Here is a 288358-nt window from a genome sequence, read left to right on the forward strand (position 1 = left end):
TCTGAGGATTAAAAGTTTGATTTCCATCAGTGTTTGTTGATTTGACTCTAGCTGTTTTAAAGAAGACTTCAAATCACCAAATACTCAGACATTTTCTTTAACGGTAGTTTCATCGGACATTGCAGGATTTTTTTTTTTCAGTTGTGAATTCCATGGAAATCCGGATGCATCGCTATGAAAATCACGAGTCCAATCATATTTGAATTTAGTTGTTGGTCATTGATTATCAATCATAATAAAAACTTGACTGAAGACTGACACCTTCCTGCCTGTTTTTTCTACAAGAAGTGATTAAATTTAAACTAGCAGCTGTTAAAGGTTAACAAATGCAAAGGTAACACTGGAAAACATCTATTACCCCCAAATTCCACATACTCCACCTGCACTACATTCTGGTTGCAGTGCTTTGCTTTGACCAATGGCACGTGCCATTGGACAGCAGAAGCACTGAGCAGTTGTAAAACAACGAGTTAACATAGAAAGAGTATAAATAAAACAGATTATTTTGTCTTTCTGGGTTTATTGGTCAGTCATGTCAGCATATATTCCATTTTTGGCCTCTCCCGTGGATGAATACATTAGGAAATTAAAAGGTGTTTGTTTTTGTGTAAAATTCAGGTGTTTTCCACCTCAAAAGTAAACATTTCTTCTTCACTTGAGTCTGTGCATTACGTTGGATGAGGTTTGGCTAATAAATGAGACTCAGCTTATGAAGATAAAACCACGTGGTTCGTAGTCACACTGAGTGATTATATTAAAGGTTGGGTTTTTATGCACAACTGCTGTAAGTTTCCAATAAGTGACGTCTTTCATTCACTGCTAGCTACTGATGAAGTGCACTAACTTGATATTTTAGGTGAACCTGAAGAAAACAGTAGCTGAAATCTTTTGGCGTATGGGGAACACTGCATGTCAAGGTCACGTGTTTGAATGGAACAAAAGATTTAATGATGGCAGAGATGAACACTGTAGGTGCCCATGCACATCAAAAACTTCCGAAAACATTAAAAAAACTGAGCAAAACATTTTAAATGATAAACAAGTTAGTATAAGAATGCCAGCAGAAATGTTCTCCACTGATCAAGGGACAGTTTGGCAAATTTTGCATGAAAATTTGAACATGACAAAAGTGCGTACCAAAGGTGTCCCAAAACGTTTGATGCTGGATCAAAAGTAAAATTGCAAGAAAATTTGTGCCAGCATTTTGGAATCAGTTGTAGGAAACCCAAAATTTTTTTAATTACATGTGATGAAACTTGGATCTTCCAATATGATCCTGAGACAAAACAGAAGTCTAAATGCACTGGATAACACCACCGTCAGGCGTTAAAATTCAAGGCCATGTTGATTGGTTTGTTTGACATAATTAGGGATATAGTTTTGGAGGAGTGGGTTCCAGAAGGGGCAATGGTGAATCAACATTATTACAAACAGGTTCTAGAAAAACTGAGAGAAAAAGTCCAAAGAAAGGAAATTCTACTGGAACTATGGTTTCATTCTTCATCAAGACAATGCTCCAGTGGACCATCAGTGGAACCCTGAATGCAGTGGTGTGTTAATGTAGAAGGAGAGGAGATTGAAGGAGAAAAACTATGAGTAAAGTTTATATTCATAAAGTTGTATGATAGCATTAGTCTTGTTTTGTAATAGCCACTTCGTATTTGATACTTTGCATGTTCTTCCCTCTGATTGGATCAATCTGCTCTAAATGGATCCACGCGATTTAGCCATGGCTCCTGCCACAAAAAGACCCTACATTTATCTTGAGCGGGGGTGATAAGTACTTCTGGGATGTGCCGGAAATAGACTGGAGTGTATGCAGAAGTACTGGAGAGATTGACCAGAAAGAGAGCTGTTTGCTGTGCCTGCACAAAGTATGTGGAATTTGAGGGTTAAGCACAATGCTCCTAATAGTGGACTGATTTGGCCCATCAGAGCAAGTCAGCTAGCTTGCACTGAGTCATGTGAGATTGCTAAATTAAGTGGAACTTCTTTAATGTTCAGTACAACCCAAAATGTTTCAACACAGTAGCCTCAGTCTGTAGGTCCTGCAGGCTGAAGTGAATAATTTTTACTGTGACAATGAAATCCACATGGTTATGCTCACTTTAAGTTGCTCTATTGTGTGTTTTACTGTTGTTGAAGAAAGCACATAGGGCAAATTTTAGCCACATAGTGGGTGGAAAAAATCTACACTTGGCCCTTAGCTTGGTTTTCTTGCCATAATTGGGTCCCTGGGGAAAAACAAGTGGGGTAACCCTGCTGCAGAGGGTATGCACTGACATCACTGTCCCACCAGGGCACGCCCCTTCAGTTGGACTGAGTGGGGAGACATCCTGCATTATGGCTGCCTTCAGTAGAAATACTGGTAAAAATGGGAGTGAAACAGATGATTAAATCACCATGCATGTTTTGTGTTTTTCCAGCATTCAGACTGAGCACTACCACCCAAACAGACTCTCCCACTCACCCTGCAGTGAGCTTACTGCATGTGACAGCCACTGTTCAGCAAGATGCATCCAAATAACTCATGGTAACAGTGACATCTGTTCGTTTCTGCATCTGGAGCAGCTCTAGCTCCAATGATATTTCCTAACAAAACAACATGAGCGTCTGCTTTTAGATGACTTGGCGTGGAAAGCATTCTGCCTACTCCTGGTGAAACATGCTAAAATATTCTGGGTTTGAAAACCAAAGAAACTTCAGTTAATGAGATGCAAATAACATCACACCCAGGAATATGACGTTCATGGCAAGTATCAACATAATATATGTCTCTAGATTGAAATTGTGCAAATCTTTGTGGAGTGCAATCATCAAAAACTCAGCGCATCCCCCAATATTTCTCAGGCTGTGATTATACCACGTCATCATGAGGATTCCTTTCAGTTCCCTCAGTCAGAGTCTTTTTTAAACTGAGCTGCATAAAGTGCAAAGTCCTCCTACTAGAGTCCTGGTTCAACCACCAGGAAGTCAATGTGGTCCTTCTCTTTGGTCTTGAAGGCCTCAGCGATGATCCGGGCAGCATCCTTATGCTCCCGGCCTCTCAGGGAAATGCCGTTGACCTCCAGGATGACCTGACCCACCTTCATCTGGCCGCAGTTATGAGCTGAGCCTCCTCTCTGTCAACAGAAGAGAAGAAGACGAAGACTTGATAAATTGACACGGATAAATCCATTCAGTGAGACACTGAGTGAGACAAGAAAACTCTATGTTTGCTGTGCTTTCAGTATATCTCTGTAAAAGTCTGATAAACATTTGAGCTGCCAATTTGCCAGTTTGCCACTATACATAGCTTGGTACTCATGTAATTCCTACATTTATTAAAATCAGTGTAAGAGACAGATGGGACCAGACTAGAAGTGCCAAACTTTCTTGCTCTCTGTTACCATGATGGATAGCAAACCATTTTACAGTCTGTCATTTTAATTTTCACTAAAATATCTGTAATGTAATAAAATATGACTTCAATAGCAGAGTTCAATTTATCATGCAAGTCATCCTTTAGAACAGGCCCATTCAATTAGTGGCCCGGGGGCCATATGTGGGGCCCAGAACCAACCCCCAAGTGGCCCAGACTGTGGTCATGCCAGACGCAGAGGCCAACCTGTTTTGCAAGTTTTCATAAATTCCCACAGTATTTCAGACCATGAATGCAACACTCCGCGTAGCCTAGCAACAGTCTACCTACAATGCACAGCGTTGTTTTGAAGAGTAGCTAGCGATGCTGACAGAAGTAGCCCCAAGATACAGAGTATAAAACATGTTCTATTCAACTGTAGCTACAGCTGTGCAAATTTGGTTTTTATGCACTTAAATGCCAGGGTAAGATGTGACCAAAGTTATTATTTACAGAATTTCATGTTACTTTTTCATTCTTTTTATTTTATTTATATTCAAGTGAAAAAAAACTACATCAGGTTATGTTCAAATAAAGCCCTGTTGTTGTTTTTAGTCACTTTTCATGTGCTTTTGTCATGTTTCCAAATTTAAAAGGGAGACTATGAATAAAAAGTGCATATTTTTCATCAAATTAATCTGTATTGGTTAGAAATTTGACATTACCAGCTGCTTAATGGGTACTGAACATGTCTGCCGTTTCTTAAATGTTATACTTTGAGCATTTTAACTCATAATTTTGACTTCTCATATAATACTTTGAACTTTAAGATTCATAATTCTAATTTTTAAGTGACATTTTGACATTTTTAACCAATTATTTTGTATTTTACCTCATATTTTCAACTCCAGACTTTGACTTCATAATCCCATAGTTTGACCTTTTAGACTCACAATTGAAAATTTTGAATCATATTTTGACTTTTAATTTTATGATTACAAATTTTATTTTATATTTTGACCTTTTAAACTCATGATTTTACTTTCTAATATATTTGCATTATAGACATTATTTTTCAATTTCCATGTCATGTTTTGACGTATTTAAACTAATAAATTCACTTTTCCCAGATTGTGAGCCTTTAAACTCACCTTTTCAACTTTTTAAATGTCAAAATCGTTTCTCATCAGTGCTTCTTCTTTTTTTCTTTCTTTTTTTTTTTTTTTAATATTTTGTTACTGGTGAAACAAAGTTGACAGTTTATGGTTAACAGAGTGACCCTGTTAGGCCCTCAGGTGAGACCTGAATCCAGAATCCAGCCCCTGCTGTGATTTACTTTGACACTCCTGAACTACGACGATCACATCCTCCACCAGGTGTAATGGCGCTGTCTGTGTGTAGAGCAGCTGACAACGTCAGACTGATTTAACTCCTATTATAGTAATAGTGATGAAAAGATAATATGACAGACTTTATTTAGGTCATTTATTTACTCCTTTATTAATAATAATAATCAAAATGAAATCTGGACTTTATTAAGGCTAAGCATCATTGATTAAGTCAGACCTCAGATCTCTGGAAAGTTTACTTTGTGATCTCATAAACTCTACAGAGTGCTCACCAGCTGTCCTCATTTTTCACTCTGCACAAGGCTGTCACTATTTTGTAAAATGGTAAATTGAATATAAAGAGGACATTGTTTCCCATACATAGCTGGGTAATTGCTTAATCTGTGTGCCAATGATTCTTTGCGTGTAATATTATTCATAAAGACAAATTATTCCCTTAATCTAAAATTATAACCGTTCATACGGCCATGTCTGCAGCTTGTGCAATGTGCTAACTGCTTCAAACTCAACACAAAGTGGAAGTATGCCGACCTGTGAAGCACTCGGACACATGCAGCCTCTCAGCACACTGTCTGCATGGAGACCCACGCTGTGACAGTTTTGACTTTTGCCTTTGGTTTTCTCGACACGCTTTCCCTAATCTATGGTGTTGAACTCAATGTTAGAGCCCACAGACAGTAGCTGGGTTTCCATTACACTTGGAAATGCGCAAAATCTAAATAGCGCAATAAAAAACTGGTAATGGAAAAACCTGAATTTCGAAAAAACCCTAAAATATCGCTAAAAAGTTTTTACGCTTTCATGAGGAGGTTTTTCAGGCGTTTCGATATAGAAATATATCGCAAAAGTTTAATAGAAACACTTTTTCTGCATTTACCTGAGGTACAGTGTCACATGACCAGTCACTCTGAGACGACATGGCGCAGTACGTGTAGACAGAAGAAGAGACAAGACTTTTCTTAACATCATACTTCTACCCTTATGCGTGGCTTTTGCCATACGTACGGACTTTACCTCTGAACTATCATCCGTTGCTTTCATCTTTTGTTCAAAATTATCAAGGCAACCACCGTAGATGTAACCAAAACCGTAGCAACACGCAACAGGTTTTGAGCATCAAGCTTCCATGCAGCGGATTCATGCGAGATGAGATTTTACGAGGATTGCAAGGCCTATGACTGAAACTCCCTTCAATGGAAACGCATTCAAAGCGCAATTGTACTTAATTGAAATTTAAAAATATCGCTTTTGTTTTGCGAAAAACTGTAATGGAAACCCGGCTTGTGATATTTTTTTTATGGTTCTAATAACCTCCTTGACGGGCCATGTGTGCAAAATAGAAAAGGTTAGGTTTTCTCACTGTGTGTGAATAAACAAAGCAGCAACCTATGGTCCTGAAAAATGAAGCCAATGCAGAAGTGCAAAAAGTTGCAACACTGCTCATGACCGCTTGAGGCTGCAGGAACACCAGAAGTCACATATACAACACCTGTTAAAAAGCCGTTTTTTACACGAGAAATAAACTGGTTTACAGCCTGGTTCAAAAAACAAAACGTGTCTCATGAGCTAATGTCTTTATGAGCACACACTGCACGGGGGCATGATTTTTTTTGTACCACAACCATTATGAATTTACTGAGGAAAAACCTCACTGTGCACTGATTGGCACGTTTCATTTGATTGACAGATAGCTTGACAGGCAGACACTACCACCACAGGGCTGGCTTTAGTGCTAGCTTAGCTGACAGGAAGTCAGGGTCAGTGGACGGGCTCTTATCTGCCCTTTAGTTGATCCAAAGTTTGGTTGAGACAGCGATTTCAATATGGAAGCTGCCACGGATTGGCTTCAAAAGCTGTTTGAGCCTGCCTATTGTTATCAAATGGCAAATGTCACACAGGCTTTGTCCAATTATTTTTTATAGTCTATGGCTAAAAGGCAGGATCATCCATGCATCCATTCAAACAAAAATTGTCAATGACAGAATTTTTGGTCAATATGAGCCCTGGAACAGACCTCACAGAAGTTTGACCAGGACAAAATCCTTTTAAAACTCGGAGTCTAAAGTCCTCCAGACATTAATTTTTTATAGTTCAACATTCAAACATTAAAAAAAGTGAGTGCACCTACTCATAAACCTGTGTAGGCGTGTGTGCTGGTGTTAACAAAACAAACATGAATATTTTAAGAATCAGATCTAAGGAAAAACTTTTAACTACAGGACCAGCCTTTTTCTCACAAACCACCATAATAAAAGACATCTCAGCAAAACTGTCGACAGATCTTGGTGTCAGAAACAAGAAGGCCAATTATTTGTCGATGTGTTCATCAGTTTTTCTGCCAAGTGGATTTTAGAGTTGTAAATCTTTCCTCCAGAGAAGAAAAGGGATCATAAAACCGAGGAAAAGAAGCCTTTGGGCTCAGCAAACACTTCTACCAACATGTTTAAACAAAAAAAGAGAGACATTGGAGATCATGCTCAGTGCCTTTTCCTAGTTATTTTTATGATGGGGAAAAAAAAAAGCTTTGCACATCTTATTTCTTAGTACTGGTACATGAGAACGCAATGTATTCAGCAAAAATGTCAAATGAAACTCCTGCAGGCTCTCATGTACAGGAGTATTTGTTGGTTTGGCTTTTCGTCATGTCAACTTTGGTGCTGCAATGCTCTGGCCTCTTGATGCCATTGCTCAGGCCTCCGCCATGATCATGCCCCATCTCTCCAGGTATGCTCCCAGCTGACCCCGACACGATGCACACAGTTGCCACATTTGGACCAGCTCACCAGGTCCTGGGCACCCAGTGTGCGGTAAGCTGGATCAGGCCTAGGTGCATGTAAAAGCGCAGCTGCCATTCCAGTATCAAGCAGCTGAACCTTCCCATCTTCGCTCTCCTGAGCACATCGGCATTAGACACACAGTCTAGCAAACAATACCCAAAGAAGTGCTGAAGTGAAGTCATCACAAAGAAGTCCAGTAGGTGTTCGTGGCCATCAGTCAATATCCAGGCCTCACAAGAGTAGTGCTAGACAGGAAGGACCAAGGACCAAAATACCAGGAATGCTACACTATCATGGCCATCAACCCATGCACAAGGTCAAGTCAGCGGTAGATCTCAGCCTCGCAGTCTGCAGATTAATGAATTGCGCTGCCAAGGTAGGGGGACCACTCTACAACTTCCACGCTCTCACCATTTACAGACACAGATTTGATGGCAGCATCCAATGAATCCCCAAATGCCTAGATCTTTGTTTTGGTCCAGGAGATGTGCATTCCCAATCCTTCATCCTCCTCACTCAGCAAGTTCAACGATCACAGCATCATAAAAAAAAAGTCCAGATCATTGATCTGGATATCTCAAAATGACACTTCACAGTTCACTGCCCCTGTTGCCCACTCCATTATCCAGTCCCCAGAATCAACTGAGAAGAAGTAAGAGGTGGAAGGACCTTACCTTACAGCACTCTCTGTATCAGAATATAGGGCAGAGGGCATCTCTACTCACCGAGTTGAACGCCTTCCAAAAGTGAAAACAGGCTGCAAGCAACCCACTATTGAATTCCCAAAAGTTCTCAGTGAGGACCTGAAGTGCCAGGATGCGGTCATCTGTGGTCAGCCGCTGGTGTTGAGGCAAATTACGGTTCCTGTTAAGCAGTATCAGTGCAAAGAACCTGCCCAGCAGAATGTCCCAGCTTGGAAAAAAATGTGAACTGTTTCCAAATTCAGAGCTAGACCTTAAGTTTTCCTGATGAAGGTTTAGAACCGAAACACAGCATGTGAAAAATTTTTTGGACTAGTAGTTTATAAAATCTCTGTAAAGCTGAGGCGCTCTTGTCATCTGGAAATCATAGGTAGAAGAAGTCATTTCTCAACCGGAAGGTTGGGGGTTCAATCCCCAGCCTTTACATCAGTGTGAGTGGAGTAGGGGCTTTGACACAAGCTTTGTTCAGGGATGGATTGACTCTGTCTTGAGCCCAGGGCAGTGACGAGTTACATCCCTATTGTAACAGCTTGGACAGCTGTTCAAAGGTGTGCTTTAACTGATGACTCACTTGTTTTAAATCAGTGAAGGGCCCCCACTGCTTTCCATCCAGCTGCTTTTTTGTGACTGAACACTTCAGGACACCATGTGTTTGCAGTGGTAGCTCTTGAGCCTGAATCTTGCAGCAGGATTGTGCTCAAATTAGTGAAATCCTGCAAGACTCTTACAATGTGGGTAAATCCCACATAAAATTATAGTATAAAATGATTTTTAAAGTGTATGTCACATAGCAAACATTTGTATGGTTGAGGATGATAAGTCCCAGCAGACAGAGTGAACCTTAGAGTTTCAAATTGAAACACGTTTGTGTTTAAAGGGCTCCTTATTGGCAGGCAGGTGATGACACTTGGTGAAAACACAGCAAAACAAAATGTTTTAGTGTGGACTGATAACAGAGACAAGCCATTTGTCATTAGTACGTGTTTGTCTGTGAGTTTGGGTTTGTGTGAGTCCATTTGTGCGCAGTGTAACATGACCTTTCCTCATCTTCTCCTGGGCGGTCTAACCGAGCCACCGAGGTTAATCCATCCATCCATCCATCCATTGATCCCTCCATCACTCGGGACAAACTGGACAAATTGCCCGATTCACTTTAATCCTCAGAGCTAAACATGTTTATTAGCTGTGACATTCAATTACAGCGTAGCAGCTGAAAACATAGCCGCAGGCCGTACGGGCCAAATTTAATGAATTCTTATTCTGCAGACCGGCCAACAGACTCGGAGCAGGGTAATGAATCAGACACACTCTCCATTGCCTCTACAGCCATCACTAATGTGCCCATGAGCAGGGCATTAACCTCTGCCTGCTTCACTGCAGACACTCCTTCAGCCAGAGGACGGGGCCGAGGTCGCTTGCTCTTCTTAAATGTCACAAACATTCAAGGGCTCAAGAGAATTCTTAAAAAGAATTTGACAAAAAGAGAAGCTTTTGTTTTTTCAGCATCACTGAATGTGATTCAGGTCAGGTCAGGTATGAGAGCACACTTTGCTGCATCAGCTTTGGCCCTTAACTGATCTGGCGTCCTGATGGCCATTAGCCAGGCCCATGACCCATCTCCCAGGTATCCTCCCAGCTGAACCTTCACTAGGCATGTGGCCGTCCATGACGTCTGGTCCAGCTCACATTAGCTGGATCAGACCCAGGAAAGCGCTCCAGGTGCCCATAGGTGCCATGCTGCTCTGGTCTGACCCTTTCAAACCCTGCTCTCCTGAGTACATCAGCATCAGCCATTGTTATTATTATATAACAGCAATTTTACTTTACTGCTATAATTATTGATAATAGTTCTCTCTATTCCATTATCATCCTATCTCTCATGCTAATATTAAATCATTCTGTTTCTATCAATCATAGCTGTTAATGCTTATTTTTCACATACTGCTACCATCATTATTCACATTATAGCCATATCCTACGATGCCTTGTTGTTGTTATTGTTGATGATGATTTGTTGTTCTTTATTATTTCTGTTGTGAAGCACTTGGTGACTTTGCTCTGTGAAAGGTGCTATATGGATCAGTAGGTAGAGTTAGTCATCCTGCAATCAGAAGGTTGTGGGTTCGATCCCCAGCTCCTGCGGTCACATATCCATGTTTACTTGTGAGTGAGAGATAAGCTAATACTGATGGCCAAATCTCCAAAGCAACTTCTGCCATCAGTGTGTGAATGTGGAGTGAATGCGTTGGTGTGACCTGGGGTGTAAAAGCTCTTTGGGTAGTCAGACGACTAGAAAAGCACTATACAAGCCCAAGTCCTTACCATGTGTCCTCGTCTCTCTCTTCCAGCTTTTCTGTCTCCTACCCCTAACCAACCCCAGCACAACTTCAGTAGAGGACTGTCAGCAAGAGTCTGGTTCTGCCCCTTTAGGAAAGGTTTTCGTTGGAAGTGTGACAAAGATTTATGCTGCTAGTGCTGAGCTCATGGTGGGTCTTTATTATAACAGGCCACACCAGAGAGTACAGTCTAGACCTGCCCTCTTTGTAAAGTGTCTCAGGATAACTTCAGTTATGGACTAGGACTATACAGACAAAGATCAAAGATGACTGATAATGATGATTAGTCACATGGTCAACTCAACTCAAACTTTATTTATAAAGCACGCTTAAAACAACCAGAGTTGACCAAAGTGCTGTACAGATCAAAAGCAGCACAAATGACAAAAAAAGATACTATACTAAGATACACAAACAGTGCAAATATATAAAATAAAAAAAGTTAAAAATGTAGTTAAGATTTTGCCAGATGTCCACTCAACCTTGATTAAAAGCCAGGGAGAAGAGGTGTGTCTTTAGAGATGATTTAAAAACCTCAATTGATCCCGCAGAGGGGATATGCCAGGGCAAGTTGTTCCAAAGCTGAGGGGCAGCCGCCACAAAGTCTTGGTCACCTTTGGTTTTATACCTTGTTTTGGGGGTGACCAACAACAACTGACATGGTTTTTGAAAAAACCCCAAAATTAAGGTTAGTCATCAAAAAGAAGTCCAGTTGGCAACTCTGGCCATCAGTCGGTGTCCAGGCTCCACAAGATTTTAGTAAGACTGGGCAGAAGACTCTGATTCTCTGACTCTGATTATGTGACTACCACACCATGCCCAGCAAACCCACTGCTCGATGAGCAAGGCCAAGTCTGCGGTTGATCTCATACAATTTATGGATCGAAGGAATACACTGTCAATGTCAGGCAAAAATGCAGAAACAAAAGGAGAAGGACCCAAATGCAGGATGACTCAGAAAGATTGAATTAAACAAACAAAAGAACTTACTTCAAATAAAATCCACTGGGAAGCAAAAGTCAAAGTCTCAAAAACAAAGGAGGTAAAATAACTGGGAGGCAAGAGGAAAATCACTAGGAGCAACACAGAGGAAGACATCTGATGAACTGACAAAGGACAGGGAGGAACACAGAACCTAAATACACAGGGGGTGATTGCACAAGGAGAGGCAGGTGTGGTTAACGAGACTCAGGTGAAACTAGTGATGGTAATCACAGTGGAGGGAAACTGAGGCAGGAAGAAAAACTGGCCTTTTAGCATTTAGCATTTAGCAACACAGTAGTTAAACACTTACCAAACAGATACATCCTGCGCTGCTGCTGGTTTTATTCCCCCTCTCTCTCCAAACTATCAGGGTCAGACTCTGGTTCTAACACATATCAAAATTTGCCATAATTAAAATAGAATAAAATAGTTAAAATAAGGGCTTCTCAGGACGCCAATGTGAGAAACGAGGAGTTTTTTGAGCTGTAAACCATGTCAAGCTACTACGTGTGTATCAGAGAGATGGTGTAAAGCCTTGAAAAATTGCATAATACCCCCACTTTAACTAAGGAAACACTGAAATCACAGGAGGATACAAAGAATACAACCAAAGGGAATACAAAGAACACAGCACAAGGAGGGAAACTCAAACACAGGGAGGGAAAATGATTTACAAAACACACTAGAATTTTACAAGAAATAATGAAACAAAAAAGGTCATAAACTAAACACTAGAAACATGAAATACACAGAATGAACATACAAAAACACTAGAGAAACTCATAAAAATAACAAATCAAAACCTGGACGTTAATAGCTGCTAATAAACCATGAAAGTCAAGATGGATGCACTGCTCCACAACTTCCACACTCTCACTATTAAGAATCAGATGGGTTTCAGAATGCCTGTGATACAGGACAGACTTTTATTGTGGCTTATGGCCTATTTGCACGGGATAAGTATTACCTAGGGCCCTTTGATAATTTGTAATGGTCACACAGGACATCCAAGTTTTTAATCCTTTAAGAATCAGCCATGTCTGTAATTTGTAGAGTAAAAATGCCAGGGCAAATTACCAACACTAGAAAAGCACTCGGAGAGCACAGACTTCCGCCATCGGCCCTATCTCCCAATAGTACAGAATCCGTTAAAAAATTCCTGGATCCAGACGGTGATTCGGATTACTCCCAAGATATAATCAGTTCTTCCTTATGCCATTTCTGACATTTCAAATTTCATCAAAATCTGTCCATAACTTTTTGAGTTATGTTGCTAACAAACAAACTAACAAACTAACAAACCCTGCTGATCACATAACCTCCTTAGCAGAGGTAAAAATTTCAGCACACAGAGGTCCACAGGTAATTCTTATCCCATGTGACTCAGCATGTCTGTAATTAAGGTCTGCAATTGTGTTTTCTGCCCCTTTTTCTGGTCTAAAAATAACAGAGTAAAAGTTTTGACACATATGGGGTATAAATAGGGCTTCTTTTTCAGTTAATTCTAGCTTCTGTGTAAAAATTGCTTACTTTTACTTGTTTATTTAAACTCAAATCTGTGTGCACCACTGCTCTCTTCATACGCACAGTGCTTCTGCTCTGCTTCCAACAGTTTCTTTGCAAGTCTTGATCTTCAATCAGTATCATCTAGCTGTACAATTCTACGTAACACAATTTACATTGCATTGCATTTTTTTGTATTAACTTTCAAAGTAAAATTTGCATTGCATTTCCATTGCTGCAGGCATGCAGTGCCCTTAAATTTTTCTTCAGGACAATACAGACTTTGCTTATTCCGTGCAAGTCGACCAAATGCACCAAACACTGACGCCAGGAGGTGATTCACAAATTTTTAGAAGTCCACAGGTAATACTAGTCCTGTGCGAGTAGTACTTTATTCAAGTGAAAACGTGCTAAATTCATGACTCTATTTTGTATGTCCAAGTGTAAAAATCAGAGACATTTTTGCTTGCATTTTTACACTTGTGGTCAATTGTACCAGCCACTTCAATTGTGGTTTAATTGGAGCTAGAAAGCAGGAAATACTTCAATAATTCTCTATAAACCCTGTCTACCTTTTAAGGTAAAACATTACTCCAGCATGCTGTGCTTCTCTGTTAGAGGAAGTCAGTGGTACTGAAACAATGCAAACCTCCTAAAGGCTGCAGCACAAAGACGCTGCTGCAGCTATTGTTAGTCTGACCTTGACAAGCTTTTATTTTCCTCAACTCAAAGCTTTTAAAAGGAAGATGACAGTGTGGAAATGAAAGGAATCTCAAGCTACAGCAAAGGCAAGAAAAAAAACAAATGTCTCCATGTCATCCCTGCTGGTTCTGGAAGGGTTTTTACTTAGGCCACATTTACTCTACAACAGTTTCATCCAAAAGCAATGACAGGATGGAGCACTGTTCCTGTCAGTCTAGATGACAATGGCATTTTGAGAGCCTACCACAGTGGAAACTTTTGAAACTAGCTCAGATTTTGTTTTCATTTAGACTACCCATATGTAGTTCTTCTGAAAACAGGGGCTTTCACGCTTGCTCATTATGGTTCCAGTCAATTGCCATGCGAGATTTACTCTTTTTATGGTCTACGCTCACTTTGATTAACAACCCCACCAATGGCTATCGCTACAACAAATAAAGGGGGTAAAAAAGTGAAATCAAAGATAAAATTCCCATGTAAGGTGGTTAAAAAGGAGATAACTTGACTGGAATGTAATGTTCTGTCCATCAATAAAAACATACAGTGCTGTGAAAAAAAGAATTTCCCTTCTTCCTGATTTCTTAATTTTTTGCATAGTGGTCACTCTTAAATGTTTCAGTTCATCAAACAAATATTAATATTACACAAAAATAACCTGAGTAATACAAGATGTGGTTTTTAAATGATAATTAATTTATTATGGGAACAAAAGTCATCCAATCCTACCTGGCCCTTTGTGAAAAAAATCATTGCCCCTAAATCTACTAACTGGTTGTTCCACCCAAAAAGCTGCAACCAGATGTTTGCTGTATCTGTCAATGAGTCTTTCACATTGCTGTGGAGGAATGTGGGACCACTCTTCTTGACAGAATTGTTTTAATTCAGCCATATTGGAGGGTTTTTCAGCATGAAGGGCTGATTTAAGGTCATGCTACAGCATCTCAATCAGATTTAAATGCAGACTTTGACTAGGCCCCTCCAAAACCTGCATTTTGCTTTTAAGACATTCAGAGATGGACTTGCTGGTGTGTTTAGGATAGTTGTGCTGCTACATATCCCAAGTGCATTTGAGGTCATAAACCGATGGCCGGACATTCTCCAGGATTTTCTAGTAGAGAGCAGGATTCATGGTTCTGTCAATAAGTGGTCGAGGTTCTGTAGCAGGAAAGCAGCCCCAGACTATCACACTACCACCTCTATGTTTGACTGTTGGTATGTTCTTTTGATGAACTGCTGTGTTAGTTTCACACCAGATGTTACAGGACACACACCTTCCAAAAAGTTCAACTTTTGACTTGTTATTCCACAGAATATTTTCCTAAAAGTCTCAAGTCGGATGTGAGATGAGCCTTTGTGTTTTTGGTCAGCAGTAATTTTGGCCTTGGATCTTTCTCATGGATGCCATTTTTGCCCAGTCTCTTTCTTATTGTTGAATCATGAACTCTGACCTTAACTGAGGCCAGTGAGGTCTGCAGGTCTATAGATGTTGTTCTGGGTTCTTTTGGGACCTCTTGAATGAGTCATCAAGTGGTCTTCGTAGTCATTTTGGCAGGCTGGTCCCTCCTGGGAAGGTTCATCACTCCATTTTCTCCATTTGTGGATAACAGCTTTCACTGTGGTTGTCTGGAGTCCCACAGCCTTAGAAATGACTTTTTAACCTTTTCCAGACGAATAGATGTCAATGACTTTGTTTCTCATCTGTTCTTGATTTTCTTTAGATGGCGCCATGATGTGTTGGAGATCTTTTAGCCAGCTTCTCTTTGTCAGAAAGGTTCTATTTAAGAGATGTCTTGAATCAACAGGTCTGTAGGTTATCAAGTCTGGGTGTCAGGTCAAATCTCATGTACACTGGTGGCCTTGGTTGAAGCCTGGCTTTGGCTCCTTTCCTGGGTGTCTATCTCCACTCTCTCATCAGTTTTTTCCAACTCTAGCCCCTGTCCTACTCTATAAACAAGGGCATAAAAAGCCCAACATATGTTGAAAAGAACTGCTGCTACAGCTGCACCCATGCTAATCTCTTCATAGGCTGCCAGTGTTTCCCCACTTGCAATCAATGTTTGACAGACAACAAGCAAAACAGCTTAATGCTCGTCAAGATGGATCCACTTGATGACAGATGTGAAATCTGGACAGTTCATTGGCTTTGCAGTGTTTATTCACCACAGAACAACTTGTGCAATGTATGATTAAAACCCTGTGAAATTATAAGTATGTTATGGGACAAATGCGCATGTTTTCTAGTCATAAGGTCCTCCAGACTGAAGGAGACGTCGTGTTTGTGAGCTGTTTAAAGACTGTGATAATGATCAACACACAGACTGACATTCACTGTCACCCACCATCCCCAGACTCTCAGAAACAGTAGAGATGCGAGTCATTGTTATGGAAATCAGTGCGCAGTCACAAAAAGCCTTCAAGGATGCCTGGAGTGTTAAAACTAAATTGTGTATCTTCCTGTGTGCTTCTCTGTGAGTTTGTGTCAGCGTGCTGAGGTGACTGAGGCTGTAGCTCGTTCAGTGATTAGCTGATGTTATCGCCTCCGGCCCTCAGCATGTATAAAGCACTTATGGAAATGCACTGCCCCGCTCTCCCTGTCTTTGTTGGACCTAACAGTGTAAAAACGTCAGAGAGAAATCTCAACAACAGGACTTATGTTTGTCTGACTGATTGCTTCAGAAAGCTGTCTGTACAAAACAAATGAAGGTTTATAATCAGATGCTGAAGATGACAGAGTGTTTGTTGAAAGATAGAAAAGACACATAAGTGAATTTTTCTGTGCATAATTTTCAATTTAAGCCGAGTGCAGCATCCTCTGAAACAAAAGCTGTAAACATTGGCACAAAAAGGCTTCTGTTTATGAACCAGCCAAGTCAGAAGGTACTGTCATCTCAGACATCACAGTGTGTTGCATGCAGTCAAATGCAGATACACTGCATGGACAAAAAAATTTGTGCACACCTGCTTATTATTGAATTCAGGTGTTTCAGTCAGACCCACAGGTGTATCAAATCAATCACCCAGCCATGCAAATGCAAACATTTGTGAAACAAAATGGGTCATTCTGTAGAGCTCAGCAAATTCAAGTGTGTTACTGTGATGTATGTCACCTTTTCAATAAGACAGAAGTGGAAGTGTTTAGGAACAACAGCAACTCAGCCATAAGTAGAAGACCATTCAAAATCACAGCGCAGGGTCAACTACTGCAAAGGTGCATGGTGCTTAAAAGTGGCCAACTACTGCTACTATTGATTCCAGCTGAAGAGTTCTGAACTTTCGTTGTTAGCATTAAAATTGTGAGGTCGGAACTTCCTGGAATGGGTTTCCATTGCCAAAGCTGAATGCAAGCCTCACATCGCCAAGTCCAATGCCAAGCGTCAGATGGTGTGGTGTAAAGCACACTGTCTCTGTTTGGCAGTCAAATAGGCAAGTCTGGATTTGGTGGATGCTAGGAGAACGTTACCTGCCTGACTGCATTGTGCCAACTGTGAAGTTTGTGTGAGGCCCATTATCTCCAGTGAAGGCCAATCTGAATGCTTCAGCGTACCAAGACACTTTTTTTTTTTTTTTTAACAATTTTTGCAATCCAGGCCATCTCGTCAGACATCAGTGGCTGACCTCATAAATGCTCATGCTCTACAGAATGAATGGGCACAAATTTCCACAGAAACACTCCAGAATCTTGTGGAAAGCCTTCCAAACTAAGGGAGGCTGTTACAGCTGCAAATTGGGAAATGTCATAATAAAGTAAATGTATTTAAATACACTGTAATTTCAGTCCCTGTTGGTGTAACGGCCATAGACAAAATACTTTTGTCCATATGGTAGATGCTGAGAATAAAGGTGATCCCATACGGCATTTTCCACACCATTTTTGAAAATGTATCTCCTCTCAAATGCAGTGTTGCACATGAAAGTGCTAAATGAGTGCCTTCAATTTTTCTGTGAATTGTGAATTGATGAGTTTATTTTTCCAAACATGAATAAAGGATCTTAAAAAAAAAAAATCTCTCCGCACAGCTGTGTGCCTGTCAGTTTATCCCAGGTGATATGTATGTGTTTCTGGTGTGTTTTTCAAAGTAAAAGTCCTTTTTTTGTTTCTGTAGTGAGGCTGGTCATGTTTGTTTCTGGAACAGCTCTAGTCACTGAAATAACGTGCATTGCTTCCTTTGTTTTTCTCTGCAAAACCTTCCTTTCAATTATACCCTATGTAAATAATTAGAAAACATCCGATTATGAGCAATGTTAACTTGTGCAATGTCCATCTAGTTCTCTGCCTCCTTATCTGTTTTTTTTTTTTTGTTCAACTTTGCTTTTGAACTGGTATTGTCAGTAAAGCCCCAGTTTTTAAATATAAAAAAGCACAAACTGTAACTGGCATTAGCGTCCTTTCAAAAAAAAAAAAAAAAAAAATCAGGAAACTCGATACCTTTGTGGCCCTTTTTTTTCTGTTGATCTGAACTCGGACCAAACTGTGACCCAAAACCCGAGGAGCGAACTGCATCGTGATCTCCATGAACCATTTCACTCGTACTGCTATCTCACCTGAATGGTGACAATGCGTGGAAGAGGTTGGCGTGTGTTGGCCCCGCCTTCTATAGCGATGCCAAGCGTGTTGGCGTTCTTCATCACTCGTACCAGGGTAGTCGTGGTTGCTGGCACCGGTGAGGCTGTCTGCTGAAAAACAGAGAAGAAGAGTCTAGAGGAAAAGCAACAGACAGATTCAACTTCACATGTTCAGCACTGCAACATCTGTAGGACTGCAGATGAGAGAGTAAGGGAGTTGTCACATTGAGAATGATCGTTCTGTACTATGCCCAGGCATGATTGCTGCTGTCCACTCTTCCATACTGGTCTTCTTTCACATTAATAGCATCATTCAGTGCCTGAGTACTCTACACACAGTCTGATACACTAGGTGGCGCTATGTAAACTTGCACAAAAAGTAAGGAAATTTGTGTTTGTTAGGTTATTTCTCTGTTGTAACAATGCCTCTTGGCAATAAATCTTATACCATTGGAAAGCTGGTTTATTTTCCTTTAAAATGGTGCCAGATTAGTAAGGAACATATATTTGTAGGATGAGCAGCAGAGATTTTGCCTGATTGGCACTGATTGTCAGCACCTAAGCATGGGCCCAGTGGTCTTTGTTCTGCACCAAGAATCAGCTTGCCACATCTGGCTGATCTGCATAGGGCCCTTGTGATAGAGCAACTTTAAGCAAGTGTTCCGCAAAACCAGGTTTATATGGAGTCTGCACTATTATAATCTCCAAACTGAAGGCCAAGTTCCAGTGTGATTTTGTGGGGCGGCATCTCCCTCACTGGAAAAATGAAGCTTATCATCAATGGAGGCAATTTTAATGCAGAGAGAACCATATTGACCTGATCCATATCTCCACACTCCACAGACTGGGACCAAACTCTATCCTCCAAGATGATAATGCTCGCCCCACAGAGCAGGGTTTATCAGAGACTACCTCCAGAATTTGGGAGTGGAGAAGATGGAATGGCCTGCCAGCATTTCTGACATCAACCACGTTGAACACTTGTGGGATCAACTTGGGCATGACCAACACAACCACATCAGCTGACTTGTGACAAATGCTGGTTGAAGAATGGGATGTCATCCCATAGCAGTGTGTGACCAGGCTGGTGACCAGCATGAGGAGGAGGTGCCAGGCTGTTGTGGCTGTGTGTGGTTCTTCCACACACTACTGAGGCTCTTGTTTGTTAAATGAATGAACTGTTGAATTGCCAATAAGTCTTGTTTCTTCCAACTTCAATCATCAAAACACCAAACAAGAGCCAATGGCAGAATAAGCTGTTTGGCATTAGCAGAGAAGATTTGGAAAAATTTTTCATGGGTGCAATCCACATACTCAACTCTGCTGCTCATCCCAAAAATACATGGTTCTTACAGACATGGTACCATTTTAAAAGGGAAATAAACAGGCTTTCCAACAGTTTAAGATTTATTGCCCTTTTGAGGGACGTTTTATTCTGGACTTTTGCTGATCACCAGACATACCAACACAATGAGATTTGTAGTTTGAAACCTCAATCAATTAAAATGTCCCATTTGTTAAACAGTGTTAAAAATAAAACAAACTGAGTTTGAATTAAACCTTCTTGTCATATTGTATCCTCTGTTGTTGACTTATGATCCCTGACACTGTTTTCTCCTCTGATGCTAATGAGCTGAGACGGATTGGATGTCATTGTTCTATTGTCAGTGTTTGTAGTTGGTGTGTTTGGTTAGACTGGTTGCACAGAGAAGTGCTTATTAGTTCCAGTATTATGAGACTGCACATAATCTGATTCAGTGAAATTAATCCCATTGTCACATGTGCAGTGCTTTTGTTGGTCTCTAATGAACTGTGGTGTGAGTTATCTTTCCTGAATTAATTCTATGGAGTTAAAGAAACAGAAATGATGATAAGCTGATCTCACACAGTCATTCTTTGGTTTTTTTTTTTCTGCATCGATCTTAAAACTCAGACCACGATGTCCACCGCTTTTGTTTCAACAGTTTAATGAACTCATATGAAGCTCTAAACAAAAGAGATAACAAGTAAGAAGTTTTATTCATCACATCTATCATATTAGTGCTGAGTTATGCCTTTCTTCAAGCAGCTTAGCTTCCAAATGTGTTATCAGATCACTAAATCAGTCTCTCATTGTGAGGAATGAGGTGTGACTTTAAAGAAATTCAACAGACACTGAAATAAAACAACTATGCCTGTAGAGATGTTAGTTTCAGAAACATTTACAGAGTTTTGCTCTAAAACAATGAATCTCTTTTTGCAAAAAAAAAAGTGTTTCTTGCTGAATTGTATTGGATCTCATGATATCTTAAAGAACTTATTATACTGTATTTTATCACCTTATCTGATTGTATTGTATTGTTTGGTATTGCATCTTTAGTCTCATTTTGTTTCTTCTTATATCACATTGAGGCATTTTGAATCATTTTGTTTTGTTGCTTTGTAAAAAAGTGTTTTCCCTGTATCATACCTCATGATATTGTATCTTAACTAATATGTTAACATGTTGAATTGAATCATGTTCCATTAATTATGTTGTCTTGTGGTATTGTATCTCATTGTTTTTATCCTATTTGACTGCACATATACAGCACGTATACGTATGTATATAGAGAGGTAAGAAATGTTTCACTTAAATGATGAGCACAACATTGCTTTTTTTGTATGAACAATAAAGTGCATTTTCATTGCTGCAACCATCCTGCACCTGCATGTTTTCCTTTAGAAATGGCTGTGAATTTGACTTCACTTATCTTGAATGCACCACACCAAATTATGATGTCAGGGGGAAATTCTCAAATTATCAGAGGTCCACAGATAATTCTAGTCCTGTGTAAACCAGGGTCCAAATTATAATGCAATTGGATTTTAGCATCATAAACATCTAATTTTTAGTTTTTCAATTAAACTCATGGACGATATTGTGTCTCAGGGCTCTTTGGATCACTGACATCAATCTCAGACACCTGTGATAATTAGTTTCCCAGGTGAGCCAATGAAAGGAAAACTACTTAAGCAGGCCACAGGTTTTCAGCAATATGGGAAAGAAAAAAGATGTCTGCTGCTGAAAGCTTATGAAAAGGTATGAAAACATTAGATATTTCACACAAACTTAAGTGTGATCATCGTTCTGTGAAGAAATTTTGGCTTATATGTGCAGATAAAGGCATAATGAGGAAGGTTTCTGCCAGACAAATTCATTGGATTTAGAGAGCAGTTGCTAAAATGCCATTACAAAGCAGCAAACAGGTATCTGAAGCTGCTGGTGCCTCTGGAGTCCCACCAACCTCAAGGTGTAGGATCCTCCAGAGGCTTGCAGTCCTGTATAAACCTACTATTCAGCCACCCCTAACCAATGCTCACAAGATGCAGTGGGCCCAGAAATACATGAAGACTCATTTTCAAACAGTCTTGTTGACTGATGAGTGCTGTGCAACCCTGGATGGTCCAGATGGAGAAGTAGTGGATGGTTGGTGGATGGCCACCATGTCCCAACCAGGCTGTGACATCAGCAAGGAGGTGTTGGAGTCATGTTTTGGGCCGGAACCATGGGGAGAGAGCTGATAGCCCCCTTTAGGGTCCCTGAAGGTATGAAAATGACCTCGGCAAAGTATAGAGTTTCTGACTGACCACTTTCTTCCATGGTACAAAAAGAAGAACCGTGCCCTCTGGAGCTAAATTATTGTCATGCATGACAATGCACTTATGCTCGCAAAGAATAGCTCTGTGTCATTGGCTGCTATGGGCACAAAAGGAGAGAAACTCATGGTGTGAACCTTTGGAGCATCCTCAAGCGAAAGATCTGCGAGGGTGGGAGGCAGTTCACATCAAAACAGCAGCTCTGGGAGGCTAGTCTGACATCTCACAAAGAAGTTCAAGCAGAAACTCTCCAGAAACTCACAAGTTCAATAGATGCAAGAATTGTGAAGGTGATATCAAAGAAGGGCTCCTATGTTAACATGTAACTTGGCCAGTTAAGATGTTTTTGATTGAAATAGCTTTGATTTCAGTAAATATGACCTCCTAACACTGCACATTCAACAAATGACTATTTTCATTTCTTTACAACCTATAAAATGTTTTGAAACTCTGCTGTGCATAATAATTTGGAACAGTGCATTTTCTAGTTTTTTTTTATTTTTGAAAGAAAAAGTTATCATTGGGAGGTTTGTTCAATAAAATTTGAATTATGCTCTAACAGTTGCAGTCATTTGCATCGACTATTTAGGAATATCAGAGATAAATATCATTTGCATAATAATTTGGAATGTGGTGTAGTCTGAAACAAACTGAATTTCCATTTCAAATTTATCTGCATGTAATGCCCAAAACCATCTGCTGGTGATTTGAAAGGCAGCATCATTAAGCGGTCATCTTTGGTTTGCTCATCTTTAGTCAGTGACATGATTGATTAAGATGTGTGAGGTATGACACTTTAAAGCCTTTTAAAGTGGTTCATTAAGAGCAGGTCACCTTTGTGTGAACTGTTTTTTAGCATGGAGGAGCAGAGTGACTTCAGTGGCTTGTTTAGTAATAATTCATGACAGGGTGAAGTTCTCACCTGTCTGGTGGCCCCTGCAGGAGGTGCGTGGGCTCCCGACTGCTCCTGGTGGCCCTGCTGGTTCTTGCTGGGTCGAGGACTGCCGTCCTTACTGAGGGCCCCCGCTTCGGCTATGTCTACCCCGCTGTCCTCGCTCAGCGTCTGTCCGCTGTCTGACAGCTGGGACAAGGTGGCTCCTGGATGGATGGACATAACGGATGAGAGACGTCATTACGTTAAGGAGCGCCGCTGTCTGAGCTCTGGTAGCGGCTGTGATTTAGCTCAGCTGCAGTGAGAATGCCCAACATGGAAACAGAAAATGTCAGACAAATGAGTTCGGGGCATAAAGAGCATGATAAAGGTGATCTGTCCTCGGGTGGGGTTCATGATTTTTATGCGTGATGACACTGATGCTGTGTGAGCACCAGGCACTGACCTTTTACACACGCTCTATACAAAGGTCAAGAATGTGGCGCTGACTGCCTGACCATTTTATCGCTGGGGGGGCTGGTCAAAGGGGGCTTGAGCTTCATCCTGACCTTTATTAAATCTATTCTCAAACCAAACTTTTTAAAATGCTTTATAGCCTAATCATAAAATACGTATGTTCAGATTATCCTAATTTATTAACTCATAATCTCACTCTCAGATTTTTCTCTCTCTCTCTCCTTTTCATTAATTCTATCATCACTGATGCCAAACAAACCATTTAATACAGTAATTCTCAGCCCGTGGCTCTTGAGCCACATGTGGCTCTTTTGTGATGATTTGTGGCTCATGCATGTCTTAATTTGAAATATTCAAGGATGGAAACTTTGACCTCTGAAATTAATTCACATTAATCAGTTTGTTTCCCTACACTTATACAGTTGGCTTAAATTGTAAGCCTTATTTTTTGTCTGTATATTTTCATCGCCCTAATTTGCAATTTGTTGCTCCTTTTTTTTTTTTTTTGCATTTTCTGCCACTTTTAATCAATTTCTGCTGCTTTCAGACCATTTTTACCAGATCTTCTAGCCACTTTTTGCCCAATTTGTCCTTTTTCATCAGTTTTAGCCACATTTTTGGCACTTTTTGCCCATTCAGCTGCCTTTTACCATTGAGAGACAGTCCCCGCCCCCATGTTCCCACCTTTTCACAACTTTTTTTGCCAATTTAAGTCACTTTTTACTTATTTTTTGCTGCACTTTTTACTGCTTTTTGACCACCTGTTATTCATTTTTTTGTGACTTTGCACCCATTTTTGCCACTTTTCATCCACTTTTGTCCGTTGTATGCCTATTCTGCTGCCTTTTCACCAAATTTTTCCACGTTTTTGCCACTTTTCACCATTTAGATTGTGGCTCTTGCAAACGCATTTTTCAACAATTTGGCTCTTTGGTTGAGCAGGGTTGAGTAACACTGGTATAACACAAACTCCAGTACCAAAAAAGTTGGAACAATGTGTGAAATGTGAATATAAAAGAAAACAGTGTCTAATAAATGCTTGTGACTTACATTCAATTGAATTCAGCAGAAAGAAGAAACATTTAATGTTCAGAATCAGACACTTTACTGTTTTATTAAATACACACTTTGAGTTTGATGCCTGCTACATCTAAAAAAGTTGAGACATGGGAAGAAAGACTGGGGAAGTTGTTGAATGCCCTAAAACACCTGGAACATTAACCAGTTTAGTAGGCTAATTGGAAATCGGGAACCATCACTGATTGCCTGAATCTCTTTTGATTCGCATTCACAAAGTCCCAATTGGATTTGATTCAACTTGATATTGATTCATGTAGGGATATTTTAGTTATAAAACCTATCTTCCTACAAAATAAAGAGATACTCAGAGAGAAAAAAATTGAAATACAAAAATTGTCCGGACCAGGAACATACTTAGAAAAGTCAAGGTTTACATTAAAATTGACCCGAAACTAGTGTTTGCATTAATAATTTACATATCTTCAAATTGCCTTTCCTTCATCCAGCTTGACTCTCTCTATAGTTTTTAAAGTCAAAACGCAGTCTGATATTTAAAGGGTTATTTCACTACTTTTGAAGTTGCACCAGCCAGGATGTACTGTGTAACAGATGGGTACAGTTTCTACCTGGAATTTAGTGAGTTTTTGGTAAAAATGGGCCACATAAAAATGTTGGCTCAAACATACGCACTATGAAAAAAAATCTGAAGTGTTTTATTTTATACCAGGTTTTTTTGTCACTGATTTGTAATTTAAGGGCACGTAACCAGTAACCAAAGCCTGCATGCTGAAATAGTGACAAAAACATAGAGGCTTTCTGGGTAAAAAAAAGAAAAAAGTCCTTCAAAAGTTTCCGATAGTACTTAAGTTTGAGCCAACATTGTTTGTAGACTTATTATTAAAAAAAACTTGCTAAATTTCACAGAGAAACTACCCATCTGCTGCTTTGTATAGCCTTGCCTCCTAGCTGGTAAAACCAGCAAGTCCTTCTTAAAGGAGCAATACTCACTGAAATATTCCTTAAAGACCCCGTAAAGTGAAAATAGATGTGTTTTTAGGTTTGTTGTATGATAGGTCACTGTATTATGAACCACCAGGTCAAATTTCAGTCAAAAAAACATCTCTAAGTTCATATAATAAAGCTTCAAAATCATAAAAAATGAGGCAGTAAAATCTGCTCCAGGATGGTGTAGGCGTGTCCGTTGAATGAGCTGAAGCCACGCCCACTCAGGAGAAATATGATCCTCTCAGATTTAAAAAATGTTACAATCTGAACTGAGGACAGCACTCACACCATAACCCTGCCTCTTGACCTTTTGTTGACCTTAGAAGAAGAGACAAAGTCCATTTTCTGGCTCAAATCTCTGTTATGATGGTTTGAAGGACCCGTAGGCCACTGTGGCTGATAGATTTGGCACGTTAACCTCAAAATGAACAGAAAAACAGCATTTAACTGACTGTTAACTTTCAATAAAGGCACTGAAATCAGCTGCTCAACTGCTCATTGATTCTATATTGTAGTATGAGAGGGGCGGGGTCATTCCTCACTGTGGGCTTGTGACATCACCAGCCCACATATTAGCCCCGCCCAAATTAAACCAAGCCACGAAAGAGGTGAAAAACTTTCTAATGGTCTAAATCCAAAATTCAGATGCACATCTTAGTGTTTTCACATGTTAACAGCAACCATATTCCAACATATCTAATGTGTTAAGACACAAAGTTTGGATTTCACTTGACAGGTCTTTAAAGTTTGGTTATGCCTTCAGTGGAGCAGAGCTGCCAGGTTCCACCATGTTTGTTTAAAGGCCTTTATTGCAAGTCTAAGTTAAATCTCTTGTAGTTAAATGAATAAAGATGAGTAGATCAAGCAGATAAATTCTTAGTTTATGTAAGTCCATAATATACAATGACACTAATGCAGCTGTCTGGGATGCGTGTGCTATAGGCAAATGTTTATGCTTGTTAATAAAAGGACATAACCCACAGCACTGATAACAAAGAAATATGCATTATGTTATGCATTACGTTATGTATGTTGTAATGAATGTTATATTAGATTAACCTTATAGAAAATTTACATGAGATGTGATTTTATTACTCATCTCTCTCTCTTAATTATTAGAGTTCCTCCTCTTTCAGAGCGCTCTATCATTAACCTGGCTGTAAACAGTGACAGTGTCTGTGTAATCAGCATGGAGAGGGAGGAAACAGGAAGTAATATAAAGTGTCATATACAGGGTATGCAGCATCATATACAGGGCTTTTCCAAATCTCTCTGGGTTTGAGGCATGCTCTTCTTGCACGTAGCAGCCCAGATCAGCTCTGTTGTGTGTGTGATTCAGCCCGGTCTGTAGCAGCTGCTGCTTTAGCGCTCTCACCTTTACAGTTCAGCTGCTCGTGCTGCACAGACAGAGATTCAGATGTGAGGAAGAGATATTCAGCTCGTTTTGATAACATGCCCAGATATCCAAAATAAAATGGTTGGATATATACGATTCAAACCTAAAATCAGAGTCTAAAGGTTTTCAGGAGCGAATACAGGTCAGTATTCAAGCTGCATGGTCAAACAAGGAGCTGCCAGGAAATGCAGCGGGCCTATTTATCAAAATCCATCTCTGGATTATGTGGATCGATATTATAAATAAAAAATGAGAATCAAAAATGGCAGAATCAGTTGTTTTAACCTTAATGGTAACAGATCATATCACAACCCTTTCAACGCAATTTGGCCTTAATGCATCAAGCATCTAATGATGAGGAAGGTAACAGCATGGCATAAGTACAGTAAAGATTAGCTTACTGTCTGTGAGGACTGATGGAAGTGTGCTGCAGTTTTAATGAAGAACAAACTTTCCAGAGATCAGAAAACGACTCCACCTCTGGATGGCTCAAAAGTTATGATTGATGATCAGTGATGTGTCAATAAGGTCCAGAAATATTACTTTGACTTTGCAATTACTAAGCCATAACCAGGAGTTAAATCAGTCCGAGGTTCTCAGCTGCTCTTTTACATCCATGTGTGGCACTGTTTCACACGACTAGGAGTTTAGTGTTGCCCTGGTTTCTTACCCGCAAGTTCCACATAGGGTTAGTGCACCATGCACCAAAGTGCACTGGGTTAACTCCGACCAAAGGTGAGCGAGAGATCATGGGAGAACTGCAAGTTCACACAGGAATAGTATGTCAACAGTGGACAATTTTACCCTTTTGGGCAAATTTATCATCTATTCCAGTGTAAGTCCATGATATTATTGCTTCCACCATTGGTTGAGTAAATTGAAAGGTTAATAAAAGGTTAATGTTTGCTTAAAGGATCTGTGGTTTTATGTAAAAATTTTTGGCTAAATGTCCTCAAAAGTTAACTTTTCCTCATTAATGGCGGTGTTGTAGCTCTGTGATCCACTGACCTCTCGGTGACCATTTGCTCTCGCTGCAGGATGAGATACAATGTTGATAACAAGATGATTTGCAACCAGGGTTCCGTTCATTGTGTTGTATTTTGAAAGAGACAGATATTCTATGTTTGTGACTTCCTGTTTTGGAGTTTTCTCATCGATGGAAATTGATGTGGTTTGGCAGCAGCCAGCCTGGAATAAAGACCTGCAGCGTATATCGAACGAAGCAGAGCGGAGATGTGCTCCGCTCTGCCGCTGCCAGACTGAGGCGCCGACTGTGGAAATGCTCTGATAGACTAGAGATTGCACCGGCAGCAGCGAGGTCACTGTATGTAGAAATTGGAGGTTTGAGTTTTCCTACATTCAGGGAGGAAAAATTGTCAAGGTGGTACTTAAGGAAGCACATTAATATTGCCATTCCTTTAAGGGAATGCATAGTCTATCATTTAAAGGTAAAGAATCCAGTGGGTTTGGGCGGGATTGGGATGAAGAGAGAATCCCACACAGGGGTCTTGTTTTAACAATTAGTGTCTTCAGTCCTCAGAGTGTTGTTAGTGGAAAAGGTGATGAAATACAGTGGTTAACATGCTCATGTCCCGACTTTTTTGGAAAATGATGCTTGCATAAAATTCAGAATATGTATATCTTTCCACAAAAACAATAAAGTTTATCAATTTGAATATTAAATACCTTATTTTTGATGGTTTTAAATGATTTTTAAATCACTGTGTTCTGTTTTCATTCACATTTTTCACAACCTCTCAACTTTTTTGGAATCGGGGTTTATCATTCATAGATAATAATTCCTCTTTGACTTATCATTTCAAATAGATTATCTTGTGGTAAGAAAAGCTTATACTGCAACTGTTATTGGCTCTTACTCAGGATTTTTACTGAGCATTAGGCCTGACATCAGTTTTTTTTTCTGAATTAACATCCACATTTTATTATGTCAGTGAAAATATTTCAACATAACTTTAAAACTCAGTAAACCTCCATCTCCACCACAAACACAGACAGACTGGCGTACCTCTCTGCTGTGGTCTGGAGTCTGCAGACAGCCGGTTCATGTCCGTCACGATGGTTTTCTGGGTCAGCGCGGGCGAACACGGTCGGTCTGGACTACAGGGCGGTGCGGCTGGTGTGATTAGGGAGGGGCATGGGGAAGGACAAGGTGAGGGACGGGGGGATGGATGAGGCGACACTATGGGAGAGGCTGCTTTGGAAGAGGACGCAGACTTTGATAAGACTCCAGACTTCTCATACGAGCTGGATCTGGGGGCCAGTCTGACTGACACCTCTGGTTTAGAGGAGTCCCGGTGGTGCAGGAAGCCCGGGCAGGTGTGGTGTCCCGAGCTGGGCCGGTTGAGAGGAGCGGCGTGGTGATGGAAGTGATGGGAGAAGTGGGCGTGGTTGAGCTGTTCAGAGTCGGAGAGCAGCAGGGGGCTCTGACAGGTGTGGTGGAGCTGATTGGGAAGAGACGTGTGGTGGCAGGCGGTAACACAGGTGTGGTGGGCGGGGCCTGGGCACGGCTGGTTGATGGTGGGGAGGGATTTGAGCGACTTGTGGAGACACTCCTGTAGGAGCCGGGTGGGGCCGCTAAAGAGCAGGTTGGAGCCGGGCTGCACGAGTCGGGCTGAAGGCTTCCCTCTGAGCTCTCTCTCTCTGGACGGTCTGCTCTGGGCCTGGAGGGGGGCCGCCCTGAAGGGGGGAGGGGACTCAGCCGAAGCCTGCCTGTCATCCTAGCAGAGAAAGACAGCACAGTGGATATTCTACCATGAATGGATAGCTCTTCTTTTTAACAAAGACTGAGATTTGAGATCAGTTATTACATGAAGAAAGTAAAACAGGTTCGCTAAACCTCCAGTGGATTTTTCAAACTTGCATACTTTTATAATACTGAATTATTTCATGCCATTTTTAGGTTTTCTGCATGCATACTCTTTAAGTATGGCTTCTGTTTACTGCTTTCTAAATGAGACCCGTGGGATGAGAGCAGCCGGTCAGTATTAAAACGATTTGATTTGAAAAGTTGTGCTGCCTGCTGTCTCAGAGCTGCCTGAAGTCAGAGCTTCAGATTTGAGCTCCAATGTGGTTTTAATACTCCTACACATTCATGAACATCTTAGCCTCAGCACAAGTCCTTGTGGGAGTTAAGCTTTAAATCTTGTTATGTTAAGCTAATTAGTCTTCTCAGAATATGGGAGTACTGTCATTTTCAAGATTTCAATTTCTAACCAGTCTATTCAAATATAAGCAAATATCACGGATAATGCTGCTCCTCATTAGTAGAAGTCCAAACAGAAGACGAGACGTACCAGTGCAATGTTCTGTAAGGCGTTCATGCTCTCATCCTCGCCTTTTTCCGTCCAGCCACCAGCAGAGCCGTCCGACTGAAAGAGACAGTGTGAGGCGCGTTAGTACCGCAGGGCTCGAATAAAAAGTTAGCACGGCTTACTTTAGCCTACTTCATGCAGATGACAGATGGACTGGATTTTCCCCACAGGACAACATAATGAGTGCAGAAAAGTTTGGACAGTTGGAACATAGTGTTGGAGAGACAGCTCTTTATGCAACAGCTGTACCCTGTGAGACTGCGGCTCTTTTGTTTGTCTCTGCTGAGGTTTCAAGTTTGCTTCAGGGAGCCCCAGGAGACCGTGGATGGGTCCAGATCTTCTTACAGTAGGAGGAGGAACACCTTTACTTCACTGGATCTGCTCATCAGTTGGGGGTCTCGAGAAATGATATCCTAGAAGAATCCCTGAAATCACTGTGTTTCCCCTGGAAGTGGAAACTTCCACATTGGTAGCATGTTTTGATTTTTTTGGCGCGTCTGCATCTGTAAAAATTGGCGTTGTCTGCACAGGACAACCGTAAAGAGGCGTGTCTGAAGATTTCACATGATCTATGTCAGTGCCACTTCTTTTTACCACTTTTGACCAGTTTTTGCTACTTTTTTGGGACATATTGCCACATTTAACCCGTTTTTGCAACCTTTCTACCACTTTCCAGACAATTTTGCTATTGTTTGGCAATTTTTACTCCTTCTTAATCACTTTTAACCCATTTTTACCTCTTTATTGCCACTTTTCTGCCACTTGGGATCTATTTTGCCACCTCTTTGACACTTTCAACCAATTTTCAACACATTTTGACCATTTTTACCCACTTTTGCCTTTGTTTGACCACTTTTTACCCAATTTTGCCCTTCTTCACCACTGTTTAACAACATTTAAGCCTTTTTGGCCACTTGTAACCCATTTAGCCACTGTTTTGGCACTTTCAACAAGTTCTTGCCGATTTTAACCCATTGTTTGGCCACTTTTTACCAATTTTAGCCCATTTCTGACTTTGTTTTGCCACTGTTTGCCTGATTTTACCATCTCCATGATTCCCCCAGTTGGCTGCGCCCTAGAAAGCTCTCCCCTTTATCTCCCCTTAAAGGCCACCTTCATTGTAACACTATTTAAAAAGTCTATTTTGTATCGATTTAGATATGATGTGCCTTAAGATTTTGGATTAACTTAGGTGTGCCTTGGGCAAAAAAAGTTTGAAAACCACTGATGTATGTAATGCTTTATTTTACTTGATGTGCATCAATTTAATGTTACACAGTCAAGCATCAGTCCTTAATGTGTGATGTGCCTGTTGTAGAGTAGTGTGAGGAAAATATCATCCCTACTAATCAGCCACATGAAACACAGACACACAACATAGATTCAATAAAAACAGTAATAGAAATAATGATACAAAACTGCTCTTAAACGGGTTCTTACTATTAATGTTATAGAGCTGGCTCTTAGAATTGGCTCGTTCATGAACTCCCCATCACTAGTTTGGGGGTTCTACCCCCCAAAATCTGAAGGTTTAACACTTCATTTCATTGGTTCAGGTGTTTTTTTTAATGCACGTTTTTTATGCAAGTCATGTTTTTACCTTTTAAACTTGTGATTTTGACTTTATAGCTCATGTATTTCCCTTTAAAAAACATGATTTTGCCTTCAAATTTCGTGTTTTGACCTTTTGAACTAATGCACTTCCCTTTATACCGCCGACTTTGAGCATTTAAACTTATCATTTTTACTTTTTTTTTCATCTCCGAACAATTTATTATCAGTCGTATTTATATTTTTTTCATATTTTAATGGTGAAAATTAAACGCCAGTAATCTCGAGCACAATCATTCACACCTGACATGCATCTTAATCAAATCACATGACTCACATCCTTCTAAACTAGCGAGCTATTTAAGCTGCAAGATTTTTTTTCTCTGCCTGCTGCAACGCTGCACCTGTATTAACGCTGTGCTCTCGCCTTCAACCCACCTCCACCCCAGCATCCGCCTGCTGGCTCCGACCGAGGGTTAAAGCTGTTATATTCACTCCTCAAATTCTGTATGTAAAATCTGTGAGGAGTGATTAAGTTGGAGCCTGACGCCAAAAATATTATGTTGCATAATAAATACTTAAACTTCTATGTGAGATTATTGGCTGAAATGAGGTTACGGTTTGTGTTTAAATGTTGACCCTGTTAGGCTCTTAGGTTAGGCTTTTAATTCAGAATCCGCGTTTGACTTTCACACTCCTGGCCTAAATAGTCCGGCCCTAAGGACGTCTCATTGGAGGAAATCTGGCCCCAGACTCAATATGAGTTTAACACCTCTGCCTTACAGTGTTAACTGTAACTTTCTTTGGTATGTTGCTGTTTTAAGCCACATGCTAACACGCTGTTATCAAGACGTTAGAGTGCTAAATATAATATGGTTATAAAGATAAAGTATTACCATGATCATCAACTGGCGGCTGGGGGGCCATACCAGGCCCCCCAAAGCTTCCTGTCCTGAAAGATCATTAAATTCAGAAAAGGAGGAAAACATGATGTTGTGGTTTTGAGAGTATCCTTTGGCTTTAAATGTTTGCAGCTGTTAAATCCATTCCACAAACAATTTATCTTGAAATAGTTTTAAAATGACTTAACATTTGATCTGTTTTTACATAAATGTACTTTTCAGTCAAACTTATTAAATATTTAAAAAAAGGGGGGGGGGTAAGGTTGGCAAAAGTGTTACAAAAATAATGGGTGAATGGTAAAATGGGTTGTGGAGTGGCCAAAAGGGTCAAAAACTGGTGAAAAAAGTGATGAAAATAGGAAAAAAGGGGTGAAAGCAACAAAAAGGGATTAAAAGTGTCAAAAATAGTGCAAAAAAAATAATGAAAATGGGTTAAAAAGTGGCAAAGATGGATAAAAGTAGGCAAAACATGCAGGAAAAGGGGTTAAGAGGGGTTAAAAACTTGCAAAATTGGTGAAAGAGAAAAAAAGTGGCAAAAAGTAGTAAACGTGGCAAAAATTGTGAAAAGGATTAATGACAAGGGGTTAAAAAGTGGAAAATAGAAGAAAAGTGGCAAAAATGGATAAAAGAGTGGCCCACGAAGATAAAATATGCAGAAAAAGTGGTTTAAAATGGGCAAAAGAATTGAAGAAAATGAGTTAAAGAGGCAAACAGTATCAAAAATGAGTTTAAAGTGGAGAAAACCACAGAAATAGCCTGGCAAAGTTGCAAGAAGAGGTTAAAGAGTGGCAAAATGGGGGAGAAGTGGCGAACATTAATTTAAAAGTTGCAAAAACTGTTGAAAAAAATGTAATGAAAAAAGGTGAAAAAGTGGCAAAAATGGATAAAAGAGTGGGTAAAACATGTAGGAAAAGTGGTTTAAGAGGGGTTCAAATCTTGCAAAAATTATTAAAAGAGAAAATAATGGGCAAAAAGTATAAAAAAAGGGTTTAAAGTTTCAAAAATGGGAGCTACATAGGGATAGATCTCACTGGTAATGACTAACAATTTCTTGCGTTTTGAAAGAAAATACAAATATTGCTACAATAATGTTTCAATCAGGCCAAAATACATCTTTAATTTTTGTGTATTTGAAAGTCCAGCTCCCAGGGTCTCTGTCAAGAATAAATCTGGCCCTTGTCCAGATGTTCTTGATGACCCCTGAAGTATTATGTAAATGCAGAGAAAGAGACAGAAGAGTGGATAAAAAATGATAGCAGGGAGCTCTTCTGTCCTGTCATTTTCAGATACCTGGCTCCGTCATGCAGCTCTAATCTTGTGTGCTCACTCATGCAGAGTTCAGCTCACTCCTTCAATCAGGTTGTGGGTTGCCAGGTCACAGGGACAGAGGATGTGGATTGTGTGTATTCTGTTATTTATACATGATTTGTCTTCTTTGGTGCCCTCAGACAAACATACAAAACATATGCTTCTGTGTAGAGCAATGAAAATTATGGGAGTACCCTGGGAGAAATGCTAAAACTGGAGGTGGCCCAAAAATACTGAAGAAACCCGGGAAAAACAGGAGTGTTGGCAGGCATGAACTCTGACTTCTTTTCTTTTGGTTTAGGTTTTCTCAATCTTCTGACAGTGGTTTAATATTAAGTGACATACTAGCAACGGGGGTCTCCACTATTTTTCTGCAAGACTTTTATAAATTAGTATGTAAGCCACTGACGACGCACATCTCCCAGCTCGCTCTCTTGGCGTGCTCATTCCATTTTAAACTCTGTTAATTACAGTTATTGGCTGATCTAAATAGCTATCTTGCAGCCAACCTGCATAGAAAAATCCATCCAATGAGACAACAACATGTCACAACACGCTTTTGCTACAATAAATCTCGCTGTTTCTCGCTGAGTAACTAACTGCCTGTAAATTAAACACAATTAGCTTTTTTATTGAGGGTTGTAATTTCACCACTGCAGTAATGAGGGTGTCAGCGCGGGCAATTACACAGACACATGGCGAGCTGCTGCAAACAGCGAGATTTTAATGGCAACAACAAACAGCAAACCAAGCCGAGGCAGAGGAGCCAAACACACCTGAAGACAGGCAGAGGGCCAGGAGCCTGCAGAGGGACTGAATCCATGTTTCTGCTTGAAGTAAAGTCACAAAGTTTCAAAGGATGGAGTTGCTCTGTTTTTGCTGCAGGAAGTGGATCATACCCAGACTGTGACCTGGCAGAATGAGGTCTCAGTGGATGGATGTCAGCCTCTGTGAAACATCGATGCTACACGGTCTCAAACCTGCCACAAAGACGAGCTGCTGTGAGTCAAAGACGGATGTCAATGTCTGAGAAAGAGAGACGGACGGACCCTCTCACGCGCAGGCTCACAGTGATCCATGATCCTGAATACTAAGAACTCTGAATGAAGGGTCCAAGCTGAAGAGAGTCTCTCCGTCCACGTGGAGCAGACTTTAATGCCAACTTTAGTAGATTATGTTGCAGAAACATAATTCCCATGTATTATTCCCCTGCATTCTGTTTACTCATGAGGTCACAAAGCCATCCAAAAGTGCACTTAACAGCAAAGATGGATTGAAGGAAGCAAAAATCAAATGGCAAAAATTCTACAGAAAACTACCAGAACATGTGAAAATCAATCCTCATAAGGAGTGCTGTTTGAAATGGAAATGTCTAATAACAGCAGTAAAGTGAAAGTAACCAAAGTAAAAATACTGCTCTATAATACAGGGAAATTAGACTTAAAACATACTGTTAAAAGAAAATATATTCATAAAACAAGCAACATTTTTTGCTTAGCTGGCCAGCTATGGAGGTCCTGTATAATTTTCTAGCCAGCATCATACGGCAGTTGATGATTTGTTAAAGCTCCACAAAAAGTGTGCACTTAAACATTGTAAATAAGCCAAAAGGCAAGGCTTTGATGCTCTCCTTATTGTGTTGTTGTCCTATCACTGCACAGATGCACCAGCGTGCAGAGACGTCCTCATCAAATGCAGTTATTTGGGAGAAAAAAACACCCTGTTTCATGCAAATTGGCCCTATTGTATCAAGCATATAATAAGGATAGCTCATCATAAAGATTAGCCTACTGTCTGCGAGAGCTGATGGAAGTGCGTTGCCATTTTTATGACGAACAAACTGTCCAGAGATCAGGAAATAATTCTCTGTAATTTAAAATAAATGATATGTAAATAATCAGTATATGTCTTTGGCATTACTGTTACTAAGCCATAACCAGGTGTTAAATCAGTCTGAGACTCTCAGCTGTGTTTTTTTTCTTAGGGTTCCCTTCATTCAGAGAGGAAACTTCATCCGGGTAGTGCTTGAGTGAACATATTAAAATTCCCTTTGATTAAAAGTACCGTCTGTTGTTATGGATGTTTAACATATGCAGCTGGGATTTGACACACCTGTTGCGGGTGTGAGCAGGGTGGATGGCATACCCTGCAGGAGCAGGCGATAATGGTCAGAAATCTAGCAAGATTAGGATTAAGAAAAGAGTTCAGTGCAGGGCTCTAGTTTAAAAGAATTATCTGAAATAAACAGCCGGTTTCAGGGTGGTTCACTAAGACAATCACGGCATCATTTTTGTGCATTCTACGGATATATCAACTGCACATACCTGCAGAAATTTTCATATCTTCCAGTGATAAATAACTTTATTTAGCTAATATTTGCTGATACCAGTATTAGTAGGACAATATTTTGCATTCCTACTTTATTTAGAAGAACAGCAGGTAATCTGCATCAGTCACATGTATGCAGCCATTAATGTTGACACCCTTTGTATTAGATTTAGCCTGTGGCTCAGGGTCCACTCATCTCACACTCTTATAAATTTCACATTCAGTACTCTGTCTATCCAGTCTGCAGAGCTTACAGCCAGTTATTTGAATCAATATTTGTTGTCAAATGGCTTGTTTAGCAGGCACATCTTTGGTAAAATGGAAATCATTACTGCAAACTAACCTTGAAAAAGTTTAAAATTCCAGCTTGAGTTTGTCCCCATCCGTGCTTATCTTACTCCATTATGACTTCATTATTTGATACACATCTTTGAACAAGGTCGCATTAAAGAGGAAAAGTGGAACCAGCTCAGAGAAAACACCCCACACGCCCCATTTACACTGAGTGTGACATTTTCCTTAGAGTAGATAAAGGATCTACCGTAGCAGGGACGGTGTGTCCTGCATCATGGCCCACAGGAGCCGTGTGTGGGCAGAGGGCCTGTGGGTGCATGACTCCGATTCCTCCATGCCAGGCCTGGTGGGCCTCCCTCTCTCGGTGTAGCACCAGCCGGTCGTATAGCTCCAGGTCCTGGGGGGGCACCAGGCTCCTCACCTCGGACAACATGGACAGCTGGAAGGAGAAAGAGCAAGAAACATGACAGGTATGTGTCTATCATATCAAATCTTTGCAGAAACCTGAAAATATCATGTAGGTGAGATAAGACCGAATTTAAAACCTCAATTCCAAAAAAAGTCCAGGTGCTGTGTAAATAAAAGTGGAATGCAATGATTTACAAATCTCATAAACCCATTTTTTATTCACAATAGCACATAAACAACATATCAGATATTGAAACTGAGACATTTCACCATTTCATAAAAATATTAGCTTGTTTTGGGTTTGATGGCAGCAACAAATCTCAAAAAAGTAGGGACAGGGCAAAAAGTGGTAATATTGGAAAAGATTTAGAGTAACATTTTGCCACTAATTAGGTTAACTGACAAAAAGTAACATGACTGGGTATAAAAGGAACATTTTAGAGAGGCAGAGTCTCTCAGAGAGATGACCAGAGGTGCATCATTCTACAAAAGACTGTGTCCAAAACTTGTAGAACAATTTCAGTCAAATGTTTCTCAATATAGAAGTGCAAAGACTTCAAATATTCCACCATCTACAGTCTGGAAACACCTCTGTGAGCAAGGGACGAGGTCAAAGATCAATACTGGATTTAAAACAGACAAGATACTGTACTGGAAATCACTGCATGGGCTCAAGAACACTTCCTCTGTTGGCCGTGCCATTCACAAAAGACAGCTAAAGCTTGATCAAGCAAAAAAGAAGCCACATTAGAACACAATCTAGAAACGCTGCCATCTTCTCTGGGCCAAGGTTCATATAAAAAGGACTGAGGTAAAAATGGAAAACTGTTCTGTGGTCAGACACTGTGTCCTCTGGACTAAAGAGGAGAGGGACCATCCAGCTTGTTATCCTGGCACAGTTCTAAAGCCAGCATCTCTGGGGTTGCATGAGCGCCAATGGCATGGACTGCTGACACATCTGGAAAAGAAATCTGAATGCTAAAAGTATAGGGAGGTTTAAGAGCAACATATGTTCTCATCCAGACAATGTCTCTTTCAGGGAAGGCTTTAACCATTTCAGCAAGACGATGCTACCACATAATGTTTTTATCACAACAGCAAGACTTCACAGTAAGGGAGTCCAGCCAGCATGTCCATGTGGGCCCCATATGGGCTATATGCTGGCTACAGTATAGGTCCCATGGTGGCCCCACCTGCGATTGCCCATGTTAACTGCAAGTGTGGATCAGCCCATAAAAGACCCATATAGACCCCCTCTAGAGATCCTTGCATTCACCCATGTTTACTACAAGTAGGATCCATCTTGGATCTGTAGAGATGGGGCATGTGTGGGACTCTTATTGGCTGATCCACACTTGCAGTTCACATGGGTATCACAGGTAGGGCCACCATGGAATCCATGGACAAACTCACATGGAACCCATACTGTAGCCCACAGTGACCCATGTGGGGCCCACATGGTGCTGAGCAGAAAAGACAAACATGAAAACATGTGGAGCATCATAAAATTCCAACAAAGAAAACAATCAAAACAATTGACAATCATTACATTCTTTTAATTTTTAAAACAATATCCCAACTTTTTTGGAATTAGTGTTGTATTTTTCATATAGAATATATCAAAGGTGGAATTTTATAGCTTTATGTAATTTTTGTGGCATCATTACAGGTGTGTGTTGACTTTTGATAGCTTTTTGCATCTGAGAGTGTTTTAGTGGCTTTCCTGATGACTTTAGCTCACGGGTGTCAAACTAAATCACAGCAGGGGCTGGATTCTGGATTTAGGTCTGACCTGAGGGCCAAACAGGAAAAAAAAAAAGAAAGAAAAAAAGAAAAGAAACAACAAAAGAAAAAAAAAAGACCTTTTAAGATTAAAAAGGTCAAAATGATAAGCTCAAACTCTGTGATAAAAAAAATGTATGTGTTCATAAGGTCAAAATACATCGTGAAAAGTCAGAAAAATGTTTTTGAAAAGCCAATATATGAGATAGAAAGTCAAAATCATGTGTTTAAAATGTCAAAATATCAGTTCAAATTATACATTATGAGCCTTAAAGGTAAAACATATGAGATTAAAAGTCAATTTAGGAGTTGGAAGGTCAAAATATGAGATGAAATTTGAAATATTTGTTAAAAAGGTCAAAATATGATTCAAAATTAAACATTTTGAATCCAAAAAGGTTGAAATATGTGATTTAGTCAAAATTATGAATTGAAAAGGTTAAGATATAAAATAAAAAGTCAAAATCATAGGTTTAAGTCGTAATTCTGAATTAAAATATGAAATGAGAACACAAATAGTTTTTTTCTCCCACATTCCCAATGTTTTATCTGATAGTTTTTACCCTACTTTTTCAATATTTCTATGACCTAACAAGGTTATTTTAAATCATCGGGGTTAAATTTACTTTTTATTGTGGAGGGAATTTGCAGACCTCATACCAGTGGGCCAGTTATAATAAAATTACAGTTTGATCATGCGGGCCAGGTATAACTGTACCACGGGCTGGATTTGGAACCCGGGCCTTGAGTTTACACCCCTGCTTTAGAAGCTGAAGCTAAATCTCTCCATCATTGACCCCTCCATGGACCCCGTGCCCTCCTGCAGCTACCTTTGCATGGGTGTTGAAGAGCTCAAACAGTGCCATGACCAGCGGCTCCACCCCGATGTGTCCGTCCTGGTACTCCTGCAGGTAGTACGCCATGGTCTGCCTCTCCGGCTCCGTCAGCAGCATGTAGGCCTGCTGCTCCAGGCTCACCAGAGCACCTGGGGGGCCCACACCTCTGTACCCCGCTGGCTGTGAAGATAGAGAGGGGAGAAGAAGCGTCAGAAGAGTTATCTTACTGTAGGAGCTGAGTGCATGCAGATTAAAAGTCTTCAGATGTGTGCAGACCTTCACCACCCCCCCAACATGTACACACACACGTGGCGGCAGCTGAGCTTATCTCTCTGAGGGAAAAGGCAGCACTTCAAAGCTGCAGGGCGGCTCTCAGTCAGAACTTATTTGCCTTTAAGGCTTCATCATTGTTATCTTCATGAGCAGCTCTCCTTCTGGAAACAACTCCTTGCTGTTTGGAGGCTGACGGAGTTTCAGCGAGGTCCTGTGGTTTTATTCCCACTGTTAAACCTTTGTATTAAATAAGGAGAGAAAATGGGACCCTACGAGCTGCTGGGAAATATTTCTGCCTCCCACAAAGATTTACCCATGTCAGAGCAAAACAAATAAATTGTTCATAACGTGGAGGGAATGGGAATTGAAGAGCCTCTGCATCAACAATGCGCTGCCGATGATAAAGCTCAATTCAGACAAGACAACAAATGAGAGTGAGAAAACCATTAAAGAATAGCTTTTCTCTGTTTTAGAATTAAAAAAGTGAAGGCTGAGAGAAAATGATGAAGACAACTGAGTGATAACTGGGAGCTCAGGCTGCAATTTGTTGGAGTGATAAATCAATAGTTGAATATTGAGTTTAACCTTGAATCTCCTCTGTCAGGTTAAATGATTGGCTTTATGTGCATCGATGTAATAAAAGAGGAACCTTTAAAGCTCAGGGTCAAAGGAAATAAACTCTTAAATCTCTCCAACAGAGCTCTGATTGTTTTTACAGGGGAGGGCAGTAGCTGCTGCCAAATTAAACACCTTCAGTCTTTCAAGTTTATAGCAGTTTTGTTAATGTTTGCAGCATTATGTGGCTATCAAAAATAAGCAGCTGTATAAACTGAGCACAACAAGTAGGGAAGTTTGTGAAGTTTGTGTTTGGTGGATTATTTCTCTTGTTACAATGCTTCTTGGTAATAAATCTTATACTGCTGGAAACCCTGTTTATTTCTCTTTTAAATGGTGCCACACTAGTAAGAAAGATGCATTTGTGGGATGAGCAGCAGAGCTGAGTATGTGGGTTGCACCCATGAAAAATGTGGCAAATCTTCTCTGCCACAGCCAAACAGCTTATTCTGCCATTGATTGCTCATGCTGGTCACTGGTCACGTGTTCACTTTCCAATTCACGGTTGCCGACACCGGCACAACGGGCCTGACAGTGAAGGGCAGTCACGGCAGACCTCTTGGAAGTGCTATGAGACTTGAGATTGGCTGCATGCAGTCTGTTCCAGATTGTCTTAGCAGAGAGCCACCAGTATTGTTCTGCAAACTTTGACTGCAAATCCGTAGAAGACACCCTACACTTCCTAAGTGCTTACATGGTGAGAAAATGGTCTTCTTGGGGTGTCGTCTTCATGGGACACCCACTTCGTGGCCTTTCTCTGACATCCCCTGTTGTATGGATCTTGGCCTTCAGTCTGGAGATGGTGCTAGGGGTCACTCCAGATAATGCAGCTATTTGGTTTTGTGGAACGCCAGCTTGCAGTAACATCAGCAGAATAAGCTGTTTGGCAGAGAAGATTTGGTAAATTTTCATGGGTGCAACCCTCATACTCAGCTCTGCAAATGCACGTTCCTTACAAATGTGGCACCATTTACAAGGGGAATAAAAGACTTTCCAGAAGTATAAGATTTGTTTTCAAGACGCATTGTAACAACAAAGAAATAGTCTGCCAAACACAAATGTCCTTACTTGTGCTAAGTTAATAAAGACACAAAGAGGAAGAGGACAATTCTCTCAGGAGACTTTGTACCTTTGGTAAACATGTTTCCAGCCATTGTTTTCTGTGTAATATAATTTATTCTTTCTGACCTTTATGTTTTAAATTCAATCTAATCATGTATTAAGTTAGCCCAGCCAGCGCTACATTCAGCGTCTTCACTCAATCAGTACAAACAGGGTAAAGATCAGACTTCCAGTTGCAACAAGCCCTCCAAAACATTGTTAACGGGGTGCACACTATTATCACTATGTTTAACTATCATGAGATTTTTATTTTAGAGGATAATCTCTGAACACATATAGGTTTTACCCTCTACAGAGCCGACTGGGTACATCCTGTCTCCCAAGTTGCATCCCTCTCTCCGAGGCTGTCCATAAGAGGGGACATAGGGGTGAGATTTCTGAGGCCCTGCCAAGCAGGGGGTCAGCAAAATCATGATCCATTGTAAAGTAAGGCTGTAACTACCATATTTTAACTTTAACCTGAGTAATAATCACTCTTATCAGAGTTACAATCATGAATTTATCATCGTTGTAGGACAATACAGCAGTTTACAAAATGTAAACCCATTTTCATAAAACAGAATGAAGTTTTTTCAGGTCATGAGAACAATGTGGAACGTAAGCTGAAGCCATTAGGGAAGTAATGTCAGACATCAAGATGCCAAAAAAACAAAACAAAACCCAGAAACTCTAATACTTTAAAGGAGACATATTATGTAAAAATAACTTTTTCAGGCTTTTCTAACAAAAATATGTGATATGTGATTTTCCCTCATCATGTCAAGTGGGGAGTAAGCCCCGCCCTCAGGTTAAGTTGGCCCACCCCACGAGGACAAGTTCTGCCCTCCTCTCCTGGTCTGGCTGCTGAGCGGAGGATCAGGAGAGCCACATCCATTAAGCCACATCCATTTCCTGAGAGGGGCGGAGTCAGGCAGCTCAGTAATATTTAAAGCCACAAACACAGAAACAGCTCGTTCTGAGCAGGGCTGACACAACAAAAATCCAATACTGGAGTGTTTTTTCAGCAACAAATTTCACAGGCATGTTTTAAGACCTCTGAGACCAAAATGAATGTGTCTTAAAAGGCTCAAATATGTCCCCTTTAATGGATAATTATTAGAAATGTTGCAAAATGGGTAAAAAGTAGGGAAAATGGGTTATAAGAGGTTTTTTAAAAGGGGCAAATCTTGGAGTTGCAAAAAAAGGGAGAATGGGCATAGAAGGCAAACAATGGGCAAAATGGGCTGAAATTGGAAATCTGTGGCAAAAAGTGGGTCTAAAGTGGCAAAAAAAAGTCATGAAAAAGAAAGTGGAAACATTGGCAAATAAGGAGAGAAATTCCAATACGTGGCATAAATGAGTTTAAAGTGGTGAAAATGGGTTGAAATGGGTTGAGTGGCAAAGTGACAAAAAGGTTTAAAGTTGCAAAAAAGCGGGTGATAATGGGTGACAAGTAGGAAAAATGGGTCAAAAGCGTTTCTTTAAAAGTGGCTTGAAAATAGGCAGAAAATGATAAAAATGAGCAAAAATTGGCTAAAATTTACAAAATATAACAACAATGGGTTCAAAGTGGCAAAAAGTAATGACAAAGTAGAAAAAAGTTGACTAAATCAGGACAAAATTGTCAGTAGGTGGCAAAAATTAGTTATAAGTGGAATAAAGGTGTCAAAAGTGGTGAAAATTGGTAAAAAGTTTGGGGGGGGGGGGGTCAAAAGTGGATAAAAAGTAGGAAAACTTTGTTTAAAGTCAAAAAATGAGAAAATGGACGAAAGTGGCAAAACATGGTGAAAACAGGATAACAGTCACAAAAAAGGCTAAAACAGGCTTAAAGTGGCAAAGATGGGCCAAGAATGTGGCAGAATGGGAAAAAATTCAAATTGGAAATTTGTGACAAAAAAATGGAATCGTGGAAAAAAAATCTGCGAAATCAGGATAAAAGTGTCAGGAAGTGGCAAAAAAAATAGTTAATATTTTCATAACTACTAACTGTGTTGACAGTTGCAAAGAAAAGGTGATTAAAATGGGAATTTAAAGTTATTAAAAAGTGACAAAATTTGATTTTAGGTGGCAAAAAAATGTGAAAATGGATTACAAGTAACAAAAAGGTGTGAAAGGTAAAAACTAGCTTAAAAGTGGCAGAATGGTTGAAATAAGTGGTGAAAAGGTGTTAAAAAGTCTTAAGATTAAAGAATTTCAACATCAGACCCAATAGTAGTTTGATACACTTTTCATCTCCTAAATGAGGTAACTGTTAGCCAGAGTTCGAATACCGATGCTACTGATCCACACACTATCAAAAATTTCAATTGTGGAGGGCCCTTTCACTGGGTTTTTCAGGGGCCCAGCTAGCTCTTTGGGCAGGCCTGCGTCCCACCAGAGAGACATGAGGAAACAAAGAGAGGGAGGGGAGCACAGAGGAAACATGTTTTAATGGACATGACCAGATCTTTACCTTCAAATCTAGTGTGAACAGGTCCGGACTGGTCATTTGGCTTATCTTCTTTGTGGACCAATACACTTTGGGGCTGGAATGGTTTATATACATTTTTTTTCTTTTTTAATACTCATCAATAAATTGCCAATCACCTTCAGCACTTGTGGCAGCTTTCTGGCTGTGTGCTTTATAATGACCGTTTCTAACTTTGACCCCTTATTTTTGATGCTCCCTTCAACCTTGAAACAGAGATACAAGAGGTGGTGGTGAAATCTTTACCCAAGAAATGAGATGACACTTCAACCTACTGACATGAAATCAGTAGTCATGTGACAGGATGAAAGCACTGAACATTTCTGTTTTGAACATTTTTTTTATTAGGGCTGTCAAGATTACTAGCATTGTGGAAAACCCCAGAACCATGATTAGCATATCATTCTTTTAGAGGCGATACGTTGCATGTTTTAGTATTTCTTTCAGCACACTTTAGTAAATCACATCAGCATCTCCCTGCAGCCACAGTGATGAAAACAAGTCCAGCACTGCTATGATACTGATATCAGTTGAGTCTGTTAAGAAGGGCCTCCTTACTTGGCCTTCAGGGCTCAGTCTCTTCTGTGGGCCGGCCTGACTTTAACATAAAGATTACCTTTGACATTTGTAAAGCAGACCTTACTCCCCCCTTTAAGAATCAAACAGCAAGCTGTGCAGTAAACGGTTACAGCAAATTCAGGACTTCTTATGGGCTCCTGCAGGGGTTTATGGGTATTTTCAGTTGACAGCAGACATACATACACAATGCACAGAGGGCAGGGAGGTCAATATGAGCCCATAAAAGGGCTAATTTTACCCTCAGGCATTCTCACTGTTATCCCGGCCGTAGTTGTTCACCTCAGATGAGTTAGGATGTTTAGACAGGAGGAGTTGTGTCAGAGAGACAGAAATGTCCTCTAAATGCTGTCCTGTCAGCAGTCATGTCCTAACCAATCACACAGCTGAGGCTGGGGCCTAATTAATATCCAGCACGCTGCCTGCGCTAACAAGCTGCTGTATGATAACCCTCCTGTTTGAGTCACGATGAAACGAGCCCCGAATACAACACATCCTATCCTCAGAAGCCATTCAGCTGTCTGAGCAGCCTTCCTCCTCTTACAGTCTCCCTCATTCATTAATGCTTACCCAGCGGCAGCTCAAACGCTTGTTGGACATGCATTAAATCAACATGGCCACCCATCCGATCTTAAATTACAGAACTCATTAAGAAGGAGCTGCCTGGGGCACAGAAGCATTTCAGAGGCTCATCACTGCAGAGCCTTTGATGCTGCTGTTGTCTTTGTGCACATATTAGCATGTAGCTCAGCTGTTTACAGTGTCGGTAGGGATCGTTTAACAAAAGGGACAACACCAGGGAGGAGGGAGGGGGAGTGAGGAAGATGATACAATAGAGATGTAGTATAGAGGCATAACATTTGTATTTTCCCACAAAGAAGACCAGCAAAGAATAAATTTTTGATCATAAGGATAATAGCTGTGTACAATTTCAATGGATACAGAATTCAAATCTCATAAACTCACACTTTATTCACAATAAAACATAAACAGCATACCGGATGTTGAAACTGAGACACTTTACCATTTCATTAAGAAAAATATAAGCTCAAATTGAATTTTATGGCAGCAACACATCTCAAAAAAGTTGGAACAGGGCCATGTTTACCATTGTTTAGACTCCCCTCTTTAATTAACTACAGTCTGTAAATGTCTGGGAAGTGAGGAAACCAGTTGCTTGGACTTTTGGGAGAGGAATGTTGTCTCATTCTTGTCTAGTGTAGGATTCTAGCTGCTCCACTGTCTTTGGTTTTTCATTTCATAATGCTCCAAAGGTCTGATATAGGAGAAAGGTGTGGATTGAGGCAGGCTGGTTCAGCACCTGGACTCATCTCCTGTGAAGCCATGCTGTTGTGATGGATGTGGTATGTGGTTTAGCATCCTCTTCCTGAAATATGCAAGGTCTTCCCTGAAAGAGACGTTGTCTGGATAGGAGCATATTTTGCTCTAGAGCTTCTTCATACTTTTCAGTATTGACGGTCCATGCCTAGGGTGACCAGATGTCCCGCTTTGTGTGGGATAGTCCTGCATTTTCATTACTTTTCACCCATCCTGCAAATTAAGATGCTGTCCTGCACTGTAATTGAAAGGCTCCAGTTTCAAGTGCACATTTTAAAATCTGGATTTCATCGAATAGTTGTGTGGAGAAAGCAGCGAGGGCTGCCTGTCATTGGGGGGTGGGATGCCATGTGATCATGTCAATCAAACTGGGACATGGCAGGTTAAAGGTTGAGTTATTTTTCTGTTTCACACGGTGAACTCAAACGAAGGCTTTCCAGTCGATGGACACATTCCTGCTAAACCCAAATAAGACTCAAATGCACAGTGGGTAAAAGTCTTGTGCTACTAAATCAATCTGATGGCAAAGCATAGAAATGATATGAGCTAAGGGGCAGAATAGAAATGTTCATTTTCTAAAGTAATTTCAGACTACCTCAATGCATTGGTATCCCATATGTGCCCACATAAACATAGTTTCTGTCCTACATCTGGTAAGCTGAGATCTGGTCACCCCTCCTACCCCACAGGCACTAATGCACCCCCATACATCAGAGATGCAGACTTTTGAGCTGTGCGCTAAAAAAAAGCTGGATGGTCCCTCTCCCTTGAAGTCCACAGGACATGGCATTTATGGTTTCAAAAAATCTCAAATTGTGATTCATCTGACCACAGAACAGTTTTCCATTTTACCTCAGGACACTTCAAATGAGCTTTGGTCTGGGAAGACGGTGCCATTTCTTGATTGTGCTCACATATGACTTTAGCTTTATTAAGGATTGCACAGCCCACTGTATTGACAGACGCTGATTTCTGGAAGTGTTTATGAGCCAATGCAGTGGTTCTCCAGCACAGTATCATGCCTGGTTTTTATGCAGTGCCACCTGAGGACCCCAAGATCACCTGCATCCAATACTGACTTTCAGCCTTGTCCCTTGCTCATAGAGATTTCTCCAGATTCTCTGAATTCTTTGATGGTATAATGGAACATTTTTCTGAAAATTTTCCACAATTTGAGTCAGTTTCAGTTTCTCACAGATAGTTGAACCTACACATCTTTACTCCTGAGAGACTACGCCTTCTCTAAAATGCTCCATTTATACTCAGTCACGTTTCTGACCAGTTGCCAACTATCCTAATTAGTAAAATTTTTCATGAAATTGTAAAATGCCTAAGTTTCCACATCTGAAATGTGATTTATGTTCTATTGTGAATAAAACATGGATTTATAAGATTTAAAAATCATTATATACTGTTAATATTTACATTTTACACAGCGCCCTGACTTTTTTGGGATTGGGGTTGTAGCTTAATATGTATTATGTTTCTTTCCTTATAAGGCATAAGTGATGCTGATCATTTTACTGTACATCAGCACTCTGTAGAGAATTTGGTCCAGTCAGTTTAAAATCATAGGAAACATGTTTGAAATAAATAAAATAGAATGAAATGATATAAAATAAAATAAAATAAAATAAAATATAAAAAATAATGTAAAATAAAAGTTTGTTCTTCTCTCCATCATAACTTTTTGTCCTTGCTGCAGAGTTTCTACACAAAGTCTACAAAACGCTGAACCAACCATGAGCTGAGCAGAGAAATGTGATGGCAGCATTTTGGTTTTATTAAACAGTTTTGTTTCCTTTAAACAGAATAAAAAACAAAAAAGATGTAAGTTTGAAATCCCTAAAGCCCTCATGCAAATATTTTCCTACTACAAAGTTTGTGATGCTCAGTCGGATTTATGTCTGGCTCCATAACAACCAATACAAATGCATTTTAGAGGATAAGCCCAGCAACAAACAACCAGAGCAGAACAGGCTCAGACGACAACGTGACATTAATTCACAACAAAAACATGTTAATATCTGCACATGACTGGACTGACAACAGTGTATTTATAAAAATGTGTCCCCACAGCCTCACAGGGCGATGATAGAACAGCAGGGATTCATTGTTGGAGCAGAGGGGCTGCTGGGATCTGTGTGCATAAAAACAACCTGTGTGAAAGTCTGGGAACAACCAACTGAACCATGTCAAAACTTCAGTCAGAGCCTTACCCTTGTGTCCATTTGAATAAAAATCACATCGTGTCCTGAATATTTTCTCTTTGCACAAAGATTAATTGGTTTAAAAAGACTGGATGTGGTTTAGACAGGGCCATGTCTGAGCCGGGTCCAACCAAATATGTGTGATGAGTCAGTGGAGGACTCTGATGGCAGAGATCAAAATAATAAAAGGGCACCTGTTTAATGTAGTTTGGCATGAAAAGCATACAAAAAGTCATCGTATGTACAAGAATGGTGAAAGAGCCCATTCTGACATACAGTCATGGATGAAAGTATTGGCACCCCTGGAATTTTTCCAGAAAATACACAATTTCTCCCAGATATTGTTGCAATTACAAATTTTTTTGGTATACACGTGTTTATCTCATTTATGTGCATTGGAACAACACAAAAAAATCCAAAGAAAAAAGACAAAATTGACATAATTTTACACAAAACTCGAAAAATGGGCAGGACAAAATTGTTGGCACCCTCAACCTAATATTTGGATGCACACCCTTGAGAAAAAGTAACTGAAACAATCGCTTCCTAAAACAATCGACAAGCTTCTTACACCTCTCAACTGGAATTTTGGACCACTCTTCTTTTGCAAACTGCTCCAGGTCTCTCAGATTTGAAGGGTGCCTTCTTGCAACAGCAGTTCTGAGATCTCTCCATGGGCATTCAATGGGATTTAGATCCGGACTCATTGCTGGCCACTTCAGAACTCTCCAGCGCTTTGTCTCCAACCATTTCTTGGTGCTTTTTGAGGTATGTTTCGGGTCATCTTCCTGCTGGAACACCCATGACCTCTGACGCAGACCCAGCTTTCTGACACTAGGCCCTACATTGCGGCCCAAAATCTTGTGATAGTCTCCAGATTTCATGATTCCATGCACACAGTCAAGGCACCCAGTGCCAGAGGCAGCAAAAAAAACCCAAATCATCTTTGAACCTCCAGCATGTTTGACTGTAGGTACTGCGTTCTTTTCTTTGCAGGCCTTATTCCATTTTCTGTAAACAGTAGAATGACCTGCTTTACCAAAAAGCTCTATCTTAGTCTCATCTGTCCACAAAATGTTCTCCCAGAAGGATTGAGGCTTACTCAGATACATTTTTGCAAACTCCAGTCTGGCTTTTTGATGTCTCTTTGTCAGCAGTGAGGTTCTCCTCGGTCTCCTTCCATAGCGCTTCATCTCATTCAGATTACTACATATGCTGACACTTTTGCACCCTGAGTCTGCAGGACAGCCTGAATTTGTGTGGAAGTTGACTGAGGATGTTTATTCACCATTCCAACTATCCTTCGTTGCATTCTTTTGTACATTTTTCTCTTCCATCCACGTCCAGGGAGATTAGCCACAGTTCCATGGGTTATAAACTTCCTGATTATATTACGCACAGTGGACAAAGGAATGTCAAGATCTCTGGAAATGGTCTTGAAACCTTGAGGTTTTTTCATATTTTTCCACAATTTTGCTTCCTACATCCTCAGATAATTCTAGGCTCTTCTTTCTCTTCTTGATGCTTGGCGCGACACACACAGGCACACAACACAAAGGTTGAGTCAACTTTTATACATTCTATCTGGCTTCAGGTGTGATTTCTAGATTGTCAGCACCTGTTACTGCCACAGGTGAGTTTAAATGAGCATCACACGCTTGAAATAAAATGATTTACCCACAGTTTTAAAAGGGTGCCAATAATTTTGTCTGGCCCATTTTTTGAGTTTTATGTAAAATTATGTCGATTTTGTCTTTTTTCTTCAGGTTTTTGTGTGTTGCTCCAATGCACATAAAGGAAATAAACATGTGTATGATTACCTGGGCCCACAGCAGGGAAGGGCCCTTGGGGGGTGTCTGCAATGAAAAGTGTGTATTTATCTAATTTTTCTTAGTAATTAGAGTCATTATTAAATCAAAGCCAACTGAATGAATCTATCAAGAGACTGAAAAAAAGAGTAAAATACAACACTTGGGGCCATGCTCCTTCCTTAAAAATGCCCAAATGGTAAAGTCAAGCACTGTGAAATAATGGAAGTAAATTTAATTCAACCATTGTAAAAATATTTCTCATATATGGGGAATTTATAGTTCAAAAATACATTTAAATGCATAGATATATGTAACAGCTAGCTGGTTAAGGGTGGCCTTGAGTTACATTCTTTCTGCTGGGCCCAGAATCTCTAGCTACGCCCCTATTTCTCTCGTACATTAAGGTGTATAGAGAAAACTGCATGTGCATGCGCACGTGTGTTTGAATTGCACAATAGGTTTAATGAAGACAGAGAGGCTGTCCAAGACCATAAACGTTCTGGGTGCCCATGCAAAAACTTCTGAAAACATTCAACAAATCGAACAAATCATTGGAAATGATCAACGACTCAGAATTAGAATGAGAGCAGAAATGGTCTTCAGTGATAAAGAGACAGTTGGGCAAATTCTGTTTGAAAATTTGAACATGACAAAAGCATGTACCAAAGTTGTCCCAAAACTACAAATGCCAAATACCCACTCAGGCTTCCTCCTTCTTGCATTCTCTCATGCTTAGCCTTCTCATAGCTGCCTTTTAGGCTTTTTCCTCCTCCTCTGGTTTAGTCTAGCAGAACTGACTTTTCCAGCTCCCTTGGAGGAGTCTATGCTTGTGCCAATGGCGTCTAAGTCTTTGATTTAAACTGGATTTTATTTCAATAAAAAAAAATAAAAACAAGAATGATTAGACGACATCAAACAATCTGACGTTCAGACAGGGACAGGGTAAAATTTAAATTCCATATCTAATTTATCTTCTTGATCTAATTCTATGAAGAAAAGAATGTGGATTTATTTTAGAATTACTGAAGCCAGAATGATCTAAAGCAGCTGTTTAAATTTACTGGGAAATGTAGAAGAAGTAAATTTCTATAAATAAGAGGGAACATAAAAACACCCATCTTTTACACCAAATATGACATTCCTGAAATGAGCCGGCGCTTTGGAGAGAACAGTCTCTGTGTCTTGAATGTTGATGTGTTTGCAGAAGGAAGCAGTGCATGACTGTTGCTCTTACCTTCCCTAAAACCGGAGTGGCTCTGGCCGACGAGGGTCTGCAGAAAAGAAGAAAAGCGTAGTAAAACAAAGTGAAATCAGAGCAACATTTTAACACACAAGCATCGGCACAAATACACCGACACTCCAGCAGCTCTTCTGCACGATGAAAATTAAAAACAACCACATTAAAGCTCGGCCCACCCTGAGGTAGGATGGAGGAACACCGGTTTAATGAGGTGGAGCTCAAAGACACCTTGTATGATTTCTAAAACAGCAGCAGAGAAATTTTAGACCTCTATGAATTCTCAAAGTCAGCTCCATTAAAGCTGGGACACAGATGGAGGGGGGGAGACAGTCCTTCATGTCTCTGCCCCGCTAAAGAGACCCTCCCTCAGTAATGGAGCAACAATAAGAAGAAACTCTGATCACAGCTCAACCATAAGGCAACATCTCTGCTGTTACTGATTAAGTTTTGAATTAATTAATCAGAACACAGGGCTTTTTCTTCTTTCTTTTGAACATCAAGGGTCTTTGTGTCCACAGCCACTGAACGACAGGATTCCTCACACTGCCTTCATGATTTTTTTGGGTGAAATTTGCTGCAGAGAACAAAAAATTGTGTCTGCAAATTCATGCAAATTTAAAACTTTTAATTTTTTTTGCACAGCAAAAATAAAAGGTGTTTGAGATTTCTTACATCGGTGCACCAGACAAAGACTGAATTTTCTGATTTAATGTGTTTGATTTCATTCTCTTTATGAAATATCAAATGGTAAAGAACAAAGACGTTTATCTTAAAGCATCTATTCAATAAACTTTAAACACATAAAATCATAGAGCATTTTGCAGGTGTGCTGAGCTGATTTCAATGATTAAAAGGGAGAAAAACACTTTTTATAAGGGAAGATCTGTCAAAATGAGGGTGGGCTACAACTTTGTAACCGTGAGGTCTAAAGACTGTGCTTCACAACAGTACAAGATTTATTTAATAACGGTGAATAATATACAGGTGCATCTCAATAAATAAGAATATCATCAAAAAAGTAAACTAATATATTATATAGATCCATTACACACAGGCTGATATATTTTAACAGTTTATTTCTTTTAATTTTGATGATTATGGCCTACAGCTAATAAAACCAAAATTCAGTATCTTAGAAAATTTTGATCCTTGAAAGGACACTTTAAAATGTTCTCCTCTTAAAGAGCACCCTGTAGAGCCCTTTTACGTATCTGTCTAATGGAAGGACACCCTAGAGCAGGGGTCATTAAGTACATTTGCACAAGGGCCAGATTTAGTCTGACAGAGTCTCTGGGGGCCGGATCTTCAAATAAAGAAAAATTAAATCAAGATTTGTTCTGATTAACAAATTATTTTATTAGTATTTGTATTTTCTTTCAAAATGCAGCACATTTTGAGGCATTACCAGTGAGATCTATCCTGATCTATAATGCCATAGACCACAAGGACACAGGCGTGCCCACAGAATTGACTGGGCTCCTGAAAATCTTGGAGAATGGGCTCTCAACAATTGTGATTTAGCACCATTATGAACTCATGTTTCACATTTTTCACTACTTCACTGCTTCATTCTGCCATTTCTGAAACATTTTGTGCCACTTTCAACCCATTTTTGCCACTTTTTCCTTATTTCATCACTCTTTAACCAACTTTCCTGCCTTTTCACTGCTTTGCCAGTGGCTTTTTTTGCACCATTTTGCCACTTTTGACCCATTTTTGATACTTTTTTCTTTAACTCTTACAAACCACTTTTCTTGCCTGTCTTATCCCTATTGTGTCACTCCTTTATCAGTTTTTGCCACTTTTCCTCTATTTTTTCCACTTTTCATTATTTTTTTCCACCATTATTGCCACTTGTAACCCATTTTTGATATACCTTTTGCCCCTTTTTTCCTTTTATACTAATGTTTTGAAACATTTTAACTTCTTTTCACCACTTTTCCTGTAAAATTTTGTCCCTTTGTGCCACTCCACAACCCAATTGGATGCTTATCGCCCATTTTTGACACTATCTAACCCCTTTTCACCACCTTATCTGGCCATTTTTTGCCATTTTTAACACATTTAAAAAAAAAAAATTACTAATAATGGCTGTGTATCGCCGCATTATGTAATAACGTTGCATTATGTAATAATGTAATACATTTTCCATCCATCATGTTACAATGCCGCATTTTCTAAGCCACTAAGCGGCTAGAGGTATGGCAAGGTAGCTGGGTAGGGCATACCTTGGAGACCACACTAAGTCCTATGGTTAGGGTTATTAAATAATGTGGCTTTACAGGCTGACAAGAGAATTTCTGTAAAAACAGATCAAATGTGAAGTCATTCTAAGACTATTTGAATATTCATTGTTTTTGGGTTTGGATTTAACAGCTGCAGACATTTGAAGCCAAAAGATACTCTTAAAACCACAACATCCTCTTTTCCTGCTTTTCTGAATTTAAGGATCTTGTGGGAGCCAGACAGGAAGTTTTGGCTGCCAGTTGATGATCAATCTCTGCCTCAAAAATGTATTAAACTTTTGAAACATATTTCAGGGTGAAGAAATGTTTCACCTTCTGCGATTTGAAAATTGCATCAGAACATGTTGCAGTTTAATCTAAATTTCAATTAATTGCCCAGACCTAGTTCTGCCTCTTCTTCAACAACTTTTTAACCACTTCTTACCAAAAGTGTCTGATCGTTTTTGCCACTTTTTCCTATTTTATCCCATTTTTTGACTCTGAAATAATTTTAGGCTCTTTGTAAATCCCTTTTACTTCTTGATCAGGCTCTCTTTGCTATTTTCAACCTATTTTTAATTTTTTTTATTTTTTGCCAATTTTTGCCTCTTTAACCCAATTAGGCCAATTTTTGGCCCATTTTTCATACTTTTAACTACTTTTTACAACTTAATCTGAAATTTTTTTCAACTATTTGCCACTACTAACTCACCCACCACTTTTTCATCTACTTTTAACCGCTTTTCACCACTTTCCACCCATTTTTTGCAATTATTAAATTTTTTTCCCTTAAAATTGTCTCTGTGTCTTTGACTTAATTTTCTAGCATCCTTACATGTGTGTACTGTATAAAAATATAGTTCTCACAGATATACTAGAGACCCTGTAAAGTTTAAATAAATCTGTATTTAGGTGTGTTGTATGACAAGTCACTGCGTTATGAACCTCCAGGTCAATTTTCAGTCAAATAAAAGACCTCTAAATTTATAAAATAAAGCTCCAAAACCATGCAAAATGAGGCAGTAAAATCTGCTCCAGGATGGTCTGGGTGTGTCTGTTGAATGAGCTGAAGCTGCACCCACTGTACTGAGATTAACTGCTCTGTGATTTTATATTGTAGTTTTAGAGGGGCGGTGTCATTCCCTCCTGTGGGCTCGTGACATCATAAGCCCACAAACTGGCCCCGCCCACATGAAACCAAGCCAGTAAAGAGGTGAAAAACGTTCCATCGGTCTAAAGTCAGAATTCAGTCACATGTAGATCTCAGTGTTTTCACATGTTTACAGCAACCATATTCCAACATTTCTAGAGTGTTAACAGGGTCTTTAATATTTGAACATGATTTTGTTGACCTTCATGGACCCCCATTAGGCTGGGTCTCAGAAAGCTCTCTTCTTTATCTTCCCTTATGTGCAGCCTTGGCAGCACGTCTCTACTTTCAAAATTTTTTATTATTATTTTAAGTTTTAAATAGGGGCCCCGTGGTGAAATTTACATACCAAGCATGTAGAAAGTAATTCTGTCTTTTTATAGTGTCTGGAAAGATTGGTAAGCAACTGCTTTGAAAATAAAAGCCCGGCTTACTTATCAAACACAGACGCATCTCTGCTCTCGTTAGCCCCACTCACCTTGAGCTGCAGGCGCTGACATTGGTCTGGACTCCAGTGTTCACACTGGAGTTGGTGACAGAGCCCTGGCTCACTGTAGCGTTGGTTTCTGCGATGGCCTGACTGCAGATCCACTTTGTCTCATCGACCACGGTGCGAGCGTGAGGCAGACGACCCACATCCCTCACCTTCATCAGCAGGTGGCGCCCTGTCTTCAGGATGTGGACCGCCTCATCGTGGGAGATGGTAACAAAGCTCTGGCCGTTCACTTCCAGGATCTGATCGCCCACCTGAAACACGAGTGGTTTTGTTAAAAATAATCTCAGTTACGGTGGTTTTATTTCTTTTTATTCATTGCTTCAGTCAATATTTGCAGATTCAATGCTGAAAGCCTCAGAGCAGACAGAGCCCACTCTCCCTTCGCAGATAGCGGAGGGAGAGTGGGCCAACCTGGGGCCCGTGCTCTGTAGGAGCACGGGCCCCAGGTTGGGGTCCATCCGCATGAGAATCTGAAGTCTGACATTAAGGGAAATGATAATACCATCTTCAATCAGCTTATCATACGTTAGTGTTAACAGCCTTGACTCATTGCTGAGTGGGATGCTGGGAGGTGTTCTCTCTTTGACCTGAAAGCTCTGAGCCTGAGGCCCTTTATACTTTATGGAAAAGATCAAAAATGTGCTCCGATTGTAAAAAAGCACACTGTATTTTACTTTCACTTTCCACAGAACTTAAAAATATTGAAGTGATAGTTTGCCTTTTTACTGGAAGACTATGGGTCCTTTTGTTTTTTCCCACCAGACCCCCAGGAAAGGCCGAGAGTAAACAGGTAAGTCTAGAATTTTCCAGGTTGCATGAGTGAAAAGGGCTTGATTCATATCACCCCAGTGCTTGTGTAGATTTGAAGTCTAGGGAGGTTTTCAGGAGGTTTTAGAGGGAGTTTTTGTGTTGAAGATTGATCTTTATTAAACAGCCAGTGCCTTAAAAACATGTTTTCTTGTATTTATGCAGTCACGTCTTAAAGTCTCTGGAAAATGGATCAGTGTGTAATAAACAGAGACTCTTGGAAAGCATGGTTTCTTTTGTTGTCATGGGTCTATAAAAAAAAAATCCAGGCTAAAGCTTTATCTAGATTCACCACTATCACAGCAGCATGACAGATAAGATCACATATAGTCTCTGACTATCTCTGTTGTCTCCCTGAGGTTTTGAAAGCACCACTGTGTGTGCCATGCTTCCCAATCTACAACACAGTGAAGTGTCTTTTCTTTCTCCCAGCCTCAGGACACCCATGTATTATAAAACAAAAAGTGTGAATGCCAAGGTCATCCTAACTTTCCTAACTTGTTGAGGTGTCAGCAGGGTGCCACACACATAAACAAAGCTGCTCTGAAGCTAATTACCCTCTTTTGGACAGCCGAACAAAAGAGGACATCCTGGCTTTTCTTCGAGACGAGACGATGAGATGACGGACGGCAAGAGAGGAAAACAGAACGGCGGTCAGCCACCGTGACCTCAGAGGAAACATTCACAGTCTGGACGCTGATGCTAATGTGGTAGGTACTGTGGAATAAAGGATGTCCCTGTATGGTGAGTGGTGAATGCTAGCATCGAGGGGGTGGCTCTGGGATGTTGGGGATCGCTGTTCAGCCTCTGGAGGTGTTGTGCACCTAACTGAGGCCTTGTTCACATGGAGACGAAAGAGATATATTTCCGTTTCATTTTGAAAAAGTTTCAGGAGATGTCCACGTAAGCCCGGATCCACTGAAATGATGGAAAATGCTGTAGTTCTACGCCAAGCCTGTACGTGGCGCTGTAATGCTGCCAAAGAAATGCACCAAAAGAGCAGAGAAGATTACAGAAAACTCCCCAAAACGTTCTCCTAGTTACCCTTCTCTGCGGTGGATTTAAGAATATCTGGTGTGTGCTGTTCTCAGTGGTAAAGGAGCATCAGAATTCACTTTAAAAGCCACAGTAAGCTCAATAGCTTCTGCAGCATGAACACAACCCTGTAATCCGCCATTGTTGTTTTAGTTCCACATGCGTATGAGGCGTATGTGGGCTACGCTCTGTGTGACGTAATCGTTTCAAGAAAGATGTGGTTGGCTGTCCACACAGAAACGAAATAGTAAGTGTTTACAGATTTGTTCAATCTGAGACCTGCTTTCAAAAAGTAGCATTTACAGCCTCCCAAAACGCCGTTTCTGTGTGGATGAAATGCCAAAAAGACATAAAACTTTGGTGTATATCCCTGAATTCATCTCTGCGTGGACGGGGCCTGAATAACACCGACAAAGGTTGGTTCCCACTTGGTAACTCTGAAAAATACTGGCTTCTTGCTGCCCATCAGTCTGCATGGTTGATCTGTTGGCACCATCATTACCAGTGGGTCCATAGGGATCTTCACTGAGCTTCCTTTAAGTAGGACACAAACATCTTTTGTTTTCTTCAAATTACTGATGCAGGGCTCCCCAGACTGATGCAGATCGTTGATATAAGGATCAGTTCCATAGGACCACTAAGGACCACTCATCATTTGTGGCTTTAAATATTTATTTATCAGCTGTTATTAATTAGCACTTATTCTGTTATTAATGTTTGGCAGAGAAGCTGTTCTAGGACACCTTAGATAGACTGTTTCATATATCTACTGCATGGATATATTTCACATTCATTTGGGAAAGCTCCCATAGCAGGCGCTTAGGAAGGGCAGGACTTTTCAAAAACTTCTCAGAAGGTGATTGGAGGAATGTGTCGTCCAATCAGAGCGACAAGACTAAGTCTCTGCTCGCCTTTCCTGAACAGACAGGCTACTGCTGTAGTAATGAATGTTGGAGCTCTTCTGTGAATAGACTTATGTCAAGGACCGGTTGAGAGACATGCAAAATATGTTTTCTGCCAGTTCAAGCTTTCGGTGTGACTCTTTGTCTTTCTCATTCTTGTTTCAAAGGAAAATGAGATCCAGTTCTGATTACACTGCCACTTTCCTACAGCTACAGTGCTTAACAAATTTATTAGACCACCACCCAAAGTAAGGTTTATGCCACAGCTGCCCTAAATTAACAGCACTGGTAATTACCAAAATCATTTTTTTATGTTTCTGCAATGGTTAATACACCAATATATAGAAGCTCTTTAACCCAAATGATATTTTTAATGCTAAAATAGAATTATTATTGTTATCCATGAATTTTCAAATTTACTGATCTACAAAAAAAAAAAACTGAAAAAATAGTAAAGCACATTAATATTTCTTGATTAATATGTCAAATTATAGTTATTTACTTGCAATCCTGAACAGAAAAAGGAGTTTTAGTGGTTGAATGTTATGCTTGATTCATTTCTGACTTCTCAGAGAAGCCCAGTGAGCCGCCTCAAATTTGGGTGAATTCAGTTTGAAATCCCTCATTCCTGTTCAAAATGGTAAAATGTGGAGAGCTCACTGAAAATGAAAGAGTCCGCATTACAGCACTTCATGATGCTGGATGGTCTCTGAGACAAATATGACAGGCGGTCTAATAAATTTGTTAAGCACTGTATATCCAAGCTAACAGATGGCAGACCCCACCCAAACTCTCTCAATCTTTTCCATCATGAAAAGCTTCAAGTGTTGTTTACTCTCTCTGTCATACAGATATGTGGTCCAGTTCTGATAAAACTGCCACTAGGTTGCCATTGCATTCGGGTAGTACAGCTAAACCCCGCCCATTACTGATGCGTCGTTCTTGAAGGACGCACACATTTCTGCTCTTTCTATGCCAATGCAGAAAGCCTAAGGCAGGAAAAGGAGCAACAAAAACCCAGAGGAGAGCAGGCATCAATGACAACAGAATAACATTGATTAAGTCAAAATGAATGAGGAGCTGGGGTGGAGGGGGGTCGCAAGAGCAGCTTGCAGAGAGAGAGGCAGAGTGTAGCCAGGCAAGAGCAGTTTCAATAAGGCATCATGAGGGCAGGGTTGTTCCAATTAAAATACCAGTATCGGAAATACTTCTGATACGTTTAAAACTTGAGGTATTGGTATGGGCGAGTTTATGCACCGATCCGATACTGTTTGGTTTAGCTTTATATTTTGCTTCGTTTAGCCATGCTAAATGTTAGCACTAAAAACTGGAAATCAATTGTTCTTTGTTCCTGGAAAGCACGTGACACACGGGCTACTGTTTTTAGAGCAGCAAAGAAGAACCAAAAGGCCCACTGCAGTAACAAAGAATGTTGGCTGTGTGACAGTTTTTACCTCCACCAAGGAGGTTTTGTGATCAGGTGGGTTTGTTCGTTTGTTGGTTAGTTTGTAAGTTTGTTAGCAACATAACTCAAAAAGTTGTGGACGGATTTTGATGAAATTTTCAGGAAATGTCAGCAATGGAATAAGGAAGAACTGATTAGATTTTGGGAGTAATCTGGATCACTGTCTGGATCCAGGAATTTTTTAAAGGATTCTGTACTATTTGGAGATAGGGCTAATGGCGGAGGTCTGCGCTCTAGTGCTAGTGCTTTTCTAGTTCTGTGGATGTGATGTTTAAAACGCCTTCCAGACCATCGCTGTCATACACGACAAGAAGTGACAACGTTTATCACAAGTGAAATAACTTTTCAATCATAAATCGTTGCCTCTTACTTGTTTTTCCTCTTGAAGCTAGGCGTCGTGCCTGCCATTGATGATACTGATGCCTTCGAATTCCTTGCGGCAGCATTTTCAGCGAGCCTGGAACTCGTGTGACTTTTTGGGACTTTAATGATTAAATCCACACCAGTGAACTCCATAGCAAACATCTTTTTATCCATTTTAATCGGATTATGATCATTTATTACTGCTAGCTCGAATGCTAATTCAAATGCTAACCATCATATTGTTTTCCCTTTGTGAGGGTCTTCCAGCCAATAGCAAGCTGTTCTGTAATCACTGAATAGAGCATAATGGAGAGAGATAGAGAGAGCCTGTGATGCAGCCTTCTGTATTATTGTTATTTTAATATTTAGAAGTAAAACTTAATAATCAGCAGAAAAACAACTTCAGGGTCACAGATATGCTGTACTTTATGACTGTATTTGTTGAGCTGTGTTCTGGGTCAAATATAGGTCTAAAACCTTACTAGTCTGCACAGTCAGTCCATAAAGTTCACACTGGTATCAGATCAGTACTTGTTATCGGCCGATACATAACGCCTTGGTACTGGAATCATATGAGGAAGGAAAGTTTAGTTCAGTGTATCTTTATATTACTGAGTTTTATTTTATTTGTACAGTTCTACTCCCCCTCTGATCCCTTGTTGAGGCTTTTTTTACACGTCCAGTAGACTCAGAGCCCAACTTTCCTTTATTTAGACTGATGTTAGCGTCCACTCCTTTCATATAGCCTGTGGCCTGAATTCTTACTGTGCCGACACAGAGGAGAAGTGAAGCTGCAGCATGCACGCTCACGCTACACGTCGTGTGTAGGTGTTTGAGAGGACAGTCATATTTGCACAGTCACAAGAGGACCCTTGTCAGATAGTGTTTGAACAAACAACAAATGCCTGCATGAAAAGAAAAGCATTTGGAGACGCTTTCAAGTGCAAAAATCCCTGGTTAAAATTAGAAAAGGCAGGTGAGGTTTATTTTAGACGATAGTTCTGATCATGGCATGTTTCTTTAACACTTAAATGGACTTTCTCTAAGTAACAATCTACACGCTAACAATCTGCCTGTGCTGCTGAAAATAGCAGTGTGCCCTCTCCTCCTAAAGAGGACGAATACGCTGCATCTCCAGCTCTCTGTGCACACACTTCATTTCACACTTCATTGTGAATGATCAATAAACTTCGACTGTAAATCACTACAGTGGGAAGTAAGAGGGTGAGGACCTGCAGCTCCTGGTGAAGATGTTGCATTGACTCTGTCCTAGCTGTCAAATGAAAATGGCGAGCTGTCTAAGAGGTTTATCTATTCAGTATGATTTCAGCTGTACTGGTTGTTAATAATTGTGTCAGCACAGAAGGCTATTTTAGCCACACAGGGTAAAAGGACAGTGTTTTGAGCCCCTATAGGCTGTTTTTATGTGCAGCATATGCAAATGAGGGGTTCTCTTATCCTCCCTGGGCTCATGCTGCATCTGCTTTACATAATCATGAAAGTGCAGGGAGGTGAGAAGAAGAGAAGTCAATAAGTAATTTCTGCTTCGACTCTTCCCACCGTGATAGAGTGGAAGCTGTTTTTCTGCCGCTTTCAGCAGTCCCTTGAGTTTTCCTGCATCCATCTGCATCCTCCTCCATGTCAGTCCTTACAAACACGACCAATTAGACATTAAACAGCAGCATTCATTCTGTGGACCACTGACTGTCTTTAGCCAACTCAAGCTGAACTCATTTAGACTCCTTATGTCAGTGCTGGAACTGCTCAACTCCAAAAAATCTTCTCCACAAAATAAATTTACACAGCAGGACTTCTATTCATGTTGACCCACTGATGCTGGATGAGAAGGCCTGGCTCACAATCTATGTTCGAGGTCAGTGGTTCTCAAATGGTGTGACAGGGCACACTAGTGTGCCTTGAGGCAAGTCTAGGTGTGCCTTGGGAACTTGTGCAACCATACATTATCACTACGGCTTCATGGCAAGCAGCCTACTGTAACCAGGCCTGCCCACAGATCTGGCTGGAAAAAACCCAGAGAATTGACCCTCCCCAGTTGTGATTTATTGATGACATCAGTGTGAGTTGGATCCTGGCTAACAGTTACCTCATTTAGAGCTGAAAAGCACGGCAAGCTAATTAAGGGTTGATTGGATTGGTTCTTTTGACAGCTTAAACCATTTTGCTGCCTTTTTAGCCACTTCTTTTTACCACTTTCAACCAATTTTTTTTTAAACATTTTGCCACATTTAACCCATTTTTGCAACCTTTTTGGCACTTTTGGCCATTTCTACTCCTTCTTCATCACTTTTAACGCATTTTTTACCTCTTTATTGCCACTTTTCTACCACTTAGAGTCTATTTTGCCACCTTTTTTGCCACTTTCAACCCATTTTTGCCACATTTTTGACAATTTTCACCCACTTTTGCCTTTGTTTGACCACTTTCTTGCCCAATTTTGCCCTTCTTTATCACTTTTAACCCATTTTTACCACTGTTTAACAACATCTCAGGTTTTTAGGTTACTTGTAACCCATTTTGCCACTATTTTGACACTTTCAACAGGTTCTTGCTGATTTGAACCTATTGTTTGGCCACTTTTTTTTTTTTACCAATTTCGGCTATTTCTGACTTTGTTTTGCCACTTTTTGGCAAGTTTCTCCACGATCCCCCAGTTGGCTGCGCCCCAGAAAGCTCTCCCCTTTATCTCCCCTTAAAGGTCACCTTCACTGCAACATTATTTAAAAAGTCTATTTCGTATAGAGTTAGATATGGTGTGCCTTGAGATTTTGGCTTAACCTTTGGTGTGCCTTGGGCAAAAAAAGTTTTAAAACCACTGTTCTAGGTTATCCCAAAGGTGCTCGATGGGGTTTAGGTCAGGGCTCTGTGCAGGCTAGTCAAGTTCTTTTACATCAAACTCATCAAACCTTGTCTTTATAGTCCTAGCTTTGTGCCCTGGGCCACAGTCATGTTGGAATAAAAAAGGGCATTCCCCAAACTGTTGCCACAAAGTTTAAAGCATAGCATTGTCCAAAGCATCACGGTGTGCTGAAGCATTAAGACTGGCTTGGTAGTCTAAAACAGTGGTTCTCAACCTTTTCGCCAGCTGCCCAAAGAAGAACAAGTGCTGCTCCTGTGTCCAGTAACTGAAACCTTCCCATCCCTGCTCTCCTGAGCATGTCAGCTTTAGTCACATGGTCTGCCAATGAAACCCAATAACACACTGAAAGTCTTTAGAGGCAACAGTCATCAAATGATCTACTCCACATGTGTACGATTACTGCAGAAGTTTAGTCGAACTTTATGTGCTGCTACAGGCCTTTGGCTTTGATAAGAAGGGAGAAAGACAACAATTATGGACTCATCCTGACGTATCAAAGGAGGATATGGACTGGCAATTTCAGCAAATTTTATTGGTCTTCTGCCTCACCAACCATTATAATGTGTCTCCTGAGGTTGCAGTTGCTGGACATAAACCTACACATCTACAACGGACATCTTTTCCCATACCAGGGAAGGATATATATGGCATTCCCAAATGAGTCTTTTCAAAGTAAAATCCATTGAATATTCCTCATAGCTCATAGCTCATAGCAATGATGCAGATTTTGAAAAGAAAAAGTCTAACTTTGTCGTCTCAGCCATCAAGTGAAGACACAAATGTTAAACATTTTGGATCGATCATTTCTGATGCTCTCTGGATCAAAACGCTGACTGCTACACGGCATAAAGGAGCTTTGTGACTAAAACTGAAAAGATTGATCCAGGATATAGGAGGACTTTCAAACAGACCCTCTTTGTCATTCAGACAGTAGCCTGTAATTTTTGAGCCTCGCTCACAATCGACAGAAGAACACAGTGGCTACTAGTATGAATGTGCTTCTGTCAGAGTATGTTCTATCTGGCTGTAAGCCACTGCTGAGACAGGCCCAATATTGACTCAAATCTGTCTAATCTCACTCCAGTATTTCCTTTCTTCCTGCTCTGATGGTCTCTTTGTGGAGAGAGAAGCTCACTCGGCTTGGTTGGTTGTATAAGACGGAGGCCAGAGCATCAGACATGACACACAAACCTGTCTCCACCTCCAGAAGGAGAGGGACTGGTGGTGATCAAAGATCAGGACCTAGCATTAGATACGTGGGTAGTTTATAAACACACAGGGAGTAGAGCTTTAAAGTCAGTTCCAGTAGTCTCCTGTCTTTAGGATCAGTCGAGATTCCTTCATTGATCAGTCATTATTGTCATTCAAAATATGTGATCAGTAGATCAGAATTAAAGCTTTTTGTAGCTGATCTGCAGAACCAATCCCCTGTTATTATTACTTCAGTGTCTAAAGCTGAGACAGCCACTGTGCATATGCTGTAAAGTGGTTATAAAGGCTAATGAACTGCTAGCCTCTGCTAGCCTATCTGATCTGCTGCTGCCATCTGCAGAACAGGGGGCTCGCCCACCCTGGATGTTAGCCAGTCCACCTCATTAGCCACCCAAGCCATGAATGATTTTAAGGCACTTTTATTTTGGAGAGAGTTGTTGTTTCAGTGGAGAAAGAACCAGCTCGAGAGGGCATTTAGGCTGCACACACATCCTTTAGACGTCTACTCCATGCTCAGTGAGTCTTTGGAGCTTTGAAATGTGAAACCCAGGTGAAAGTAAGTCAGAATGGGCTGATAGTTTACTACTGTAGGAGAGCTGCTGCCTATGTAAACCTACTTTCAAAACCAGGCAATGTCGCGCTTTCAGCAAGAACACACATCTGCTAACTTTCCTGTGGATTGATTGGAACTTAATTGGAGTAAGAGCTGCAAAATTGGGCAGATAACAGCAAAACTTGGTTACAAGGGGCAAAAAGAAGTAGCAAAATGGGAAAAATGTGGCAAAAATGAGTTTAAAGTATCAAAAATAAAGTTAAAATGAGTTATATGTAGCCATATACGTATGTAAAGTACATATTACGTGGCAACAACAAGTGGCAAAAATGGGTAGAAAATGTTGGTGAGATCATTTAAAGTAGCACTAATGGTAACATTTCAACATCAGACCCAGTAATAGCTTGACACACTTTTGACCTACGAAATGAAGTAACTGTTAGCCAGGTTGCTAGCACCGATGCTACTGAACCAACACACATGAATTTATATCATTTATAAGTCTGGGTCCATTCTCTGGGTTTGTCAGGGGCCCAGCCATTCTGGGCAGGCCTTGTCCTGCCTATAGATTAACAACTTTTCTTACAGTTTCCAGTAAAATGCCGAGAGAGTATACCTACATTACTTGTTCCAGCCTAAAGACATAAACTATCTACTATGTGGCCAACTCTACAAACTATGCAAATCTATTTTCAACAGCTTTAGAGCAGCCAGAGCCCGACATACTCCTGAAGGAATGGTCTAAAGATTAGACCAAAAACATGATTCGTTTCAGGCATCTTATTTAAAAATAAAAGAATTGAAATGTCTTTCTTCATATGTCTAATTCAGTGTGCCTCTCCAAGGTTAGAAAGTTTTATAAATCTGCTCTAAATCCATTCAATTAGAGGCGTCTTTCTAATGGATATGGCTGAGCGATTCACTCCCTTTAAGTAATGAATGGGCAGCAGCAAGTGTCACTGTGTTGAACAAATATAAATGAATAATATGACTTTCAGCTGGGCCTATTCATATAGAGCTGATGATGGATCTAGTTCTTTTCCAGCGATGCTGAGTTCAGGGGTATTTAAAATTACAGTTTCAAACAGTGTAAGAGGCTGCACTGCTGCTTTCAGCTTTATAACGGCTCAACCATAAATCTTAACACGTCAGTTACCTGGAAGTCTGCCCTATGTGGACCAAAGACTTACAGTGTAAGATCTGTATGGTTCTCACAATTCAAATCTATGTGGTCTATGACTTTCTATGAAACAGGAAGTGTCAAATCAAAAACTTTGATTTTGTAAGCTTGGGCCATCACAGGCAGCCGTTGTCATGGTGATACATGATTCTTGACAATCAGTGGAACCACATTAAACTCTGGCTGCTGGTCAGGAGTAAAAACATATTTACCACCAGGAAAAAGCTTCTAGTGTGCTTCTTCTATTAATAAAGAAATGTTTTCTCCTGCTGAACTGATCTTTTCAGCTGCTTGTAGTCACTTTAACAAAAACACGCCTGTAGCTACCGCCTTTTTCTCCTCATGTGATGCTGATAGGTCCAGTCATTCTCCAAGAGCTCTACCTGATGGATCTGCCTGATGGCAGACACAGAATCTGATGATCCACGGCATTAGAGATCCATGATGTACCAAAATTGTGGTGTTTTCATTCAAAATTCAACCAGAGTTTCCCGAGTCTCTGGACTATCTGTAGGTCAAATATGGCTCTACTGCTAGTGGAATCTAACACAGATATCACCATGTGCAAAAATCACTGAGAGCAATCTTAATAGAATGCATACTCAATGCATATAAGAACATAAGCAGACACATTATTAATCCAAATAATTTGCAAACAAAAAGACACTATCAATGTTCATCAAAACAAACACAAGTTTAGCATGCGCCCAAGTTTGCATTGCAGCACCAACAAACCGCTCCAGCAGCGAGGAAAATAGTCCTTGCAAATTCCACAAGTGCACAGGAAACTTTTTCTTTCTGGTTTGTCTCCCTTTTACTCACCAAAATAAAATTAAAACAATGAAAAAAGCACAACTTATTAATATCACTACTTTTATTGGCAGTGTGTCTGTCTGTGTTGATTTGCACGCCACACTGTTGCTCCAATTGTCCTTGAAACCTCTTGGAAGACTTCTTGGATGTAATGGTTCAAAACTGGCGCCATGAAAAAAAAATCACAAATATGTACAAATTTTCTGTAAAATCCAAGATGTTAGGCTGCGTCATCATTCGGGGCCTTCTGTTGTCGTCTGATGTCAGAGCAGAAAATGACATCACACCCAAATTGAATACGTTCTAAACCTGGTGTTTTGTGCTGCCTATAGTGGGATTGTAGTCAACACAGAATCACATCGTGCAGAACAGCATGGACCGCTTGGAGCTTATAACGAAGGCTCTGTCTCTCTTCTTGGCTAATTAGCAGAAGTAGTCTTGGATAAGCCGTTAATGAGAAGAGGACTGGACCAGACTATCTGCTGTGGAGCTTTTGTCTTTTTGGGACTAGTCCAAATAAACCAGGATGGTTGGATTTCCAGCTTTAGCAGAGGTTACAGTTATATCACCAGGAGAACTGATATTAGCAACTGATGGTAAGATTCATTTTTCATTTAAAATGTAGAGTTCTAACTCAGTGTCCAGTTAACAGAGCACTTTTGTTATGTGTTTGGATGCTTCGTTGTTGTCAGTGGAGGATGGTATTTGGCTGTTCTAAGCTGCAAAATTATGGTAGCGGCCAAAGTGCTAACAGGCTAACGGTGCTAATGTGAAGCTAACTGTTGTTGTTTATGTGTTAAACGTGGGCGTATATTGTGTAACTGACTGCATGTGTAAGGAAAAGCGTGCAGCTTTCATTTTGATACTTTAAACCACTTACACAAAAAAATAAGAGAGAGATTAATGCATTTTGCCGCTGCAAATGTCAGGTAGTTGTTCTAAATGGCTGGAATTCTTGAGGACTGATGGTCATTTTAACTGGGGACAAAAAAGTCTAGCGGAAATGACTATTAGTCGACTAAAAGCAAAATCTGACAAATCAGATTCGACTATGAAAATCCTTAGCCAAAGACACCTCTAATAGTAATAATAATAAGAAGAATTTTATATTCTCATAATTTAGAATTCAGAATTCATTGTTTTTTGTATAATTATTAAACCTTCATATTTTTCTTTTTTTAAAGTGGCAGCAGTGGGCTTCCATACCTCACAGTACCAAGTTTCATGATTCTAAACTTGGTATTCAAGTTATAACTGCTATCGTAAAATCACTACATTGTATCTGGTGCACCATGTTGGTTTTTTTATGGTAAACCAACAATAAACCACACTGGTTACCTTTATCTTTGAGTGGTAAAAATAGATGTCACATATAGAAGTTATCATAAAGCAGGGTTCTGGAATTTAAACAGGGAAATGAATGGGCAGGTCTCTCTGTCTGCATGTTAACAACATGTCCTGAATATGATCAAACCCAAGTAAACATTCTACTTTCCTGTGCACATATCAGACAGAACAGATAAATAGACCATTTATCCTGATGCTGCTCTTCTTTTAGAGCTTGCCGGCAGTCAGGAGGACAACTTTAAGCGGTCTGTGAGGTCTCCAACTCCCACCTCTGTAAGAATCTGTTATGCCTTCAGAGGACGGTCGGGGACACGAAGCCCCCTTTAACCGTCTTCAAAGTGGATCAGCGGTCTCTGTGCTTTGGGTCGTCAGGAATCAAACTCTGGATTTCAGCGGCTGAGATAAGCTTCCTCTCCTGGGTTTTGGAATCAGCCTTGAAGATAGTCTGAGAAATTTATCCACACAGAGCTCAGAGAAAAACCGCTGCTCCTTTGAGTCAAAAACAGCAAAACTTAGGAAACTTAGGCGACTATTGGGGAACCGGGTTTTCAATCAAAATCTGACAGTGTCCATTTCAAGAAAAATTCCTTCATATGAAGTTCTGAACATCATAGTGTCGGACTTCTGATAGGATTCTGTTCCAGCATTAATTCTGACCAAAATCATTTTTCCCAGGCGGCTGTAAACATGTTTATTTCTAGAATAAAAATGAAACTTTGCAAATGAGTTTGGGAATTTTGCTGCTTTTGCAGACAGCCTCCGATGGACAAAAATCTGAGAATGGCTTGAGGGGACTGTGGACAGGCCAGGGGCGCGTATTCTTATTAGAATAGCCTGAAAAAGTGATTTTTGCAATATGTCCCATTTACTAGAGCAGGCTTTCATACACAGAGGATGAAGTCTGCAGTGCACTGGGTTGCAGGTTTATTTCCTAAGGTTCAGGTCTTCATGGTAGATGTTTGATATAAGAAAACTGTGCTTTTTTATTTTCAGGGAAAAAATGAGTTGGGATAAAATCTTCAGTGGTGAACTGCTGGATGTTTCTCTCACCTCGTAAATGTCTGTCAAAATACAAGGAGAAGAGAGGAGAGATGTGTGCACGCTGCAGGTAGGGAGAGAGAGGAGCAACTAGGTGTTTGTGTGCATCAGTGAATAAGAGCAACAGTGTAAAACTCAAGGTGAGTATAAATCCATCCATTCTTTTTTCCTCTCTCTGATTTTAAATCACATCAGGTCTACTTTTCCCTGATTCTCTTTGTTTCTTCTGCTGTGTCACTTCCTGTCTGCCCACTCATCCAGGTATTTCGGTATAATCACCCCCACTATCCTAGGTCTGACCAAAGGATCTGATTGGCTGAGAAGTGTCTCATGATGATTTCATTTTAATCAATTAGTCTGACATTTATTGCTTCTTAAATTGCTACTTTAAATGCAAGAAAAGCATCATGTGCTGTTAAAAATAGATCTGCTCACAGAGATAAACCCAGGTCCAAATAGGATGGCACCTTGGCTGTATTCAGAATGTGGTCTGCCATCAGGTGACCACTGTCAGCTTAGGGTTTTCAGGCGTGTCCGATCAGTGAGGGACCCCAGGGTAAGCCTGGATTTTGTTGCGTTATATTTCTTATCTGGCTCAGGTACCATAAATCCCTGAGGAAGGGCAGGAAAATTCTCCTGGTTCAAGGTAGGTCATGAAAACTATTCAGCAGGGTCCCACCACAGCAGAAGCCCTGATAAGAGGCAGACAGTGGATGGATGAATTTGGGTGTCATGCATTTTTCAGTGTTGTTGAAAAAAGAACGAGCAACCGCAGCACTGCAATTGTTCTGCACAGAACCACTAAAGATCTACAGCAAATCTCAGGGCCTAAAAAAACAAACAAAAAAGACTATTTTCCCAACCAGATGTCTTCAGTTATTTACTAAATGACTGAACAAGTAACATATACCAAACACCCCGGAAAGCTGGTTCTCAGGATTCTGACCACATAAACCATTCCAGGATAAAACCACCACGACAGCAGCCGCAATCAATGCATTTGTTATACCATTAACCTAACACACAATATAACAAACAATAATAAAGGTGACAACTCACCTTCAGAAGCTGTTCTGTACTCCCCAGATCATAATAGTCCAACAAACACAATCCTGATCAGAAGCATCCCCATAATTTAAACCCAGTCAAATATTAAGTCTAGAAACATCATACCCTCCTCAGTCCAGCAGTCCTTAAAGCTGGGCATGAGGACCAACTTATCTCCTACACCACTGATCATCAACTGGTGGCCCGGGGGCCAAATCAGGCCCCCCAAAGCTTCCTGTCTGGCCCCCACAAGATCTTTAAATTCAGAAAAGCAGGAAAAAAAGATGTTGTGGTTTTAAGAGTATCTTCTGGCTTCAAATGTCTGCAGCTGTTAAATCCACCCCAAAAACAATGAATATTCAAATAGTTTTAGAATGACTTCACATTTGATCTGTTTTTACAGAAATTCTCGTCAGCCTTTAAAGCCACATTATTTAATAACCCTAACCATAGGACTTAGTGTGGTCTCCAAGGTATGCCCTACCCAGCTACCTTGCCCTAACTCAAACTGCTTAGTGACTTATGCCTAAACCTAACCCCCCTTCAGGGCTCTAGAGCAGGGGTCATCAAGTACATTTGCACAAGGGCCAGATTTAGTCTTGACAGAGTCTCTGGGGGCTGGACTTTCAAATAAAAAAAAAATTAATCAATATTTTGTTCTAAATAACAAATTATTTTATTAGTATTTGTATTTTCTTTCAAAACGCAGTACATTTTGTGGCATTACCAGTGAGATCTATCCTGATCTATAATGCCATAGACCACAAGGACACAGGCGTGCCCACAGAAATGACTGGGCTGCTGAAAATCTTGGAAAAAAAGGGCTCTCAACAATTGTGATTTAGCACCATTATGAACTCATGTTTCATATTTTTCACTGCTTCACTGCTTCATTCTGCCAAACATTTTGTGCCACGTTTAACCCTTTTTTGCCACTTTTTCCTTATTTCATCACTCTTTAACCAACTTTCCTGCCTTTTCACTGCTTTGCCAGTGGCTTTTTTTGCACCATTTTGCCACTTTTGACCCATTTTTGATACTTTTTTCTTTAACTTCTTTAAACCACTTTTCCTGCCTGTCTTATCCCTATTGTGTCACTCCTTTATCATTTTTGGCCACTTTTCCTCTATTTTTGCCACTTTTCATCACTTTTTTTCACCATTTTTGCCACTTGTAACCCATTTTTGATATACTTTTTGACCTTTTTTTCCTTTTATACTAATGTTTTGAAACATTTTAACCTCTTTTCACCACTTTTCCTGTAAATTTTTGTCCCTTTGTGCCACTCCACAACCCAGTTGGACACGTATCGCCCACTTTTGACACTATCTAACCCTTTTTCACCACCTTATCTGGCCATTTTTTGCCATTTTTAACACATTTAAAAAAAAAAATTACTAATAATGGCTGTGTATCGCCGCAATATGTAATAACGTTGCATTATGTAATAATGTAATACATTTTCCATCCATCATGGTACAATGCCGCATTTTCTAAGCCACTAAGCGGTTAGGGTAGTAGGGGCGGTAAGTTAGTAGGGTAGGGCATACCTTGGAGTCCTTTGGTTAGGATTAACAGATCAAATGTGAAGTCATTCTAAAACTATTTGAATATTCAGTGTTTTGGGGGTTGATTTAACAGCTGCAGACATTTGAAGCCAAAAGATACTTTTAAAACCACAACATCTTCTTTTCCTGCTTTTCTGAATTTAAAGGTCTTGTGGGGGCCGTACAGGAAGCTTTTGGGGCCTGATTTGGCCCCCGGGCCACCAGTTGATGATCAGCGTTCTAGACTAAACACCTACCCTACTACCTTGCCCTAACCCTAACCGCTTAGTGGCTTAGAAAATGTGGCGTTATTACATGACGGATGAAAAATGTATTACATTATTACATAATGTGGCGTTATTACATGATGGATGGAAAATGTATTACATGATTACATAATGTGGCGTTATTACATGATGGATGGAAAATGTGTTACATTATTACATAATGTGCCATTATTACATAATGCGGTGCTTTGAGGTTTGAAAATTCCAGCGCAATAACACCTTGCCATAGGCACCCTCACCCAAGAAATCAAGAATCTTGTAATGATTGGGAAGATTATCTTCAGGGTACTCTGTTATTTAAGCGTAGCTCATTTTGTCTTCTGGCAGAAATCTGATAAACAGAAGTAAATGAATGTCTGAATAATTCCAGTCACTGGGTTGAAGTGCTTCCTTCAGCTTGATGTGAACTGTCTGTCCAACTACTCTGATTTAAAGAATAAACTGCAGGCCATACCCTAGCATTTTAGCACTTCCTGTTCCCTCGTCTGAAAGTCTGTGGGATTTTTGACTGAGTTTTCAGTTAAATGCCTGAAATAAGGTCTGTGGTGAACACAAGCTCAAGAGGGTTTAACGTTTTATCCTACAACATAAAATACATCGGAAACGTGCCTCACCTTTGAATTGTGTATTTTTTCACATCCTAATAAAGGCGGTTGCTTAAAGATAGCTAACAAGAACTACAGTGTTTGTCAGGAAGACTATATGTCATCATCCGAAGTGTGGCAACTGAGCCTGCCGTTCAGTTGTATCCGCGGTTGATAACGTTCAATTCAGTTGACCATGTTGTAGTTCAGTTAGCATGGCGTTAGCTTTTTACTTTTGTCAATTAGATTACCGAACCAGGTATGATGCTTACATTATCAATTTATGAAGATTATCTTTATAAACAAACGTGTAAGCTTCATAAACTTTTATTGGACACAGATCTTATTTTCAGCAATAATCCAAAAGAAGAGGAAAACTTAGCTGAAATAATAATCCTCGTAGCTGTCACTGGTGGGTAGGAGGGGGTTGTTGCTTGCAAAGTGCCCTCCAGAGTGCCCTTCCAGTTCCAAAATGCCCTCTAGGGTGCCTTTCCAGGGACAAAATTTGATCAAGTGCCAGCTGGTGGGCACATGCCCAGTTTACCTGCGATCAATTTGTCATTTTTTTTTTTTTAACCTTGGTTAACTGGCAGTTAGGTACTCCTTTGTGACCTGGTTAACAATCACTGGTGTCTGATTGATTCCTCGTTAACAGGTTGTAAGTTTCCCATTCTTTTCCTGATTAATTAGCATTTCGTTTTTCATTCCAACTCTGATATTCACCTCCATAGCCTCGCACACTTGACCCTCTTCTGATGCAACAGAGGGTTTGCACTATTGTCCCTTTCAGTGTGACAGTTCTGCTCTGTAGAAGAAAGACACAGCTTCACAGCTGCAACAGGGAATGGAAAGCAACAAAGACGTGGCTAAAGCCAGTCACTGTGGTTTGATGAAGCTTTCCGCACTTTGTTCCACCTGGAGTTCTCAACATGCCTCAGAGCTGAGCATGACCAAACACAGCGTGTTATCATGCATGCCAGCAAAATGTGCCAGTTGTATTACTGTATGTTTCGTGACTTGACACTAGAGGGAGAAAAAATTGCTGCAAGAGCGAAGCACCATGTGTAGCAGTGTCACACCTGTGCAGATGCTGTAGAAAGCTGAGCATATGTGAACTTGATGAACGGGATGTGACTCATCATGTAAAGACTTTTCACTAGTGTGTAAAACGACAAAAGACAAAGCAACAAAAAATTTAATGGAAAAGTGAACTGGTTGAGTTATGCTGCTCTTTTGATGGTAAAGTTTTTAATATCATAAGGCTCTATACTGTGATTTATTTGTTTACTCAAGGTTTATTTGAGAAGTTCTCAAAGTGGAGTCTGGGGACTTGGCCCCAAATAAGAAAAAAACATTTTTAAATGACATAAAGTAGACAGGTTTATTCATTTTCTGTGACACCATATCCAAAGTTGTTGTCAGTCAGAGGTCTGTGTTGCCATTTTTTCCTGTAGAGGCTAATTTGGTGGGAAAAGAGGCTTGTTATTTGAGTTATAGTTAAACTACAGATTTCTTGCTTTGGCAGTAGAGCATCATAAACACACTGAAGCACAGAGCTAAAACAAAAATAAGAGTCTCTTATTTGGCAGTCAGGAAGCTGGCAAGCCTTTGACTTACCCATGCCTTGCCTACATATGCCAGTGTTTCTGTGCCTTACCTAAAGTGTTTCCAAAAAGATGTACCACATTTTCTTATTCCATCACCCTTCTCTGCTCTCTCACCTTTCCCTGCTTTAACATTTTCTGTCAAAGCGTATCAAGCTCTCCTGTTCTGAAGCATGACGGCCGATTCTCCATGTTTTAAAAAAACGAACCTCTTCATCTCTCTGTCAAAGACACTATGAGACGTCTTGCTGCTCATTTCAAAGAAGAACATTTGAATGTTGTGGGTCTTTCAAGCTTTTCCTGTTTCATCTCGTTCCCCTCAGAGAGGGCGATTTTTCTACGGTGTCCCAATTGGTGGGAATCGTAAGAAATAAACCTAAAATAAAAAAAAGGGTTTTATTTTTATCTCCAAGTAGGACACAGCGAGATATTATCATGAAAGCCAGATTGAGGTTTGAGCCACATTGTTTACAGGTAGGAAACACTGGCTCATGTTCTTCTTGCCTCGGGCTGGTAGAAAAATAGCTCAGTGAGTGAGAGTGGCCTGCTTGTTGAGGCAGAAGGCTGACCTGAAAGCACACAGCACAGATTTAGAGGACTAATAAAGCGTCTTTACAGGCCTGTCGCTGCGGCGAAGTCGGCCAGCTGACTGAGACTGTGAGGCAGGTAGCAGATGTTAGCAGCGCTAACAGCTTTAGCAGTCTAATAGAGAGCAGGTGGCAGGAATGCTAACAGGTTCATCAGAATCAGGCAGCAGATGTTGATGATGACAGCTGGCACGGCGCCAAGGCTCTGCATCAACAACGGATTTAATCCATGGACAAGACTTCAGGACTGACAACGAGAGGGTTTTACTGTTTCAAGGCATTTTAACACAAAAATACAAGCCACAGTTCCAAAGAAGTGACAACAAATAGAAGACAGTCATACACACAAAAGATGAGATATTTAACATTCAGACTGATTGACTTGATTGTTGTTGGAAATTGACACAACAAAACTGCAACATGTTTAAAAAAGTTGGGACAGGAGCATCACCTTTTTCTGAAGACAGAAACTGCTGAAGTATTAAGTATTGCTTCATGTTAATCTAAAGTTGCACTACAGTGCTGGTGTATTATAAAACCCCAGAGCAGAGCAGGCATTAATGGCAATGGAAGACATTCATTCAGAAGCAGAATGAAGGAGGAGCTGGGGTGGAGGAGGGTTACAAGAGTGGCTTGCAGAGCACACGGCAGAGCGTGGCCAGGCAAGTGCAGTTTAAATAAGGCAGCATAAGAGCGATTATCCAAACGCACGCTTAGAGCAAATCAGCTGGTAGTCAGCTGATCTCAGTTATAGCAGCAATTTTGGCTTAAACTAATGCTATACACTTGATTAAATGGCAGGCGAGGCAAATAGTCAATCATTTCTTGGTTTTTGGGGATGCCAATCAGATTTCAGGGGGCCATGCCCTAGCTATCACTGGCTCCGCCCATGGAAAATCTCTCAATGTATAGTGTTGTTGCAATTTAGTCACAAAAAAACACATCAATTATTGTTCTTGTCAAGATGTTTGTTTTCAGAATTAGCATGGTAGCACTGCCTTGTGCTGAAACTATGAAGTGCAATACAGCCAGGCACAAGCTTCATGTTCCAGTGGGTCATATTTAGTTTTATTTTTAGAATTTAATGTGGGCCAATCAAAATTCAGCTGTGGGCCACATATGGCCCCAGGGCCATGGTTTGGAAAGCCCTGCCATAGGCACTAATACACCATCACAGATTCTGGTTTTAAGACTTTGATATTAATCTGGATGGTCCTTTCCTCTTAAACCCAGAATGTGGACTCATCAGACCCCGGCACCCTTTTTTCACTTTAGGCCAGTCCAATTCTGATAAGCACAGGTACAGAGAAGTAGGCGGGGCTTTTTGATGTTGCTGGTACATGTCTTTTTCTTTGCGTGGTAGAGTTTTTACTTACATTTGTAGATGCAGTGATGTACTGTTTACTGACAGTGGTTTTTTGAAGTGTTCCTGAGCCCACAATGTAATATCTACCACAGAATGATGATGGGTTTAAATGCAGGGGCCAAAGGTCATGGGTATACAGTGTTGGCCTTTAGCCTTGTCCCTTTCATGGAAAGAGGCTCCTCTAGATTTTCTGAATCTTGTGATGATATTATGAAATCACTAAATTCCTTGCAGTTGCACACTGAGGATCATCGCTTATGGACTGTTGGACTTTTTGCCCATGCAGTCCTTGACAAAGTGGAGAACCTCTCATTATTGTTGGCTGTTGACTGGTACTGTCACCTGTTACCTAATGTCCCAAGTTTTTTTGAAATGTGCTGCAGGCATCAAACTCAGGATGCGTGCATGTTTCTTCAAAAACTACAAAATTAACCGTGTTGAATATCAGATAACTTGTATTTTTACTGTGTTCAGTTTCTGTAGGTTGAACAGGATGTGTGAATCCCTGTATTCAGCTTTAATTTACATTCTATAAAAGTCACTTTTTTGAATTGGGTTTGTATATTAAAACCCCACGATCAATATTAACTAACCACAACAGAAGTTAACCATATCAGTAACCTCTGTTTGTGCTGAATATCACGGAGCTGTGTGATTTGTGAGTTAGACTCTGAGATGAAGAGTGCAGGAATGAATGTTGAATGAAGTTTGGAGCTTTAAGCGGCCACAGTTGCTCTTAGTGAATCAGGCCCTGAGTGGAACAACTGCAAAGCATGGGTGAATGATTTTCATACACTCATGGAAGGTTTTACTCCACAACAGCTTGAGGCTATACCACGTATCTGACTGAGAGTGAGTTCATATAAATTCTGATGGGTTTAAGTAATTTCTCTACATCTGGATGTTTTGCTGACGCCAGCACAAACAGGCCTGATGGTGAGGGGCAGTCATGGAAAGCCTCCTGGTAGACCTATCAGACCAGAGATCAGCTCTGCTTGGGATGCCCACATTGTGGCCTGTCTCTGTCAACCCCGTTTTAATTTTCATAAATAATTTTTCTACGATTTTTGTGGACTGGGGAAGCAGAGATATTGGTCAGTAGTTAGTGAACTGATGTCTGTATCTACTTTTATGGATAGGAATAACTTGCTGTTTTCATTTTTGAGGGAAATGTACCGTTTGAAAGGAGAGGTTGCAGATGTATGTCTGCACACAAAGGTCACGATTTCCACTATTTTAAGTTTCTGGTGACCAAAACTTTATCCATGCTGATAAACCAGCTCCTATCGATGGTACTCTAGGGTTTTCATGTCTTTATAAACTTATTTCTACCTCAAAGTAAAGCTTACAATCTACCATCCTTCTTTTTTCTTCTGCTTATATGCGGCGTTGTTTTCTAGCTCCTTCTGGTGGGATTCAGAGGTTATCCCAGGTCAGAAGGGATATATAATATCCCCGAGGAGTTCTGGGTCTACAAAAGGGTCTCCTCCCAGTTAAATGTATCCAAGGAGGCAACCAGGAGGCATCTTAAATAAATACCTGAACCACCTACTCAGAGCTCCCACTGGATGTTTGAATGGCTCATCTTACTCTGAGGCTGAGCCCAGACCCTCCCAAGGAGTCTCATCTCCACTGCTTGTATCTGCTGTCTCATTCTGTTGCACTACTAAAAGCAGTCCCTCACAACCTGGAACACTGAGACCCACCACACCCAACAAAGCATGACTTTTTACAAATTTCAGCTAACTTAATTCACTCAATTTCTCTTAACTTTGTTAAAGTAAAATTGGTTAGTCTTTTGGACTTATACCATTGATCACAAGTGAATTCTTATGTCAGCTACAGTCTACTGTGTACTCATCAACAGAACGGCTCTACTCCAGGAGAGAGAGGAATAACAGTCAAGACATTCAAGACGTAAATGCCAAACAGAAAAGGAAAACTTGCCTTGGACTGGTGCAACACTTACCAATGGTTTCACTGGAAATAAAGGGAACACTACCTTTATTCCCAGAGGACTAAAGCATCTACCAGACAATGATAGATGATGGAGTCTGAGGTTCTCTCCAGTCTGATGGAGAAGGGTATGTGGATGTGTTGGAAGGTTTAGTCACGGGCCTTTATGTGACAGTGCTCTCATCGCATTTACCTTTAGTGCTCCGGCATCTGCAGCAGATCCAGGATCCACTCCAGTGATGTAGATACCCAGTCCATACTCAGCGCCACCTCGGATCATCAGGCCGAGGGAGCGACCGTCGTCCATGTTGAGGTTCACCTGCAGAGGATACAGGACATTCAGGACCTTCAGTTCAATAAGCAAAGGGAAGCCTGGCATTAAGGCTGGCCACACACTAGACAACTTTTAAATCTTCAGTGATTCATGTGGGAGACCCCAAACACAAGGACAACTTCAAACGATTTCTCATCTGATAATCCTGTGAGCACACACAAGACCAAAGGTTGTTAAACTTTTCAGCCCATGACCCCCCTGTGGCAGCTGTGGCATAAACCTTACTTTGGTTAGGGTTAGGGTGGTCTAATAAATTTGTTAAGTGTTGTGTGTATATATATATATATACACACATATATATATATATATATACACATACACACACACGCTTGTTGCAGACAGGAATCTGCACATTCAAAGGTCAAATGTCTCCCCAAATAACTGCAAGATGGCTCATCTCTTTGTCTGTGGCTGTATATAAACACCATCAGTTATCATGGGGCAATGCTTTCAACCAAAGTGCCAAACCTACATGTCATACCTGACCAAACTGTCTCAGTGATTTTTTTAATTAAAGGGGACATTTCAATACAAAAAATCTCCATATCACTCCGAAAGAACTTCACAGAGTATAGCTTACACAACATCAGCTCCTCCTCTTCTCCTTTTCTTCTTCAAAGTGAAGAAGCCGCATTTCTATTGGAAACTTAAATGTGAGATAATGAGGAGGATTTGTGCTCCGCAGCAGTCATGAGGGTATAGAGGAGGACAGTTCTGGTGAGGAGGGTGCTGAGCCTGAAGGTGAACTTCTGCGTTTACCGGATCTGCCTTCTCAGCCTCAACTCTGAGCTTTGGGTTTGGAGGGAGAGGAGAATCTGTGCTGAGTGCTGAGCCTGCTGCCAACACCACATGTAGCTGAATAAATGAGTATAAGATGAAGTACACAAGGACGAACGCACGCCTTTGGACTTGGAGAGTGTACAGGAACAAAGCAAATATAAACATAACAGCGTCTACACTCCAGTAATAAAACTCAGAGCACACATATCATAGATCAGCTGGTGTATGTGGCTGATAACTGAGAGAGATAGTATGCTATCTTGATGAGAAAAAGCCAATAATAATTTCAGTAAATGTCCATTTAGCCTCTTCTTTTTTTTATAACAGCTCCTCAGGCTTCGCTCCACAAACTCCACCTTTCCTCACCTTCAGGTCATCTTATTACTCCTCCTCTGTGCCCATTTAAATCTGCAGAGGTGTGCAAAGCTGCATTCACAGGCATTAACTGCACAGAGCTGCTGATTCAGCAGTTTGGCCATTGAACTGCTCTGGGTTATTTGGATGTATCCTAAAGAGGTGTCATCCTTTTAGAAAACGGTCCAGAAATAATGCAGGTAACTTGTTTAAGCCTCTTGGAGCCGACCTGGTGAGGGGCTCTGATGCCAAGAGAGACCAGAAGAGACGTAAAGATGTCTAGTTATTGACGTAATTATCACAAGAAGCACAAATAAACTGAAATAAAACTTTATTTCTATAACAGAGATTCAGATCCTTTCTGCAGCATTGCATGCACAACATTTGAGTTCATTAGTAAATCTTTAAATCCTTCTCACTCCACTGCAGGGTTCTTTACCCTCCTTAACAAGAATCAATATTCTCACTGTCCTGCAGCAGTCACAATTAGATTTAACAAGCAAAGGTTGCACATGATACAAAAAAAACTTTTCTACATCTCATCAAATGCTAGACGTGTTAAAATACAGAGAAATATGTTTTAGATTTAATCATTTCTAATTTGTGAGAAACTCCTCTAACCTAAAATAAACACAAAACTAGCCTCTGGATCATCTGGACGTACAAAAATAAACTGAACTGTAGTGCAAAATTAACAGTTCTTGTGCAAAAAGATGCATGCTTTGCACGAAACCACTGTTTGACAGACTTTGCACATGGCCCGTTGTTTTTTGAGAAATTAGGCCACAGTTTTGACCTCTTTAGCCTGTTTTTGTGACTGTCCAGCAGGGATGGGCAGTGATTATGATTACCATCATGAAGACTGTGCTGTATAATGAGCACATACTGAGAAATCCTTAAGAATATGTGTCTTTTGCCCCATACACCATCACTGTCTGTGTGTGGAGACATTTTAAAAGTGATGGCAGAACTCCTGGTCTTCTCTAAAGTCAAACTGTAGACATGCAGGCTGGCTGTAATGTGATTCAAGACAACATGAGTTTAAAAAAATGCTTTAATTCTTCTTCCTGGGGTACCGTAAAATACCAAATAATAGCCGGGTTCCCTTTAAGCGCCAGGTCCCAATTAACCGCCGGGGATAGCAGTACATTTTGATAAATACCCACCTGTTCCAAAAAAACCCCAGGTGTAATTTATTTAAAGCTCAGGTATGTGACTTTTGATGAGAACTGTATAGAATCAACTCTCAACTCCCCTCCATCCCTGTTCTTCTCTGTGTTTGACTCATGGTTTGACTGTTTGAGCTCCGTAGCTCCACCCCTCTCCTTACATACCTCCTCACGGATGAAAATATCCGCTGAACTGAATACTGACAGTGGCAAAGCGCTCATGGAGTGATTTTGCTCTGTTTTTCCACTGAAATTAATGGCTGAATCACAGGCAAGAAAACACTTCATCTCATCGTGAACTAATTCTACATAGGACTGAACACCGCCGTAATTCCGCCATTGAATCGACTTCTCACTGAGCTGAGATACGGAAGCTACAGTGGCCAATAGGAACACTCCCTCTGACCTGAGCCTGATTGGCTGCAAGTCTCCTCACTGGCTGGGGCACCCCCGTCCCTTGCTGGTTTTCTCAAGTGAAATAGCAGCGCCATGGCCCTGGTGCAGCGAAAAAATGCACAATGAAACAACTAAAGGTTTTAAAGAACATTTAAACTTATCTTTACCCATTTCTTGTAGAATGTGGAAGAAATTAATCAGTGATTGTTGGTTATTTTATGCACTGAAGTATTCTGTAACCTACTGTGAGCTTGTCCTAAAGTAAACACTTGGCAGGACAGAACTTGGCCATTATAGCACAACTCAGAAAGAAATAATGTTAAAATCCAATCTTTATCAGTTTAAAAGCACACTGAACATAATGTCACATTAAATCCATAAAGCCCACCCTTATTTTACCAGGACTTCCCTGACAAAAAAAAATTTTTTGTGCATTTTGATAGTTAAACTGTTTAGAATCAGCACACCTGCTAAAATGTGCTATGATAAATATCAACATACATTATAGGAATACAATAAAGGCAAGAAATCCTCAAATTTGGACATTTATGGCCAAAAAAGTTTGCCCTATTTAAGCGGTTTTCAAATGGTGTGCCTGATTGAAATGTGAAAAGTGTTACTAATCGTAGGGAAATGTTCACCACAGTTATCATAAAAACCAGTAACTGTTTTATCTGTAGTCCAAAGAGAAACCTCATGACTGAGTCAGTCCCAGTATTTGTGTGTTCTCTGGAGAGTGCTGTATCTCTGAACCAAACAAATGTGTCACATCCGAGATAATGTTGTATTTTGGGCTGTTTATTCCAGTGTTGGTTTTATATTCTTGTTGTAAGATGACTTTTCTTGCCAACAGGTGTTTCTTTTTCTAGATGACTCAGTTTGAGTAAATCTTGTGTCGGGGCTCGGATAGTCACAGGCCTGTGGGTGGGGGTTGGAGGGGCTTTGTTGCAGGATGAGTCTGCCTGCCAAAATGTCACAACACGAAAGGTCATGATGACTGTCCTCAGACGGCCATATCTCACTCCTGACCTTACAGCTGAGAGACACAAGCAGGAGGACGATTACACATCCTCTGCATCATCCGGAATCATGGAGAGATGTAGATCTGCTATTTTAGAAACAGAAAAGTGCCTTTATTTTAAGACAGAAGCACTTACTTTAAGGTCCACTGCAGGCTGCACTCTAGTGTCTTTTTGTATGATGCTTCATTCATATTTAATTCACCTTTCTATACGCCCACACAAACACAAATGCATATTGTTCTTACCGTCCTCTCCTCCATCCCGGGCCCCTGCCTCTGGTTGATTTCATGGTTGTCAGGCGGAGGGGAGACACTGCGGCCCTGAGGGTCCACCCAGCTGTACACATGGTTGGTGATATAGCCTCCAGGGATCCGACCCATTGAACACACTGACATGGCCAGCTTCTTGCATCCCTTTAGCACCTGCAGCAAGAGAGGAGAGGGGAGAGGGAGATGGTGAGGGTGCAGCACAGAAACTCTGCCATCATCATTCACAAAATCAATCAATAAAGTGTTTAGGAGCAGATAGCGACAAAGCCATTTCTCAGGGTCCAGCAAACCTCATGGAGAGCCATTAACCACAGATGAAGAAAACTTGGAACATTGGTGAGCCTTCCCAGGAGTAGCCAGCCTACCAAAATGACACCAAAGCGATCTGGCTGTATGGATGAATACATTAATGACAATGTGTACTGAAAACAATGGAATTAGTTCAAAAGCAATTAATAAATAGTAGTATGAATCTGAGGGTGCAACAAGCTTTCTGCTACAAAGGAGGAGCCTGGGGTGGAGGAGGTTAGACGTTGCCAGCAGCAGCATGGTGCATCAGATAAGTGCAAGCAGGGATTATTGAGAAGCACGTCATATTTAAATACAATGTTGTGTTGAGAGAAAGAGCTGTCATTGGCTGTGAGAGCTGGGAGGTGATAACTGGGATCAGCTGGCCATCAGATAATCAAGGATGCATGAACAATGCCGAGTTTCATTTTTTAGGTTTAGGGGGCAATGATCCTTTCACATAGGGAGTCTTCTTTTGTCTTCATGGTGTAATGGTAGCCAGGAATATGATAAGCCATGACTGGACCTTCTACACACAGGTGTCTTAATACTACAATGACTTCAGACACATTCACTGCACTCAGGTGAGTCTGTTTTTTATGTTAAAATCCTAATTATAATGACCATGATTGTTTTATGAAATCAATAAAAGGGTCAAACATCCAAGGGGTGAATCCTTTTAAAGGCACGGTAGAAGTCAATGACGCGGTTTCTTATCTGTTCTTGAATTTCTTTGGATGGCACCATGGTGTGCTGGAGATCTTTTAACCTACATCACGTTGTCAGACAGGTTCTATTCAAGGCATTTCTGGATTCAACAAAGGGGGCAGGTAGATTTGGATTACATTAGGATATTACTGATGGCTTTCAACATTCAATTTGACAGATTTCTGCAGTAACAGTAGCAGTTTTCCTGTAGAATCATGCTGGTTGTTGATGAGCTAGCTGACTTTGTGGTTTATATATAAATTATCCGCATACAGGATGATGATTTTGGTATTCTCTCCTGGACAAAAGCACAGAGCTTAAAATATGCACTTTAATGTCTGGAATTTCAAAGGAGTATGTCGTTGCATTTAAGGGAGAGAGGTTTTTCCACACACGCATTTTCATGCACTTTAACACGGATTTTATGGAGAAGAACCTTGTGGGAGTTTTTGGCACAACACAGAAAGGCTTTTTGGATCAGAGTCAAAGTGCTGCAATCGCTTGTATGTTTAGAAGTGAGTTAACTTTGAGGTCTAAGACCAGAGATAGAGGTGCATCTCATAAAATTAGAATATCAGGAAAAAGTTTGTTTTTCCCACTGTTATTTAAGTCAACAGTTAAACCTCCATATTCTAGATTATTCAAGCTCAAGTCAAACATTTCAAGACTGTTTTTTAATAGATTACAACAATTCAAAAATCTACTTACAACAAACATTTACGCTCTCAGTACTTGGTCATGGCTCCTTTTGAAAGAACTGCAGCAACAAAGTGACATGGCATGGAGCCAACTCAGCGGACAACTTCACTCATGGTGCAAATGTGTCTTACATCAAACACAAGAAACATGAGCAAAAGAACCCCAGGGGGGTACATTAGGTCACATCAAAACCCTCTACACAAGGACAGGATGGGGAACTCCCCCTGCACATTCCCCCAGATTTCAAACTGCAAAGGGCGGAGCTTAGATCAATTTTCTCTTGACAGAGCCGAATTAAGACTGGTGGATCAACACTGGCAAATAAGTCCAACACTGAAGACCATTTCACTCCGAATGGAGTTAAAATAAACTCTGAGAGGTTTTAACCTGACACGTCAGATGGATTTGTTTCACACATCCATCTGAGAAAGCTTCAATAGGAAACGTTTGAGAAAAGGCAGAGGCTTTGAAAAATCCTCAGAGTATGATTGGGAGAACGTTCTATCACATCCCTACGGGCCAATCAGAGCAACAAAGCATGTGACGTAGCTGCTAGCAAGCTGCGCGTGCGCAGCTACTGAGGAATAACGCAAAACATGGCGACTGTAGACATGAAAGACCTCAACTTTTGTCATTTTTGAAAAGAAAACAACTCACTGCTGTTCTTTGTTCTTCTTTTAACGAAGAAATGTCGTCAAGTTCTGATAAAACTGGCGCTTTAGCAGCATCTACGCTAATCTCTTCCTCCATAACTGCACCAGCTCTTGCTGCTGCTTGTTTACATCACGACTCTGCTGCACCTGAAAAGTACTGCCCCTCGTCGCTGATTGGTCCTGTCACTTTCTAACCGGGCCCAAATGGTTCAGATGGGAGCCTAACAAGATGGATTGAAAAACAAGGAAATGGGCGTATCCATCTGCTTTGCAAGGTTAGACACGTTTAACACTCAGATTTCAACACTTCAGTTTTTGCTGCTTTGGGATGTGATGTGGAATCTCCCTCTCTCTCTCCCTCTCTCTCGCTCTCTCTCTCTCTCTCTCTCTCTCTCTATGTGCTACTGTGTAGTCAACAAAGGTGGAAACAATACAAGAGTTCTGCACTCAAGTAAAAGTACAGTTACCTTGGATAAATCTAATTAAAGTAGAAGAGAAATGATTGATTTTAAATTGTACTCAAAGAAGTAAAAGTACACAGAAACACTACTGAGTTACAGTAATCTGAGTGAATGTAATTAGTTACTTTGCACCTCTGTTGAAGAGTGGCTCCGCACTAAGAACATGGCACATGTAGTCCATTTCCTGGACCCCTTCTGTCTGGCGGCTCATGAGCTCAATGGTGTTTTGTGCCCTCAACTTCGCCTGAAGGCAGCGGCTGCTTGGAAGACATGCCCCACCCTCCAACTCCCTTCCAGTCAGGTGAGGTCATGAGCTTAACCCCTCATCCAATCACCAGTCAGCATCATATTGAGCGAGTCTGCCAGACAACTACGCTAGCTTGCTTGCTAGCTTCTATATTAGACATAAGTTTTATCAGCATCCTTAAGTCAAATCTGAATAACATCATAGATTAAAACAAACAGTCAAACAAAATCAACTCATTTTAATATCCTTAGCAAATTAAGAGAATCTTATTTATTTGGTTGCCATCTAGATGCCTTCTAGGATGCTTAATAACTTTTTTTTACTGAGCCCAGCTGACTTCCCATGTCTTCCAAGCTGTTCTTGTCAGGTAGCCCATTGGTTGTGAATTACTGTAAGGCAGCTAGGTGAAGTTAGTGCTGTCCTTACCGGGGTCACATATCTACTTGTTACCTGTTAGGCAGCCTGTTGGTTGTGGATACAGTATCTGAAAAGGGCCATGTTACTGCCTTGCAGGTTGCTAGTATATGGCGCCCTGAAGAAAAGCATTTACAAAGCCTGTCTGCCTTATAGTTAACCAGAGCCAACCAGCTTCATGGCAGGTAGCCAGTATACATAGCAGCCTGGGAAGCAAAAACTACACCTAGCTGCTTTACAGTTATCCATGGTAGAGACATTAGTGCTCTACACACAGCTCCACTAAGCTCTTGAGCCTGCTTTGTTTGACAATCCAATCTTATCCCTTTAACTCGTGCTCCTTTTCCCTTCCAGTCAACTTTCCATGAATCTGCTTTGATACTGCCTCTGAAGACAGCCTGCCCTTTCAGCAGTGACCTTCTGTGGCTTACCCTCCTTATGGAGGATGACTATGATTGTCTTCTTTATGACAGTCTTCCTCATGATTGTGGTTGTGTGAACTGAATCAGAGTGAGAGAATGGAGGACACCTTAGCAGGTGTTTGGAGTTAATCAGCTGATTGGAGCTCACTTCAGGACTGACATTAATGATAAGGAATAGGACTTTTATTAAGAATGGAGTGATAAATTACTAAATATTGACTCAACCCTCAGACCACTTTTATCCAAATGAAAATTAGCTGATAATTCAGGGTCCAAGTCAATTTAAATTCTAATTTTTGTGTTGAAAATGTGCTCATTCACTGCTCCCTGCAGGCTAAAACAAACTTTAATTTTACCTCCTCCTCTCTTGTTACAGAAAAACAAACAATCTAAAATAAAGCAAAAACCAGACACTGAGGAACAAAGACCCAAACATCATGTCCAGACACAGGAGGACAAAAACAATCAATATGAAGCTGAATGAACAAAATGATGAGAAAACACAACAGAGAGGAGGCCATCAAACTATCAGTGAGACAAAAAGTAATAAAAGCCTCTTATTATGTCAATATTTGTCCTCTTTAGACAAATAAAAAATAAAATCAGTTCCAAAGCTAAGAGGAGAAAATGGAGAGAAGTAAGGTTAAAGAAACTGAGCTGCTGCATTGTGACCTAGATTTTTGTTTTTGTTTATTGGAGAAAGGATGGAGTCGGAGACGATCACAGATTCGTGATAAATAACTTTTTCAAGGTCCAATAAAGACACTCACTCACTGCTTTCTTTGGCTTCATTTTAGAAGATAGGGCACCAAAACTGCTCCTCTTGAGATTAATTTAGTGACTTAGTGGGACTGAGAGTTATTGAGTGGAAGAAAGTTTAAATCCATCCAAGAGCTGACATCACTCAGACTGGAGTTACAGCTGATACCACTGCCACTAAACTTAAGGCTATTTCAATGTAGGGAAGACAAATTAATACATAACTGTAAAGTTAGAATGATGTGTCAGGGCTTCTACATAGGACTGAAGACCCAAAAAATCCAACCGATCCTACAGGTTCTCTTGGAGTCCATCCCTCTCACTGTCTTTCTATACTTTGTATTTTCTAATAAGCTCTCTGCCATTAAAGGTTTAACCCAAATAGTTCTGAGTTTACTGAGTGGCACAAACATGTTCAGAAAAACTCACAGACCATTCTGGAATTGCTGAAGATACTCAGGAGGGCTACTTTTAACAGCTTTTCTCCCTGATAATGCAAATTGATCCCTGCAACCATGAGGTATAGCTATTTAACGATGTGACTTCACTAATGTGGGTAAAACCATGTGGTTCAAACAGTAAGTGACATCTTAAGTTCGCTGCTAACTGCTGATTGAAGTGCACATGTTTTTGCTAAGGTGTCACAAAATGATCAGTTTAAAAGCTGAGCCATGCATTTACTTGAAAATTTGGGGGAAATCTTTCATGTAAATCTAAACATGAAAAAAGTGTGTGCCAAAGTCGTACTAAAAGAAGAGGTCGAATGAAGCAATATGGCTGCTTCAGCTGAGGGCTCTGTGTTTCCCAGGTACTCGATACAAAATTTTACCTCCAAATAACTTATTTAGAGACCTTCTTTTTGATTCAAGTTGCTTACAAGGAGCTGAGAAAGAGGACTGGTGTAAAAGAAAGAAGAAAATACAAGAAAACTTCTGACCCTTAATCAAAAGGAAAAATGCAAATAAATTTGTGGAGACATGTTGCCACAAACTGGAGGAGACCCACATTTTTTAAAAGGAGTGGTTCCATGCATTTAAACCTGGATCTTCCAACACGATCCTGAGACAAAATGGCAGTCATTGCATGAAAAACACCACCGTCTCCAAGGATGAAGAAAGCACCACAAAGCAAGTCCAAATTCAAGGCCATGTTGACTGTTCTCTTTGACATTAAGGGTCTGATTTAGGAGGCTTCCAGAAGGGTCAACGATGAATCAACACTATTACTAAACAGGTTCTAGAAAAACTGAGAGAAAAAGTCTGAAGAAAGAGAGCACAGTTGAGGAAAAATGGTTTAATCCTTTACAAAGCAAACACTCCAGCTCACACTGTTCTCTCAGTAGAGCCACATCAGAGCTCACAGTGTTTGATCACCCTGCCTATTCACCTGATCTAGCACTGTGTGACATTCTCCTTTTTCTAAGATCAGATCTGTGCTCAAAGGAAATGTCTAGTGGGGCGACACCACAGGGAGCAGTAAACAGCACCAAACATGAACGGCAACCGCACCAGCTCACTCTCTTACTTCCAAGCACTTACAGCGATGAACATGTCTGTCATGGTGGCTGCTGATGGGGGCTACCACAATAAGATGTATAACATTACAACTGAGAAAACAATGCATTTCTCTAGTTTTGAAAAAATACTTGAGGTAATTTCAACCTTTGGAGTCCACAGTCACACTGGCATGACATCATCATGCATTTTATTTGTCATGTGGTAGCATAAAAACAAAGAGAAAATTTGCATCCAAGTCCCTCTGTGTAGAAAACGTGATTTTTAAGCTGTCTTTCAGTTTTGGTTAAATCAATAGGCCAATAAAACAGGAAATATCATCGTTTAAATTTGTTACAAAAATAATTCTACATAGAGGGTATGATGTTTTTGGCATTTTATATGGCTTTTTAAAGGAGAAAAATCTTAAACATTCACTGTCTGATAATCATTCATTCTGTAAAAATGCAGTCCATGTACTTCAATTCTCTTTGTTGTTGTGTTCATAAAATATTTTACAGTGGGAAAGCTAAAAAATGGAAAATCATCCATGTATATGATTGGTTTTTCTGCTTCCAGCTCAATTTTGGCTCACTTAAGGGAGTTTTTCTTTATGGACTTTGGCCGCTCAGAGCCAAACCCAACCAAGCCAAGCTGATGTGCTTTTCCATCACCAGTTTGGCTGCACTGAGCTGCACCAGAATGGCCCTCATGAGCAGGGCCAAAGTGATTGTTCGCGTATCTCCCTGTGGGCTGAAAATTTGCTCTCTGCTCCAGCTGTCTAACTCTGCTACAGCGGTGGTCTAATGTCAGCATTCACTGTACGACTTAAACATTTACCTACTGAGTCTAAAAATGGCGATTTGGACATATTTTGTTATTATGGCTGTAAAATAGTCAGGAAATGCCCTAAGTCTGAGAGCTTTGGTCCCTTTATCCACGAGTACTTGAACTTGACTTTTCAACATCTGGTTAATGATTATTGCACATTATATGGAATTGTCAGCAGTTTAAAAGAAGAAAAACACAAAAACTGATTTGTTTTTCATGGCTAGGACTCTGGCAGTGCAAAACACAGTGCAAAAGATAACTATATACATAGGTGACAATTCATGCAAATAAAGGTGTAAAAATGCATTCTCAACATTCTCAAGTAACATATTGTTATTGCACATGACAGACACACACAAATGCCACTATCTGACACTATTTTTGAAAACAAAACACCACTCTCGCTCGCTCTCCTTTTACTCTCTTCCTTCACTCTCCTCTCTCACTCGTCTTCTGCCAAAGCTGCCGTTTTCACAGTGCTGTTTGGCATTACTGTAATATATATACCACACATCATAAATTGCCAGAAAGCACAGATTCGCAGCTCTCTGTCAGTGTTGGAATTTTTTTCAAACTTTTGAGGAGTTACAGAGTTTAGAATCCGTGTAGCGGTCTTGCGATACTTCTGGTGTTTGCAATGAATGCCCATGTCATATGGTTGCGAGTACTGTAATGAACCATATATGTGCGCATGCCAACAATTCTCAGCTTTCCAACGCAGTGGGAATTTTTCAGATTGGACAAACTTTGACAGAGTTACAGTTATAATACTCTGGACATATAAAATACAGCACCGGTGCCCACTCAGTAGGTAAAAGGTTAAACATTTACGGCACAGGACCAAAAAGGTTAGAGTGCTCATACTATGGTCTGATAGCTGCACTCAGCTGGAGTTCTGACATTGACGAGTGAAATCAGGATGGGTCGGGGCAGATCCAGGATGACAACTTTTTCTGCACCTACTAATAACAAAAGTTTGTAGACAGATAAATTCTAGATTTTTAAGAGAAAATTAAATGCTGGAGATGTCTTAGTCTTGGAATGCAAATAATACCATATTGGTCTTTGCATGGGTACTAAAATTATTTTACACTTGGGCATTTTTATTGGACTAAAACACCTATAGATGCATTCGTAACCTGTGTAAAAATATTCAATTTAAGTGTGACAGATTTAATTTTGTCACTATAATGTGTAAGTTACTGAATCTCTAAAGTCAAAATTACATCTTGCAACTTTTTCCAAATAACAATTTCTGAAAATCTGCAGACGATGTCATCTGAAACAACATTTTGCCTTCTTTTTCACTGCTTGTTAGTTGTTCAGTGAGTCAATGTGAGTGCACAAGCATCCTCCAGTGTTAGAGCTCAAGAGTACCAGAGTAAAATTCATATAAAACATCATATTTTTAAACAAGTCAGATGATCCTTAAACTTAAATCAATGTGGACCGTCTGCATTCAGCTGCTGTCCCCTCTTCTCTCTTCTCTTTTCAGCTATCTGAAAAGATCAACTTTGAGTTTATGTAATTCTGGGCTTTCTCCTGTAAGTATGAATTCTTTTTCTCAGCCTTCACAGCTTTCTTTAGGTTTGCTGTCTTCATAGTGGAGTGCATTCAGATTATCTTTCAGACTTCTAATCTCACTTTACGTCATTCTGCATTTCTGCAGAGAGCTCCTCGGGTAATTACCCAGAGTTCACTGCAGTCTGAAGTTAAACACAAGGTAACTCAGGGAAACCCAAACAAGGAAAATGAAATAAACAGACCGAAATTACCTCCTTGCGTGTGAATGCAAACAAGCCTGGTGTCAGTTTACATCCATCAGTGCTACGATGGTGTAACTGTGGCTGAGGATATGTTTGTCTAACTTCGAAGAACACAACGTCCTTCAGACTAAACAACAGCTTCAGTAAGTCAGAGAGAAAGCATGCAGAACAACCACACATGATAGAGTTCTCTACAACTCTTGTAGACAATCAAACTGAGACCATAATACTATTTGATGGGACTAGAATGTGGACCTCTGATCATTTATGAATCATCTTTAGAGATCCAAGATGGATCCTATTGTACTAAACAAAGGCGATTGCAAGGATGTCTAGATGGGGGCTATGTGTGTCTCTTTTGGCTGATCCTCACTTGCAGTTCACGTGGGCAATCACATGTGGGGCCACCATGGAACCCAGAGCAGACCCATATTGTAGCCTACATAGAACCCATGGGCCCACATGGACATGCTGGCTGGGAAATAATCATGTTTAGTCTTTGATCTCATTTAAAAGATATAATGATAGAATAAACTGAAATATGATCCAGCCCTACCTTAAAGCCTAACTCTTGATAAAATGCAGATAAAGTGCTCGGCTCTTCCTCAGAGTCCACTCCTGGTTAAATGTTTTTCCCCCACAAAGATAAGCCCCTCTGCTTTGTTGCAGCTCATTTTGTCTCTCATCCAGGATGAGACAAGCAGTGTTTGCTGGCATGCCTATCAGTTGTGCTGCAAACTGCCTTTGTGCACTTTGTTTCACTTCCTTTTTAAAATAGCGGTCCTTGTACTGGGACTGAATAAAATGACGGTGTAGAAAAGAGAATCAGACTCTATTTGTTCAAATCTTTTGCAAACAGGATCTAATAAAGTAGTCTTAACTAGTAGTTTAGTGTAGTTTTAAAACTTTGGTCAGGGTTTACCTGCGTGCATATAAAGACATTTTCAGGGCTCTTACTGAGAGGATCACATCTGCTTCCTCATTCCCGACTGCCGATGATGAATCCGACAGGCTGATTTCCCCTTCAAACTTACTTCTGTACAGCTAAGGTTGCGGGGAGATCTTAGTCTGTGGCACATGTGGCAAGTGTGTTTTTGTTCCAAGAGATTTTGCTGCATGTTTTAAACGTACTACTCCACCGGGTTGAGATGTTCTGCTGCAGAAAGTTGACCAGACTCTGTTTGTTCTAATCTTTCACAAACAGGCTTTTATAAAGTAGTCTTTAGTAGTAAATCAGTGTAGTTTTTACACTGTGATCAGAGTCTACCTCAGTGAATAAAAGACGTTTCAGGCACTAGCGGTGCCAGGATTTTGATTGTGGGTGGGCCTCCAGAAAACTGGATGGGCCAGTTAAAATAAGCCAAAAAAAGGGTTCCCCTTCATCTCTGTTTCTGCGCTTTTCTGCGGGACTGAGGACAGCGACTCAGTAGCCTACCTGTGTGGCTCTTGTGTCGCTTTCCTCAGCTCAGTGCTGAAGCGGACAAAGACATACACCATAACGCTATCATAAGTTTAATCTGCCTACTGCCAATATTATTTTCACTCCAGAAATTGTGCATACAGCAGCGTTTCCGCTAGACTTTTTTTGTCGCCTGTCAAAATAACCAGCAGTCTTCAAGAATTCTGGCCATTTATAACAACTACCAGACATGTGCCTTAACATTATTTTGCAGCATTAACAGCAGCAAAACGCATAAATTTGATATTCTGTGATGCATCGATACAAGTCTAAACAGGACTGAGGACACATTTTTATTTCCAGACCTGACCCAAAACTGAGACAGCAGAAACCAAGCCAACAGTAAACCTAAATAATTATTACCCTCTTATTACAGACTGTTAGACACATACACTTGATGAGACCCTGGAAATGGCTGCAGAGACTTTCTCTATTTTTTCTTTGTGTAAGTGGTTTCAAGTATCAGAATGAAAGCTGCGCGCTTTTCCTTACACACGCAGTCAGTCACACAATATACGCCCACAGTAAACTCATAAACAACAACAGTTAGCTTCATATTAGCACCGTTAGCCTGTTAGCACATCTAAGCTGGCCGCTATCATAACTAAGCAGTTTACAAAAGCCAAATACCATCCTCCACCAGCAACAACGAAGCATCCAAACACATGACAAAAGTGCTCTCTTAACTGGACATCGCGTTAGAACTCTACATCTCAAATGAAAAATGAGTCTTACCGACAGTTGCTAATATCAGTCCTCATGATGATATAACTGTAAGCAGTAAATCCAACCATCCTGGTTTATTTGGACTAGTCCTGAAAAGACAAAGGCTCCACAGCGGATAGTCCGGTCCATGGCTTATCCAAGACTACTTCTGCTAATTAGCCGGCGTAGGCCTCTCTCTCTCTCTGCTGCGTCTGTGTTCACGATGCTCGGCTATAGTTCCGTTCTTTCAGCCTCTTCATTACTGGCAGCGATGACATAAAATCCCTCCATACTGCTGATGACATTAAACCTTTGGTTAACCAGGAAAACCTCACTTAGATTAAAACTCTGGCTTAGGAGAAAGCTCTGGTCAAACTTCTCCTTTAGAGTCTCCAGCAGTACTGAGCATGTGCAGATATATCGATTTGCTTTGACGTCATCATGCATACATAATTAGCCATGTGCTTGCCGTCTGAGGAGATAAACAACTCCAGCACCGCAGGACATAGATGTAGTAAGATTAGGCAACTTTTAGTTTATATTAACGCATTCTCACAACATATCTTCTAGGTTACACAAAATATAATATGCAAGTATTCAGTATTTACTTATCTGGTCATTTGCATATTTTCTGCCAGACATTTTGACCGGTTATATTTTTATCTACCGTACTTCCGCCCTTTTTACCTGCCAATGACCGGCAAATGCCGGCTAACGGAAACTCAGCATACAGACAGCCAGAAACTAACGACAACGTTAGCATGTTACTTGCATTGCTGGTGTGAGGGGGTGGCTACCAGGACATGATGGAGAGAGGGCGGCTGAGCTGGACGGCAACTTGTCACTCCTATCTTTACATAAAATGGCAGGAGTATCCTCCTCCTGCTCCTCGGAGCGTTTCTTAGTGAATTTAAATAAAAACAAGCTGTTTTGCTTTGCCATGTTGACGTTTCATAATAGCTAAAGTTAACGTCTGTCTCGTTGTCAGTGTCAGTCTCGTTGTGCTTGCTGCTTGAAAAGCTTGCACATCATTATCATTCATTTCATTGGATCACTTGCTGGTGAGGATGCAGCCTGTGGGCAGGCTTAAGAGTCCACACGTGGGGTACAATCCTCTGATTGGCTGAGAAGCTTCACTCAAAGCTTTCCTCAAACTGTTTATTGGATCAACAGCCAGAATGAAAACTAATGCTGTGTCCGGAATCACTATGGGCCTTGGGCAAAATCGGTGGGCCCGAGCCTAAAATGGGTGGGCCCAGGCCCACCCAGGCCCAATAGTAGCGCCGCGGGTGGTTTCAGGGCTCTTACTGAGACGATAACATCAGCTACCTCATTGTTTACTGCATCTGCACAACCTGCTGGCATGAGTAGACAACGGGATAATGTCCAAGTGTCCCACTATTCCTCAGCTAACTTCAACCACATCAGAGACACCACACATTGAAAACTCAGCTGATCTGAGCAGTTAGCTGGAGGGCGCCCACAGAAAAAAATCCTGTCAGACCATCGTCTATTGTGCCTTTTGTCAAGTTTTAGCCTTTCTCTCACAGCAGCATGCACTTCAGATTTTTGTAATTTCCACGTTTGACAAACATCGATGCACATCACTACTACATGTAAGCACCTAGTCCAAATTTGTTGACATTCTGATCCTGATTTCCAGAGATCCATGTGAAAAGGGAGAAGCAGTCCCTTCATGGGAAAGCATTATTTTCCTTGTTTCTAGTAGTACAATGTGTATAAAATAACTCAAAAAGAGTGATTTTGCTATAGAATATTTTTATGCAACCATCCATTTTATAAACTGGTCATGTTTGGTTGCCTTGTTGTTATGAGACAATATGCTAGTGCTTTGTTTTACCACAGGTAGGGTCTCTTTGGGAAGCACTAAATTAACCTATGAACCTAATGAATCTTCCCAGTGTTTTCCGATCATTCCACAACTTCCCTTGTTTTTAACTGGTGAATCTATCTTGCAAAGCTTCCATCTGAACTGTTTTGGCCCGGTTAGAAAGTGACAGGACCAATCAGCGATGAGGGGCAGTACTTTCAGGTGCGGCGGAGTCGTAACGTCAACAAGCAGCAGCATGAGGCCGGTGCAATTATAGCAGAAGAGATTAGCGTGGATGCTAAAGCCCCAGTTTTATCGGAACTTGATGACATTTCTTTGTTAAAAGAAGAACAAAGAACAGCAGTGAGTTGTTTTCTTTTCAAAAAAGACAAAAGTCAAGTACTTACATGTCTACAGTCGCCATGTTTTGCGTTATTCCTCGGTAGCTGCGCACACACAGCTCGATAGCGGCTACGTCACGTGTTTTGTTGCTCTGACTGGCCCAAAGAGATGTGACAGAACGTTCATCCAATCACCCTCCAAGTGTTTTTCAAATCCTCTGCCTTTTCTCAGACTTTTCCTATTGAAGCTTTCCCAGATGGATGTGTGAAACACAGGTCAGGTTATGTCTTTTCAGGCCCTGTCCCAATTTTTTTTTAACTTGTTGCAGGCGTTTAATTCAGAATAAGAGTACACTTGAAACATTTTCAGTATGAAAATTACAAATCTTGTTTTTGCGTGTCATGTTTTTGAATATAGGTATAAAGGAATTCCAAATCACCCTATTTGTTTTTATTAGTGTTTTACACAATGTCCCAACATTTTTGGGAACTGGGGTTTGTAAAGAGCACATTTATTCTGGTCAGACCTTCATCCTGATTATTTGTGTCCATGCAAACATTGTTATTTTGTTTCATTTAGCTAATAGAGAGCTTAACAATGATGTATTTGGCCACCACTGTCTCTGTAGTGAGGCTTCAATGTTTCAGTGCTGGCGTTGGACAACAATAGCAAGCACAGCATCATCCAGTCTTAATAATTCATCAGCCAGCCAGCTGCTCCAGACAACCACACAAACTATTTCTGCACCCAGTCCTCTGCCACCAGCTGTTCCTCCATCAGATCTGACTTTATTTTCTCTTATTTGACCCAGGGGCCATACACCAAACAGTGACTGTGAGTAACGATGCCCTCCTGTCTCTTAGCCCTGAAATATAATGTTGAATCACCGCAGCCTTTCATCGTTTCTCCTTCAATGAGTCCATCCTCCTTTCAGCTCTGCTATTTAAACCTCTGAAGCTCCCTGCCTGGTGCATCTGCTGTCACATCATTTAATTGTTTTATGAGAGAGGGATGGAATTAGCTGAGGCTTTCAGGCCACAGCGCTGACTATCAGCATGACTCACAAAGACACCAGCAGACGAACAGTAGGGCGGAACGTACGGTGGAGACACAGCAAGACACAGAGAGACTTGGGGTCAGGGTCAGGTCAAACAGGAGGGGATTCCTCTCTACTGCTGTGTTCTTTTTATCAGGGCTTTTCTAGCCCTTTGATAGTACAGCTATGTAGAGACAGGAATGAAAAGACATGGAGAGGACAAGAACCAGACTATGTCAGGATCAGCAGTCATACCTGTGACCAGTGTGACAAAGACAGTGGGGTCTGAATATTGGGTTCCAGCTTCCCCAACTAAGTCACACCTGTTTCCTAATGATGCAGTCTAAAGCCCAGTTCAGACCAAAGATGCATGACCAGATGAGTTAAAACCTGCAACTGCTTGCAACAGGCCGTTCTGCAACATTCCACATGCCTGTCTGTTCACACTACTGTTTATTTCCCTTTTAAATGGTGCCACATTGGTAACAAATATGCATTTGTGGGATGAGCAGCAGAGCTGAGTATGTGGGTTACAACCATGAAAACTGTGCCAAATCTTCTCTGCCAATGCCATTCAACCTCACGCTGGTCGCCAGCCTGGTCACTCACTTCTGGGGAATGTGGTCACTCTGGCATCAACAGCACGCCCAAGCTGATCCCAGCTGAGGTCAGGACTGCTAGCAGGACATTCAATCCTCTCCACTCCCAAAATCTAGAGGTAGTCTCTGATAGACCCCATTCTGTGGAGGCAACCGTTGTCGCCTTGGAGGATAGAGTTCAGTCTCAGACTGTGGAGATATGTGATTGCCACTGGTTGCAGAATTTCATCTCCATATCTCTCTGCATTGAAATTTCCTCCAATGATGACAAGCCACATTTTCCCAGTAGGGCGATGCCAACCCACACCACACCGCCTCCATCAAAATACATTACTCTATCAGTGCAGCAATCAGCATAGTGTTCTCTGTGTCTTCTCTGCACTTTGACCCTATGATCCAACTGCCAACATTGTCAGCACCTGAGGATACCAGAAGCTCAAAACAAGAGTCAATAGCAACAGTAGAATAAGCTGCTTGTCATTGGCAGATACTCAGCACACAGAAGTCAGAGAAAATGTATTAAACCAAAGGTCCAGAACATCATAATGTCTAACATGAGACAGTGTTGTATGTGGATCTGGGTGCGATTTTCGGGACTTGTTACACTGATAAAATATGAAAATTAGTTTTCCTTTAATGCTGTCAGTCTTATTTGAAACACAAGTTCTTATTTAAACAAAGCAACACATAACAGAAAAAAAGTGGAAAGTATAATTTGATTGTCACTTTAAAGCTAATTTACAAAATGTATTAGTCCATAACTTCTTAAAATAATAAATAAAATAAAGTGATTTAACTGTCTCAACCAACTTAACAATATATTAAATTCAACAAATCTTAACACATAAATTTTTGTCTACTCTCTTTCTTTCTTTCTTTCTTTCTTTCTTTTCTCTTTCTGTCTTCCTCTCGTATGTCCCTTGTATGAGTGCAGCAGTTCAATGTTTGCCGCCTGGAATGCAGACAGTTCATTGGTCAAGTACCACCACGTGAGATGGCTTAACTCGCATGCAATCGGTCGCTGCATTTCCTGATCTGCAAAATCAGGACTGAATAGCGCCAGTTAAAATAGAAGTGCCCCGTCAAATTTAAAGATCCCTTTTAATCTAATGATTGTAGGTCCAGGTCCATATGGGATGGTGTCTGGGTCTGGACCCGGACCGCGACTGCTAGTTACAGGCCTTTCAGACTGGCAGGGCTCCGTGCCGGTTCCAGTTTCTGAACCTAAATTTGAACCGGCTGGCGTGTTCAAACTGGGAAAAAATAGGTTCTGAACCTGAGAAGTTGGCTCTCAGTTGGAACCAAAAATAGTTGGTTCTTTCTTGGGAACCATGACATCATCAGTGGGTGTATCACATTCTAGTTTGTGAAGATGTGCAGAAAACAAAAAGAAAAAGTGGTCTGCTTGGGAGACTAAATGTTTGGTTGTGATCTGGGCATTGACAGAATTCCAGGTGAAGCTGGAGAATACTACAAGGAAGAGCACGTTATATTCCGGATTGTGGAAGAGATGGCGAAGGCTGGGTTCACCTGAACACCAGACCAAATAATTAACGAACTCAAGAAACTGAAGAAGGAATACTGGGACTGCATGAAAGATTTGGGAAAAGTGGAGCTGGACATGGTTATACATGTCCATCATGTCCTCCCACTTTGGTTCTGCTTAAACTGATGTGAACACGGGCTGGTTCACCAGAAAGCACCAATGTTCTGAGTCTCCATAACAGAACCAGTGCCAGAACCAGAACCATGTCTGTCTGAAAACACCCTTAGTGACCCTTGACCTAGGGCCTTGGTTCTCAACCTGGGGTCTAGGCCCCCCCCCTGGGGGTGTCAGAGATCTCAGGGGGCGCAAGGCTCTGTCTGTCCTGAGGTTGATAAAAATTAGACTTGCACATTTGAACAGAAATCACAACACTTATAAATAATTCATACAATGGTTGCTGAGTAGTGAGTTTGTGTTTAGGGCTACTTTGTTTGGGTGTACACAAAAAATAAAAAAGACAACTTATGTTAATTTTGGCCAAAAAGTATCACTATTTTTTCACTAGTGGTCCTGGAAAAGGAAAAAGGTTGGGAACCACTGGACTATAGGGTACCGTGATAGTCAGGTTGCCACATTGTGCTACAGATTTCCAAAGGGCCCCCCCAAAAAAAATGTAAGGGGTCCCTGAGTGTATCACCAGGGAGGAGAAGACCCAGACAAAAGAAATGCCGTCGAGCTTGACCTTTGCTGCCGAGGTACACATGTGTCGATGTGTCCAGCTTGACTCAGCTGTGGAGAAAAACTCATTTTGACAATGAAAAATTGTATTTCTCATTTATTATTACCCACGCCAATGAAATCAGCAGGGGGTTATGTAAAGGGTTCCCTATCTTTGTTTGTTTGTTTGTTTGTTTGTTTGTTTGTATGTGTACAAGAAAACTCGAGAATGGAAAGTCATATCTTCACCAAACTTTCAGGGAATATTGGGATAGTGACAGGGAAGAATCAGTTAGATTCTGGTGATGATCCGTGCACCCATTTGTTTTTTCTCGGACTTTGAAATTTTGAACACCATAGTAATCAATGGGAGCGTGAGTTCCTCGGTGGCGCTGCTTAGGCATGAGTCTGCCACCTCAGATGGCCATTCTAGTTGGCTTTGTGTTCTGCTCACATGGACTGGAGGGGACAGACATCGGCTATTTACGGACTGAAGTCTCCTTCTGAAAAGTTGAAGAAAGATAGATATGATCATAAAACCTCGATAACAAAAGAATCTATTTCAAACAAACATTTGTTGGTGTTTGCAGCTGTTCAAACAAGATTCCTGAACCAGCTGTCCACAACTTGAATAACTGAAATGCAGGCAACATCCTCAAACAGTCTGATATGAGCTGTGACGGCTATGTTCACACTGAAACTGTCGCCAGCAACCTTCTTAAATCATATTTTGTTGCAAATCTTTGTTTTATTCTGGATTTAACAGCAGGAAGTTCCTGGTTTGAAACCCAGTCCCAAAGGTCCTTTCTGTGTGGAGTTTGCATGCTCTCCCTGTGCACGCATGGGCTCTCTCCAGGTCCAGCTTCCTTGCACAGTCCATGCTTGCTAGGTTAATTGATGACTCTTGAGTTGTCCATAGGTGTGAGTTGGATTGGTTGTTTGTCTCAATATTGTAGTTGTCTGGTGACCGGCAAGGATTGGCTCCAGCCCCTGTGACCCCGAACAGGATAAACGGTATAAATAATAGATGGAAAAATTAATTCTACTCTGGCTATTGTTTTAGAAAAACTCCATTAGATGGGGAGGAGATAAGTTTAGATTATGCTGAGTGTTTATTTCAGGGGCGTTTTGTTTTCTCCTTTTTTAAATCTGTCTGATCTGATATCGACACATCACACATCTCCTTTGTCTCCCACACGTTTCCAAACACAGCGTCTTACAAACAAAGGATGTAGCGGACGCATCTTTGCACTATTTATAGTCGGCGTGATGTTTATCTGACAACAAGGGCAGAAATTTCTGCAGCAGCAGCGTGAACACATTTGGCGGTTTGTGAGAAATGAAATCTGCTTTTATTTAGCGGCTTTCAAGTCCGTGTTTCTCTCTCTAAACTTTTGTGTCTGTCCGCTCTAGTTTTCAGGCTCTTTTCTGACAGAAACAACGCTGAGTGATCATGTCAGCACGCAGACTGCTGAGGGACGCCTCAACATGAAACACGGCTGAAGCGGCAGCTGTGGCAGGGTCAGGGTTCTGATGGTTCTGCTGCAGGATGCTCCCCACGGACATTAGGGCGATGTGTTACCCTGTTTTTAGATGATCTTTCCCATTCTCTGCAACGGTCCGCCGCTGGGGTTTCAATGTCCCAGAAACCATGAAAATAATCAGAGTCCAGGCCAGATTTAAAGAGTGTCTGGAGTCTGCAGCTGTCATTTAGAGTTTTAAGTGATTTATGAAGTGTCTCTAATCACTTTTTCTTTCTGCCAGGATAATCACTGATCCTGAAACCACAGACGAGACTTCAGACCACAGCAGCCACTCGTCTCTCCAGTTAGCCCGACTCCTTCAAATTATCAATTAGCTGTCAGAAAGAGAAAGCCTCTATGACAGGAGACAATATCAGCCTGAACCATCAGAACATTAAGTACTAAAGAGATAGGAACGCTGCTCTGAGGAACACTTCAGCAATAAAGGTGATAAGAAATACTGCTGACATTTTTAACAATGACGTTTAAAAGCTATATAAGTCCACTCTGCATTTATGTGGATTCAGACAGCCAGAAACAACAAATACGATTATTTTTACAGACAACAGCCAGAGAGCTTAAAGAAGTTTTACTAAGAGATAAAAAGGCCATCAGCAATGCTGGCTTACAGTGTAACAATGTCATTAATAAGACGCATCTGTCCAAGGTTGTACATCTAAGTAAAACACAAGCAATGATCTAGACGGAAGGAAACAACATCAGTAAGTGCCACAAAGTGGTTCAAGTCCAATCTCACATAGCTGCTGCCATGCAATGTAGAGGCAATGCACTTATATTAAGAAGCTTTGCAATGAGCAATGAAACAACCAATTATTAACATGAGAAGACCTGTCATTATCATCCACTAAATTGTTTTTAACAACAAAAAAAGACCATAAAGTGCTGGTTCTCTAACAAAGAGCTGGGTGCAAAACCCCAGAAGTGGAGCAGGACAGTGCAAGCCAGCTGAAGTTGGGATAGTCGTTCTACCACTGGGGACAACAGAGGAGAGTCTAGCTAGTCTTATACAGTAGTCTATATCTACTATCTACTCTATATCTACTTGATTAATCAACAGTAGAACTGATGGAGTACTCGATCACAAAAAGAGTTGTTTACTGCAGCCCTACATGTTAAACTTGAAAACTAAAAACCCTAAAACACTTGCAACTTAATGTACAATCATAAAGCAGGCCAACGGAAAACCAATTTTTTTTTTTAAATTGTCATTTATTGCAAATATTTATTGTAAAATATTTACTATAAAATGTAACATGAAAAGACTGCATAGTTTAACAGCTTCAATGAAAACAAACATATAATCATCTGTAAATGTCATGATCCAGGTTCTGATTTGTTATATTTTTCAGATTCTCTAGTGTTTTCCTGTGTTTATTCTGTATAGTTCAGTTTAGTTCTTGATCCCTCGTGTTTTCCTTGTTTGTTCTGTGATTTCCATGTTTCTAGTTTTACATTGTACTTAGGTTTTCTAGTTTGTATGTTCTGGTGTTTAGTTCTTAGGTGTTTCTTGCAGTCCTTGTGTTTCTGTGTATTCTGTGCCTTATGTTAGTTCATGTTCATGTTGAGTTACTCCTTGTATTTCATGTCTGGTTTATTCCTTGTTTCATGTCTAGTTTTACTCCTCGTGTTTCATGTTTAGTAATTCCCTGCTTCATGTTAGTTTTACATTCCCTGTGTTTCACGTTTAGTTAGTTCCTGTGTCTCATGTTTAGTTTTACTCCCTGTGTTTCCTTTGTTCAGCTTCTAGTGTTTAGTTTTGTCACTCAGTCCTCGTGTGCTTCTTGTGTTAGGTTCCACGTTTCCTGTTTTACTTTGTAGTTTGCCTTCCCTTGTGTGTGATTCCAGTTTTGCTTCCTGCCTGAGTTTCCCTCCACTGTGATTACCTTCACCAGTTCCACCTGTGTCTGATTGTCCACACCTGTTCTCTGTTGTTAATCACTCCCTGTGCATTTAAGCTCTCTGTCTCCCTGTGTCTGTGTCGGTTCATTGTAGATTTCATCCCTCGTTGCTACTCCTGTTGTTATTCCTCGTGCTTCCTCGTGCTCCTGTGGATTTTGTTTTGTGTCATAGACTTTGTTTCCAGTGTTTTAGTTTTCAGTAGTTCTTTTGTTTTATTAAATCAGTTTTAGTTTATCTGCATTTTGGGTCCTTCTCCTTTTGTGGGTTAGGGTAATGCCTTAGAAATGTCAAACTTTCTTTTAATATATTTTAAATTTAAAAGATGCAGTCTGAAGCTTTAGCAAAACCTCTCTGAAATTCTATACTTAACATTCAAGTGCACATTACATAAGGAAAATTATTACCATTAAGTCCACCTTTTATTCTCCGAACAGAAAAAACCCACAGCACTTAAAACTAAGTGGTAGTCTTAGTACAACTAAAGATACATGACATTTTCAAATTACCCATGATAAACTTAAGCTGCCATCTCTCATGATTTTGAGAACATTGAATCTAATTTACAGCATTCAAAAAAATATATACATCCCTTTGTATTTTGGAAACAAAAGGTGCAAAACTTTGAAGCTCTAGCTCAGCTACCTTAAAATGCCAATTTTGAAGTATAAAGCACATGAAGTATTACACATCATTAACATTTAGTGGTTCAGAGTTGTTTCTTCATAGCCGGCAGGAATAATTTGCACAAGAATGTAACATTTTTTCACATTAGCCATACCTGGCGCAGGGTGCGTGCTGTAAACCTGACTCGGCTGCTGTAAATAACTTCGGCTACCGGAAATCACACTTAAGCCTTCGTAAAACAAAGACCTCTGCAATACTCGGTACCCTTTGGAATATGAACGGTCACTTTGCTTCCCAAGTGAACTGCACTCACGTTTTAGTTCATGAATTGAAAACTTAACGGTACGGCTTACCGTTCAACAAGAAAATGAACGCGTTCATTGAACGCAGTCATTTTAATGCGTTTGAACACAACAGTGGAGTTCATCGTTCACCAAAAATATGAGGGCAGTCATTGAACGCACTCATTTGAACTCGTTCAGGCACAACACTGGTCATGAGTTTACTTGATCCAAGCTGGATAAGGATCTGGGGTTGAACAGTGGGACTGGCTTGAATGATAATAAGCTAAATCTTGGACAGGTTGAGCTGAAGGTGACATTCCTTCATCAAATAATCTATTTCATTAAAACTGGCTCATACCATCCTGGTTTCATGTCCCATTGTTGTTAATAAAATTGTATCTTAGGATACACAGTAACAAGTGTGTTACTACCTAAAATAACTTAGATGGAAAGAGGGAAAGAGAGAGCCCCAGTTTAACACCTGGGTTCAACTGGTGTTAAACTGCACCACTTGTGGCAGTGATAAACTGGCTTTTCATTTAGTTGCTATTGGTAAAAGGGGCTTTTTGCCTTTGAATCGAGCTGTTTAGCACCACACTTTTAAATATGACCTTATTTACATGCATGCAAATGGGACAGCTCAGCATTGCAGTTTGCCTTTTTATGTGCAGCCAGCAACCATTTCCTCGTTGTGCATGCTCTCATTAGCCATGTTTCTTTCCATTTGCACAGCTTGAGAATGCACAAAAAGCAGCAGTATTCTTTTGTGGATCTGGTCCTGAGTGTTTGACAGCAGTCAGAGATCCTCAGTGGACAACATCACATCAAACTTACATGGTTTTACCAGTATCAGCTACACCTTGTTCAAAAATACTATTCAACAAAAACAGAATCAATTGCTTTTCTGTCAGGTTGTCAGAAATTTGAAATAACCTGAGCCTTTAGGGGCAAAACTTTTAGTGGACCCACTTTGGTCGACCACATTTGTCTTGAATGATTCAGTTGCAGCTGTTGAGGCTTGTTTCACAATTTCTCGCTGAGACAGTCTGCAGGAACTTTTTTTTGAACCAATGAATCATTTAAACCTCTCCTTTCTAAATTCTTTTCAAATCCACTTTGTCCTTCAAATAAAGGAAGTACATGTGTCCTACTGAAAGTCATCATGTGAAATGAAGTGTCTTAACAGGCTGGAGAGCCTCCGCTCTGTCCCTGACAGTGATCTCTGGCCTTTAAAAATGACTTGTTAGGACAATTTTCTCCCTGGAATCAATAAAGAATTACACAACCTCCTCCTAATTTATCTAATTACTGGTGCAGAGTGTTTTTATGATTAAACCTCGCTCTCCTTCCCACACTTTAGTGATGCAAGCTTTATGGATGGCCGTGCCTGCAGCGTTGATGGATGATCACTGTGTCTCAGCGCTGAATGTGTCAGTCCAGCGGTGTCGTGGTCATAAATCAGCACCAACCGAGCTTCTCCATCACCGCCAGAGGAAGCAGAAACACCCAAGGACTGTGTCTGCAGGGTCGACGGGTCGCACTGCTCCGGCACACACATGAAGCGTCACATTCAGCTGTGGAGACTGGATCTGTGCTGTAAGGAAGAGAGCGTCAGAGCCCTCAGAGCTGTGCAGATGATGAGCGAGGTGTGATTTAGCCTTTAATTCAATTAATCAATTCCACCTCCTGTCACAGACAAACAACCATGACGCAGAATGAAGACAGACAGGAGGCCTTCACCTGCTTTGCTTGGGGTTATTTTTAGAAACATCAGCCTGTTACTTTCTTTTTTACTTTTTTGTGCAGCTGTCTCATTGTCACAAGCTTTTGTTCTTGCTTTTTATCGACTCTTCTCAAACCTCCCTCTAAGCCACCGTCTCCACACCGGGCACTGTAGACCGTTTGAAAACACCATCTGTGAGCTCATTTACCGTGCCCCAATTCAACACATTTACTCTAATCAAGGCGCAGACATGAAAGCCTTCAGGAAGTTAGGTGGGGAAGTTTAGAGAGACAAAGTCCACAGGGTCACTGGTCATTAAAAATTGATGAGTTAAATATAGTTTTATAAACTTGGTTCAGGAACAGAGATGACACCTCTATGCAGCCTGACATACATAAAAACACCTCACTCATCTGTGAGCCCCTAACTCTGCTTCATCCCTCCCACCCTGTACCCCTCTCTTTTGAACCTCTCTGTCTGAATAAGACTGGAGGCTCCTTACTGAGAGCAACAAGGTTGTGGTTACTCCACCCAGTTCCGTTAGTGTACAAATTTCAGCAGATACCTTCTCCAACCAGGTCTCAACTCCTCCAGCTTTTTTAGCCCAACCATTGCCAGCTCATGCCAATCCATGATCCACCTCAGACCACAACAAACACCATTAATTCAAAGTCTAATGTTTCTTCAGATCTAACCAGCTCACCACAGCCAAACATCAGCTCTGCATCCATTTGCTTGGTTCCTCATAATCCCTTTATTCCCACATTCTACTATTCCTCAAATCTTACCCTGATCCCACCACTCCATGACCCTTACCCCTTCATCTCTCAACCCTAACCCTCACCCCTCTCTGACCCTTACTCCTTCATCCCTCAACCCTAACCCTCACCCCTCTCTGACCCTTACCCTAATCCCTGCATCCCACCATCCCTCGACCCAAATCTTATCCCTTCATCCCTTGACCCTTACCCTAATCCCCGTATCCCACCATCCCTCGACCCGAGTCCTCATCCCTTCATCCCACAACCCTTACCCTCATCCCCACATCTCTTAACCCTAACCCTCACCCCTTCATCTCTCGACCCTTACCCTAATCCCCACATCCAACCATCCCTTGGCTCAAGCCCTCATCCCTTCAACCCACATTCCTAACCTTCATCCCATCATACCTCTACCCTTACCCTAATCCCACCATCCTTCCACCCTTAACATTGTCCCCCTGCATCCCTTGACCTTTACCCTCATCCCTCCATCTCTCAGCCCTTACCCTAATCGCTACAATCCCACCATCCCTCTACCCTCACCTTTATCCCAACATCCCTCCGCCCTACCCTTATCCCATCATACCTCTAGCCTCACCCTCATCCCACCATCTCTGAGCCCTTACTCTGATCCCAACATCCCATCACGCCTCCACCCCAACCCACATCTGTTAATCTCTTAACTCTTAACCTCATTCCTTCAACCATTGTTCCTTAACTTCATTAGACCCTTACCCTCATCCCCATGTCTCTCCATAACTTGATCCTTACCCTTATCCTTTCATCCCTCAACCTGCCTTCCCTTGACCCTTACTTCACCCCCTCATCCAACTATCCCTCAACTTTTACCTTCATCCCCCACATCCCTCCAACTCTCAACCCTCTCCTAGTTGCACTTAAAAAACTAAGAATATTTTCGAAATTACATTGTTACCACTTTACACCAATTTTGTCAACATTTTTCCCCTTTTCATCATTTTTCCCACCAATTTTAACACATTTTACCATTAAACATCTAATTTGTCAGTTTTAAACTCTTTCCACCACTTTTTCTGCCTGTTTTTGCCACTTCTTAACCAATTATTGCCACATAAGCTTAATTTCCTCTGTTGACCCATTATTGCTACTATCAACCCCTTTTAACCACTTTTTACACCCAATTTCTCCCCTTTTAACCCCACTTCACCATTTTATATGCCCAATTTTGCTAGTTTAACCAATTTCTGCCAGTATCTGCCTATTTTTTCTTTCTCAGTTAACCTATTTTAGCCAATTTAAAGCAATTTCAGCCACATTTTAACTCTTTTTTTTACCACTATTCATGCCGCTTTTGTCACTTTAACCAATTTTTGCTTTTTATGCAATTTTAGCCTAATTTCTGCCACTTCTACAACATTTCTGCTACTTTTAAAATCCAATCTTACCACCTTTCCACCATTTTTTGGCATTGATAACCCATTGTAGCAATTTTTTAAACCATTTTAAATATGTGAAAGTGATGTCACAGCTTAACTTAATGATAGACCATGGCTTTGCCGACCTCCATGGGCCTCCAGTTTGGCTGGGTGCCAGAAAGATCTCCCATTTATTCCCCTTTATGGACAGCCTTGTCTGCACATGACTATTCCAAAATGTGCATGGTCGTGTTCAAACACCTTCAGGTATGGTGGGGGTCCCCAGTCTCTGATACCTTCATTTCGGGGGTTGTGGGCCGAAAAGGTTGAGAACCACTGCCTTACCCTTATCCTACAATACCTTGACCCTTACCCTCATCACCATATCCATCCTTACAGAGACCCTTACCCTTATTACCAAGCCCCTCAATACCTTGACCTGGACCCCTTACCTCACCCTCTCATCTGACCATCCCTAAACCCATATGCTCATCTCTCATATCCCTCCAACTCACAATCCTTACCCTCAGCCCTTCATCCCATAACCCACCTTACCTCAGCCTTTACCTCATCCCCACATCCCACCAATTCTCAAACCTCATATGGAATCCCACATCTCTCCATCTCTTGACCCTTATCCCATCCCAGCGTTTTACTATTTTAAACCATTTCTTTATTGGTGTGGTCTTTGTAAGTTTAACACAAATTTTTAAAAAAGGCTGCAACAGAAGTCACAAACTTCACCTGATCTTAAACTGGTTTTACTGTCACCTTTCATTGTCAAATGCAGGCCTGGACATGAACTTCCAGAACAACTCTTATAGTGTGACATAATCAACAATTCATCCAGATCACCACATTAGCATGATTTAACAAGACTGGCATGTCAGAATTCTTCTTGCATCTTCCATCTAGTTCACGTCCCTCCCCTCTTTTGGGTCAGGAATTTCAATTCTCTGGTTGAAGCCCCTCTTGAAAAAAAGCCCTTCCAACCACTTGAAAACCCCAGCTCTATATGTCTGAGAGTAGTTTATCAAAAGAAAACAAAAAAATATATAAAATATGGATTTTAAAATGATGCAAGTTCTTACATGTGTGCTCTCATCAGTGGTTTTATGAGGTGAAGTGCTGGTAACCAAAATTTGAATTTTTTCATCTAAATATGAAAATCTTATGTTTCATGAGATTTTAAAGAAATACCGGGTGCTTTGGTGCTTGCTGGGAGATTCTGGTCAGCAGTTTACACCAATAAGGCCTCTCCGCATCCAAATCAAATGTTTTTAAAGCCAAACTAGATGCACAAAGATGGTGTCTGACAGTGTTTCTGATACGACAGCCTGTCAGCAGCTGATAAAAGGAGCCGAGAATGACCAGAGATAGACTCTTCAACACAGCTATTTAACCAGCGCTTTAACAGCTCCATCATTTTCGTCTCCGTCAGGAGTGAGGCGGTGCACTCTTCATTAACCCCGCTGCAGCCACAATAACCTGCCACATAACACTGTCCCCTTCCACACATGATGAATTGGCTTGTTACTTCGTTGGCTGAGCTCAAGGCTGAAGTTTCAGCAAGCTTTGACAGGGAATAATTCACCCTGCCAGCCCTTTCAATAACACGGGCTGTATATCATGGCGCTCTCCCTGAAAAACAGGTTTCACTTCACGCAGGGCAGAGCCTGTAAACCAGCACTTAGAGAGCTGCAGGCTCATAAACTGGGAGGATTTGATCCACATTCAAAATATTCATCCCATGCAAATGTGGCACCTGAATCACTGAAATATTAATACCAGAAATCGACTAAACCTTTTAGAGCAGAATTATGTTGTTTCCCACTCATGAAGAATTGCAGCTTTTTTTCACTGCAGGTGAAGAGAGTTGACCTTTCACATCTGATGTCAAAAACACTGCAGCAAAAAGGAAGTTCTGACTTACTAGAGGCCACCTCCACGTAAACACTCTTGTCTAGAAATCCCCCACAATAATCTATAATCAGTTGTCAATTGCACAGTGCTAGTTTCCCACTGAAACAAAACCTGCAGTAACAACTCCCTTCATTAACATTTTATAAGGCAAGGAGCCATATTTGGCTTCTGAACCAGTACAATCTTTTACAGCCAATCAGCAGAGATCAAAGTCACAGGTTTTTGCTTGTTTGTCCTGTACTCCTCCATTCAAAAGTCTGCTGTGTGACATAAGGGGCCACTATAAATTAATGCAACAATTTCTTGCATCATGAGTGTCAGACTTTAGAGAAATTTAGACCATGTTCAGCTTTCTCTTGCTTAAGACAAGCACATCAATACCTTTAACAGAAACACCACTTGCAGTTGAGATTCACTCGTACATTAGTAAGCATGAGTGAGTATGGGTCTGCTTGGCTCTGCTCATGAAGTCAGAAGGAACAGGCGGGAAAATGGGATTCAAATTATGGCATTTACGTCACTCTGTTAGGTGACTTTAATGTATCCAGTTATCTTTAGGGTGAGCAAATTCACCTGATACCGATTAAAAATACCCTCATCTGACAGGTGGCAGGTGCTAATTCATGATCCAGGCAGGCACGGTCAGTCAAAGCAAACTGCTGCACCTGGAATACAGCACAGGCAGAGTATTTGTGAATAAATCTGTTTAAATTCTGCTCCAGGATCTCAGAATATTTAGTTCTGATTTAAAGTTGGACAATTAACAAGGGAGTACATGTGGATGAACTTAATTGTATTCAGCTTCATGTGGGGACTAAAGGGCCCATGAAACGTATTGAGTAATGTCAATAATGTAAAAAAAAGTCAGCCTCTTTAAGTCATTGTTTAGTAGAGTCACCTTTGGCTGCAATCACAGCACTATGTCTGTGTGGATAGGTCTCAATCAGGCTTGCACATCTGGGTACAGTAATTTTATTCCATTCTTCTTTGCTAAACTGCTCAAGCTCTGTCAGGTTGCTCAGGGATCAGGTGTGAACAGCCTGTCTCAAGTTCAGCTACAAATTCTCTATTGAACTGATATCTGGGCTTTGACTTGGCCCCTACAGAACATTTCACTTGTTGTCTTTAAACCATTTCTGTGTAGCTTTCACTGTATGCTTCAGGTCATTGTCTAGCTGGAAAATGATCATTTTCCACATTCATTTTACCCTCTACCTTTACAAGCCTTCCAGGGCCAGCTTCTGAAAAGCATCCCCACAGCATGATGCTGCCACCACCATTCTTCACAGTGGGGGGTGTGCATCAGAAAAGGGTTAGGGTTTCATGTTACCATCCCATGACTTTTACTTTTCAAAAACCTTTTCCCTGAGAAGCTTGGAATGTTCTTTTGCCTTCAGGGTGTAATGGTAGCTAGGAATACTGATTAACTAGTGGCAGAACCTTCCAGTCACAGTTGTCTTTATACTAAATTCACTGCACTCAGGTAATCCCTATTTCACTTATTGTGAGGCTACTAGTAACAACTGACTGAACCTGTGTTGAATTAGGTCAGCCACTTTAAAAGGGATAAATATTAATTCAGACACTTATTTTACATACTTTTGTTTAATCGACATTACTTTGTTGGATTCTGTTTTCACTTTGACATTAAAGAAGATTTTTGTATTTGTTTTGGTCCAAAAAGCCAAATTATATTGATCATAATTGACTTATAAAATAAAGAAAAGGGTAAAACATCCAAGGGGGTGAATACTTGTAAAGAATGTCAGTTTTTACTCCTCTGTGTTATCATTTCTCTCCTCTGGAGCTTTCTGCTCACTCACACTCACAGACCCTTGCAGAATTTATTGGTTTTACTGGTCAGCTTCCAGGAGAGGATTAATGGTGTGAAGAAATAAATTCTGAATTGAGCTCTATTTTCTTAAATTAAAACACAGTGCAGAAATGAGATTGTTCCTGACCCTGTTTAAAGCTGAGAGATTCATACTCCCTTTTATGCACTCTCATCGTAAATTCTGTAAAGCTTTATTTACCTCCCTTAACCATCAGGCGGTGGCTTTTATCCAGCCAGTTATTATCCTGCAGCAAAATTCAAGATAAAGAAGAAGTACGTCTAAATCCATGATTTCATAATAACCTCTGCGGCTTGTTGAGAACTTTGCTCTTCATCAAACTTTGAATATAAAAAGCTCTGATAGTTTGGGCAGCAGCTTGAAAAGGACAATCATTTACGGATTCTTTTGAGATGGCCTGTTTTAAATTAAACATGGCAGGAGGACTGGTGAGTGAATGAATCTCTCTGTGTGTCTGACCTCAAAAGTTACCTGACTCAGCTGAAGAGCTGCTGGCACTGAGGCTGCCAGGCCTCTTACTGCAATCCTCAGCCCATACCATGCACATCCACATCCACAGGGAGAGACAATGCCGTCCCAGCGGATGGTTCCAGTACACTAAGTAGACTGTTGGCACACTCAGCATCTCCAGTCTAACGATACTGCAGTCTGACAGCATTTAAACATGGAGTCAAAGGGACAAAGCAACGGACACCCTCCTCTACAAAGTCTAGAGACCGCTCCACAAGATGACCTCTTAAAGGGGGGCTCACTAGGGGCCAAATAAAGTCTTTTCACCACCAGGTTTGACATGTCAGAGAGGAAAATAGCATTGATGATACATTAATACCTCTTCACACAGAGATGTAGAATGTTTACAAGGGGTGGTGTCGTTCGCAGTTCTTTGCTTTATTTGCACAGGAATATTATAAGCATAGGGCAAGCTATTGGAAAATGTAGCTAAGCTGCTAGTTACCCTGCAGAAAATCAGCTTCACTACACTAAAGCTACACCCTGCAGACATTTAGCAAGCTAAGCTACATCAACACCACAAAAGTAGCTGACCCCTTCATGAGGCACGCATTTGGCCCTGGCATCCGGACCAGCCCACAAGGTCCTGGATACCCAGCACGCAGTGAGCTGGATTAGGCCTGGGAAGGCAGGTCAGGTGCATGTAAAAGCACAGCTACCATTCCAATCCCCGCTCTCCTGACCATGTCTTGCCAGCAATACCCAAAGATATGCCGAAGCAAAGTCATCACAAAGGAGTCCAATCAGCACCTCTTGCCATACGTCATTGTCCAGGTCTCACATAGGGACGAGGGACCAAAAGACTCTGGCTTTCATCTGAATGCTCAGATACCAGGAACACTGTACTCTTTTGCTCAGAGTGAGCGAGTCCAAGTCTGCAGTTGATCTCAGCCTCGCAGTCAGCGGATCGATGGGTACGTGAACTTCTCTATTCTCACCATTCACAGACACATATTTGAAGTCTGCAGGTTAAGAGCCCCACAAGAACATCTACAGTCTCTGCAAGGATCATTGAAGTCCAGATCAGTGATCGCCAAATGACACATCCCAGTTTGCTGCCCCTGTTACCCACCCGATGTTTCAGCTCCACCTTCTTTTGTCTGTTTTATTTTCAATGTTTATAAAGCTGATTGGCTGCCAGAGAACATTACAGTCAACAGTTAAACACTTCTTGTGTGATGCTCCATTGTAATTTTATCTAACAGCCACATCTCCATCTGTAGAAACTTCAATAATGTCCTTTTACCTCTGCTTAGTAAAAACTTCCTCCTCCTCGTGAATATTTGGGTGCTGCTGAGTGAGATGCTTCGTAGCACCCCTCTATAAGAAACTGGGTCTGGTCTGGTCCTCTGAGTTTGTGTGTGATTGATGATCCTCATCCCTCAGTTCCCCCAGATATGTCACCATTAGGGCACCACAACAGACTTTTGATGGGACATGAAAAGTTCTCCATTTTGTTTGACAGCTCAGTCGCTTCTGCTCACAGAGGTTTGAGGAGAGGTGACGGAGAGTGGCTGTGACAGGTGATCAGTCTCTAAGAGGAAGTAATTATAGATAGTTTAACTGTTGGCTTTATCGTCTCCGAGCAGGGTTTGAATTATAGAAGAATCTGCAGGAGACACATACGGCTCTCTGACAGCCTGCAGGTCTGCGTGAGCAGCCCAACAGAGGAATATAAATGTGCTCAGTGGAGAAGGTAAAAACTACAGAAACAGGAGAAAACCTAGTTATGTCTCAGACAATACTGAAGCACCGTGAAGCTGAAATGACTGGGAACTCTTAAATGCGAATTACACCTTGATACAAATCATATTAAACCTGAATTTACTACTCAGTCGTTCAAAAAGAGCAACAATGCATTTACATGAAATGAGATTATGACGGAGTAATTCAATATTCTTTGATAAAACACAGAAAATGTTATAGTAAGTGTTTTAAAAACAGAGACGTGTGAGAGGAGAATGCTGAGGAACCTGCTCAGTGACAGACAATGGAGAGCTTTTAGGGAAAAAAAAGGTAAGAGGCTACCATTTATGGTTCAAATGTATCTAACTTTGGATAACACACAGCTCAGAGGGTTCAGTTCTGCAACCCATTCACCCATTCAACATTAATGCTGCCCCCTACAGGCAGGACCTCTTTGACCCGAAGAGCTCACACGGCAAGGATGCATGCCACACGCGCACCCTTAGTAATTTCCTGTAGGAATAATAAAGCACACCTCCTTATATGGACTTCCTGGGGGTGTGTTTATATGTCACAACTTCAGGCTTCACAAAATGTGTTTTTTCGTCGTCTTATGCAGTAGTTCCCAAACTGTTTTTTTGTCACGCCCCCCTTTGGCAAATGAAAATATTTTCACCCCCAAACCCTCACTGTACATATCAACATGCAAAAACAGATAAATGTACAACAAACACACTGGCATTCATAGCTTTTGCACACAAGTTCCTTTTTTAGAATTTACCACAACACCTAAAAGCTGAACATTTTAAGTTTCAGAATTCTGACTCTCTGAAGATGAACGGTTCACTGAAAATAAAAACTTAACATACATCTTTCAGATTTATAAGTCCTGCAACCTGACATGCCAGATGGATTTGTTTCACACATCCATCAGGGAGAGCTTCAATAGGAAATTTGGGAAAAAGGAGAGGCTTTGAAAAAAACTTGGAGTGTGATTAGATGAATGTTCTGTCTGTCACATCTCTACGGGCCAATCAGAGCAACAAAACACGTGACGTAGCCTGAAAGTACTGTCCCTTGTCGCTGATTGGCCCTGTCACTTTCTAGCCAGATCCAAACGGTTCAGATGGGAGCTTTGCAAGATGGATTCACCAGTTAAAAACAAGGAAATGGGCGTATCCATCTGCTCTGCAAGGTTTTAAGTCCTGCAATATTATAAGTGATTTCTGTGGGCTTTTTTTTTTTTTTTTGTTCTACAGATCTCTTGAGTCTTGGATTCAGCTGTGAGGCCATTTTCAATGTCCAGCTTTGACTTGTGTTTTTTTGTCTTAATTGCAGCAACAGCAGAAAAAACAACTCTCTCACACAAGATGTTGCAAAAGGAAAGAGTGTAGCCAAGATTCTCCTTGAATCTGAGGATACTTTAATGAACTGCTCCTGTTCTGCAGTGCTGAAGTCATCAGCTTGTGTTGCTTAGCCCGGCCTTGCCATCACCCCCCAAAATGATCTCAGGCCCCCCATGGGGGGCCCACAGCTCACTTTGGGAACCTCTGTTCTTATGTGTTGTTGACTCAAAGTTATCATTAATTCTATATCACATATTTTTACTGACTCTAAGACAAACGTTGCAGTATTGAGAAGTGATACTCAAAGTCCTCTGAAAGCCCTCTCTTGTGCCTTTCTAATGATGCTATCCACACCTTTGTAGCTCTTACAGAACCTTTTCTAGCGAGCCTGGACCATGGTTGACTTTTAGGGGTCTTTGAGGATTTAATCCACACCAGTAACTCCATTATTGAATGTCTTTTTATCCATCTGTAATCCATTTTTGATCATTCATGAAGGTAGCCGTTTAGCCCGACGCCATATTGTCTGTTTGTAGCCCAGAATGCATTGCGACTGGGCTATGACAACCAATGGCAGGCTGTTCCATCATCACGTCATTCTTTGCTGAACAGTGCATGTGCACAGACTTAGAAACTGAAGGAGAGAGCCTGAATGACTCAGAGAGAAATAGACACAGAGAGGCTGTGACTTCACTTTAAATGATCACTCAAATTCTTAAAAGTGCAAGGACGTTTTTTGAAAATGTGAATTTTGAAGATTTTTTTTTTTTTTTTTTTTTTTATGTCATAGAATTATTTTCTAATCCATTTGTACCAAAGAAATGGGAGAACAAGTTTGTGCATAAAAAAGCTTTAGGCATTAATGTTTACTGTATTTTAAGCTTTTGTCTTTGTTTTTTTAACCCCATAACTTTTTAAAAATTCAAGTGACATCACAGTAGCACAGATATTCTTAAAGCCCAGGTTGTCCTGAAAAAAATGCTGTTCAGAGCTTGACTGTGCACCACAGGGTTGATATTTTAAGCTTATAAGATAAAAAGTCCAGATGAGAACAATGGTTATAAATCGCTGAGAACTCAGAGGGTTAACTGAGTCAGCAACTTCGCTCATGGTGCAAAAGGGTTTCATGCCCAAAACATTCTGGGAAATCACTGCAGAATAAGGGATGATAGTCAAAAACATTACATTCAGAAAAGAAATTAAATTGAGTACTTTTAACTAGAAACTAAAATTCTGAATGCTAGTTCTAAATAATTTGTTTAAAACAAGTAAATTTAAGTAGAGTTTGTTCAACTCAGAGTAAAACTGAAGTTTTTACAGTGCAGATTTCATAAACTCAATTTGTTTCTTTTGGCTCTGTGTGTGTTGTCTTAATATTGGTCTTGTGTGGTGTGAGGAGCCGTTATTCCTCAAACCCCAGTCTGTTGTTTGCATGTTCTGACTGTGCACGCTCAGTTTGTGCAATGATGTGGTTGTGGTGAAGATTTATGTGGCTTATTATATCTACTGTGTCTCTCTTTATTTGGGTTTTCTCATTGCATTGCTAAGGCTGGGCTTCTGCATATCACATAGATCTGTATGTTTGGTTTCAGAGCTCAATTGCTGCATACTTTTTTAGCACCAAACAATGTTCTGGTGGGTGTGGGGGTGCAGAAGGCCTGTGTGTTAGAGCTATGGTTGCCACAGGATATTTTATAAAAATATTTCCATCCAATCAAGTACAACTGTCACATCATGTGGTCCGCAGTAATTTACACCTCAAACCTTTTAAAACTTTTAATTTCGTTTTTTTTAGGATTCCATCAGTGGATCGCTCCAGCATGCAGCTGCAAAATGGGGTGTTATGACTGTTTCTTAATACTCTGTAGCAAAATACCTCTATTAAAGGCTCTCGTCTCTGACGGCCTCATATTTTTCATTTAAACTATCTAATAACAGAACAGAAAGATCAGCACAGATATAGACGAATAAGGACACCTCTGTAGACTCCAGGGATCCCTGACAAAAAAACACAAAACTCTTATAAGAGGAGGCGTAGAGCATTAGGTCAGCCTTCTTTCTATTGCTTTACATATCAATCTGTGTAATGTGAGAAATTTTTAGACTGTCAGCTACAAAGAAACGAAAGAAAACTGTTGAACTCAGTCGACCCAAGGCTAGCTTTGAAAGGCAGCCTGTCTCACTTTAGGAAGAAGAAATGAAGAAGAGTGAGTGGTGTAATGTAGATTTAAGACTGTGATCGTGTCATAGATGGTGGTAAAAATATATTTCATGCTGGCTTAGACGCTGTGACCCTCATTTAACTGCTGAAAGCAGCACTTATGCGGTGACAAACTCGGCTGTTAACAGAAGTCAGTACTGGTATGGATTACATGTCCGACCCAGTATTAAACCTTAAAACAGCTCACAGAAAAAACACACACAGTGTCCACTTCAGCTCATTCCTGAGCCATGTGTCCTCCATGTTGGGCCTTTAAACTCCCATCAGTTCCCTCTTACAGGGTTAGTGTATTATCTGGCAGATGCACCCATCCATCATTTTGACAAAAATTAAAAAAAAAAATTTTATGCAACTGAAAATCCACTGGAGGGCTTTTTTTAATTATTCAACAGATTGTATTTAAAATGTAGTAATGTATGGATCATATTGATTAGACAGAGGTCTCATTAAAGTGTGTATTAAATCTACTACAATAGGCAGTAAGGGCCAAAACATGATTGATTTCTATGACACAAGGTTGTGTAGTTAATATCATCCAGTGCCTGGATGATATTTTAATGTAATCTTGATCTTTATTTGAAAAGGTTGGTAAAATGTTTGCACAGCTGTGTTGAGTGGTGACATAGGAAAGGACGGCTTGTTAGTAACCCAGGAAAACAGTGGAAAGTAAAACAACTGAATCTGCCCCTCTTTCCTCTGTGGTGTGGATCTCTTCCCTGTTCAAACCTCAAATGACTGTTACGGACATGGCCTTCTGAGATCATCAGAAAAAGTTCAGAACTTTGTGCAGATTGTGTACATAATTTTCCACTTTTGCAACATTTGGAATCATCTTAGATGCATTTGCATTGATTGTGTTCTACAGTTTTCTTCTACTGCTCGCTAATGTAAATCTCCATCGTGGAATGTTTGTATATAACAGGATCAGCATGGATGGCAGGATACACTATATTGCCAAAAGTATTCACTCACCCATCCAAATAATGTAAATCAGGTGTTCCAATCACTTCCATGGTCACAGGTGTATAAAATCAAGCACCTAGGCATGCAGACTGTTTCTACAAACATTTGTGAAAGAATGGGTCGCTCTCAGGAGCTCAGAGAATTCCAGCATGGTACTATGATAGGATGCCACCTGTGCAACAAGTCCAGTCTGGAAATTTTCTCGCTCCTGAATATTCCACAGTCAACTGTCAGTGGTATTATAACAAAATGAAAGTGATTGGGAACGACAGCAACTCAGCCGTGAAGTGGTAGGCCATGTAAAATGATGGAGCAGGCTCAGCAGATGCTGAGGCGCATAGTGCGCAGAGGTCGCCAACTTTCTGCAGTCACTCGCTACAGACCTAGCTGAAGAACAGTGTGTAGAGAGCTTCATGGAATGGGTTTCCATGGCCAAGCAGCTGCATCCAAGCTCAATCCAAGTGCAATGCAAAGCATCAGATGCAGTGGTGTAAAGCACACTGCCACTGGACTCTAAAGCAGTGGAGACGTGTTCTCTGGAGTGACCAATCATGCTTCTCCATCTGGTAATCTGATGGATGAGTCTGGGTTTGGTGGTTGCCAGAAGAAAAGTACTTGTCTGACTGCATTGTGCGAAGTGTAAAGTTTGGTGGAGGGAGGATTATGGTGTGGGCTTGCTTTTTAGAAGCTGGGCTTGGCCCCTTAGTTTCAGTGAAAGGAACTCTGAATGCTTCAGCATACCAAGAGATTTTGGACAATTCCATGCTCCCAACTTTGTGGGAACAGTTTGGGGATGGCCCCTTCCTGTTCCAACATGACTGTGCAGCAGTATACAAAGCAAGGTCCATAAAGACATGGATGAGAGAGTCTGGTGTGGATGAACTTGACTGGCCTGCACAGAGTCCTGACCTCAACCCGATAGAACACCTTTGGGATGAATCAGAGCAGAGACTGAGAGTCAGGCCTTCTCGTCCAACATCAGGTGGGACCTCACAAATGCGCCTCGGAAGAATGGTCAAAAATCCTCATAAACACACTCCTAAACCTTGTGGAAAGCCTTCCCAGAAGAGTTGAAGCTGTTATAGCTGGAAAGGGTGGACCGACGTCATATTAAACCCTATGGATTAAGAATGGGATGTCACTTAAGTTCATATGCGATTCAAGGCAGGTGAGTGAATACTTTTGGCAATATAGTGTAGGTATTTTTGTGTCCTTTGCCAAGAGAGTCATGATTAATATTTTTTCTTATACGTACCCCACCTCATCAGCTGGAAGTGTGTGAGTGTGGATTTGTGACTGTCTCTGTGATGTTTTCTTTTTTTTTTTTTTTTTTGGGTTGGTGGGGGTGGGGTAATGATGATTTATGTTATAATAAACATGTCAATAAAAATAATATTTAAAAAAAATAAGTAACAGACTCAGATTCAACCAGCCTGCACCTGCCTTTAAAAAAAAAACAAACACACAAAAAAGAACTACGACACAGCTCTGCATAGGCCAGTTAGAAATCTTCTCAAGGATTAAATCTTAAGTTTCAGTTTCATTTGTAGCGAGGGAGTGAGGGAGAAAAGAGCTAGCAGTAATAGAGCAGATTCTATGATGAAACAGCTTTAGCCTATACGTTCTGTTTCTTCATGATCTGAGATTGTCCTATCACACACTCCTATTTTCAATATTGATAGAAGTGTGTCCACTGTCCTCCTATGTCAATGAAGTCAAGCCAAAAAATACACCTTTAAAAAAAATGTTTCACACTTTGTGATTTTGTATTGAACTTCCAGGCCTCCATAGCACTGAAATGAATCCAATGGGAGAGTGAAAGAGCTTAAATTGTGTTGCTTTTGAGAAAACAGATGGTTTTCTGTTAAGTTGCTGTCTTTCATTATTGTTGGGTGTTTTTCTGCCTCTTCTTTTTCCAAATTTCTTTTCCATTGGCTGAGAAAGTCGATGTCTGTCTATTTCTGGAATACCAGATTGTCAAGTTTTGTACTTTTACATTCTTTTTTTTTTTTTTTTAATCTAAATGTTGACTTTAAACAATCTAAAATGACTTGTTCCAGGTTTGACCCTTGCTGGCACCCTTGAAAATGCCCAGTAAACCCGTCACAGCATGGCTAACCTGCATTAAAATGCCTCCTTGGCCTAATTACAGCCCTGATCAGATTTTAAAGAACAGATTCTTCTAAAAAGAGTGACCCAGATAAACTAGAGGGAGCGATGGTTGTCTGCAACTAGAGCTTCACTAATAACTGCCAGAAAATGGTTCATGACAAAGAGAGTCTCCGCGGGCAGGTCCATTCACTTTATTCAGCATTGTATCACAACAGTGAATTAGAGGAGGAGGCCAAAGTGGCTGCTTTCTATTTTAGGCCCGTTTCTGCAGGCTCAGAACTATCCAGAGCCACAGAGAGGCAAAGATCAGCAGCGTAACCAGCAGAGACGAGTGACACTCCAAGTGTGATTTGGGCTATATATGCATCCCCGCGGTGCTCGAGCCGGGATGGAGTGGGTGGAAGAGGAGCACTCAGCGGGGCCTGCGTGGGGCAGGATGGGTGGGAGGACAAAGAGAGGCAGGGAGGAGAATAGTTGCTATGATAAAGATGGTGGATGGGTTTATTTTAAGCTGGAGGAGAGGTGATGTGTGGCACAAGAGGCCAGTGCAGACGTCAGCGCTGGTCACTCAGTCTACAGGGGCCTCTCCGGGCCCTTTGCTCTCACAGAATCACTACTTCCGTTTCTAATCTCTGAAGTCACTCCCACTGCATCCTCTCTGCTCCGTCTGGAGACGAAATACAAAAATCAACCAGAGTGTCCCCTGTCTCTGCAGGTCACGACGATGCTCTTTTCCTCACAATAACTCAGAAAACAAAACAGAAGCAGTCCGGTTTGAACTGGCTCCTCTGACTCATACTGCCTTCATGTAACATCCGACTTACTGGAAATACAAATTCAGCTCTAATAGTGATCATAACAGAGAAGTTTCTGCTGAACTTTGACTTCTTTTACTCTGCAAAATGACTAATAGAAGCATGACAACAGAAGCATAAAAGTCCACTTACAGGCTTTTCAAATAAATGCAGACGCTGTTCTTCTGTTAGTGGTGGGAGGTGGACCAGCATCTCTGCTGTCACCAGGAGAAAACCTGCCACAAAAAAGGACTTTTACAACCAAGGAGGAAGCACATGATGGTGCCTCATTAGTCTGGAAGTTTACAGAGGTAGAACCAAGGTCACCCAAAACAGGGGTAAGGGGAGAGCTTAGAGTCCAGCCAAACGGGGGGCCCATGGAAGTCAGCAAATCTACAGTCCACTGTGAAGTTGAGCTATGGTAACAGTCTTTATTTTTAACTTGAATAATAAAGAACGCTTGTCAAAGCAACATTTGCTTCATTATTTATGCTGTAGTATTAGACTTTTTCAAAATGTTAAGCCCCTTTTTTAAAACAAAAGTATCTTTCTTTGGTAATGTTGGGGATATAGGGATATTAAAGCACACAATTTGGAAAACGTATAGCTAAGCCATGATGTGCACAGATGTCAGCATGCCAGGCAGTAAGAAAATGAAATTGAGACAACTTTAAGGAAAAACTATTAAACAATTGTGACAAAAAGGCAATAAAAAAAATGGGTTTAAAGAGGCAGAAAGTGATGAAAGTGGCAAAAATGGGCGTATAATGTAGTGAAAACGGGTTAAAGGGGGGAAGGATGGGTTAACAGTGACAAAATTAGGGGCAAATTTGGGATAATAGAGGCAAAAATATTGACGTAAGAGTGGCAACAGGTTAAAAGAGGAAAAAAAGATACAAAGGGCAAAAACGGACATATAATGTGGTAAAACAGGTAAAAAGTAGGAGAAAATGGGTTAAAGGTGGCCACAATAGGATAACGGAGGCCAAAAAGAAAGCTTTGGAGTGGCAAAAATGGGTTAGAGGTGACAAGATCAGCATACAAAGTTGTGAAACAGTGTTAAAATTTGGGGGGGAAATGGGTTAAGATGGGCAAAAATAGGCTTAAAAGGTGGTGAGCGTGATTACAGTGTGTCAAAAATGGTCAGAAAAAGTGTTGAAAAGGGTTAAAAATAAAGGTGAAAATCAATGAAATGTTGCAAAAACGGGTTGAACGTGGAAAAAATAGGTGTACAAGGTGATGAAAAGGGGTTAACAGGTATTAAGAGTGACATAGATGGGCATAAAAGGTGGTGAAAAGACACTTAAAAGTGGAATAATAGGCAGGAAAAGCATCCAGTAGGGTTTAAGAAAGGCAAAAATTAGCTAGATTTAGGCACAAATTGGTTTAAAGGGGGATAAATGGGTTAAAATGGCATGAATGGGCATACAAAGTGGGGAGAATGGGCAGGAAAAGTTAACTTAACTTTATTACTGGATAGCCCCTTGAGATGAACCATCTCGTTTAGAGGGGATCCAACACAGAACACAGAAAAACAACACATTTACATAAACATACATGTAACAAAGGCTCAAAGTGTCAAGAAGTGTTTAAAAAAACAGGCAAAAACGGCTTAAATGCAGCAAAAAAGGGGTGAAGTGGTAAAAAAAAAAAAAGGTATATCAGTGGCTTAAATGGGCATACAAAGGAGTGAAAAGGAGTTAAAAGTGGCAAAAAAATGGGAAGGAAAAGTTTTAAAAGGGATTAATAAAAAAAGGGCAAAAATGGCTTAAGCTGACAAAATTGTGTCTAAGCAGCAAAGATGGGCAGAAAAGGTGCCATTGAGGTTCAGAAAATGTGAAAAAAAAGGGTTAAAAGTGGCAACATTGAGCGTATTTAGCAGTAAAAATAGGTTTAAAGTAGCAAAAAAGGGTTGTAAGTAGCCTAATGGACTTCAAAATATGAGAAAATGGGTTAAAAGTTGCAAAAATTGGTTTAGATAGGCGAAAATGCATTTACAGAGGCATAGATGGGCATTAAAAGTATTGAAATGGGTCAAAAGATGGCAACAATGTGTTTAAATGGGCAAAAATTTGCAGTACCCACTGTTTCTGTACAGCATTTATAAATTCTAACACATGTGCATTATGCAAATGTAACTACAAGCTGCCACACATCAGACATGCAGAGAACTGGCAAGTGTAATTGTGTTTTGTTCTCTGTCTTTTTACTGATCATGAAAGTCAGAGTGACTCATGCAGGGATGTGTCCCATGTTGCATTAGTTTCACATAATAAGGTGCTGTTTGTGTGCAGAGAATCAGTGCACGTACTGTACAAGGGGAGAACAGACGCTCTGACAGCTGACAGCTCTGACTGGAAACAGACCGGCTTTCATACATTCATGAATAGAAATGAGCTTCAGTTATGACTGTGTGCCTGTGTTTATATTTACACTCTACAATAAGGTGCACAAAAATTGGGACAAATGACAGCAACTGACAACCAAGATGAATAACGAATGAAGACTAAATCAGTAACACAATAGTATGACGCTCCATTTACCCTCAAACTCCACATACTCTGTCTGTGCAGGGATCTATAATAAACCATGCACTCTGAAGCACATCACTCCCTTTATGGTCAATCTTCACAACTCCACAGCCTGAGCCACGACAGATATGCACCGAGTCAGTTTCCAGTAGAGTCCACTGCCAAAACACTTCAATCCATGCTGAGAAGATCGACCAGAAACATGAACGAGAACATCTGTGGCTACCCTGAGCTGCACCACACACGCCTGTTCTACTGCCACAGGAAGCTGGGACTGTGACAAACCTGGAGAATGGGCCTTCCCCAGTTGGGATTTATTGATGATATCAATATATGTGAGTAGCAGTGGTAGCATTAGTGCTGACATCCTGGCTAACAGTGAATTACGAAGTATTATTGAATCTGATGTTGAATTTATTTGTTTGTGCAACTTTTAAACCGCTTTTCACCACTTTTCCAGCCCATTTTTGCCACATTTAATCAATTTTTACCCACTTGGCCTATTCTAACCCATATTTTTCTACAATTAACCCCTTTTCCTCTCTTTTTCCCATCAAGTTTTGCCACTTTTAACCCCTTTTAACTACTTTCTCTGTCGTTTTTGGCCATTTTGACTCATTTTGCCACTGTTTTTTCCACTGTCAACCATGTATGGCCACTTTGAAGCAATTTTTGCCTCTTTGGATCCATTTTTTTGTCACTTTAAATACAACTCACCACTTTTTCTGCCGATTTTGCCTCTGTTAATTTTTTCCCATTACCTGTCTTCTGTTGCCTCTATTAGCCAATTTTTGCCACTATTAACCCATTTTCACCACTTTGTATACCATATTTTGCTGATTTTAACCACATTTCACTTTTTTTCTGCTACTTTTTACCACTTGTAACCTCTTCTCAACACTTTTTCTATCTTTTTTACATTTTTAGGCCATTTTTTGACTTTGCACCTGTCTGTTGACTGGGGATGAACATTTTGGGAAAATAATTTAAATGCAATTTTTTCCCCAATATTGTGATTGCTATTTGATATGCAATTATTTGATTAGTTCCTCATCTCATGTATTTTCTGAAAAAACACAATCAATCATTCTATATTGTAACCAACACAATATTAGAGAAAGCAAGGGCTGAACAATTTTGAAACAATGTTGAATTGTGATGATTTTAACTCATATTGCAAATTGCAGATGAACTTTAGTATTGAAGGGAGGGTGATGATTTTTATTTGATTCTCATATTTAACAAGAAATATGTACAAAAATGAAGAAAGTAAGATTTTTTAGAAGACTATTCCAAAAAAGTGACACATGAATGATTGCATGATGTGTAAAGCATAACATCTCTGCCGCAAAAAAAGTTTTAAACTGGCATTTTGTCCAAAATTTCAGTTAAAAGAAATATTGCAGCTTCTGCGGTTTGAAAATTGCAGCAGCCCAAACTGCGATTTAATCTAATTTTTGATTAATTTTTCCCCAACTTGGGCCATTTTTAACCCATTTTAACTCTGTTTAAAGAAAAGGGATCAACATTTAGAAGAGGCTGCTATGGCATAGATAAATGAATAATTTGTTGCCTTGATAAGAGTGGTTACTCGGGTAAACAGAATCTAAATATCTGGTTATCACAGCTTAAATTGTCTGTCACCTACATCTCCTGTGCAGGCAGCTCTTATTTTCATCAGAGTTACTGCACCTCATGGCCATCCCTCTGTCTCACACACACATTAACACACCCTTTCTGCATGCAACCATGTGAATGTCTTAAATGTGTCACCCTGCTCCTGGTGTTATTAATCATCTTTGATCACATTCTTATTTAGTGAAACTAATTGTTAAAAGCTCTCATTACCCAGTCACCCTGCTAAAACAAATGAGAACATGGCTTCTAAACAGCTCATGTGCTCTACCTTTATATTCAAGCAAAGTTCATTTACACAGCTTCAAGGACACCGTCTACAAACACCACAGAGTCGACTTAAGGTTATGAAATAAAGTCAAACAAAGAAACAGACTGGTTTAAATTGGCAACATGTACTTTGGGTGCATTCAACTGTAGAAAATGATTTGCAGTCCAATTTAAATTCATGTTGAAACAGCTGTTCAGTGCAGGAGGTTGGAGCTTTATCAGATTCAAATGACAAATACATATCACATATCACAGATTTTGAATGTCTGACAAAAACTAAATTACGTTTTAGTCTAGTTTTAGTCATTTTGACAAAATATAACTTAGCTTTTGTCAGTTTTAGTCATCACAGATCTATTTTTGTCAGTTTTGATCTAGTTTTTTGTGATAGGATAAAAGGCTGTCTACGAATAGTTTTAGTCATAGTTTTAGTCGACAAAATTAGCACTGGTGGCATGAATCTGAATATGGGGGTGCAACAAGCTTTAAGCTATGAAGGAGGCGCCTGGGGTGGGGAAGGGGAGGCTGGCTACCACCTGATCACAGCTGGGGTCTGACTTTCATGAAGTAATGCTAGGCATCACCAGTTTTAGTTAGAATGAGCTAACTATTTTTGCTCGTATTGCAAATTTTATGTGATTTGCTTTGTTTAAGGGCATGATCATTTTTATGTCACTCATTTTGGCTAAGCAAAACATACATAAGACACAAAAAGGAGGATTTTTGTAAACTATTTTTAAAAAATTGATACTTGAATGTTTGCATAATGTGCATAAAATATCTACCGCTGCAAAAAATTGATTTATTAAACTGGTAATTTGACACATTTCAGGTTAAAGAGATATTGCAACTTCTGTGATTTGAAAATTGCAGCAGGCCATATTGCGATTTAATCTAATTTGCGATTAATTGCCCAGCCCTGATTTCTACCCTTTTTAGTTTTTGTCTCATTTTAGTTGTTTAGTAGTACTAAACTAAAAAGAAACTCCGTCTTGTTTTAGTTCATAAAAATTCCTCACATTTTGGTCTTTACTGTTTGTCCAAGCATTTATTTTCTTGCCTAAATCTGCACTCTGCCAAATCTGGGGTCCCTGCTTTCTACAGCGGAGAGGCAGAATAGCTACAGATGCATTGTGTTTTGACAGATTTACAAACAGTGGAGAAATATTGCAAAAGGTACATTTTGGTCTAGTTTAAGTCATCTTGATGGAAACTGAATTTAGTTTTTGTCAGTTTTAGTCATCACAGATCTCTTTTTGTTAGTCTTAGTCTAGTTTTTGTCATGGAAAGAGACATGAGACGTTTGAGTGGATTGATAGAATCAGATTCAAACAGCTATGGACTGATTACACCGACACCTGAAATAGTTCCTACACACAAACATCAGCTCACACATGCATTCAGCAATAATTTATGCAAATAAAGCCTGATTAGGGCTCACAGGAGCCCTTGCTTAGAAATCACAGGTATATGTCAGTCACTCCATGGCGTGTTGTGACAGCTGTTCTGCTTTCTGATGTACAGTAGCTACAGTACGTGTCAGCTGCTCCTCCACATCAGGGAGCTGATTCCCAGTGGCCTCTCCCACACACTGATGCCTGCTTTCTAGAATATGCGCTTAGAAAAATGGAGAGCAGCATTCAAGGACACTTGACAACGGCAGCAGCGGCAGCAGTGGAGTTTGATGGAGAGAGCAGCCGAGGGAGACGAGCAGTCAGAAAGGTTTGTTCTATTAACAGTCGGTCACGTCGTGTTGGCCTTATCAAACTGACAACAAAGGATAAATTCTCCTGCTGAAACACTTCCTCCTCCTCCTCCTCCTCCTCCATCCGGCACGGAGCAATCAGAGGCAGAGCTGCTGTTTTTGGAGCTCGTTGGGGGCCTGATGTGTGAGCGGAGTCATTTGGTTGTGGTTACGTAATGTTATTTCTCCACACACAAGTGCAATGAGGCAGTCATTGTTTAAAAATAAAATCAAAGAGAGGCCACAGTCAGATCTTCTGCTGTGGAATATGAGCCTTTATTCTGCAAGCTTAAAGCAGAAAATGTCGATATTGGCACACAACACATATTCTAAAGTCACCAGGGTTTGACACACTTGGCACGACCTTTTTCAGAAATAAACAAACAAACACCGTTGGGAGAAACTTCTGTTTCTGCCTTCAGCAGAGTGGAGAAAGGATGTTTCTAAAGCTAGAGCGCTACAGCTAATGAGCATCAGAAACAGCAGGAGTTCTGCTTTTTTGATAAGGTGATTGGTACACGTCTGGGTCAGCAGCTCTTTGCAAGCAGGAATAATTTAGCAAACAGTGAACCTGTTTTAATGGTAGGAAAGTCTAGCATACACAGGGGGACATCAGTTTAAAGAGGACAGCGTCAGGCTGAAAGATGCTGGAAAAAAAACAGGCAATGTGACAGGTCTTTCTGCAATATATACAGGGATTTTTTTTAACTAGAAGGGGAATAAAACCAGATAAATGTGGTGTTTTTTGTGCACATTTATTAAATTTGAATCAGAAATTATTTACATTTTTTTAATTTGGGTGTTTAAGTCATTTTTGAGTTTTGAATATCAAAGTGCACACTCCTCTAACACAGTTACCGGTGTTCAATTTCTGCAACACAAGTGCTTTAAGTGGGCTGGTACATACCAGTATGCCGTTCTGCCACTTCTAAAATTTACCACCTGGCATGCTGGCAGTGTTTTTTAGTGAATTGGGAATTTTCTCCAGTTGCCAGAATGCTTTCCTGTCCTCTCCACAGCTTACAGCTGTTACAGATAATTCATGGTATCGTCTTAATACATTTCCATGGTGCACACAGTACTTTCTGCAGTGTGCCATGACATTCGTCTCTGTAAACCAGGGGTGTCCAAACTATGGTCTAGGGGCAAAATACGGCCTGTGGTCCTTTTTTGATTGGCCTGCAGCAAATTCTAAACATTAAATAAAATATGGCCCACATTTAAAAATGAAGCTTATGCTTAACTGTATTGTACTTCTTTGTTTCAGTGCAAGGCAGTGCTACTATGCTATTTCTGTAAACAAACATTTCGACCAGAAGAATTTATTGATCTGAGTATTTTGCAACTAAATGAAGGCAACACTGTAAATGGAAAACATACGGGTGACAACATAATAATGATATTTTGATTTATAATGAGTTGATGGATTGTGAAGGCTTATAGCAGTACCAATGATGTTTTAGAGGTAGAACCTAGTAGCCCGGGCTGACCAGGGCCCACTGAAATCTGACTGGCCTCCTTGAAATTGGCTCTTGTGCCTTGTCAGCCATTAACTAGCATTAAAGCTAAGGCTATCATAACCATCATTAGATTGGTTTTACTAACTTTTCAATCCTCAGGGCGAGGCATATGAAAGTCTCCCCTCCACCCTTATATATTTTCGTATGTGGCCCTCAGTGGAAAAAGTCTGGACCCTCCTGCTGTAAACATTTTTACCCTCCTGCATTTTTATTTTGCGGGGGCATGAAAAGATCTCAATTCTACAGTATATCAACAGACGTCACTTTGCTATGAGTTAGATTAAATTAAAAGGCCTTTTTTTCAAATATGCATTTGTTTAGTCTGAGAGCACATTAAACACGATAATGACCAGACATGAGCATGGTAGACATTTTCTGAGTGGTTTATATCGTCAAAAGATAAGTATTAACAAAATGGCAAAATAAGGGTTAAATGGCTTTCAGTGTTGGAGTTACACTGCCTGTCCAAAAAAAAAGTCACTACTTGGATTAAACTAAGCAAATAGGTAAGAGCCTCCATTTGGATAATTACTGCTGGGATGGTTTGGTTTCAGGCATCATCTTCGAGGAAGAAATGCAGTCGGAAAAACATTTTGAATGATTGTGATGGGCAATCACTTAAACGTTTGGTGAAATTGAAACTTTAAAAAAACACAACAGTAGAACTCACGGCTATGTTTAATAGTTAAAGTGAGAGCATGTCCACAAGCACAATACAAAGAGAACTCAAGAGATTGGGAGTAAACAGCTGTGAAGCCTTAAGAAACCACTTATAGGCTTCAGTTTGCTAGGGAGCATAAAGATTGGACTCTGGAGGAATGGAAGAAGGTCATGCAGTCTGATGGGTCCAGATTTACCCTGATCCAGATTGATGGGTGCATCCAGGTAAGAAGTGAGGCAGATGAAGCGATGCTCCCATCATGCCTTGTGCCTACCGTACAAGCCTGTGGGGACAGTGCTATGATCTGGGGTTGCTGCAGTTGGTCAGATCTAGGTTCAGCAACGTTATGTGCCCAAAGAATGAGGTCAGCTGACTACCTGAATATACCAGTTTATTCCATCAATGGATTTTTTTTCTTCCATGATGGCACAGGCATATTCCAAGATGGCAATGCCAGGATTTATTAAGCTCAAATTGTGAAAGAGTGGTTCAGGGGGCATGAGACATCATTTTCACATGGGATTGGCCACCACAAAGTCCAGACCTTAACCCCAGTGAGAATCTTTGGGATGTGCTGGAGAAGACTTTGCACAGTGGTTTGACTCTCCCATCATCAATACAAGATCTTAGTAAATAATTAATGCAACTCTGGACATAAATAAATGTTGTGGCATTGCAGAAGTTTATCAAAACAATGCCACAGCGAACGCCGTAATCAAAGCTAAAAGCAGTTCAACAAAATATTAGAGTGTGTGACAATTTTTTTTGGACAGGCAGTGTATTTGACAGTGTTAATCCATTTGGTGTTAATTCTACTCTGGAGAGAGTCAGGTGGTCTAAGCCTTCCCAATTGCCATTTCAAATCTGGGGGATGGAGTTTTCCCATCATGCTCCAGGGCAGAGTGTTTAAATGTGTTCAGATTTATTTATGTGTTCGGATGCATTAAGAAGTGTGTTGTTATTACAACAGGTTACAGGTCACAGTGAAAGTGATAAAGTGCAAATAATGAAATTTGGTAATGCTATCACATGAATTAAGATTGTTTTAATGTGAAGAATTAAACAAAGTTCATTCCCTGTGCATTTTTTAATTTATCTATTTATGTAAAATTCATTTGCCAGAGTTATAGTCCACTATAGGTGTATTCATAAACCAAAAGAAACCGACCAATCAGAGCACATTTTCCTTCTTCTTGTTAATGCCCATATGTGTGCATGGACCAAAGTTGACGTCAAAAGCAACATTGTGACAAATCAGTCCTTGATTCAGACCAGATCAACTGGACTAGAGGTGTGAAAAAATCCAGAGAGTGACCGCAGTATTAAAGCCAAAGACTACACAGCTCACACTGACCCTAGAGCTCCTGATCTCTTCAACACTGTAACAGAGTTTTGACACTCCTGCTCCAATGTAATTGTAAGCATATTGATTATAAGTTCTAATATAATTTGGGTCCATGTTGCCCTTGACTTGATCTTCATCTGTTCTCATGCAGGGTGGGACCTTCATTATAATTCATGTTGATGACACTGACTGCACGTTATCTCTTAAGCATTAAAAGCTGCAATTCCCCTGTTCGCCCTCCTCAAAGTACGTCTTATGAAATGTCCCCACGTCTGAAGGACAGGAACCAGGAGACGGCTGCCGACTCCTCAAAGCTGCAGGGAGACAATTAATGAGAATAAAACCACAGATATATCCGTACCACTGCATACTGTACGACAGGAGGATGGTGACAGCCACTTAGCAGCTCTGTCACGTTTCACTATACTTGTGTTGACAAATCTCCAATCAAAACAACGATAACAGATCCCATCAGACCGTGCATGTGACGTTACAAGGCAGTGATGCAGTCAGCAGAGTGTTGAACACCAGATTCCCAGCAGGCTGCTTGATTTGAGTCATTCATGATTTAACGCACACAGTAATTAAAGAGCAGTAAATGCAGGCAGGTTAGTAATACACCAATGACCTCGTGTTCAGTACTGTTCCTCAGTACAGCATGTTCATAACATTATTTTCTGCATCATAAATTTGTTAGTTATGCTATATATGATAACTACTCAGCAAACGCCAAGGTCAAATGTTGCAGTAGCATCGCCAATCATGGAAACACTGTACAGCACTGTAGCCATAAATTCAGCAGCAAAGTATTACAAAAAAGAATACAACCCTTATTCCAAAAAAGTTGGGGCGCTGTGTAAAATGTAAACAAAAACAGAAGTCAGTGATTGTCAAATCTCATACACCCAACTTTATTCACAATAGAACAGAAACAACCTATCAGATGTTGAAACTGAGACATGTTACCATTTTATGAAAATATTAGCTCATTTTGAATTTGATGGCAGCACATTCCAAAAAAGTAGGGACAGGGTCATGTTTGCCAATATTAAACATCCTCTAACAGCAGTCTGGGACGTGAGGAGAGCAGTTGCTTGAGTTCTGGGAGAGGAATGCTGTCCCATTCTTGTCTGTTGTAGGATTCTAGCTGCTCAATAGTCCTGGGCTGTCCTTGCTGGATTTTCCTTTTATGATGCTCCAAATGTTTTCTGTTGGTGAAAGGCCTGGACTGCAGGAAGGTCAGCTCAGCACCTGGACTCTCCTACTGTGAAGCCATGCTGCTGTGATGGATGCAGTGTGTGGTTTAGCACTGTCTTTCTGAAACAGTCATGGCCTGAAAGAGACGTCGTCTGGATCTTCTTTCCAGCACTGATGAAGCCTTTCCAAATTTGTAAGCTGCCATAGGCACTAATGGAACCCCATACCATCAGGGATGCAGGCTTTAGAACTGATCCAGGATATCAAGCTGGATGGTCCCTCTCCTCTTTAGTCTGTAGGACACAGTGTTCATGGATTCCAAAAAGAATTTCAAATTTTGATTCATGTGACCACAGAACAGTTTTCCATTTTGCCTCAGTTCATTTTAAATCAACTTTGGCCAAGAGAAGACGGCTGTGTTTCTGGATCGTGTTCACATTATGGTTTCCTCTTTGCCTCATACAGCTCTGATGATATGATTCTAACATTTCACAGCCCTTTGGTCAACTTTGATTAATGCAAACATGCTTTTCTGGCACAGTTTTTCACATACTGGTGAAACTCTGTAACCTTACAAAGCAGATGGATTTGCCCATTTCCGTGTTTCTCACTGGTGAATCCATCTTGCAAAGCTCCCGTCTGAACTGTTTGGACCCAGTTAGAAAGTGACAGGACCAATCAGCAACAGGGAGCAGAACTTTATAGAGTCGTGACGTTAGCAAGCAACAACAAGAGGCCGGTGCAACAATGGGGGAAGAGATTAGCCTGGATGCTGCTAAAGCACCAGTTTTATCAGAACGGTTCTCTGTTATCGTCTTAAATACTCATACATTAACAGGAGAGATATAACAGTGCTTGTCTTCCTCTCCGTCTGATCACATGTAGAGACGCACAGGCGGACAGACTGATAACTAGAGTTTCCAACTGACAACACAAGACAAAGTGTTCCTTTTATTGCCTTTTTTAACATTTTGTCATCAGCAGTAACTTGTCTATGATCAATAAATGACCAATCAATCCCCCTTCACTCTCCCATTATGTAACATGAGTGTGACACCTGTGCATCTATACATGTGATCAGACGCAGAAGAAGAGCAAGAGAGACACGAGCGCTGCTGTGCTCCTGTTGATGTATGAGTATTTAAGACGATAACAGAGAACCATGACTGTCTCTACAAAATGCCTTATGCCTCATATCGATGAATATGTGAAACTATACCTCATTATTGGATTTAACAACAGAGATTCTCTCTTTGCCACATAAATACAGCGTCTATGATCCACTGTTAGTAATAACAAGTTTTGACTTTTTTCTTGCCATTTCGACTTTAATCTGCAAATTGTGTTTCAACTTTATTCTTTAAATTTTAACTTTATTCTCATTATTTCTTGTCATTTAGACTTTAATCTCGACTTGTCCAAAATTATTTTCTCCTTCAAAAATGGCCCTGATCCTCTTCCATAGATAGACAACTCAGCAGAGGACAAACCATTCTTTCTTCAGTCGATGGGACAGACAAAGACCCACTCCAACATAACAGATGCAGATCAGTACGAGGACAATGACAGCTGCGAAGTTTAAAAAACGCTATGTTTTCCGTACGTAGAGCATAAATACAAATCTGGATATGGACGGAGCCTTCTGTCTGTACTCCACGTTCATTTCGTCCATATTTCTGTATGTTTCCATAAAGCTTACGGATACGGGCCAAACGGAGCAGTATCGCTGGAAACTGTGGGGCAGTGTTGCTGTCACTACACGTAGCTCTAGTGAGACACGAAGAAAAAATAACAATGGCGGAACTTTTTGAGGAAAAGTTGTGCGAGTTGGCCTCCTACAACGCTGCCTCTGTTTTGTCTTTTATGCAAGAGGTACATTATCAACACCTCCTCCACAGTCGCCATGTTTGTTTTTGTTGTTGTCATAAACTTTTGACTCTGGGCTGCCCCCCCGGTGGAGGTATTGGTTAACATCCACGCCAACGTAAAGGACGCTTGGAAGTATGTGAGCAGTGATGGTAACATCGTTTGAAAAGGACGTATACATTTTCGTACGTAAAGGGAGTATAAATGGGCCTTAAGAGTGTAAAAACGCCATCCAGTGCTGCCATGAACTTTCAGCTTTCCACACCCCCGCTCCTGTTACGTTCAAACTCATGCAGAGGCAGGTCAGTAGAAGAGCAAAGACACCCTTTCTGTCATGAAAAGCTTTCAGTGCTTAGTGTGGTCCAGTTCTGATAAAACTGTGTCTGTAAAATAGCTACCTCAAAGCTCAATGCAACACTAGAGGCAGCCATTGCTAAAGGTTCACAGTACAACTTCAACCCGCCCCATGGTTACTGCCTCGTTGCTGACTGGTCCAGCACAAAATTTGTCGATTGGAGCTTTGCAAGATGGATTTGCCTTAAACCCGTCTGCTTTGCGAGGTGAGATTTTGACATGAATATGAAACAGTGATTGGATCTGAATCCTGAGTCCATGCTTTTATTCTGAAAGTCATCTCTACATTCACTTAAACTCTGTCACTGGCTGTTTACAATCATAAACTAACGTGAAGACTTTATCAACCCTTAAAAATGTGACAGCACAATCACAGCTCTGTAATTATAGAAATAATTTTCATTTAGCTGAGAAAATACTGGAAAGATGTCTGTAAATATATTCCAATTTTAGACCAAACAGCTCACTCAAAGAAAAAAATCTATTTTAATTTCTTCTTTTAAACATTAAAAAAAATCTTCATTCAGCTTGACTTGATGTGTTATTTACACCGTGGCTTTAGCTGAATAGACAGCAGAGTCTCAGCTCCCAGAATCCTAATCTCTGAGAAATAAACAGAAGCAGATCGATGCTCTCTCTGCAGAGCAAACATCACCGAAAGGCCCCATGAATTCATCTCTGCCCTTTTTAAGTTTCATGTGGCGAGGCAGATTTGGTTGATGCACATTTCTCTAAGGAGAAACTCCAGCTTTAATATTCTGTTAGAGTTTCTAAACAGGAAACACATCTCTGAGCAGGGAGGGGAGGAAGAGAAGGAAACAGAGAGAGATGGACGGACGGGGGAGTCAGAGGTCTGAGAGGGGAACAAGACAAGTTTACAGAAGTGTGGCACGTCGAGGTGACGGCTCAGAGAGAGTGGACAGAGATGGTGACAGACCAGAGAAGAGGACTCAGAACTTTGACCAGGCAATATTCAGCAGCTTCAGATCGACTGCAGTGTCTTCATTTCAGTTACTTTATGGTGACGTTTTCTGGTTTAGATTCTCAGCTTAGTTCTAGCTCACAGGTGTCAAACTCAAGGTCTGGGGGCCAAATGTGGCCCTCGGTGCAGTTTTACCAAGCCGGCAAGATCATATCTTAACCCTTTAAAGCCTGAAAACAAAATTGTAGCCAGAAAATTCTAATTTTTTGGAATTGAAATGTTTATTTCACTTTCTAATGAAATTCAAAAAAATCTAAATTTCCATAAAATTATATATATATATATATATATATATATATATATATATATATATATATAATCTCATCAATTATTTGATTGTATTCAGAAGTTTTTTTGGTCATTTATGATCAGTTTGACTAGATAAAGGTGTTCTAAAAGTATGTATCTAATATGACACAACAGGCTTTATGGGTTTCATTAGAATTGGCTTGCTGCTACAAATTCTGCAAATTTCCTACAGTATAAAAATGTAAATTTAACCTTGAAGATGAAAAAAAAATCCCTCTTAAGTTATAAAAATCTGGAAAAATAAAGAGTGGAATGAGGGAAAGAAATTAATTTGTGTTTTCATTTTGTATTTTCATTTTGCATCCCAAAATTATGACTGAAACTTGAAATTTTGAATTTTTATTTCATATTTTTTCAAATTCATAATTTTGATCTTTGTTGTCATGTTATGACCTTTTAGATTCACAAATTTTCATTTTAAATCAAATCTTGAACATTTAAACTCCTAACTTTGACTCTCAATCCCATGATTTCACCTTTTAAACACCTGATTGAGAATTTTATCTCATATTTTGATATTTTAGAGTCACAACTGTGAATTTTTTTCTTCTATTTTGGCTTTTTAAACTCTTGAATTTGTAGTTTTTCTAATCTATTTACCTTTTAAACACCTTAATTTGACTTTTAATTTTATATTTTGACCTTCAGGACTTATAAAGTTTGTTTTTTATCTTAGATTTTGAACCTTTAAACTTATTTATTTATTAAGCATTTATTTGACATGGGCACAGTAACATTGATGCTGTGATATTTAATCATTTTGGCATTTTTTTGTCTTTTTTTCTTCTTTTTTTTCTAGAAATCTTAATCATTTATCATCACTGTTTAATTACCCCCAAAATTCATTACCTGTGAAACACAGTTGACAGTTTTCAGTTAAATCTTGACCCTGTTAGGCCCTCTGGTTAGACCTAAATTCAGATTTCGGCCCCTGCTGTGATTGAGTTTGACACCCCTGTTCTAATTTAAGAGAGTTTCATTTTTTCATGCTCTCCCTGCTTGCCACAGTCAGAGCATTCTTACACTGATGTATTTGCATTATAAAAGTGTCCTTAATAAGTGCAGATGTGGCTTAGCATAACATGAGCTCAGTTCTTTTTTAACATGCAAAAAAATTGGGACAGGCTGTTGATACACTGTAGCATCAAGTTCTCCCATCTCTTGGGGACCAGAAAGTGAAAAAAAAAAAACATCATCCTGTGACAAGATTTTTAAAATATTCACATAATTACAAAAAGCCCTGGAGCTTCTTTGAATTGGCTGGATTTTTGCCATTATTCTAAGAAGCTTCTGTTTGCAGTGACACAGAGGGACACAACAGAAGCTCTCGTTTTGGCAAAGCATGATGCAACGATGGAACAGCCAGCCAAGTGTTGTGAAAGCCTGACTCTGCACATCTGCATACATCGGGGCCTGGGATTTAGCAGCATTTAGCCGGAGCAGACATCAGTCTGCCCACATCAAACCTGATGTCATTTAAGATTCAAGTCAAACAGTGTAGCATACCATAAACTTTAAAGGGGACATATTATACCCTTTAAAGACAAGTTAATGTTGTTCTCAGAGGTCCCCAAAACATGCCTGTGAAGTTTGTAGCTGAATAAACACTCTAGTATAGGATTTTTGCATGTCTAAAAACCTCTCTGTTTCAGCCCTTCTCAGAAAGAGTGGTCTCTGTTTGTGGCTTTAAATGTTAATGAGCTGTCTGACTCCGCCCCTGACCACACCCCTCTCAGGACATGGAAGTGGCACTCTTGATGTTACAATGTTACAAACACTTTTATCCAAAGTTAAAGACCCTGTAAAGTGAAATTCAAAATTTTGTCTTAACACTCCAGATATGTTGGAATATTGTTGTTATAAACATGTGAAAACACTGAAATCTACATGACTGAATTCTGGATTTAGACTGTTAGAAAGTTTTTCATCTCTTTCCTGGCTTGGTTTAATGTAGGCGGGGCCAATATGTGGGCTCATGATGTCACGGGCCCACAGTAGGGAATGACCCCGACCCTCTAACACTCCAATATAAAATCACAGAGCAGTTCATCTCAGTGCAGTGTGTTGTTAGCTGATGTCACTGCCTTTATTGAAAGTTAACAGTCAGTTAAATGCTGTTTTTTGGTTCATTGTGAGGTAAATTTGCCAAATCTATCAGCCACAGTGGTCTATGGATCATTGAAAGTATCATAACAGAGATTTGAGACAGAAAAAGGACTGTGTCTCTTCTTCTGAGGTCAAAAAAAGGTCAAGAGGCAGGATAATGTCCTCCATTCATCTTGTACATTTTTAAAACCTGAGAGGATCGTGTTTTTCCTGAGTGGGCGTGGCTTCATCTCATTCAGTAGACACACCCACACCGTCCTGGAGCAGTTTTTACTGCCTCATTTTCCTTATTTTGAAGCTTAATTTTATAAACTTAGAGATGTTTTATTTGACTGAAATTTGACCTGGGGGTTTATAACACAGTGACCTGTCATATAACAAACCTAAATAAGCATTTATTTTCACTTTACATAGTCTTTAACCCTTTACCTACTGAGTCTAAAAATGGCGATTTGGACATATTTTGTTATTATGGCTGTAAATTAGTCAGGAAATGCCCTAAGTCTGAGAGCTTTGGTCTCTTTGCTCAGGAGTACTTGAACTTGACGTTTCAACATCTGGTTAATGATTCTTGCACATTATATGGAATTGTCAGCAGTTTAAAAGAGTAAAAACACAAAACAGATTTGTTTTTCATGGCTTCTATGAGAAGAAATTTTGTTATTGCTCATGAAATATTGATATGACATTTGAAATGTGAACCTATACATGTTTAGAACAATCACCAGTCATTTTTTGAGTCTAGGACTCGGTGTGCAAAACAGTGCAAAAGATAACTATATACATAGGCGACAATTAGTGCAAATAAAGGTGGAAAAATGCATTTTCAACATTCTCAAGTAACATATTGTTATTGCACATGACAGACACGCACAAATGCCACTATCTAACGCTATTTTTGAAAACAAAACACCACTCGCTCACTCTCCTTTTACTCTCTTCCTTCACTCTCCTTTCTCACTCGTCTTTTGCCAAAGCTGCCATTTTCGCGGTGCTGTTTCACATTACCGTAATATACACTGCCTGGCCAAAAAAAAAAAAAAAAAGTCGCCACCTGGATTTAACCAAGCAAATAGGTACGAGCCTCCTATTGGATAATTACTGCATGGGCAATTATCTTTCAGCTGGCAACAAGTTATTTAACCCCAGCTGATGCAGTGAGTAACTTCTCATTTCTTAAACAATGGATTTTTTCTTCCCTAATGGCACAGGCATATTCCAAGATGACAATGGCAGGATTCATCGGACTCAAACTGTGATAGAGTGGTTCAGGGAGCATGAGACATCATTTTCACACATGGATTGGCCACCACAGAGTCCAGACCTTAACCCCATTGAGAATCTTTGGGATGTGCTGGAGAAGGCTTTACGCAGTGGTCAGACTCTCCCATCATCAATATCAAAATTAATGCAACACTGGATGGACATAAATCTTGTGACATTGCAGAAGCTTATCGAAACAATGCCACAGCGAATGCGTGCTGTAATTAAAGCTAAAGGCGGTCCAAAAAAATATTAGAGTGTGTGACCTTTTTTTGGTGGCGACTTTTTTTTTGGCCAGGCAGTGTATATACCACACATCATACATTGCCAGAAAGCAATAGATACTTTTAATGTTTTGCAATGAATGCCCACGTCTTATGGTTGCGAGTACTGTAATGAAAATAGCAGGATAACCCACTGAGCTATCCACCATTTCAGCTGAGGGAGGGCCAACCAAACCTGGGGGCGGGTGCTTACTCCTGAAGTAACATCATGAGGTAAAGTCTGAGAACGGCTTGTTTTAGGACACATTGTCTGAAAGGTGGAGAAAGAGAGGGTGGAAGGGAATCGATTTTTCTGGTACTTGAGGGGATCGTGGACAGGCCAGGGGCACATATTTGTGTTAGAAAAGCCTGAAAAAGTGATTTTTGCACAATATGTCCCCTTTAAGAATGCTCAAAACAAACAGTCTGTAGGAGGCATAAAGAGAGTAAGGGGCATCTTTTGGTTTTATATTGGATCCTGACATTCTAGCTGCTTCTCTCTGCCTATTCAGCTTGTTTATCTCATGGGAAACCTGGTCTTCTCCATCTTGCAAAGACAAGATCTCATTACTCCCCTAAAACTTCCCTTGGTAAAAACAGATGCTGCACAGCTGCATAGAAACTGCATGCTGTGAATCCCTAAGAAAGACCTCCGACAAACAAACTGCATGTATGCAGCTAATGTGTCTATCCCACTCTAACAGGTAATCACTAGAGTTCTGGGCTTCCATTTTAACACTCCTTTTGTGTCAGACCCTCAAGAAAACTTTGAAAATGAAGAAACGTGTGTAGCATTAGCTGATCTCTCTCTTGAATGCCTTGTGGGTTATATTTTACTTCACCAGCAGTGGGAATAAAAAGACTTTTCTGTGAGTTGGGTAAACTCAAAAAGTGCTACAGTTCTTTTGAATTCCATTATAACTGCTTTGGTTCTGCTAACCCATAGCTGCACAGTAATAGAATTCATAGCCGATGGTTTAAATTTACATGTAAAAAAACTCCAACAAATAGCAGCTTGCAGTACTGGCAGCAGGAGTAGCATCCAGTCTGCAGCATGGACTGTGCATACTGATGTGAGCGCAGAAATGGAATGGAAAATGAACTACAAGCATCCTGAATTCAATCTGGTTTTCATGTTTGTACACATTAGAGCCATCACAGTGATAAAAGGCAGGAACCTCTCCTGTGGATTCAGGAATCATCCGTCTTACGTCACCTTGCTGCTGTGTTTGCTTTCGGGGATTTAGAGGCTTCTTGATAAAGGTCTGTGCCCTCACGGTGTAAAAATAGCATCAGGTTTGGAGGTCTGTTTGCTCCTGAGCTGAGAGTGAGCTGCTGGCTGCTCAGCTTCCTCCTCAATGAATAAACTGATGAGGAGGAGGAGGAGGAGGAGGAAGAGTGAGTTTTTCACCAGGCCAGCTCTATTTTACTAACAGTCAAATATTTTCTGTGAGTGTGCAAACACACGAAAGGAATGCTACCTTGCGTAACAGCGGCTTCTTCATGTCTGTGTGTGTAGAATTTGGGATTAAGAGGAAGCTGAGCTTAATTTCTTGTCAGCTTGTAAAGAGGAGCTTACAGCAGCATTAGACTGACGGAATAACGGAGACCACGCTGACGCCGAGTCAGTCTGTCACCTCGGAAATTAAAGGATGTCATGTGATATATTTAACCTTCTGATGGCTGCAGTGATTCTTCACATGTACTACTTTTAATATCAGCATTCATCAGAGCAGAGTCCAGTCCCTGGACTCAGAGGGGGGACAGGTGGGGCAGTCACCCCTATGATGCTCTAAAACAGTGGTTCCCAAAGTGGGTCTCAGGACCCCCTGGGGGGTCGGGAGACACTGAGTGGGGGTCGCCAGAGTCCTTCCAAGAATCGAAGAGTAGTTTGGTTTAAAATTGTGTATTTTGCGTTACTGTAGAAATATGCATAAAAATTGGTTAAATTGAAAATAAAACATGGTCATTTGTTGAGATTTATGCTGAAATAAAAGCAATGTTTAAAAAATCGTCCACATGACAATTCTTGAATGTGCACAACTGTGTTCAGCTATGCCACATCCAATCTTCGGGACATTGGGGGTCCCCGGTCTTCATCACCACTACTTTGGGGGTCGCCAGCTGAAAAGTTTGGGAACCCCTGCTCTAAAACAGGGGTGTCAAACTCAATTACAGGGGCCAGATTCTGAACTTGGGTCTAACCTGAGGGCCTAACAGGGTCGATATTTAACAATGAAATGTCAACCTTATTTTCACCAGAAATGAATTATGGGGGGACAAACTTGAAACTGATGATAAATGATTTTACGATTAAAAGGTGAACATGATAAGTTCGACTCAAAATCTGAGATAAAAAGTCAAACTTATAAGTTTAAAAGTTAAAAACATGACATTTAGAGTCAATAATGTTTTTAAAAGGTAAAATATGAGCTAGAATATTGAAACCTTGAATTTAAAAGTCAAAAACTGTCAAAATATGTGGTAAACATCGAAATCATTAGTTTTTAAGGTAAAAAAATGCTAAAAGTTAAAATTAGGAGTTAAAAAAGTCAAAATGTGACACAAAAGACATAATGACCTTTAAAAGTAAAAAAACTGAGATAAAATTCAAAATCATGATTTTTAACAGTCAAAATATGAGGTAAACATCGAAATCACGAGTTTCAAATGTTAAAATATGAAGTAAAATGAGAGACCATGAGTTTTTAAGGTAAAAAATGAGATAAAAGTCAAAGTTGGGAGTTGCAAAAGGTCAAAACATGAGATAAAACTCAAAATCATGACTTTAAAAGGTCAAAATAGAGTTTAAAATTTAAAATTACGAATCTAAAAGGTAAAAATATGAGATAAAAAGTCAAATTTATGACATTTAAGGGTTAAAATATGAAATAAAAACCCAAAAGCATAACTTTTAGTCATAACTGTGAGATACAAAATTGAAAATATAGAGAAAACACAAATTTCTTCCCCATGTTCCTGACTTTTTATCAAATTATTTTTACTGTTTACTTTTTCTAATTTTCATGAATCAACAAGGATAATATAAATCATTAAGGCTAAATTTGCCAATATTTCCTTATTTTTGGAGTTGGGTTGTATAAAGTTCTTGGCATTTCCCTCCAGTGATTTTTGCGCACTGCCGCAAGCATGAGTTTTTGCTATATCGTACATTTTTGTAGCGTTTTATTTAATTTGAATTTCACTAGTTACCCCGTTACTATCCCTAATATTCCCCAGTTTTACACACTGCACCTGTACAGTGCCTATCAAAAGTATTCACCCGTTTATTGATTTCATAAACTGTTTTGGTCTATATAACTTTGCTTTTTGACAAAAAAAATCTCTTTAATGCCAAAGTGAAAACAGTTTCTACAAAGTTATGTCAATTAAATAAAATCTGTAATGTAAAATAAGTGACTGCATAAATATTCACCCCCTTCAAGTCAGTATTTAGGAGTCACCTTTGGCTGCAATCACAGCTCTGAGTCTGTGTGGATCAGTCTCAGGCTTTCACATCTGGACTCTGCAGTTTTACTCCCTTTTCTTTGCAAAACTGCTCAAGCTCTGTCAGGTTGCATGGGGATCTGGCACGATCAGCCCTTTTCAAGTCCAACCACAAATTCTCTATTGTATGGAGGTCTTTGACTCAGCCACTCCAGAAAATTCACCTTGATGTCTTTAAACCATTTCTGTGTAGCTTTCTCTGTATGCTTCAGGTCATTGTCTTGCTGGAGAATAAATCTCCTCCCAAGCTGTAGTTCTCTTGCAGACTGAATAAGATTGTCCTCCATGATTTTCCTGTGTTACCACATTCCTTTTACCCCCTACCTTTACAAGCCTTCCAGGGCCAGTTACCAAAAAGCATTCCCACAGCATGATGCTGCCACCACCGTGCTTCATAGTAGGGATGGTGTGTTTGTGATGATAGTGTGTTGTCTGATGGCCAATGTCTCCATTCTGGTCTCATCAGACAAAAGAACTTTCTTCCACTTGACTATAGAGTCTCCCATATGTCTTTGGTGAACTCTAGTCCAGATTTAATCTGAGATTTCTTCAACAGTGTCTTTCTTTTTGCCAGTTTCCCATAAAGCTTTGACTGATGAAGAACCTATAGGCAACAGTTGTTGTTGTTCACTGCCTTGGAAATGTTTTGGTATCCATCCCCTTACTTATACTTTTCAAAACGCCTTTTCTCCGAGTTACTTGGAGTGTTCTTTTATCTTTAGGGTGTAATGGTAGCCAAGAAAACTGATTAACCAGTGATTGGACCAGACACAGGTGTCTTTATATTACAATCACTTAAGACACATTCATTGCACTGCATTAGTGATCCTCATTTTACTAATGTGAAGTGGTTGGACCCCTGTTTAATTAGGCCAGTCTCTTTAAAGGTCACCTTATAAGACAAGTTTATATTGTCCTTAGAGGTCCCCAAAACATGCCTGTGAATTTGAGAGGGACCCAACTGCAGTCAAGATGGCCGACATGGGCGTCGCTATACATCCAATCTATGTTGGAAGTCCCAAGAGGAAGTTTCTTCTTCATGTTGGACTCAGCTGCCGGTGTTTGTCAGTCTTTTTCGTGCCTAAGCCTAACCCTTGGTGCTGGATCTCAAATATATCACCTCCCCCACTGCCTTACCCTGAACCTAACCACTCGGGTTTTAATGCCTAAGCTTAACCTTAGACGTCTGGACGTCCAGTCTGGTATGGATTGGATGTATTCGGCCATCTTGTCTGCAGCAAGGTACTCTTGGTGAATTTTGATGCTGAAAAAGCACTCCAGTATTGGATTTTTGTATTTCTAAAAACCCCTCAGGTTTCAGCCCTGCTCAGAACGAGCTGTTTCTGTGTCTGTGGCTTTAAATGTTACTGAGCTGTCTGACTCCGCCCATGACCACGCCCCTCTCAGGAAATGGAGGCTGGCAGCTGAGAAGAAGATAAGGAGAGGAGAACAGAACTTTCTTCCAAGCGGGGAGGGCCACCTGAACCTGTGGGCGGGGCTAACTCCCCACATGACATCATGCGGAGAAAATCGATTGGTTTGTTTCAGCACACATTTTCTGAAAGGTGAAGAAAAGGGGGGTGCAGGGGATTTTTCTGGTACTTGAGGGGATTGTGGACAGGCAAGGGGCACATATATTTTTGTTAGAAAAGCCTGAAAAGTTATTTTTGCATAATATGTCCCCTTCAAAAGAATATTTATATAGTCACTTATTACACATTGCATATTTTAGGCTAGATTGTAGAAATCTGTTTTCACTATAACATTAAAGAGTTTTTTTGCAGTTTTCCTGGCATAAAAGCCAAATTATATTGACCATGACTGATTTATAAAATCAATAAAATTGGGTAAATACTTTTTATAGGTACTGTAAGTCTAATAATGATGTCATGTTGGTGCCATCAGGTTGTGTAACTGTTCTTTGTCATCTGAATCAAGTAAGTAAAAACTACCGTACAACTTAGTCCAACCTCTTGCCTCACCACAATGGTAATAAGGTCATATGGGGTGATAATTCATGTTCAAAGTGAGATCACAAAAGCAAAATACTAATAACAGTAGTGTCTTCAGAGAACAGAGGTTATACAAACGTAAAAGACAGCAGCAGAAAAAGAGAGGCATGCCTGCACACGTACTCAGCACCACTAAGAAGCTTAATTAAACCACAATGTTTGGACCAGAGGTCTTCGTCAGGTGATAGCCTTTGAAGAGAAACACCTCTGCTCCAAACGTTGTGATTTAATTAAGATTTTCGTAGCACTGAGGAAATGTGAAGGCATGCTTCTCTTTTTTACTAAATCTTTCTTTTGCATGTAACTCTAAACCTCTCCAAACACCAATCTGCTGCTAATAGGAACATTTCAAAACATTTAATTTCTGCAGAGCTGAAAAATATCTGCTTATGTTTGATTTGATGGAATATTTTCACTCCACTAATTCTTACAGTTTGTGGAGACAGAAAACCTTTAATTGTACAGATTATGACATTAACACACTGGTTTAATCTGATGAATTAAAGCTGCTTTAAAGCTGTTAATTTTTTTTTTTCTCAGTATAATTTCTCAATTCAGTCCAGACCAAAACTTATCATGGACCTTATTTTGAGGTGTACTAACTCAAAGGGAGGGTAAAAGCTCTTAGAGTTATAAAGTTTTGGTACAAGATGGTTTTACATTGGGTACTGCTATTATGTTAATGTGATTTTATCTTTCTGCTTTGTACAGTGTCTTTGAGTTTTATGAAAAGCACTTTATACATAAAATGTATTATTATGCTGTGGTTTGCTTCTGTGCCGGTTTCGCTGGTGGTTCTGGCGTTGTAAGCGGTGATGCTGATGGAGGTTCTGTTGGAAGCAGAAACAGAGGCAATAGTTGCTCCAGTGGACGTGGCATTGGCTCTGGTGGCATTAGTAGCTGCCAAGCGGAAGTGATGATGCCGCTGAGGACGGCTTTAACAGCCTTGACGATGAAACTATAGATCCAAAAATGGCGGCGTTGGCAGCTCTGTGGCCGGGGCATTCAGGGGCTGTAAACATGGAGAGTCAGATTGAATGTGTCTGCTCAGATGGCACTAAATATCAGACTGAGACTTTGGTTCGCTTTCTGGTCTCAAGTTTGCCAACTCAGCTCCACAACAAGTCAAACCGTCTCCATAGAAGCGTTATCTGATGTTAGTTGCTGCTCCTCTGTTCTGGTGAACAAAACATGAAGTCCCTCTTTCCTCTTTCCTCTTTCCTTTTGCCGTAAACACTTTGAATCTGAATACTGTGAACCCTCAATCATCACTTTAATTTACGACCCTTTAAAGCCATTAAGGACAAAAATGTTCACTTCCAAAAAACTGCTATAAAAACTTAACATTAATATTTTTTCTGATTTTTTTTTTTTTTTTTTGCATAAATCTCTTAAACAACTTAAGCTGTTCTCAAAACTACCAAACATTCAATCATTTTGAGGATTTTAACCCTTTAAATGCCAGTTTGATTACTTAAAGTCAATGAAAATTTTGAAAAAAATGTGACATCTTCAAATGCCAGTTTGATTACAGGATGGTAAGTTTTTTGCACTTTTTTGCACACAAAGGGTTTAAATCCTAATAATTATTCAATAATTGATTGTTTTGATCAGAACTGAAGTTGATCAAAAGATTTGACCCAAAAAAAGCAGAAAAAAATATTAATGTACACTATTTTTGTTGCCATTTTTGGAAGTGGACGTTTTTGTCCTTAATGACTCTAAAGGCTCATAAATTTTAAATAGGATGCTAAACAAAAACTAATAATGCAACAAAGTCAATATTTTGGATAATCACTGACATGTCCACGCTGGATTTAGAAATAATGCCCCAGCTATCCTATATTTAGTTTGAGGAGGATATCACATTTTTTCAAATTTTTCATAAAAAATCACATTGACTTTAAATAATCAAACTGGCATTTAAAGGGTTAAAATCCTCAAAATGATTGAATGGAGGAGCACAGCTGAAGTTGTTTAAGAGATTTATGCAAAAAAAAAAATCAGAAAAAAAAATATTAATCTGTTAAGTTTTTATAGCAGTTTTTTGGAAGTGGACATTTTTATCCTTAATGGCTTTAAAGGGTGGTGAATTTGTTTCACAGTGTTCCCCTGACCTATTAGAGCAATTGAAATTTGAATTTGAAAATTTGGCGAGAAAGATATTTTGTTACAAAAAATTAGACCATATGGATCAACACAGCCAAAATGGTGAGCAGATAAAGACAAAAAATTTGATGAAAAAATGTCCCTAGTGATGCCTGAGGGTTAACATCATCTAAATTGGTACGAACACAAAAGCACCAGGAATCTTCAGTTAGATGTGGATGGTGGGGGAGAGACCAGATACTCAAATCTAGATCCATGCTTGAGCAAAAAGGGCTAATCAAATAACCCATAAACTATTGTTCATGTTCTTCAAACTAGGCTGTGGCAAAAGATAAGTGAGCTACATTTGTACTAATAAGAAAAGGTAAATTCTTGAGGCCCCCCCAGGTGTATGAGGCCCCAGGCAATTGCCCACCTTTGCCTAATGGTAAAACCGCCTATGGGCATACGTTGATGTTAAACCAGCACAAGACTCAGTTCACCAGGAGGATTTGAACATTTTATCAATAAACAGTCCTGAGGTGGACTCCCTCAGTCTGAGAAGACCACAGTAATGTTATCTCTACTGCCAGAGGGCCAAATTGATCCAAATTGTAGGATACTCTCAGTTTAACAGCCATGATTACATTTAGTTCAACAAAAGGAGCAAAATAAAGCTTTTCTCACAGTTTATTATACAAACATCCATATTCAAAGCATTATTTGACGAACTAAACACAGAATTTAAGCAAATTTAAGCTGCTTTTATAATTCAGTGAACAAATTATTTACTGATTATTTTAATACATTTTAATTGTTTAACAGGTGCATTTACTGCCATCAAGGTTAATCATGTGTAGAATTTCTTGCAAAAAGCTTAAGTTAAACTAGTAATTAAAGACTGTTTTATACATATTCAGTGCATCCATGGTAGATTTGTTTTTCTTCATGTACTGACCTACAATGTTCTGATAGTTGAAACTGACTCGTGGGCTGCATTAACTCAGAAGAGGGGCCACATGTGGCTTCATTTTCTACAATAAAAGAGAGGAGATTGAGATTGAGTCCTGAGCTCTTTCTGGCCAGTATTTGCCAGTGTTTGGCCGCTTTCACAGGCAGAAATTCAGCAGATAACAAGACTGGGCTAAAATGTAGCACATGGCTGACCGCAACTATCTGGGATAACTGTTGAAATGCCCGACTGAATTGTGAGTTCTGGCAGAGTGATTAGTGTTAAGGTGTGTAATTGTGCTGTCCCTTATGCCTATGGGTTGAAAACTGAAGGATCCTTCAAGTTCAAAACATAAAGCCCTGTCAGCAGGAAACAGCTAACCTGATACGCCAGATTGACCGAATATATTTCACTTTTATCTGGGAAAGCTCCCATAGAAAGCGTTAGGGAAGGGCAGAAAGTCTTCAAAAGGTGATTGGAGGAATGTTCTGTCTGTCACATTCAAAACGGGCCAATCAGAGCGACAAATGACATAGTGCACATGTGCCACTCTTATGCAGTAGCACATGTGCTACTCTTATGCAGGCCTCTGCTGCCTTCGATTGTTGATGGAGGAGCTTCACGTAAAATTGATGCAAAGGCCTTTTGGGAGATTTGCAAAAAAAAACCTTCTGTGCCAAGACCAGCTTTCATTGGCGTTCCTAGGCCAGATGAGATGTTTAATCCTTCCAGCGAGTTCTGGTCTACCCTAAGGTCTCCTTGCCCAGAAGACCTCCACAGGGAGGCAACTAGGAGGCGTCCCAATCAGATGCCAAACCACCTCAACTGGCTTCTTTCAATGCGAAGGAGCAGCAGCTTTACTTCGAGATCCTTGTGTAAGTCTGAGCTCCTCACCCTATCTCTAAGCCTGAGCCTAGCCACCCTCTGAGGAATCTCGCTGCAATCGGTTGAACCCGCGATTTTGTTCTTTCAGTCATTATCCAGGGTTCATGACCATAGGTGAGGGTTGGGACAAAGATCGACCAGTAAATTGAGAGTTTCGCCTTCCGGCTCAGCTCCCTCTTCACCACGATGGTGTGGTACAACGTCTGCAATACCGCAGATGCTGCACTGATCCGCCTGTCTGTCTCACGGTCCCTTCTACCGTCACTCGTGAACAAGACCCCAAGGTACTTGAACTCCTTCACTTGGGGCAAAGACACCCTCCTTACCTGGAGGGAGCAACCCACCGTTTTCCGGCAGAGAACCATCAACTTGGACTTGGAGATCCCGACCGCTTCGCACTCAGCCATAAACCTCACTGCCTGCTGGAGGTCTCCAGCTGAAGAGGCCAGCAGAACCACATTATCTGCAAACAGCGGAGATGGAATTCTGAGGTCACCCGACCAAAAACCCTCCTGTCCCTGGCTGCGCCTTGAGATCCTGTCCATGAAAATCACTAACAGAATCAGACATGCAATGTTTAAGCTTCAAGATTTCCAGTCTCTTCCTCTGTTCTGGCCTGGTTTCACACTGCGCTCTTGCTTCAACCCACCTCCACCCCAGCATCCACCTGTTAGCACCCACTGGGGAATTTAAGACGTTATCTTATCACTCCTCAATTCTGCATTTAAGATACATCTGTGAGGAGTGACGATGCCAAACTAGGCTATGCTGCCATAATAAATGCTTAAAAGCGAGACGACTGACTGAAATGCAGGTTATTGGTCACATGGCTATCTAAAGCAAATGTCCTGTAGTTGTTCTGAATGGCTGAAATTCACAAGGACTAATGGTCACAATGGAAACTTTGGTTGAGTCCCTCTGGAAAAGTTTGAAGAAAAGCTGCTCCCTCCATCTCTCTTGCCTCCTCTGACTCTTAGATTTCTTGTTGAACATTGACGTCATTATACTGAGATCTCATCAGGGTTTCTGGTTTCTGGTTTGAAAAAAATCCCCTAAAACAAAAAGTCTTTAATCCTTTTTGTCTTTGTAATAAGTTGAAGGTTTTCTTAAAGGTTACTTTCATTAAGAGCTGAACTTGTTTCTTTGTGTTCAGGGTTAGTCTGCTCATTAACACCCTGTGTATTTCTCCACATCACTGTTCTCACAGAATAGACTTAATCTAGATTAAAAACACTTATAATCACAAATGAGGCCCTCTGTGTATGAATCTGCTTTTAACGCCCTGCTGGTAAACATCTTTGAAGTCACGCTACAGACGAGGGGAAGGCCTCAGTGCAGCAGGACTTAAATGTTAGCAGCTTCATTAAGAGCCGTAATGAATGAGTCAGCGCTCTGTGAGGACGGAGAGGTGGACCCGGGATGAGGAGAGAAGCTGGCCTTTAACTGGAGCTGTGAATATAAATCTGCATTCACATGCCTCTGAATATTAATGCGGTCTAATAATGAAACAGCGCCGGTCCCAGGATAGCAGTAATTATGGATGCACAGGAAGCATAAAGTGTTTGAGTTAGAACAAAGCTGAGCAATAAGAAACCGTTTTATTGAACAGACTCACTGAACTGGGTGTTTTACTGTTGTCATGCATCATTGTGAACAATCGTGCCCTTCCAATTATACCAGTGATGTGGCAGTGGGAGACAGAGCTGCTCCCTGTGCTTGGACTGAATTACAAAAAAGACCTGAGACTAAATGAGCTGCCCTCATTGGATGATTTTAACAGGAAGTGTAATGACTCAGAGGCAGCAGGGTTCATTTTCAGACCAGCGGGCTTCAGCTCACAGCCCTTTACTGGAGATGTGGATTTAGTACAACCCCAATGCCAAAAAAGTTGGCTATACTTTTCAAATCTCATAAACCTAAATTTTATGCACAATATAACATAACAAATTAGATGTTGAAACTGAGACATTTCACCATTTCATTTCAAAAAAGTAGGGACAGGGACAGGCGTACCCTTGTGTAGAATCCCCTCTTCTTTAACAACAGCCTGTAAACATCTGCGAAGTGATGAGACCAGAGTTTTAGGAGTGGAATGTTGTCCCATTCTTGTCTGATGTAGGATTCTAGCTGCTAAACCGTCCTCAGTCTTCTTTGCTGGATTTTTCCTTTATGATGCTCCAAATATTTTCTGTTGGTGAAAGGTCTGGACTGCAGCCAGCATCTGGACTCTTCTACTGTGAAGCCATGCTGTTGTGATGGATGTGGTGTGTGGTTTGTCTTGCTGAAATACAAAAGATTGTCTCTGAAAGAGATGCCATTTGGTTGTGAGAGTATGTAGCTCTAAAACCTCTCTACTTTTCAGCATGAATAATGCATTTTCAGATATGTAAAGCACAAAACGCAACGGCGCTAATGCGCATCAGTTGCCACACCAGCAGCAGCGCATCAGCGCTCAAACTCCCACCAGCTAGATACCAGCGCCAAGAGCCCGCTTGGGCATCACCTCCTGGCCTCAAACCCTCACAGGTTTGTGAAAAAATGATAGGAGCAACGGTATTTCACCAGCAACTGAGGCCTCCCACTTATTCTACATCCTGACCAAAAGATGGTGCTTATTATTTGTTTCTGTGCTTTCAAATAGAGCTGCTACCACAGTAGCCGAGATGGACAAAACAGCCCCACTCCTGCAAATACACTCTGCCAGCCACAGCTGATTGCACCAGGAATAGAGCATTAAGAGCTGCAGAAGGATGCATCCATGGACATCTGACTGCTGCTAGAGTGAGTTTGTTCAGAGAAAAGAATGTGGGCAATAGTTTTGATGGGCGTCACAAAATACAAAATACACTTTTTCAGGCATTTCTAACAAAAATATGTGCCCCTGGCCGGTCCACATTCTCCCAAGAATCAGAAATGGAAAAACATCAATTCCTCCCTTTATTTCTCCACCTTTCAGAAAATGTGTGCTGAAACTTGCTGTTCTCAGATTTTCCCCTAATGATGTCATTTGGGAAGTTAGCCCCACCCCCAGGTGTGCTGGCCCTCCCTGCTTAGAGGAAAGTCTCGCCCTGTCCTCCAGGGTCAGAGTCAGATAGCTCATTAACATTTAACTAGCTGAGAGGAGGATCAGGAAACAACATCCATTTCCTTAGAGGGGCGTGGTCATGGGCGGAGTCAGACAGCTCAGTAACATTCTGAACAGGGCTCAAACAGAGGGGATTTTGAACGTGCAAAAATCCAATACTGGAATGTTTTTTCAGCAACAAACTTCACAGGCATGTTTTAGGGACCTTTGAGACCAACATAAACTTGTCTTAAAAGGAGAAATATGCAAACTTTTATAAAACATCGGTTTGTAAATTTTGAAAACAATCGCATCCTGCCTTTATTCACAATTTACTCAACGCCCCAACTATTTTGGAACTAATGGTGTAGATGGGAACATTTTGTTTGTGTAAATTAAGGAGTTTTAAGAATAAATGGGCCAAGAAAATATGTTGGCTGTGCTCTATGTCAAAAACGTACAATGCACTTCATTTCTCCCAAAAACCCCCTCTGTGTCAGGCCCTAATTTACGATGCAGCTTTTGCCATTTTGTATCCTTCCACCTCCGCACACTGTTTACTGTTCACACATCTGCCGGTCAGCTGTGTGGGTCGCAGTGTAGCGGGGTTAAGCATCGGTTACTACAACGCATTTGTGAGTTTTTAAATCTGTTTTCTTTAAATTCAGCAGATGCCACGGACTTGCATTTATCCAGGCTGTTCATACAAGCACACCTCCTGGACACCATACATATCAGCCATTAGAGGAAAAAGGCGACAGTCATAAGCTTACCTGGATGACAAATTTCCATTCAGCCCTTTAAGTTGGGGTCTGCTTTTCCAATGTATCTTCAGAAAGTTGAAGAAGGTCTGCAAAACACCAGGTTTTAGGCAGGTAATTCTGGATGGAGTGTGATGCAGACTGTAGACGTCTGCGAGCTGCTATCCTCTGATTCAATAATGTCCTGAAGAAGTGTTACAACTAAGTCCCACTCATGACAACAGTAGTTCTCCGCGTGGGTTGGCATGGATTCGCATTTTCCACACCTACACCAGTAGGTAATTCGGGATCTCTCCTGCTCTAAACTTTCAAATGAAGTTTCTCTGGTCTCTCTTTCAGCCTGCTGTTTAAGTCTGGTCTGTATCCATCTGTTTAAGTTCTTCTTCAGTGTACTCCGGTTCATACAAATATCCTCTCATATCCACAGTAAACGGCATATCATCATCACTCCTGTCGAAATTGCTCGTTATCTTTGTCCGCAGACCCGCACAGCTGACCGGCGGATGAGTGAACAGTAAACAGTGTGATACAAAAGCTGCATCGTAAAATAGGGCCTGACACAAAGGGATTTTTGGGGGGAAATTAAGTGCTGTGTACGTTTTTGACATAGCGCACAGGCTAGCCAACATATTTTCTTGGCCCATTTTTTTCATAAAACTCGTTAATTTACGCGGACAACATGTTCCCATCTACAGCCGCTATGCACCAGCTCTCTCCTAGCTCTTAATAACAACAGGATCAAATTACATGGAAATCACTGGAGGCTAATGCTACTGCTGTAGCCAAGCACCTCATACGACCCAGCTTCAAAAATCCTGAAATACCCCTTTAACTTTAAGGTGTATTATTGAGTGTTGCACCAGCGTAGTCTGAAATCATGACGCAGAGCTAGGAGATAGCTTCACAGTGTTGACTCTGTTTAACAATGATGCTTCACTACAGAAGCTTTACAACCACAAGGACTTGATAGCTCAGTGGTTCACATTGCTGACATTTTTACAGGTAATGGGGGTTCAAATCCTGGTCAGGGCACAGTGAGTATCCAGTGTGGGCTCTTAGACAAGCTCCTTAAAACCATGAACACCTGTACCACAACTGATGCAATTAATAGTATGTATTGCATTGCCATCTAGATTAATCCCATCATCATCAATGACGACTTTTCAATATCAAACCCTTCAAATCCCTCTGCTCTGGCCTGATCCATGTGTTTGTTTCCCTTCATCCATTAAAGTTTGTGTTTCAAAAAACAAACCTGACAACTAATCTTTAATTCAGTCCTGACAGGAAACCAAACAGCTCTTCTCTGTGAATACAAAAAGATAGCGAGGATAGCGTGTTTGTCTGACGGGGAGAGCTAAATAAAATCCACATTGTGGCTGCTGTCAGGGTAAAAGCAGCTGCTGTGCTTGTTTGTTTCCCCTCCTGACGCACTGATTGAATAAAACCTGGTACAGGCAGGTGAGAAAGCCTCTTTATTTACTCTTCAGTAAGACGATGCCCAAGGCCCGAGCCATTCAGCCCGCAGGATGAAAAAGTCTTATGTGTGTTTGGAGATTGCTGTAGATGGAGTGTATTAGAGTCTGGCTCAGTGAGAAAAGCTTTCAAGGTCATATAAAAAAAACACTTCAGGAGACAGACAGTACAAATACATGCAGCACTGATGTCTATGAGAGTAAAAAAGTACATTACAAGGCGTTATGTCAGCAGAGGAGTAGAATTTCTTTGTGAACATGGGGCTAAAATGATCAGTTATTATAAAAATCATCTTATCAACGGTATTTATTTCTGTCATGTTAGAGCATTTCTTTAATCACATAGAGTTCTGTTTTTATTCAAGAGCTGTTTTTTTAAACAGCCACAACAACTAGCATGTATTTTCTGCCTCGAGACCTTCTCCTCATCTCTGTTCAGCATGTTTACTCCCACTCACTTTCTCCTCTCATGTCACTTTACTGCTGCATTGAGCTGAGGAATACTAATAATATTATCCATGTAGAGAGTCCAGAATGCGGCAGGATAAGAGCAGCGTGCAGACAGCTGCAGGCTGGTTTCAGTGTTTTTCTCTGAGCCCATTTATCTGCTGTTTTAACATGAGAGGTTCAGAATTATACAGAAGAATTTAGCAGGTGCCTGATGTGATAGATGGTTGTTATACTAACACATATAACTGATGTAGCTTTGTTATTTAAATGAGTAAATAATCTATTTATTTAATCCCAGACATAAAGAAACAATACCATATGCACACATATTCACAATCATATACAGGTGCATCTCAAACAATTAGAACATCATGTAAACATTTTTTCCCCTGTGATTTTTCAAGGTTGGAGTGAAACATCCTCTTACACTGGAATAATAAAACAAAATTAAACATACTCAAAGTGGTTGGAAATGATGCCATCTACGTTTTTAAGTGGTTGATTTTTTGAAACTTTGTTTTTTGGGGATTTTCTCGATGAAAGGGAACAAAATAACACAATAAACAATCAACACAGTATCAAAAGAGACAATGAGCATCATTAGAATAACAAGACTGAGATTAAAAAAAACTCCTTAACAATAATCATAAGAATTATAACAAAAAATAGTAATAATAATGATAATGATGATGATAATAATAATAATGATAATAATAAAAAATAGTTATGATAAAGATAATAAAGATGATGATGATAATAATAATAATAATAATAATAACAGTAATAATATAAATAATAATCATATTTATTATTGTGATAATTATAAATAAACATAATAATAATAAAAATAATAATAATAATAATAATAATAATATTGATAATTATAGTAATAGTAATAGTAATAGTAATAATAATTTCAATGAGGATAATAAATAATTGTGTTGGGTTAACATTTTAAAGTTAAGAAAAAAAAAGAGAAAGAAAAAAGAGAAAAAAGCTGCACAACATACTTATATGGGACCGATAAACAAGATTGCTCCATCATGATGGCCACTGTAACAAAACATGTCCTGTTGATGTGATAAAACTTGAGAAACTGCTATAAATGTTTAAGGTGACAGAAGATGCAATCAAGAATATAGATTTATATCGTGTAGGATCAGTCGGTTTAACTGATAAAAACATTTCAGACATGGGCTGTACGGCAGCGCAGGGGTTAGCGCTGTTGCCTCACAGCAAGAAGGTTCCTGGTTTTTGAAAAAGGTGAGCTGTAGCTTTTAAGGTCCATGAATGTATGCATTTCTAAGAAATATGCATAAAGTTGTCACAAAAAGCAAACACTTAAACAGTGTGAATATCTGGTGCAGTATGTAACAAGGAAAAATGCTTGACACCGGCCGAAAGCTCAGAAGATTTCAGGAAAAATCATGTTCATAATCATAATTCAGATGCCAAGCTGATTCCAATCATTCATGGAAAGAGGGTCTGCTCAGAGCTGTGCAGAGCGGTCTTTTTTTCAGTGCTTTTTTGTAAACCATCATTCCAACCTCAGAAAAGTCCCATGGATAAAAGTTTCCTGAAGGGTATGGAGATGTAAACTTGCTCAGCTCAGCATATCCCCAAACTAAAGTTGGACACTTCCATCAGCAAAAACAGAAAACTCCTTAACTAAACATATTTTGTGTGAACTGACCTTTAATGACACTTTAAAGCCTTTATAATGGTAAATTGGCTGCACTTAAATGTCAGTTTTCTAATCTTCTGACCACTCAAAGTGCTTTTATATGACATGTCAAACACAGACTGATAGCAGAAGCTGCTGCATTAACTCCTCATCAGTGCTAATCACATTCAAACACTGCAGGCTAGCCTCCAGGAGTAACATGGGGCTTGGTGTCTTACACAAGTGACATGTGGACTGCAGGAGCTGGGATCAACCACAAACACTCTGACTGAAAAAAGAACAACTCTACCAATGAGCAAGAACAGAAATTTACATTTGAATCAAATATGAAGACATTACAGAATGACTTTAAGAGTCAACCACACCTGCGGTTTATGGAGTAAATCCCAGTCCTATATCCTATAAAAACTCTAAAGAAGAACCTGCAATGAAGAAAAACTGCTTCAGAACAGCCTGAGTGATACATCAGAGGGGGATCTAGAGTGGGGGTAACCTTGCAAAGCAGATAGATTTGCATGACTTTGTGCTGAACTGAACGCACTTCAGACTGATCAGCATCATTTGAGGAGAACGAGGTGGTAGTTATGGGCGGGGTTTAGTTGGACTCAAAACTGTTTGCAATGGCTGCCTCCAGTGCAGTGATTAGCTTGGATGTGGCTTAAGCACTGTGTCCATTTTACTGGAACTGAACCTGTTTCTGTATGAAATAAAGGATAAAAAACAATAATAAAAGCTTTTCATGTTGGTAAAGATGTTTAGCTTTTCCGACGACCTATTTCAGCATGAGTTTGTGATCGTGATTGGGTAAGGGGTAAGTTGTTGTATGAGTTGCTTTATACAATGGCTGCTAGTGGAGTGATTAGCTCAGATGTAGCCACAGCGGCAGTTCTGTTAGAACTAAAACAAGGGCAGAGAACCACAGCAAAAGCGTTTCAAGACAGAAAAGATGTTTTTTCCCTTCTCCCGGTCTGCTTCGGCATGGGTTTGCAGTCATTACAGTGGGGTATGCCAGTGTATCAGATGGCTGCTGCCGCAGTAGCTATTAGCTCAGATGTAGCTGTAGGAAAGAGGCAGTTTAATCGGAACTGGGCTGCATTTCTTTTTAAAACAAGAGAAGAGAGCCACACTGAAAGCTTTTTTGGCAGAGATGTTTTTGCACATCTATATAATAACATTATATAATTATTACCTCCGCCAAGGAGGTTCTGTGATCAGGTGAGTGTGTTAGTTTGTTAGTTTGTTTGTTAGTTTGTTTGTTAGCAACATAACTCAAGAAGTTATGGATAGATTTTGATAACATTTTCAGGAAATGTCAGAAATGCCATAAGGAAGAACTGATTAGATTTTGGAACTGATCTGAATCACCGTCTGGATTTAGTAATTTTTCTAAAGGATTCTTTACTATTGGGAGATAGGGCTAATGGTGGAGGTCTGTGCTGTTACCACTTTACACCAGGAGATGGCGGACATGAGTAACTTCAATCCCAGCAGCATTTTGGGTGTGTTTCTATTCAAAGTTTTGGAGTTTATTGAGTTTGAAAAACACAGAGCTTAACAGAGAGAAAGACAGCGAATTGTAGCAAGAATACTCACAATGCTGAGAGGAATAGAGGAATATTCACCCTCTGCCATGACTTCCAGTCATCCAGTGAGACCATGGGTGAGACTGTCAGTGCATCTGTTGGCACCAGCACGCAATGCTTCTGCCATGACAGTCCACCCGTAGCAAAGCCAGTGCTTTGCCTCACCGTGTTTCCACCGTGCTGGGGGAGGGAGTAATCGGCGAATGCCATGGTGGGGGGCATGAATATGACCCTTCCCACAGGGGATTGTGAAATATATTAACATAACTGATATAAGAAACGGATCTAAGAGATCCATGGATTCTAAATCGGGTTTTACATCTTTCTTATAAAGTTATATAAAACTTAGATTGAAGGAGGAAAATTGTTAGCTCTCATTTAAACACTGTAGGTTTCAGTGAGAAACCACCACCACAGAAACAGCAGCTTCCCTTTTTTCCCAGAGTTGTCTGTAGGTGTGCTGTAAAAAAGTCTCTCAGTTAAATGTTGATGAATCTCCTGAAGAAGCCCAGCTGTCTGTGACATGAAAGCAAAAAGAAAAACTGGTACTTTTAACCTCTTTCTTTGGTCTTCTTCTGTTACAAAGCGAGAGAGGCTTTCTTTCAGCCTGTTCTGAATGTTTGAGTTCATCCTGGGACGCCGGGCCAGAGGCACAGAGCATTAAGCCACAGTCAAGTGAAGTAGAAGAATTAATAAAAAGAAAGTATCACTGATCTTCTAACAGGACCTGAGGCCCTGCTGAGGGAGCAGCGCTGTCACTAACTACTGCTGTTTGTGGAGCAGCAGAGCATGCTTCTGCAGAGAGTCTGAAACACTCAGAGTTTACATGTGGATCACATCTGCACAATCCCTGTCTGCAGCCTCGGACTCTTTTCCTCTTCTGGAGGCAAATCTGCAGGAAAATATTTTTCTAAATTACCAAGATAAACAAGCCTGAACCCCCTGTAAGGGGGAAAAGGTAAGGAGGATTCCTAAACCTGGTTTAGACTTCAGTGTTGATTCTGCACCAATAGCTCTGCCATTGTTTGCACTGCAGTCACGCTAGTCAGCAGTTAGGTTTTCAACATTTTTGCTTTGATTCCTTTTGGATATCATTTGATTTAACTGGAACAATATCCAATATTCTCATGTTTGACAGAGAAGTACTTAAGATTTAAGAGAAAAATCAGATAAGCTGCCATATTCTCACTCCCAATCTGCAGAGAGAGAAAGAGAGACAGTGTGGCAGTGGGCAATCAAAAGAGATTAAGCACCAGAGTGAAACAGAGCAGTGCTACAGAGATATCAGATGGTATTTTTGGATTGTTTTACAGTGGTTAATCTCTAAAGAGGTTGTTTAATTGATGTAGAAGGCGTACTTATTTCTGCCTGCTTCATCTCTGCTCCACCCCATGTCACATCTCATTTGATACGCATGTTTAATTTCACTGTATAAGCAACCAAAGATGCTCACAGTAACATTAGTTACTGTAGTGTTACAGAGAGTAGAGACGCAGCAATGTCATCTGGTCTCGTTTGGCAGCTTCACAGCCCTGAACAACCACTGACCCTAACACATCAAATGTCTGACAAACAGACAGACAACAGAGAGACAAACAACAGAATCATTAGTGAGAATAATTTAGAGTAGGGGTGATCGATATATCAAATATACATGAGATGTACAAAATTGCATCCATGGAGTTTTAAGATGTCAGCATGCAATTCTCTCTAAAGTTTTAGTTCTTCCACTGTCTCCTAACACCTCACTCACAGCACGCTCCCCAGCCCATACAGAAAGCTGTCCTCTGCACATGTACGTTTTTGTATCAGAAGAGCATGGAGAGAGTGTAAAAAAAGTAAACACACAGTACATGTGTGTCATGATATAGCCTTTATTTTAGAAGTTTATTTTATCTATTTATGCACATCTGGGGGTAAGAGGGGGTTGGTATGTAGTAAGCAGATTATGTATAACAAGTTCTAACTGACATCACTTATATTTACATCAAATGAATAACAGTTCTGACTTTACAACTGTTCTTTTTTAAAATTTGACTTAAACATTTGTGTACAAAAGTACCACATAAACAAACATCTGGAATTCTTTGGATTTAAAGTTTGCTTTTTCACTTTTGCCTGAAATGAATTGAAATCTCTTGACAAAATGTCCAATCTGACATTTCAACCAACTAAACAACTAAACAAGAATTCTGCTGATGTGTCCAACTAGAATTGTTTCTCTATTAAAAATCATGTAGATTATATTCCTTAGTGAAAAATTAAGGAACTAAAAGCCTGCTGCAAATTGTCTGCAGATAAAACACAAACATGATAGAGGTCTAAGCACTTGCTGGTGTGTTTTCCCTATGTTCTTTATTAAAATTGTAGTCATTTTACGTTGTAGAAATGTGGTTCAGACACTTCCATGAACGTGAGAATCTCATTGTTCATTTCTTCCCTCAATTGCCATGCCACATGACTCACCACCAGAGCAACAGGGCCAATAAGAGAGCAAAGGGCACATGACATCACCTCTCACTCTGCGCCAATGGATGAATCCTTTGTCCGATAACCTTCTCCCAACCAACTGACACTCTGGAATTCCTAAGGCCCTCCCTGTCACAGCAGGTGAGGTAAGGCGAGAGACAGAAGCAAGAGGAGAGAATTAATCCTGTTGATCTCCAATGATGGCGAAGTGTTTAAATGTTGCAGAAGCCTTGGAACAAACACTGAAGATGACACAGCTTCATTTTGGTGAAAACAGAATAAAAGACAACTTTTATGCTCCAAAAGCAATCTGACAAAATTTAATTTAAGAAATGTTTTCTGCACTTACCTTTTATTTTATTCATATATTCCACTACTTTTGTCAAGCTAAGACTTTGGTAAACCTATTTCAAGCACCAAAACAATTCGACCACATGTGTTAAGGTGTGTTTTCACAAGAGATTAAAACATTTTCACAGATCAGATTTCAAAGTTCAGCATTTGGGCTAAAATAACAATACAATCCTCTAGGATAAAAATGGACTTCAGTATCCATAAAGCTGAGATTGTCCTGAAAACTTTGATAAAAAACACTTGGGTATCGCGTTATTTGCAATTACCATAAGAAAGGCGAATTAGAAATAATCAAGGAAATACCCTCAGAGCTTAGGGGTTTAGAGGACTTCTCCATTTATTAAACAGAACTGAAAAGAGAGCTGCTGATTTTCATAAAGATTCAAAATATGCACTGATACATGCCATGTCAGAGACAGGTTAAAAATGTTAAGTACACCTTGAAAAGAAAAAATGTTTTGTGTGGGCTTAAATGTCTGCTCCTCATGTTGTCCATCAGACTGTGAATGAAACTTCAAACAGAGCAGTCACTGACACGTCGGTGGATCAGGAGTCTGTTACACTGATTTTGTCATTAATTGCTTTGACTTTTAGCTGTCTGGCAAACTTTCTGGAGTTTTGAAACAAATGCTGAATCAGCACTGCGTTGGCATAAAGCCTTGGGGTGCTAATGCTAGGAGTCATTGTTGCTTCATATTCCTTTAACAGTCCGTTGTCAGGGCGATGATTCTTTAGCATTGTTGGGAGTACAGCGTTACAGTAACTCAGTAACTTTTTATAGTAACTAGTAATGTGCTGCATTTCTTTTTAAAATCATTAGCACTGACGACGGCACAGCAGCACCCTGGGAGAAAGAATAGAGCCTCTGCAGAAACACACAAACAAACAGGCATTGACGCACGCACACACACCATGGCTGAGCACTCGCGCATGAGCTCTCTGCCTTGGAAATATGAGCATTACTCTCCACTCCTCGGGATAAAAGATGAAAATAACAGGAAATGAAACTTTATCACCTCCAAGAACGGCAATTGTTACTTCACGAAGTATCGAGTTAAACAACACACTTCAGCTAAACTAGTTTCCAGAGAGCCAGATGCTACAGTTACCGCTAACCCAGGTACAGCTCACGTTAGCACAGCAGACCATGGAGGAGCCACTCCATGCAAACAACCACAGCTGGATTTTAAATCACCGCCAGCTGCAGAGTGTCACTAAGAAAGCACTAAACAGACTGATAGTAAGGTATGTTGTTGAAGACACCCTTCTGATTTAAGCTGTAGAGTCGCTGCCGTCAGAGAAAAAAACAAGAAAAAACAAATGAGTGAGGACTGTCATGCAGGAAGACATTTAGAGAGCAGCTGGGATTTCATCTGTACTGTAATCAGTGGAGTACTGCTATTACAGACTTCTTAAACAGTGTAAACATGCTTAAACAGTGTCAGAAGTTGAGAAACATTTCTACTGTGTTCTACTGTTTCACCACTTTATAACACAATGATAATGGCTACAATGTTCTGTGACATTAGTCATTTCCTATCACACTGCCACAACAACACAATCAGGTTAGTAACTAGTTACTAGTTAGTAGCAATAGTAACTAGTTACTATTTTTCAGTAACCTGCCAACATGCCTCTTAAGTGACTAATAAGATCCGTTGTGTTAAAACTGGAGGTCTGTTTCCACCCATGTTTCACAAGCACTGCTGTCTTATCCTCCTCTAAAACTCTGGATAATTCCATCAGTGATGCCATGTTATTAGACGTGCTGTCGCCACTAAGCGCTGAGGCTTCTTCTTCTTCTCTGAGGCTTTACAGCAGTTCATAAACAGTGATGGCACCTACTGTTTTAGAATGTATATTCAATTAATATTTATATTCTGAGTTATAAAACCAAATTAAATGTATGCAATATTGGCCAGTAATTTAGCAGTAACAATAATTATCATACAGTCTCATCTATAAATCTGCTATGTAGACTCTGCTTATTCCTGAAGCAGCACTGACCCATTAAAGCCTGAAAACACAAATTGTTTCCAGAAAATTCTCACTTTTTGGAGCTGAAATGTTTTTTTCACTTTCTACTAAAATCCCAAAAAATTCAAATTTCCATAAAATTTAATGTATATATTTTTTGTATCTCATTTATTATGTGTTTTTGGTAACTGAAAATCCACTTGAGGACATTTTTATCATTTATCAGATTGTATTCAGATTTTTTTTTTTTTTTTTTTTTTTTTGTAATTTACTGATCCTTTTGATGACATAGAGATATCATAAAAGTATGTATCCAATATGATACAGCAGGCTTTGAGGGGTTAATGTTTGGTTAGCTTGTGGGTCAGGAGCCTGCTCTGTAGCTGAACACTGCTTTTACACAACTCTCCAGTTGATCTCTGTAACTTTGCCAAAAAAAGAAAAAAGAAAACCTTTGTTTGCATCAAAATATAACCCAAAAAAGCAACAATCCACTTTCTGTAATGTCAAGGTACTTCCACACCGTTTTACCTGTAAAATGTGCAGCCCTCTCTTTAAATTATGACTTGTATTTAAAAAATTCACAGCTTCATATCATGTATCTACAGCACAGCACAAATCAGCGCTCTCCTGTTGTGGAGTTTTGTCTAAGTTGATGTATTTTGCCTTTGTTGAAGGAGAGAGAAGAAGGGAAATGTAGAACCAGATGTTTGACTTGGATGAGTTTTACATTAAACAAGTGAGTCAAGATTAAAGTGTTATCAGCAGAAAATGGTGACGAAAACTACTGGAAAACTACGACTGAGGCACATTTAGCAGCATCAGACAAGTAAATAAAGAGGGAGAGTATCAGGAGTAGACATTAAAGTGTGACTACTATAATTGTAGGTAGATGCATCAAAGGTCAAAGCTTTTGGTGTTTGTGTTTTGGTGTGTAAAAGCCCAGAAGTGTAAGATAGTGTCGTGAAAGATGAGATTGTTGCTGAAAAGGCTTAATGAGTGTAAAGCTGGAGCTGTCCGTGGTGCTGAAGTCTGACAGACTGACAGCTGTCAGAGAGAGGGTGAGGGAGAGGTAAACCGCTGACTCAGCCTTCCCTCCTGCTCAGTTTGAGGGATTGCTGTGATGTTTGCAGCATATTTATGCGGGCAGATGTGAAAGATGTAATGCTGTAGTGATTAGACAGTATGTTGTTTTCTTGTGTTGCTCGTTTCTTGATCAGCCAAGTTTCTGAAGTTTAGGTTAGTAAGATTTGGGTTGGTGTTGGGTGTAATTAAAAGGGCTGGTCTGTTATCAGATGCCAGCCCATCACTGACTCATTCTAATGTGCAAGTTGGAAGTTCAAAACAACTGAAGTGACCAGCTTCTGTGTCGCCTTATCCTTTGGGCCCCTCTGAATGGGGTCCTGGAAGCACAGCTGCTAATTATGTTTGCATGTTTCATGCTACAGAGCAGTGTTGCTCAACTCTGCTCAACCAAAGAGCCAAATTGTTGGAAAAATACCTTTGCAAGAGCCACAGTCTAAGTGGTGAAAAGTGGCAAAAATGGGTTAAAATGTCAATATTAGTAAGTTGAAGTGGAAAAATGATCAAAACATGGGTGAAAATGGCCAAAAAAAATTGAGACAGAAAAAGGGAAATTTTGAGTTACGGGTGACAGAAAGTGGTAAAAAAAAAAAAATGGTTAAAACATGGTAAAAAAATTAGTGTGGGGGTGCAGTTGTCCCGCTTCGTATCCAGATCGTTGAAAAACGTGCGCTAAAGTGCCCTCTTGGAAGCCAAAACACGTGCTAAAGTGCCCTCCTTGGAGCCAAAAAAACACGCTAAAGTGCCCTATTTGAGTCCAAAACACACCCTAAAGTGCCCTCTTGGGAGCCAAAACGCATGCTAAAGTGCCATCCTGGTTGGCAAAACACACTAAACTGCCCTCTTGGGTGAAGAAAACACACTAAACTCCAGAAACACTACTGTTGCAATGACTTTTATGCTGGGCCCTTTTTTGATCTATACTTAGCCAGAACTATATCTCACAGAACCAGTTTGGATTATCTGGTGCTAATATGGTGTTAAAATGCACTAGAATACAGGAAATGACATCTACTTAACTGAAAATGTTCTGGGGGAAGACCCCCAGACCCCCTAGGGATTTATTATTTATTTATTTCTGTGTGTTCTTCACAGTCCAACGTTGAATCTACACAGTTCTTGTGGATGCTGATCCTAACTACAAACTGACTTCAGTAGTCTGTCTAGTTAGTCTGTTTTAAAGCTATATAATGTGCTATTTGTATAACATTTAAAGATGTCTAATGTGCCCTCAAAAACACGCCAAACTTAGTGCCCTCTTCAGTGGCGAGAACACACTGTATGTGCCCTTTTTTTTTCATTTCTCCCCTGCCCTTGAAAAAGTCTGTGCACGCCACTGAAAGGCAGCTTAAATGGGCAAGAAGGGGCAAAATTTGCAAATAGCAAAAAGCAGGATAAAAGGCAAAAACGGCCAAAAGAAGTGGCAAACTTGGGCTTAAAAATCAGTAAAAATGGATTAGAGTGGAGGAAATTGCAAATAAGGGCAGAGGAAATATACAGACAAAAAATAAAGGTTGACAATTAATGCCAACTGCACGAGAGTGGGAAACAAACTGATTATTGTAACTTGCAATGGATAATTTCTGAGGTTAAAGTTGAACTTTTTCGAGGTTTTCTGGGGGGAAAAAACAAATTAAGACATTAAAGAGCCACAAATCCTCACAAAAGAGCCACAGGTTGAGTACCACTGCTATAGAGAGAAATCTACAAATAAATAAATCAGAATAATAAATCACAGCACTGCCTTAAATGTCACCGCTTATTTCTCTTGTTTTGATTCTTGATTTGATCCCTGCCTTATATTCATATTTCATGTGCGTCTTGTCCGGATCCAGGGGTCAGAAATGAAGTTTAACGTCTCCCTACCTTGACTGCGTCTACGTGTGAGACGTTGTCAAACAGCAGCTCGTTCACGGTGACTATCTGGTCCCCGACTCTCAGCCCCTCTCTCTCGGCCGAAGATCCCGGCTCCACCAGGGACACGTAGATCCCCACGCCGTGCTCGGACCCCCCACGGATGCTGAAGCCCAAACCTTCATGGCTCCTGGAGCGCGTGAGGGTCACCTGGCGCATTTCTCCAAAAGGACTCTCAAAGAAGTGCGGGGCCATGGAGGCTGACAGCTCCGCGTCCTGGCTGCAGCCCGGGCTGACATACCTGCTGAGAGCGGGCTCTCCCTCCGCGCTGCCGTTACTGGGGATGAGCTCGCTCTTCAGGTAGAGCCCCTCGGAGGTGTACTGGTCAAACAGCAGCTGGTCAGACCTCGGGATGACCAGGCGCAGCATGGGCAGCAGCTGCCGTTTAGTGTCCGTGTTCAGGATCACTTTGAGAGTTTGGACCAGGTCGAAGACGTTGCGCTTGGCGTGGTACACATTGAGGCAGTGGATGAACTGCTCTCTCTCCAGCTCGCTCAGCAGCACGTTCAGAGCGTTGTGGAGCCGCCGGACGTTCGCCGACAGCGCACGGCCGCCCGAGCCCGTGCCGCCGGCCGAGCCTGTCACCGATGTGTTGAGCGAAACGCGCTCCAGATCAGCGCTCATCCTACAACATAACGGGGACCAGAGCCTCAGACGGAGCCTCAGACACACAGAGCATCGGACACAGCGCTGTCAGAGTCGATCCTCCCGGTTGCAAAGCTCAATCCTGCCGTTAAAGAAGCTCAGTGCGCATCGGACAACTTCAACAGGTGACCGAGGATCTACGCGCGTAACGGCGCAGATGTGTCAGCCCCAAACCCACCATCTCCTCACTCCTCTTCTGCTCCCATCATTTCTCTTCCTGATTACAGACATTAAATGTCTTAAAGTGTCCTTTTATTCCACATTAAAGCTGCAGCCTTCACCTGGACGAGCCTCCGGGATTGACAGCCCTCAGTGAAGCCTCGGCAGGTTAAATCCTCAGACAGCTCCTTCTGTCTTTGACAATCCTAAACGGCTCCTTTCATTACCAGCTGACCTTTTCAGTGTTTGTTTTCTGCCCACAGAACAAACTCCAGAGTCTGCGTTCTGCCTCTGCCGGAGCCTCTCTGTGCGCAGCGCTCAGTCGGAGCCTCTCCGTGTAGGAAATGACGCAGAAGTGTGTGCGCGCACTTTATGTGTGTGTCTGAGTGTGTATGTGTGTTGCTTAGATACTGACAGCACTACTCAGCCTTATTTCAATGATTATTTTGGGGCTCCATTAGCTGATGTCATACACTGGAGAGTGAGAGCAGGAATAGCTCCACTTTAACCACAAATAACTGAGAAAATGAACAAGTTCTCCTCTTTATTTCTCCATTCACCAGCTAAAAAAACAGGTGAATCTGAGCTTCAGACAGCTGGAGGGGAGACTGGGGGCAAGAAGAACTGTTTTCCACGTTTTTCTCATATCTCAGGGTTTATTTGAAATATATTTGCTATGTTTTAAAGCCGGAGTGTCAGCCAAAACTGTATGAAACTATGTTAGAGTGAAGTATAGAGGGTCCTTCAAAGAATTGATGCCAGTCAGGAGACGTGCAAAAACTTCTTCTCTGCCAAGGCGAGCTTTGGGTTTGACTTTAATACTAGTTTTAAAGAAAAAATGTTCCAGCTCTGATTAAACTGCTGCTTCCCTACTGCAGCTACAGCAGCTACAGCAGCCACTGGATACACCAGCAGATCCAACCTGTAACAATGGCAGGTTGTGGCCCAATTGTTGAAAAACACACAAAAGTCTCCTCTTGGGAGGCAAAATGCATCTTAAAGTGCCCTCTTGGGGGCCACAGCACACGTTACAGTGCCCTCATGGGAGCCAAAATGTGTGTTAAAGTGCTCTCTTGGTAGCCAAAACACATGCTGAAATGCCCTCTTTGGAGCCTAAACGCGTGCTAAAGTGTCCTCCTGGTAGGCAAAACACACTAAACTGTCCTCTTGGGGGGAAAAAACACACTAGACTGCCCCCTTAGCTGGTTAAAACATGGTCAACTATAAGACGGTCACTTCACATAATAAATCACATACAACAAAACAACACTGAAGCTTTCCTCGTCAGCCTAGATGCTGAGAAAGCCTTTCACTCAGTGAGCTGGCCTTTCCTATATAACATACGTAAAAAATTTGGTATGACTGACAAGTTTGTTACAATCATGCGTGCATTGTACGGTAAGCCATCAGCCCATATTAAAATAAATGGTTCGCTCTCGGACTCCATTATATTAGAGCCCGGAACACGGCAAGGGTGTCCTCTATCACCGCAACTTTTTTCCCCATATATAGAGCCCCTTGCACAATTAATAAGACAGATGTAAGATATTAAAGGAATCTGCATAAATGGGAAGAGCACAAGGTGGCTTTATATGCCGATGATATTCTGGTTTATTTAAGACAACCCTCTACCTCTTTCCCTCAATCGATGAACCTTCTAGAGACATTTGGTAGATATGCTGGATACAAATTAAACATACAGAAAACACAAATCTTACTTTTTAACTCCTCACCCTTGAAACACATCAAAGAGATGTTCTGTCTTAAATGGGATCAGACTTCACTAAAATATCTGGGAGTAAACCTAACAAAATCTGTTCACTTACTTGCTGAGATAAATTATGACCCCCTCCTAACAAAAATTAAGGATGACATACGAAGGTGGAACTCCGTTTCTTTTCTTAGCTTTAGTCATAGAATTGACTCTGTAAAAATGAACGTCCTTCCTCGTTATCTTTTTCTATTTCAAGCACTTCCTGTAGAGATTCGCCCAAAACCTAACAAAATGGACCATGGATTTAAATCATGGATCACAAAGGGAATAATAACATTTCTGTCTTTGACAGAAAAAGGCCAATTTAGAGACTTTGACTATTTAAAGAGAAAACACGGTCTTGAAAAAGTGGATTTTTACAGATGTCTTCGAGTAAGAAATTATTTCGACCATAATATAAGAAATGAATCAGACTTTGAGGATCCAATACTGAAATTATTTATAGGGGGTTACCAAAACTGTTCAAATAGGGGAATCATTTCTAAACTCTACAAGATCCTTATGAAAAAGAAATTACATACAACAGAATATGTCAAACAGAAATGGGAGAGGGAAGGTAATATTTCAATAACAGGTGAAAGCTGGTCAAATATTTGGATTTTTGTATGGAAATGCACAAACTCCTATATGTGGTGTGAATTTGATTGGAAGTGTTGTATTCGGGGTTTTTTTTGTGACTCCAAAGCAGAAAGCACATTTTGCAGGAGGGGACACCAAATGTTGGAGGCGGTGCGGGTCTCAGGAGGCTAACCACTGGCACATTTTCTGGGATTGCCCTGGGATAAAATCATTTTGGTTGGAGTTTCATAAAACATTAAAATCCATTATTGAAACAGACATACATCTACATTTTGCTACTCTATTTCTAGGAAATGTTGACTTCCAGATCAGGAGTAGTGATAAGTATCTTTTCGGCACATTGACTTCTGCCTGTAAAAAGGCCATTACTAGATGGTGGTTGCTTCCTGAACCCCCCACAATACAAGAGTGGATTAATATTGTAAATGATATTTATGCTATAGAAAGAATGACTTTTTGTTTCCGTCTACAAAAAGCTATTTTTGTTAAACTGTGGACCAACTGGGTCAAATATGTCAAACCCATTCAGAGAGACTTTGTGGAGGTGACGATTTAAGGTATCTGTGAGGCTATGTAATCTTGACAAACTACTACTTTGTTTTTCTTTTACTTCCCACCTCTTTAGACTATTTATGGTGTGTTTTTCGTTGATCCTATATACACACTTTACCTCTCCCAAGTTGCACTTAGTTCCTTATACTTAAACAAAAAAAAGGAAAAAACTGAATTGCAGAGGAAACTCAGTTACTCCATCATGTGTGTGTTGTGCTCTGATGTCTGCCTTTCAGAACTGAAAAATAAAGAATTAAAAAAAAAAAAACATGATAAACTGCCCTCTTGGGTGGTAAAAACGTGTGCTAAAGTGCCCTCCTGGTTGGCAAAACATTACTGTTGCTATGACTTTTATGCTGGGCCCTTTTTTGATCTATCTTGAGACAGAACTATATCTCACAAAACCAGTTTGGATTATCTGGTGCTAATATGGTGTTAAAATGCACTAGAATACAGGAAATGACATCTACTTAACTGAAAATGTTTTGGGGGAAGACCCCCAGACCCACTAGGGATTTATTATTTATTTATTTCTGTGTGTTCTTCACAGTCCAACGTTGAATCTACACAGTTCTTGTGGATGCTGATCCTAACTACAAACTAACTTCAGTAGTCTGTGTAGTTAGTCTGTTTTAAAGCTTTATAATGTGCCATTTGTATAACATATAAAAATGTCTAATGTTCCCTCAAACACACGCCAAACTTAGTGCCCTCTTCAGTGGCGAGAACGCGCTGTATGTGCCCTTTTTTTTTCTTTTCGCCCCTGCCCTTGAAAAAGTCTGTGCACGCCCACTGGCTGTCAGTGTAGCTCTCTGCTCTTGTTTTTAATAAAAGAGTGTTGTCCGGCTCTGACAAAACCGCCCCTGTAGCTACGTCCAAGCTCTCACACACTCATGCTGAAGCAGGTCAGCAGAAAAGTGAAAACATCTTTCCCACCATGAAAAGCTTTTAGCGTTCCAGTGGTCCATTTCTGATAAAACTGCACATTACTGTAGCTCCATCTGAGCTCATCACCTCACTGGAGGCAGCCATTGCGGCTACTACAACTAAACCCCGCCCATAGCAACCGCCCCGTCTCCTTAAATGATGCTGAATGAATTTTGACTTCTCATATAATATTTTGAGCTTTAAGATTCATAATTCTAATTCTTAAGTGATATTTTCATAACTTCATAATCCCATAGTTTGACCTTTCAGACTCACAATTGAAAATTTTGAATCATATTTTGACTGTAGATTTCATAATGACAAATTTTATTTGCTATGTTGACCTTTTAAACTCGTGATTTTGACTTTCTTTCTCATATATTTGCCTTTAAAAAACATTTTTTGATTTCATGTTTTGACCTTTTTGAACTGATAAATTGATTTTTCTCAGATTGTGAGCCTTTAAACTTATCTTTTTAGCTTTCAAATGTCAAAATCATTTATCATCAGTGCTAAGTGTTTTTTTCCTTTTTTATTACTGATGAAATGAGGTTGACAGTTTCTGGTTAAAAAGGTGACCCTCTTAGGCCCTCAGGTTAGACCAGAATGCGGCCCCTGCTGTGATTGAGTTTGACACCCCTGATCTAAACTGTGTTCTGTTTGGCACAAACGTTGTGGATTGGAGTTTTTCAAGATGGATTTGTCTGATGAGAGAGATGGGATCTGGCAAATCCTTCTGCGTTGCATTATTTGCCTGAATGTTTAATAATATGTGATGTGGTGAGGAGCGATGGCTTATATAACTGTAGGGTTAGGGGGAAAAGAAAGGCTTGTCCTAAAAAGGAAAGGGGGAACTAAATAAATCTATAATAGATAGAAACACTTAAATAATAACAATAACTAGAAAAGCACTCAGAGAGCGCAGACCTCCACCATTAGCCCTATCTCCCAACAGTGAAGAATCCTTTAAAAACATTCCTAGATCCAGACGGTGATCCAGATCACTCCCAAAATCTAATCAGTTATTCCTTATGCCATTTCTGACATTTCCTGAAAATTTCATGAAAATCCGTCCATGACTTTTTGAGTTATTTTGCTAACACTAACAAACTAACAAACTAACAAATAAACAAACCCACCCGATCACATAACCTCCTTGGCGGAGGTAATAATATAATATATAATAGTAATAAACACAGATTTAAGAATAGTCAGATTTGTACTTGGTTTTCCCCCTGCTCGTTTAGGGAAACTTGCTGCACCTGAGGTGTCTGCTCCCAGCTGAGAGCTGTTGGTGATCAGCAGGGCTGGGAAGTTATACAGGGAGCAGTTTGCTGCTCAGTTCAGTGGGGCTGTGAGTGTGTGAGGGTCAGCACCATCACCATCACCTCTCTTTGTGTTTGAAGTTAAAGAAAAAAAGAACATTTTGTTTCAGTGCCTTTTGTTTGTGTGTGAGGGAGAAAATCAAAAATATTGTTATTTCACTTACCCCTTACTTGAAATGACTCCCATCTGTCCTTATGTTGGGTCAGTTTTTTAGTTATCATTTTGATAGACTTAGTGAGTGGCAGTGTGGAGGCATAAACTCCTGCCACCTTTTAGAGACCCAAGACCCATTTTGTTTTGTTCATGCAGATTTTGTTAGTTTCCTCTTTAGCGACCTTTGTTATAAAATTTGTGTTTTCTTGTGGGGGAAATGTGACAACAGCAACAAGAATGTTGAGAATAAAGGCACTGATCAATGATAATTCATAAATTTAAAAGGAGGATTTGAAAAGAGATAGAAGCCTGTGTTAATTCTGTTGACTAAAACTTTGACTAAAAATGTTCGACAGCCTTTTTTCCATGACAAAAACTAGACTAAGACTAACAAAACTAGATCTGTGATGACTAAAACTGACAAAACTAAGTTTAGTTTTCATCAAAAGACTAAAACTAGACTAAAATGTAATATAGTTTTCAACAGACATTCAAAATCTGTGATATCTCTCCACTGTGGGTAAATCTGTCAAAAAAAACAATGCAGCTGTATCTATGCTGCCTCTCAGCTGGAGAAAGCAGGGACCCCAGGTTTGTCAGAATACAGAGAACACACTACCACGATTTGGTACCAGATTTAGGCAAGAAAATAAATGCTCAGACTAAAAGTAAAACTAAAATATGAGGACTTTTTATGGACTAAAACTAGACTAAAATGTTTTGGGTTTTTGTCAACTAAAACTAGACTAAAACTAAAAGGATAGAGATGACTAAAATGTGACTAAAACTAAAATGCATTTCATTTAAAGACTAAAACTAAGACTCAAATTAAAAATATCTGCCAAAATTAACACTGATTAAAGCAAGAGAAAGGAAAAAAAAAACACCTGTAACAATTATAGTTGTATGATAAAACTTAAAATAATTTTAGTGATAGTATTAATTATAGATTTAAACCCTAATAACACAAATAACAATTATCTCCTATTATTATATCAACTTAATAATAATGATACTACATGAGCCCATAATAATAAAAACAATAGTAATGATGAGGATGATGATGATGATGATGATAATGATTTAAAAAGTTATGATTATGATACTAAAATACATCATAATAAAAACAATAATTATAATTTATAATAATAATAGTAATTAAAAAAATAATGATAATAAAACTAAATAGATACATAATAATAAAAACAATAATTATAATAAAAAATTAATAATAATAGCAATTAAAAAATAATGATGATGATGATGATACTAAATAAATACATAATAATAATAATAATAATAATAATAATAATAATAATAATAATAATAATAGTAATTAAAAAAATAATGTTGGTGATACTAAATAAATACATCATAATAACAAAAAAATAAAAGTAACAATAAAAGTGATACTAAATAAAAACATAACATTAACAACAAAAAATAATTATAATAAAAGTAATAAAAACAAAAATAATAATAATAATGGTGATACTAAAAAAATACGTTATAGCAACAACATCAACAACAACAATAATGATTATACAAAAAATAATAATAATGATGACCTTAATAATAATAATAATAATAATAATAATAACAACAATAATAATAATAATAATAATAATAATAATTATTATTATTATTATTATTATTATTATTATAACAACAATAATAATAATAATAATAAATTTAATAAAATTAATATTTAAAATAATAATGATGATGATACTGAATGACAATTATAATAGTAAATACTAATATTGATATTTATATAATTATAAAAATATATCTGTAATAAAAATATAATTATTATAATCATCATGATCATGATCATCATCATCATCAATTTTTTCATATCCTTCACCACTTCACCTATCACCAAATAAATAAATAAATAAATAAATGTTAACAAATCAACTCAAATATTACTATAATTAGAATTTTATAAAGATGAAAATAGAAGAAAAAAAAAAAAGTTGGCGCAAAGTCTGGAAAAATAGTATCCAGACACCCTGACTGTTATTTTATCTGTCTGATAGTTTTCAGAAAGCTGACTTTAATAATGAAAATCCATAGATGGACAGAAAATAATTCCACTGACTCAGATTGTCATATCAAGCTGCTCTTTGTGTTTACTTTTAAAAATAAGTCGTTTTACTCTGACTTCAGTCTATTTTGGGGAGGTATTGTTCCTCACTCCTTTTAAAAAGGATCAACTACTCTGCAAATGATAAAAAATAAAAATTGAAAGTCGAAACAAAGAGGTTCTGGCTTTCTGTCATCAACATGAAACTGGCCTGTAGAAGGATTCCACATCCCCAAACAGATGCTGCATTTCACTTTACCATAAAGGTGACTTAACCTGAACAAGCTGGCTGGAGATTCGGATTCTTCTGTTGTTATCACCAGTAAGGAAAGGTCTTAGATTTCTGCACAAATCCTCAGCAGCTTTTCAGTACTTTGAGTAAACTTTTGATGAGTTACCTTTGCTTGAGTAGATTTATAGACAAATACTTTTACTTAAAGGGATATTTAGGGATTTTTTAAGTTGGGTGGTATGAGGTACTTAGCTATGGTAGTGGCATTAGCCTGCAGTGATTTCTGTGAAAGTTGCTCCTGTGGTTACTACAAGCAGAGAGATCTGTGGCTTAATGGCTGTAGATGGGAACATTTAATCCAGGTTTAACGAGTTTTATGTAAAAATGGGCCAAGAGAATATGTTGGCTGGCCTGTACGCTGTGTCGAAAATATACAAAGCACTTCATTTCTCCCCAAAAAACCCTCTGCTTCAGGCACTGATTTATGATGCAGCTTTAGGCATTTTGCCTCCTTCCGTCTCCACACACTGATATCCTCTGATCAGCTGTGTGGGTCTGCAGGCTTCTACAAGGATAATAACACCACACCAAGCTAAAACAAAGATAATGTGAGCGATTTCGACTTGAGTGATGATGATGATGTACAAGAGGATATTTGTATGAAACAGAGTACACAGAAATGGAGAGTCAGGGGGCTGAAAGAGAGAGCAGAGAAACTTCTCTGAAAGTTTTGAACAGGACAGATCCCAAGCATGGGTTTGCATTTTCTACACCTACACCACCAGATAACTTCTCTTTTTTTTAAATTTACATCTTTTTCCCCAATTGTCTCACAGGCCAGATAACACCTGCTGGTGGGCAGGAAGTGGCCTGCAGGTTGTAAGTTTGACACGCCCAATCTAGTGCGTATACTGTGAGGAGACAGCAATAATAGAAGGACGATGTTTGATTTATATTTTATTATTCCTTTTGCAGACCACACACACGCACACCCTCATTAATGCAATGTTCATCCTAAACTGTGTTAAAGCACAGTGGAATCAAAGGAGTCAAATCAAGGAAGAAAACTGCTCAAGAGTGTTCTTACCGACACGCCCTTATCTACACCCATCACCAAAGCTCGGCATTACAGTCCTCGGTCCTCACCAATGAGGAGGTATCATCTGTTATAGCTGTCCCTTCTCTCCTCTACATTATCTTTGAAACATAAACACACATGAGTCCATGTCTCTGCGTTGATCCTCTTGAGGTGTGGGTCGGTTCACGTGAGTGCTGATGACAGTAGGTGTGTGTCTGTCAGCCTTTAAGCTGATCATGCTGCATTAAATGCCTCCCTGACACTGCTTGTCATAACTGGAGCCTGAGGCTATTTTTAAACCGCTATTTCTAGAAGCTCAGCGTTGTCTTCCTGCTCTGACAGTAAAGATCTCCCTCTATCTGTCTGTCTGTCTCACATAAAGGGATTCAGGATATATTTCTACCACAGCAGGGTGCAACAGAGGCGGAACAGCTGGGCCTCCACCCTGAGGTAGACCTTGTGTTCAGTCTATGCTTTTAGCACAAAAATCCCATAATTACTGTACTTTTAAACATATTAAAATTGTCCCCTTTAGGCTCATGTGAGTGGCCCTGCTCCTACACACTGCCTTCTAGGAACTGGATGATGGTAAACGATGTTTTTAATGTAGACAAATGAAAATTCAAAGCTGCGTACACATTTAAAGATCCTGTACCTCTCTATCACCATGCCTACCCTGAGCCCCTCTCCTGCCTATCAACTGATCAGTCTTCATTTGTTTAGCACCAATACATAACAAATGTTATCACAAGACAGGCAGAGATTGATTGCTCCAAGCAGCCTCAAGATATCGTCATTATAGGCGTGTATCAGATACAAGGCATGCATCTGAATATGCTGTCAATGATTGAGGGCCTGTGTCCATCGCCTTCTTCTCACCAGCAGTCCTCTTTGCTAGGTTAAAGAAAAACAATCAATCAACTCAGTCAACTTTTATTTGTAGAGCCCTTTACAACACATAAAGTGACCAAAGTGCTTTCCAATAAAATCAAAGCATATGAATAGGAATAATAAAACAATATAAAACCAATACAGACTACAATAAAACAAATAAAAGTAATGTGTCACGGCTGAATGTTAAAAGCCAGTCTAAAAATATAGGTTTTAAGCCTGGATTTAAAAAGGCCAAAGTCAGTTATGGTTCTCATGTCCGGGGTCAGCTTGTCCCAAAGTCTGGGCCCTGCCACAGAGAAGGCCCAGTCTCCCCAGTGTTTGTACCTGGCTCTGGGCACTTCCACCAGGAGCTGGCCGGCTGACCTTTAGGCCCTGTTTGGGTTGCGGACAGACAACAGCTCACACAAATATGCAGGAGCAAGGCCATTAAGAGCTTTAACAACAAAAAGTAAAAATTTAAAATCAATTCTAAAATAAACTTCTCCTGCTTTCCTCAGTTGAATCTGTAAAGTTTAAGATAGCTCTGCACTATAAAAAATAACCTGTAAAATCTAGTCAGCGAGATTGAGGTAACTCAGTTTAATTGTGTAAATTACCCAATATTTTGAGGAAGTAAACAACTGCAATATACTCAACTGGGTAAATTTAAACTCAAAATTCAAAACTAGATTCTACAACATATATTTATTCTTTACTCGTACATAAGAAATATTTCATCCTGTGCATTTTTGATTCATTGGCTTTTCAAAAATAATATTTTGCACCCTTTTCTCTAATCAATGAGAAACAGCCATGCTGTTAGAAGCCTGAGTGGCTCAACATAAGGAAGAGACAGACAGATGAACTCTGACCTAGGAAGGACTCCTCAACTGGATAAAGCATACCTTTCAAGTAAGCCACTTCCAAAGGAAGAGAGCTGCCAACTGAGTGGGTAACTTCACTCATGGTGCAAAAGTATCTAATACGAGGAGCACACTGTGATTTCAGACAAGTTGAAAATAATCAAAATTTCAGTTTAAACGGATTAAATCAGAGATTTGGAGTAGTGGAAATTAGGGCGAGGACTTTATCACGTTAATTAAGATTAATTGATTACAGAAAAAATAACGCAAAAAAACGCATTTAATCGTGATTTATTTTTGCACTCCAAACAGCGCAGAACGTTTCTCATTGTACGAGTTCCCGGTATACCCGTAATTCTGATGCACAGGACACAACACGAGAAACACCATGGAAACCATCCATTTGTTGTTTTTGAAAAGGAAACAACTCACTGCTGTTCTTTGTTCTTCTTTTAACAAAGAAATGTCATCAAGTTCTAAAAAAATATACGCTTTAGCAGCATCCATGCTAATGTCTTCCGCCATAATTGCACTGGCCTCTTGTCGCTGCTTGCTTACATCACGACTCACGCCCAAAAGTACTGCTCCCTTTTCTGATAGCTAACTCCCTCTGGCTCTGTGTCCTTGTTTCCTCCTTGTTTTATGATCGACCCATTTTGTGTGTGTGTCTGTCTGTTTTTCTGTCTGAGATCACTATTGTCCCCTTGAGCTATGACACTGTAAATTGGTGTGCACGTGGTTTGCCTATATGTACTTGCATACTGATGGGCTTGTCACTATTAATTTCTGTATGTCTTCAACGCACTTGCAATGTCATGATTTTCTACTTGGTGATTTTAAATATACTCTGTTTAAATTGTCCTGTACAGCACTTTCTTAAAGTCTGAATAAAGTTGACCTTGACCTTGACAGTGATTGGTCCTGTCACTTTATATCTCAGCCCAAACTGTTCAGACAGGAGCTTTGCAAGATTGATATGCCAGTGAAAAACACAGAAACGAGCGTACCATCTGCTTTGCAAGGTTATGGGGGGCAGGTTTAGGACAGACTGTGGGCTGTGGTGAATATGTGGTGCTTGAGGACTTTTTAAACATGTCCAAAGATGGAGCATTGTGGATGTTTTCAGATAGGGTGGTCCAGAGGATGAGGGCTGTAGTCTTGAAGGCTCTGTCTCCATAGGTACGAAGTTTGGTGGTGGGAACAGTGACAAGGTCAGAGTCTGAGGACCGGAGGCTCCGGCCCAGTGTGTATGAGTGAAGAAGGTCAGAGTGGTACTGAGGGCCAGTGGCATGAAGAGATTTTAAAGTGTGGAGAAGGATGTTGTGTTTAAGAAAGAATTTAAATGGGAGTCAGTGGAGGTGGATGAGGGTAGGGGTGATGTGCTGCCAGTGTCCGGTGGGGGTGAGAGTCCTGGCAGTGGAGTTTTGGACGTATCGGAGCCCGTCCACAGCTATGTACCCCTGACAGGACTATGTTACAGTAGTCTAGATGGGTATTGATGGTAATGCAGCCGTTATTTGAATCTGACCAAAGAGGGAGGCTGTAGTCATTAAGACAAACTATGGTGGCTGATGGTGGCGGCTGTGTCACAGTTTAGATGAAGCATATGACCGGGATGTGGGCAGTGATAAAGTTTTTTTTTATCTGAGACGGGGTGAAAAACTTTTTATGTGCACCTCTCAAACTACTCAAACAAGTTTGCCCTGTCCTATTTTTGGATGTTTAAGTAGCCGTGGGAGTGTTATTAGATTTTCAGGCCTAAGACTATAAATCCTAGTGTTGTTTAATGCCTGGCAGATATCAGAGGGTGGCTCTGGTTTTAAAGAGAACATTTGTAAGCTCTTCTCTGCTCCTGGCGTCTCTCCTCACCCACACTTTAGAGAAAGATCCTTCACAGCGATCACTCGACCTCCCCGGTTCGTTCTGCTTTGTTATGAATATTTATTTAATAATAAAAGAATTTCAGTCAAAAAGTAAGAGCCTGGAATACTCAGGAGTTAAGAATTCAAGGCAAGTCAGTGCACTGTAATTATGAAGTAAGGCAATGGGCAAAGAAATACAAGATGCAAAAAGCAAATTAAAAGCAGTCATATTGCTGGGATTATGAATGTTCTTGCCTGAAGCCTGCAAATTTTTCATGCAGCTTTATGAAATAGAAAGTTAATTCTACAAAACAAATTAGGATTTCATGGCGAGAATCCAGCAGGTTCAAATAGAATTTTCTGAGTAAAATCTTCACATCAAAACTGAATTAGGAGAGACTGTCTTATAAAAGCTCCTGAAATTAAATTCTCATGACATCCTAATGATTGATCAGTGAAATTAGACTTAAACTGCTGTATAAAAACAAAACTATGTACTTATATAATGTGCTCAACACACATTAAAGATGAGTTTGCCACTAATGATGGTCTTGTCATAAAACTAAAAAGTCTATGCAGTGGAAAGAAAAAAAAGAGAAATCTTTGCCATTTGGCCAGAGAATTCAACATTTTTCTTTACATCCAAATGGTTTAAATCAGCCACATCACCAGAAAAAAAGTTAGCCAGTCGGATGTTTGATATTTTGGGGTGGACAACATGAATGGAAGTCATTACTCTCACAACTTAATACACAACATGTTCACAAAACTTGACACTCCTGTCGACTGCTTCACAGATCTGTGGCATTCATCGCTCATTTCATATTTACAATAACTGCACTAAAGTCAACATCTGATCAATATTTATCAGCTCCAGCTCCAACATAATACCACACAGTAAATTAACCTGAGTAAATTATACTCCAGTTGAATGTAATTTTATTTTATTTAACTCTAAATGATGATTATTTACTCCATAATGAAGAAAATAAAAATAACTCTACAGAAACTGTACTCACTACAGCGTAATGCAGACCGGTACAATTTCTCCTCCATTTACAACTGGGTAATGCTTATGTAGAACTGTATCTTATTCTAAATAGATTAATCTTCCTCTTTATAAAGAGATACATTTTCCTCCTAATAGATAATTCTGTCTTTCCATCTATAAAGGGCATGACCACAAAAGAGGGTTTTTTGCATATACATGTTAGACATAGTGTTCTAATATTACAGAAACAACTGTGATGAACATGACAAAGACCCAGGAGCAGAGCATGAGATGAGGCAGTAAGGTTAAAGCAGCTGGCTGGAGGTTGGTAGAATCACTGGCAGTGAGATGGAGAAACTGCAAAAAAAAAAAAAGAGGACAAAATGGAGTTAGACAACGCAAAAACTCACCTAGGGTCCGTTCGAATAATCCATTTCACTTAGAAAGTATCCTAACTGAGTGAAATGACCCAGAAGCATTTTAGTGTCGGCCATAATAAAGGCCGTTCGAATTCTCCAACTGAAAAAGAAAGGAGCTTCATAACTTCCTTTATTATCTCATTTAGCCTAGGAAACACTGGACCATCCTTTACCAAAGGAGAGATAAAAAGACGACCCACAATTCTTTGTGTAAACTTCATTTAAAGTGACATGGTTAGTAGCCTAGAACTTCTCACATGACGAGCTGAAAGAAATAAATGAAGATAAATGAAATAAACATGTGTTTACCGAAAACATTTGTAATCGCAACAGTTTCTAGGGAAATGGTTTATTTTCTGGAAAAATTCCAGGGGTGCCAAAACTGTCGTCCATGACTGTATTTCCATTCATCACACAGCCGAGTATGTTTTACTCAGACTGGGCTCACCTGGTGCTACCTAGCAAACCAGTCACAAGGCTTGTTGTTTCAGCATGTAGCATCAATTTTAGGGTGGACCAATGGCGTAGATTTGACACAGATCAGGCTTATAAAGCCAAAAACATCCAATAAATAAGAGAAAGAATTTGAACCATCTAAGGTAGGAAGACTATTTATGTAAAAACCCAGAAAAAAACCAACATCCTTTATTGTTGTTAGCTGGGTAATAACACTCTGGTGAATAATCACTGAACTCTTCACTAGTTTTATTGATCTTGGAGTATATTTCCAAGAAGTATCTTGATTTGCTTCACTTGATTAGCCGCATAAATGAAACTGGTGTCCCTTTAGTCGATATGGTTGGCTTTTCTCATCTTAATTTGTGGAAAATTAACTATATTATACTGAAGATTGGGAAATATTGTGAGATATATTTGCAGTAATGAAGATTCTATCTAAATTGCTAACAAAGCTGCCAAAAAGGAACATTTTCTCCTCGATGGATTAAAATGTCCGACTGGAATAAGGCAGAACAAGGGCAGAGAGCTTAATGAGCATTCACATCCCACTTAATACACTTGGCTCTCTTTCAGCCTTCTCTGGGCTCCATAGATTCATCCAGCGCCTTGAACTTTTTACAACCCGGAGTAATAAATGTCCCCCTCCGTAAACAGACCTCCCACTGAAAGTGGAAGCTCTCACTCTTTAAGGCAGAGCTGGATCAGCTGGAGCAGAGTTTAAGTACAGGCTTTAGTTTGGACTTTAAGTAAGTGGAGGGGGTGAGAGAGGTTTAATCTTAAAAGGACGTTAATCCACTCCTCTGAGTGTCTAATATCAGCACAAGGTCCACCTGATGGTCCTCTTATACAACACGTCACATCACTCAGTCAAAGATTATGGACTCAGACTCCAGCAAACATGGAGGAGTGTCACGGCACCGATGACAAATCCAGGTTTTGTCATGTGCAGACCATCGTTGCTCTGAGTCATTGTGTTAGAAGGATGACTGGACTGGAGCGCTGGAGCCAAAAGTACTCGACTTCAGTACTTGAGTCAAAGCAGTGATATCCCTCGTCAAATTTTTCTCCACTACAAGTGAACTTAGCTCAGTATATTCATTATGTGAGTTTAAGTACTCAGATTTAACATTAGGGCACCCTCTGGACACCTAATGAGGCAAAAATGTAGACGTACAAAAAACTGCTATTAAATCATCGTACATGAATATTTTTTATGTGTAATGTTACAGTTGACGCTACATGAAAAATACCAATGCAATCAAATCAGTTTTTGTTGCTAATCTCTGACTCTTATCACCACAAAAGCTGCAGCTCAATACTATTTATCATATGTAAAATAATTCTTTTTGTGTGTTTTTTCTATCAAAAATGAAATATTTCAAGTAATTAAACCTGCATTTAAAGGGTTAAAATCCTGAAAGTTATTTAATGTTTGGTAGTTTTTGTGCAAGTCTGAAGTTGTTTAAGAGATTTATGAAAAAAAGTAGAAAAAAAAAATGATGTTTGATGATTTAATAGCAGTTTATTTGCATGTGCACATGTACAAAGGTGTCCAGAGGGTACAAAATGCATCAATAGAGTATAAACAACGTGTAAGAGTGAAACACGTTGGATTTCAAAAATTTAACTAGAAATTTAACTAGGTTGTGCAAAAATTCATGCCACATGCTGTAACACAGCCAAAACGATCACAAAGTCAGAAAAAAGTTGGGAAAAGTGAACAAAAATGCCCGAGGGGAGCATAAGGGTTGAAAAAAATCTCAAAATGCATTTTCACATTGCTAAAGTGTAGTCAAACTGTACATTTTCATATGTTGTTTAATTTCTTTAAGAAAATATTTACCATTTTCAAGCCAACGCTGGTTTATCAATGAAGTGAACTCATACAGTTGGCGTCATAACCTATCACGCCAGCTGGATTTGTTTCACACATCCATCCAGAAAACCTTCCATTGGGAAAAGGCAGAGCCTTTGAAAAAAAACTGGGAGAGTGATTGGATGAACGTTCTGTCTGTCACATCTTTATGGGCCAATCAGAGCAACAAAACACATGACGTAGCCGCTACCGAGGAGTAAACTCCAGAGAGCTGCATAATGTGAACCATGGCGACTATAGACATGTCAGTACTCGACTTTTGTCGTTTTTGAAAAGAAAACAACTCACTGCTGTTCTTTGTTCTTCTTTTAACAAAGAAATGTCGTCAAGTTCTGATAAAACTGGTGCTTTAGCAGCGTCCATGCTAATATCTGCCACCATAATTGCACCGGCCTCTTGTTGCTGCTTGCCTACGTCATGACTCTGCCACGCCTGAAAGTACTGCCCTTTGTTGCTGATTGGTCCTGTCACTGTCTAACCGGGCCCAAACGGTTCGGAGGGAGCTTTGTAAGATGGATTTGCCAGGGATAAACATGAAAACAGGCAAGTTTATCTGCTTTGCAGGGTTAGGTGGCATCATAGCCTGATGAAAGTAGTACAAAGTCACCCTCAGCAAGTCAACATGTTTTCACTGAAAACAAAATCCTCTCAATGAGCAGTGCAACTACAACTCAATTATACATTAAAGGGCTGAACAGAATTATGCTGATTCAACATCCTAAATAGTGCAAAAGAGGGCAGTAAGTGCAGCACATGAACTCATAAATCAGCTGATAAAATCATTTAAAACTGCTGAGCTAATTCTGTGCACACGAAAAACATGCATTTGCTTAAAATTCTCCTCTTACACGGGGGTCCTACATGACTCCACATATGGCAAAACACATACAGTTAACTCAAATACAAGGCTGAGGTAGCGGTTTAAAGCGTGACCATGCTTCAGCACATTGTTTCTGTTTGTCATTGGTGCATTTTGAAGTCATAGAAAATAATTAATAATTGAAATAATCAAAAAAGTATGCACTATTGAAAAATTTTGAAGCATTTTATTTTTCTATTGTATTTTTTTACACAGAATGTCTCTCTGCTTTTGTCACTATTTTCAATTGCTATTTTTCAGGCTTTGGCTACCGGTTACATGCTGTTGCAAAACATTGACAAAAACACAGAGATGAAGTAAAATGCTTGGAATATTTTTGATAGTGCATACATTTGGGCCAATTTTTTTAAAAAAGGGCTAAATTCTGTGGAGAAACTATCCATCTGTTATGCCTTTATAGCATAGTATAACAGATAACAGACACCAATTTTGACAAATTTTACTCATTTTCATCACTTTTTTCACCGATGTCACCAATTTTAACACTTCTTGCCACTTTTACCCCATTTTTGTCCATTTTAAACCCTTTCCACCACTTTTTTCTGCCTGTTTTTGCCACTCCTATACCAATTCTTGCCACTTTCATCCTGATGTTGCCTCTGTTGACCCATTATTGCAACTATGAACCATTTTTGACACAATTTTTTGTCCATACTAACCACATTGAGCCAAATTTTGCCATTTTGTAGCCATTTCATCCACATTTTAATCCGCTTTTGCCACTTTTTATGTCTGTTTTGCCACTTTTACCCATTGTCATGATATTTGGTTATTTCTTGCATTGTTTATGTATTTCTTGCTGCTTCTAACCCATTTCTGCTACTTGTTAAATCCAATTTCACCACCTTTTCCACAATTTCTGTGCCATTATTAATCCATTTTTTACCCATTTTAATTCTGTAGTCAAATAAAAGGGATTCTCACTTTTCAGAAAGCTATTCACTACACAAATGAATAAAAAAGACATTTGTTTCTTTGATAAGAGTGGGTATTATTCAGGTCAAATACAGATATAGATACCACACCTTAAACAGCTCAAAGAGGACTTGTTAGACAAAAATCACTTTTTTAGTTTTTCCAAAAAAAAAAGTGCCCCTGGCCTGTCCCCTCAAATACCAGAACACCCCTCCCCCCACACACCTTTCAGAAAATGTGCTAAAAGAAGCCGTTTACAGATTTTCCCCTTATGATGTCATGTGGGAAGTTAGCCCCGCCCCCAGGACTGGTTGACCCTCTTCACTTGGATTAAAGTTCCCCACTCCTCCCCTGATCGTCCTCTCTGAGAGGATGATCAGGAGAGCCACATCCATGAAGCCACATCTATTTCCTGAGCGGGGCGGAGTCAGACAGCTCATTAACATTTAAAGTCACAGACACAGAAACAGCTCATTCTGAGCGGGGCTGAAACAGAGAGGTTTTCAGACACGCAAAAATCCAATACTAGAGTAGGTTTTTCAGCAACAGACTTCACAGGCATGTTTTGGGGACCTCTGAGACCAATATACACTTGCCTAAAAAGGGTAAAATATGTTCCTTTAAACTTTACAGTCGACCATGATTTTGCTGACTTCCATGAGCTTAAAGGTTTGCTTAGCTTCCTGGCACACCAGCAAATCCTTCTTAAAGCAGCAATGCTCACTGAAATCACCACTTATACGGCTGCATACCTCATAAAATTCAACTTCCAAAATATTGAAATACACCTTTAACGGTTGCTTGAGACTTTTCCTGTGCAAGGTTAGATTGTAAACTATTTTTGCAAACTTGCTGTAGGAGAGTTTTTATGCCTTGGCAAGTCTAAGGTCTTCACGTCACATGTGTTTTAGTCTAGACATTAATTTGAAGAGAAATGAAGTGCGATTTTATGCTGAATCTTCATCCTTAGCTAAAGAGAAGCCCTGGAGGCCGCGTTCTCTCCTCACAGAGAGCAACGCTTCTCTAGCTGTTCTCTCAGGATGTAAAGTTAATAACTCCCACTGTATTCGTCCTCGCTGTGAGCGGCTCGGGCAGGGGCAGGTGGGTGTTGATTCTGAGTGCTCAGAGAGCAGAGCGGTAATTAGAGGCCGCTGTTTCATAAGCTGTTTGAATAGAGCTTTCAGTGCCTCTGGTGCCCCCACCTCACTGTGTTTTTACATCTATCATTTGTGATGATAGCTAAAAGCAACTGACATTTCCCTCCCCAGCAATTAATGGCCGAGCCGGTGAACTTCCCACGGTTCTGAGGGAGTCAAGGTCTCACAACCAACTCTGCTTAACATACAGACACGGGGAGAGCTATCTTTAGCTCGCCACCCAGACGCACAGAGAAGAGGATGTGAAAGGTGCCTGAATGCATGATGTATTAGCAAGGTATGACACTCGGTATGCGTCAGCTTTGCAAAGTGCCGATCTGATTCTGGCTTTTAATATGATAAAGAGGGGCGCCTATAAATGGATGATCATGTCAGATGTCAGGAGGTGAAAATGAAAGGCGGAGCCAGGGGGTGGCTTACAAGGGTTTAAGTCATGAATATTTTCAAAAAGCCCTGAATCATTCTGCCTGAGAATTTCAGGTTATTAGTAAAACTAGAACTCTCAGTCTCTCTCTGGCTGAACACCATGGATCAATCTGTAATTCTGTCTTAAAAACCGGCAGGATATCCTGCTGAGAGGTGTAATACTAAGTGTGACAAGTTTCATTCAATCATCTCCCCTTGGGAAGAGAATAAGACAGCTAGCTGGAAAACTTTCTACTGTGTGGAAGACTCGATGTTTTCTGCCTTCAACTTGCCTGGAGGGCATGTTCCTTCCTCCAACCGCCTTCCAGTCAGGTCAAGTCATGAGCTGTACCTAGGGAGGGCCCATTCACTGGGTTATTCAGGGGCCCAAAATGCATGTACAAAATGACTCACGCATGTTCAGTGATCCCCACTTAACACGCTCACAGAATTTACACTTATACAGTTATAGTTTTCTATCTGAGGTAAAACTATTTTTGTAATGTGTATTCCTTTAAGCCAGTGGTTCCCAAACTTTTTTCCTAAGCCCCCCCCCCACACACACACACACACACATATCTAAGAAAAGCAAAGCCCCTGACAGGCAGGGGTGTAGCTAGGGATTCAGGGCTAAAACATCAGTATATAAACTATCCATTATTATGATGGTGTTTCAGGGCCGCTTAAGAAAAAATAAATAAATAAAGAGGATCTGTTTATATTCAAGGAAAAACTCAAAAATCTCAAGTTTAAAAAGTCATTAATAACAAGACAAAAAAATAATAATTTCTGGGACTTCCGGTTTGAGGGGCAGATGAAGTAGACGTAGTCTGAGTTTCGCTCCCGTAACTTTTACATTTTAACCCTTTTCAACCCCGTAACTTCACTTTTAAAGTACAGTTAGTGGACAGTATAATTGCTAATACCCTTTTGCAAGTTGAACTTGGCTTCAAAACTTAACAAATCCGGTAGAAATGACCCGAACGCCAAAACCGAAACCATGAAGGCTAACGATGCTACTGACAGCGGCCCCATCAGCATGGATGCAATAGCTAGCGTCCCAGACGAGCATCAGACGGCGACCCTCGCTGAGTTCAGGACTGCATTCAAGGCATTAGAAGTGAAGTTTGATTGCATACAAACTGTGGTAACTGAAAACGTCCAAAAAACTGCCTCGTTAGAGTCAAACGCCATCCTCCAAGATGAACGCCTGCTCGCCCTGGAGACAACCTGTGCCACTCTGGTGGATAACCATGCACAGGCCAAAGTCACCAACCTAGAGTCTCGCAGCCGCAACAACATCAGGATCATGGGACTGTCTGAGGCTATTGAGGGGCCTCGCTCTACTGCCTTTTTCTCAGAACTGCTGGCCGAGGTCTTGGGAACCAACATCCTGCCTTCACCACTGGAGCTGGACCGGGCACACAGAGCGCTAGCTGCCAGGCCTAAGCCAGGGGTGAGACCAAGGGCCGTTATCATCAGGCTACACCACTATCAGCAGAAGGAGAGGATTAAACGCAAGGCCAGATCCAGGAGAGGCAAACTACAATACTGTGGGTCTCAGATTGCTACTTATGAGGATTACACTCCAGAAGTGGTAGAACAACGAAGTAAGTTCCGGGAGGTGCTCTCGGAGCTCTACAATCTCAGCTTTAAACCAGCCCTGCTATTCCCCGCTAGGCTAACCATCACAACCAAGGATGGGGGTAAGAAGAAATTCTCCTCAGTGGCAGAAGCCAAACAAGTCATATCTTCCATTCACACCGGGTCCCCCTAGTCTCACTCAGGACACCTTTCTTTGGGCCTTATAGTAATAACAATCAGCCACTGGCGGCCCGATGCTTGCATGGGCTAACTAGCTTCCAGACTTTATCACCATGCTAGCGAGATAGCCTTACATAAAAATTTGGGAGAACTCTGCTGACCATGTTGGGACCTTTGTTGACTTTTCTTCCCGGATTGAGGCCTCAGACTCATTATCCCCACCTCTTAGGGATCTGACTTTTATTTATTTTCTTATTTTTACTTTTATTCTGTGTTGGTTTCTAGTTTGTGCCACTGGATTTCCACGGTATTAAATCCAATATGGTCTTCCACGGTTTGTACTCAGCTCAAACATGCTCTCTTAGCACATCTGTCCCAGGTTTTATACCGGGCGTGCATGTCCTATTTTATACATTTGTATTGTGACTATTATTAATACCTCCGCCAACGAGGTTCTGTGATCGGGTGGGTTTGTTAGTTTGTTCATTTGTTAGCAAAATAACTCAAAAAGTTGCGGATGGATTTTGATGGAATTTTCAGGAAATGTCAGAAATGGCATAAGGAAGAACTGATTAGATTTTGGGAGTGATCCAAATTACCATCTGGATCCAGGAATTTTTTTTAAGGATTCTGTACTATTGGGAGATAGGGCTATGGCGGAGGTCCGCTCTGTTACCACTTTACACCAGGAGATGGCGGACATGAGTAACTTCAATCTTAGCAGCATTGTTGGGTGTGTTACTCTTCAAAGATTTGGAGTTTATAGAGTTTGAAAGATGCACGCCCGGTCGAGGAGACGAGTCGGAGCGTAACAAAGAGAAAGACAGCGAATTGTAGCGAGAATACTCACAATGCTGGGAGGAATAGAGGAATATTCACCCTCTGCCATGACTTCCAGTCATCCAGTGAGACCATGGGTGAGACTGTCAGTGCATCTGTTGGCACCAGCAGGCAATGCTTCCACCATGACAGTCCACCTTTAGTGAAGCCAGTGCTTTGCCTCACCGTGTTATTTCCCTGTGTACAACTCATTGGGGCTCTTTACCATAGCTAAAGGGAGACCCTAGATGATATTAGATAACCAGGAAGTTTTGAGCTGTGACGCTCAAGAACGGTCTGTAGTTAGGTTCAACTCAAGGTTTGGTCACTACTGAGTTTTTGCTGTGTGTTTGTCAGAATGTTTGTCAGTCCTTGTTGTTGTTTTTTTTGTTTTGTTTTGTTTTGTGTGTGTGTGCGTTTTTTTCTTTTCTTTTCTTCCTCTTCCTTTTCTTCCCCTGTCTTTTTTTTCTCTATCTCGGTAACAAGAATCCACATCACTTCACCATGGTACCATTCTTTAGAAGCCCAGCTCTATGACTCAGTCTGGTAAAGACTTAAGCTTGATCTCCTGGAACACTAAAGGCATGAACAAACCCATCAAAATCTGTAAGGTAATGGCACGTCTACAACATCTTAGGGGGATATAATATTCTTACAGCAAACTCATCTTAGATCATCTGAAACCTCTCGTATTAAAAGAGCTTGGATGAGTCATATGTTTCACACGAAATTCTCTGACAGGTCAAGAGGGGCTGCCATCATTATTTCCAAAAATGTTATGTTTGAACCCTCACATACTATACTGGATACAAATGGCCGTTATGTCATAGTCACAGGTACTCTACAGAGCACTCCTGTTGTTCTGGCTTCTACATATGCGCCAAACTGGGATGATGAGAAATTCTTCTTTTAATTTTTTGCCAAACTACCAAAGCTAGATGATCACCATTTACTCATAGGTGGGAATTTTAACTTGGTTCAAAATACTAACCTAGACACATCTCAGGATGGTCATGCCCTGCCTTTGAAGTCAGCCAAAACAGTTAGGTCTTTCTGACCCCTGGAGATTTAGAAACCCCAACAGCAAAGCTTTCTCTTTCTTTTCACACATTCATCACACCTTTTCAAGAATTGACTTTTTTCTTATTGACAACAAATTACAACACCAAATTAGCTCCTGTGAATACCATACTATAGCTGTCTCTGACCATGCCCCTACTTCCGCTGACATTAACGTCTCAACTGCTAAGATTTCTTTAAGACCTTTGAAATTCCCCTCACAAAATTTAATTGATAGTCATTTTAGAGATTTCATAAGTGAACAGATTAGTTCCTATCTTGAAACTAATGACAAGGCTGAGGTTACAAGTGGAACTCTCTGGAAGGCCCTTAAGGCCGTTATCCGAGGACAGACAATTTCATTCTTGTCTCAGGTGAGGAGAACTGAAAGGGTGAGGCTGCAATCAATTGAGAAAGAACTGCTAAATCTCGACATATACAAAAAACAGCTCCTACTGCATTCAGAATGTGATCTCTGTCCATGCACGCAACAGAGAGACAGTTGAGACAAACTAAACAACTTTTCTTTGAGCAGGGAGACAAAGCAGGCAGGCTCCTGGCTCAACAAGCCAGAGCGGTGGAGTCCTCTAGGCTAATAACTCAAATTACCTCATCCTCAGGCAGAATAGTGTCAGACCCATCGGATATCAACTTTGCTTTTATGAATATTACTCTAATCTCATACTTCTGAATGCTCGTCTAATGAGCTGTCCTCCAGTCCTCCCTCCTCATTGGAATACCCTAAAATTGATGAATCCTTGTCAGAAGGGATGGGCTCCTTTTGAAGCCTGGGTCCTTTTTTTGTATTTAATTTGGCCATCAAGCCTCTGCCAATCTGGCTCCGCAGCAATGCCAAATTTCAAGGTATTATTCGGCATGGCCGAGTTCATAAACTCTTACTTCATGCGGATGTTCTCTTAATATATATCTCTAATCCGCTTTCCTCTCTCCCCACAATATTAGATATACTCGATGTGTTCGGCCGTTTATCCAGTTATAAACTAAATCTACAAAAGAGTGAATTGTTTTTAGTTAATTGTTTGGCAAAAACTGTCCCTCTGACTGCTTTTCCCTTTAAGGTGACCTCTGCAGGATTTAAATACTTGGGGATATTTGTCACAAACTCCTTTAAGAATTTATTTAGCAAAAAATTTTCAACCACTACTGGACAAATGTAAAATTGACTTATCCCGGTGGGCTTCCCTCCGCTTATCAGTTGCTGGCCGCGTTAACCTGATAAAAATGATTATTTTACCTAAATTACTATATCTTTTTCAGCACATTTCAATCTTTATAAACAAAACTTTTTATGTCAAGATGGATCATATCCTGAGTTCCTTTCTCTGGAACAACAAACCTGCTCGCCTCAAGAGGTTAATCCTTCAGTTACCAAGATTGGAGGGCGGCCTCGCCCTACCAAACTTTCGGCAATATTACTGGGCCTGTAACATTGCAAGAATCTTTTTTTGGTTCAACTGTAGGACCCTTGCTGACTGTCCCCCTTGTGTCCACACAGAGATCTCCTCCTCCAAAAGCTCACTCTCTTCAGTTATCTGCTCACAACTTCCTATTCAGGCGTCTAACATCTCCAACATGTTGTCTCTGACACTATTAAGATCTGGCTCCAATTCTGAAAACATTACGGACTCCACAGGGCTTCGACCTGTGCACTAATCTTAAAGTGGGGGTTTTATGCCTTTTTCAAGGCTTTACATCATCTCTCTGATACCCACGTAGTAGCTTTGTTTCTCCATTTGTTTCTCCAGTTTGCTCCATTGAAATCTCGTCTCGGGAGAATCTCACAGAGATTTTCAACGAACCGTTTTCATCAGTTTATACGCTAATTCCAAGATTACTGCCGCATACGTTTATCTTGCCATTTGAAAATATGCATACGTGGAGTATGGACACCCAAAATTGTGACTTTATATTTATGTTTTAAAAACTGGAAAAGTATAATACCCCCTCTTTAAATAATCCCCCCCCCCCCCTTTTTCAGATCCTGTTTTTCACATCTGGGCTGCCAGTGGTCTCACAACTATAAATGAACTATATGAGAACAATATTTTTTCCTCTCTCAGTGCTTTCTGCTAAATACAACCTGCCCAACACTCACCTTTTTCACTTTTTCCATGTCAGACACTTTGTACAGAAACAATTTCCACACTTCCCCAACCGTCCCCCCTGAAGCTGAAATTGACCAATTCATTACACTTTCACCAAACTATAAGCAGATTGTCTCTGTTATCTTTGACAGAATTAACTCTTTAAACTTCTCTCCCACTACCTCACTACCGAGGCGTTATTCCTCGGTAGCTGCACACGTGCAGCTCGATAGCAGCTACGTCATGTGTTGTGTTGCTCTGATTGGCCTGTAGAGATGTGACAGAACGCTCATCCAATCACACTCTGAGTTTTTGTTCAAAGCCTCTGCCTTTTCCCAAACGTTTCCTATTGAAGCTTTCCCAGATGGATGTGTGAAACACATCCATCTGGCGTGTCAGGTTTACTTTTTTTACATGTACTGCTGGCCAAAGGAAATCAATAAAAAGATAAAATAATAATAATAATCATAATAATAATAATAATAATCATAATAATAATAATAATTTCCTGACTTTTAAAGTAACAAAGTCAAAACTCAAATCAAAGTTTGAAATTCTTTTATTTCTTCTAAATATACTTTCTGAATCCCCCAATGAAGTTGGGTTTTTTTCTTTACATTTTTTTTTTAATTTTCTTATCAAAAAATGACCTGATGTTCTTCATATTTTTCATCTTTATGTTGGCCCTAATACATCATGTTTCTAACAATGCTTTTAAAGAAGATATACTGTATGTAGATCTAATTTTGACAGCGTCAGAGCAGACAGCCCCCTCCCACCTTAGATCTTTGATACCCCCCTAGTCCCAGCACCTCAACCTTAAACTGAGGTTAGAAAAGTAAATGAAAATAGTTAAAAAAATGTTTAAAAATAAAAATGCCGGTATCATATTTGTTCTGACCTGTCCACTGAGTTGTCTGCCACTAAGGTGCAGCAGCATCGCTATTTTACATCACCACAAGAGCAGGAAGAGACTACAGCCTCACCTTAACTTAAGACAGAGCTGCTGCTGCTGCAGACCCCAGGCGTTCTCTCTGCTGTTCTTCATACCTTTTATATCCCAAATCCCCTCATAACTTACAGCACGATGCAGACTGATTCCTCATGTGGAATTTTCTGTCATAAAATTTGTCCTGCAGCATCCTGGTCCACCTGCAGGACTCGGAGGAGACATTTTGAGGAGTGGGGTGAGTGGTTCAGCCATATTTGTTTGCTTCTGGACATCCTCATTTATTAAAGAAAGAAATCATGGCACAAGTTCTACAGGCACTTTTCATAAATAAAACTGGTAGAAAATCCTCTGTAATATTATTTACAGATCCCACCGTACCCTGGCATTTTTGACAGTGGTGAGAAAAAACAGCCTGAGGAAGGAACCAGAACCTCTTAGATGCTTTAATGCATGCACATGGCAGTGAAATGTTTGCAGTATATTTATATTAAGAAATAAATCAAGATTGCCCCGGTTGAAATTTTAGTTTTTGTGTTTCTTAGCAGATCTTAAAGGGAAAGTTTGACATTTAAGTCAAAGTTTAAGTTAGGAAGTCAGGCAAGATCTGGTTAGCTCACAGCTTTAAAGGAATACTCCTCTGTTTCCACAGGTACACTAGTTTCCTACTCAGTAACTGTGAAAAGTTTTATTTAGGAGGACTTAGATGTTATAAATCAAGTTAGATCTGAGGGTGTCTTTATGGTGGAACTTTTATATTTTCCCCATATGCTCTCCAGGTTGTCGTTTGAAATCTTGGCTTAAAACCAGTAGAAATCTATAAATATTAAGTCCTCTGAGTTAAGCTAGGTGTAGACTGCAATTTTCAGCCAATTCAGATACAAATGGAACATTTTTCCTTTGTAAACTGTTAGAGAGCGTGCAAAATAACAATGACAGCAGGAATGCCTTTCAGTCCCGCCTCAGTCCTGCTGTCTTGTGCTCAAATTGAAGCTTTGTCTTCCTTCACTTTAACAATTTCTCTTTAGTCACTTCCTGCTGAGTCTCTCCCACACTCATATTTTATTTAATTTATATTTTTCTTCTGGGGGATTCTGAGGTGTTCCAAGGCCAGATGAGATATGTAATCCCTCCAGCGAGTTCTCAGTCTAACCCGGGGTCTCTGTCTAGTTGGATGTGCTTAGAAAACCTCCACAGGGAGGATTTCAGGTTGCACCCTGTCCAGATGCCTGAACCACCTCAGCTGGCTCCCTAGATCCCTCCGGATGTCCCAGCTCCTCACCCTATCTCTAAGGCTGAGTCCAGCCACCCTCCTGAGCAATCTCATTTAAATCACTCGAATCTTACTCTTTCAGTCATTACCCAGAGTTCACTGGTCTAGATCCTCTTGGTGTGGTTTTTGCAGTCCCACGCCCTTCAGCATCATACATAAACACCAAGGAGCTGAAGATCTGCATATGACTTCTGACACTGCAGCCATAAGCCCAGCTCTGTATAATATGAGGTAAAGCCCTCAGGACCTTTGTTGGAGGAAATCCAAGCAGACTGAATGTTGCTGTTTCTCTTCAGGAGGAGTCTGGCATACCGGCAGTCAGCTGAAGAGATACCTCGAAGAATGTGGTACGGGTGTGGAGCAGGCCGCATAGAGCTGATGTAGTGGAGTGGAGAAACGGCTGAGCTTACCTGTGTTTGCTGGTGATGCTGTCTGACTTCAACTTCCGTCTGTGAGACTTTTCAAAGGAAACTCCACTGACAGTTGTCGCTCTCCGTCCCAATTTCACTGGCACAGTGTGAGCACTCACAATGGCTGTGTGTGTAAACCATTAAGCCACACATTAAGCTGACACTCCACCATGACTGGTATGGAGTTTGGCTGGAAATCACACCGTACATGCCCGGTTTTAGTCTCACAAGACCATGAATCTGTCCTGCTCTCATATATCAGAGTCTCCTTCACTTTAACAGACTCTGGTGAGTTTCTGCTCTCTTATGAAGCTGCTGAGCGGGTTAGTTCATGTCCATCTGCTCCGCTGTGCCCGTTGTCCTGGCTTGGTCTCCTCAGACAGAGACTTCAAAGCTGCTGTGGTCTCTGTGGCCGTCCTTACTGCTGCCCTCCTCTCTGAGATACCACAGTTACAGCTGTTCAAAATCCTCTGTAGGTTTACTAAATGTCTTATTGCGTTAAAATATTCCTTCTTATATCTTCATATTTGACTGTTCACAGTCTTTTTATCTCTAAATCATCTCAAATTACACTCATTAAAGCGCGGTTATCCTTCTGTGATCTCTGTGGTGCCAATAATTTTAGAAAAGACTTTAACAACACTGTTCAGACTGTTTCTGTCCCTCACTGAGAGGCTGTGAAACCAGCAGATGACAGAAAAACAAAGAAGACTCAATAAAAGACGGGACTGTGAGTAGGAGTTAAATTTACGCAAAAGATAAATTATCTGTTGCTCCTTCTTGACAATAGTCTCAGTGTTCACATCAAATTTAAGTTGATCATCCAAATACGAGCCCAAATATTTGTATGACCTTAAAATCTCAACTTTTTCATTATGAAAGCTGCACGCCTCGACTGTTTCTTATGTCTAAAGTAAAAAAATCAGCTCCATAGTTTTAGAAACATTTAAATCTAAAAAGTTATCATCACAGGAAGAAATAAAATCAGGTAGAATCGTTCCATGATCTGACACTGGACCTTGAAGGAGGGACAGCAGAGCCGCGTCATCAGAAAATTTAACAACACTGACCAGCAGCTCTGCCAGGGGCCATGATATCACTGATAGCATGTCCTCTGTAATGAAAACATATAAAGATCAGTTATTTTTATTAGAGAAATGTTTGATAAGATTTAATCCTTAAATGACAGTTAAGCTCTTTTATATCAAAGTATCATTTATAAAGTTGTAATGGTCAACAGAAAGCAACACCTCAAATCTTCATTAGCCTAAATAATACAACAAACACACACCTAAAATATGAACCCAGACAAAAGATACTATTCTAATAGCCAGCTTCTTTTAAGTGATTTTTAATGCCTTGGCTTGAAATCTAGAAACAGAAATAGAAATTGTGTCTGTCGTTTTTGACAGACACCCCTATTTTTATGCAAGTATAAACTTTTTTTTTAGGCTATGCAGATCTCGATGCAAATAGCAATTAAACCGTCAGGAATGGCTGTTGCATAGTGAGGATGTATTTGACAGAATTTATTTATTTATTTATCTATTCATTTATTTATTTGTATTTTTTTTTCCTTTTTCTTTTTTCTTTTATATATATATATAAGGTCCTGATTAGAGAAATAACAAATGTCATGCTTTCTGTTCAACACTATGAATTTTGTCTTAATCTTTAAGAGCATGTGTGCACATGTTTATGTGTTGTCAACTTAACTCAATAAACAGTTGTTCACAAAAAAAAGAAATTGTGTCGAAAAAAGTCAACAAAAAACTGAGTGAGAGTAAACATTTATAACCCTGAGAAAAATCATATTTAATGAGAGTAGCACTATTTGTTTTACGCAAGATTTCAATAATTTACAGCAAATAACTGATCAATGGACCATCACTGTTATTTAGTTATTCATGACTTTTATGAGTCGATCCATTTAATTACCTTAAGCAAATAATAACTGGACTTTTTTTTGTTTTTCCTAATCCCGCTGGATTTCTGACAATCCATGATAAATATTCAGAATAACAGACGGTACGTATCATTAAAGGAATGGAAATATTAATGTGTTCAGTTGAGCCCCACCTTGATAAAGTTTCCTTTATGAATTCAAGAAAACTCTAAGAAAACAGCCACATGGACCACTTCCTCATTCTGCCACACATGGATAAAAGAGTATCAGGTGAAATTGTTTCCTGACCTCTGGAAAGTTTGTGTGTCATAAAAACTGCAGCGTACTTCCATCAGCTCTCACAGACAGTAGGCTAATCTTTAGTCCATTAATGCCGTGCTGTCATTTCCACCATACAATACAAAATGTAAGATTAGAAAAATACAATTTTGTGCTTGCTTATCGTAATGGAAAAGACATGTTGTGGTAGAAATGACAATGCTGGTGTTATAGATGCATTCCTTTTGGCTTCTATCACTGAAAAATACTCTATTTTACCTTACATGATTATATAAAATACCTCATTAACTAACGGAAATTGTGTATACACATAAACTATGGAGTCCACAACAAAGAAATCAAAAGCATCTAAAAATTCAAAACTTGGTAAAAGTGAAGTTTCAGTTTGATTTTATTTTCAAGTTCAAAGCACTCGTCTCAGATAGTCATGTATAATGAATGTTAATGCTCCAATTTCAATTTGTTACTTTTCTAACATTATTATGCATTGTGGGATGGATAAATCTCTGGTTTTATGTCATTTTTAAGTTAAAATGTTTCTGTTTTGCTTCCAACAGCAAGTCCAGATTTTGCATCTTGTTAGTGGATTTCTGCACATAGAGAGCAGACAGGGGGCAATTTTCTGCCATCTGATTTAATGTCATTATTGTTTTAAGTTCAAATAGTAAAGTTTTTTTTTTCAAAATTAATCTTATTTTGTGTCAGGGATAATAAAAGTGAACACTGTTCAGCAATGCTGTTTGTCACAGACCTTTTCCAGCATGTGCAGTCTTTTCCACCCTTAAATGTCATCTCCATCACAACACATATTTTTATATGAAATTCCAAAAAGAACGTCAGACCAGTAATATTCTGTAGTTTAAAAACTATGCAGTTAAAATTCATGTTTGGGAATAGAAAACTGTTGATTGTGCCATTTAAGAAATGGATGCCCATGTAAGACACAGTTAAACTGTGTTTGTCATCTAAGCAATGGGAAAAAATCATCTTTAACAAATTCTGAAGACAAATACAGTCATATATTTGGGCACGTCTGTGTCTGAAGTTTCATTGAATGCTTTGAAAACAGGCAATATTGATAACTGTGTTTAAAAACATCTTTTTTTGTGATGTCATGGAATTGACTCTCCTCTGACTAAAGTGACCAAAAATTAAATTTACTACATAATTCATCACAGCCACTATCAGAGTGTGTTTTGTACATGATGGAGAAGTAAAACATATCAAAATATTTCTACAAATATGTGAGATTTTCTAAAAGTTTCTGGACTAAAATGGACCATAGCCAATGTGGGGTGTCATATCGTTTAACATTGAATCATATCAATATCATATTTTATCATGTTTTATCATATATTCTTGATAAATAATCAACCAAAAGCTTAAAATCAGTTGTTTCACCATCAAATTTCACAAACATTTATAGCAAGTAGTATGGGAATGTACATTTTTCAATAAACTTCTGTACCAAAAACTAAAAACTTCAAAAATCATGACTTTATTCATATAGCACTTATCTAAACAGGGTTGTAAGGTGCATTACAAAAGGCTTATAAAAAAATCAAAATTTTTAAAAGGACATTTAAGAGAGATTACAAAAATACATGGAAAAAACATGGAAAAGATTTGAAAGTCAGGAATAAGAACAGATTAAATCAAAACTTTAACACAGATTATCTATCAATCTTTGAGGCCTTGCTATAAAAACAGTTTTTAGAAATAGAGATACAAACAAGCAGTGACTTTGACACCTGATAGACTGGCAGAGAACTCCTGAGTTAAGGAGCTCTAATCCCAAATTCCCAGTTGTAAATGTATCCATGGCTAGAACGGCTTCATCACCTTATTTAATTCTTGAATTTAGTCCAAAAAAAACACACACACACACACACACACACACAAAATTGAGAACAGTTTCAGGATAGTAGCAAATAAAAACACATAGTTTAATAATGTCAGCATAAACTCTCATTTAAATGTTGAAGGATAAAACATGTAATATTAAAGTATAGCTGTGGACTATAAAAACAGAAAAAGAAGCCCAGCTGATTTAATATTAACATAATCTTCAGTACCATGTACTTACTCTGAATCTCTGAAACAGGAGGACGGTGAAGACTATCAGAGACAAATATTTTACAGCAGTGTGTCTCAACTGGTCTATCTATAGGAGCCGCTGACGTCTTTTAAAATGAGAAATTATGACCCATTGGACAAAGGGACAGGGCAAATAAACATGTCAAAAATCTTTACACAAACCCTGGGAGGAGATCAAACATCTGATTTTACTACATTTTCTCCACATTCTTCTCTCATGTAAGGATAAACTAGCTCAAACTTCAGTCCTTGTGCATATTTTAAATTTAAGGAACAAGGATGAAAAAATACAAAAGCTTCAGTGTAAGGGTGGCTGCTGGTTCTGCTAAAAACTTTAGCATTAAATATTGGTAGAAGTTTCTGTGCATAAAATCTGTTGATACTGATAAATAACTTTCAACTGATATTTAAATTATGCTTCCCCACTTTATGCCTCATTATTTTCCAGGCAGCCCACTGAAATCAGCCACGTGACCACTTTTGTGTCCCGACCCACCAGTTGAGAACCACTGTCTTAGAGCCATGCTCCTGTGAAGGTGTTGTTTTTTGTTGTAAGCAGGCAGCATAGCAGGTTATCAGCTTTATTAGAGCAGAGCGCACAGAATCACGTCTGTGTTTATAAGACGCTCTCCAGGCTATCCGTGATGTTCTCCCTATAAGCGAAGCAGCTGGGGAAGATGCCGATGTTTCCTGCGCAGTGTCCCTCCAGCCATTCCTCGTTAACTACCAAAGAGGGATATAAAGAAAAAGAGAGGCACATAAAGAGACAGTGAGACTAAAACTAAACAGAGAGAGGCTCATAAAGAGGCAGTAAGATTCACATCCAAGATGAGGAGGGCACGGTATAAAAACCAGAACTACTGCCTGGTGGTTTTAGTCCTCTACAAGGTAAACAACTGCCAGATAGAGGTAGACCAAGATAAAGGGCTGTGGTAAGGTAAGTGATAGACATCTTGGTAAAGGCGCATTTTTCCTAATAAGCCATAGATAACAGGACTAAACCTAGCACAAATGAAACAAAGCTTATTTGCAATAAAGCTCATAGCATTTCAAAGTCTGTTTATTCTCTTTAAATGGTGCCACATCTGTAAGGATAATGCATTTTTTGGATGAGCAGCAGAGCTGAGTGTGTGGGTTGCACCCTCAAAAAATTTTCCAAATCTTCTCTGCTAATGCCAAACAGCTGATTCTTGGGATGCCCGCTGTCTCTGACATTCCCTGTTATATGGAACCTGCCGTTTGGTTTGGAGATGGTACTGAGCTCACTCCAAATAATGCACAGTCCCACAAATGCATGTTCCTTACAAATATGGCACCATTTGAAAGGGAAATAAACAGGCTTTCCAACAGTATAAGATTAATTACCAAGAAGCATTGTTACAATACTAAATATAAATTTACTTTCTTTTTGTGCTTAGTTTAGATGCATTTTTCAGATATTGTGCTCAAAGGATTTGTGATTTATAACCCTAAAAATGAAATCAGTTCATCAGAATCACAGTGGACATTTTTGTGTTCTTGAAATATCTCAGTGACAAGATCAGTCCTGCTCAACAGATGCACAAGCCTGAAATAATGCCTTCTTTCATCACACCTCCAGCTGTGTCTGATGCTGCTGCAGAGGCATAAAGAAAGTGCCATAAAGAGAAAAAAACCCTCTTTACGTTTACTCTGATGTCGACCTGCAGGCCTCACCTTCACCCAGGATGTCGATGGTGTCTCCTTCACTGAACTCCAGGTCCTCCGGGCCCTGAGCTGAGTAGTCGTACAGCGCCACCATCTGGTACAGGATGGAACGACTGATCAGGGGGTCCTCTGTCTGAAGTTTTAAAGCATATTTTGGTATCATAAGTGCACATACGAGTATGGATTGTCCCTAAAATACTGGGGTTTAAGTTGTTTTTGGACTGTACAGAGGTACAGTTGGTTGAAAAAGACAGCCCTGATATATTTTTGTGCTTGCCCTCCCTTTAACCACCCAGCATGTCAAAATAATGCATCAATCATAAATCAGAACAGCTTACTCTGCTATAAAGAACCAAAGCAGGCAAAGCATAAAGGACTGAACATGACTGTTAACAAAAGATTAAACAATATGTGACACGATAGATGATGGGGGAATTTTATTACATTTTTTAAGACAGTTTAAATTTAAATAGGCTTCACATTTTAGACAGTCTGTTTATTCAAATTGAGGTCAGACAGCTTAAAGTAGTTAATATTCTGGTCTTTTATTTAGAACAGTTTGTTTATTTGAAACTACAAGTAAGTGGGGAGAAGCAGAAAGCCATCATGTTTTATTCACACTAGTTTGTAAAAGTTTTTCCTCGTTGATTATTATTACACACGGTTTTAGGTGCAAGCATGCATCTTGCATCCCTGCAGGCATGGCCATGACTTCCTAACGCCTCATTATGTGGGAGCACGGCCCAATAATTCCCAGAGGAAAGTCAACAAGGAGCCTTCTTCTATGGGGTACATATGGGTGTGTGCTACGGTTTTTGAGAAACTGTTCGACCAATTAAGACTCTTCAATGAGAAACCTTCAGAGTGCTCTCATGGAAGCTTGGCTACAAATCCCTACAGATGGGGCCTTTTACACCACCTAAACATAACCAGTGTTGCCATCAGGCAGAGGCAGGAAGTCTTGTGCTCCAAGGAGACTCAACATACACTATATGGACAAAAGTATGGCTGTCTGAGTTACCCCCCTTGAAGCTATAAAAGCCTTCAAGGCACTGATGTTGAATGAGAAGGCCTGGTTCATAATCTCTGTTCCAGTCCAATGACACTTGATGGGGTTGGGGTCAGGGCTCCATGCGACTCAGTCAAGTTCTTCCACACCAAACCAAGTCTTAATAGTGCTTGCTTTGTGCACTGAGGCACAGTTATGTTATAGAAAAGGGCCTTTCTCAAACTGCTGCCACAAAGTTGGAGGCATAGAATTGTCCAAAATGTCTATGCTGAAGCATTAAGATTGGCCTTCACTGGAGATAAGGTATAAGATAAGATATATCCTTCCTACAACTCTGCAGCTGGACCAGCAGACTCGTGCTGCATGTGACGTCACATTCATAGCCTTTACAGCCCGTCCACCAAGTGAGGGCATGGGTGTCTGTGGAAACGCTAACTATTTTGGTGTTTAGCATACCAAACCATACCAAACCGTACTCAATCAAATCAGACCCCCTGATGGAAACATGGCTTTAGGGGAGCATCACAAGGAGTGGACTGAAGCTGGAGTCAGTGGAGCCACCACACAGACGGGTCCAGGAAATGGACTACAAGTGTTGTTTTTCTAGTTGAGCCAATTTTGAACCACCACTGTCATCTGTGCATAAACTGGACCAAGGAGAAAAAGAACTGGGCTATTGTGGTCTTCATGTAAGCAGAGCCCAAACCAGGCACTGAGTCAAAAAATTAACAGAATTTCCCAAACAGTCAAGGTATCATAAATCCTTATTTTGATTAATGTTTTGTAATATTCTCATATTTTGAGATAGTGGATTTGATTTTTGTGAGCAGAAACTGTCAAAGTAAAACCACCCATGGGTGAATGAAATAGATTTTCATGATCCAAAAGAGTCCCTGTGGCAAAGCTTGTAATGAAAAAAGTTTTTCTGCATAATTTCATTAAAAACTTTGGTTTATTCATGCAGAGCATGAATAAACCTGTGTAGAGTTTGCACTTACAGAGTATTTAATGATAAAAGTTTTATCTTGTCTAAGTCACGACATGTTTCTCCAAACAGAAATAACTTAAGCCTTTCAGCCATGTCATCCAGCGTCCATCTAAATTTAAAAATGTTTAATCCCACAATCCCCCCACCGGACACTTCCTGTTATCTAATGTGAGAACTCACGCCCTCGTGTGTGAAGTGTTCACCTCACCTGGCACCACAGGGTGGCCCTGCCGGCCTCTGCCATCTCCTGCACGGTGTGGTCTGGCTCCACCTCTCCGCTCAGAGGTATGAGTGCCCGGGAGCCGTGCAGCTTATGTCTGATGAGAGAGGGAGAGAGAAGGGAGGGGCGATCCGGGAAGTGAAATTGAGGGCATGATGAGGGCAGGAATTGAACAGCGAGAACAGAAAAGCAGGGATGATTACAAGAAGAATGAAAAGATTTGATGCATGTTATTTGTTGTTATCAGCTCCTGTTTTCCTCCTGAAAGCCTGACAAATGAACTGGCCCTGCTGTTATTAATCCCCAGATGTGCCGCATAATAAATCTGCTGCGTGTATCTCCTCGTGAAGCCCTTCTGTCCTAATCTGGTCTTTATTTGCTGCGTTTGTCTCGTGTGTGCAGCAGCAGCCTCAGTGTTCGTTTTCTCACATCAGATATTAGGCCCACAGGGTGGAGTGGACAAAGGAAAGCATATTTTTAGAAATGCAGCATCACTTGTTGAAATGCAGGGAGACAGAAGTGGGTTGGCAGGCCCAAAGTTACCTGAGGCGCAGCTGAGACGCCGGCTGGCCCAATTTCTGTGCGATTCTCTGCTTCAGCTCACCGTACGGTGTGTCCAGAGGGACAGACAGAGCCACAGTGTACGTGTAGTGGACCTTCACTACAACCGATCCCACCTCTGCTCCCTGAGCTGAGTCTGCATGCTGAGAACAAAAGGCACATTTTAAAAAGGTAAAAATAATTTATGACTCATTATTTAAATCACTACAATGAAAGCAAAATAAGTCAAATTTAATTCACAATTTTTCAGACCTTTTCTTAGTGAGGTGTATTTTTTCTCTAAAAACCTGATGAATAAAGCAAGATGCATGCAGTGCATAAATAATCCACAGGGGTCAGAAAGTATGACCGATAGCAGGGGTTCCAAACCCCCCCCCCCCCCCCCATGTGTCAACAGAGGCAATAATAGGCAGAGAGTTACAAGACTTGGTTTAGAAGTGGCAAAAACAGGCCTAAAAAGTGGTGGAAAGGGTTTAAAATTGACAAAAAATGGGTTCTAAGTTGCAAAAATGTGTTAAAGTTGTAGTTGTCAAAATTGGTGGGGAAAAGTGATAAAAATAGGTTAAAATAAGGCATAATTGGTGTGAAGTGGCAATAGTGTAATTCAAAAATGTTTAAAAATTTTAAAGGTATCTAGAGACCCCTTCTCAGTGTCTCGGGACCCCCAATGCGGTCCCGAACCCAATGTTGAGAACCCCTGACCTATAGCACCCTTGAACAGCACTCCAAAATGTATGAGTCAATCAGGGGCATTGATATAAATCTTTACATTTTGCCAGTTGTAAAAAAGGTAAAGAAAGTTTAAGACTTAATCTGGTATTGATCCGTCAACCTCATATTTGTTTGTCGTGACTTTTCAGACTAACAGACACAGCCATTACATTAAATTAATTTTGATAAATCGATTTATAATCCAAATTCAAGTATCATTTTGCACAGACATAATATGTGATGGGAGACTGGCTGGCTGGACGCTGATGTCCATGTTGCCAGAGGCAAGTCTGCTACATCATTCAGTACAGTAGACAAGGATTGTGCAAGTTTTCAGAATAAAAAGCTCAAATGATCAGATTTATATATATATACGTTAAAAAAATCTATACATATATGAAACTGTATTATATATTGAACAATTTTATTTTAAATCATGGAGTACATCTTTTCATTTCACTGAGAAAATACAAGTGTTTTGTCCTGAGTTGTATTCAAGCATCATCTTTGAAAAAATAAAATGATGAGTGAAGAGTAGCCTGTTTGAATAGGTTTTTAAAAATTTATGATGTTCACTCAGCTCTGACATGTATCTGAAAAAACTAAAACTAATAAAAACTAAACTAAAACAAAGCAGTTTTGCAAAATAAAAACTAAACTTAACCAACAAACCAGGAGTAAAAACTAATTAAAACTAATCTTAAGTTGAATACAATTGAAAACAAAATAAAAATAAAAAGTAATGAAAAATCCACAACTATTAAAACCCTGCTCAGTCAGGACCCACTTTTGGGTCCAGACCCACCAGCTTAGAACCACTGGTTGAGGCCTTCCAGGGTTAAGAATAAGAACAACAGTGTTTGGGTGAGTATAATCAGTGGTAGCATTACTCAGCACCACAAGCATGCTCATTAAAACTTCTCATTGTCACCTAAAGGGCAACCTTCTCACAGAATCTGATGCCTCGCTTTAAGGCTCATTCTTAGCATCCAAATAAAAACCCATAATCCACCTGACAGGTGTGAAGCGTGCACCTGGAGAGCCTTAATTAAACCAGGTCAGTGTCCAAGTTGAGACCTGAGGTGATGCTGCAGTCTAACAAGGGCACTGCAGTGTTTCTTTCTTTAAAGAAATGAAGTGAACACGCTAACACTACCTGATAGGGAGAGCAAGAACCGGTTTTATTTGGAGGACTGCTTTTGTCACCTTCAGCTTGGCCTGTCATACCTGTACACGGGTTTCTTCTACATGCTCTAATTTGCCTTGAAATGTGAGCACTGCCTCTTTTCTTCTTTCCTTACACCCTGTTCTTTCTGTACTACAGTTTTCTTCACTCAGCTCCTGACTTTTGAACAGTAAAAAGGAGGAATACCAGAATTAATCAGCCACTGATTGATCAAAAACCTATGATCAGTAGTGTGTGTATGATTTAATTATGCAGGCTGATTTAATCATCACAGAATAAGTATATAACAAATAAACTGAACTATATACTCATCCCCTTTGTGTCTCAAGGGACAGTAGTATAAAGACACCTGTGTCTGGAAGGTCTGGCCACTGGTTAATCAGTATTCCTGGATACCATTACACCATGAAGACAAAAGAACACCCCAAGCAACTCAGAGAAAAAGTAATTGAAAAGTATGTCAATTTCAAAGGCACTTAAAATCCCCCAGAGTACTATACTTCATCATATACTTCATCAAAAATGGAAGGAATAAGTCACCTGTCTAAATCTACTTAGATCAGGCTGTCCTAACAAACTGAGGGACTGTGAGTGACAACTCTGAAGAAGTTACAAGGTTCAGCAGCTGAGATGGGAGAGACTCTGAATACAACAACTGTTGCCCTGGTTCTTCACCAGCCAAAGCTTTATGGGGGAGCAGCAAAGAGAAAGCCACTGTTGAAGAAAACTCCCAACTGGGAGAAAGTTCTTTTTTCTGATGAGACCAAAATGGTGATTTCTGACCATCAGACCAGACCATCACCATAAACACACCATCCCAACTGTGACGCACGCTGGTGTCAGCATCATGCTGTGGGGATGCTTCTCAGCTGCCGGCCCTGTAAAGCTTGTAGAGGTAGAGGGTAAAAATTAATTCTGCAAACCTGCTCTGGAAACCCGACAGAGGTTGAGTATTTTAACAAAGAAGAATGGAGTGAAATTTCAGTACCTGGATGTGCAAGCCTGACTAAGACCGATCCACACAGACAGTGCTGTTATTTTTTCAGGGTTGAGTTTTCAGATCTACACCTGCTGCCGATGCCAGGACAGGATTCCTTTACATTGTCTCCATGTTTTCTGTGCAATACAGAAATATGACGCACACGGCTGTTTCAAAGCAATGTAACAGAGTAACATTGGATGGATGGATGGATGGAAGGATGGATAATTGTTATCCGTATAGGCAGGTGGTTATGAGGGTATAGGCCCTCATAACCACCTGAGGTTTGATGTGCTGCTGAGGCTGGTAAGGCCAAGGAAACAGAGAATTCCTCCTCTGCAGAGAATAAATCCCGTCCTGTCAGTGCTGTCACCCTCTGTCATTTTTATCAGTCTTCTATTGAGTCTCCAGAGTTCTGGCTTTATCTGCTCCTCATTTAAAAGACCCATAAAGCTATTCTAACAACCATTCATCCTCTCTGACTACTGAAAACACTGCTGGTTCTTTTTGCTGACACACTAACGGTTATATTTTTCTGAACTCCTTTTTTATGTATTATTCTTTTTATTAGGATTTTGAATTTGTTTTACTGTTGTATTATCTTTTTATTTGCTGTGTTCAAGCTGTTTATAACAATTCCTCCCTCTGTAAAAATAAAAAAACATGGTTTGGTCAATTGAATGGCTGATTTTTTATGCTCTGAGTGTGAGTGGGGCTGACATAATGTGGCGTCACATGCAACAGATCTATATGCCTGCAGTTATGAAACCAGTGATGCACGAATGTAAGGTGGAGGTAAAAGCTACAATTCACAGAGTTACTCTGATGACCATTAACAGTGACTGCTGTTACTTTTTCTTTTTGCACTAATACACCTTTTTTCTATCCAGGCACTTCATATGCCACTGTTTATATTTCATAGATAAAATCTATATTTTTATAGATAAATTTAAAATATTATTCCCCCAGAAAACCTTAAAAAAGGAAACTTTGACCTCAGAAATTATCAGTAGCATGTCACATTAATCAGTTTGTTTCCCACACTTATACAGTTGGCCTAATTGTCAACCTTTATTTTTTGTCTGTATATTTTCATTGCCCTTGTTTACGATTTTTTTTTTTGCCACTTTTAATCTATTTTCACAGCTTTAAGCCCACTTTTCTCACTTCTTTTTCCCACTTTTTGCAACTATTATCCAGGTTTTGCCCCTTTTAGACTCGTTTGTCTCCTGTTTTTTTTAATATTTTTGCCACTTTTTACTCATCTAAGCTGCCTTTTGCCATTTGTTCCCATTTTCGTCACTTTTCACTTATTTTGGTCATGTTTTTGCCACTTTTTGACCATTTTTGCCACCTGTAACTCATTATTGTGTCAATTCTCACCCAAATTTTGCCACTTTCTGCCTTTTGCCACTTTTTCTCCACATTTTTGTCACTTTTGACCCAGTTTCTGGCACCCTTTTTTGCTGCTTTTTGACCATTTTGCTCCCCTTTAACTTATTTTATTGCCACTTTAACACATTTTTGCCACTTTCACCACTTAGATTGTGGCTCTTTCAAAGGTATTTTTCAACAATTTGGCTTTTTGATTGAGCAGGGTCGTCTGTTCAAAGTGTTCGTTTTAGTATATAGCCATACATAGACTGCATATTCTGTTTAAAGACTTCTGCTCTTTTATTTGGTCTTTGTAATGCTGCTGTGCCTTGAATCTAGTCAACAACAATATTCACATCCAAAGGCAGACTACCTCTGCCTCCCCCGAGCATCACCGTGACTTAATCGGGACACATCAGCGTTCTCCAGCTAAGTTCAACCTTACAAAGCAGTTTCTTTACAAGTCCACATATCCCTCTATTCTTAGACGAGGTGAGCAGAGAATTAAAATGTTTTTGTGTGTGAGAGGGAGATCTTTGATGTGATTTCAGCCTGCACACATGAATCAGGCTGCTCAGAGGGGATATTACCTGGTCGCTGGCTGCGTTGGCTGTGTACCTGGGAGGCTCAGAGGCTGGCAGCGGCATGTGGGTGGCGGTGATGTAGGACGGAGGTGGAGTGTCTGCGGGGAGAACAAAGTAGAGGTACAGTCTAAGCAAACGCGGTACAAATGGAAAGTTAGACGGGAAGACCAGTCTGTTCCAACATGAAGATGCAGACTTTATTTCACCCCAGCAGCTGTAACAGCAGCAGAGCACCAAGGTTAGATTCACCTCTGTTAAAAAAACGCCTGAATATGCTGGAACAATTTTTACTCTTATTTTGACTGACTTAGCCCAACACAGCACTTTTAGAAAAGTATCCCAGTACTGGCCTTGCTCCTCTGACTTCAGGTCATAGTTAAGGTCAAAGGTCATATTTGTAGTAGTAGCTGGACTGTAAACAGAGAAGTTTGAGTATTCTGAGAGTTCTTGGGGGCTGTTTATGAATTTATAAACAACAGGAATACCAGAAAATTTGGCTTCATGTAGTAAAAAGTAGCCTAATTTTCTTGCTGTCTCTACATTTTGGTGATAATCAGGCCTCTATAACAGGGGTTCTCAACCTTTTCAGCCTGAAATAAATTACTACATTCATGTAGTAAATAGCCTTCTCAAAAATTTAAATTCCCTTTGTTAAAAAAGAATAATAATGATTTAAAAAGTGCTACAGTGGGTTGAAAATGGTGGAAAAGGTGGTCAAATTGGATTTTAAAGGTGGCAGAAATGGTTTAGATGTGTCAAAAATTAGATAAAAATGGCAAAAAAAAGGAAAAAATGGAAAAGATGTGCCTAAATAATGGTAAAAAGGAGTTAAATGTGGCCAAAGCTGCTTTAAATTGGCAAAAATGGTTAACTGAGAAAGAAAAATAGATTTTCTGGCAGAAATTGGTTAAACGGGCAAAAATGGGCATATCAAATGATGAAATGGGGTTAAAATGGGAAAATGTGGGTGTAAAAAGTGGTTAAAAGGGGTTAATAGTAGCAATAATAGGTCAACAGAGGCAACATTAAAGGGATGCTTCAACATTTAGGCAAATTCTTCCATTGCCATAATTCCTATAGTATAGTAATAGGTTCGTTACCTTCAGTTGTTGGTGCAAGCTATTTTTAGATCGCTGCTGCTGAGTCCAGACCTGCTGTGTCAACTCAATGTAAGCAGACGGTATTCCGGCTTTCCCTCATCAAACTCACCAAATACACAATCCAGCAACTCCAAAACGCTCTCGTGGACAAGTTGTGACCTGTACATTCACCACGCTATGAAATAATCATGGAACATTACGAGACGGAGATGTTTTAAAGCTAAATGCAAAGCCAGAACTACACTCCAGACATGGCTGCTGCACTGTGTCACTCCGCCCAGTGGTTTACTCAAGAAATAGTTCTGTCATGCGTCATAATGTTACATAATTATACATTATTATTTCATAGCATGGTGAATGTGCAGGTCACAACCTGTCCACGAGAGCGTTTTGGAGTTGTTGGATTGTGTATTTGATGAGTTTGATGAGGGAAAGCCGGGATACCATCTGCTTACATTGAGTTGGCACAGCAGGTCCGAACTCGGCAGCAGCCAATTTAAAAATAGCTTGCACTGACAACTAAAGGTAATTAACCTATTACTGACACTATAGGAATTATGGCAATGGATGAATTTGCCAAAATGTTGAAGTATCCCTTTAAGCTTAAGTGGCAATAATTGGTTTAGAAGTGGCAAAAACAGGCAGAAAAATATGGTGGAAAGAGTTTAAAACTGACAAAAACAGGTGTTAAATGGTAAAATGTGTTAAATTTGAGGGAAAAAATGATGAAAAGGGGTAAAAATTTTGACAAAGTTGTTGTAAAGTGGTAACAGTGTAATTGAAAAAATATTCTAGTTTTGTTTTTTTAGGGCAACTGGAAACCCCCCTCTCAGTGTCTCGTGATCTCATTTGAATCCATGGCGAGCACATCTACTGCAGCTACAGTACATCTGAACTTCTCCCGTAGCCACCTGATTCTCCACAAATGATGCTGATTGGTTAGGTCATTTTTCAGACAGGGTACAGTTGTTTCATGTTGGAGCCTTGTAAGATTTATGTACAGTTGTGTTTACAGCTATAAAAGTATGTAGTATGGTTGGTGATGCTGCAACACTTTAAGCTCATAATAGTTTCAGTAGAATACACCTGAAGCATTTTCTTTCTTTGAATGAATAAAAAGCAATAAAACTTCGATTCCAGGAACACCAAGATGAAAAACAAGCTTCAGGAGCCTCAGTTCCAGACAGACAGCACACATCAGAGCTATCACCTCAACCCTGAAATGACCCGTTATAACAGAGACCGGCACACTGCAGCAGATCAGCAGGTAGAAGCCAGAGAGGTCTTCCTCTTTTAATGCAATAAGGTTTGAGAAAAAGCAGAGAGAGAACAAGGAGGTGTGTGATGGATTTTTACCCAGTGGAGGAGCTGCAGAGCTGTGCTGGACCTTCGGGCGAGTGGGTGGTTTCAGTCCTGGCGGGAGAGGGATCCCGCTGGGAATGCTCTAACCAGAGACATGACATAAAGGTGAAACATTTTCCCTTTAATAGTGAAAAATCATTGCAATTTACTCCCAGCAGGAAACTAAACAGCTGAGAGGAGCAGAGTGACCTTTTTCTTTTAGTGATTTCTCGTGCTTTTCCCTGACACAGCAGGGATTTTTTTCTTTGCAGGACCTTCAGGGTAAAACTGAGATAAAGCTCTACTCAGCATCTGAACAACCTTAATGTGCTGCTTAAAGATCTCTGTGTGTGTTTTCTCTTGAGATGAGTCTGAACTGTTGAAGTTAAAGCATCACAAATGTTAGGATTGCATGAATAAATACATTACATTCTTCTTTTTGCCTTTGGATGCTTTGAAATCTGCAGGTTCGAGCAGGGACACCGGCAGGAGTCCTCTCTAAAAAAGAAAGACACAGTAGACATACTCACATTAGACGTGAATGTTTTGTACCGCGCCTCTTTCCCTCTCTTCTGTTAGTCTGCTTTCACATTCATAACATCATTCTGTGCCTGAACACATTAGTGTAGGTACAGTCTGATACAGTAGGTGGCAGTATAAACATAGACAGTTTGAATATCAATCAGAAGTAGAAAAGAGACACAAACACTCAGCCAACATTTGTTTTTGCTGCTATAAATGTTTTTTATTGTTTTTAAGGCCTGGTGCACACGTATGCTGTAATTTTTTCAAAATAGAGGGTTTTTGTGTTTACCCTTCACGTGCAAATAATGTTTTAGGATACTGAAAATCGTGATTAATCTAAGATTTTATCATGATCTTTTATGTCGCATTTTTAAACTCCACTACGTTTCATTTTAAACTGTCAGTTTTATTCTGGAGTTTTTTACTGTCTCATACAAAGGGTAAGTGACTTCCTGTTTATAGCAGGTTCTTAGATTTTCCAAGAACCTAAATTAAATCTTGGGAGAAGGAGCTTGTTGTGAATCTTAAAGGAAATAAGTGAACAGAAACAAAGTGGATGTTTGATATCAGTAGGTTCAGATGACATCTGACTTGTCTACTGAGCTGTCTGTGTTTTTTTAAAGTGTGACATTAAGGAGCAGCAGTGGTCTTATTTTACAACCTGTGGCTGCAGGGAAATGCTGAAGTGGATTAACCATCCTGTGCTGAGAGGAAAAATGAAGCATGCAATTTATCGCAAATATAATGTAAGTATAAATCTTTAATCATTAAATTAAATTCTCAATTATTTTATGTCTATTTTTGTGACAAGATTTAATGTATAAAAAGACAAGTCAGAAGCCACAACGAGTTGATTGCAGCCTGGGCGATATTTATTTGAAAGCGGAACAAGACAAATGAGACCCTGATCCCTTCTCAGAGTCTTCTTTTATAGCTTTGTCTGTGTATGTAAAAACTAGGGCTGTAAAACCTAGGGCTGTTTTTAACGTGTTAAAAATAATAATAATGCAATTTAATCATACGACTAAGTTTGACCACAACTTGCTCCCAAAGTCCTCCAGCTCAGTTGTTAACGTGCCTGGGGGTGAAGAGGTGAGAGGGTCAGACACAGCCAGCAGTGATGAGGGAGGAGACAGACACGGGTCTGCTTAACGGCAACTTTCTTTTTAAAAAGCTGGAAAATGTTAACCTGACACACCAGATGGATTTGTTTCACAGTGAGAAACAAGGAAACAGGCGTATCCATATGCTTTGCAAGGTTAGGAAAATGTTAGTTAAGATAAAACCAGAATTGTGTGTACATACTGCAGTGATGAACTGTCTTTACACCGAATCACAACGAGTCTTAAGTACCACCTTCAGGCAAAGCACATCTTTCTAACGCTAGCAAAGACGCTAAAGACAACACAGGATCAAGCCATGGTCATACCACTCTATTCAGCTGCTTCAGGACATTTTTCTTCTTCAGCTGCTCAGATAAATGCTGAAAAGCTCCAGAACTTTGATTAAGTCCTGTTTGCAAACAATATTAATCCAGTGTAGAAATCCGCAGTGGGATTGGCAAAATTAAAGTTTAATAGCAAACTTTATGAGCTGAAGATGGAAAATATGATGCTTTCAGGTAACCTCAGTTAATAAGACGACTGAATTTTTATATGTAATGATGTGTTCGAATGTCCCAATGATGGGAAAATTTAGCCTTTGATGAGAAACTTCAATAAATACAGTGTGGAAATGTTATATTTGAGGGATATACAATAAATGTGACAGACTGAATCAAAGCTTTTTAACTCAAGCACTACTCAGCTAAGACCAGATGTAGTTCAAATATTTGCCCTTTTTTTCTAGAATAAAAAGAATAAAAATGAAACACTTGACAATAACAACCTTCAAAAATCTTAAAACATAAAAATATACTTAAAGTATCACAAAATTCATATGTTTGACAGTGTGTGTCTTGGAGCTCTGAGATTTATCACTAACTGTGGATTTCTGACTCACCATTGTGAGTACAGGTCATCTTGGACATTGGGACGTCTTGATTTATAAAGCCATTCAAGGCAAAATTCCAGAGTACCTTTCCTTTCTTTTAATCATGAAGAATGTATTGCACAACTTGTGTTCGTTTGACTTTGTGCAGTGTGTTTTTCTCTGAATGCCACTGTTTAAACGGATGAGTTATTATTGTTGTTCACGTTTACTGTGTATTGTATGAGTTTGAGTGCACTGTTGTTGAAACTGTGTGCTGCTGCCATTCATGGTTTCCCTATAAGAATAAATAATATTATAAATAGTAAATGAATATTTGATCTCAGTGGGACTAACCTGGCTAGATAAAGGTTAAATAAATAAATGACCTGTATGTACACTGTAGAGATTTGGTGCATTAATCATTTATTGCGGTTAAATACTGTGTAACAAAGTTGTTTTACTTTGAAAATCTCACAAGTGAAGTATAAGAAGGATGGATGAGGCTGTATTTGCTCAGACAGTATTACCATAAATCAAACAGGGATGAATCATACAATAATACAAGCCTTATCTATGAAATGTCAAAGTTTTCTGATGATGTTAATGTGTATACCTGCCTTTACTCTAACCTGACCCCCACAGGAATAATGAGAAGAAATAATCACTTCTTTGAACGGCTTCTTTCAAAAGAGTGTGCAGAGTGACTGGACTAAAAAACTGATTCTCCCAGAGAGCATAAAAGCACAAAAACAAGATGCTCGAACAATCAGGACAAGAAGGGAGGAAAATAAGGCCCAGTTAAAATGGAGCAATTTAACTAGAAAGTGTTCAATCAAAGACAGGAGAGGAAAAAGAATCAAAGACAAGTTTATGAAAAAATCTGAATAAAAACAGGAACTTCTCAGCCGTAACACTCTCAGTAGATCAGACTTCATGTTTCGTTCTACATTCAGCGTCCCTCTCTGCTCACCTGTCCGTCATAGATGACAGTGGCCATCCCGTCTCTGTCCTCCTCACCATATAAAAACACCATGGCCCCTCCAGGTACAGTCAGCTGTCCCTGCCCCCGACCCATGTACGGCGTCTTCACTCGCATGTACCGAGAATCCCTGAAAGGCAGAGAAAAGACAGAATTAATCCAATAATAACAGAAATATGTACATAAAACAGCAGGATTGACTCCTGTGTGAATCAGGTTAATGATATCTGTGTGTGGCAGTCTGTACTCACTGAGATCCGTCCATTTTCGGCTCATAGAAACCAGGTTTCTGATTAAAAACACAGCACAATAATTGTATTGAAAGGGACTGTCTATTGCTAGTAATAATAGTGATTGGTGTTGACTTTTACCTGCATCCTTAAAGGCTCAAAGCCTCCAAAATCATCGTTTGGAATCATGGAGGAAATCACCTGAAAATAAAACACATTACATTATCAGTTTATAGATCACTGTGGACAAAATTTGCATGTAAAAATAATAGTTTTCCTCCATGTGCTATGTAAAGATTTGTGTTCAGTTAGAAGAAATCTAAACCTTTTTCATTAGAAATAAGAAAAGGAAACCTATGGGCTTTAACCCCAGAGGATGGACTGAGGGCACTAATAGCTCAAAAATGTTGCATTATATGCTCAATATATTTTCTGTCTGCTCTACCTAACGGTCTGACTTACAAAGCATATAGCTCTAATCAGAGACAAACAAGCCCATAGAGAGGTAGTGCTGCATGCAGGAGTTCAAGCCGTACGACTTGGTGAGTAAGGATGCCCTCTGGAGGATTCTGGCGCTCCATGGGATCCCACATTTGCTCATCCACCTGAGTCCTGCCTTATAGTATGGCATGGACAGTGCTGTGAAGTGAGGTCGCTCCACCTCTGATCTCTTCCTAGTCCATTCTGGGGTGCGGCAGGGGTGTGTCTTTGCTCATATGCTCTTCAGTACCTGTATGGACTGGATAATGGGGAACTGCGGAGTGCCATTTGGTGCTGGTCAGACCTGAACTTTGTTGATGATGCTGTGAAAATTGTGGAGACTGTAGACTGTGTAAGTGCTGAATCGATTTATGCTCCCATACCTGACTTGCTGCATGTGGTTTGCTCTTGTTTCAAGTCTGAGTGTAAGTTTTTGTATGTAGGTGAGCTCTTAGGATGCACAGCAGTAGATTTGTAAGAGGGGTTTGGCTGCAGACCGTTTATCGGAGACACTGTACATCTCAGAAAGCAAGTGCCATAATTTGCTGATACAATTTATTTCCAGTTTTGGAAAACACAAAATTTTAACTATAATAATAAGCATCACAGACAAAGAAACATAATCTGGGAATGAATTATATATAGACCAGTTTCAGAAGAAGATACATGAGCAGTGGCTTTGTTGAATTTAGCTAAGGCTAACAGAGCCATGACAGCTATGTGATCAACGACACAGTTTAAGCCAACGTAGCTAAATTAGCTTTAGCAACATAAACATTGGCAACATAAGCTAAAGCAGCTGTAGTTAAAGCTTATGTTATCTTAGCTTTAGCTATGTTAGCTACATAGATCCATTATCTAAAAGTAAGTTAGCTTTAGCAGTGTGAGCTTTAGCAAACATAGTTACAGCTAACTACTTCTTAGGTGATGTAGATACAAACCATGTGTAGCTGCTTTGAGGCTTAGCTTAAGCTATGCTTGCTACATTAGCTACATAAAGCTCGATTATCTAAAGCTAAGCTTAGTTAGCTTTAGCAGCGTGAGCTTTAGCAAGTGTAGAAAAAGCTAACTTAGCAAAGCTTACAAATCACCTCCATTAGCTATGTATTTACATTATCTAAATAGCTAAGCTACGTTAGCTACTTTAGCTACCGTAGCTCTGTTACCTATAGCTAAGTAAGCTTTAGCAATGGTAGCTACATCAACGTGAGTTTTAGCAAATGTAGCAAAAGCTAACTTAGCTATTTAGATAATGTAAATACATAGCTAACATGGGTGCTTTGTAAGCTTAGCTTAAGCTGTCAAGTAAATTAGCTACTTTAGCTACATTATCTCTGTTATCTATAGCTAAGTAAGCTTTAGCAGCGTGAGCTTTAGGATATGTAACAAAAGCTAACTTAGCTACTTAGATCATCTTGATACGTAGCTTATGTAGCTGCCTTGTGAGCTTAGCTTAGCTATGTTAGCTACATATCTCCATTATCCATGTAGCTTACGCAGCCAACAGAGCTATATCAACTATGATTGCTTTGTTGAATGTTTTCATAGAAGATGACTTTTCCCTGTTAGCAGACTGTTTACTTTATCAAACATTTTTGCAGGTCTGATTTTTTTAAGTGTGGATTTCCATTCAGAGATACACAGCATCTCAGACGCACGGTCTATAGGGGCCATCAGAGATAAACGTTCTGCAGCCAGACTCTCTTGGGATTTTTGCTGATATTTCCAAACTAATTTTAGCTGACATAAATACTGATATATTTGCTCCTTTTTTATTATTAAAAGAAAACCTTAAGTATCTCCAGAGCAAAGAGGCTGAGTCAAGCAGAGCAGTCAGAGTTTAATCCTTAAGGCTTCATTCAGATTTTGTGCTACCAATGTTTAACATTTCAGCGAATATCTGCAGACACTGATACCATCCTGATGGTACTGGTCACCCCTAGAGGGCTCTCATCAGGTACAGTTCTAGAAATAATGATGCTCCAACTGACTCACCAAATCATTCCACTTTATCTCAAGATATGACAGTAACTGAAATGTATTTTATTCTGTCCTGATACATTCAACCAATTGTTAACATGTCACATCCAAATAGTCAAATCCTGGTTGGTTTGTCTGCTCATATAAAACCTGTTTACAGCAGAGAGATCAGTTATTTCGCTAGAAGGCACAACAAAAGAAGCCAAAAGGCTGCCTTCTCGCTCTGCTCCCCAGGGAAAGAAAACCCAGAGAGGAGAAAAGATGGGATTATTGCTGTTTGTCTCTGTAGGGAACAACAGACAGTAGGACTGAACAGACTGCTAATCCTGACATCAAATACTGTGTTAACTTGATCAAAATACGACTGTCTTATACTCATATTACAGCCCTATGTTTGTGGCCTCCAGAGACATTTGGGGTCTTTGTCCTCAAACCCATAAACCAAGAGATCACAGACTGATTTACATTTTCAATTTGGTCCAATTTAATAGATTCCCAGCTGTTCAGGCAGGACCTGCATGATGATATGAAGTTTAATCTGAATGAGAAGGCCTCAATTTCAGTTCTAACATAGTTTACCAATATGAAACTTTTGAATAAAACTACAGGATCAATGTCTGCTCTTATTGACAAGTCAACCCAGCACAATAAAGAAAACAGCCAGTTTCTCTGTGTCAGAGAATAAAGATGGGAATTAAAATCAGAAAGAAACAAAGATTACAAACAGGAAGTGATGCTGTGACATACAATCTTGATCCCACATTTAAAATTCTTTCTCTTATCAGCGTCTTAAGCGTGACAGAGAAATCTCAGCATTGACCCATGAAAAACAGAAACGTTGGACTCACTCTACCTTTGCTTTGCCCAGGAAGTCTCTCTGCTGCAGCTGCTCCACTTCCTGTTTCCTTGGTCGAAACACCACACCCTCAGGGACCAGAAGGGGAGCCGGTACCTCCTCCCTCTGAGAGGAAAGATCCAGAGGACAGTTGTTATGTGTGGACTGACTTACAGAAATTATTCAGACCCACTTCACTTTTTTTTCAATTTGCTTATGTTGCAGCCTGATGCTACAGACAGAAAAAATCATTTATTCTCACTAACCTACACTCAGCACCCCATCATGACGAAGTGAAAACAGAATTTAAGAGATGTTTCTACACCTTAATTGGAGTTGACCTCTGCTAAATCCAGAGGCAGAAGAAGTGTGGGATTATTAAACTCAAGTAAAAGTACATTTGCTCTGGTTAAAATGTACTTAAGTAGAAGTAAAATTACTGCTCTATAAATTTACTTGAGTAAAAACAAAAAGTATTCATTTTAAGTTTAATTATCATACTAGGTACCGAGAAGCCAATAGGGCTGATTGATCTGGATTTTTTTTTTTTCCAGTATTGCATGTGAAATTTGAAATGCAATTATTCTTAAAGTTCAGTATGTTATGTATTTTTCACCAAATTACAGCAATAAATCATTTTATAATTAACCAACGCAATATTAGATTTAACATAAACTGTGAATTAATATGAATGATATAATTTTATCTATCTACTTCGACCACAGTAGTTAATTAATAAATGTTTAACTTTTCATCATGAAAACTAGCGCTGAAGAGTTTAGAGAAATATCTAACTGACCATTTTGACTCATGCTGCTGGTGCAATGTGAATTTCTGTATTGAAGAGAATGATATTTTTATATCATTCTTATTGTAAATAAGAAAAACATTTGCAAAAAGAATAGAAAAGAAAGATTTTTTTTTTGCAAACTATTATCAAGAAAAATGTTGCTTCAATATTTTCATTCAATCCAATCCACTTTATTTATATTGTACATTTTAAAAACATTCAAGTTTACCAAAGTGCTGCACAGTAAAAACACAGAAATAAATCACAAACACTGCAGAAGTAAAAACATTAAGAGGAAGGAAATAAAAGCAGGCAAGAGCATCATAAAAACCTTTAAAATGAAATAAAAACAAATGAAAACATAAAACTAATAAAAGCCATGAAAAACACAGGGATTGGGAACATAAAAGACATAAAAGGACAGAGATCACACAACTCTCATGCTAAATTAAAAGCCAAAAAATAAAAATGCATGATGTGTAGAGCTGAACATCTGCTGTAAAAGAATTGCATGAAATTTTTTTACTTATTTCAAGTCAAAGAAATATTGAAATTTCTGCAGTCTGATCATTGCATACATATTGCAGTTCAATCTATGTGTAGAAAAACTGCCCAGCCTAAGTAGTGACTGAGGAGTTGTACAGTGCAATATGGCATTTCCTTACTAACAAAAAATAACATGAGAATATGCATCCCTAACCAGCATTTTAGGTACAGTCACACTTGTATAATAAAGTGAAATACTACAGCTGTTTGAGGGTGTGATTTGGAATCATTCTCTATCTATGTGCTACCGTGCAGTCAACAGAGGTGGAAAAACTATTGTACTGAAGTAAAAGTACAGTTACTCTGGCTTAAACTTATTTAAGTAGCAGTAAAATTACTGATTTAAAAATGTACTCAATAAATTATAAGTACCAAAAAAGCTAATCAATTGCAGGAATTTGAGTAAACATTGCTAGTTACTTTACAACTTTGGTTAAATCAAATTGAGTGGATATGATTTGGAAAGGCACACATCTCTCACACATTTTTTTTTACCAACTCCAAGTGGGCTTTCATATGTTTTGCATGGAGAGGCTTTTATTTTTCCACTCTGCCATAAGCCCAGACCTGTGGAGGGCTGCAGTGATGGTTGTTCTTCTAGAACTTTGTCCCATCTCCACACAGGATCTCTGGAGCTCAGTCAGAGTGACCATCAGGTTCTTGGTCACCTCTCTTACTAAGGCCTTTCTCCCCTGATTGCTCTGTTGGCCGAGCGACCAGCTTTAGGAAGAGTCCTGGTTGTGCAGAACTTCTTCTATCTGAGCATTATGGAGACCACTGAGCTCTGGGAACCTTCAGAGCAGCAGAAATGTTTTGTAGCCTTCTCCACATCTGTGCCCTGCAACAATCCTGTCTCTGAGTTCTGAGGACTTCTTTTGACCTCTTGGCTTAGTTTTGCTCTTATATGCATCATCAGCTGTGAGGCCCTCTATAGAGAGGTGTTTGCCTTTCAAATCATATCCAATCTATTACATTCGCCACAGGTGGACTCAAGGCAAGATGTAGAAACCTCTCAGCAACAAACAAGAGAAATTGGAGCAACCTGAGCTAGATTTCAAGTGTTTTTGCAAAGGGTCTGAATACTTATGACAATGTGATATTTCAGTTTTTTATTTCTAATGAATTTGCAAAAAAATGCTAAAACTGTGTTTTCCCTTGTCATTATGGGGTACTGAGTGCAGATTAATGAAAAAAAAAAATGTTTTTTTTTTCAACTGTAGCATCAGGCTGCAACATAAGAAAACAGAGCAAAAGTGAAGGGAGTCTGGGCATTTCCTGACTGCTTTGTATCAAGTTTAAATTCAAAGTATCTAATCTCTGCCAGGATTAAACCCTCATTAGATTTCTCTTTGCTGTAAAAACTGTCTTGCAAGGTCAATAGGCTACACTCATGGTTCTGAACTGGTGGGTAGGGGCCAAAAAGTGGGTATTAAAATACTTTCCAGTGGATCAAAAATGTGTGCATGCACAAAAAATTTGGCAACAAGACTGATGTATGGAAGCCCTGAGTGGAAATACAGAACATCCACGTCCAAGTAAATGTGGGTTCTTTTGTTAGGATTTCAATTTATTCACTTCCTTTTTCCTGGATAATAAAGTTGGTTTTCCAAAGACAATGAGGAAATTTCTCAAACAATATCCAAATCTCCCTGCCTTTCTTGGAAAATAGGGTAAAGATGAATGCATGTCTTTCTATAATGATGATGGTGTGCTTTTCAAACGTGTTTATTTCATTCCGCATCTTTGAAGTGAACTTTAGAAATTGACCGCCATACTCGTACTCACCGGGATGCCGTCCAGAGCCACCTCTATGTTCCCCCCTCGACCTCCACCTCTCTCCTGGGATGCGGACAGCAGCACCTCCTTCGCCTGCTCCCATTGGCCCATCCGACAGTACACAGCTGCAGCATTATACAACACCTGGGGGACACATAACATTTAGGAGAGTCAGGACCAGCTCATTAATATTCATCCGTTTTTACTGCAGTGTCAACACTCACTCTGACTGTCAGAGAGGGAACAAGTACCAAAGATTAAATCACCGAACCAGAGATTATGTGAACTCTCTTCCTGGATTTGTAGCAAAAAGTCCCTGAGCAGTGAAGTTTAGATACACAGGAGGAGACAGCTAACACATGTCAGCTACAAAGACTAGAAACCAGCTTTATTACTGGAGTATTCAGCAGAATGTGGATGTTTCTGTTCAAGCTGTGATTTAAATAGCCTGAGACCTGTTCCAGTTTCTGGAGTTTGAAGGATAACAACCTCAGACAAGTACAGCAGAATTCATTATTTACAAGATTCAGGGCAATGCTCAAGAGCTTCATTTGTCAAACACGCAGTGGAAGTGCTCTCTAAGAAATAAGGTTATCACGTTATTGCTCCTGAAGAGAAACCCAGGATGATTCGCTTCATAGAAGTTCGAGGGTCATGGATGATTTGGTGCAGAGGACAGCAGCAGGAATATAGATGGGGTTGTATAAGCCCATAATGAAAATCCCATAATGCAATAACTGGTCAATAATGCGTCTGTTTTTATATTATAAAAGAAGCCAAATATTTTTCTTCTAATAGTGTAATAATTTCATTACAATATAGAATGAGTCAGTAATTTATGGATTAACATGGTCATTGATTCACAATAGAGTGTAGTCTGCATTAAATAGCTTTTACCTTAAGGTTTAAAATGTTCAGACATAACATTTTTGTCAGGTAGAATTAACTGGAAAAAAATGCTAAAAGTGCACACTACACATTAAAATTTCAGTTTCTCATGAGGGAGTAACTGTTGGTACCCTTTCATTAAAGAAAGAAGAAAAACCCCAAAATGGTCACTGAATTACTTCAAACTGATAAAAGTTTGAAGTTAAAATGTACAAATGAAAATCAGACATTGCTTTTGAATTGTGGTTTAACATAAATAAAAAAAACAAACTAATGAAACTGGCTTGGACAAAAATGAAAATAGCCTTAAATTCAAATTTTGTTGCACAGCCTTTTGAGGCAATCACTGCAATCAAGTGATTTCTGCCACTCTCAGTGAGACTTGAGCACCTGTCCCAGGTATTTTGGCCCACTCCTCGTGAACAAACTGCTCCAGCTGTCTCAGGTTTGAAGGGTACTTTCTCCAGACTGCATGTTTCAGCTCCTTCAACAGATGTTCAATAGGATTTAGATCAGATCTCACAGAAGGCCACTTCAGAATAGTCCAGTGTTTTGTTCTTAGCCTTTCTTGGCTGTTTTTAGCTCCATGTTTTGGCTCTTTATCCTGTTGGAGGACCCATGACCTGTGACTGAGACCAAGCTTTCTGACACTAAGCAGCACATTTCACTCCAGAATGCCTTTATAGTCTTGAGATTTCATTGTACACAGATTTTAGACACCCTGTGCCAGATGCAGCAAAGCAGCCCCAGAACATAACCAAGCCTCCTCCAGGTAAGGTTTCTCAGTTCTGGTGATGTTCCAGGATATCAAAGCTCTTATGTTTTCTTTGGATTTTTAGTTCTGATAATGTCTCATGTTGTCGCAGTAATAATGTCTCTTTGGGTTGAACATGAAAGCCTGGGGTTTGAACTTGTCTAGGTTCTCTTACCTTGAGTGTTCTCTTGTGTTAGTGTTTTGCTGTCTTTATCTCTTGTTGAGTTCTGATGCTTTGTTCTTCTGTCAAAGCACTCTGTAAACCCTTGTTTTAAAAGTGCTATATAAATAAAAGCTATTATTATATTATAATTACTATTATGTTTCACAGTGGCAACAGTATTCTTTTCTTTGCATGCTTCATTTGTGCGTATGTGAACATAGAGCTGATGTGGCTGTCCAAAAAGCTCCAGTTTTGTCTCATCGGTCCAAAGGTCATTCTCCCAGAAGCTTTCTGGCTTGATAATATGCTTTCAAGAGTGGAGTCTTCCTCAGCGACGGATAGTGCGTTCTGACATTGATTTACCTTGGAGTTCACCTCTAAGCTCTTTAGAAGTTGTTCTGGGCTCTTTGGTAACTATTCATATTATTTGTCTCTTCAGTTTGTCATCAGTTTTCCTCTTGCAGCCACATTCAGAGAGGTTAGCTAGAGTCCTGTAGACCTTAAACTTCTAAATAATATGGTCAGCTGTAGTCACAGGAACATCAAGCTGCTTGGTGATGGTCTTATAGCCTTTACCTTTGACATGCTTGTCTATCGTTTTCTTTATAATCCCCTGGGACAACTGTCTCCATAGCTTTCTGTGCTCCATGTTCAGTTTGGAACACACCATGTTAATACACAGTACAGTGACTACTTTTCCCCCTTTGAGTATGCAGACTTACTGATTACAAGTTTATAGACACATATGATGGTAACTACAGGACACACCTTAGTTTAACATGTCCCTATGCTCTAATTATTTTATTTTCTAGGGGTACCATCAATTTAGTCCAGGCCAGTTTCATTAGTTTGTTTTAGAAATGATTCTGTTCAACCACAATTCAAAAGCAGTAACTGATTTTCATAAGTTAATTTTCAGTATTTTTATTTTTTATCACTTTTGTCAGTTTCAAACTATTTCAATGATCATTGTGGGTTTTTCTTTTTCAACAGGGTACCGACAATTTTTATGTGTACTTTCCATTGTTAATGGAAGCTTTTGCATTACAGTTGAATGCAATTGTTGAATTGATACTGAGGTTTGTGTTTCAACAATGCAACAGAGAAATGCACACACATCCAAGAAAGTAAAACAGTTGCCAGACTAACAAACAATCCTGAGGAAAGTAGTGTAGCCTGCACACTGTTTAAAAGAATATTATATGAATGAGAGTATGATAATAGCTGATGCTGAACTAAATTCTGGCTCAAAGTGCCCCACCCGCATTATTCTGTATTTCAGCTGTATCTATGTGCAGGTGCATGCAGGAAGTGAGTGTGTGTCTTATCCGTGTGTTAGAAAAATGTGCTGTTGTGTAACCTCCTCTCTGTTGTATGAATAGAGCTCTGTGTGCTCCCAGGTGTATGTGACATTTGAACCACACAATAGAGGCAATGATCATTCAGCTCAGCTCGCTCTGTTCTCATTCCACATCGCTGACAGAGCTCACAGGATCTGATTTCCTTTTGGTTTTATTGTGTCAGAAGAAACAGGCAGTGGGTCGGTGTTTTACCCGTCACCGTGCAGGTGTGTGTAGCGATATGAGTGTATGAGGCTGAACGTTAGACCTGCCAGCTGTAGAGTTTGTATCTCAGTCCCAGCTGTTTGTAGTCGATGACCATGTTTCCTCTCATGTGTTTCTGGGCCCAGATACAGTCTGACAGCGCCTCTTCCAACCTGTACACAGACATGTTCAGAGAGATGGAGTGTCAGCGTCAGAGGAAACAAGATTAATGACTGAGGGAAGTCTAGCATCACCTCTCCACTCAAGCGAAACCATGGCACCATTACAGTGCATTCAGAAAGTATTCAGACCCCTTTCACTTTTCTCTATTTTCTTATGTTACAGCCTGGTGCTACAGTCGAAAAAAATCCACTTTTATTCTCATAAATCTACACCCAGTGCCCAATCATGACAAAGGGAAACTAGAATTTTAGAAATTTTTGCAAATATGTTAAAAAAAAAAACTGAAATATCACATAAGTATTCACACCCATGGCAAAAACACTGTAAATGTAGCTCAGGTTCCTCCAATTCCACTGAATTGTTGATGAGATGTTTCTATACCTTGATTACAGTCCACCTGCAGTAAATTTAACTGATTTGACATGATTTGGAAAGACACACACCTTTCTATAGAAGGCCTCACAGCTGACAATGTTATCAGAGCAAAAACCACACCATGAGGTCAGAGGAACTGCTGCAGAGCTCAGAGACAGGATTGTTGACAGGCACAGATCTTGGGAAGGCTAGAGTTATTCAAAAATAATTGAATTGACTCATTTTTGAGTGTATTTATTACCTGTCATCCCCAGAGTTGGAGTAAAAACAGATGACATTCTGCTGGAGTTAAATTTTCACCAAATTCACCCACACTATATTGCCAAAAGTATTCGCTCACCTGTCTTGACTCGCATGTGAACTTAAGTTATATCCTATTCATATAGGGTTTTATATGACGTTGTTCCATCCTTTGCAGCTATAACAGCTTCAACTCTTCTGGGAAGGCTTTCCACAAGGTTTAGGAGTGTGTTTATGGGAATTTTTGACCATTCTTCCAGAAGCGCATTTGTGAGGTCACACACTGATGTTGGACAAGAAGGCCTGGCTCTCAGTCTCCACTGTAATTCATCCCAAAGGTGTCCTGTGGGGTTAAGGTCAGGACTCTGTGGAGTCTGTGCAGGCCAGTCAAGTTCATCCACACCAAACTCTCTCATCCATGTCTTTATGGACCTTGCTTTGTGCACTGGTGCACAGTCATGTTGGAACAGGAAGGGGCAATCCCCAAACTGTTCCCACAAAGTTGGGAGCATGGAATTGTCCAAACTCTCTTGGTATGCTGAAGCATTCAGAGTTTCTTTCACTGGAACTAAGGGGCCAAGCCCAGCTCCTGAAAAACAAGCCCACACCATAATCCCCCCTGCACCAAACTTTACACTTGGCACAATGCAGTCAGACAAGTACCGTTCTCCTGGCAACCACCAAACCCAGACTCGTCCATCAGATTGCCAGATAGAGAAGCACAATTGGTCACTCCAGAGAACACGCCTCCACTGCTCCAGAGTCCAGTGCTACACCACTGCATCCGATGATTCGCATTGTAGTTGGTGATGTATGGCTTGGATGCAGCTGCTTGGCAGTGGAAACCCATTCCATGAAGCTCTCTATGCACTGTTCTTGAGCTAATCTGAAGGCCACATGAAGTTTGGAGGTCTGTAGTGATTGACTCTGCAGAAAGTTGGCGACCTCTGCGCATTATGCACCTCAGCATCCGCTGATCCCGCTCCATCATTTTACATGGTCTACCACTTTGTGGCTGAGTTGCTGTCGTCCCAATCACCTCCATTTTGTTATAATATCACTGACAGTTGACTGAGCTCCTGAGAGTGACCCATTCTTTCACAAATGTTTGTAGAAACAGTCTGCATGCCTAGGTGCTTGATTTTATACACCTGTGGCCATGGAAGTGATTGGAACACCTGATTTACATTATTTGGATGGGTGAGTGAATACTTTTGGCATTATAGTATGTATGTATAATGAGTTATGCAGCAGGACAACAATCGAGACATACCAGCAAGTCCACCTCTGAATAGCTCAAGACAAAACAAAATGAAGGATTTGGAGTGGCCAATTCAAAGTCTGGACTTTAATCCAACTGAGATGCAGTGGTGTGATCTTTAACGGGCAGTTCATGCTGGAAAAACCTCCAATATGGCTGCATTAAAACAATTTTGTGAATAAGAGTGGTGCCAAAGTTCCTCCACAGCAATGCGAAAGACTCATCACCAGTTATCACAAACACTTGATTACAGTTTTGCTGCCAGTGGTGGAACAACCAGGTATTAGGTTCAGGGGGGATTTACTTTTTCACACAGGGCCAGATAGGTTTGGTGTTTTTCCCCCTTAAAAACATTAAATAATCATTCAGACACTGCATTTTGTATTCACTTGGGTTGTCTTTGTGAAACATAAAAATTGGTTTGATGATCCAAAACATTTAAGTGTGATAAATATGAAAAAGAATCAGGAATCAGAAAGGGGGCGAATACTTTTTCATGACACTGTACTGTATATTACACTAATGTGGGAATGTGTTTCTCTCTCACCTGTCGACCTGCATCATCACAGCTGCTCTCTGGAAGAAACCCACAGCCAATCGCTGATCCTTTTCAATGGTGAAGTCTAACGCCTGAACATCACAGAGAACAGAAGACGCATGCAGGTTAGATACAGATAAACTAAATCATTACAATCTGCTTCATGTTTATAACTTCCCTGCTCCCTTCAGCCATTTATCATCTAAAACAACCTCCATACTGGCTTTAAAGTCATCATCTTTCCCCTACAGTCCCCCATGTCTCATCTCACACACCTTTAAGGCCTGGTGGAGCTCTCCCAGAGCCAGGTAAGCTGAGGCAGTGTTAAACAGGGTGCGAGACGTGGGTTCACTGATCTGATCCAGTTTAGCCAGGGCTCCCTCCCAGTCTTTGGCATCCATGGACTGCACTGCCTCATCCCATAGGCGGATCAACTCTGTGTACAGCATCCTGCAGAGAGAGATGAGAGGAGAGGAAGATGATGGCTTAAACAAGCTTGAATGCTTCAGAGAATAAGATTCAGAGTTTTGGATGTCTGAGAGATCGTCTATGATCTTTATGTCAGGCTCTGTGTCTCTCTTCATTATCAAATATTCAGTAATTAGCAAACATAGTAGAGCTCTAAAAACGACTGGTTATTTGTTTAGTTTTTAAAACAAAAAATGAAATTCATAACTGTACAATACATGTAATATTTCTCACTTTCTCACTCTTTTGATATCTTCTTTAGATGTCTAGAAGCTCTCTCATAGCCTGCCACCCACCTTCAATCCCCACCACTTTGCTTACAGGGCAAATAGATCTACAGAAGACCCCATTGCTACAGCTCTTCATACTACACTCACCCACGTGGAACATCAAGAGAGCTATGCCAAGCTGCTTCATAGACTTTGGCTCTGCCTTGTATACCATCATACCAGGCAGACTGGTCACCAAACTGCTGGATTTGGGGTTTCCACAGCACATCTGCACCTGGATCTATAACTTCCTGACAGACCGCACCCAGAGGGTGAGAGTAGGACCACATCTCTCCTCAGCTCTCAGCATCAGCACTGGCTCCCCACAGGGCTGTGTGCTGAGCCCCTTTCTCTACACCCTCTATACCCACAACTGCACCCCCAACCACCCAAACAATGCCATCATCAAGTTCGCGGATGACACCACCACAGCAGGACTCATCTCAGGAGATGATGAGACTGCATACAGGGAGGAGGTGGAAAGCCTGACAGCTTGGTGCTCCACAAACAGCCTCATCCTCAACACCTCCAAGACAAAAGAGCTGATAGCCAACTTCAGGAGGAGTGCCCAGAAACTTCCGGTTTCTTGGCACTCGACGAGGACCTGACCTGGAAAACTAACACCACGGCACTGCTGAAAGAGGCACAACAGAGACTGCATTTCCAGAGGATACTCAGGAAAAACAACCAGACAGAGAAACTGTTAGTGTTCCTTTATCGCTGCACTGTGGAATCTGTCCTGAGCTACAGCATCTCACTGTGGTTTGCCAACCACACAGCGGCAGAAAGGAAGGCGCTGCAGAGGGTTATTAACACCGCCCAAAAATTCATTAGTTGTCCTCTTCCATCTCTAGAGGACTTATACAACACACGCTGCCTCAGGATAGCCCACAGCATCTTGAGAGACCCATCCCACCCTGGTCACCATCTATTTGAACTCTTGCCCTCAGGGAAGCGCTTTAGGACTATCAAAGCCAAAACAAACAGACTGAAAAACAGTTTTTACCCTAGAGCCGTCATTGCACTAAATTTTGCACAATCCTGAACACTTGAACACTTACAATCCTGTTTTTACTGGGTTTTAAACATTTTGTATATTTCTCTAGTTGTGTTTCTTATTGCCTTTTTTAACTTAAAGTTGTCTTTTTTTACTTACTTACTGCCTTCTTTTTACCTTTTAACATATATTTTGCACTTAAATTCTGCACAAGATCGGAGAGCTGCTACCTCAATTTCGTTGTACTTGTGCAGTGACAATAAAGATTGATTTATTGATATCACTATTTTTATAAAGTCTTCAAATGATTTCCATTTTTCTTCATAAGCCTGAAATTTATGTTTCTCTAGGATTAATTTTAATCTCAACAGTGAAATCCAAGAACCTATTTAAAGTGCAAATATATTTTTTCCATTTGAGAGCTTTTGTTTGTTTTGCCTGGCATCTAAAAAAGCTGAGAAATTTACAACTACAATTAAAAAACTGTAAATTAAAAACAGAATGCATTGATTACCAAATCTCATAAACCCACATTTTATCCACAGTAGAACATAAAGAACATATCAGATGTTGAAACTGAGACAATTTACAATATTAGCTCATTTTTAAAATTTGATGGCAGAAACACATTTAAAAAAGGTAGGGACAGTGCATCAAAAGGCTGGAAAAGTAAGTAGTACTTCTGAAAAACAGTTATAGGAGCATTTTGAAACAAAACCAAATTACTCGTTAACCAATTAGATTGACTTGGATCAAGTTAAAGGAGACTTTAAGCGGGGCAGAGGTTAACCAATTTGAAAAAAACTGACAAAAAATGGTAGTACAATTTCAGAAAAATGTTCCCAATATAAACTTGACTTTCAATATCCCACCATCTACAGTCCATAATATCATCAAGGCAAGGCAAGTTTATTTGTATAGCACATTTCAGCAACAAGGCAATTCAAAGTGCTTCACACACGTCATTAAAATACATTGAAAAAGGGAAAAAGAAACACAATGAAAACATCAAAAGATTCAGAGAATCTGGAGAAATCTGTACAAGGCTTAAGGTCAATATCAGCCCTGCATTAAAGACAGGCATGATTCTGTACTGTATGGGCTCAGGAACACTTCCAGAAATCTTCTGTCAACACAGTTGGCTGTGCCATCCATAAATGTAAGTTAAAGCTGTATCAGGAAAAGAAGAAGCCAAAAACAATCAAAGAAAAGCTGCATCTCTTCAAAATGGATTCAGGTAAAATGGAAAACTGTTCTGTGGTCACATGAATCCAAATTCATTTTTGAAACCTTAGCTGTCATGTCCTGGAGACTAAAGAGGAGAGGGAGCGCCCAGCTTGTTATCCTGGCTTAGCTCTAAAGCCTGCATCTCTGATGGTATGGGGTTGCTTTAGTGCCTGGGATTTGGACAACTCACACATCTGGAAAGGAACTATAAATGCTGACGAATAGAGAAAGGTTTCAGAGCAATATGTGCTCCCTTCCAGACACTGTCTCTTTCAAGGAAGACCTTACATATTTCAGCAAGACGGTGCTAAACCACATACCACATCCATCACAACAGCATGGCTTCACAGTAGAAGAGTCTAAGTGCTGATCTGACCTTCCTGCAGTCCAGACCTTTCACCCAATAGAGAGCATTTGGGGCAAAATGAAAAATGGCTAGAATCCTACATCGGACAAGAATGGCACAACATTCCTCTCCCTAAGCTGCAGCAGTATGTCCCCTCACTCCTCACAGACTGTTGTTAACAGAAGAGAGGATGCTGCACAATGGTAAACATGGCCTTGTCCCTTCTTTTTTGAGATTTGTTGCTGCCATCAAATTCAAAATGAGCTAATATTTTTCCTGAAATACAAATTGTCTAAATTCTGAAACTGTATCTGAATTGTTTGATTCCTCTTCACAACAAGACTTAAAAAGACACAAATCTAAACAAAACTAGATTAATCACAGGCCTGATAACGTCCCGGTCCTCCACTGGGACCCTAGGTTGTCAGCCCCAGTTTTTCCCCCTGACCACTTTACCCATTTCTGTAAGTTCTACGAGTTAAAAAATTCCATTAAAAAGGAAGAGGAAACACTATGAATGCACAGGTTTATCAGTAACGTTGTGTGTATTTTCTAGGAATACTTCCTTGTATTCCACCAGCCCTTCTCTGCACATGCTCAGTTCACATAAAGCTGAATAATAATCAAAAATGTTATAAATTTTCTACATTCACGCTTCTTACCTTTTGTTGTTGACTGACAGTTAGGTTAGAGTTGAGCGATCGTCTGCTGTGCCTCTGTCCTCCTCTCTGAGCCAACAGGGAAGTGAGGGAGAGAGAAAGCCTCCTCAGGAGTCTCCACCCGACTGCTATAAGGAAGTCCTCCATCCACATTCCCCAAATACTGTCTACGCCTTTCAGTAAGGGCGCTTACACAAACATGAGTCACACAGGTTTATTTAAACCAGTTTGACCTGATAACCCCACAAGGAAAGATTACATCTCCTGCTGGTACGTTTTAACATCAGGCTCTGAGGCTTTGTGTGGGAATGTACTGCACTCATTCACATCATTCATCTTTGTGTCATGTTCACTAAAAATAGGAACAAACAGGTGAATCGTGCAGGTGGGAGACAAAGAGCAGGCATGACTGTATCACTGGTGGTAAGTCTAATAATATTGAGTCATTAGGGAAACAACAAAACTCTCCAGGAAGCTGTTCACATCTAGGAATAAGTCATCTTGATTGACCCTTGACCTCACTTTACAAGGAACACTTCACAGAAGGAAGTCATGAGAAAAATGCCTCTTTTTCTGAGCAAGACCATGAAGTAACATGGTCGGTTTGGCGTAAAAATAATAAAGTTAACAAAGAAGGAAATCCTGCAACTGAAGCAGAGATTTGGAAGCTATGTGCAGCTCTAGGGGTGCAAATAAAAGGATAAGAATATATTTGAAAAGTCATATCAAAAAGGGAAACTGTAATCTACTTTACCTGGGGCCTCATGGTCCAAGAGAGCTCAGATATTAGTCATTACAGGTGAGTATGAAATATGGTACGTCTTCATATCAAACTAATTCTAGTTAAGTAAATCCCTATAGACATACTGAGACAATAACCTGGATTACTGTGTGGTTAAATAACTTCAGTAAATCTAAATGTCTGATTAGTGTCAGAAGAACAAATATGTTGACGATAATGAGCATCATATTTTAATGTTTCTGACCTGGCCTGGAGACAGGTTCAGATATAAGAACATGTTGAGTTTGAGCTCTGATGACTGTTAGATATTTGAGTTTTTGATTTCTGAAGAGGGATGCTTTAAAATATTTTGCTCATGTTGGGTCTTTGTCAGGGGCTTAAAAATCTCTCTCTCTGGTTAATTTTGGCAAATATTTGCTGCTGAGATTTGCTATCTTGTGTATCCTGATTGTCCATAGTTGTCTGTGTGAAACTCTGTTAACTGCTGCTGTGTGTCTGTGGCAGGGCACCATGGAAATAGAGATCTTCACGTTATATACAGGTGAAAAGAAAATAAGATGAGATAGAATGAAATTAAATGAATGAAATAAGATAAGGTAAAAATGATAAAAGTAGAAACTTAAAATAAATTCATGGTAAAAATTAAAAAAAATTAAAAGGTCAAATAAAATAGATTAAATTCATGTAAAATAAAAAAAGAATAACAGTAAAATAGAAATGAAATAGATAAACACAAGAAAATGATTAAGATAAATGAAAAATGGGATAAACCACTAGAATGAAAGGATAATATATAAAGGTTGAATAGAGATTTTCTGGTTACATAAATATTTTTTACATGTTCAAAATAAACCATTATTAAAACAGATTAGTTAGAATAAAGGTAAAATAGATAAAACTGAGAAAAACAACAAATTCAAGTAAATTAAGATAAAAAAAATACAGATTTTTATTAAAACATCAAACATTTTAGAATATAAAATGTTAAAGTACTTATATAAAAAAAGAATAAAATAAAATAAACGTTAAAATAAATTCAATAGATCAAAATCATAATATATAAAGTAAAAAATAATAATATAAGATAGGGTGAAAAAAATTAAACACAGAAATAAAAAATAAGGAAAATAAATAAAATGCAATCAAATTAAAAAATAAATAAATAATGGTAAAAAAAAAGGAAAAAATTAAATACAGTGATTAAATGATTTATTAAATAAATAAAAATTAATACAGGTAGAATGAAAAAGTTAAAATTAAGGTAAAATAAATCAAATTGAATATCATAATGAAATAAAATAAGATAAATAAAGACAAATAATAATGAATACATATTTTATTCAAATATCTTCCTTTTTTACCATATAAAATGGTAAAATTAATTATGTTAATCAGAATGAATCAAATTAAATAACACTTAACTGAGTAAAAAAGAATAAAATTAAAAAACAAAACAGATTAAATCATGGCAAAATATATAAAAATATCAAATAGATCAGTAAAATAAAGTTAAAATAATTAAGGTAAAATAGATAAAATAGAATATAGGTCAAAATAAAGGGAAAATTAAAAATGAGAAAAACTGATTAAAAAAAATTCAGAAATAAATAAAATGAAGTTCCCTGTGTATGATCTGCAAATCTTTTGACATATGTGCAGAAGATATATGGGAAAAAATCACAGAAACCCCAACTCAAAAAAGCCCAAACAACCAAAAAGGCAAGGCAACGTAACAAACCATCAGTGAAAGTATTCATTCAAAAACTCAATCAACATGACCAACCCAAATCAGACAATCCAAGCATAAATCCAGTCATTATTATGAGGGAACAGCACTGTCATTTCAGCATAGAAACTGCTGAGATCATGAGGAAACAACCAGAAACCAGCTTGTTATCAAAGAAAAGGCAGTTAAACAAATGAATGTTCGTTTAGGGGTTCTATTGTGTTTTTTTCTCTGAGTCTGTAGTGGACAGTACTTCCTGCTTTGAGTTCTGCGAGAGTCTTGGTGGCAGACTTTTCCACCTTTCCTTTACCTACTGGTCGGTCAGGCTCAGAGAATGAAGTAAGCAGAGATACACAACAGAGCAGCACAAGTAGTCGTTCCTGCCCGTGGCCATCAGACTTTACACTCTTCCCTCAGAGAATCAGATACTTACTTTAGCTCATCTCAGTTTTATTCCACCCCCGTCAGCAGCTACAACTTATCATTTATTTATAACGGGCATTTTCTGACTTAACTGGACAACATTTTGTGAAATAAGTCAACTCTGAGAAACTCTTCTCCAGAGCTGGGCACTATATCGAGACTGATTTAACCCCTTATTAAGGCTCAGTAATAGCAATGTCAAAGTAATATTACTGACCTTATTTACACATTATTTATAATTATTTATTTTAAAGTCATACAGAGGTGGAATTGTTTCCCGATCCCTGGGATTCTCATAAAAACTGCAGCTCACTTCCATCAGCTCTCACAGACCTGGCCTGTGATGAATGTGGCAAATAAAACATTTACCTAGTCACCCTCAGAGTTTTATTTTGAAAGGTCTACCCTTCCCAAACCCTTTGTAGGAGGAGGGTTGATTTGAATTATAGCTCATGCCGTGGAGATGTGAAACAGTCTATCTGGTGTTTACTGTCTATTTCTATTCAGAGAAAATTTAGAAATGATTTTTGGTCTGTATGGACCAGCCTTGTCCCTTCATTTATCTAACTTTATAATTTCTAAGTGCTACAGCCTGGCATCAATACTAAATACTATTGACGAGCCAAACATTCAGCATATTCATCACTTTTATTTTAATAGCAGGCCTGAAACAACTGAAGTTGATTAATGTGATTCGCAGAGTATAAGGGTAAAATATGAAACAAGAAGATACCATGCATTATAATATAAAGTCAAATATATACGCAGAATAAAACTGTCATAAAATCTGTTCAGATTTATCATTCTCATGTTAAAAGGGAAGCTTAAGAGATGACTTGCATTTTCAACAATGATTTAAAACTTTAAGGAGTGGTGGGCAGATCCTACAAGGAGTGAACTGTTCCACAGGACCAAGGAGCTAAAGTAAGAGCTTGATCGCCCTCTAGTGGTTAAACTTGTTGTAGGACATCCAGGAGCAGCTGTTGACATCAGTGCAAGCTGGAGCAGTTCACATAAATAAAGCACTGCTAACTCATTAATTCCTTTAAACACCAACAAAATTACATCAGAATTATGTGATAATGTACCAATTATTTAAAATTTTCCATTGAAAGTACAGTCATATCATGTAGAATAATGTCAATATTATTGATTTTATCTATGTAATTGATATACATTTAACACTGCTTTTTCAACCCATATCAAAACAGCTGTACTTTTGTACTAAAAGGCAAACAAAATTAAATTTCTGTTACTCTTGATTACATTTCTGCCACACATCGTAATGCTGGGAATAAATGTTCCAAATGTGATCTCAGAGTATTTCTGATATCCATTTTCTCATCATAAATGCAGCCTATGTCCATTATTTCAGGTTCTGTTTGGTTGTTTTTAGCTACTAAAGCCAAATTTATTCTGTGAATAAAAGTCAGAATCGGCATATTTTCCAAGTTTTTTTCAGCGCAAGAAATTCCAGATATGTTTTGGTGCAAAAACAGCAAAAAAAAAAAAGCATCATTCAAAGTGTTAACACATATAGATGTTTTTCAAATGCTCTCCTGGAATTTTATGTTGAATTTTTCTTTACTTTTTAAAATCTGATCGTTAGTTTAGCTCTCTCTTCCTTCTTGGTCAACTTTCCTCCGTTACTTGATGTTTAGCGAACACCTCAGAATTTACGAGTCACTCTTAAACGCAGCACAGATGAAAACATGAGCGGTACGTCACGTTCGTTTAACGCATGCGCAGACGAGTCTGATGCACTCGAGCCGATTGTTGCAGTTTTAGCAACGTAATCTTGAAACATGAGTAAACTATTGTTTTTCTTCAAGGTGTTTGTGACGCTGTTGTTTGTTTATGAACTTGACGGGCTTCCGTACAGCCACTTCGAGGTAATGGTTGTTATCTTCACCTTTAATAGTGTGTTAATGAGATCAGACGTCTCTCAAACGTCCCGTGCTTTACTTCTCGTGATTGACACAGCTGACAGAAGATCACTTAAAACTGTGGACTCTCGTGAATAACAGAATACTTTATGTTCAAATGTGAAAAATTTCTTTATGGTTTACAGTCAAGAAATCAGCGTGGAGAGGTGAAAGAGCCGCACATCACGGAGCTGTTCTTCACACAGATTCTGGACCATTTCAACTTCAACAGCTTTGGCAACGGCACCTTCAACCAGAGATACCTGCTCATAGGTGAGGCCAAATGACACCTTCAATCAGAGATACCTGCACATAGGTGAGGCCAAATGACACTTTCAACCAGAGATACCTGCTCATAGGTGAGGCCAAATGACACCTTCAATCAGAGATACCTGCACATAGGTGAGGCCAAATGACACTTTCAACCAGAGATACCTGCTCATAGGTGAGGTCAAATGACACAGGTTCAACCAGAGATACCTGGTGATAGGTAAATTCATCTTCAACCAGTGATACCCGCTCATATGAAAGAAAAGTCAAAATATTAAGACAAAAAGTTTTTTATAAAGTCAACAGTCAAACATATTAACATATTAAAGCCATAACCAGAGTCATAAAAAGTTTCAATTTAAAATAAAAGTCATAATTAATTTATAACTGAAATCAAATGTCAAAGTTGTGAGATTAAAATGTTATTTAAACCTAATGTATGTTTTTAATGAATGAGCCAATGTTAAGTCTTCTCTCTTTTTTTCTGCAGATAATTTCTGGAAGAAAGGCTATGGTCCGATTTTCTTCTACACTGGAAATGAGGGAGACATCTGGGAGTTCGCTCTGAATTGTGGATTCATCACAGAGTTAGCTGCTCAGCAGAGAGCTCTGGTCATATTTGCTGAACACGTAAGACAACAGCACAAATCAATACAGCATGTCTGACTGCATAATTGTTTATCATGCATTTGGATGAGTCAAGTTTCCAAACCATGTGAGCAAAGAGGAACTTTGTGGTTAAAGTTTGACTCATTGTAAGTTTATTTTATCTGCAGACACTTAAACAAACAAGACAGATTTGTTAACTGTTTTGTTGTCAAAGTGGACTGAAGATTTTGATGGATGGATACCTACTTGCCTACTCCAAAGGGAAATTTCAAGATTTGTGTCTATTATACAACCCCAATTCCAAAAAAGTTGGGGTGACAAATGTCATATTCATGACATGACCCATTTATTCACATGCAGGAGGCTTTATGAAGGTTTATAGATGTTGTTATCAAGTGTCATTCAGTAAATTATGCCACCTTTAATGCAATAAATGAAGAGCATACCCACTTTCTCTGGTTGCCCTGAGCTTTTTCCTTTCCTGGTAAACCACATGATAGAACACAAAATGTCAAAATGTAGAGACAGGGCCATGTTTGCCGTTGTGTGGCATCCCCTCTTCTCTAACAACAGTCTGTAAATGTTTGGAAAGTGAGGAGAGCAGTTGCTGGAGTTTTGTGAGAGGAATGTTGTCCCATTCTTGTCTTGGGTCTTCTTTGCTGGATTTTTCCTTTTATGATGCTCCAAATAGTTTCTGTTGGTAAAAGGTCTGGACTGCAGGCAAGTTCAGCACCTGGACTCTTATATTGTGAAGCCATGCTGTTGTGATGGATGAAGAGTGGTTTAGCATTGTCTTGCTGAAATAGTGAAGGCCTTCCCTGAAAGAGACGTCTGAATGAGAGCATACAATCGCTAGAAAATTATGTGAACCCTTTGAGATTTCTTGGATTTCTTCATAAATTGGTCATCAAATGTGTTCCGATCTTCATCTAATTCACAACAATAGACAAACACAGTCTGCTTAAACTAATACTGCACAAAAAATTATGTGTTTTTATGAAACAAAACATGTAAACATTCATAGCGCAGGGTGGAAAAAGTATGTGAACCCCTAGGCTAATGACTTCTCCAAGAGCTATTTGGAGCCAGGAGTCAGCCAACCTGGAGTCCAATCAATGTGATGAGATTGGATGTGTTGGTTAAAGCTGTCCTGCCCTATAAAAAACACACACCAGTTTTAAATTTGCTGTTCTCAAGAAGCATTGCCTGATGTGAACCATGCCTGGCACAAAAGAGCTCTCAGAAGACCTATATTGAAGAATTGTTGACTTGCATGAAGTTGGAAAGAGTTACAAAAGTATCTCTAAAAGCCTTGATGTTCATGTGTCCACGGTAAGACAGACTGTCTACAAATGGAGAAGGTTCAGCACTGTTGCTGCTCTCCGTAGGCGTGGTCTCCTGTAAAGATGACTGCAAGAGCACAGTGCAGAATGCTCAATGAGATGAAGAAGACTCCTAGAGTGTCAGCTAAAGACTTACAGAAATCTCTGGCACAAGCCAACATTTGTGTTCACAAATCTACAATAAGTAAAACATTAAACAAGAATGGAGTTCATGGGAGGACACCACAGAGGAAGCCACTGCTGTCCAAAAAAAACACATTGCTGCACATTTGAAGTTTACAAAAGAGCACCTGGATGTTCCACAACACTACTGGCAAAATACTCTGTCCATAGATGAAACCAAAATTGAGTTGTTTGGAAGGAACACACAACACTATGTGTGGAGGAAAAAAGGCACAGCACACCAACATCAAAGCCTCATCCCAACTGTGAAATATGGTGGAGGGGCCATCATGGTTTGGGGCTGCTTTGCTGCCTCAGGGCCTGGATGGGTTGCTGTCATTGACGGAAAAATGAATTCCCAAGTTTATCAAGACATTTTGCAGGAAAACTTAAGACCATCTGTCCGCCAACTGAAGCTCAACAGAGGATGGGTGATGCAACAGGACAACGACCCAAAGCATAGAAGTAAATCAACAACAGAATGGCTTCAACAGAGGAAAATATGCCTTCTGGAGTGGCCCAGTCAGAGTCCTGACCTCAACTCAATTGAGATGCTGTGGCATGACTTCAAGACAGCAATGCACACCAGACATCCAGTATGTTGCTCTAGAAATCACTATCCACTTTTCAGTATTAAAAGTGGCATAGGCACTAATGCAACCCCATGCCATTAGAGATGCCGGCTTTTGAACTGTGAGCCGTGTGCTGAAGACTTTTTTTAAACATCATATGTTTAGAATTCATTCTTACAAAATATCACCTTTTTTATATTTGTATCCTTGTTAATTGCTTTGATAAACATATGGAGGTCAGTTAATTGAATATATGTTGTGAGGTACATAAAGTTTTAAATCTTCTATAATTTAAGAAAAATAAACCTGTCTTTTTTTGTTGTTTCTCATAAATTCCTGTCACCAGATCAAGTGGAAGTATTCATGATGTCCAACAGTTTCCCACTTAGTTTTGATACTTTCTGTCGGTGTTTTGAATATTTCATCAAGCTTAAAACCTTTCTCTTTCTCCCAGAGGTTTTACGGCAAGTCTCAGCCGTTTGGCAAAGACTCATTCCTCATCCCTCAGGTCGGCCTGCTGACAGTGGAGCAGGCGCTCGCTGACTACGCTGTCATGATCACAGAACTGAGACAGCAACTGGGGGCCACAGAGTGTCCTGTCATCGTGTTTGGTGGCAGGTAAGTTCCACTCCACTCTACTGTGTTCGACCAAAAAGATCCTTCCATTTCATTGTGTTCCAAATTATTATGCAAATATGATTACGTAATGCTTCTCCTGTCAGTTTCCATCACTGACATCAATCTCAGACAGGTGAGGTCATCAGTGTACCAGGTGAGCCTAATTAAAGGGAAACTACTTATGGAGGTTGATCCACATAATTAAGCAGATCACAGGTTTCATGTCATATAGGGAAAATGAAAGATCTTTCTGCAGATGAAAAGCGTGACATAGTGCAGGGTCTTGCAAAATGTTTGAAAACACTGGATGTTTCACTAAAATATTAGGAGACATCATGGTACTGTGAAATTATTGTGTGTGATTCAGGGCACAGAAGGGTTCATTCAGATAAAGGGGTATTAAGGAAAGCTTCTATATTTGTATTAAGTGAGCAGCTGGGAAAATTCCACCGATGAGTAGCAAACAGGTATTTGAAGCTGCTGGTGCCTCTGGAGTCCCAAGAACCTCTGGATGCAGGATGCTCCAGAGGTTTGCTGATGTGCATACAGCCACCCTTAACCAATGCCCACAAGGAGAAACGATTGCAGTGGGTGCAGAAATGTATGAAGACTCATTTTCAAACAGTTTTATTCAGTGATGAATGCTGTGCTACTATGGATGGAGTCCTGGATAGTTGATGGGTGGCCATCATGTCTGAACAAGGCTACAACGTCACCAAGAGGGTGGTGGAGTGATGCTTTGGGCTGGAATCACAGGAAGTGAGTTAGTAGGCCCCTTTTAAAGTGCCTGAAGGTGTCAAAATGACCTCAGCAAAACATGTGGAGTTCCTAACTGCCCATTCATACCTGCAATGTTATAAAAAGAAGAACCGTGCCTTCCATACTAAAATCATTTTCATACAAGACAACGCACCATCTCATGCTGCAAAAAAATACCACTGAAGCCTTGGCTGATATGGACTGTTACTATTTTTCACAGCTGCTCTCTTACTATGATGAATTTGCATTACAGAAGCTTTCCTTTAGATGACTTTATCTGAATCTGCTCTGAATCAGACAAAAATCTTTTCACAGTGATGATCTTTCTTAATTTTTCCCAAAAAATCCAGTGTGTTCATACCTTTTGCAAGATAACGCACTTGCCTTTCACCTGCAGAAAGATACGTCTTTTTCCTCATACTGCATGAAACTTTTGACTTGTGTAATGATGTGGAACAGCCTTCTGAAGTAGTTTCCATGTCAGTCATTAGTGTGCTAACCTGGCAAACTAATGACCAAACTTGTCTGAATGATGATGTCAGTGATGGAAACTGACAGGAGCAGCAGCAAAACTGCAAACTTTAATTGAAAAACTAAAAATCAATTGTTTGTTTCATTGGAATCATATTTGCATAATAATTTGGAACACTGTAAAAGTTCCCATTACCTTTAGTTGAAAAGAACCTAGAGATGGACAGGTGCTGAGATAAGGGATTTTCTTTTTCTATAAGGAACTAAGCACATTAAAACGCCAGACATTCAGATCAAGACTCACATGTACACAAGGGAAAAAGAACATATTTTTGCTTGGACATAGAGGTTTTTTGATCCTGTGTAAGATCCACTCTCCTTTAGCCCCAGTGATTGTTTTGATAATGAGTTTGGATTTTTTTAAATGAAGGAAAGTTGCCATTACTCCATATTTAATACAAGGAGACCAAAAACTCCAAATAGACTTCTAAAAAATTGGCAATGCTGATACAATAAAAAATCCAGGTGTTTTTTCCAGGCTTTAGTCACAAAGCCTGTATATCTTAAATTCCTGTCATCATTTGATCGTAAAAATAAAAGAAAACCACTGACTTGATCATCATACATTCTGGTGCATGCTCTCCTTTAATCAGAGACTTTTTCTTGGTTTTTATCATTCATCTATTCAAACACTTCTACCTGTAAATACTGTCCTACAGCAGGTCATTATTTAGTTTTTCACCATGTTCTACACAGTTTGACCCTGAAAGTCTATTACTAGGATGACAGATTTATTTAGTGCCTGTACAAACAGTTTTAAAAAAAGACTTCTGGTCTTCTATAAAGTCATACGACTCTGGTCATGCAGCGTTTTAATCGGCCTTTCTTTCATTAAATCCTCCACTTTAATCTTCAGTGAGGAATTCAGTCACTGTAAAAGAGATTAAATTTGTGTAGTTTTTCTAACAATATCCAAAAATACCTAAATTAATGCACTGACTGGCTTTTGAATACACATGGGCTCTTTAGAATTTATTCCCATCTATATTCATTTGTTGTACTTCTTTTTGTAGTTCATATTTACAACACTGGTTTAGAATTAAACTGGCTATTAGTGTTCATTTAGGGCTAATGGCCTGAATAGTGAATGGACTGCACTGAATGTACAACCCAGGATATAAGTCACACTACTAAACAAACCAGTCTGTTTTATAGAATCTAGGTGCAGCAGAGAGGGGAGACACTGAAGGCTAATCTCCAAATTCAGAAACAAAATAAGAGCAAACTGAGTAAAGCTGACAAACTTTTAAGGAGTTTTGGTGTTTGAAGACGATTAGTGTTAGCTTGCCTGCCCATTTTCCCGGGTTTCTCCTGTATTTAGTGATGGGAAGTAAGGCTCTTTTCAGTGATCCAGATCATTTGGCTCAGCTCAGCAAAAAGAGTTGGCTCTTTCAGCTGCCAAATGACTCCTCAGTCAGGTACCAGTTTGGCTTACCTACATCTGTGGTCCCTGGGGGGAAGATGTAAAAAATCTACAATAAAAATGATAAAAACAAACATGCTAGCATTTAAAACAATACAAGATCAACAGCAGTCCATCACTAAAAACAACACATTCAAAATTACATTTCATTGTCTTTAAGATTGATGCATTCAGAGGTTTAAATCAGTGATCACATGATGTGGCTCATGTATGGCAAGTGTGTCAGTGTTTCCTTATGTATATTAACGGACACCAAAGTATATTTACCTGCCAGTTTTCTTCTTTTTTACTTTGTATACAGTTACCATAATCATTAGTGCTACACAATTAATCTAAATGCAATCACAATGTCAGATTGTGCAATTACATAGTCACATTAAAGGCTGCAATTATGTTTGTATTCAGTTGTACTGGAAAGTTTTATAAAATGCTTGCAGAAAGGCCTTGAAGTTTACAATAGTGCCAGCATTGCGCTTTGTTGAAGTGCCTTTATTTTTAAAATAAATATTAATGGAATGTTTGATGGGACACCAAAGAACATGCGTCACATTTTACTGAGCAGTCATTGTGTCAGGTTGTAATAATTTTTTTTTTCATTTGCACTTTAGAGGTTTGCAAAAACACCTGAAGAAAGGCTTTGAATTTTACAAGAGTGCAACTTTAACAATTCATAGAAGTACCTTTATTTCAAAAAAGGAAAGTCTTTAATTTTCTGGAAATGTTAAGTTTTTTTGAAAGCAAAACTTCAGTTTCTGTATTTTTTATGCAACTTTATACATTTTGATTTGAGAAATAAACTTTTCAAAATATCATTATTCTCTGCACTTTCCTTGATAATGAAGCAAGTAAACTCGTGGTACTAATTATGTATTATATTGTTGTTGCAATTGCAAATTACAATATTGTTCAGTCATCGCCATATTTGCACATTATTGACAATATCATGCTCACCTTGCAAAGCTCCTGTCTGAGCCGTTTGGGCCTGGTTAGAAAGTGACAGGACCAATCAGCGTTGAGGGGCAGTACTTTCAGGTACGGCGGAGTCGTGACATAAGCGAGCAACAACAAAAGGCCGGTGCAGATATGGCGAAAGAGATTAGCATGGATGCTGCTTAAGCAGCAGTTTCATTAGACGACATTTCTTTATTTAAAGAAGAACAAAGAACAGCAGTGAGTTGTTTTCTTTTCAAAAACCACATAAGTCGTGTACTGACATGTCTACAGTCGCCATGGTTTGCATTATGCAGTTCTTTATGGAATTTACACCGTCGTAGGGGCGCAGCTTGGTAGCAGCTATGTCACGTTTTTGTTCCTCTGATTGGCCTGTAAAGATGTAACAGACAGAATGTTCATCGAATCACCCTCCGAGTTTTTTTTTTTCAAAGGCTACGTCCTATCCCAAACGCTGTCTTTGAGGGGTTTTCCAGATCTGACGAGCCAGGTTAAATTTGTGCAGCACTAATCTGCAAACACAAGAAAGATATCCACTTATAGAAGGTCCCAGTTGAAATTTAACATGTCATATTAAAATTGCTTCTGTCGTTTCAAAATTTTTCTGCAGTTTCCTGCAACCTCCTTCCAGCCTTGATGGTTGTGATGCATTAACTCATCAAGAGTAAACATTCATTCAAACATTTGACCTGCTATGATTAAGGAATATTAGGTGAAGCATTTCAAAAACAGAGTGGTATCTTTATACAGCATACTGTTGGTGAATACTATAAAAGAGCAGAAACACAAACAGCTAAACATGAAGAATGTGGCAGAACAGGATTGCTATCGCTGCCAATCAAGTACAAAGGCATTCTGAAACACGGAGTATGGCATGTTTTCTAAGTCTGACTTTGAGTTGCAATGCGAATTAGCACCATTCATGCTGCTATTTACTGTCATACTCCTTCTGTCTTCATTCATCACAGTTATGAATTATGATATCTATCTTTGTAATCAGAATGTTTACCATTCGTGTCATTGTGTCAGTTCAGTCCTTAAAACAAGCACGTCTAAGAGAAGTTTTACAGAATTTATACAGCAGCACCATCTAGTGTCAAAGTTAGGAGACAATGCTTCTACTGAGTCACCAGAAGAAATCATAACTAATACATTATTCCAGAAAGAAAATACTGATTTCACTACAATAGCAGTGTTATATAAGTCTAATTAAATCTCATGTCTCCTAAGTTTTGCTCTTTACAAACATCTCTAATGATGTGCAGATTATTTTCTGCTGAGTTATTGATCAGTGATTATTTTCAGATGTAGAAACTTATTGTTTACCCAGTTGTTGATCAGACATAGTGATAAAGGTTTTATGTGATTTATTCTCTCCCTGTAGTTATGGTGGGATGTTGTCAGTTTATATGAGAATCAAGTATCCAAACATCGTGACCGGAGCTCTGGCTGCCAGCGCCCCCATCCTGTCCACTGCAGGGATTGGAGACCCTGCACAGTTCTTCCGAGACGTTACAGCGGTGAGTGCACATGCTATCTTCTCTATATATCATCAGACTAAACTGTGTTCAGTTACTTGGTGTACTGGTCTGTTTTATAATAATGCTTTCCATCTTGAGTTTTGTTGTCTCTTGTTCTCTTTAGTTTTCTGTCTTGATGTCTTTTTCAGTCTGTTCCTTTCTCTCTCACTTGTGCCTCACTTAAACCTTTTGTCCAAACAGGTTCACCCAACTAGATTTGCAGTGTCTGTTATGTAGCAGAGACATATTTTAAGGAGTGCTTCCATACTGACCTACTTTATGTTTATAAGGTTTTTCAATCAGATTTTTTCTTTCCTGAAAGCTGTTTAGGATATTCAGGTTGGAAAAGACTGTGTGTCAGCAGACTCCACAAATAAGTTCTGTGAGGATATTAATCTGCTGTTATAGACCGCCCCTTAACCTTACCGATATTTATGTCAAATCAGAAGCTTGTGGGGCAGGCCTTGGCGGTGCTGGATGTGATAAAATTAGCAGTGTTAGCATGTTAGCTCAGCTGGAAACTGATAAAGTTCATTAAACCATGACAAAAAATGTCCCACTAGGTTACTTAGAACTTGGATGAGAAAGATGCTGGACACTGATAGGAGTAACTCGACAAGTGGAGTAGCGTTTTGGCAGTTTGTGCCTAAATAAGGAGATGGGGGCTCGATTCTCAAGGGAGCTAACCTATGAAGAAAGTGCTCTTTCTCGGTAAAAAAGCTGCTGTCTGTTATGAGTTTGTGCACTATAAAATAAGACATACATTACAGTCCGGAAAAATCAAAATTCTACGATAAGAGTAAAGATATGGGCATGACATCATAAATATGTGAATGATGGCACTTAATTTCTTTACATTTCTAGAGTAATTATGCACTATTTAAATAAACAAAGTTACCTTAAAATATATTCAGTTTCCAGTGACGATTCATTCTGAACGCTTGGTCTTATTCTTTGACATTCACTTCCTACTTTATGTCCTTTTTAATAAACATTGTGCAGCCTAAGGCACAGCTCAGAATAATAATGATTATCTTTTGGCCAAGATCATGCCATCCTAGTTAGGGAAAAATGCATTTATTTGTAGTTTATTTGGGTTGGATTAGAGCTTTTGATTTTTGAATTTAATGTTTCTAACTGCTAACATGGCCAGGGAATCAAGATCATGGCAAATGTTGAGTTGAAGTTCTGTGCAGCTTTTCAGAGAACCCTCTGGTTTTTTTGGTTGTTTTTCAAAAAACATCCTCAGTTTATTTGGTCTGAATGAGTTAACTGTTATTTAACTAGTATTAAAGTGTCCAACTGAGAAAGAATGACAAAAAAAAGTATGTGAACCCTTGGAAATGATCGGTTTTTCTCTGTCATCAAATGTGATCAGATCTGCATCTAAATCAGTGTGGTGAAAGCACTATGTGGACTTATTTACCTGCGTTAAAAGTAGTACATGTAATGTTGTTGATGTTCCTTGTAATGATGGTGTGGTGATCAGAACAGATGAAGTTAGCCATGCTATTAGTAAACTGGCAGCAAACAAAGCATGGGGCCTCGACCAAGTAACAGCAGAGCATCTGAAATATGCTTGTCATAGAACTGCAGTGCTACTTTTAATTTGTTTTTCAGGATTCTTAATGCATGGTGTGCTACCTGATCTATGTTATCTGTTATTAGTGCCAGTAGTTAAAGATAAAACTGGTAAAATATCAAGCATAGAAAACTAAAGGCCTATTGCTCTAGCTGGTAAATTGTCTAAAGTGTTAGAACTTGTCCGTCGTTGATGGCTGCCTCCACTGTGGTGATTACCTCAGATATAGCTTTAGCACTGAGTCCATTTTACTATAGCTGGACCACATTCCTGTATGAGTTACAGAATAAAAACAACCCTAAAAGATTCTGATGTTGTGATTGGTATTTTCGCTCTTCTGCCGACCTGCTTTGGCATGAATGAGTGATAGTTACAGGGGAAAGGGTCACTTCTTGTGAATGCTTGTATACAATGCCTGCTAGTGAAGTGATTAGTGATTGGACTTAGCCAAGTTTTCCGTGACAAAAAAGATGTTTTCACTCTTCTCCTTCTCCTGCTCTGTTTCGGCTTGGGTTTGCGATCCTTATGGTGGAGTTTTCTGGTGTATCCAGGGACTGCAGTAGCGGTAGCCGTTAGCTCGGATGTAGCTGAAGGAAAGCAGCAGTTTAATTGGAACCAGGCTACATTTCTTCTTAAAAGTGAACAAAGAGACACACCAAAAACTGGACTTGGCACAGAAGTTGTTTTTGCATGTCTTCTGAGTGGTCTTGGCCTCAATTTTACATGAAGCTCAGCCATTAACAATCTAAGGCAGTAGTGGCCTACACAAGAGTAGCGCATGCACACTATGTCATTTGTCATTCTGATAGCCCGTTTGACAGACAGAACATTTCTCCAATCACCTTCTGTAGCTTTTCTGATAAGTCCTGCCTTTCCCAAACACTTTCTATGGGAGCATTCCCAGTTGATTGTGAAATATATTTAATTGATCTGGCGTGTCAGGTTAGCTGTTTCCTGCCAACAGGAATTTACATTTTAAACTTTAAGGGTCCTTCAATTCTCAACCCATAGACATTAGGGACGACACAATTGCACACCCTAAAATCTAATCACTCGGCCAGAACACACAATTCAGTCAGGCATTTCAACAGGCATCCCAGATAATTCCTGTCAGCTATATACTAGGTTTTTTATTTAACCTTTATTTACCCAGGTGAGTCCCATTGAGATCAACAATCTCTTTTTGAAGGGAGACCTGATCAAGAATGGCAGCAACACACAGTTTCATCAAACAATACACTCAGACTTATACAGTACACATAAAGTGATAAAGAACAACCATAAGTCATCAGTTAAAACAGTGACATTCAGACAGTTTGGATTCAAAAGTTTTCACAGCAGATTTAAGAACAAGTTTTGCAGTTTAAATTCAGACTGCAGATTGTTTCAATGAAAAGGTGCTGAAAAAAAACCTAAAAGCCTTCTTTCCCAATTCAGTTCGGACTCTGGGAACAACAAACTGCACAAAGTTCAATGATCTCAGGTTGTGTAATCTATCTTTTAAGATTAAAAAAAGAGGAGATAATCAGGAATTTTGCTGAGAACGGCTTTGTAAATAAACACGTACCAATGTCCAAGACGACGTGGACTTAAAGAAGTGCAACTGACTTTAGAGCAGCGATACTCAACATGTGGCTCTTTTGTGATGATTTGTGGCTCTTTTATGTCTTAATTTGAAATATTATTTCCACGGGAAACCTTAAAAAAGGGAAACTTTGACCTCAGAAACTATCCATTGCAAGTCACATTAATCAGTTTGTTTCCCACACTCCCATACAGTTGGCTTTAATTGTCAACCTTTATTTTTTGTCTGTTTATTTTCATTGTGTAATATGTATAACCTGTACATGTTTGTATATATGTATTTGTGTATATATTGTGTATATAGGTGCACATATTAACATTTCCACCACACCCAATCTGTAATATACCCAACCTGTACATAGCTGTTTGTAAATACTATTTGTAATTTGTAAGACAACGTTTTCATATTCCATTTTTTTCTATTTATTAGTGCTCTTTAAATACTACTTTTATTCGTACTCTACTTCTATTGTGTTTCTGTTGCCAAATGGCCTGTTTTGTCCTGCTTTGTCTTAGATACTTTTTGCTGCTGTAAATTGAAATTTCCCCTTCCGGTACTAATAAAGGAATACTTTATCTTATCTTATTGCCCTTATTTACATTTTTTTGCCACTTTTAATCTATAATTACTGCTTTAAGCCCACTTTTCTTACTTCTTTTTGCCAATTTTTGCCACTATTAGCCAGGTTTTTCCCCTATCGCCCCAGTTTTTGACCTTTTCATCCCACTGTTTGCTGTTTTTGCCACTTTTCACCCATTTAAGCTGCCTTTTGCCACTTTTTTCACATATTTTGCCACTCCTTGCAGCTTCTTGCCCATTCTCCCACCTTTTGCTGCCTGTGGCCCATTTAAGTCACTTTTCACTCAGTCTTTTGCCACTTTTTGACCATTTTTGCTACCTGTAACTCATTGTGTCACTTCTCACCGAAAATTTGCCACTTTTCTGCCCTTTTGCCATTTTCTCTCTACATTTATGTCACTTTTCGCCAAGTTTTTGGCATTTTATTCCTACTTTACCCATTTCACCCATTGTTGCCACTTTTTGACCATTTTGCCCCCTTTAACTTATTTTATTGCCACTTTTCACCATTTGGATTGTGGCTCTTGCAAAGGTATTTTTCAACAATTTGGCTCTTTGGTTTAGCAGGGTTGAGTAACGCTGTTTTAGAGTATAAAGTACAATGGTGAGTGAGAAAATTTGCAGTTTTAACCTAGTCTTGTAGAGTTTGCTCTTCACTAGAAGCATCTGCTGCTGTGAAAAGTGCCTCTCAAAAAAGAGATCTCATAAACCTTAGATCAAGAATTGTTGACTTGTATAAGACTGGAAGGGGTTACTGCATCATCTCAAAGACTTTAGGTATTCACAGGTCCACCCAAAGACAAAGTGTTCCCAAATGGAGACGATACAGTGCTGTGACTAATTTACCTGGAGCTGTGCACCCTGCCAGATTAACTCTATGGCACAACACAGGATGCTCAGAGGTTAAAAAAAAAGACCTTAGAGTAACAGCTTGAAGGAATCTTTGGATCAATTCAACATCTCTGTTTATGAGTCTAGCATATGCTATTGTCTTTTTTATGGGGAGCATAAATGAGCCTGAAGTAGGAAAGAAGAACAGTTGGTGAATGAGGTCCAATCAACTCTCAGCAACAAACATGAAGAAAAATTCAAGCTGAAGGATTCAAACACAGAAGTTAACACACTTTTCCTTTAAACAACTTCTGTCTACTTCAGCTTACACATCTCAGCAGTGGAATCAGAATAAATTCCAAGTCCAGCATGTAGAGGCTGAGTGAATTTGGTGTGGACTTTGTGGAGGAGAGTCATGGTTTCAGAGATGCTGTAGAAGGACAGAATACCTGCTCTGTGATCCAGGTACACTCCGACTCTGGAGGACCGAGGACCAGAGACATGGGTCAGGACAGTGTTGAACCAAAACTGATAACCAGTATCACAACAATATAACATCCAAGATTTGTCATTGGATCCAAATCCACATTGCATCGAGTCCCTTGTTCTGCTGATATTCTTGTATGTGACTGCTACATCAATTCTTCCTTTCCTTTCCACCTCCCAGTAACAACGTCCAGGCAGACTCTCTCGACTCAGGACTTGAGATACTCCAGTGAATCTGTGTGGGTGACTAGGATAAGACTGTTGTTGACTGGTCCATGTTGCTTTTATGTTTCCATCAGATAAAAACAGATGTTTGAATGCTGTGTTTGGATCCAGTGTGATGTCACATGAATATCTGATGAACTCCTCTCTGGTCTTGGGCTCTGGTTGTGGCAGTAAAACATCCACTTCAGTCCCTGTGAGTGAGATGTTTGTCCATGTCTCTGTCAGGACGTCCTGTAGTTTATCTCTGACTGCTGCCACAGCCGCTGTCACGTCTTCAAAGTACCTCAGAGGACGGATATGGATGCTGGATGAGCGTGTAGGTTGGCTGAGTGCTGACAGTGAGGGGCAGTCGTGTAGAAACTGGTTGTGGTCCTGTGTTTGTGACAGCATCTGCAGCTCGCCGTCTTTCCTCTTCAGCTCAGCGATCTCCTGCCTCAGCTTCTCCTCCAGCTCTTTCACTTGACTCACTTTACTTTCCTGCTGGGATCGGACCTGCTTGGTCACATCAGAGCATTGTTTCTCTATGAGACGGATTAGCTGGGTGAAGATCTTCTGGCTGTCCTCCACTGCTTTATCAGCAGCGCGATTGATGGCCTCTGCTTCCTGTTGAAGCAGCTTCACATCTTTCTCTCTGTCCTGGATTCTCTGCTGGATGTTTTGTCGACTCACCTCCAGCTCTCTCTGCCTCTCGGCCCTCTCTGCTGCAGCTGAGACTGTGTCATGGCCTTTATGGTCATCATGACGAGAGCAGACATTCTCCTGGAGCTTCTTGGACGGCTCCACCAGCTTGTGATTTTTAAATGTAGGTGATTCCAAATGAGGCTGAAGGTGATTCTGACAGTAAGAGGCCAGACATTGCAGACAGGACTTTTGGGCTTTCAGTTTCCTCCCGGTGCAAACATCACAGGCCACATCTTCAGCTCCAGCATAGCAGTGATCAGCAGGAGCAGCTTGGAGTCCGCTCTTCTTCAGCTCCTCCACTAAAACTGCTAACATGGTGTTTTTCAGCAGCACAGGCCTCGGTGTGAAGGTCTGCCTGCACTGAGGGCAGCTGTAGAGTTTCTTCTCATCCTCTGTATTCCAGTGGGTTTGAAGACACTTCATGCAGTAGCTGTGTCCACAGGAAACAGTCACCGGATCCTTCAGTAGATCCAGACAGATGGAACAAGAGAAAGTTTCCTTATCCAGCTGAATTCCTTTCTGTGCCATTTCAGCTCTCAGAGACAATGACCGTCTGAGTTTGACTTCCTGAGAAATGAAACTAGTTTGAGCTCTGATCTGCACAGCATATGTTTGTGAATGTCAGCTTCTGTTGGTCACACCCATCTTCAAGCTGTAGATCTTATTGGGAGAGAATGAGGAAGTGTTGAGTCAGAGTGGAGCTGGCTGTTAAAGAAAGGGGGGGAGGGGTAATGAAGCTCTGCCTCAGTCCAGGAATAGAAACAGCTCAGTGGAATTTGAACTTTGTTCCCTTTTTAACAATAACCCATCAGTCCGATGCTGCTCAACATCTGATAACATTTAAAGTTTAAATTGTAACACTTTCAAATCTTGCACTTAATATTCAAAATTCATTTTAAAAACTTCTATTTTGGGTTCCTGCATTACCTCAGGTATTTTAAGTTTTCAAAGGCACATAAACCCTTCATTTCCATAGTTTGTATTTTGTTACAGTGGCTCTTATGAGTGATAGGATGTGTAAAACCCCAATTCCTTTAAAGTTGGCATGTTATGAAAAATGTTAACAAAAAGAACAGAATACAGTGTTGTTCAAGTCCTTTTCAACTGATATCTGATTAAATACATCACAGGGACAAGAAATGTATTTTTCAAACTGTTAAAGTACAGATTGGGTGTGGTGGAGATATTTATATGTACACCTATATACACACATATACATACACAAATAAATATATACAAACATATGTACAGATTATACACATAAATATTAGATATTGCACTGATTACTTGGAGCAGTTTCTGATGTGGAGCCTAACAGCTGCAGGAAGGAAAGACCTGTGATACCTCTCCTTCACACACTTCGTGTGTATCATCCTGTCACTAAAGGAGCTCCTTAGAGCAGTGAGTGTGTGTTAGAGGGGGTGGGAGACTTTGCCCATTGTGGGGGACAGCTTGGCTGTCATCCTCCTCTCCCCCACCTCCTCCGCAGGTTCCAGAGGGCATCCCAGGACAGAGCTGGCCTTCTTTATAAGTTTGTCCAGCCTCTTCTGCTGTGATGCTGCTCCCCCACCAGACCATGCCATAGGAGATGGCCGAGGCCACAACAGAGCCATAGAAGGTCTTCAGGAGTGCCCCCCACACCCCAAAAGACCTCAGCCTCCTGAGCAGATAGAGTCTGCTCTATCCTTTTACATAAAGTGCAGTGGTGTTATGAGTCCAGTCCAGTTTGTTGTTCAGATTGGGGGGGGGCTGCCGACAAAAGTCTGAGAGTTAATCAGGAGATGGTTTCACTGGCACCACTCCACAAAGTCCCACATGAGTCCTCTGTACGACTGGTTGTCCCCATCAGTGACAAGGCTGACAATGGCAGAGTCGTCAGAGAACTTCTGCAGGTGGTAGGTGGGCTATCTTACATCAGTTGGCTTACATTGCTGCTGTTAATCAGCCAGGACACCCCGAGCATTAACAACCAGCTATGAGGAGGAGAGCTGGAGCCCTCATTATCAGTCCCAAGCGGTCCATGTCATTCTGCACAATATGGTTCTGTTTTTAATACAGTTCCACTTTATCAGAGAATTGGTCACAGGTAGATTTACCCACTCATTGAAGTCCTCTACAACTGTTCTCGGCGTAGACCTTTCGCTCCCTGCTTCTGTATCGATGTTTGAGCTGCTCAGCAGTGATGATGAAATCAAAATCCTCCCATACCACTGATGATATTAAGCCTTTGGTTGACCAGGAAACCCTCACTGTGGTTTAAATTCAGTTTTCCAAGAGGGTTCTAGTAAAGATTTCCCTGCATACTTTCCAGTAGCACTGAAGTCCCTCAGAGATAGGATTGGTTTGATGTCATTTGCGTAATCTTGTGAATGTCTATGCACCTTAATTAGCCATGTGCTTGCTGCATGTGTAGATAAACAACCCCATCACTGCACGGAAACTAGGTGTTGTAAGATTACTTTGAGTTTATATTAAAGGATTCGTGCGACATCTACGTAGGTAACAACATATAACATGTAAGTATTCATCATTTACTTATCCGGTCTTTGGCATATTTTCTGCCGGACATTTAAAGCCGGTAATATTTTTATCTGCCGGACATCTGCTCTTGAAACCGGACAAAGACCATTAAATTGCCAGTTAATAGAAACTCTGGGTTAGAATTACTATTCTTGACGGTGACCAAAGTCTTATTTCCTTGTCTTTTTTGTCCTTTATCTTGAGGAAGCAAAAATAATGCTGGTATTTCAAAGACAGAAATCTCACTCTCACAGTGATCAGCCATAGTTTGTGTGTGTTTCTTTGTGTGTCAGTTTGTATGTCTTTGCAGCAGCGGCACTCTGTCTGCCAGGATGCTATCATACTTACGTTGGTGACACGTCATCTGGTGAACCAGGTGTTTACTCACCTTTATCATTGAGTTGTTGGCTGTAAAAGTAACAGGTTATTTAAATTCTCTGTAATTTCAACAGCGTTAATTACTCTAAAGAGAAATGAGTTACACCACTAGTTACCATTTACAGTAACAGAGTTACTGTAATGTGTCACTTAGTAACCCGTTATTCCCAAATTCTTAAAATTCTGGGATATATTTATATTTTCTTTCTTTTGCAGTCTGTAAACAAGACTGAAGTAACTCTGCAATATAAAACTGCACATGATCAGGCTACTTGTTTAAAGCTTCAGCTGTAGGAATTGTATTTAAAGTCCATATGCTTTAAAGTGAAAATTACCCTTTAAAACCTGAGTTTCTGGAGTCTTTTCTTATTTTAACCATAAAAGGCCCAGAAAATGTCCTGTGAGTACATGCTTTTTGCCCATTTTTCCACAATACTTAGAACTTTTAATGTATGGCAGTTCTTTACATTTTACTGCATGTTGGGACTTCCAGTTTGTAGATGAGACTGTAGACAGCTAAAACGAGGAGCTCCTGGCCGAATAAGTTTAAAAAACAGAGAAAACCCTTATAATCATAACTCGATAACGGAAAAATAATTAATATGGATAAACACATTTTACTGCATGTTAAGAGTGTTTTAAGAGTTTTAAATGAAAAAACACAAAAAATGGGGGAACTTTATGCTAGAATCTTAGTGAGAAAAGGGGAAATTATAGTAATAACCACATGCTGGCTGTGAAGCACAGTTTCTCAGCTTTCAGAAACTGTTTGAATTTTTCTGATAACACAAACAGTCATGCAATTATGGTCATGCAAAGTGTGCTTCAACAGCGCGTCGTCAGCGATGCGCTAGGATGTCAAGGGTTAAGGTGTTAAAATGAGCCTTAAAAACACTAAAGTAGAATTAAAACACAAAAGAGGACACAAAAATAATAATTTCAAAGTGGTATAGAAAATGCAGAAATTGATTTCATTAGCTAAATAGATCAGAATGCAAGAAAATTTAAGTTTGGTACTTGAATATATTGTGGGAGAAGACCTCCAGACTCCCTTACCTGATGAGGCCAACTATGAAATTTCAAAATAAAATCATTTTAAAATATTTTAATGTATTGGCCAACAGGTTGGTGCAGATAAAACAGAAAAAATAGACTTTCTTACACAGTATCTATGCATTTGAACAATTATATCAGTAAAAAGGTTGTTTTTCTTTTCATTTACTTACAAATTTGTCTTAAGAATTGAATGAAAAATTCGTGAGAAAATAGCGATAATGACCTGGCCTGAACAAAATTGTAATACATATTTTTTCTATATCACCCACCCCTATTGAGCAGTGACAACTGCTGGAGAACAAGAATAAATTTACCAACAACCCAGATTATCATGTGAATGGATCCCTGTAAGCCAAGGCTCAGTGTAAAAAATGACAAAATTACATAAAAAAATTAAAACTGTTTTAAAGGCCATTATTTTCAGCCACCTTAGGTCTAATGAAGTTAACCATTATTTAACCCAGAGTGTTTCATACCAGGATTGTCCAACTGGGATATAAAGATCTTTTTACAAGGTAGTCCTGACTGAAACAGCAGCAGAAGACATTAGAACAGCAGACAGTAACCAGTTTTTAAAATTTATTTTATTTTTTTTTGTTTTTGTTTTTGTTTCTTTTAAACATTTTGAAGAAATTTAAAATACACAAGGTGATATTCAAGCAAAGAATAGTTACAATAATAAAAAATACAAATAAGGCATAGGTTCAGTGATAGTTTATTTGAATCAAGCCAATTATTGAGTTTCTTGAGTTCATCTACAATGATATCCAAAGGTTTTTATATTTTTTTTCTCACTGTTCTGTATCATGAGCAAATAGAAGTCGTGTCAGTAGACAGAACATTTACAAATATCATTAACATATAATATTTACAAAATGAAGCATAATGGCCCCAGCACTGAACCTGCAGCAGTTCTGAATGAACTTGATTGATATGAACATATTGAATTCCAATGGACTAAGTGAGCAACCAGCCAAGTGAGTGCTACTGCTCTTATTCCATATTTCTGACATTTTATTATTAATAATTGATGACCTACTGTGTCAGATTCATGCAGCATATTATTTTTGTGTAGTGTCTGATGTTATTTCCTCTACAAAATTCCATGAGAGCCATTGAAGATGTCGTGTTATTTCTAAATCTGTTTGGTTGTTGAATGAGGTCCAATCAGCTCTCAGCAACAAACATGAAGAAAAATCAAGCTGAAGGATTCAAACACAGAAGTTAGCCCACTTTTCATTTAAATGACTTCTGTCTACTTCAGCTTACACATCTCAGCAGTGGAATCAGAATAAATCCCAACTCCAGCATGTAGAGGCTGAGTGAATGTGGTGTGGACTCTGTGGAGGAGAGTCATGGTTTCAGAGATGCTGTAGAAGGACAGAATACCTGCTCTGTGATCCAAGTACACTCCCACTCTGGAGGACCGAGGACCAGAGACATGGGTCAGGACGTTGTTGTACCAAAAGTTATAACCATGACATTCTAACGCCCAAGATTTGTCATTGTATCCAAATCCACAGTTCCCTGTTCTGCTGATATTTTTGTATGCAACTGCTACATAAACATTTCCTCTCCACTCCACCTCCCAGTAACAACGTCCAGTCAGACTCTCTCGACTCAGGACCTGAGGCCATTCAGTGAATCTGTGTGGGTGACTAGTATAGGACTGTTGATGTCTGGTCCATGTAACTTTTCTGCTCCTATCAGATAATAACAGACGTTTTTGTGCTGTGTTTGGATCCAGTGTGATGTCACATGAATATCTGATGAACTCCTCTCTGGTCTTGGGCTCTGGTTGTGGCAGTAAAACATCTACTTCAGTCCCTGTGAGTGAGATGTTTGTCCATGTCTCTGTCAGGACGTCCTGTAGTTTATCTCTGACTGCTGACACAGCCGCTGTCACGTCTTCAAAGTACCTCAGGGGACGGATATGGATGCTGGATGAGCGTGTAGGTTGTCTGAGTGCTGACAGTGAGGGGTAGTCATATAGAAACTGGTTGTGATCCTGTGTTTGTGACAGCATCTGCAGCTCGCCGTCTTTCCTCTTCAGCTCAGCGATCTCCTGCCTCAGCTTCTCCTCCAGCTCTTTGACTTGACTCACTTGGCTTTCCTGCTGGGATCGGACCTGCTGGGTCACATCGGAGCGTTGTTCCTCCATTAGATGGATCAGCTGGGTGAAGATCTTCTGGCTGTCCTCCACTGCTTTATCAGCAGCGCGATTGATGGCCTCTGCTTCCTGTTGAAGCAGCTTCACATCTTTCTCTCTGTCCTGGATTCTCTGCTGGATGTTTTGTCGACTCACCTCCAGCTCTCTCTGCCTCTCGGCCCTCTCTGCTGCATCTGAGACCGTGTCATGGCCTTTATGCTGATCGAGATGAGAGCAGACGTTCTCCTGGAGCTTCTTGGACGGCTCCACCAGCTTGTGTTTCTTTAAATGAGCTGCTTGAAAATGAGGCTGAAGGTGATTTTGACAGTAAGAGGCCAGACATTGCAGACAGGACTTCTGGGCTCTCAGTTTCCTCCCGGTGCAGAAATCACAGGCCACATCTTCAGCTCCAGCATAGCAGTGATCAGCAGGAGCAGCTTGGAGTCCGCTCTTCTTCAGCTCCTCCACTAAAACTGCTAACATGGTGTTTTTCAGCAGGACAGGCCTCGGTCTGAAGGTCTGCCTGCACTGAGGGCAGCTGTAGAGTTTCTTCTCATCCTCTGTATTCCAGTGGGTTTGAAGACACTTCATGCAGTAGCTGTGTCCACAGGAAACAGTCACCGGATCCTTCAGTAGATCCAGACAGATGGAACAAGAGAAAGTTTCCTTATCCAGCTGAATTCCTTTCTGTGCCATTTCAGCTCTCAGAGACAATGACCGTCTGAGTTTGACTTCCTGAGAAATGATACTAGTTTGAGCTCTGATCTGTACAGCATGTGTTTGTGTTTGTGAACGTCAGCTCCTGTTGGTTACACTCATCTTCAAACTGTAGATCTGATGGGGAGAGAATGAGGAAATATTGAGTCAGAGAGGAGCTGGCTGTAACAGGAAGGGGGGAGGGATTATAAAGCTCTGCTTCATTCCAGGAAGAGGAGCCTCTCAGTGAAGTTTGAACTTTGTTTTCTTTTTAGCAATAATGCATCAGTCCAACGCTTCCAAGCATCTGAAAGAATTCGAAGCTTTAATTCTACAACTTAATAAGTTTTGCACTTAAACTAATTAATTAATTGAAAAAAGATCTTTTATGTTGAACTCCTGCATCACCTCAGATATTTTAAGTCTAAAAGCACATAAAGCCTTCATTTCCATCGTTGTTTTTATCTGTTTTGTTACAGCTGCTCCCATGAGTGATAGGATGTGTAAAACCCCAATTCCTTGAACGTTGGCATGTTATGTCAAATGTGAATAAAAACAGAATACAGTGTTGTCCAAATCCTTTTCAATTTCTAACCAATTCAATCCAGTACAGGGACAGGAAATGTATTGTTCCAACAGTTTTATTTTATTGATGGAAATATACACACACTTCTGCATCAGAAGTCATCGCATGTTGACATGGTACAAAAAAGTGCACATAATTACATGACTGTCATGATACCAGTCTAAACAACAACTATTTGAATGCCAGGATGCTATCGTGCTTATGTTGGCAGAAGACGTTGACGTCATCTGGTGAACCAGGTGTTTACAAACCTTTGTCACTGAGTTGTTGGCTGTAAAAGTAACCAGTGATTTAAATTCTCTGTAATTGTAACAGCATTAATAACTAAAAAAAGAAAGAAAGAAGAGTTGGTGTCAATCCCATTTCTACCCCTTAACCCTTTTCTTAGCCCTTCCCCTTGGTTTTTCGTGTTCACATCAGGTAAAAGGGGTATCCTAATTCTCTACTGAATCGAGGGCTAAGTGTAGGGGTGTTAGAAAATATTGAGACACTGAAATATTGCAGTATTTCATGGCACGATACTATCAAAATATTAAAATGCAACATAGACTTTTTATCAATTAATAATTTACTTTTTTGGTGCAGTACTTTTTGTGGTGTACTCTCACCCCCGACCACTGGTTGGCAGCAGGCATTTAACTCTTCCCTCTTCTCATCTGTTTAGACAACGAGATCACGTGAGCCTTCAGGTCTGAGTGCGACAGTTGCCCCCCAGCAGAACGGCTTCTGCTGCATTCATAGCAGATATGTGGACTTATGTTGGCTTCTAAAACATTTCAGACAGAACAAACTGCCACTCCAGGGTAAAATAGTCAGACAACACAATGAATCTGAACCAATGGGTTAGAAATGAAATGTCAAACAAAAATAAATTAAATTGCGCCGCTTACGGCGGTGATGACGTCATGTTTATAATGAACGAAACCTTTTAAAAAATGTTGGGACTATCTTGTTCTTACATATTTTACCTAAAAACAGGAGGCGATCCACATCTTCTGAATCAAGAACAGAGCGTTTTTTGTTCACTATCGTCCCAGCCATGGAGAAAATCCTCTCCGCCCTGATGGAGAGGCCCGGGATGCACAGGCACAGGAGTGGCAGCTGGGACAGGAGAGGATACCTGGACTGGAACGTGTTCCACCAATACAGTGGGTTACTGTTGGTGGGCATCGTGGTTTTACTCTCGTACATCGGCATCTATTGTATGGAGGACCAAACCTGCCAAAATTAAATATAAATAAATAGTAAAAAAGTAAAAGTAAAAAGTAAAAACAAAATTAAAAAATATAAAATTCAAAAATAAATACAAAAAATAAATATAAATGGAAATAATACAAAAATAAGATTCAAAAATTAACTATAAATAGATAAATAAAAGTTGAAATAAACAAAAATACATGGATAAATAGAATTAAATATCAATAAAAAAATAAAAGTGCTCTGCTCTCACATTTATTTATCTCATGCTGCAGACACCATCGGCATGAAATGCAGCGTGAAATGTAATGCAAATGAGGGGGCGGTCCTAAGTGTGTCTTGGGTTGAACTGTTTGCCTATTGGTTGATCAACACTTGAGTGCAGAGATTGACTAGGCATGCAGTTTCTCAGCTGCTCGCCTCCGGGCTGCAAAACACGGAAGGCTGCTCTGTGAGGAGCAGCAAAAACGGTAGAAAAAAAGACTATCTGCTTAAATCTGACATATTTGGTCTCAACGGAGATCCAGACTGTTTCCAAGTCTACGGATATTGATATCTGGCCACAAAATCAAGTTTCCTGAGGTTTATCTGGACCTGATATTAAGCACACAAAGGAGAACCTGAAGGCTCACATCAGTCTGGTCTATCCACGATGGATGTGAAACTAAATTAATGCTTAAGTTTTGTGAATACAAAGCCTTGGATAAGTTTGTTCTCTTCTGTAACTACTTATTAATATCTACTTCTTACTTTAGGTAACCTGTGAAAACATCGCTCTGTAGTTGTTGAACATGCTCAAACTTCAGACTATTTTAAAACAAGATCAGTCCACCCCGGATTTCTGACTTAAGCTTGATTTTAACACCAGCTGAACATTTACTTTATTTTTAATGCGGTGAATTCTCATAGTTCAGCTCTAAACTTTCATATTTTGTCGTATAAACTGTTATAGACAAAATATATTAACATATTAACGTACCATTACGACTCAAACCATCTCTGTACACATATTCTATCAGCTGAGGAGCTGTACTGACAGCTGTTAACATAATTAAAATGTAGTTTATTTTTTAAAAAAAGCACTTTCAGCTGAAATAAAACCGTTTAATGCTTATTTCCTAAGGATTACTGTCACTCATCCTTTCAATAACTCTGCGGCTGGACCAGCAGACTCGCGCTGACTGTGACTTCACATTCATGCTTTTACAGCCTGCCCACCAAGTGAGGGCACGGGTGTCTGTGGAAACGCAAACTATTTGGGGGTTTAGTGTACCAAACCATACCAAACTGTACTGAATCAAACCGGACCCCCTGATAGTGACTTTGTGTACTGTGGCGCACTCACACTAGGCCATCCGTACTGTGCCATATTCCTCTTGCTGTGGCAGTGGGCAGGCATGCCTAGTTGATCTCTGCACTCACATGTTGATCAACCAATAGGTGAACAGTTCAACCCGAGACACACCGCCCCCTCAGTTGCATTACATTTCATGCTGCATTTAATGCTGACAGTGTCTGCAGCATGAAATAGATAAATGTGAGAGCAGATCACTTTTAAAAATTTATTGATATTTAATTCTGTTAATAGATTTATTTTTGTATTTATTTCAACTTTTATTTATTTATTTATGTTTAATATTTGAATCTTATTTTTACTTTTGTATTTATTTTCACTTTATTTATTTGTTTATATATTTTTTATTTTTGTATTTATTTCCATTTATATTTTTTTTGTGTTTAAAAAAATTACTTTAATTTATTTATTTATATTTCTTATTTTTGTATTTATTTCCATGTATATTTATTTTTTGTATTTAATTTTTGAATTTTATTTTTGTTTTTATTTTTACTCTGATTTATTTATTTATTTATGTATATTTTTTACTTTTGTATTTATTATTTTATTTTATTTTTTTGTATTTAATTTTTGAATTTTTTATTTATTTATTTAAATTTTCACTGTTATTTATTTATTTGTTTGTTTGTTTTTAATTTTGGCAGGTTTGGTCCTCCATACTCTTGATACTCACTTGCCAAATCACCGCCAGCTTGTGCGTCACCTTGGCGATAAACATCCCCAAACATCCCCAATGGCGGCCATTGGTCCATCTGTGTTTTGGTGTGAAAACTTTATTGTTCATCCTTCAGGTGTCATGATGAAACATTGGTTCTTACACCTACATATGGGTGAAGCAGAGGCCGTAGAGAGACGACAGATTCTAGAGAACAATTATAAACAGCATTAATATTTTTAAAAAACACGTTCGAATTGTAACTTCAGCTTTCAAATATTAAAGATTTTTTAAATATTCAAATTATATTCAAACCACAAAATTCAATCCAACAGCCTTAGTAGGTCCTGATGTTAATAAGAGCGCTGCTTTGTGATCTCACTGAATACTTTTTCTGTTCTGACAGACGGACTGACAGGCTCACTGTAGAGTTGGAGACTGAAAATAGGAAGGGATCAGTAGAGGACAAGAGGTAAACAGTGCAAATGCTGCCTATCAAATTGTAGCTGAAAATACATGATTGTAAGAAAACCCTTGATAGGTAAGCCTAACTTATTAAAGTAATGATAAAGTACTGTAAATGTAGATAACTTTTCTTTGCATCCTACATAAAACGTGCAGTAATGTGCAATGATAAAAAAACAGCTTTATTTAACTAATGCGACTAACCAGAAATATGTTACATTGAGCTGTTAATAGGAGGCACCAGTGTATTCGGTAAAAGTGAAATTAAGTATAAACAGTGGGGGTAAATAGAAACTGAGCTGTATCTAAATGTGTACTAGAATGTTCTTTTTGTAAACAAATGATAGCACAAAAAATATTACAACAAAGTTTTGGTAACAGAAATGCAGAGAGAATGCAATGAGGCTGTTAGCACATGTAAGATGAATTTCAGGTCAACATTTTAATTTTTAGAGATTTTTTTATTTCAAATTTAGTAGCCATGGTTCATAAACTAGCATCAACATACAGCTTCAGAAAAAACCTAAGAGAGGAATCCTTAGATCCCCAAAATGTCTGTGCTGAGCCCTAATAGGCCCAATGATGCCATCCTAAACCCTATAGTCACCTCCCAACTGAAAAAATTCATTCAATAAATTTACATTTTGTTAAAAAAAAATCCATCCTAACATTGGTGAGCATAATTTCTTAATTTTTCTCTGAGCTGATGATGAGGTGCCAGGGTTTGGGGTGCAAGATCAGTCTCAACCGGTGCAACTCTGATCATCCTGCACTCCCTTATGTCATATGTCATTGAAAAGCAGTGAGAGATCTTATTGTGTGATTTTCAGACCGATTTGTGGTGTGGTGTGTGCATGTATAAATGTGGCATTTATCAGGTAACGGCAAAAACTCAACCAGGCAGGACTAAAGGTGGGGAAGGAGAGTTGAGTGGAGAGTCAGTGTTACAGGTGAATGAAGTGCAAACATGTTAGGAGTGACAAACCTTATTCTGCGATTGATACAACACTGATTTTTACCAAAAAGTTAAAAAAGAAGGGGGTGTCGAGTGGATCAGTTTATATACCCACCAATGTCTCAATCACACCTTCACACTTGGTAAGAACAGTTGGTGAATGAGGTCCAAGCTCTCACCAACCAACATGAAGAAAAATCAAGCTGAAGGATTCAAATACAGAAGTTAACCCACTTTTCCTTTAAATGACTTCTGTCTACTTCAGATTACACAGCTCAGCAGTGGAATCATAACCAACCGTAAGTCCAGCATGTAGGGGCTGAGTGAATGTGGTGTGGACTCTGTGGAGGAGAGACATGGTTTCAGAGATGCTGTAGAAAGACAGAATACCTGCTCTGTGATCCAGGTACGCTCCGACTCTGGAGGACCGAGGACCAGAGACAGGAGTCTCGACATTGTTGTACCAAAAGTTATAACCACTGTCATCACAATCTAATGCCCAAGATTTGTCATTGTACCCAAATCCACATTCATTCCCACTCCCTGTTCTGCTGATATTCTTGTATGCGACTGCTACAGAAATTTCTCCTCTCCACTCCACCTCCCAGTAACAACGTCCAGTCAGACTCTCCCGACTCAGGACCTGAAACCATCTCATAAATCTGTCTGGGTGACCAGGATAAGACTGTTGTTGTCTCATCCATCTAACTTGTCTGTTCCCATCAGATAATAACAGACGTGTTTGTGCTGTGTTTGGATCCAGTGTGATGTCACATGAATATCTGATGAACTCCTCTCTGGTCTTGGGCTCTGGTTGTGGCAGTAAAACATCCACTTCAGTCCCTGTGAGTGAGATGTTTGTCCATGTCTCTGTCAGGACGTCCTGTAGTTTATCTCTGACTGCTGCCACAGCCGCTGTCACGTCTTCAAAGTACCTCAGAGGACGGATATGGATGCTGGATGAGCGTGTAGGTTGGCTGAGTGCTGACAGTGAGGGGTAGTCGTGTAGAAACTGGTTGTGATCCTGTGTTTGTGACAGCATCTGCAGCTCGCCGTCTTTCCTCTTCAGCTCAGCGATCTCCTGCCTCAGCTTCTCCTCTAGCTCTTTGACTTGACTCACTTGGCTTTCCTGCTGGGATCTGACCTGCCCGGTCACATCCGAGTGTCGTTTCTCCATGAGACGGATCAGCTGGGTGAAGATCTTCTGGCTGTCCTCTACTGCTTTATCAGCGGAGCGATTGATGGCCTTTGCTTCCTGCTGAAGCAGCTTCACATCTTTCTCTCTGTCCTGGATTCTCTGCTGGATGTTTTGTCGACTCGCCTCCAGCTCTCTCTGCCTCTCGGCCCTCTCTGCTGCAGCTGAGACTGTGTCGTGGCCTTTATGCTCGTCCACAGAGCAAAGATAACAGATAGACTGCTGATCAGTGCGGCAGAATATCTTCATCACCTCATCATGACGAGAGCAGACGTTCTCCTGGAGCTTCTTGGACGGCTCCACCAGCTTGTGTTTCTTTAAAGGAGCTACTTCAAAATGAGGCTGAAGGTGATTCTGACAGTAAGAGGCCAGACATTGCAGACAGGACTTTTGGGCTTTCAGTTTCCTCCCGGTGCAAACATCACAGGCCACATCTTCAGCTCCAGCATAGCAGTGATCAGCAGGAGCAGCTTGGAGTCCGCTCTTCTTCAGCTCCTCCACTAAAACTGCTAACATGGTGTTTTTCAGCAGCACAGGCCTAGGTGTGAAGGTCTGCCTGCACTGAGGGCAGCTGTAGAGTTTCTTCTCATCCTCTGTATCCCAGTGGCTTTGAAGACACTTCATGCAGTAGCTGTGTCCACAGGAAACAGTCACCGGATCCTTCAGTAGATCCAGACAGACGGAACAAGACAAGGTTTCCTTCACCAGCTGAATTCCTTTCTGTGCCATTTCAGCTCTCAGAGACGACCGTCTGAGTTTGACTTCCCGAGAAAATAAACCAGTTTTAGCTCTGATCCACAGAACAGGTGTTTGTGTAAATGTCAGCTCCTGTTTGTCACACCCATCTTCAAACTGTAGATATGGTGGGGAGATAAAGAAGAAGGGCTGGGGGGATGTGGGGGGGATTATCAAGTTCAGCTTCATTCCATGAAGAGGAGCCCCTCAGCAAAGTTTGAACTTTGTTTCCTTTTTAACAGCAATGCCTCAGGTCAATGCTTCTCAACATCTGAAAATATTTGAAGTTTAATTTTTACAACTTCAGACTTTTTGCACTTAAAAATATTTTAATGTTGAGTTCCTGCATCACCTCGGATATTTCAAATACCTTCAAGCCACATAAATCCTTCATTTCCATAGTTGTCTGTTTTGTTACAGCGGCTCTCATGAGTGATAGGATGTGTAAAACCCCAGTTCCTTAAAAGTTGGCATGTTATGAAAAATGTTAATAAAAACAGAGTACAGTGTTGTCCAAATCCTTTTTAATTGTGATCCAATTAAATACAGCACAGGGACGAGATGGTTTTTGTTCAACTGATTTTTTTATTGTTGGAAATATGCACAGACTTTCTGAATTGGAAGTAATCATGCCTTCACATGGTACAAAACAACATGCTAATGTAAAAATGTTAACTTGTATGCCAGATTGAAAACCTGGTGTCGACGTAGCTTTGAAGTGTCACCTACAGCCTTTATTTCTCATGTATTATCTCAAAAAGCGCAGTGCTTCCTGCTTATGAGCGCAGCTAGTAAAAGGAGAGCCTTTTCAGAAGGATATTTCTATTTCCCCTTTTTCAAATAAATCTGCATCCTGGAAATGATTTAGCCTTTATGTCTCTCCTTAAACTTTCAACACGGACCTTCAGCCATAGACTTTCCTGTCTCCTTCATCAGCTGGGCACTGATGTGCAGCTTCTAAGATTGAAGCTTCCGTGTTAAGGTTAAAAAAGATAGTCATAACCACTTTCAAACACCGATAAATTTGATAAAGGGGAAATAGAAATATCACTCTGAAAAGGCTTCCTTTTTCTAGCTATGCTCATCAGCAGGAAGTGCTGTGCTTTATGAGAAAATCCATGAGAAACTAAAGGCAGAATTCTGCTCAATTTGGGTAAAATCTATGCTGCTCTGTCTAACAAGATGATCTTTGGCACATACTGAGTATGCTGCTTCAATTAGATGGTGATGTCTAGAAACATGAAGGATCTTTATTAAAGAGACTTAGTAATAAGTCAACTTCACTCATCATTACACAACCTTGCTATCTGAGTCTAAATCGGACCAACTTTTGATATCAGGACTGGATGAGTTCTTCTCTGTTTATGTGTCTTTGTCTCTTCTTTAACTTTGTACTCTTACATCAGCTGATGTTGTGCTTTATAAGGCAATATGGTGGGAAAATGTTGGGCTTTGTCAAGTATTATACAATTGAGGTAACTTTAAACTTCTTTCTCTTTTAAAGGATTTTGAAAAAGTTGCTCCTGAATGCACCAATGCAGTAAGAAGCGCTTTCCATCAGCTGAAAGAGTTGGCAGACAATCGAGGTAAATCTGTGTGATGTTGTCTTTAGGAAAAGAAAAAGGCCCCAGTTCTAGTTTCAATAAATACTGAAAGAGAATCACTTTTTATAACCCCTTATGTGTCGAGATTTTAACAGTCTCCTACACTGCATCTATTATTTTTCGATCTAAAACAGGAGCAGAAAAATTAAAAAAATAAACACATAATACACAGAGATGCTGATTTGTACAGGATTAGGATTACCTGTGCACCTCTGTGCTGAAATGCAGTAATTTGCCCTGAAATTTTACACCACAAATTACGGACATGGTCGATTATTATGGGATTAAAAACACAGATGTTCTGCATGATTATCACAAATTATCTGAGGTCACTTGGAAATACTAAAACTAAATACTAAAAAACTAAAATAAATATTTTGAAAAATAATCTAATACACTAAAAAGCTGTGTGTCAATCACTTTACAGAGAAAGACTGCATGAGAAGTGGGTATTATCAGTTGACATGTTGGCATTACCAGAGAGAGACGTTGTTTAAACCTTCTCTTGTTGTGTTTGTCACCAGTCTTCAGTCACATCCAGTCGGAGTTCCTGCTCTGTAAAGCTCCGACATCTGAACAGGACATCCGGCAGCTCTACATGATGCTGAGGAATGCCTTCACCCTTATGGCCATGCTGGATTACCCCTACAGCACGTACTTCATGGGCAAGATGCCGGCTAACCCTGTCAAGGTACATCACATGTTCCTTAACAGGCTTCTGATGTCTGCATCATGTCCAATTAGAGAGAACAGAAATGTAAAAATATTTTTAAAAATGTTAAAATTTCTACGAAAGAATATATGTATCTGCTGGGTATTTGATTATAAAAGATGAATCAGATTAAATACATGGACATAGAACAAATTGAATATAAATATAGAGCTCTGTTTAATAACCTGATGAGCAGTTTGATGAGCTCTTCATGTGTTTGCTTTTCAGGTGGCGTGTGAAACCATGCTGAGAGGACCTGACCTTCTAGCTAACCTCAGGAACACTGCAGGTACACAAACAATCAACAGTGGGTCTTATTTAGTTCTTGACATGCCTTATTGTTTCAGAGTGGGGATGTGATTCAGACACCAGAGGGCAGCAGTCAGCTAAGTGAATGATAAACTGCCTGTAAATGTTGGTGCGTGCTGTAAACAGAAACATGTGTGCTGGTTTGTGAAGCTGGGGTGCTGTGATGGTGTGATCTGGCTTCTTCATGGACTGATGACTGGGAGATGTTTTGTATTCTCCACTGAAGCAGTTAGGCAGAAGAGAACAGTCAGTGTCAAGAAATGATTTCAAATGACATGCTTGATTTTAAAATAACAGCTCTAATCTGGGACCTGACACTCTTAAAAATCCAAATCGACCTTTTTAAAACCTGAACTGAGAAAAATGAATCTCACCTTTGCACTACAATCAGTTATGAATTAGAGGTGTGTGAGATTTCTTGTTACAGTGGACCAGGAATGGAATTTCTGATTGATCTGTTTATTAAATTTTAAATGTTATGTGATAAAGAAGGTTTTTGGTCATAAATGCCCCAATTTGAGGATTTCCCTGCAAGAACTGCTGAAGGTTTTTCCACTAGTTACAGAATAATGAAACTTCACAGAACCTGTGAGACTTGATTGCAGTATTGAAAAGCTAAAACATCATTGATTCCCGAGTTTTGAAAAAAAACAGAATACTGGGTTTTTAAGCAACTATTATCTGTGAAAATTAATTCTTCTATTAAATTCTACTTCCAACATTTCCATCCTTCAGGAATCGTGTACAACACGACCGGGACGCTGACCTGTTTTGACCTGTACGGCCTCTTCATAGAGTGTGCTGATCCCACTGGCTGTGGACTCGGCTACGACAGCCTGGCCTGGGACTACCAGGTACTACAGCAGCACAGGATTTAGTGCATGTCTAAAATGTGTTTTCATGTCAACATGTGATCGCTACAGGCTGATATAAGGCAAGTCAGGTATTTTAACCAGGGTCACTGCAATGTGATCTGATTCTCCCATCCAAAGAACGTCCACTAAAAGTGTTCGTTCACTTGGGATGGGCTCAGGATTTAGCAAAACTATCAAAAAACCAAGGGACCTGTCTTTACAAAAAGTTACAAGCCTTTATTAAACTGGCGTGCAGCTTTCTTCAGAAAGCAACTTCCATGCTCTACTTTGAGAATGTCAATTTAATAAAGGTTTTTAGCTTTTTCATAAAGAAATTGCCTTGGTTTTTTGATAGTTCTGCTGGATTTGTTTACGCCCTTCACCAAAGACCACTGTCTTTTTACCAGCACAATTAGTTTCAAGACACTCTCCAGTCCAATGTTCCTTTTAGACTCAGGATTTGATTCTGTATGTGTGAAAGTATGACTAAAATAATAGTTATAGATGGAGCTTTCTGTTGAAGAAACCAAACTATCTAAGGCCAGAAACTATAATATGTAAATCACCAGACTACAATGAGAAAAAAAAATGCTCTACAATTGTTCATCAATCCCTACTTTGATGTAAGCTAAACTTACAAAACAGCAGTATCCATCGTTTGAGCAACTTGAGCAGTATGATCCATCATTACCTCGTTTAGACAATGCATAAACAGGGAGATACACTACATTCAGAAAATAGCTCCAGGGTGATGCTACAGTTGTTTAAATCCATCTATTAATTATCATTAATCTACACTCAGTACCCCATAATGACAGAGTGAAAACAGAATTTTCATATCACATGACTTAAGTATTCAGATCCTTTGCAAAAACACCTGAAATGTAGCTCAGTCTCCTCCCATCTCTCTGGATCTTTGCTGAGATGTTTCTACTCCTAGTGTGGAATCCACCTGTAAATTAAAATGATTTGACTTAAATTGGAAAAACAAAACCCTTTCTACAGAAGGCCTCACAGCTGACAATGATATCAGAGCAAAAATCAAGCTATGAGGTCAAATGAGCTGCCTGCAGAGCTCAAAGACAGGATTGTTGACAGGCACAGATCTGGGGAAGGTTACAAAAACATTTCTGCTACACTGAAGGTTCCCAAGAGAACAGTGACCTCCAATGTCCTAGCCAGGACTTTTCCAAGCGCTGGTCAGCTGGCCAAACTGAGCAATCAGGAGAAGAGAAGAGGTGACCCAGAACCTGATGGTCACTCTTCCTGAGCTCCAGAGATCCTGTGTGGAGATGGGACAAAGTTCTAGAAGAACAACCATCACTACAGCCCTCCAGTGATCTGAGCAAACTCCAAGTATCTTTGGAAATTGCAACAAGTGTGTGCCTTTCCAGTCAATTAAATTTAGCACAGGTGGACTCCAGTGCAGGTGAAGAAACATCTCAGCAAAGATCAGGAGAGATGGGAGGAACCTGAGCTATATTTACAGAGTTTATGCAAAGGGTCTGAACACTTATGACACTGTGATATTTCAGTTTTTGATTCCTGATAAATTTGCAAACATTTCTATAATTCTGTTTTCACTTTGTCTGGGGTACTGAATGTAGATTAAAGAGAATAAAAATGAAGCTAAATAACTGCAACATAAGAAAAATGAAAAAAGTGAAGGGGGTCTAAATACTTTCTGGTTGCGCTGTATATCTGGTTTAGGCATTAAGATACCACATGGTAATACAAAACACTTTTTTGTGGACACACCTCAATGCATATGTAAAAAAGCAATGTTCCAAGTCTAATCTGGGACACCTTCATCCAGATTTGACTGATTTTATAGATTATTGGATTATTGATCTCAGCTCAGTAGTAAGAGACTTTCTTTTAGCTTCAAAACAGTTATTTATTTGTGACCATTTTTACTTTTTTTTATATCTTTAAAACAGCAAACATGGAAAAAGTGAACCTCCTCTTGAATGGCGACATGGCTCCTATGTTGGTTAGCAGCATCAGTGGTTCAAACATCATACTTAACCATCTTTAGAATGGGAAAAGTACAGCTAAAGAAGAGTCTTAGGTCATGGTGTGTTTCAGATTTGTTGAAAAATATGTCATGTATGAGAAAAGGAAGGTTAAGATGTGCATGGTAACATAATGATTAAAATCATTCCTTTAGCTGTTTACTATGGCTGTACTTGTGTCTGCAGGCGTGCACAGAGATCAGCCTTTGCTACGAGAGCAACAACGTGACCGACATGTTTCCTCCTCTGAGCTTCAGCGAGAGCGACCGAGAGCAGTACTGCTTCAGGCGCTGGGGAGTGGTTCCCCGGCCAAACTGGCTCAAAACGCAGTACTTTGCTGACGGTGAGCAGTGAATACAACACACACGCTTGTCTCTTTATGAAACTAAATTGAAATTAAATCAGGTTTCCACCTATGACTCCCCTTTTGTCTTCAGAACTCTCCTCCACAAGCAACATCATTTTCTCCAATGGAAACCTGGACCCGTGGGCTAACGGAGGGGTAACAGATCCCACAGTTGGACACGTCTAAAGTAAAGTGTGGCGTCTGTTTTCAGTTTGACTCATTCTGCTCTCTGCTGTTCAGGTCAGACAGTCGCTCAGCCCCTCACTCATAGCGCTGAACATCACAGGAGGAGCTCATCACCTTGATCTAAGGTACAGCACCGCAATTTTTATCAAAAGGTCAGAGAAACAAACAACAGAACATTTCCCTAACAGAGTGGCTGCTTGCTTTGCTGCATGTGTCCACTTTGTGTGATGTACAAACAAACAAAGGGAAGTTCTCCAAAGACATGGTAAACTGAGCTTTTACTTTGAAAGGCACAAACCATACCTAGCCTACATAGAAAGCATCAAGCAGGAACAGCACACATTCCTGCTCCTCCTATATGGACAAGGAAAGCCCAAGATGGGAGAGAAGCAGCAAAACCCAGAGCCAAGCAGGCATCATTCACAACAAAATTACACTGATTTAGTCAGAAGCAGAATAAAGGAGGAGCTAGGGTGGAGGAGAGTTACAAATGCAGCTTTCAGAGAGAGCGGCAGAGCAGTTTAAATAAGTCAGCACGAGAGTGATTAGCCAATAGCGTGCTTAGAGCAAATCAGCTGGCCGTCAGCTGATGAAGGCTTGCGTGAGATCAGCTGATTATGTTTCAGCTTCATCAGGGTCATCACAGACAGACTGCAAACATATTCTACCAGTGTTGATGCACATATTGCTCTCTATCATTTTCCTGTCTATATCAGTCTATTGGTTGAGTGCAAAAAATAGGTAAGACTTCGGTTCTCTAAACTCTCAGCCCCTGAGACATGGGAGATGAGATGCAGACAGTCTGAAAGCTCTGACTTGATAGCATGCAGGCGAACTGGAAATCCAGCCGTGTCACAGTCAAGATGTGATCCCCAGCTCCTGCCAGTTAGCCCTGAGTGCAGTGTGCAGATCGGGGCGGAGTTCAATGCCGCTTAACGTCGGCGTTTCTTTGGCTGAGTTGAGTGTGGGGGGCAGAGCTCAAAAAAGCAGTTGCAAAATGAAGTGAGGTTGTATGTAACGAGACTGAACCCGGTTGGTTTATGGAACATTGAGATGGGTGGAGTCAAATGCTGAGCGTTGAGCGCCGCCTGATCTGCATGCTGCAGTCAGGGGCTTCTCACTCTTGCAGTCACCTGACGATGTGTCCTAGGACACAGTGGCTACATCAGTGGCCTGTAAATGTGCATGGATGTGTTTGAATAGGATTAGTAAAAGCCTCTTTGTTATCATCTGAAAAACTGAGGTTTTTTTTCACATCAGAAAACAAACAGGCATTTTGATTTTTTGTTGTTAAAATAGAAATTATTGAAATTTGTTCTTTTTTTATAATAGAGACATGACAAAAAAACTTTTCTTCCATAAAAACCTCAAACAGTTGTGAAAATAAACCTAGTTATTTTGGGTTACTTTGCTAAGTGTTATAAACATAATTTAGTGTCTGATTGACATCAGTGGTGACCCATTTTGCAGCTTTCCATTACCCCAACATGAACCAAACCCTGATGTGCAGCTCTGGTTTAGAGTGGGGGTTGTAGACAAACTTAAAACTGTTTCAAAGAAGAAAAATTACATACTGTTGCTTTAACGTTTCTTTACAGAGGGTCCAATGATGCAGATCCAGTGTCAGTAATCATCGCCCGCAGGACTGAAGCAAACTTGATTGCACAGTGGGTCGACAACGAGAGGATCCGATTAAGAAGATCGCCTTAGATCACTGTTTGTTTCAGGAATTCTGTTTCCTGTCAAATCAAACCTAAGATCATCATGGAACAGTTGATGTTTAAACTATAAAAGATTTACTCACCTGTAGTAAAAAAAAAGGGGTTTTAAATAATGTTCATCACTTTAAGGGATAAGGTTTCCCTTGTAGCTGAACCAAACATTTCTTTAACGCTGAAGTGATTGATTTAGCGTGTTTGAACAGAAATAAACCCAAATTTAATCAAATTAAACTCCCAGAATATGCAGAGCACCTGAATCTATTCAGAACAGGACACTGAAATCAATGAATTTTGAACAACCTTGATGTAAGTGATTATTTTATATGGGATAAAATTGTTGCTACTTCATCATCTTGTTTGATTTCTTTATCGCCTTGCCATTTCAGCTCTCAAGTGTAATGTCTTGTTTTTTTTACGATTAATAAAGTTTAATTTTCTGATTAATCATCACTATTCTCGTGCAGATAAAATACTGTAAGGACCAAAAAGGCAGATTTTTCCACACTGAGTCTGTTTTTTTTCCTTTCCTGATGCTTCTTCTCTCATCTGTTTCCTGGTCTAAAAAAATATAAAAAAAAAAAACTCAAACTCCAGACTTTCCCCTGTGGAGATGAATAGAGGATTATACACCTCAGGAACTCCTATAGGCAAAGGAAATTTTTACTAAACGTCTGGACATCAATCCAGGAAGAGGATCAGCTCAGAGAAGTCTGAACTTTGTTTCCTTTCTAACAACGAATCCTCAGTACAATGCTGCTCAACATCTGAAAACATTTGAAGTTAAAATTCAGAATTTTTGCAAACTTTTAAATTCCTTTTTTAAATCTTTTATATTGAGCTCCTGCATCATCTCAGATATTTAAACTTTTCAAAGGCACATAAATCCTTCATTTCCGTAGTTGTTTTTATCTGTTTTGTTACAGCGGCTCTCATGAGTGATAGGACGTGTAAAGCCCCAATTCCTTTAAAGTTGGCATGTTATGAAAAATGTGAATTCAGCCAATAATCTCACATTGAAGTTTGTTTAACCATTTATTATGCAACATACTGTACCTTGAGAGATACGACTCATGAGTAGGGCCAAAGCTGGCCAGCCCCACCTTCAAGCGCACAGTTTGTTCCGTATCTTCATTGCCTACATCCTCCTCTGCCAGTTGATTGGTTAATATCCATTCCGTTTCTCACTTGGATTGGTCAGCTAAGACATCGAGCCAATCAGAGGCAGAGGAAGGTGGGTCTTCTCTTTGCAAAATGCGCAGCGGGAGAGACGGAGAGGGGGGTGATGTTTCAAATGACTTGTGCAGCTTTTTCCACCCTGCACTGTAAATGTTTACATGTTTTGTTCAATAAAAACATGAAAACATGTTTATTGTGTGGTATTAGTTTAAGCAGATCGTGTTTGTCTATCATTGTGACTTAGATGAAGATCAGCACAGATTTTATGACCAATTTATGCAGAAATCCAAGAAATCTCAAAGGGTTCACATACTTTTCTTGCAACTGTATATAGAAACAAAAGGTTATGCTATTATTGGACTGTCATATTTTCAGTGTTCTTATTTTCCACAGATGGGGTATCGATAATTGCTCATGAAGGACTGTTGTTGACAAAACCCTGAATATGTGTGAACAATGTTTTGGTCACAAAAACTCACCAAACTTATATTACCATACTACCACCTCCTTTAAGTGAAATTCAAACTGAACAACATTTGGAATTCTCTGTGAATAATGAAAGTGAATATATATGAATATGACAAAATTTGTGATTATTACAACTTACCCGAGGTCCCGCTTGACTCAACGAGTCTGTTGCCTCATCCATCACAGAGGACAATACCCTCCTCTGCCCTGAGCTCGGCCTTAACTTTTGCGGCCATGGCAGCCCTCCCCCCACTCTGCCAATTGCTATGTTTCTTTCAAAACAAGGAGAGGGACACAAGGTCAGATGGGGGCAAAGTGACACAGTTAGGATTTGAAATGCACGATTTTGATACACTTTTGGTCAATGAATAAAAAAAGGCCACTTACTCATTCTACTTTTTGGGGTTCACCAAATACAACTCAAGTAGCCTACCCAGATGGGACTGTATAACTGTGGACTTCAAGCTGAGGATCTTACTCCCACCAGAGTGATGGGTATATCCCATGAACTAAGGATTGGTAACATGTATCAATGTTGCAAATTACAAAATTATGTTAAAATAGATTAATTTGAAATGTAAAAGATAATTGCTTTTAGCAGACCTTGTGAAAAAATGGGACGGATGTGGAGTTAGTGATGTAGACGCAGCTGGGGAACAGAACGTAAAGTTGCATCCCTGCTGGAGTCTTATGGGAGCAGCTGAAAAATGTAATCCAAAAATTCAAAAGTGTGAACAAAGAATAAATTAAAACTATGTTACCGATTTCCAGATATCATTCTAACCAGAAGTACTTTTTTCTGTTTTTATCTAATACTTAAATGTATTTTTTGACATGTCTTTGAATTTTCAAAATCTTCTTGAATCTTTACACTGGCGTCCTTAAAAACCATTACTTTAACCTCTGTCTGAAAAGCTTCGTTTTCGCTGTGGTCTCTTTAACCCCCCACCCCCACAGACTAATCGCTAGCTCCCTATCACCAGCCCCATATGTTAGCCATTGCAGCCCAGTCTGTATGAAGCTTTGTTTTAAAAAAAAAAACATTTACATCACATTGTCATGAGAGACCACATATTTCTGTGATACATTCAAACTTACAGCCTGAGGTTCCAGGGTTCCATCGCCGTCTTTTTTCGATGGGACAGCACCAGCCTTTAGCTGAAGCACAGCCGCATGTCCAGCTTCGTACTGGCCCTCGTTAGCAAAACAATCCTCTGTGAAGTGCTGTGAATACACAAGTACGTTTGACCCTCGCTGTTGTTGGCCTGAAAAAATGAACTGTTCCCACAGTTTTCTCATGTTTTCATTCTTAGGTAAAGAAAACAATTTTGTCTTTCCCTCACAGCCAAAGACACACTTTCTTTGTGACAGCTGCTGAGTAGAGCAGTGCAGTATATATATATCCCGCCCCTTCATGGTTGTCACCTAAGGCCTTGTGGTGGCGGTCTGTTCCGCTTTGCCGCCAGCACGGACGAACCCATCAGGAGATCCTATTGCGATGACCTCATCAGTTCGCTCCATCAGAATCTCGTCTCAGGAAGATCTCGGAGAGATTCCCAATGAACCGTTTTCATCAGTTTACTCTCTAATTCCAAGATTACTGCCACATACAGTACGTTTATCTTACGGTTTGAAAATTTGCATACGTGAAGTATGGACACCCAACATTGTGACTTTATATTTATGTTTTAAAAATCGTTAAAGTATAATACCCCCTCTTTAAAATTGTCACAAAATTAACAAATATGTGTCTAAATTGGCTTTAAAGAACCCTTACTCCCAGGATTAGGAGGGGTCTGGCCCTCCTCATTGCCACAGACTTCACATCAGCTGCCATCTGGGATGTCGGTGATGTATCCATTTGGATTGGTCAGGACCACATCGCCACTTTCCAAAACAAGATAAATGCTTGATGGAATAAGCTGAAAGTACGGGCAAAACATTTAAGGGTTAAGACAATAAAGTTTATTTCAGATGTATCTTTTTTGCAGGGGAAATTTTTTTTAAAGGGAGTAAAGACTTTAAATTAAATGAAAACAACGCCAAAGCTTCAGTGTGATGATGGCATGTTTGTGTAGTTGACTTGCACAGATGTTAACCGTCTGTGTTAAAAGTTATCGCTGAATTAACAATGCCTATGTGGAGCAAATGTAGAGCTCTGGACCAATATGCTCCCATAAACTAATTAACTGCAAGTCTGGTTTATAAACTTTACTGTCTTTATAGACATCAGGCATATGTGAAGCTTTTGTACAGCCATCACACTAGCAAAAGTAAACCACAGTTTATATATATACATACATATATAAACAGTACTTAACAAATTTATTAGACCACCACCCAAAGTAAGGTTTATGCCACAGCTGCCCTAAATTAACAGCATTGGTAATTACCAAAATCATTTTTTATGTTTCTGCAATGGTTAATACACCAATATGTAGAAGCTCTTTAACCCAAATGATATTTTTAATGCTAAAATACAGATATTATTGTTATCCATGAATTTTCAAATGTACTGATTTACAAAAAAACTGAAAAAATAGTAAAGCACATTATTATTTCTTGATTAATATGTCAAATTATAGTTATTTACTTGCATTCCTGAACAGAAAAATGAGTTTTAGTGGTTGAATGTTATGTTTGATTCATTCCTGACTTGTCAGAGAAGCCCAGTGAGCCGGCTCAAATTTGAGTGAAATCAGTTTTGAATTCCTCGTTCCTGTTCAAAATGGTAAATCATGGAGAGCTCACTGAAATTGAAAGAGCACGCATTAAAAAGCACTTCATGATGCTGGATGGTCTCTGAGACAATTATGACAGGTGGTATAATAAATTTGTTAAGCACTGTAATACACATTATAGAGGGCAGATGGGCTAAAACGATTTTGGTTTAAGCCTCTTCTAAAGCAGGGGAAAGTTGATGAATGAAAAAGTTTTTAAAGTTGAGCAGTGACAACTACTGGAGTATTTAAGATGAACAAAAATGAATTACCAACAACCCAGATTATGATGTGAATGGAGACCTGTTAGCCAAGGCTTAGTGGAAAAGAGACATGCTGTGAAGAGGGGAATGTTTATTTCTAACGATGTTCACCAATGCTAGGACAAGGGCATTTATTTATGGTTAAAGCCAAAGACTGAAGTGTTTACATTTTTTTATTTCATGTCTTTAACTGTTAATAAGGTGAATAAAGATAAATAAAGATTTTTATAAACATTGAGTTCAGTGCAGCTTTCCAGAAAACCCTACGGTGTTTGGAGGCTGTTTAGAAAAATAAAAACTGTTTTAAAGGCCATTATTTTCAGCCACCTTAGCTCTAATGAAGTTAACCATTATTTAACCCAGAGTGTTTCATAGCAGGAGTGTCCAACTGGGATATAAAGATCTTTTTACAAGGTAGTCCTGACTGAGACAGCAGCAGAAGACATTAGAACAACAGACTGTAAACAATTCTTAAAATTTAGTTTTATTTATGAGTTTATTTTGAACATTTTGACGAAAATATACAGAAAGAGAGTCAAGCATAGAATAGTTATGATGACAAAAAAACCCACACAAAAGAAAAATCAAATGTTTCTTCATTGATTGATTTCCCTGAATCAGTGGTTCCCAAGCTTTTTACCTGGAGCCCCCCTACTTATATCTAAGAAAACCTGAGCCTCTGAAGACCCGCAAGAATAAAATATTGATCAATAACATTTCAAAATCACCATCAATATAAACTGATTTATTCACAAAACCCATTTATCATTTTGTCACTGCAATAAAGTAAATCTGTATCATAAGCAAATAGAAATAGTGTCAGTATAAAGAACATTCACATATATTAATTTACTAAATGAAGCGTAATGGTCCCAGCACTGAACCTGTAGCAGTTCTGAATAAACTTGATTGATATGAACATATTGAATTATGGTCTAAGTAAGCATGAGCCAAGTGAGTGCTACTGCTCTTATTCCATATTTCTGAAGTTTTATTATTAATAATTGATGACCTATTGTGTCAGATTCATGCAGCATTTTCCTTGTTTTAAGTGTCTGATGTTATTTCCTCTACAAAATTCCATGAGAGCCATTGAAAATGTCGTGTTATTTCTAAATCTGTTTGCTTGGCCATCCAGTAGATTGTGTTTGGTAATAAAGTCATCTGGTTTTGAGTAAGATATGATTGAAATAAAGGTCACATCAATCAGCCAATCATTAGTGTTCAACTGTGAAATATTAGAAAGTACAAACCTGTATGAGCAATGCCAGTTGTATGGTTTAAAACACTCAGATGTTTTTTTTTTTTTCAACTGTAGCATAAATGAGCCTGAAGTGGGTTAGAAGAACAAGTTTGTGAGTAAGAACGCTTGGTGAATGAGGTCCAATCAGCTCTCAGCAACAAACATGAAGAAAAATCAAGCTGAAGGATTCAAACACAGAAGTGAACCCACTTTTCCTTTAAATGACTTCTGTCTACTTCAGCTTACACAGCTCAGCTGTGCCAATAACATGAAGTCCAGCATGTAGAGGCTGAGTGAATGTGGTGTGGACTCTGTGGAGGAGAGTCATGGTCTCAGAGATGCTGTAGAAGGACAGAATACCTGCTCTGTGATCCAGGTACACTCCCACTCTGGAGGACAGAGGACCAGAGACACGAGTCTGGACATCATTGTACCAAAAGTCATAACCACTGTCATCACAATCCAATGCCCAAGATTTGTCATTGTATCCAAATCTACCCTCATTCCAGTTCCCTGTTCTGCTGATATTCTTGTATGCGACTGCTACATAAACTCTTCCGCTCCTCTCCACCTCCCAGTAACAACGTCCAGTCAGACTCTCTCGACTCAGGACCTGAAACCATGTAGTGAATCTGTCTGGGTGACTACGATAAGACTGTTGTCTCGTCCTTTTTGCTTCTCTGTTCCCATCAGATAATATCAGCTTTCTGTGTGCTGTGTTTGGATCCAGTGTGATGTCACATGAATATTTGATGAACCCCTCTCTGGTCTTGGGCTCTGGTTGTGGCAGTAAAACATCCACTTCAGTCACTGTGAGTGAGATGTTTGTCCATGTCTCTGTCAGGACGTCCTGTAGTTTATCTCTGACTGCTGACACAGCCACTGTCACGTCTTCAAAGTACCTCAGAGGACGGATATGGATGCTGGATGAGCGTGTAGGTTGGCTGAGTGCTGACAGTGAGGGGTAGTCGTGTAGAAACTGGTTGTGATCCTGTGTTTGTGACAGCGTCTGCAGCTCGCCGTCTTTCCTCTTCAGCTCAGCGATCTCCTGCCTCAGCTTCTCCTCCAGCTCTTTGACTCGACCCACTTCACTTTCCTGCTTGGATCGGACCTGCTGGGTCACATCGGAGCATTGTTTCTTCATGAGACGGATCAGCTGGGTGAAGATCTTCTGGCTGTCCTCCACTGCTTTATCAGCAGAGCAATTGATGGCCTCTGCTTCCTGTTGAAGCAGCTTCACATCTTTCTCTCTGTCCTCGATTCTCTGCTGGATCTTTTGTCGATTCACCTCCAGCTCTCTCTGCCTCTTGGCCCTCTCTGCTGCAGCTGAGACCGTGTCGCGGCCTTTATGCTCGTCTAATAAACAGATGGTACAGATAGACTGCTGATCAGTGCGACAGAACATCTTCATCACCTCATCATGATGAGAGCAGACGTTCTCCTGGAGCTTCTTGGACGGCTCCACCAGCTTGTGTTTCTTTAAAGGAGCTACTTCAAAATGAGGCTGAAGGTGATTCTGACAGTAAGAGGCCAGACATTGCAGACAGGACTTTTGAGCTTTCAGTTTCCTCCCGGTGCAGACATCACAGGCCACATCTTCAGCTCCAGCATAGCAGTGATCAGCAGGAGCAGCTTGGAGTCCGCTCTTCTTCAGCTCCTCCACTAAAACTGCTAACATGGTGTTTTTCAGCAGCACAGGCCTCGGTGTGAAGGTCTGCCTGCACTGAGGGCAGCTGTAGACTTTCTTCTCATCCTCTGTATTCCAGTGGGTTTGAAGACACTTCATGCAGTAGCTGTGTCCACAGGAAACAGTCACCGGATCCTTCAGTAGATCCAGACAGATGGAACAAGAGAAGGTTTCCTGATCCAGCTGAATCCCTTTCTGTGCCATTTCAGCTCTCAGAGACAACGACCGTCAGAGTTTGACTTTCTAAGAAATGAAACTAGTTTGAGCTCTGATCTGCACAGCATGTGTTTGTGCTGTGAACGTCAGCTCGGGTTGGTCACACCCATCTTCAAACTGTAGATCTGATGGGGAGTGAATGCGGAAATGCTGAGTCAGAGGAGCTGGCTGTAACAGAAAGGGGGGAGGGATTATAAAGCTCTGCTTCATTCCAGGAAGAGGAGCCTCTCAGTGAAGTTTGAACTTTGTTTTCTTTTTAGCAATAATGCATCAGTCAAATGCTTCCCAGCATCTGAAAGTATTTGAAGCTTTAATTCTACAACTTAATAAGTTTTGCACTTAAACTAAGAAATTAATTGAAAAAAGATCTTTTATGTTGAACTCCTGCATCACCTCAGATATTTTAAGTTTTCAAAGGCAGATAAATCCTTCATTTCCATAGTTGTTTTTATCTGTTTTGTTACAGTGGCTTGTAAGGGAATAATAATCATATTTTCTTGATATTTAGGGCTTTATCATGGGGTTGTCATGATGGGGGATCAGGAAAGCAAGTCATGAGATATGTGAGCAATTGTATGTTGTAAAATGTCATCAAGTCCACCTTATGAGGAGATGACTATTGCATGTGGGGTTGTAAAAGTAAATAAGTTGCAGAAAACAGATGTATGATGGGATGAACTTTCTTGGAATGTGTTCAATAACTATAAAAGGAGGAGTTTTGCGAATGATGGCAGAGAACACACTTGGGTCTTCTCTCCATACTGCAGTGTGCAAATAAAGGATGAGACTTGATTCATACAGCGTGTCATTCATTTTTTGGGAAAACGTTTTTTCTGTTTTTGAAGATTGCTATACAAGGCTCTCATGAGTGATAGGACATGTAATACCCCAATTCCTTTAAAGTTGGCATGTTATGAAAAATGTAAAAAAAAACAAAAAAACAGAATACAGTGTTGTTCAAATCCTTTTCAATTGATTTCCAATTAAATACAGCACAGGGACAAGAAATGTATTGTTCCAACTGATTTATTTTAGTGATGGAAATATACTCATAATTTATTATTTTCTCTTCTTTTAAAAAATCCTTAAAAAATGTAATTCACCACAGCAAATGGTCAAAATCCTCATCTTCGAATTGCACAAAGAGTTAAAACACTAGATGATGAAGAATCATTTATTTTATTATATACTATATATTTTTATTTATATAGTAAATATGAATTTTAAATACATTTTTCTTACTAGCTTAATTCTGACTTGTTATATTCCATATTAACTTAAAATTGCATAACAGTTATTTACATACTGTTTACAGACATGCTGTTTATGCATATGCATACACTATATATATATATATATATATATATATATATATATATACTCCACAAACAAGCCCTGAAAATCCTAGACAGAAAATCACAACAGCATCATCACTGTGAAATACTTGATAAATATAAAATGCTCAGCTTTGATAGTTTAATCCTCTATTCAGATGTTTGTTTAGTGTATAAAATCATCCATAATGCGGCTCCCCCACCACTGAAAGGCTTTGTTAAATTTGGCTCTTAGCATATTAGCAGATCTTCCAGGTCTGCCTCCAGTGGAGACTGTAGTATTTCTCAGCATGGCTCTGCCTTTGCACTGTCTGCTTTGTCTTTTAAAGCTATCAAAGCATGGAATAATCCTCCAACCAATCTGAAACTTTGCACAGACTTCCACATTTTCTCTGGAGAAGTGAGGAAGTGGATTTTAAGGAACCAGTCTTTGTCAGCATTAATCTTGCATCTAAGTCACTGTGTTATAACTATGAAGAATATCATATTCAGATTATAATATATGTAATTTGATCTCCTTTTCTGTGAAATATGTACTGTGGCTGAATGAATGCAGATGTGTGTGTGTTCATGCTGCTGTGTAGATGAGTGATTGATTCTGTGTTCCACTGTCGTTGTTTACCTACAGATGGAAATTAGCTAGCAAGCTAAATCTGCTACAAAGCATCTTTTCTCTTTCTAAGACTAATTTCGTCTTTTTGTACACTCTCCCTGACACAAATAAACTTCATAAACTAAACTTATAACCAAGGGGTATGATGAATTTCTCACCATGCACTATGTTCACTTGGGAAATGGCACAACAGACAAAGAAGGAGGTGCATAAATGTAAATATTCACATCATTTATAAATAATTATAGAAATTCAACAGTTGTGTTTTCTCATACATTCAATCTTTAGCTACCAGGGATGGGAGTGTACTGTATTTTCAGTATGTTCACATGTAAACCAGGGCTATTCAGTGCATAAATAAATAAAGAAGATTAACACAGAGATCCATAGTATGAACGAGATGGTGGAAGCTTTATATTCACCTCTGATGACGCAGCTGTTTACAGAAATGTGTGATGATGAACAGCAATCAAGTGGCGTCTCATTTCTTCAGGGAAGGTTTTCACCCTTACACCTTACTGCTCTGTTTCAAGGGACAAGGGGAAGGGTTAAGAGGCAGAAATGGGATTGGCCCTTACGCTACTAGCTAAAAAGTAACAGAGTTACCGTAACGTGTTACTTAGTAACCCATTATTCCTAACACTTCTTTTACCTCTGTTACCTCTATGCGTGTTCTGGAGGGGTCGTCACACCTCATAAATTCTTTGACCCGATCATCATCACTCCAGTAGATCTGCAGTGTCGAATGAAGCAGAGAGAGCTGCTGAGGAAGCTCAACAATCTCAATAAGATTTGACTTTTTTCTCTTGTAAAAGCTTTTTAGGATATTCTGAGAACTGGGAGAGTTCAGAGACTGGTAAAAACTGAGGAATTTTTAACATTTAACCATATAATATTATCTCAACTTACCCATAGCTAGTTTATCTGCAGGACTCTTCTGGAGCTGTTTGAAGCGTCCTGTACGCGTCTCATTCATCTGCACTGAGAAAAAGAGGAAACAGTTTGTGAACACAGTAAAAATCTTGTTGTAAAACTTAACGTCAACAAGAACTGGTTTAAAACTCAATATTTCAGTAGATAAAATCATATGATGAATTTTAGAAATTATTATATCTTTGTGAAAAAAAATGACAAACTTTTCAGTGATATACACCTGTGCCCCTCATTACCTGTACAGGTGAGCAGCGGGGTGTGCAGCACTCTACTCTGTTTTCTTTTTACTTATTTAACCCGTTTAGACCTGATGCATTAATCCTGTGTATGTAGACTGTTTGCAGTCATGAGATCCTGATGATGCGTGAATCCCAAGTAGGGGGCAGGAAGTGAAGAACAGTGGTAAGAATGAATGGGAACAGATGAAAGTTAGTACTTTAAAGCTCTAAACAGACCTACATGCTGCAATTACAAGCAGAACATTTCTACAGACTTTGAGTATGATCTTTACACTACAAAAAGTGTTAGTTTTTTGTATTTTTTTGTTTATCTGGAAAAGCAGTTGTTTCAGAGCTTCCTTTTTCAGGTACAATTCAGTTTCCACTCCTCAGTTGTGGTTGAGTGAAAGATCATTGCTAATCCAGTTTTCTGGTAGTAAAGAAGAATTAGAACAAGTGAGCAGGAGGAGAGGACTTGCTCCATTTATTCTCATATCAGGAGAAAAAACACAATAAAGTATGTTTGTATGTACCTAAACAGAAATGTATACTGTAGAAATGGTTTCATACTACATTTAAATTCAATTTACAGATTTTACAGGTTTTACATATTCTGTCCATTTTGACCAAATCCTGAAAAAAAGATTCCATTTGGTACTTGAGAGAAAATGACGACTTCTCCAGGATGTAGATATCCTGTAGAATATCCATCCATTCTTGGATTATGGGTTTGTCAGGTTTGAACCATTTTCTAGTTTTTTTGCTTGCCGACAGAAATATTGGCAGCTGCTTTTTATCTGTTAAAGACCAATAATCAGATGAAATGTCTCCCAAATACAAAGCTTCTCACTTACAAGGATTTTTGTCTGTAAATATGTTGTTTAAATGTTCACACAGTTGCTCCCAGAATGGTTTGATCAGTGGACAACTCCAGAAAATATGACAGTGATTTGTGTTGTTTGTCCCACAGAGTCTCCAGCAGGTGTCTCCACTGCCCTGGTGTCTTTTCTGGTTTTTGTAGTTTGTTGATTTTTTTCCCAGCTTTCAGTTGAAATGAATAGATTTCCTTCTTTTTGTCTTATTTCTTATTTGGTCTGTATCACCCTGTTTAGACAGTAGAATGCCACTGTAGAATCTGGAAATAACTTTAGTACATGAACCTGATTTCAGCACAGACACAAACACATGGAAGAATCCTTTTTCCCAAGTTTCTCTTAAATTTTGATTCGAAACATTTCTAACCTGCAGATATCTGTAGAAGTCGTCCTTTTCCAAACCATGAGACCTCTGAAGTTCCTCAAAACTCTGCAGCACCCCCTTCTGGATAAATGTGTAATAGGTGGTTCATCCCTTTGAGATCCATCTTTTGAATCTCCCATCATTCCTGTTTGGTTTCAAAGCTGAGTCAAAGACACACCACCTGACTATTTTAATCTGATTACCTAATCCACATGTTTTAACTCTCTTTCTCCATGAATATAAAGTTGTGTGTAACATTGAGTGGTGTGGTACCATCAGCTGATCCTGTCATTCTTTATCCATTAACACAGATATTATAGGTACTCCTTCCACTGATGGACCTTCTGGATCTTTCCATCCTGCTTTATATGACGCAGACAGATTAATGGTCTTAGCTGAGCTGCTGAGTAATAGTCCTGTGGCCTGGGAAGACCCAGTCCACCTTTTTCTTTCTTAAGCTGCAGGGTTCTGTACTTTACTCCAGACCTCTTCCCCTTACCAAATGTGTTGCAATATTCATCTGTCCCACTCTACAAGTTTTCTGTCTGGTATCTGGATGGTCAGACACTGAACAAGATCACATACACTATCACAGTGAATGAGACTGGACAACATCAGCTGTGGAAACACAGGAAAGATCAAGGTTTGAGCTGAACTGTAGCAACCTGTGCAGAACCAAGCCAGACCACTCTGGAAACAGAGCATACATGAGCAGGGTGTGACTCCCCACTTCAGGCTTTTTAGCAGTGAGACAGAGGATTTTAATCTGTGCCTGCTGACATTTCTGTGATTTTTGCTTAAATATATCACTACTGATGGGACTCAAAAGTAGCTACACTTAGTTTCTTTTTTGTATGGTTGCCACAGTCATAAACAGCACAAAACTTTGGTACATGTCCCGCCCCCACCTGGAGTTATTGTTTGTTAGACATATATTTAATGAACTGTAACCCACATTATAGAGGGCAGATGGGCTGAAACAGATTTTGGTTTAAGCCTCTTCTAAAGCAGGGCAATGTTGATAGAGGGAAAAGTTTTTAAAGTTGAGCAGTGACAACTACTGGAGTATTTTAGATGAACAAGAATGAATTTACCAACAACCCAGATTATGATGTGAATGGAGACCTGTTAGCCAAGGCTCAGTGGAAAAGAGACATGCTGTGAAGAGGAGGATGCTGACTTCTAAAAATTTTCACCATTGCTTTTGCATTTTTTTTAAATTTCATGTCTTTAACTGCTGAGATGGTGAATAAATAAAGATTTTTGTAAACATTTGAATTCAGTGCAGCTTTCCAGAAAACCCTACGGTGTTTGGAGGTTGTTTACAAAAAGAAAAACAGTTTTAAAGGCCATTATTTTCAGCCACCTTAGGTCTAATGAAGTTAACCATTATTTAACCCTGAGTGTTTCATAGCAGGAGTGTCCAACTAGGATATAAAGATCTTTTTACAAGGTAGTCCTGACTGAGACAGCAGCAGAAGACATTAAAACAACAGACTGTAACTGATTTTTATAAATTTTGTTTTATTTGTTTATTTTCAAAATTTTGAAGAATTTTGACATATACAAACTGATAATCAAGCAAGAAAAGTTACAATAAAAAAAAAACAAACTACCAAAAAATCAAATGTTTCTTGGTTGAATTTGTTTCCCTAAATGATAAAAAGAGTCTTGCATAGGTTCAGTGATAGTTTATCTGAATCAAGCCAACTCTTAAGTTTCTTTATTTCATCTCCAATGATATCCAAAGGTTTTAATCATTTGTCACTGCAATGAAGAACAAGTTTGTGAGTAAGAACGGTTGGTGAATGAGGTCCAACCAGCTCTCAGCAACAAACTCAAGCTGAAGGATTCAAACACAGAAGTTAACCCACTTTTCCTTTAAATGACTTCTTTCTACGTCAGCTTACACAGCTCAGCAGTACCACCAATACCAACCCAAAGTCCAGCATGTAGAGGCTGAGTGAATGTGGTGTGGACTCTGTGGAGGAGAGTCATGGTTGCAGAGATGCTGTAGAAGGACAGAATACCTGCTCTGTGATCCAGGTACACTCCCACTCTGGAGGACAGAGGACCAGAGAGAGGAGTCTGAACACTGTTGTACCAAAAGTTATAGCCACTGTAATCAGAATGTAACGCCCAAGATTTGTCATTGTATCCAAATCCACATTCATTCCCGAAACCTGTTCTGCTGATATTCTTGTATGCGACTGCTACAAAAACTCCTCCTCTCCACTCCACCTCCCAGTAACAACGTCCAGTCAGACTCTCTCGACTCAGGACCTGAAAACAATCATTGAATCTGTCTGGGTGACTAGGATAAGACTGTGGTTTACTCATCAGTGTTGCTTCTCTGTTCCCATCAGATAATAACAAATATCTGTTTGCTGTGTTTGGATCCAGTGTGATGTCACATGAATATCTGATGAACTCCTCTCTGGTCTTGGGCTCTGGTTGTGGCAGTAAAACATCCACTTCAGTCACTGTGAGTGAGATGTTTGTCCATGTCTCTGTCAGGATGTCCTGTAGTTTATCTCTGACTGCTGACACAGCTGCTGTCACGTCTTCAAAGTACCTCAGAGGACGGATATGGATGCTGGATGAGCGTGATGGTTGTCTGAGTGCTGACAGTGAGGGGTAGTCGTGTAGAAACTGGTTGTGATCCTGTGTTTGTGACAGTGTCTGCAGCTCGCCATCTTTCCTCTTCAGCTCAGCGATCTCCTGCCTCAGCTTCTCCTCCAGCTCTTTGACCTGACTCACTTGGCTTTCCTGCTGAGATCGGACCTGCTGGGCCACATCCGAGCGTTGTTTCTTCATGAGACAGATCAGCTGGGTGAAGATCTCCTGGCTGTCCTCCACTGCTTTATCAGCGGAGCGATTGATGGCCTCTGCTTCCTGTTGAAGCAGCTTCACATCTTTCTCTGTGTCCTGGATTCTCTTCTGGATGTTTTGTCGACTCACCTCCAGCTCTCTCTGCCTCTCGGCCCTCTCTGCTGCAGCTGAGACTGTGTCGTGGCCTTTATGCTCATCCACAGAGCAAAGATAACAGATAGACTGCTGATCAGTGCGACAGAACATTTTCATCACCTCATCATGACGAGAGCAGACGTTCTCCTGAAGCCTCTTGGACGGCTCCACCAGCTTGTGTTTCTTTAAAGGAGCTACTTCAAAATGAGGCTGAAGGTGATTCTGACAGTAAGAGGCCAGACATTGCAGACAGGACTTCTGGGCTTTCAGTTTCCTCCCGCTGCAGAAATCACAGGCCACATCTTCAGCTCCAGCATAGCAGTGATCAGCAGGAGCAGCTTGGAGTCCGCTCTTCTTCAGCTCCTCCACTAAAACTGCTAACATGGTGTTTCTCAGCAGGACAGGCCTCAGTGTGAAGGTCTGCCTGCACTGAGGGCAGCTGTAGAGTTTCTTCTCATCCTCTGTATCCCAGTAGCTTTGAAGACACTTCATACAATAGCTGTGTCCACAGGGAACAGTCACCGGATCCTTCAGTAGATCCAGACAGATGGAACAAGAGAAGGTTTCCTGATCCAGCTTAGCTCCTTTCTGCGCCATTTCACCTCTCAGAGACAACGACCGTCTGTTTGACTTCCTGAGAAATGAAACTATATTGAGCTCGGACCAATACAGCATGTGTTTGTGCTGTGAATGTCAGCTCCTGTTGGTCACACCCATCTTCAAACTGTAGATCTGATGGGGAGAGAACGATAAAATGCTGAGTCAGAGAGGAGCTGGCTGTAACAGATAGGGGGAAGAGGTAATAAAGCTCTGCTTCATTCCTGGAAGAGGAGCCTCAGTGTAGTGTGAACTTTGTTTCCCTTTTAACAACAACACCTAAGTTGAATGCTTCTTTACATCTGAAAATATTTGAAGTTTAAATTCTACAGCTGAAGAATTTTTCCACTTATCTTCAAAATTCATACAAAAGAAAAAAAAATGTTCATACACACGTGGAAAAATTGTTGGTACCCCTCTGTTAATGAAAGAAAAACCCACAATAGTCACAGAAATAACTTGAATCTGACAAAAGTGCTAATAAAAAAAAATCAATGAAAATTAACCACTGAAAATCAGACATTCCTTTTGAACTGTGGTTCAGCAGAATTATTTAAAAAAACAAACTCATGAAACAGGCCTGGACAAAAATGATGGTACCCCTAGAAAAGATTGAAAATAATGTCACCATAGGGACATGTTCAACCAAGGTGTGTCCTCTAATTAGCATCACAGGTGTCTACAAACTTGTAATCAGTCAGTGGGCCTATTTAAAGGGTGACAAGTAGTCACTGTGCTGTTTGGTGACATGGTGTGTACCACACTAAATATGGACCAGAGGAAGCGAAGGAGAGAGTTGTCTCATGAGATTAGAAAGAATATTATAGACAAGCATGTTAAAGGTAAAGGCAATAAGACCATCTCCTAGCAGCTTGATGTTCCTGTGACAACAGTTGCACATATTATTCAGAAATTTAAGATCCACGGGACTGTAGCCAACACCCCTGGACGTGGCCGCAGGAGGAAAATTGATGACAAATCGAAGGATAATCGACGGATAATACGAATGGTAACAAAAGAGCCCAGAACAACCTCCAAAGACATTAAAGGTGAACTCCAAGGTCAAGGTACATCAGTGTCAGATCGCACCATCCATCATTGTTTGAGCCAAAGTGGACTTAATGGGAGACGACCAAGGAGGACACCACTGTTGAAAACAAATCATAAAAAAGCAAGACTGGAATTTGCCAAACTGCATGTTGACAAGCCACAAAGCTTCTGGGAGAATGTCCTATGGACAGATGAGACAAAACTGGAACTTTTTGGCAAGGCACATCAGCTCTATGTTCACAGACACAAAAATGAAGCATACCAAGAAAAGAACACTGTCCCTACTGTGAAACATGGAGGAGGCTCTTATATTCTGGGGCTGCTTTGCTGCATCTGGCACAGGGTGTCTTGAATCTGTGCAGGGTACAGTGAAATCTCAAGACTATCAAGGTATTCTAGAGAGAAATGTGCTGCCCAGTGTCAGAAAGCTTGGTCTCAGTCGCAGGTCATGGGTCTTGCAACAGGATAATGACCCAAAACACACAGCTCAAAACACCCAAGAATGGCTAAGAGCAAAACATTGGACTATTCTGAAGTGGCCTTCTATGAGCCCTGATCTAAATCCTACTGAACATCTGTGGAAGGAGCTGAAACATGCTGTCTGGAGAAGGCACCTTTCAAACCTGAGACAACTGGAGCAGTTTGCTGGTGGGCCAAAATACCTGCTGAGAGGTGCAGAAGTCTCATTGAAAGTTACAGAAATCGTTTGATTACAGTGATTGCCTCAAAAGGTTGTGCAACAAAATATCAAGTTAACGGTACCATCATTTTTGTCCAGACCTGTTTCACGAGTTTGTTTTTTAAAATAATTCTGTTGAACCACAATTCAAAAGTAATGTCTGATTTTCATTGGTTAATTTTCTTTCTTTTTTTTTTTTAAGATTTATTTTTGGGCATTTTTGTGCCTTTATTAGATAGAGGAGGACAGTGGAGAAAGTTGAAACAGGGTCAAGAGTGGGGGAGAGACATGTGGTAAAGGGCCTCAGGCCGGATTCAAACCCAGGCCACCCGCGTACATGGGGAACGCCTTTAACCACTAGGCCACCTGCTCCCCTTCATTGGTTAATTTTCATTGATCTTTTTTTTATTATCACTTTTGTCAGATTCAAGTTATTTCTGTGACCA

At 39.9% G+C, this 288358-nt stretch overlaps 8 protein-coding genes across 9 annotated transcripts; 1 reads left to right on the plus strand and 7 right to left on the minus strand.

Moving 5' to 3' along the window:
- Positions 1 to 2787: 2787 nt before the first annotated feature.
- LOC121509783 (whirlin-like) lies at positions 2788 to 165261 on the minus strand. The gene is made up of 12 exons (XM_041787444.1): positions 164590 to 165261; positions 81757 to 81933; positions 77650 to 77775; positions 54868 to 55136; positions 51009 to 51045; positions 39378 to 39563; positions 36605 to 36796; positions 29957 to 30031; positions 28669 to 29380; positions 22814 to 22971; positions 18235 to 18366; positions 2788 to 3122 (listed from the first exon to the last, which is right to left on the minus strand). Exons 1-12 carry the CDS (start codon positions 165259 to 165261, stop codon positions 2946 to 2948), a joined length of 2913 nt encoding a protein of 970 aa, XP_041643378.1. The 3' UTR covers positions 2788 to 2945.
- Positions 165262 to 196897: 31636 nt separating this feature from the next.
- On the minus strand, positions 196898 to 229395 carry noxa1 (NADPH oxidase activator 1). The gene is made up of 16 exons (XM_041788118.1): positions 229279 to 229395; positions 225585 to 225759; positions 225319 to 225401; positions 222777 to 222885; positions 219373 to 219507; positions 216270 to 216377; positions 213098 to 213157; positions 212978 to 213015; positions 212718 to 212856; positions 209681 to 209749; positions 209267 to 209354; positions 206817 to 206908; positions 201959 to 202119; positions 201404 to 201512; positions 199208 to 199331; positions 196898 to 198235 (listed from the first exon to the last, which is right to left on the minus strand). Exons 2-16 carry the CDS (start codon positions 225756 to 225758, stop codon positions 198129 to 198131), a joined length of 1596 nt encoding a protein of 531 aa, XP_041644052.1. The 5' UTR covers position 225759; positions 229279 to 229395; the 3' UTR covers positions 196898 to 198128.
- A 4525-nt stretch (positions 229396 to 233920) lies between these two features.
- On the plus strand, positions 233921 to 270953 carry dpp7 (dipeptidyl-peptidase 7). Its single transcript, XM_041786976.1, has 13 exons — positions 233921 to 234058; positions 234238 to 234364; positions 234852 to 234991; positions 237502 to 237665; positions 242714 to 242849; positions 264267 to 264348; positions 264891 to 265057; positions 265307 to 265367; positions 266123 to 266241; positions 268443 to 268599; positions 268694 to 268758; positions 268843 to 268913; positions 270387 to 270953. Exons 1-13 carry the CDS (start codon positions 233972 to 233974, stop codon positions 270496 to 270498), a joined length of 1488 nt encoding a protein of 495 aa, XP_041642910.1. The 5' UTR covers positions 233921 to 233971; the 3' UTR covers positions 270499 to 270953.
- On the minus strand, positions 247075 to 249415 carry LOC121509533 (tripartite motif-containing protein 16-like). The gene has a single exon (XM_041786973.1). The coding sequence runs from the start codon at positions 249344 to 249346 to the stop codon at positions 247742 to 247744; it is 1605 nt and encodes a 534-aa protein (XP_041642907.1). The 5' UTR covers positions 249347 to 249415; the 3' UTR covers positions 247075 to 247741.
- Positions 253402 to 255647, minus strand: LOC121509536 (tripartite motif-containing protein 16-like). Its single transcript, XM_041786975.1, has one exon. It carries the CDS (start codon positions 255615 to 255617, stop codon positions 254028 to 254030), a length of 1590 nt encoding a protein of 529 aa, XP_041642909.1. The 5' UTR covers positions 255618 to 255647; the 3' UTR covers positions 253402 to 254027.
- LOC121509539 (tripartite motif-containing protein 16-like) lies at positions 261089 to 262765 on the minus strand. Its single transcript, XM_041786979.1, has one exon. It carries the CDS (start codon positions 262754 to 262756, stop codon positions 261089 to 261091), a length of 1668 nt encoding a protein of 555 aa, XP_041642913.1. The 5' UTR covers positions 262757 to 262765.
- Positions 270954 to 275656: 4703 nt separating the features above from the next.
- Positions 275657 to 278338, minus strand: LOC121509531 (tripartite motif-containing protein 16-like). Its single transcript, XM_041786971.1, has one exon. It carries the CDS (start codon positions 278268 to 278270, stop codon positions 276612 to 276614), a length of 1659 nt encoding a protein of 552 aa, XP_041642905.1. The 5' UTR covers positions 278271 to 278338; the 3' UTR covers positions 275657 to 276611.
- A 5869-nt stretch (positions 278339 to 284207) lies between these two features.
- Positions 284208 to 286248, minus strand: LOC121509528 (tripartite motif-containing protein 16-like). 2 transcript variants are annotated; one of them, XM_041786968.1, is made up of 2 exons: positions 284803 to 286248; positions 284208 to 284678 (listed from the first exon to the last, which is right to left on the minus strand). In XM_041786968.1, the coding sequence occupies exons 1-2, from the start codon at positions 286181 to 286183 to the stop codon at positions 284614 to 284616; spliced, it is 1446 nt and encodes a 481-aa protein (XP_041642902.1). In that variant the 5' UTR covers positions 286184 to 286248; the 3' UTR covers positions 284208 to 284613. The 2 variants fall into 2 exon arrangements, with proteins under 2 accessions (XP_041642902.1, XP_041642901.1); XM_041786967.1 differs by having other exon boundaries at positions 284208 to 286248.
- Positions 286249 to 288358: the final 2110 nt, after the last annotated feature.

This window comes from Cheilinus undulatus, linkage group 5, assembly GCF_018320785.1.
Source record: "Cheilinus undulatus linkage group 5, ASM1832078v1, whole genome shotgun sequence".
Classification (NCBI taxonomy): Eukaryota; Metazoa; Chordata; class Actinopteri; order Labriformes; family Labridae; genus Cheilinus; species Cheilinus undulatus.

What these genes read in the sequence shown, in the direction of transcription:
- LOC121509783 (XM_041787444.1), bottom strand. Translation starts at nt 165,261, where the DNA reads ATGAGCGCTGATCTGGAGCGCGTTTCGCTCAACACATCGGTGACAGGC. An exon ending in CCACTCCGGTTTTAGGGAAG is followed by an intron (nt 39,564 to 51,008) that starts GTAAGAGCAACA and finishes CTATCTTCACAG; the next exon opens with CCAGCGGGGTACAGAGGTGT. An exon ending in GACACACCGTCCCTGCTACG is followed by an intron (nt 30,032 to 36,604) that starts GTAGATCCTTTA and finishes TGTCTCTTTCAG; the next exon opens with TCGGACGGCTCTGCTGGTGG.
- noxa1 (XM_041788118.1), bottom strand. Translation starts at nt 225,758, where the DNA reads ATGCTGTACACAGAGTTGATCCGCCTATGGGATGAGGCAGTGCAGTCC. An exon ending in CTCTGCAGCTCCTCCACTGG is followed by an intron (nt 206,909 to 209,266) that starts GTAAAAATCCAT and finishes TTCTCCCCGCAG; the next exon opens with ACACTCCACCTCCGTCCTAC. An exon ending in GGGCCACCCTGTGGTGCCAG is followed by an intron (nt 199,332 to 201,403) that starts GTGAGGTGAACA and finishes TTAAAACTTCAG; the next exon opens with ACAGAGGACCCCCTGATCAG.
- dpp7 (XM_041786976.1), top strand. Translation starts at nt 233,972, where the DNA reads ATGAGTAAACTATTGTTTTTCTTCAAGGTGTTTGTGACGCTGTTGTTT. An exon ending in CCAGAGATACCTGCTCATAG is followed by an intron (nt 234,365 to 234,851) that starts GTGAGGCCAAAT and finishes TTTTTTCTGCAG; the next exon opens with ATAATTTCTGGAAGAAAGGC. An exon ending in AACGCAGTACTTTGCTGACG is followed by an intron (nt 268,600 to 268,693) that starts GTGAGCAGTGAA and finishes TTTTGTCTTCAG; the next exon opens with AACTCTCCTCCACAAGCAAC.
- LOC121509533 (XM_041786973.1), bottom strand. Translation starts at nt 249,346, where the DNA reads ATGGCACAGAAAGGAATTCAGCTGGATAAGGAAACTTTCTCTTGTTCC.
- LOC121509536 (XM_041786975.1), bottom strand. Translation starts at nt 255,617, where the DNA reads ATGGCACAGAAAGGAATTCAGCTGGATAAGGAAACTTTCTCTTGTTCC.
- LOC121509539 (XM_041786979.1), bottom strand. Translation starts at nt 262,756, where the DNA reads ATGGCACAGAAAGGAATTCAGCTGGTGAAGGAAACCTTGTCTTGTTCC.
- LOC121509531 (XM_041786971.1), bottom strand. Translation starts at nt 278,270, where the DNA reads ATGGCACAGAAAGGGATTCAGCTGGATCAGGAAACCTTCTCTTGTTCC.
- LOC121509528 (XM_041786967.1), bottom strand. Translation starts at nt 286,183, where the DNA reads ATGGCGCAGAAAGGAGCTAAGCTGGATCAGGAAACCTTCTCTTGTTCC.